The following is a 263,542-nucleotide window of genomic DNA, read 5'->3' as shown; positions in this document are numbered from 1 at the left end:
ACCTGCAGCTGACCTCTGGCCGGGCTGGCAGTGGAGGTGGGGACCTGGGAACCTGCAGGGCGGCCTGAATTCTGGTGGGCAGTGTTGCCCAGGGAAAGCACCAGGACCGGTTAAAACCATCACAACCAAAGAACAAACAGGTATAGACAGAACCCAGGAGACACAAATATTTAAGAATCTTATTAAAAGGACACTTTGTAAAAGCCTGAGAAAGAGAAGAGAAATGAGGAGAGTTATGTCAATTATATCTCAATTTTTCACATTTTAAGAAAAGAAAAGAAAAAACCAGGAGAGGGTAGCGCCGTGAAAACAAAGGAAGGCATGGGGCTGATTTGCTCTCCCCAGCAGCAGCATCATTCCCATTTTACAGAGGAGGAAACTGAGGTCCAGGGAGTCAGGGAGGTTAAGCAACCTGCCCAAGATTCTCATTTGTGACAAGAAGCTCCCATCCAAGTCTTCAAGGGTCAGCCCAGCTCATGCCTCCTCCCACCACCGCTGCCTCCCGCAGAGCAGGCTCCTAGGTTTGTTCATCCACTCACTCGTCCAGAAAAACTGCAACTACTTCTTGTGGCCACGTGGAGTCACTGGAGGTGGGGGGAGTGTCCCGCACTCAGGTGTCGATAAACTAAAAGAAGAGGGGATCTTCAGGTGTGCATGCGACACCAGCACTTGTTCAAATGCTGCAGGCAGCTCCAAGCCCTGCCCTCCACAATCCTGGAGGCGCCCTGACAGGTCTACACGGGCGGGCGTCTGAGAAAAAGGGGTGGGCGCCCGATAGCACCTGAGACACCCGGACACGGAGTGCAGGGCTCGCGGCGTGCGTGGAGGGGTCGGGCTGGGCGCTTTCCCGAGTCCCAGGGTCCCAGGCACGGCGGCGGCTTCCCGGGGCTGGCGGCCTCCCTCCCGTGTGCGAGCCTGCAGCGCCCCCTGGTGCACGGCCCCGGCAAACACACCTTCCAGCGAGCGCAGCTGGCGGCGGTTTGGTGGATGGTGTTTGTGCACGGAGAGACCCTGGAGCATTCGCAAACCCTTGGTCCCTCAACTCTGCAGTCCAGTGCGGCCAGTTGAGATGGCCTGAACGGTTTTCCAGAGACGCCTTCGGTGGCCTGGGCACGTCCACCGGGAATGAGGATGACACCGAGCAAAAGAACCAGGACAGGAATCCTCGAAGCCCTAAAGAGGATGGGGCAGGTGGGCAGCCTCCAGAGAAACCGGGAGTTTCAGGGAGAGCTAGACAAAGAACACACAGGGAGAAAGCCTGAGCCTGGAAACGCATTGATTCCAGCCACGCTGCAGGATGAATCTGCGCAACAAAATTCTTCTCCCGTGGGAGAGAAATAAAAGGAGAAGGGAGAGGAAAGGAAAGAAAAAAAGATACGGAATGTGCCCATGAGAGGTTTTTTTTAAGGGAGATAACAATCTGGGAAAGGAACACGCCGGGGCCTTCGTAGAAATGGGCAGGAGGCCACGCGACCTCCGGTTCACCTGGTGTGGGAATGATGGGATTTCCCTCTGCACCCAGCTTAAGAGTAAATCAGCCTTGAAATGTACCAGAGAAACCAACAAACAAAACATTCCCTTCCCCGCATCGCTCACGCAAAGGGTCCCAAAGAGCCTCTGCAGCATGGAACTGAGCCGAGCTCTGCAGTGAGAAAGCATAGACGCTGTGAAGGAACGCTCTCTCCAGAAGCAATCAGTCCAAGGTGATGCATGCAATCAGCCAAGTCCAAGGTGTAAATCCCTCGGGGCGCATGAGGTATGCGGCTGGCCCGGCTGCCTGTTTTCTGGGGGCTGTGAATGAGCGGATTTCTCCCTCCTTCCCCGGGCTCCAATGCTTTTAGCAATTGGCACCGTGGCAGGATTTATACCACTGGTTCTTGTAAATTGTACCTTCCCTCTCTCCTTTTCAAAGGCTTCTTTCAATAAAATGCAGATGGAATTGTTGGAGAGCTCGCTCGCTGCGTTTCATGTGTTTATAGGTTACTTCTGCTCGGCTGCTTATGCAGGTGCGTGTCTCTAGGCCTCTTTGTTTTTTATTTTTCTCTGCCTATTAGGGAAATGGAAACATATGGATCCCTTGTTTGGACCCGGCGGACCTTACAGAACGGTATCCCTGTTGCTTTCCTCACACATCTCCCTGGAATCACGTGGCTCTGAATTAGCCTCCCAATCCCCGGTGGAAAAGCCATAAGACAAGGAAATTCAATAAAATGTATATGCGGTCCGAATGCCAAAGCACTTACAAAAACAGACGGGAACGTGGCATTGGTACAGAGTCTTAGCTGGCGTGGGCGATGAGTCAGAAGGTGGGTAAAGCAGCAGGCATTCAAAACGGCAGACGGGCCCTAACCGGTGTGGCTCAGTGGATACAGCGTCGGCCTGCGGACTCAAGGGTCCCAAGTTTGATTCTGGTCAAGGGCATGTACCTTGGTTGCGGGCACATCCCCAGTAGGGGGTGTGCAGGAGGCAGCTGATCGATGTTTCTGTCTCTCATCGATGTTTCTAACTCTCTATCCCTCTCCCTTCCTCTCTGCAAAAAAATCAATAAAATATATATTTTTTTAAAAAACGGCAGACGGGAGCCTGGTGTTGGGGCAAGCGGGGGTCTTCAGGTCCAGCTGGGAAAGAAAATGGTTCTCAAGTACAAAGAAACCGGACTTGGATCTGAACCTCCAACATGAACATGCCCGGGTTAGGGAGGAGTTCAACGCAGAGATCCCATCGTCCTTGGGAGACGAGGAGTCTGGAATCAGAGGGAGAATGTCCCCAGAAGCCAATGCCAAAGCCCTGCTGGAGGTAATATTCCCACATTCCAGTGCTCGTCGTAAACAAATAACCCGTCTACCGAAGGCTGTGTGGGTTTTATTAACACCCCACGGCGGTCTCTGAGGAAGAGGAGGTGAGTAAATGCTGACCCAGGAGACTACCCCCCACCCCCACCCCACCCCCACCCCCTCACCCCCGCCCCTGCCGTCCCAGCAGAGTACGTGTGAAGGCTGACAGGAACACAAAGGGTCTGCATTGCTCAGGATTTCGGAAAAAGAACATCCCCGGGGCGAAGGTCGTCGTTTCGCTGTGCTTCTTCCCTGCCGGTCTAAGGACAGCTTAGGGGGGCGGTGCCGCGCCCAGCCTCCTTGCGGTTCACACCTGGCCCAAAAGCGAACGCATCCCTGCGAGGTACCGAGCTCGCAGCGTCGTGCACTTGGGCCCCTAAAATGAGTTGCCGAGATTCAGACCGAAATGTGGCCGGAGTCCATGTGCTTCCCGCAGCCCTCTGGGAACACAGCCCAAGTTGCCGTTTAAGGGAAGGCACACTATTGAGCCCTGGCAAGCAGGGCCTCTGACCATCTTCCCGACACCCATGGGTGGGAAGCCCGCTCTCCTGGGTGGACAGATGCCACCGGGTGGGACTGCCCAGCCCTCGCAAGCCCTTGCCCTGCTGTGGAGATGGGCAGCTGGAGGAAGCATGTGGCGAGAGTCCCCCCCGCCCCACCCCGGCGGAGAACCCTGGTGTGTGATGAATGGCATTGGCCGTGGAGCCTTTTGCCGGAGAGCAGAGTGGAAGCAGAAAGAGGAAGCTCTGTAAGGGTCTGCTTGGGAAACGCTTACAGGAACGCACCCTCGTGACTTAGACTTGTTTTCCCCTGCAAACCCCGGAGTCCAATCCTGTTCCAGCTGAGTCTCCAAGGAGAGGGACACAGCACCAGCGGCAGGGTCCCCGACCCACCCCATGGCCGTCCCAGCTCAGCCTTCACCAGGAAGCCTCAGGCAGGTGACGTGACATTGGAAGCCTCCGTTTCCACACCTGCCAAATGAGAAATTTGGGAAGGAGGATGTCTAACGCCATTTCCAGCCCTGACCGGTTTGGCTCAGTGGATAGAGCGTCAGCCTACGGGCTGAAGGGTCCCAGGTTCGATTCCAGTCAAGGGCATGTACCTTGGTTTTGGGCACATCCCCAGGAGGAGGTGGGCAGGAGGCAGCTGATCGATGTTTCTCTCTCATCGATGTTTATCCCTCTCTCTTCCTCTCTGTAAAAAAAAAAAAAAAAAAATCAATAAAAATATATTGTTTTTAAAAAACTAAAAAAAAAAAAAGTCATTTGCAGCCTTACCATTCTAGACTCCACATATTAAGTGTTAAATTTAACTGGAAGATGTGCGGGCCATACCGTGCAAATATAACGCTGGTGACCGAGGGGCTTCCCCACAGGGCACACTGTCCCCTCCGCCCGTGCGTGGCCTCCTCTTCTGAGCCAGCCGTCACTCAGGAGTGCCTGGCAGGGAAAGAGCACCGCCCCTGCGTTCTGTATGGAAGCGTTCCTCCCTTGGTTTCCCGCTGCCAGTGGGAAGATGTAATAAATACTAATTAAAATGACCTGATGCAGCATCTTTCCTCCTGACAAATAGCTCGTCCCCCCCTCTTTACATAAACAAATTAGACAAACCATATGAGGATAAATGGAGCTGGAGAGAGGAAAAGAGCAGGAGTTACATCATGCACGGAGTATATGCCACCGTTATGCTGTGAGCCTGGGATTGCATCTATTGCAAATGTAATTACCTCAGTCACCTCCCACCCCCAGGGGCAGGGACCCTTAAGATCTGCTCAGCGTCTAGTGCGTGGCTGGTGTTCCATAAATGACAAATGCAATTATAATAATTAATAATTCATATATTAATAATGAAATCCCTTTCTCCGTGCTCAGTAATTGCCCGCCGACACGCCACGCATACACAGGAGCAGGGCTGCCCGGCGCCCGGGAATTGCTCCGCACTGCCACAGAGCTGTGTCTAAGGTCACCTTGAAGAGGCAGCCACAGCTGCCGTCGGTCTGACAAAACGGCTGGCTTACGCGCCTCGTTCCCCTCTCTCTCCTCCCCTTTGCCAGCATTTGGATCTGCCTTCGCGGGTCAGCCCTGAGGAGGTCGATGCTGTACGGCACAGTCCACCTCTGGGTGGGACCTCCTGCCCTTCGCAGGGGCCCAGCAGTCGTGACACCTCGCTCATCCCCAGCACCTCCCTCCTTAGCCCAAAACTGCAAAGAGCTCAAGCAACGGACACGTCCATCCGGACCCTCCCCAGGCAGCCCTGAGGCGTGCGGGACCGCCTACCCGGGGTGAACTGGTGACCTCCGTTAGACAAATCCTTAGCCCATACGGAGCAGATTGCTCACTGAGGAGGCACCCCCAACATCCCAAGCTCAAGCAGGTTCTTAATATCCTAGCGAGCCTTCCCAGAAGAGGCCAGACGTTGATCTCTTTATCTCATCTGTGTTTTCTTTTTACTGGCATTCTTTGATTTTCGCAGCGCAAGTGATTCTGTATTTGATCAGAACTCACTCAGAGTTGTCTAATGAATTTCAATTGGCCTTTCCTCCCTGGGCACGCTAAGGGTTTTCCCCAAAGTGAGATTAAAACATCGTTTCTAACTCCCACCCACCCCCACCTCACCCTACCTCCCACCCTAACTCCCCCACCCCATCTGGTGGCTCTTCCCCCAGACCTTCCTGGTTTCTGTAATGACGAGGCCATGGTCAGCAGGAAGCAGAGAGGCTGACGTCATCAGACAGCAATCTGGTCCTTCTGGAGCCCAGCATGACTGGCCTTTGGTTATGCAGAAAAGCCACCCTCCACCCTAACCTGAGGAACCTTTAAAGTGGCATTCCTGCTTCCTTCAGATCGCTTTCTCACATTGTTTCTTTAGCTTCACTGGTTCTCAGACTCCAAGGAAAACCAACTGAAATACAGCTCCTGGTTTCACCTTCCGAGGATAGAGGATATATGAAACTAACCTTCAGGGTTCGTTTTCTGGGTGTTGAGTGGATCACAGTCATCAGGATCATGTTTAGTTGGAGAGCTCTGGGGAGCATACCATTGGCGCTGGCCCACCCCAAAGAGCTGCCGGTGGTGAGACCGCGTTCCCCGTTCCCACAGCTGCCCGACGCTGCCTCACTTCCGTCCGCAGTCCTCCGGGTGGAAGTGCACAGGGTGTGTGATCGGTACATTCATGCTCATAAGGGGCTGACAATCAAACCCTTTGAATATCAGGTTTTCTTTCTCTCATGCTTCTAGTTCAGAACCAATGTCAGAAGGATCTGTCTCTGTTAACACTCTCCTTCTAAATCACTACAAATATTTTTGCCTTCAGTTGAGGTTTTCATTTCACTGAATTCAAGAGTTCTCATTACACAAATACATGGCTCACTTATCTATAAATCCATTCATAAGAGAAGTCCACTATAGCAAACGCATCATCTTTCCCTATAAATCTGTTCCTCCTCTCATATTCGTTACTAACTTGAGGACACCACTATTCCCCTAGTCCAGTGGTCGGCAAACTCATTAGCCAACAGAGCCAAATATCAACAGTACAACGATTGAAATTTCTTTTGAGAGCCAAATTTTTTAAACTTAAACTTCTTCTAATGCCACTTCTTCAAAATAGACTCACCCAGGCCGTGGTATTTTGTGGAAGAGCCACACTCAAGGGGCCAAAGAGCCGCATGTGGCTCGCGAGCCGCAGTTTGCCGACAACTGCCCTAGTCCAAGGATTGGCAAGCTCTTTCTGGATAAGGCCAGATAATAAGTATGTTAGGTCTTTGGGCTATACAGTCTTTGTCACGACTACTGAATGAATTCCGCTGTTATAATGGGAAAGCAACTATAGACAATACATAAATGAATAGGTGTGACAGTGCTACCAGGGAATCAAATTCCTCCATCGCTCGTGGGAGTGGGGTCCTTACCACACCTTTAGAAAATGAACTTTCTAAGATTCACACAGGAGAATGAATGGTTTCTGTTGTTGTGCAGTCACATTTCTCAGGTTCCAGAATCCATCCCATGTCCCTTAGCCCAGTCCTGAAAGGGGAGCAGCTGAGGTTCCACTGAAGCCAGAAGCAGGGCCAGTGTCCAGAGCTTCTGTTCCATGCTCTGGCCAAGTCCAGTTCAGCATTAGGCTAATTAAAGCCCATTAGTCCATTGTGTGGGTCCCACATGAGCCACGTGGAGTGTCCCCTGAAACAGGAGTCAGAGGAGCACAGGCAAGCTTAGAGCCAAGAGAGCAAAAGCCAAGAGAGTGTGCTCCCTTGTCCGGGAGTTTAAATATTCCAGTGTCACACCCTGCAGTGGCCACGCCTGTTCTGGCCATTGACTCACTTCCAGGTGTGATTGACAGGTGAGCACCTTCTCCCGTCACTCAGACCTTACTGGGCATGCGCCTAAACTGCCTTTGTCCAGTCCCTTCCCCCAGCAATCAGCAGGAACAGACTCCGAGAGTGTCAACTACAGCTTCCTAGCAAGCTGTATAAATGGCATGCCTGTACTATCTAGTCTTCCCTTTCCTCCTTTCCTGCTAAATAATAACCAGGTTATTACAATGGTATCAGCAGTATTCCAATAAAACTTTATTTACAGAAACAGGTGGCTGCCCAGATTTATCCCGAGGGTCATGATTTGTCAACCCTTTCGGCCTAAAAGCTGGAAATGGCCATGTTTCCTTCTCTCTTACCCCCTAAATCCAAATAGATAGACAACCCTGCCAATCTTACCTCCTAAATATTGCTGAAATCCTCTCTTCCTCACCGTCTTTCAGCTCTTACTTCACTTTTAAAAAATTGCAACCAAAATTTATAGAAGATGCAAGAAAGACAAGCACACCAACTGATGATCAAAGAAAATTGCTCATGCATCGAAAGATTGGAGAACAAATTTATGCTTACTGTATTTCATCAATCTAAGGTACCGTTGATTTTAGGATGTGCGTTATTTTATGCATATCACTTAGAAAGAAAAAAAAAATACAGCCAAAACTATAATCAGAGCTTTTTTATCACATAGAATTTTTATTTTATTCTTCTTGAACAAATTATGTTAGACATAGAAGACATTGATTGTTGCCTACCAGTCTTGTGCATACATTAAATATACCTGTATATGCAAAATACATTAGTTAGCCCTAACTGGTTTGGCTCAGTGGATAGAGCGTCAGCCTGCGGACTGAAAGGTCCCAGGTTCGATTCCGGTCAAGGGCATGTACCTTGGTTGCGGGCACATCCTCAGTAGGAGGTGTGCCGGAGGCAGCTGATCGATGTTTCTCTCACATTGATGTTTCTAACTCTCTCTCTCTTTCCCTTCCTCTCTGTAAAAAATCAATAAAATATATATTATTTTTAAAAAATACATTGGTTAATGTATTCCTAAAACTTCTGGATATTCAGAGTCCAACTCACATCACTTGCCTTCTAGAGTCATGGAAATCTGTATCTTTCAACTCAATATCTTTTCCCATGCCATGGGGGTGACGGTGACGCAGCATTTCTTAAAAGAATGCTCCACAATTGTTTCCAAAAATTCTCCCCAGCCCCTGACATCCACTCAGCAAGTTTCAATGCCCTCACTTTTTTTAATCTTACTAGAAGATGTCAGAGGAATATTTTTCAACGATAGCCAAGACCTGCTTTTCTTCCTCAAAGTCCTTACACGTTTTGTGGCTTACCACACTGGGACTGCGGCTGTCCAGCCATGCCACCAGGAAAGCAAACACATGTGATCCTCTGGCCACGGCAACTACGTCTCGAATTTTGCCGGGCGGACAGTGTGATTATAAAGCAGTCCAGATGTCAGAAGTGTTCAGGTGGAAAAAAAAAAAGTGCATTTTAGCACCCCTGAAAGAGGGTACATGTTTTCAGTTACAACACATGCTTATGGCATGTAAGTAACGTTTTAAGGATTCCCCCACTTCAACCAGCTTTTTGACCAACGACCATTGTGACCTGAAAAGTAACAAGAGCGCCTCTGCTGCCCAGGCCCACAGGAACTAGACAAGATCCGTCTCCATGGGAGGCGGGGTTTGCAGTTTAAGGGCCTCTCTTCCTGTGAATTGGACACTCTCAGTTAGAATGTCTCCCTGGCACTACCTTTGGCAATTAAACAAAGAAAGTTGTTTTTTTCCCCAAAACTCCTCCCAACGGACTTGAACAATTCTTACCCCCTCACCCCCTTAGCTTGAAAAGACTCAGCCATGGTGGCAAAATGAGCATTAAGGTTCTTAGGCCTAATGCTTCCAGATTATACCTCAAACGAGTGAGGTCTGGCAGGACCCACAGGATACGAAAGGAAAGAGCCGAGTTTCACAGGAAGGGCCTCTGACCCTGAGAGCGGGCACGTCCTGCTGGACTCAGCCTGGGAGGGAAGCATTCAGGCTGACGCGGGACAGCTCCGCGCCAGACACTGGGGCTGCCTCCAACTTCCTCCTGGAATGAGTGGCGAGTTCAGCTATTGATTACAGAGGCAATGCCACTTCGATCAGAGCTAGAAGGGGCCTCAGAGAGCCAAACCCCTGGAAAGACTGCAGGAAGGTGGGGAGAAGGGGATTTGCCTGTGGGACCAGCTTGGTCCAGGAAACAGTATCCACATGCTTTTTTCTTTAATTGAGAGAGAGAGAGAGAGAGAGAGAGAGAGAGAGAGAGAGAGAGAAACATCAATCAGTTGCCTCCATACCGGCCCCCACCCTGGATCAAACCCACCACCCTTTACCCTCTGGTGTACAGGACAACGCTCCAACCAACTGAGCCACCTGGCCAGGGCCAGCGTGCCCAGACTCTTAATCCTCCATCTCTCCCCACACCTGGGGACCTGGGTAGCAATATCCTAAATCCTTCAGACAGATGCTATCCCATAAGACAACTCTTTCAATTATTAAAATAAAATGCCACCCACCTCAAACTCTAGAATGAGAAATCATCTTTAATTCCTTTTGAAACGGGAGTGAGCTTGGTGCTGCCAAAGATTTGGTAAAACCTCTTCTTGTAAGCTGAAAATGGAATTCATGAAAGCATCTTTTAAAAAACACTACTGTTTGATTTTCTTTGTTTCTAATATCCGCTGCTTCGGTTTTCGAAGGAACAGCGGCCTAGCTGGGGGAATGAGCCCAGGATGAAGCAACAGAGCTTCCGATCCTAGCCCTCTGCTCCTGATGAAACCGACCAGTTAAGCGTGAGCCCCTGCTCCCTTCGGCAGGTGCCTATGGAATCCTGAGCTGCAGGGCTGTGGGGAGCCCTGAGACTTGCTGGTAGGTGTAAAGTGGAGTGGGGGGGAACCAGGGGAAAGAGGAAGGCAGAGGTGGGGGGGGGGGCGGGGATGCGGTTTGCTCTTTCTTACTTCAACTGTAAATTTTCCAGGCTCTACGACCGTGAGAATTGATTTATTTTTCATTTAATACAGATTTATTCTGTGAAGCTTTGAACACTCACTGACTCAGAATGGCGGGTTTTCCGTTTAGCAAAGCCAACGCTCAATAACTATGATTGGATATGAAATTTGTTAATCCGCACTTCCCGTGTTTGGAGATAATCATATTTTCTGCTGCCCCATTTGACAGATCTCCAACCTCTAGCATTTCACTGTTTATCTGAAATGATAAGTGATCAAGGCTCATAACCTATTTTCTTTCCAGACGAGACTGACATTTTTTTAAAAAAAAAAATCACATTCTTAATATCGCCCAAAGAATCCTGAGGGATCTAATCAGATCTCTTATGCTAACTAGGGAGACACCCCTGCCCCCAAGCCCTCAAGAAAAGATCTTAAGGAAGTAGAAATTAAATTGCCACGTCTAATGGATTCCCTGTGTGACTAAACCATTGTATTATTTCTCATGTTTGAGGAGATACACCAATTTCACGGGCAGGGCCACTCTGGCCTAGAGAATCCTGCTTTAACAGCTGTTGCCCCCCCCCCCCCCCCCCCCCCCCCCCCCGTGTCTAAGGTCAGGTTCATCGATGGTGGAACCCAGCAGTTCTTAATCTAGTGGGCTGAACGCATAAAAGGTTTTTCTGTTGACATTAATCTGATGCTTCCAGGAGAGCCCGCCCCTCCCTGTCCCAGGGAACTCGCTGCCTCCTTTCCCGGGTGGGAGGTGGGGGCCATTAAAATGGGGCAGATGAAAGGGCTTTCACCTGAGAGTCTGAAGAGCATAGGAGGGTCCGGGTCAACCAGCTGCACCAGACAGACCTGCCCCTCAGCCTTCACCTTTATTCTCAACTATTTGCGGCTCTTCGTCCCCATTTCCTATGCAAACTCCACAGAGAAAACTAAATTAGCCATCTTCAATCGCTTTTGGGAAAGAGTGGCATAAAGACATTCAGCAAAGAATAATAATAAACTTCCGGCCATCACTTTTTCTTTCCTGGTTTTCTCACATTGATCATCTGAAACCTTGAGAGCAAAATCTAAACTAGCCCTCAAGGCTGTGGGCACAATGCATAGTTCTTTATCCTCAATTCCACTTACCACACTTTATATGGTTTAAATTACATGTGTATAAAATTTACATTAGGTGTAATTATATCTACTGAAAATTATATATTATAATTTAATATGTAATATATTACAATATATAGTTTATATTATATATATTAAATGTATGTTTCTAAACAAGAATGTATACATCTTCTTGTTTAGAATTTATCATTTAAAATCTATACTAATAAAAGGGTAATATGCTCACTAGACCGGACGTCTTCTGGACATCCTTCCGGACAAAGCCAAAGTGGTAGGGGCTGAGGCAGAGGTGGTTAGGGGTGATCAGGCTGGCAGGGGAGAGCAGTTAGGGGCATCAGGTAGGCAGGCGAGTGGTTAGGAGCAATCAGGCAAGCAGGCAGAGGGGTTAGGGGTGATCAGGCAGGTAGGCAGGTGAGTGGTTCAGAGCCAATGGTCCCGGATTGTGAGAGGGATGTCCGCCTGCCAGTTTAAGTGCAGGTATGGGGCCTAAACCAGCAGTCGGACATCCCCCGAGGAGTCCCAAATTGGAGAGGGTGCAGGCCAGGCTGAGGGACCTCCCCTCTCCCATGCACGAATTTCATGCACTGGGCCTCTAGTATAATGACTAATGAAACAAATAAAATTATTGTACAGTTCCATAATGGTACACATTCATATACCTAATCTGAATAGTACAATGTGGAATTTTATTTTTTAATCTGGATTATAAATATGATTCATATATTTTTTAGTTCTATAGTGGACCTCTTTACCTGAACTCAGACTGGGACCTTATCTGCTCTTTCCTTTCTATGACTCCTACACCTAGTGAACACTGAAAATAATATGAAGCCTGGAGTTTAAATTTAGCTTCCCAGGAAGTCCTTTGCTCCAATATTAATTTTTAGTTATGTCGAAATAGAAGCTTCACTGCCCCCTCCCCAAAAACAACATGTATCTATTTATTGGAGAAAGAAACCAGAAAACAGAGACTACGCCTCCCTCTCCCTGTTTCTATCAGGTTGTCATTTGACATGGGCAAAAGAAAGGACAAGATAGTTCTGAGTTGCAGCAGCTTAGGAGGCTCAATCCACCCGGCAGTGAGCGGGATCGTGGGAGGGCAGGAGCCCATCCTCGGAGCAGGGGCCCTGGCCCGCATGCACCCTCAGCCCCTTGCCCACGCGCAAGGAGAGGGCACCAGTGAAGCAGCTGGAAGGAGAAGGGAAGCGAGAATGTCCAAACCTTCTTATACGCACCCATAAAAAGGAGTGGGGGGGGGGGGGGGGGCAGCAGGAAATGTGGAAAGAGAGCTCTGGACTCAGTGAAGGTGCCTTGGACCGAGGCTCCACTGTCCCACGGCATGGGTGTCCTACCGCTGCCTGTCCTCGTCGGCCCGGGCTGCCGTAACAAAACACCACTGGGTGACGTATTTTCTCCCGTTCTGGAGGCTGGGAGTCCAGGGCCAGGGTGCCGGTGTGGTTGGTTTCTGGGGAGAGCTCTCTTTCTGGGTTGTAGGTAGCTGCATTCTCCGTGTCCTCATGTGGCCTCTCCGTGTCCTCATGTGGCCTCTCTGTGGTGTGTGAAAAGGAAGGGAGAACAGGCAAGAGGGAGAGGGGAAGAGAGAGAGAAGGGTTTTGGTGTTTTTTCTTATAAGGGCAGGAATGCCATTAGAGCAGGGCCCCACCCTGATGACCTCATCTAACCTTAATTACCTCCCAAATGCTCAGTCTCCAACCTTCATCACATTAGGGATTAGGGCTTCAGCATATGAGTTTGACACCAACGTCCAGTTCCTTACACAACTGTGCACCATAAGACAGCCAACCACAGAGCCTCAGCACCACGCAAGAACAAGTGTTTCTTTCTCAGGCATCTGTGAGATTTGCTGGGGTCCCGCTGGGATTGGCTGATCTAGACTGGATCTCTGATCATGCTCTGTGGCCCACGTCTCTCCTCCAGCAGCCTGGCCTGGCCGTATGCTCATGGTGGTGGCCGAGGAGCAAGAGAGAGAACAAGCCTTTTCCATCACCTTGTTGTGTCACACATTGGCCAAAGCCAGATGACATGGCTGAGCCTGGAGGCAGCTTGGAGGGCACTGCTAAGTTACACTCTTTGTGGGGTGCCGAGAGGGGGGAAGACCTAGGGCCAACTTTCAATCCCCCACAGCCCACCGATAGTTGTTCAGATTCCCTTACTTCTACTTTTTAACTGAATTTATCAGAGTAACATTGGTTAATAAAATTATATAGGTTCCAGGTATACAATTCTAGGATCCATCATCTGTATAGTATACTAGAGGCCCAGTGCACTAAATTCGTGCATGGGGGGGGGGGGAGTCCCTCAGCCCAACCTGCACCCTCTCCAATCAGGGACCCCTCGGGGGATGTCCTAAACCGACAGTCGGACATCCCTCTTGCAATCCAGGACCTCTGGCTCCTAACCACTTGCCTGCCTGCCTGCCTGATTGCCCCCCCAACTGCTCCCCTGCTGACCTGGTCCCCCCTAACTGTCTGGAAGGAAGTCAGATGTCCGGAAAATGTCCAGTCACCCGGTCTAACTAGCATATTACCCTTTTATTAGTATAAACTAGGAGCCCGTTGCATGAAGTTTCGTGCAATAGACTTTTCCTTCACCTGGCTGCCGGCACCAGTTATCCGCCAGCAGCAGTTTTCCTCTGGCCACCCGCCGATCAGAGCGCCTCCCGCCAGCACGATCGGCCACCCCGAGAGGAACTCTGATCGGGAGGCGCTCCGATCGGCGGGTGGCCAGAGGAAAACTGCTGCTGGCGGAAAACTGGTGCCAGCAGCCACGCAATCAGCCACCCCGAGTTCCGCCACCAGGGTCTTCCTTCAGCACAGGCCGTTTAAGCCGGCAGGAGGAGCGGGGGTCGCGGACTCGCAAGTCCCCGCCTCCCGCTCCTACCGCCAGCCAATCGGCCACCCTGAGTCCCGCCCCCCGCACCTCCAGCCGGCCCAATCGTGGGCGTAGCAGAGTGATGGTAATTTGCATATCACCATTTTATTAGGTATGATTGTATTGTGTGCTCACCACCCCAAGTACCTTACTTCTCTGCATGGGTTTCCATTTCCCCTTCTAAGGGGACCAGAACTTGTATGTAGGACCCTTTCTGTTTTGTTATTCCATGATGTTTGTCTCAATGTAATATTTCAGGTATAATTTCATCCTACTGAAGATGAGAGAGTGAAACAGTAGTTGAAGCAATATTTTGACATATTGTAGGGTGGGGGGGGATGATGAGTTCAGGTTGATAGTGCTCAAATCAAAACTCGTTGAAAGAGTTGGCCAGAAAGCTCTACTTCGTGGGCTGTGTCTGTCTCCTTGGCCACCCCTTGCAGAGCCTTGTTCCCCGAGGAGAACTTGGCGGGGGGGGGGGGGGGGCTGGCTTAAGCAAAGGGCAGTATCCAGTGGGCCTATACATAGCAAGCTCCAAGTTGTGTAAGAAAGATAGCACCACGTCCTGAGAAGTTACAAGGTGCAGGGAAAGAAAAAGACAAAAGAGCTATTGTACAGACATCCCTAAGAATTAAAAAAAAAAAACTAGATGGAGATTGAAACAGAAAATCTAGGCCTGTGAGCTTGCGATTGTCAGGATAATTGAGAACAGGCAATTTCCTAAGTGATAATGAACTAATGTAGAAGAAATGTCTGGAAACAGGTTGTACCAAAATACCCAATTTAGGGAGATCCCAGAGAGAGGGTTCGCCGTGTGTGTTCTGGGAGTGAGAACTGCGCAGACTGCGGAGCGAGCACACGAAGGCCTCCCGTGTCTGTGGTCCCCTCCCCGAGGGAGGCGGGAGCCTAGAGCCTGTCCATTGTCATTACCAGCTGCCCTTTCTGCGGGGGAGGCTGGAGTCAGCCCAGAAGGGACCGCGGAGGCCTAGAGAAGGCCAGCCCTTGTCCAGGAGCCGCTGAAGGAGTGCAGTGCTGTACCTCCCAGCTCCTTGCCGGGTCCCATGAGGTGTGGCTCCCTGAGGCCGCCATCAGAGGAACTATGACCTCATCTCTCCATCTGCAAACAGAGCCATTCAGGTCAGCCCAGCTGTTTGGACCAGACACCCTGCCTGGACGCGTCTACCCTGCTTCCCCCCAGGTCAGGCGCTGTGTGAGCCACGGACTCACACCCTGTGAGCACCCGCTCCCCCAACTCAGACCAACCAGCTGGGGACGCTCACAGGGCAGAGGCCCAGCCAAAGGGTAGGGGGTGGGGGAGTAATAAACATGGAATGTGACCAGCGGGCAGAGTTTGGGGCTGTCTGGGAAGGATCTGGTGCCCTGCTGAGTCCTGGTCCCCGAGGCAAGGCGGGTGATCCTTGCCCATTCCTGCCAGCTGTCGGGAGGGGCACAGGACCCTGCGTGGACGTGGCACTCCACACTCAGCCTAGGGAGTGACGGAGACGCTGTGAGCAGAGCTGTCACCCGTCACTAACATGGAGTGACTGGCGAAGCTCCTCCGGCCTCGTACCCGTGGCCATGACCGCAGTGCACAGTGCTTGGAAGGAGGCTGGTGAGAGACTCCAGGAGGTGCAGGGCTAGGAGGAAAGCGGCCGCTGTGAAACCCTTTCCCACTGAACCAGGACCCGAAGGGAAACTTCAAGTAAGTTATCAGCTGACACGCAGTTGGCTCCACACCTGGGTTTCTGAGTACAACGATGAGGAAGTGAGGGTTTCGTCCAGAAAGAAGGAAATAAAGCTGCTTGGTGTTTTGTCCAATCTGTGCCATTTTTCAGCATCCATTTGTAAACACAGGAGATGTTTTGTCATCTATTAGTAAACACAGATTTTTTTTTTTTTAAGGTGGAATTTAAGTGGGGAACAAAAAAGGAATTTCAAGAACAACCTTCAACCGAATCAGAAAATCACCCTAGCCTATGGAAAAACACAAACACAGAAAGGAAACAAAATAGGGCATGAAACCCTGGCCGAGGAGTTCAGTTGGTTAGCGCAGTGGTTGGCAAACTGCGGCTCGGGAGCCACATGAGGCTCTTTGGACCCTTGAGTGTGGCTCTTCCACAAAATACCACAGCCTGGGCGAGTCTATTTTGAAGAAGTGGCGTTAGAAGAAGTTTAAGTTTTAAAAATTTGGCTCTCAAAAGAAATTTCAATCGTTGTACTGTTGATATTTGGCTCTGTGGACTAACGAGTTTGCCGACCACTGGGTTAGAACATCATCCAAGATTGTGGGTTCCATCTTCAGTCAGGGCACATACAAGAAGCAACCAATGGCCCTAACCAGTTTGGCTCAGTGGAGAGAGCATCAGCCTGTGGACTGAAGGGTCCCAGGTTCGATTCCGGTCAAGGGCATGTACCTTGGTTGCGGGCACATTCCCAGTAGGGGGTGTGCAGGAGGCAGCTGATCGATGTATCTCTCTCATCGATGTTTCTAACTCTCTATTCCTCTCTGTAAAAAATCAATAAAATATATTTTTTTTAAAAAAAAAAGAAGCAACCAATGAATGCATAAATAAGTGGAACAACAAATCGATGTTCCTCTCTCTCTCTCTCTCTCTCTCTCTCTCTCTCTCTCTCTCTCACTCACACACACACACACACACACACACACACACACACACACATCAATAAATATTTTTTTAAATAGGACATGAGAGATGCAGGGGCGGCCCTAGCTCAGAATGTCATGTCTGCCCCTCCTCCCACTCTGCGTCTTCTCCCCCTTCTGCCTCTGCCTCTCAGCTCTCCCCCAGTGTTTTCTATCTGTAGACGGACATTGAGCAGAATGCTACCAAATAGGCTACTTTTATACTAAAAGGAATTCAATAAAAGTGAGATACATAAAAGCCAGCGCTTATAGATTTTTATTATGATTCTTTTCAGCCAGGCTTTAAAAAATTCTCTGAAGCTGGGAGAAGTCTAACCAATGTTTCCTGCAGAAGGAGACAAGATGTCAAAAGCAGAGCCAGCGTGTCTATCGACACACGTCCTAGCCGAAGACAACGCCCCGCCTGTCACAGGCGCCAAGTTCACGCTCATCCCCCCTCATTCCCACGCGCTTTGGGACAACTTCTTTTATGCTGATCTTCTTGATGATCTCAGGTACCAAGGGGGTGGCCCCCACAAATTGCATTTTTCTATGAATCTTTCATGAAAGCGCTTCCCGCCCCCATACACAGCGGTGAGCTGATGTTCCTAAAGATGGATGAGGGGCCCTGGGTCTCAGACAGATGGCAATTGCGACAATAAATAATTGTAATGCTTTTCCCTCCCTTGACCTCAACAATCCCAGGGTCTCGAAACACAGCAGGCACTTAGAATTATTGAGAAGGAAGAGACCTTGGAGAAGGGTGCCTCATTCATTCTTCCGTCCTCAGCCGGGAGCTCAGACCAACCAGACTCTGTCCCTCGGCCAGGGGGCCCCTGACCGCAGTGGGGACGGGTGTTGCTGGGGAAGCCAGTGCAGCCCTGAGTTAGGGGACTCGAAGCCCCCAGACTCAAGGGCAGCAATCGCAGCAGGCTCCGGGGCCCTCCCACAGACTGAGACGCTGAAGAGCAGCTGGCGGCCAAGGGCGGGGCGGGTGGCGCAGCAGGCAGCCATGGGCCCTCGGAGGAGCGGATGCCGGGGACTCGGCCACGACACAAACCACACTGCCACAGACCCGTCATGCCATGGAGAGCCTGGCCGCCCTGGCCGTTCCTAACACACACACATTCGCAATGACACGCTTCTTGGAACCCAAGCCAGGGCTTCCCCCGTGTGGATCCCTCTCCACAGGCTGATGATCAGATGCTAAGAAGAGACAGGGCATGGGAGGGCAGGTGCCACCCACCTCGCCTTGCCCTCCCGCCGCCAGGACAGAGCACGCAAGGACGGGCAGCGGCTGCTATTCGCAGCTGCGGGTGGAGACACACTCTCGTTCCCAGTCTTGCTGCTGGGCCCAGGACCGAGCAAGTGACGAGAATGAAGTTTGCTCTCAGTTGCCCTCGTCCTTTCATTCCCATCCCCAAGGCCCAGTCCCAGGGGAAAGCCTGGTAAACCAGTTGGAAACATGCTAATATTCCATGTCTCCACACCGCACAGGGTTCAAGGCCACCTTCCTCGCCCTGGGTTCCCTGATCCTAAGTGGCCCCTTCCCACTGCTCAGGGGTCCCCCTGTTTCTGTCCTGGGATCTCTTCCTTCCCTCCGGGGCCCCATCCCTCCTGAATCTTAGGTGTATCTTAATTCTCATCCCCTTTGAAAATGACAATGCTGTCTTTGACTAGGAAAGCAGAAATACTCTGCACCCATAAAATCTATAATAATGTCCTTGTTCCTAAGATCCAGATTAAAAAGAAAGAGAGAAGCGTCTGGTTCGTTGCTGTTTACAATGTCCAAAATGAGCAGCCTGCAGGGAAGGCGTTTTAAAATTGGACACATCTACTCATTTACTTTTCCCCAACTTTACAAACTGCGGTGGTTGTGCTATCAGAAAATTGTCCTTGAGACAACAAACGCCCGCGAGTAAACAGTGACAGCTGACATCATTAAGAAAACATGAAGCACTTTTTATGAGGGTCCTGTTTATGGCTCAGTTATCTGGTCCTAAGTATCAACATCGTCAGCAATAAATCCAAGCATCGTTAAGACGGGATGGAGTCTGATGCCCAGAGGAATCCGGCAAGACCAGTCCTCACAGGCACCCATCCACAGGCACTCGCAGCGACATAAACCTTCCTGGGAGAACATCAAGGCTCATAGCACGACAGCGCTCTGCCATCTAGTGGCCAAAAGGGAAATGACGCCGAGGGCTCTGCCAAGACAGAAAATAGTTGTCGCCCACATTACAGTCATCGTGAGCAAAACGGTTTTCTCAAGTCCACCACCAATAAGCAGTGAAAGTTAGGACCCTAAAAAAAAATAATAGTACATGTTATTCAAAGAGTCTCCTTCTGTGAGCCTCGCAAGTATGAATGCAAGCCTCTTAAGTTGCTTGCTTAGGATGCGCCTGGTTACAAAACCGATGTCTAGAAAAGCAGCCATTATTAAGTCAGCAAACCCCTTTGGCTGTGTGTATCCACTGACCATACATCTGGCCAGGAACGTCTGTCAGTGGTCCCTGAAAACACGCAGCTCATTTTGGTGACACAACGACAGAAGGGCAAGGGGGCCTGGGACACGCTGAGAGCCTCTGTGAATGTATTTAGATGGTTTGGGTCAGCATGACCACTTCCCACAGGCTGGTCTGTGCAACACCAGTCCCAGAGGCAACTAAAAAAACCAGCCACAGACCTGGGAGGACTGACACCACCCTCCCCGCCCTTTCTCTAGCACCCCTTCATCGCTCCTCCTTGGAGATCCACAAGGTCTTGCAGCGTATAGAAGCTCAGAGCTGACCTGCAGCAAAGTCCTTTAACGCTGTTTAACTCAGAACCTCCTAAGCTTTTTTGACTTCTGAATAGGGGGTTGTTTGTTTTTTAGTTAGGATTTGGTCCTTGGGTCTTTTTTATAAATTGACTAGAGGCCCGGTGCACGAGTTTGTGCACAGGTGGGGTCCCTCAGCCTGGTCGGCAATCTGGGCCAATAGGGCTGCAGGAGGTTGGCTGTGGGAGCGCACTGACCACCAAGGGGCATCTCCTGCATTGAGTATCTGCCCCCTGGTGGTCAGCACATGTCATAGCAACCAGTTGTAACCATCACTTAGCCTTTTATATATATTGATGTTATGTTCACTATAACCCAGAGAATTTGAGGAACACAAGTCTAAATGCAGGCTCAGCTCTGCTGCTAACTGCCATGATATGGAAAGTCACCTACGCTCTGTGTACCCTGTTTTCCTCAGATGTAAACTGAGAGCAAAAAAGGGGGAGAGAAAAAATACATTATTTCAGCCATCATTTAGCTCTGCCATGTTTTCCCACACGCAATCAACTTTCAACGGTCTACAGTATGGATTATCTAAGGCCAGGCATCCGTGACACCCTCAAAACAGCCAGCTGACAACACACATTCATTTCCTTCCCCTCCCCACACCCAAGTAGGCTGGGAAGGAATAGTAATGTATAAGAAAAAAAAAAGAATAAAAGAGGGAATAGCCAGAGATTCGCAATTTCAAAAAAATGAGAAATTGATTGGAAACTAGCAACTGGCTTAACAGAATGGACAATGTCATAACATGCAGTAGGTTGTACTTTCCAAAGATGGGCACTACCTCCCATCCTACATGTTCTTTTTTTAAAATTTCATTTTTAAATTTCATTAAATTTATTGGGGCAACATTGGTTAATAAAATTATATAGATTTCAGGTGAACAATTCTATAATACATCATCTATATATTGCATTGTATGTTCACCACCCAAAGTCAAGTCTCCTTCTGTCACCATATATCTGACCCCCTTTACCCTTTTACCTCTCTTCCACCCCCCTTCCCCTCTGGTAACCACCATACTGTTGTCTGTTATCTATGAGTTTTTGTTTGTCTGTTTCTCATTTGTTGCTTTCAGTTTATATCCCACATGTGAGTAAAATTTTATGGTTCTTATTCTTCTTACCACCCTTCCATCAAGAAGTGTGGTCTAATTCCCCTTCCCTTTAATTTGGGCTGGCCTTGATAACTTCCCTGTAATAAATACCAGTCTTGAAGCTCTGCCTTGATCTCCTAGAAAGCTCACTCTCAGAACATTCCTGCTTGGCCCTCAGCCGCCATGCTGTGAGGGAGCCCAAGCCACCTGAGGTGTTTGTTTGCAGGGACTCCGCTCCACCAGCCCAGCTGAGCCCAGCCTTTGAGGCAGGCCAGCCTGGGGAGCAGACAGGGGAGTAAAGAAGACTTAAACAGAGAAGGTTTCCATGGAAAGTCTATCTAAACTGACACTTTCATCCTGCTTTGTTTTATTCATAGCCATAATGTAATTCATTTGTCTATTCTAATCTTCATAAGGTCAGGGGACTTTATCTTATTAATGACTATATCCCCAAGATGTAGAACAATACCTGGCATATAAAAGGCACTCAATAAATATTTCATGAATAAGTAAATTAATAGAACAGTCAGGAAAAAAGAAAAGAGGAAAAATGCAATCAATGCAATAAACAGAATAAAACTTCAAGGAGGTACTAATTAATATCTGCAGAGAGGTGTATAGCATCCACATAAAAAGAATTGGAAGCAGCTTCTGCACAGCAAAAGAAACCATCAACAAAATACAAAAAAAGTGCCGAGGTTCTTTTCCCCAGCCTTACAAAGGGTTCAGCATTCTGGAGAAAGGGCTGCGCATAGATGATTAAGAAGGAGTCCGTGGACAAAAGATATTTTTGATAGGCATTGGGGGTCAGAGGAGCTTCTAGCTGAAGGAGCTAGAAGACTCTCCTCCTTGACGGAGGACCCTGCTTTTATTAAACACAATTTGTCCCAAGGCAAGGTGGAAATATACCCTTCAAAGGGTATACAGAAACATTGTCAGTTTGGGGAATAGCCTACAGCTGTTCAGGTGTTTGGCCAACAGGAGCTGGGGAGGGGGGGGCCCCGAGGGGGGCATAATGACACATATGTAATACCTTAATCAATAAAGAAAAAGAAAGAATTGGAAGCTATTGGGGGGGGGGTGTGGTACAGAAAATAATAGAGAGAATAAGAGAGAGTTTTCACAAAGTAAAAATATGATAGTCGAAATAAAAAATTCAATAGAAGTCTTATTTGATAAAGCTAACAAGCTTTCCAGGAAGCTGAACCAAAATAAAATGAGATGAAAAATGGAGATTGAGGGGGTGGGGGTGGAGGGGATGAGGGGCACTGAGGAGGAATCACATCTAATACACGCTCCAGAAAATAAGAACAGAGAAAACGGAACATGGCTGAACAGCAAAGGGAAACCATAGGAAGCCGTGCATGCGCAAAGCGAAACAGAGACCAGCCCCCCAAATGGAGCAGGTCACAGAGGGTGGGGACTCCCGGGTCACATAGGACTGCTGGATTGTGAGATTTGTTTGAGCATTTGGAAAAACCTTCATAAAGATTGTTGGAAAAACTTTGTTGGGAAGGTCTGCTGTATTTAGGGGGAAAAAACATATTTTGTATAGTGGTAGATTCATAGAAAACTACAAAAATAAAAAATTAAGATAATTATTAGCTCCAGAAAAAGCAAAATCGCGTAGGATTTAACCTGGCAGTAAAGAGACATGACCATTATTTAAGGCCAATTGGTGATATCACCGTGGTGGGACGATGGGGAAGAGAAAGGCAGACGGGAGCTGAGTAAGGGAGCGAAATGTGCAACTACCAGGATGCCAAGCAATCCTGTCCAAATTGATCATGAATAGCTAACGACATAGCGTACTTCTTAGAAATGAGGAGCAGATGCAGAAGACAACAATCGTAGAATTCTAAATGGGGCCTCCAGGAAACAGAGCGGAGAGTAGAGAAAAGCGGAGTAGGAAGGTAATGTTTGCCTTTAGGAGCCCTTTGATATTCATTGATTTTTCCATGAGGGACACATATATCTTTGGTTTTAAAAAATAATAATAAATTTAAAAAGAAAAGGAAATGGGCCAGAATGAGAAGGTGTGGTGGCAGTCTTCGATGGTGAGATCCTGGGCATCGTTTTGCCTTCCTTCTCCTTTTTCATATTTTCCAAATTTTCTGGAATAAGAATGTAATGTTTGTCATGGAAAATCTTCAATAAACCTTTTTTAAAAAGCATACAACTATTTATGTCAAAGGGATGTTCTCAAGCTATTGAAATGAATAAAAATGACTCGAGGGTGCCCTGGCCAGTGTTGCTCAATGTTAGAGTGTCGGCCTGGGCACCGGAGGGTCACAGATTCTATTCCTGGTCAAGGGCATGTACTTGGGTTGTGGGTTTCTCTCTCCCTCCCCGGGGGAAGGCCAAAGAGGGCTTCCCACGGCCAGAAGTGGCTGGACCTTCAGATTCTTCATAACCCTACAGGGGTGGTTGCCTACAGCAATTTTGTCCTCCTCCACACCCACCTTCACCCCTACACCCACTGCCACTCATCCCACCCCCAGGGGCATTTACCAATGTTTAGAGACATTTCTGTTTGTTAGAGCTGGGCACTAGGGAGTGTTATGCCCCTGGCACCTAGTGGGTAGAAACCAGGGATGTTGCTAAAAATCCTACAACACACAGGACAGCTTTCCCCCCATACACACACTCCAATAAAGTATTACCTGACCCAAAATGTGAATGGTGCCCATACCTACAAACTACACTCCAGAACATGTGATCCAATCATTGGACTGAGATCAAAAGATTAGCTATCCTCTTCTTTCCCCACAATAAGGTGCTATTATCTCTAAATACTCAGCTTGAGCCGAAACCGGTTTGGCTCAGTGGATAGAGCGTCGGCCTGCGGACTCAAGGGTCCCAGGTTCGATTCCGGTCAAGGGCATGTACCTTGATTGCGGGCACATCCCCAGTAGGGGGTGTGCAGGAGGCAGCTGATCGATGTTTCTCTATCATCGATGTTTCTAGCTCTCTATCCCTCTCTCTTCCTCTCTGTAAAAAAATCAATAAAATATATTAAATAATAATAATAATAAATAAGTAAATAAATACTCCGCTTGATAGAATGAGTATTCAGGCCTTTGGGACCAACCATTTACAGACAGGTGCATCGGCAACAACACCAGTCACCCCTTCCCCAATAAGATCAAAACACACGCTCTTGCCACCTCTCCTGAGCAGGCACAGATGTCATGTCATAAAAGACGCTTTGCATGATATGCTTTTTTAAAAAAGTCTTTCCCATGGGGAAGCTGGAGGTGGTAAAAAATAAAACCTGAATACAAAGCTAGTGGGGAAAACAATTTAATGAGTGATGCCCAATGCTAAAAATAAAGTAAGAGGTGTTAGTTTCCTGGTGGGGAAGAGAGTACAAAGATGCTGTGAGGCAAGTTCAAAATATCAGCCTGGCATTGTTGGAATGAATAATGGATGTTGTGTACAATTGTGACATCACACCAGAAAGAAAAGATCCGGGGATGTGCTAGGGGAAGGTGTTCTGTTAGGTTTTATTACTGGGCAGGTATGGGAGAGGCCAACAGATGAGGAGACGACAGCCATTGGGAAGATAGTTTGTTACTCAATGTTCTCAGGAGGAAGGGATACGCCATGCCACATCGGCCACATGGGGAAGTGCCACGGTCACCTAGGATGCAGAAGGGGGCATGGGCAAGGGTCATTATTTCCATTTTCATGGGAAGGAATGTGAGGCAAGGTAAGTAGGCTAACAGGTGTGGAATTGGCTAGCTTGCAGAGTTTGGGCAGACTCTGGATATAGGGGTGTCCCTAGTTGTCTGTGCCTGGCCCCAGGGTGATGAGGGCAAGTGGATAGTGGTCCAGAGTGTGAGAGCCCAATATAGGAGGTGGTGTGGTTGGGGCTCTGGATTGGCTGGTTTGCATTTGAAAAACACTCTAGACAATGAGCTGTTTACTATCCCTAGGAACTGGCTAACCCTGAGAGGGACAGCAAGGCCCCAGATGACAAAGCATTAGAATCCAGAAAATAAAATCCATGATTAATACACAAAACGAGTGTCAGATGAGTAACAAAATATGTGCACTAGTAAACTCGTTCTTGCTGAGTGTGCAGGGATCCATGAAAAGGAGCTATGCATCCAAGAAAAGTGAATGGAGCCTGACAGAGCAGTGTTTTATTCAAATAGCTGGGTCATAGGATGGGTGAACAAAACCAAACATACACTCAAAGCCCCTCAGTAGACGAATGGATAAACAAAACGTGCCATACCCATAGAATGGAATTCTATCTATATATATAAAAGGCTTATATGCAAAGTGTCCCCTCAGGAGTTCGACCGGGAGACCGGGAGTTCAATAGCTCGCTATGATGTGTGCTGACCACCAGGGGGTGGCACAGAACATGGAGGGTGACCAGCAACAGTGGCTGGGCACTGAGGGAGTGAGAGAAGGAGGAGGCGGGGAGGTGGGGAATCTGATTGGCCCTAATCACTGGCCAGGCCTAGGGACCCTACCCATGCACAAATGTTGTGCACTGGGCCTCTAGTAAATTAATAAAAAGAAATGAAGGACTGATCCAGGCTACAGCACGGAGGCACCTTGAAAACAGCACATTACATGAAAGAAGCCAGACACAAAGGTCACACAGCTGTACCATTCCATTTACAGCAAATGTCTAGAATAGGCAAATCTACAGAGACAGAAAGTAAACTGGTGGTTGCCAGGGCTGAAGGGAAGGGGAAAGGAGGAGTGAGGGCTGATGGGTACAAAGTTTCTTTGGGGAGCAATGAAATGTTCTACAACTAGGTAGTGGTGGTGGTTGGACAAGTCTATAGAATGTACTAAAAAAATAATTTAACTACATACTTTATTGATTTCAGAAAGGAAGGGAGAGGGGAGAGAGATAGAAACATCAATGAGAAAGAATCATTGATCAGCTGACTCCTGCACGCCCCCTACTGGGGATCGTGCCCACAATCCAGGCATGTGCCCTTGACTGGAATTGAATCCGGAACCCTTCAGTCCACAGGCTGATGCTCTATCCACTGAGCCAAGCCGGCTAGGACTGAGCTATATACTTTAGAAGGGTGGACTTTATGGTATTGAATTACATCTCAATGACCCTGTTATAAAAAAGCAAATAACAACAACAGCAATAACCCCAGGCTGTGCAAGGGCCCCCAAAGACACAGAGCGAGGAACTTATAGAGTGACTGGACAAAGGCAGGGCTCAGGGCTGGCAGTCAGCCAAGGGGACAGGATGGTAGGGTTAGGCCTGCCTCCAAGTACCTTCCACTCTGTCTGGCTGGGATAATTGTATTCCACCCGAAGCTATTTATTACTTTGAGACCCGAAGACTTTGATGGTCAAGAGCCTCCTGTTAACATGCAAATACTCCTGGGTGAGTTCTAAACTAGCGATCTCTCCTGAAGGTGAAAGAAAAACTTGCAGAAGCTGCTGACCATCTGTGTTCAAATGTGTTAAAAATGTGCAGGTATTGAAAACCGCTGTGAGACTCCTCCGCTCAGCCCTGCGTGCACACATGTGTGTGTGTGCGTGTGTGCATGGGAGGGAGGATGTGGGATGTGCCGACTCCAAACAGGCCGACCGCAGGTGAGAGCAGGTGAAGGATGAAGGATGTCCCAGCCGGACAGAGGGAGAGGATGTGGAGGATGGACGCAGTGAACAAGGGCTTTTCAGTGAGACCCCGGAGGTGAAGGTAGAGGGTGCAGAGACGAGCTTGCACACCCCATGCTGACATCCCAGCCTCTCTTCACCACAGGGCACTCCCTGAGGCAGGCACCCACACGAGGATGGAAGTGGGGTAGAGATTGGAAAAGACCTCAGGTAGGGACACAATAGGGCAGGACAGGGTGTGAGATACATCAGCAGGCACAGCGTCGCAAGCCAAGAGGTATGCCAGGGCCCAGGCAGCCTCCCACGGGGTAGAGGAGGGCGCTGAGGACAGGGCTGGGCCGTGAGCAGCTGGAGTCCCCCCAGCTCAGGTATCTGACTGTGGTTCGGTTCTGCACAAAATGGACACAAATGACGGGAATACTTGGCCAGCCCTCACCTGTGGGTGTGATCAATGGATCGCCATTCCTGCCCAGTGTCAATAAACATTACTGAGGGTTGTAGGGGAGGACAAATAATTTTCCCTCTACCTGTCTAGGTTCTTGGCTGAGACCACCCCCAACTCCTTAGTAAAAGGCAGATTAACAAGAGAAAAACAAACAGAAGTTTAATAACAAGTAGACCTCCTGTATGCATGGGAGAGACCCCAAAATCGAACTCCCCAGAGGGCCCAAGCCATCACCTTAATTACCAGCTCCAGCTAAAGACAAAAGCAGATGCTGGGGCGAGGGGGAGGCCAGTTATGGGAGGGAACCAGGAAAAGCAGAGCCGACAAGGGTAGGGGCTGTTGCGTAGATTGAAGGCTGTGCCTTCTCCATGGAAGGGTCCTAGGCTGTGGGTCATCCTTCTCTTGCAGGTAGAGTGCGAGATGCCCTTCCCCACAAAGGGAGCTTTCCCTTGTGCCTGTAAACTTCCCTTGCAAAAGGGTAACTGCCACTCCGTTTTCAGAGCTTTTCCTGTTTCTTTACAATAACCCTATGCCAAAGAGACACATTTTGGGGTGGCAAATTCTGCTCCCCTCCAGGGTCCTCCTCCCACAGGCTCTGAGCGCATGGAGAGATTGGGACGTGGCCCCTGAACGGAGCGGGGAGATGGTTACATCCACGGTGGAAAGACAGCAGAGGAACCTCCTCCTTTGATCCGCGCCAGAGAAAGACATTCTCCTTTTAGACTCAGTGGGGCAGCATGAATTCAGAGAACCAGGCTGGGGACTGAGGCATAAACAGTGTCACCACCTCCTCTTTTGTGAGCAGCTGTTTTCCGATAGGCCTGGAGAAGCGGCGTGCCAGGAGGGGAGAAGGAAGGCCCGTCCAGAGAAGCTGCTGTTTGGAGAAGCCCTCCTGCATCCGCGGCTCTCGACCTTGAGCGAGCCCAGAATCCCCTGTAGCAGATCGCTGGGCCCCATCCCCAGCGATTCTGCTTCAGTGAGTCTGGGGTGGAGCCTAAGCTTTGGCATTTCCAACAAGTCCCTAGAGACACTGACACAGATGCTGCCAAGCCCACAGCCAGATTTTTTAAGAGCCACCGTCCTAGATAAACTATCTCACCTGTTTTCCCAGCTCACCTGAGCAGACGGGTGACATGAAGATACACCCAGGCTGGCTGGGGACAAACATGGGCAGAGATTCCATTGAAAAACACAGGTAGAATAATAGTAGCGACTAATGTTGGTTTATTGTGCACTTACTATGTGCTGCGCATACTCTAAGTGCTTTATGATTTCTCACCTAAACCGCACAGCAACCCTTTTGAGGTGTTCCTATTTGTACCCCCCATTTGTATGGAAGATAAGTAACCAGCTAGTGCCAAGGTTCAAATCCAGCTCAAGTGCCCACACCCTTAAGCACTGTGCCCGCTGCTGGCAAAGGAAGCCAAAGCAACCGCAGAAACAGAGAAGCTAGAATCTTCTTTGCCTCATGGATCTTCCTGCCAGACCTTCAGGAGAGCATCTCAACTTTGCAAGCTATTCTTCTAAGGAGAGAAGTAGATAAGAAGGAAATTACATTCCTTTGCTGGGGCTACCAAAACAAAGCACCACAAACGTGGTGGCTTAAACAACAGAAATGTATTGTTCCCCAGTTCCGGAGGCTGCAAGTCCAAGGTCAGGGTGTTGGCAGGGTTTGTTTCTTCCGTTGGCCTTTAGAAAGACTGTTCCACGCGTCTTGCCTGGCTTCTGCTGGTGGATGGCACGTCACCCGATCTCTGCCTTCTTGTCCACATGATGTTCTCGTGGTGTGTGTGTCTGTCTCCACATGTCCCCTTTTGACAAGGCAACGGTCATATTGGATTAGGGGTCTCATCTCAACTAATTCTATCTGCTATAACCCTAATTCCAAACAAGGCCGCATTCCTAGTTACGGAGGGTTAGGACTTCAACCTTTGAATTTGATGGGGGACCCAATTCAACCCAGAAGAGGATGCAAAAATCTTCCGGGAACTAAATCCAAGTTCCTAGAAACTAAAGACATTGAAATGCTTCCCTCGGCTGGCCAACCTGCCATACTGTGTGCACAAAATAAAAAGCTCCACTTCCTTTCTCTTTTTTTTAAAAAATAGGTTTCCTATTGATTTTTAGAGAGAGAGGAAGGGAGAGGGAAAGAGAGAGAAATATGGATGTGAGAGAGAAGCACTGATCGGTTGCCTCCTATAAGTGCCCCTACTGGGGATCAAACCCACAATCTGGGAATGTACCCTCACCAGCATCTGAACCGGTGACCTTTTGTTGCTTGGGACAATGCTCACCCAACTGAGCCACACCGGCCAGAGCAGGAAGCTCCACTTTTATCCAGAACTTTAAAAAGTGTCACCTATGATGGAAAAAGTAGGAGTATGTTAAGAGAATGTTATAATGAGAATTCATTTTCCCCTAACACTTCAACTTTAATGTTTCTCTTTCAGACGCATCTACCATCCAAGTATAAGGTAGAAATGCAGCCAGTCGGGTGAAAATGATCTTTTGGCACTTGCCAGTGTGTGAGCCTCTTCTCTTTGAAGAGCATTTGAACAAAAGCTGCACTCATTTTTGGACAGCAAGGTTGAATTAGAGAAGATGGATATGAAGATTTCTCTGAACAAAGGTCTAAGAAGTAAAGCAAAGAGAGCTGATGTTCTGTATCAAACTGCCTGGGAAAGACATAGTAATCTACTGATTTCATTATTAGAGACTAGAGGCCCGGTGCACGAAATTCGTGCATGGGGGCGGGGGGGGGGTCCCTCAGCCCAGCCTGCACCCTCTCACAATCCAGGACCACTGGCTCCTAACTGCTCGCCTGCCTGCCTACCTGATCACCCCTAACCACTCAGCCTGCCTGATCACCCCTAACCCCTCTGCCTGCCTGCCTGATCACCCCTAACCACTTGCCTGCCTGATCACCCTTAACGACTTGCCTGCCTGCTTGATCACCCCTAACTGCTCACCTGCCTCCCTGATCGCCCCTAACTGCCTCTGCCTGCCTGCCTGATTTCCCCTAACCACTCTGTCTGCCTGCCTGATCGCCTCTAACTGCTCACCTGCCTGCCTGCCTGATTGCACCTAACCGCTTGCCTGCCTGATCACCCCTAACCACCTCTGCCTCAGCCCCTGCCACCATGGCTTCATCCAGAAGGACATCCAGAATGATGTCTGGAAGGTCGTTGGGCTGTCCAGTCTAATTAGCATATTATGGTTTTATTATTATAGATTTTCCTTCCACCACTCAGTGTGCAATGCCTCAAACCTAGAAAAACACAGTATCTGGATCCTATAAGAGGGTCCTATGACCAGGGGTGGGAAGAACAGCCTTTCTTTGGGTATGGAATGCAACGTCTCAGTGAATTGCAGAGAACAGCAAGGACGTTCTTGAGAATGCCACTTCACATCCAACACAGAATGCAATTTGGTTTACTGTCCATCATCCTCGTTTAAAGAAGGGAAGACAAAAGGACTTGGGTTCCAGCCTTTGCTATGAACACCTCATCCATTCTTTCCCCTATTCTCTGTTTATTGGACCCCTATGATGTGCCCGGCATTGTGAAAGCAATGAGTTAGAAAGTCACCTTTAACCAGCTCCTCCTGTCATGGAGCTCAGCGATCTTCAACAAGTACTTTTCTCCGTGCACTAGTTTCTCGGGTAGTAAGATAAAAATAGAAAATTGAATTTCCTAAGGAATTCAATTCAACAAACATCTACCCAGACCTTCATTTGGTGCCAGACAGTGTGTTCAGGGACAGAAGTCTAGAGCCCAAGAAGGGGGAGGGGCCTATGAAGAGCTAGATGGGACCCCTGCCTTGGAGAAATGGAAATAAGCCAGGAAAGGCTCACGTGTAACTGCCTGAGCTCAGCACTCCACAGAGGCACGAACAGCAAGCGAAGAAGGGACTTGGTCTGAGTGCTGAGGGAGAGCAGGAAAAGTCCTCAAGAAAATGACAGGCACCCTTTATGCTGGGCCTTGCAGGAAGGATGCCTTCTCTGGTAAAGAACTGAGGAAGGCCCTGGTCAGTGTTACTAAGTGGTTAGAGCGTCGGCCCAGCCACCGAAGGATCAAGGGCATGTACCTGGGTTGTAGGTTCGATCCTAGGCAGGAGGCAACCAATTGCTGTGTCTCTCTCACATCGATGTTTTTCTCTCTCTCCTCCCCCCTTCCTTCCACTCTCCCTAAAAATCAATGGAAAAAAAATATCCTTGAGTGAGGATTAACAAAATAAATAAAAATGCTTTAAAAAAAATAAAAGAAATAAGGAAGGACGTCCTACCCCCAGCTGGTGAGAAAGGCCCACACAAAGGCAGCGCTCCCCAATAACACGGCTTCTGTCTCCTGGCCTTCCCATCCTGTACCCAGGAACACAGAAACGCAGTTCAGAAGGGAGTCCGAAACAGCTGGGCTCCAAGAGCCACATGGGGCAGGGGAGGTGACAAAGAGCATGCCATCTACAGGGGACAGCCTCTGTCCTGCTCAACCCAACTGTTGCCATTCAGGAAAGTTGGAGCAGCTGGATTTTGGGATTTTTCAGAGAAGCTAAATATACACATATTAGAGGGGCACTGAACAGGCCGGCCCAAAATGTGCCCCTTCGGCATGTGAATTATTTTGAGCTGAAGGCAAGACCGAGCAGACTCAAGAAAAACTTTTACCTCTCCCTTACTTGCCTAAAAGAATTTAGAAGGGAGTAACTTTTTATCTGAAAAACGTGCCTGCATGGCAGGGCAAACATCTCATTACCCAACATCTGCTCTTCAATGCTCGTCCTGCCCACCCTGAAGGCCCAGGCCCCTAACCCATTCCTTAGCCCAGGATGGCATCCAAGCCTCAGTTGCCTGACTGCCCTTGAGTATCATAGCTTTGGGGCTCCCATACATAAGACATCAAATTTGTTTTTCTTCTGTTAATCTAGCCTATATCAAATTTAATTATTAGACCAGCCAAGAAGAGAGCATTTTCCACCTCTATAAATATATACACACATCAGATAGATAGATAGATAGATAGATAGATAGATAGATAGATAGATATAAAATAATGTGAGAGAGACACATTGATTATATATTTTTTTCTTAATGTTAAATATCTTTAACACATTATGCAGGACGAATAAAACGCATCTGTGTCTGCAAGCCAAATGCAGACCCACAGGCCACCGTGGGATACGTCAAGGAGAAGCTGAGGTTCTGAGATGACGAGTACCTTGCAGAAGCCACAACTAGTAAGTGCAGAGACTGGGGTTCAAATCGTGGGCTGTTGGACCCCAGAGTCGAGCTTGTGGGAGGGCTGGGTGAAGAAGGGGAAATCACCCCAGGTGTGGAGCTGGGAGTTGTGGAGGGAAGAAGAAAGAAGCTGTGAAGGCACCAACAAGGAAAGGAGTTGGCAATCTTGGGGCCTGACAGTCTAGCAGAAGAATATTCTAGATGGTTATTTTTTCAGATGCACTCACATGGGAAGGGCGCCCAGAGGAAGGGGCAAGGTTGAAAGTACTACATCGTTGCTATTGGAAGAGACCAGTGACCAGGAAAAGGAATACTTGGAATCATCAACTGTGGGTACTAAATTCCAGGGGGTCAGGACTCAAGAGTGGCTTCAAATACTAAAATGAAAATGTACTACCAATGAAAGAAAAACACCAATCTGACCAAAATAAACCTAAAAATAAAAAAAATACCTGAATCCTGGACCTCCACTCCCAGCCCTTCCTTCAAGCCACAACTTCTTTCCATTAATAATTAAAACAACATCCCCCGAGCATGTTAATGAACCCAGAAGTCTAGCTCTGCCCTGTGGGGTTCCACAGGTGAACATTTGCACGTGTCAGCGTAACAGCATGTCCCTCGGCCTCTCCGTTCTCCAGAGAGAACCCGGGGCCTTGCAAAGGTGAGACCACAAACACCTGCACATCTCCACTGTGTGCGTGCATGTGTGTGTCACGTGCATGTGTGTGTGCGCGTGTGAACTGTTGGGTGTACGATGCTGGCTGTGAAGCAAGGTTGGGGAGGAGAGAAAAGTATTGAGAAGAAAGCAAAACAGATATTTAGATCGAACGTTCTCTTCCAATGACTTTCCTTTTGCTAAAGCCATTCCCATTCAACTACGGAATGACGCAGTGGTTCTGGGATTGCCCCTGAAGAGGACATTTAGATTGAAAATGTGTATCCTTTTCAGGAACGAGGGGAAAGCCACCTACTTAGATGCCTGGCATAGAGCCATTAGGGCTGCAGACCCGGCAGGATGGGCCTTATGGGTGGGAATGAAAGCGCGTCCTGACCAAGCCTTCACCTCAGTTCTGCACTGGGCTCCCCTAGTGACGTCAGTGGAAATGAAGCTCTGAGGGGCTCTTGGGGGAAGAGTCACAAAAGCCACAAAGCAAATCTCTTTGCCTCAGACGGATAACCCTCAGGTATGAGGGGCAGCCTCGGCTGATTCATGGGAAATAGAAGAATCGATCCTCAGCATTTGTGAAAGGCGAGGCCTAGAGATCTTCAAAGGCTCCACAGGCAACGCCTAACCTCTCTCCACAGGTCCCTCCCGTCTGCAAATGGTCGGTTCCAGGGACTCCACAGGCTGCCGTGGGCGTAAAGCAGCAGCAACCCTCCCTCAAAGCAGCTCCGGAGGGGAGGAGGGGGAGCAGGGATGGTGCTTTGGATCCAGACAACAAAATAAAGCCAGGATGGTGGGTTCCCATTCTCCCCGGCTTTCCCACCCGGGCCAGGCCACCGTATGGAGTTCTCCCTTACGATTTCAAGGGGGTGTTCTTTCCTCCCACTTTGGTGATTTTTTTTCTACTTGATATAAGGCTCCCCCTGGCCCCCAACAATACATGCTCAGGTCCAAAAGTTCATTCGGTTCTTTTTTAAAATACCTCCATGGCACACCTGGTTGAGTACCTGACACAGGTGCCGGGCAGGCTCCAGGCATGAGAAGGAAAAGCACCTACTTCCCAACAGAGAAGGACAGGAGATGCAAGGGCCGGGAGCTGGTCCCTCATGCACCGCTGGTCCCAGTAGCCCAGGCGGGGCCTGGCCCAGTGCAGACTTGATCCACCCGGAGTCACCGGAGGCTGGGCATTAACCTTGCATTATCTCTTCTCTTTCTGCCTTATGGCTTGAGAGAGAGAGAAACCCATGAAAAGTTCTATCAAAAAACAACGGAAAGGCAGCCCGGCCGGTGTGGCTCAGTGGTTGAGTGTCACACATGCACCAAAAGGTCTCCGGTTTGATTCCCGGCCAGGGCACATGCCCGGGTTTCAGGCTTGATCCCCAGCAGGGGCGTGGATTGGTGTTTCTCTCTCCCTCTCCCTTCCTCCCTCTCTAAAATCAATTGAAACATTTTTTTTTTTTAATGAAGGGCAGAACAAGACTCTTCTTTCTAATCAAGAAAAGAGCACACACAGACATATAGACATGAAATGGGTACTTATATCCTTTAAACATGTATTTCTCAATTATATTCTAAAGAAGTTGAGGGTGGGAGATATGGTGCTAATATTTGCATTTAATTTCCAGCCTGAGAGCTCACTGGGCATGAACAAGGCTGGTCTGCTATTCACCTGGTGCTTGTTACTCACTCCTCCTACTCACTCCTCCATTACATCTCTGCTTTCCATTACATGTGTATTTATTTTCTTTATGAAAACCATAATTTCGTTAACAGCAAACTATCCATGTTTAGTTCTCCCTCAGGTCTCTTAATTCTTTTTTCTAAATATTAAAAAATATTTTTATCAGAAAAGTTGATTAGATTTGTGTATTGAAGGAAACAAATCTGTTTTCCAAGTGTAAAATGAAGTATCATATGAAATGAGTTATTTGGAAAAAATAGGATTATCAAATCTAGATCTGAGTAACATATCCTCTACTGCAGCTTACTTCCAAGAAAGATGTAAAATATGCAATGACATCACACTAGCTGAACATTTCTCTGGAAAATATTTTCATGTTCTGAAAGAATTTTGACAAACAGCATTTCAAAGGTAAACTTTAACCACATTATATGTCAAAAACAATTAAACATCCACAATTTCACAACTAAATCTAATACAAGAGAATGAGGAAAGTGTCATTACTTTTCTTCTTAGTTATTTAAAAATCCTTCTCAAATTGCACACTTAAAGGGGTGAATTTTATGGCATGTAAATTACATCTCAGTGTTATGAACTAAATATCTGTCTAACCCCAAAGTTCACATGTTGAAATCCTACCCCTCAATTCAGTAATAGGATTAGGTGAGGCCATGAGGGTGGAATCCTTATGAATGGGATTAGTGCCCTAATGGAGGAAGGAGGGAGCTGGCCCCCCTCCCAGCTCTCTGCTCTCTGCCGTGTGAGGATACAAGGAGAAGGTGGTCGTCTACAGGAGGGCCTTCCCCAGAACTGAGACTCAACCCTGCTGGCACCCTGATCTCGAACCTCTAGCCTCCAGAACTGTGAGAAAAATCTTTTGTTTAGAAACCATCCAACCTATGGCGCTCTGCTGAATGGGCTAAAACGTTCAATAAAGCTGTTACAGATTCTACTTGTGTCATTTACTCATGACTATTTTCAAAACACTAATCCATAATTTATAGGTGGGAGATCTTACTGAGGTTCCATGAAGCCGAATGACTTTTCTGTCTTACCCAGAGAAGGCAGAAACCAGGCCACAATGAAAAACTGAACATGCTCTTCTTGGCTCAATCCCCTAGCTCACGAGACATGGGTGTAAAAGGGCCCAATCCATTCCCAGGGTTTTCAGTTCTCCAAGATGGGAAGATAATTGAACCAAGGCCACAGAAGTTTGTAGAAAATGAGCCAGAAACTAAAGTCCATAGTCTCCATGGCTTCTTTCCCCAAGGTAAGTTAACCATTAACCTGAGGCCAAACAAGGACTTTGTTTTTTTCTCTGATGCTTCCCTCTTCTACAGTGACACAGCAGCTCCTCCCACCCCACCTCCTCGCCCACCCTGTTAACAATCAGACAAGAGCCTCGCCCCAACCTCCCCACCCCCACCCAGTGGCAATCCAGCTCAATCCAAACAGTCCCTACTGGGAGAAAAACCATAAACCAGCACTGAGAGCAACGTGATGAAAGCCTTCTACTCCCGTCCACCACAGCAGCAGGTAGCGGCCTGCGGAATGCACTCCTGGAAGCAGATGATCCACCAAGCCCACTGGAAACCCTCTAGACGAGGCTTCTCAAACTTGAACTCTCACCCAAATCCTTGCGAGTGACAAAATGCAGATTCGGATCTTTAGGTCTGGGTGGGCTAGGGCAGGAACCACACTTGAAGTAGCAAGGTTTTAGAACAGCACTCACTGTTCCATAGAATGTAAGGCAAGGCAGAAATGAGAGATACACATACTTTTAAGTTTGCTGGTGGCTACATTTAAAAAGTCAAAAGGAACTTTTGTAAAGGAATTTGAATAATACATTCTTATTTAACCCACCAGTTCAAACTATCATTTGAGCCCTGGCCAGTGTGGCCCAGTTAGTTGGAGCATCATCCTGTACACCGAAAGGTCGCCAGTTCCATTCCAGGTCAGGGCACACACCCAGGTTGCAGGTTCGATCCCTGGTCATGGCATGTATGGGAGGCAACTGATTGATGTTTCTCTCTCTCTCTCTCTCCCTTCCTCTCTCCCTAAAATCAATAAAAACATATCCTAGGGCAGTGGTCAGCAAACTCATTAGTCAACAAAGCCAAATATCAACAGTACAACGATTGAAATTTCTTAAACTTAAACTTTTTCTAACACCACTTCTTCAAAATAGACTCGCCCAGGCCGTGGTATTTTGTGGAAGAGCCACACTCAAGGGGCCAAAGAGCTGAATGTGGCTCTCGAGCCGCAGTTTGCCGACCACGGTCCTAGGGTAAGGATTTTAAAAAAGGACTGACTGCTTCAATCGTATGTTCTACAGTTTCCAGGTGTCCTGCTCCAGTTACTACACACAGGGCACCTTTTGGCCAAGGATCTCCAAGCTGCTCACAAACAGTCATTCTCATAACACTCTTCCAGGGGGAATACAATCATTTCAATATGTAACTCATGTAAGGGTGTTTTACATTATTTTTTTCATACTAGGTATTTGAAATCTGGGTATTTTACACTTATGCACATCTCAGTTCCAACCAGCCATGTTTCAAGGGCTCAGCGGCCCCATGTGACCAGTGGTTGCTGTTCAAGGCAGCCCAGCTCCAGTGGCCTCCCCAGGTGGCTCTGTAATGCCTAGCCAGGCACACCACAAGCAACAACACTAAGAGGAGTTATTCTCCTTCTACTCTGTTCTTTCTTTTAAAAATATTTTTATTGATTTAGAGAGGAAGGGAGGTATAGAAACATCAATGATGAGAGAGAATCATTGATCAATGGTCTGCCTCCTGCAGGCTGCCCACACTGGGGATTGAGCCTGCCACCCAGGCATGTGCCCGGACAGGGAATCGAATCGGAAGCTCCTGGATCATACATAGGTCGATGCTCAATCACTGAGCCACACTGGCCAGGCATCCTCTGTTCTTTCCTAGTGAGAGGTCTGCTAAGAGGGCATGGGGACTCAGAAAAGAAGAAAGAAATGGCTTGTATTTTAAGGTCTACTTATCAGCAACAGGGAGGGGCCTGATTCCAAAGAGGAAGAAGGGCATTTGCAATTGGGAGCCTGACAGGGAGTCTCGCAAGCACACTGGGGAGTTAGGGGGTCATGCCGAGTCCAGTGGGTGACAGGCAGAGCATGGAAGAGGCCCCAGAGCTCCGCCACTGCTTGCCGTGCCACACCCCTCACCCCTGACCCCTCACCCCTCGATAACATCCCCCAGCCAGTGCTGCGTGGGTCCCTGTCCCACACGCTTAAGTCATGGTCAAACCCACCACTCCTGTGGCTTGAATTTAGAATAAAAAAATGAAGTTAAAGATGGAAAGAAATAAATTAAAGAAAAAAAAAAAGAAGAAGAAAGTGAGACAAGTGGGACATAAGAGTACCCCCAAAAAGAAAAAACTCTTTTTTAAGTACTTAACCTCTATTTTCTTCCTCACTTCCTCACTCTGAGTTCCCAGACTACACAAGAGAAGATACATTTTGGAGACAGTTTTCCTGACTCCGCTGAAGACAGGAGGAGACTGGGAGCCACAACATGAAGCCGGCATGATTGGGTCACTCCTGGCTCTTCGACACAGAAGTCATAGAACTGTAAGGCTGTGCCTTCAAACGCCCTTCAAGGCAGGACTCCTTTCAGAAACAAAGACAGCGGACCTTTCCTTGAAACCTTCCAGAGAGTTCACTACTTCAGTAAGACATCTTTTTCCATGCTTAAGAAACATCACAAAGTTGAACTTATTTCTGTGAAGTTGAAGTTTACCTCCGTTTAAAGTCCATCCACTCATCCAAGTCCTCTTTTCCAGAACTACAGGAAATACAGGCCATCCCTGGTCTTTAAATAATTGAAGAGAGCTGTCAGGCATGTCTGTCCCAGAACTCTTCCCGTTTAAATCTGCCAACACCTTTACATCAATTAGAGACGAACATAGAGAGTATTATAATTGTCCAGAAAGAGGGGTACTTATATAAATTATAGCACACCCATGCAATAGATTATTATGCAGCCATTGAAAAAATGATGGAGATGGAGATTTATTAGCATTGAAAGATTTTTTACCATATGTTAAATGAATAAAAAGCAGGCTAGAAAAAACACACATATGTATATAATAAAATCCCATTTTTCAAAAATATGTAAATATAGATATAAAGTGAAAAAAGTCTCCAATGTACACTAAAATGTCACAGAGGTTATTTATGGATGAAAGCATTAATAAGATTTTAGTCTTTTTGCTTAATTGCATTTTCTAATGCTTTTATAAGGACATGTAGTGCTTGTATAACCCAGTAAATAATGGTTTACCTAAATAAATCATAACCAGTTTTCATAGCAGATAAAGTCCAATGAATCATTCATTCAATGAGTGAGTGCCTGTTATATGCCAGGCACTGTTCTAGGTGCTGGGGTACGATCGTGAATAGTCAATGGCCCTACAGCATCTCCTCACAAGCCTCTCAGGTTCGGAGGCAATCACAGGGCCTAAGTGGAGACGTGCCCAGATTGCCAGGGTGCCAGGATAGAGCCATTCCCTTACACATGGTGGGCTTAAAGATCTCTTGGGAAAGATTATGAAAGAGAGAGAGGAATGACATGCAGAAATCAGTAAAAACAGCCAGAAAGGCTCTAATCGGGAAGCTGAATCACTGATTAGGAAACGGAATCATTGATTTTAGCAAAGGAAAGGAGTCACACAAGCAATACTGGTTCACCGAGGTGGGATCTACCATGGACGAGTAGCTAATGGAAAACCCATGGAACTTAACAGGAGAGTCCAGAGCATCCCCAAAGCATGTATCTGCAAATACTGCGTTAGGTCAGCAAAAACAGAAGGATTTCAGCTTTTCAGAACAAAGAATGCTTAAAACCTAACAAACAAAACAACCAAATACTCTGAGAAAACTGTTATGTTACTCGAATATACATTTGAGGAATTTCTGCACGATGGTGGCACAGGTAAGTGTGGTACGCAAATTCTCCCACAACCATGTCAAAACTACCACTAAATACAGAACACCCATCATTCAGAACCGCCTGATTTCTAGCCCAACAGAGGTCCTACAACTAAGGATACAAAGAAGAAACCACATCAATACTGGTAAGAGGGGTGAGATGCGAAATGGCCTGGTCCCACACCCATGTTTGGTAAATAAAAATTGAGAGGGATATCTAGGCTGTAGAGGTTCCCCCTGAGGAGTGAGGGGGTCCCAGCCCCTCACCAGGCCACACAGCCCAGGGTTCCAGTGCCAGGAAGAGACAACCCCATAACATCTAGCTGTAAAAACCAGACCAGCAGGGATTGAGACTGAGGGAGACAGAGGGCAGTTGGAGTCCTAGGGATTCCTCTTTTATATATATATATATATATATATATATATATATATATATATATACACACACACACACACACACACACACATACTAGAGGCCTGGTGCATGGATTCGTGCACCGGTGGGGTCCCTCAGCCTGGCCTGCACCCTCTCGCAATCCAGGACCCCTCAGGGGATGTCAGACTGCCGGTTTCAGCCCAATCCCCACAGGCCAGGTGGAGGGACCCCACCAGTGCATGAATCCATGCACTGGGCCTCTAGTATGCATATAAGATCTTTGGTTAATCTCTTCCCACCCTTTCCCTTCCCCGCTTCCCTATGAGATTCATCAGTCTGTTCCTTGTTTCCATGCCTGTGTGTTGAGCGTCTGCCCCCTGGTGGTCAGTAAGCATCATAGCTACCAGTCGAACAGTCAAAGGGTTGAATGGTTGCTTAGGCTTTTATATAGAGAGATTATTGATTTCAGAGAGGAAAGAAGAGGGAGAGATAAAAAAAAAAATCAATGATGAGAGAGAATCATTGATCACCTGCCTCCTGCATGCCCCCCACTGGGGATCGAGCCCACAACCGGGGCATGTGCCCTGACAGGGAATTCAAACTGTGACCTATTAGTTCATAGGTCCATGCTCAACCACTGAGCCATGCTGGTAGGGCCTAGCTATTCCTCTTGAAGGGCCTGCACATGAGCTTGCTCAGACTCACTCCCTCTGAGCTGACCGGGAATCAAACCGGCAACCTTTTGGTGCATGAGAGGACACTCAACCAACTGACCCACACCGGCCAGGATTCCTAAGCATTTCTTTAAAGCACAGTACTGCTTCTAGTAAACTACTAATTTTTAAACTGCTACACATTTTGGTTTACAAAAAAATATCTCACCAGTAAGAAATTGTTCAAAGCAAAACTGAGACTTTTAGAATTCTACTGTTCTGAGACTGAAAGTTATGCTTTTAAAAATCACATATTTTTTCTCCCTACTGGATTAGTTCCATGGCATCAAAGAATAGTTTACATTCTTAGTAATTTAAGCATTATTTTATCAGAACTTTAAGAATATGTGATTTTAATGTTCACTGCATTTTCTAGTAGGGTTTTTATTTAGTCTTAGATCCTAAATATTTCGCAAAGGAGAGCATCTCCAACTTAGTAATTTATGTCAACAAGAAAATATGACTAATTAATATAAATCAGATTTACTGTCAACTTTTCAGGAATACATTTATTTTGTCAAGTAGCCTGTTAATTACACAGGACTATGATAAGAGAAACAAATGATAATAATACAAATAAATTAGATTCTCCATGTTTCTCATTATTTTCAGAGAGTAACGTTGTAACCACGAACAGAAAAACACTTGATGCTTTCAATACCAAAATTCAAATACAATTTTGGCACTGCTATTCCATCAGTACTTAGGATGTAATTAAAAGAAAAAAAGGCACTGGATACACATTCTTAATAATTACTATTCTGCACATATGTTGAGTGAGACAAGACATGGATAAATGAAATGCTGACAAGCCAGCATATGCTGTGACAAGTGAGTGTTGTCGACAAGATCACCAATTTTGGATATCAAGATATATTTGAAGGTTCCTTGTCTCCCCGCTACCCAAAAAATCAGATGTATTATTTGGCTTCTCCTGGCATCATAAGGGGCAATAACTTATTAAGGTTCTGCTATATGCACTGGGCCATCCTCTCAAGCAAGGATTTTAAAAAGATAGATCCTTATCCCAATGTGGCTTGGTACCTCTTCTTGAGGAGGTACAGGACATAGAAAGATAAATCAAAGTCAGGGAAGAATATTCTGCATCCAAGTAGTGTTACAAGCAATGAGTTCTGCCAAGGACAAGTGACTAAGGATTTCTCTGGAGAGGGAGTCTTCTTGAGGGTAGGCTGGCTGGACGGCAGGCTTGAAAGGAGATATGGTGACAGGAGATTTGACCTTGAATGGTGGGCATGCAATGCAATATACCGATCTTGTAACATAGAAACCCATACCTGAAATGTGTATGTTCATGTTGACCAATGTCACACCAATAAATTTAATAAGTAAATAAATGTAAAGAGAAAGAAAGGAAGGAAGGAAGGAAGGAAGGAAGGAAGGAAGGAAGGAAGGAAGGAAGGAAGGAAGGAAGAGAAAGAAGAAAGAAAGGAAGTTAGTTCTTGGATAAGCAAAAGGTCTTCACAGTATGCGCCATCACAGGTCCAGACAGGACTATGCGTGTCTGCACAGAAGTATGTACAGCGCAGGTAAATTTGGCTGGAAGAGAAGGACTATGAAGGAAAGAACATGTGCTGTTGATCATGATCAGACAATATTTAGTTCAAACAGGTTGTAAGAGACATTATAAGGAGCCTTGAAAACCGAACTGTGTTGGGACCTTCCAATGGGGGAATGGAAGAAAATTGGAGATTCAGATCCAAAATCGTAAATGACTCTTGGCTAGTTTGGGAGTGTTTTGGGAAGATTTGTGGGGCAGGAGAGAATGTACAGGATTGATCTGAGGGAGGAGATATTAGAAGCAGGGACACTAGTCATGAAAAGCTGGGAGACCGGGAGAAGTCAAGATGACTGGAGATTCCAGTGGCTGAGTGAACGTGTGAACAAATAAACAAGGACAGCCCTAACCGGTTTGGCTCAGTGGATGGAGGATTGGCCTGTGGACTCAGGGGTCCCAGGTTCGATTCTGGTCAAGGGCATGTACCTTGGTTGCGGGCACATCCCCAGTAGGGAGTGTGCAGGAGGCAGCTGATCGATGTTTCTCTCTCATCGATGTTTCTAACTCTCTATCCCTCTCCCTTCCTCTCTGTAAAAAATCAATAAAATATATTTTTTAAATAAATAAACAAGGACAAAAACTCCAAGAACTGGTTTAAAATGAGAGATGAGAAGTATGGGCTTAGGTAAACCGAATGTACAGTCACGGTCGCAGATGATAGGAGAGGAAGCAGCAACTATGGAGACCCAAGTCTGGGCGCTCTCAGAGCTTCAGACAGGAGTTCCCCTCCTGGGAGGCCCATGCTTGAGCCCTGGCAGTGTAAGGGTCCTCCCTGGGAGCTCATGTAAGAGTAAGAACAACAGAGGAGGCTGAAGAATTAGTCTGAGACAGGTTCAAACTCAGAGAGGAGAAAGTCGAGTTGGAACAAAGAGCGGAGAAAAGACATAACCAAAGAATTAAGTGGAGAAAGAGGACGATGCAATGTCTTCGATGCTGACTGACTCAGAGGTTAAAGAGAATGACAGCAAAGGTCACCACTGGCCTTCGGAAGAATAGCTTCAGGAAAATAACAAGGTGAGAGCTAAATTGCAATGGCTTCAAGAGTAATAGTGGAAAGAGCAAGTACAATGTTTAGCAGTAAAAAACAACAACAACAACAACAACAACAAAAAAACAACCCAGCAATTGAAAGGAATCATCCCTGGTACAGAAGGTAAGTACTGTGGGGCCCAATATTTGGCTTCTATGGACTGTGGAGGTAATACATGGCCTGGCTCTTTGAATGTGACTTCTACTTTTTAGTTTAGCAGGTGACATGCACATCTCTCTATATAAAACCCTAATATGCAAATAGACCGAACAGCGGAACAACCGAATAACTGGTAGCTATGATGTGCGCTGAACACCAGAGGGTGCGTGCGGAACATGGCGGGCATCAGCAGCAGGCGGCAGAGCGCGGAACATGGCAGGCGTCGGCCACAGAGGGATGGTGGAGCAGGTGAGCAGGGGCGCCAGACCAAGATGGGGTGCCTGTCACTGGCATTGGGGCAAGCCTCTGGTGGTTACTGGAAATTCTTTGCTCCCATGCACCGCGGTCCCGCCCAGTACTCGAACCTGCTGCCTGCACTAGCCCCGCTTGCACCCGCTGCTGGCGCCTAGCGCCGGTCCTGATCGTTTGGCACCATCAGCGGGTGCGAGCGGTGGCTGCTGGCCCCGATCACCCTTCAGGGCTTCTCCACCTCCCCCGGCTCCTGAGGGGCGATTGGGGCCAGCAGCCACCGCTCGCACCTGCTGCCAGCAACAGCCCTGCTCGCACCGCTACCAGTGCTGGAGCCACTGCTCGCACCCACTGCTGGTGCTGGTGCCGGCCCCACTTGTACCCGCAGCTGGTGCCAGAGCTGCCACTTGTACCCACTGCTGGTGCCTGATGCCGGCCCCGATTGCTCAGCACTGTCAGCAGGTGCGAGTGGTGGCTGCTGGCCCCGATCACCCCTGAGGGCTTCTTCACCTCCCCCTGCTCCTGAGGGGCGGTCGGGGCAGCAGCCGCCGCTTGCACCTGCAGACGGGTGCCGGCCCCAATCGCTCCACATTGTCAGCAGGTGCAAATGGGGCCCATGCCATCAGCATGTGGGAGCTGTGGCAGCAGGAGCAGGGCTGCCAGCTGAGAGGTGACTGCATCAGTAAGGGCTGGGCGGGGGTGCGGAGGATGGGCCGAGACCTGCCCCTGTGCCCACTGCAGCCTCACAGTCCACAGTTCCTTTCAAGGTGCACAAATTTGTGCACTGGGCCCCTAGTCCTATATAATAAAGAGCTAATATGCAAATGGTCATCACGTCCTCATGCCATAATGTCTCAGACACTCAATACTGGGGAGAGAGGAATGGGGCCCAGCCAGGCACAAATGAGCTCGCGCGAGAGGAATGGGACCAGCCAGGTTGTGGCCTGGGAAAGGAACAAGCCGCCCACCCCGTGACCCTGGGTGCCAGCAGCTGCACCTGCGGCCCAGGAGAGGGACAAGCCACCCGCCCTGCGGTCCCAGGCGCCAGTGGCTGGGGCTGCGGCCTGGAAAAGAGACAAGCTGCCCAGGTCCTGGGTGCCTGCAGCCGGCCAGAGGGAGGGAAGCCCAGGTCTCAGGTGTGGGGGCGAGGCAGAGGCGGTTAGGAGTGGTCAGGCCAGCTGGGGAGCAGTTATGGGCGATCAGGCAGGCAGGCAGAGGTGGTTATGGATGATCAGGCAGGCAGAGGTGGTTAGGGGCAATCAGACAGGCAGGCAGGCAGGCAGGTGAGCGGTTAGGAGCCAGCGGTCCCAGATTGCGAGAGGCAGTTGGACATCCCCTGAGGGGTCCCGGATTGGAGAGGGTGCAGGCTGGGCTAAGGGGACCCCTCCCCACCATGTACAAATTTCATGCATTGGGCCTCTAGTCTTTTAATAAAGGACCCTCACACCCTGGCTGCTGTGGCTGTTTGTTGGAGCATCATCCCACGCACCCAGAGGTCCTGGGTTCAATTCCCTGTGTGGTGTGTGCAGGAGCAGAAACTAATCGATATTTCTCTTTCTCTCCCTCCCCCTCTCAAATCAATAAATAGATCAAGTACAATAAAAATTAAAAGTAAACATGCCTGGATTAAAGACCAAGGAAAACAAATCCAAATGCCCCATAAAAATAAAAGCAGTGAATCTTTACAAATGTATTGTGATTACTGATTTTTCTTTGCAAATTGTGTCCTAGCCTTACCACTACATCATTCAGCAACAAAAACTGCACAGGAAATGAAAAGTTTAATCTACATATTTTTTTAAAGTAACAATTCAATTCTAAGGAGACACAAGGCGGGCACTTGGCAATGCCTTTAAGCAGGGATGGGGAACCTTTTCTCTGCCAAGGGCTATTTGGGTATTTATAACATTATTTGGGGGACATCCAAAATTATCAACTTAAAATTAGCCTGCTATATTTGGTCAAACATTTAATTAATTCACTCCTAAAGCCTTGGCAGGGCCAGACCAAATGATTATGCCAGGTGGATGTTTCCCGCCCCTGCCTTAAAGGGAAAGTGTTCAAGTGTTGTTGTTTTTAAGTTTGGTTATACAGCATGAGATTGTTCTTATACTTGTGAAGCTATGAAAATGGAGAGAAAGGGCTTCTCATTAAATGAAATAGAAATTGCTTTGTAAAACCTCCATTGTAGCATTTAACAATTTCAAATGCAACTTCTGGTTGGATTTCAAGGTTGGATACATAGCAAAGTCACCTTGGATAGCGTTTAATTGATCCACAGCTGTTACATATATTAATCATTGTCAGTCTAACCATAGAGAACCATAAGTATATTTCCCTAGAGTTCTTGATAAAATATAAGATATAAAGAAAAATTTACCCTATTTAAATAACAAAGTGGGGGGAAACACCGACCCTGGATTAGAACCTTCCATCAATATTCAGGCAAAGGAAATTATACCAAATACAAGGATACTTCACAGCAAGATTTATTAATACATCCAAAAGAAAGAAAGAAAAATCATTTTGTCACACTATATACAGATAATACATACAATGTTTTATACACATATTACATCAGTTTTTACACAAGAAAAATATACATAAAAATGTAAACTTTTGTATACAAAAACCCTTAAACAAATTAAACAAGGACCAGATAACAAAAGGAGACCAATCCATTATTATTTCATCAAATTTTTAAAACAGTAATACAGTACATTCATTGAGAGATATATGGAAAATGTGAGCCATCTCTTCTTGTTTAAAGGGAAATTACAAATCAAAAGCCCATCCCCTCCCCGAATGTGGTCTCCCCCAGTAACACCACACCCGATGCTTTTCCTTCAGAATCGGGGGGCTCGCACCAAACCTGCCAATCTCCTCATCTCCCTCTACAGTCTGTGCAGAACCCCGTGGCTCCTAGCTCTTGTGCATATAACTAAGCTTCCAGCCACTGTTATCACAAATGCAGAGAAGATTCTTCGTTTGTAAGTTCCCTTTAAGCAACTTTCCTTTTTGTAAATATTTTTAATGTATAAACTATTAAACATACTTGTGTGCCAAGGTGAATGAGAACACTGAAAAAAGATGGGCTTCGAGGATCGCTAGTCCTTGCTACCGTGCAGTTACTTTAAGAGATTTTAAAACTGTGCAACCGGTCTGTCATTTAGCGGTTTCAAACAAGTCACCTCACCTTTGATTTCCCACTGCAACTTGGTTTCAACTTACACTTCAGTACTCTAGTTAGTACCATGCAACTGCCAAGCGGCTTTTTGTTAAAGGCTGCTTCTGATATCAAGTTCCAGCTAAGCTGCTCTGAAGTCACTCGCCCCCAACCTCTCTATTTTAGTTCTCAGGGGTACTCTTACTCCACTGTTTTTTGTAACATCTTACATTTAGATTGTCCACCTACATTCCTCTGTAACACCTTCAAACCTAATCAGCTGCCAACTCATCACAAAATAAAATATTTCTTTCTTAATATCATTTCATTAGGTGTGTCAAATTGATATGCTAATGAAAAACACTTGAAGCTGTGGGGAATAAGAATTAAATCTATGTGTCAAATGCATGCAGACTTGGAGTTCTATTTTTTTTTTTTTTTAAAAGGGAAGACCTTTAACTAAATAAATGCAAAACATGCTAAGACAGCTTCATGAAGAGTGCTGCCTTCCTCAGAATTGACTTCTGAACAAGGCAGAATCACAATTAGGTGACAGAGTTCCCTGCAGCAAGAGTAGTTAACTGCCCCCAGGCAGAATGATCTGGACGACCATTATTTATTAATGAAAGGAAGAGGCAAATTGGTGAGTTAAGTTGGTCTAGGAGATGGTGGATGACATGCACTAATGGAAATATTAGGACTGCTTTATAACTGAAATAAATTGGCTGGTTTGTGGTACATCAGAGAGAGGAAAAACACACACGGTCCCTCGGTGAATTTCCAGCTCTCCTTCTCCCATGAGACAGATGGCATTTAAAAAATGACAGCCTCCCTTTCAATTAAAAAAAAAAAAAAGGAAAAGGAAGATAAATAAATAATGTGTGGATACCTTTAGATGAGAATTTTAAATGTTCTTTAAATAATTTTTGATAATGTATTTTAAATCATTACATACAACTGCCATTGCAGTGACAATATTCCAGTAGGGGCAGCATTTTGCTAAATGTAAAAGATTGCCATTTAAAACTCATACATATACATGTGTATATACAGTATATCAACACTATTTATATACATATATATCTAGAGAGCAACATTTCATTGCCTTGGAATATTTATATATCTACTCCCACAATATACACTAAAGACATACTGTGTGAGTATATAGGAAAGTATATGTACACATGCTCCAACATGTATAAATATACTTTTGTCTGTGTGTGCATAAGAGCTTGAAAGGCACAATATATAGGGATGCAAGTTTTCTAGAGAGCTGCAGCAAAGTCAAAACAATGCCACCGATGTGAGAAAGTCAAAAGGAAATAGAGCAGAATGCATTCCACAAGAATTCATCAAAGCAGTTTCATCATGAGTAAAATGAGTTGGTTATAGAATTCAAGAGGCTAACATGTGAGTCTGTGCTCTTTCCATTAAAATGAAAATGGTAAAATTTTTTTTACCAAAGTCAAATTAAATTTAAAATGACAATAAAGGAGGAAATGAACCTAGCACTAATATCAATCATAAAATCAAATTCTTTTTCAATTTAAGTAAAATGTTCCAAAATTATCTAGGTAAAATTTTTCAGATCAGTTTTGTTTGAATGCTGATTTTTGTCTGTGTGTTTCTGAAACAAAGATGAACACCTGATTCTAAAAATTACTATAGAAAATATTACCAAAACTTGTACCTTCTGGGAAATTTCAGAGATAAAAATCTTTAAAAGAAACAACCGAGAAGTTAATGAAATACACTGAAGACAATGCTTGTGAAAGGACACAATAAAAGAGGAAAAACACAATGAGGTGTGTAAATGTTGAAATATGGACTTAGAAGGTAGAGAAGATGAAGAACAGTGGAACTTGTAAGAATGGTTCTAACAGAAGTTCAGTTATAATCACCGTACACAAGACTATAATCCAAAGGACTTCTTCCGTCTTAGTCTGCTCTGATGATGGACTCGACTGTCACCTCCTCCTGCTTACAGTAGAATCCAGAATTTTCCATAGATGTATAATCTTGCTTAACAAAGGCTGTTTCTCTATTATACACACACATTTTTAGGGAAACATGTATATAGCTTTATCTATACACACACATATACATACGTGTATATATAGATTTATACAAATGTATAAATAAACATAATACTTCTCAATCTTTCCATTGACAAGGCAAGTTCACATTCAGCAAAGTGCCGCCACATTCCATATACACATCTCTATACAGATATACACAAAGGGTCGATTTTCACCCTTCAATTAGGGGGACTTGAGCGAATCCCATTAATCAGTAACTGAAGGGAGAAATGGCACCAATACAAACTCCCTTCTTTCATTTGCATGCATATGTACAAGAAATATGCAGGTTTCTTTAAATCCACAAAGCAAGAGTGAATGGAACTGGGAGATGCTGCAAAAATACCACTGTAAAAAGAACATATAAAGCTTTCGGTCTTGACTATATATAAGATGAATGAGGCTTCAAAGAGGACTAGAAATTCAGGGTGTACTATCAGAAGCTATTCTGACATATGTCAAAGGACATGATTTTTAAATAAAAAAATAAATGTGACTGGAGCATTTAATAACAACTCTAGTTTTGACTACTTTAGACCACCAGATAATCCAGTAATGAATGTAAAACAGCAAAATGGCAAACCTCAAAATATAGGAATGTTTAATTCCGTATGAATCAAGTCAAGAGTAGTATATTTTTCCTATAGCCAAAATATAGGGGGAGGAGGGCAGGCTAACTTCATAAATAATAGCACAAGTAAGTAATTTTTTCTTCATTTTTGAAAATAACTGAAATCATCTGTTTTGAATTATGCACAGTGAAATGATCCCACCAATTCATTAAACAAAGCAGCCCCTTCAAAAATTGGCATTTTTTATCAAAGGCCTATAATTTTCTTAACTTCACCAAGAAAAGATGATCAACAATATTTTCTAACTCAGAATATGAAGATACCGTAAAAAAAAAAAAAAAAAGGCTCAACTGATCTCTGGTCCCAGCACCCCAACAGATAAACACAGCCCTGTCTCTCTCTTATCTTTATGCTCAAAAGCCAGAGGCTGGTCTTAGAACCTGCTGTTTCTCATGTCACTTTAAAAACATAGCATAATATAAGTTAAAACATTAGAATAAAATGCACATGATATCAGAGTTAGCCTTTTAACATAAGACAATATGATGAACAAATTTGGTGTATTTATACAACAGAGACACTGAGGAAGTAATTCCAAAACCCTCAACTAAGTGAATCATATTTCTATAATACATTATTACCTTTCTCTATTTTTACTGAAGCTCACACTCATCTCTCTCACACGTGCCCCCAATGGATATTTTTGCATGTGTGTAAAAACAGACATATACATGCACACAAGTAATTTAATTCTATTTTTAAGTCACAGTGGGAATTCCTTAGTGAGGAGGGATAAAAAGGTTCCTGAATAAGACACTGAGAACATCTAAATTTATTTTCTCTATTTTACTTCCCAACTTACAAAATCAACTGTAAATTAAAGAATAAACCCATAGGAAATAAAGGAGGTCTTAAAAACTTAGTTTACAAATTCCAGCTACAGTAGTTGGGAATTTTATTTGATCTATGTATTTCTATTTACCCTGTAACGAAGCTTCTAGCCATCTTAAGTGTAAACCGCAGATGACTGGCTGAAGAAACGTGATTCTCCACAGCTCTATGAGCGTAGTTAATGGTCTAAAGGTGTTCTACATTTTGAGGCCCCAGGGTATCCTTTTATTTTACATATCTGCAAGGTAGCAAAGGACAGCTATACACCTTGACACAACAGAGATCCAGTGTAAAAAGGTGCTTCACTAGTTTGTTTTGTAAAAAAAAAAAAAAAAAAAAAAAAAAGCTCTTATATAATTTTTAGCTATTAAACACATAGGCAACATAACTCATTACACTCAATACAGCTTTAGTATAAAACTTATAATTTATGAGGTGATGTTAATAGCATAAATTAATATACCTTTTCTCTTAAAATCTACAATAAGTATTCTGAAAGCTCATCGGGGAAGGAGATTTTTAAATAAAAGTTTTAAAGCTGTGCATGATGGGAAAGGATTCTGTATGCTGAAGCTGAGATGAGAGGCTGAAGGAGAAAGGAAAAGTCCTATGCAAGACACTGTGGGCTATGAAACCAAATGTTTTCTCTTTCTTGCACTCTCTTCAATGATGAGTCACCTTTAGTTTTTTTGAAAACTATTTTCGTATTTTAAAATCTGCCCTAATTTCCACAAGGAATCCCTGAGACATACTCAACACTATACAGTGAAAAAGAACTATCACTGTTGAGAGGAACTGATTCAACCCTTGCAAGCAGATGAAGACAACGCCTATCATTTCCACACTCATCTGCTGGAGCCCGGGGGACCTTAACGAGGTGAAGTCATTTCAGGGGCAATCAGTCTATCCCCAGCTAAAAGCAATGGTGTGGCATTTCGCTGCACTGGAGCCTTCCGCACTGCATGTTGAAAAATTTTCCAAGGGGAACTTTGGGTGCATATAGAGCTTACGTCAGTGGTCCCCAGCTTAAAAAAACAAACAAACAGAAACAAAACAAGTGAAAGAAGAGGGTCCTGTTACTCTCAGGCCAGGATCAGGATCAGTACAGACTGTGTGTGTGTGTGTGTGTGTACACTTCAGGACTGGGGTGGGCTGAGCAAGCAGGCAGAAGGGGAAAGGAAGGCAGGCTGTGCTGTGCTGCCCTACAGAGCTTACTAAGGGTTAGACAGGTTTTCTCTTACAAGACTGTTTAGCAAACTAAACTTCAGATCACCAAAAACTCTGCCACTGAAAGGAACCAAACATTCCCAAGATCCAGGGATGTAGGTAAAGAAAGTCATACCCAAGTGGCTCTCCCGCTCTGATGCCACATTTCCTTTGATGAGCTCTGTGCCCCAGTGCAGACAGGAAAGCTAACAAACAGTAAGAGCTGGAGTGAGGAGAGAACTTTTGCTATTTGGAAATAAGGCTCTCTAAATCTGACCCACAATCTTAGCTTTAATGATACTGGTTATTAGGAGAGATGTAGTCATTCTTTTATATTTTATGTTTTCTTTCCCAACTCGCTGGTCAGGGGAAAATGAGTATGTTCTTCACCGGTATTTTATTTTGAATGATAGTGTTTAAAATGTCAATCTACTAAACGTGGATTCAGGATCCCTCCAGAATATATGGGAAAGCTTATAAAGTTCAAGATATTCGGAAGTCATTAAATTGTTTTACCTTTCTGTAGAATGCCAGTGAAGATTCAATTATTTTCAATGTATTGAGAGTGGAAACAAAAAATCTATGTTCTATCATATATATGTTCCCATCCCTCACCCCCAAGAAATACATTTTTTTGTCAGGAAATAATCCTTGGCACGATGTAGGCGTTAGTGATGAAAGAGATACAAATGAAGACTGTTTTGGAGGACTTACATTTTCTTTCTGAAATCCTCAATAAACTAGAGAGTTCTGTTGACCATTTAGAAGACCACTAAACATTAAATTACTCTATATATACCAGGCTAAAAATAGAATTTAATTGAATGTTAAAGAAGTTTAAAAAGAAAGAGGATGAAGAAAATGCAAACTAGACACCTAAAAATTTTTGAATGAATTTCAAACCTATTAAATAGTGTAGTGTTATTAATAGCATCATCTTTTTACAATACTAATCCACAGCCTTTTGAACTAGCCTGGAGTAAGGGTGACGCCTCACACAGACATTGCTGATGAAGCTACCAACCATCACCACCCACGATGCACCGCACAGGAGGGACTGTAGGCAAGTGGGCGAACTGACAGCATGGGACCCCCTGCACGTGCGCAAGCTCTAGTGCCAATTGGTGAAAACTGAAAGGAACGGGTCAACAGAAACATAAATTCTTTCACAGAAGAAGAGAATCACACCAATAGGGTATCTGTGTGTATCACAGATAACCTTGCTTTCCAAATCAAAGGACTATCTTTGCTTCTCTGGGTTGTGATCACGGGATGAGAACGCTAAGAAAATACTTTAGTGTTAGTCACAGAAAAATAGGATTTCTAACTTGCAGTTGAGAGATTGGGCTTATTTAAGAAATGATTCTTAGAAGAAATAATTATGTGGCAAAGATAAAGTATTAGCTTTCTTTAGCCTGAAGCCACTCAAGATGGAACTACAATTTGAAGGGGGGAATTCCAACTTTACTTCCATACTTCCTATTTGCTTCTCATTAAATTACAGTCTTTTCTTGGAGGGACACTGGACTCACCCACTGCCCACCAGCACGACATTGCTCAGGAAGCCATTTGCACAGAGTCATCTCTCACACGGCAGGTTACCAGAGAACATAATCCTCCACAGTATAAGCTATGTGACGAGAATTAGAAAACTTTTTCATTGCATAGTCCGTCACTTGGTGAGTCAAGTGTAATTGCTATTAACTATTATGAGTTGTTTACTAGCTATATAACCTACCCAGCTGTGCAAATTGCTAAGTATTTTTAATAGAGAAAAAAGCAATGTCTTAAGCACTTTAATTAAAATAATATTAACAATTATGTAGAGAGAGTAAAGGAGAGAAAACACATCTTTTCTTCGGACACTAGATCACAGCCAATGAGTATCATACATTAGAATGGAATCCTGGTTTTCAGAACACAGAATGTATCCATTAACTGCAGCAACTTTGTAAATAAAATCACATTAACACAATCTAACTGGCCTTTATAAATGGTCCCAAAGAACTGCAGAAGCAGAGTGAACTGAACCTTCTTTGCCACTACTTCTCGAGTTTAACACCAGAATAAAAGCTAGCTTCCACCTAATAAGGACCTTATATAAGATTTGTTTTTGATTCCAGTATTGCCTTATTATATATAGCATAAGTGCTATTTTAAAAGACACTAATTTTCATATTTCTGAAGTAAAAGACACTTCATTCCTTTCTTTACATATTAATAGCAAGCCTACTACTAATAGACTAGAATTGCTCCATTAGCTACAAGAAAAACATAACGGATATCTCTGGGTTCACAGATGTTCTTCTCTCTTCCAAAAAGGGACTCAAGAAACAGCAAGAGCAAAGCAAACCACAAGCTCGGGTATTTGTTTTGAAGTAGATGAAATGAGAGGAAAAATTTTGTTTTGTTTTGCTTTTTTACTAATTCCTCATGCCTACACTGGGTACTTTCTACGTGCCCTTTCTTCAGCTATCACCGTGGGCATCTACACAAAAATGAATTTTCTCCAAGTTTTTGGTGTGAAGCTGTAACTGGCAACATTCCTGATCATTTCCTGCCTCCTTACTAGGAAGCAGAAAAGGGCTTTTAAATGCACATAAAACAGAAAATTGCAAACAATAAAATGTGCAACTTACTGCAAACTCAGTTTTGATAACTGAAGATTTTTAAGCAGCTACCACGAGGGACAAATAGCCAGAAAAGTTCCCATCAACTCCCCGTGACTTTCCCTTTGCTGTCAGAGAAGGGCTGATAAGAAGCTAAGCTGCTCCTGCAACCTTTCATTAGCTCACAATGCAGACTAAGCCCAATCGCTGGGAAGTTATTGTAATGGGGTGTGAAAAAAGTTCAGCAAACTAAATGACACTTTTGAGCAGAGGTAACTACTCATAATCATTTCATTACAGTACATTAAAATAAAAAAGCTTACTCACATAGGTCCACAGGTGAGACATAGTCAAATGATCTGTTCTCACCATTCAGAATAGAAATTTATGGTGATACCGAATATAACTTTGCTTTGTGACATAATTTATAATTTAGAAATTTCTCAACCTGCAAAAAAGGCAAAGCTATTAAAAATAAATCTTCCAATCAATTATCATGATTTTAAAAAGAAACTAAATATATTACAAATGTATTTTTGGCCCATAAAAAGGAACTTCAATAAATACAAAATAGGGCATATAATGATTTCTTACAGTCATGTGACTTCCCCTCCGTAATCTCAGTCACATGGCACCTGCATAATGCCTGCTGATCACCATCATTCCTTTAAAAGGCAGAGAAAGAAAAGCTTTCAAAAGAAGGGACTGGTTACAAGTAGCATGGCATAAAGAGAATACATATTGGAAGTAGGAAAATACATCCCAATCTTTACCTATTGAAAAGAAATTAAGATCAAATATTCCCTGACAAACGAAGCATTATATCACATCATTAATAGATATGCTCTCTCTACTCATCTTTTAAAATATATATATGTTAAATTAGACTAGACTCAGGTATAAATAGCCAATGGTACCTCAGGGGACAGTAAAACGTCTCAGCAAAAGCAGAGGACAGATGCCTTTAAAACCTAGTTCCACCCTTCTGGGGGAGGGGCGAGGGCAGGGGAGAAGGCAGGTAAAAAGAAAACTCACATATTCGTTTCATAGTCACCAATTTACTAACCTACCCAATAGGATTTTTAAGTCTAAAATCCTGGTACTTCCAGACAATTTCCCAAAACTTCAACCTAAGCACTTAAATCATTTTAAAAGTACCAAAAGAGTGGGTAAAATTTATGTCTCATTTCCATAATCTGCTTTGAAAGAAACTTTAAAATGTGTATCCTTCAGATATTACGTATCACTTCACAACTGGCACGCTGATTCTACAAGTGTCTTCAACATTTTACAAACCTTACCAAAGAATCACTACTGTAAACATGAAAAATTCAAAAGCAAAAGACGGACCAAGAAGTTCACAGATGCCATCTTCCCAAATCTACCTGACCTACCCCGCTTTCCACATCGAAATATTTCCTTTAATTACATCTTGCGAATGCGTCGGGACAGAGGGACCTAGGAACAAATGCATGTCTAAAACGGCGCCGTGACAGGCAGGCAGTCTCTCAGCAACCCTGCAGCAGCGGGCGAGCTTCTCACCACTTCCCACAGCACTGCCGGGAATTCAGCTTTGGGTTTCGGGCTAACTTGGCAGAAAAGGGTTGTGCCATTCACGTGACCAGACCACCACCCTCTCTATTCAGGAAACTTCGTTAACTCAGTGGGAGAGAATGACCAACATGATTAGGGGTGTGAGGAGTGGGAAAGAAGTAAGAGTCTTATATGCTCATTAGGAAAAAAAGAGAACAACAACAGGACAGCTGCTTCCGGCCCTGCACAAAAACACACGTGTGGGCGCACACATACACACGGGCAGTCCAAAGACTACTCTTTTTCTTTTTAATTAAACATGATCACGATTAGGAATGGAATCCTGGCCTCACTGGTTTTTAGCAGTTGCTGCCAAGTCAGAGCCTTGATCGGCCTCCACACACCATTTGCTATGTCTTACACACAGGGACTCGATGAATGGGACCATTCTATCTAGAACCACCTATGTAAAGACCTGGTAATAAAATGGAAAGCATTGATCTGAATACTAGGAAATAGTAAAGGGCACTGGTAATCTGAGGTATCTTCCACTTCTAGGACTTGCTGCTGAGTCAGTTCTATCCAGTCACTGTGCTGAGCCACTGAGGGAACCACGGGGGGGGGGGGGGGGGGGGGGTGAACCTGCCAGGAGGGAATGAGCACCAGTGCGAAGGAGCACGCGTGAACACTGCAGCACGGCCCACCGCAGGGGAACGTGTCTGACCGGAAAAGGGAGTGCCCCCAGCCCCCATCTGTTATTTTTAAAATCTTCTTTAGGAAAAGGGGGAGGGGTGATCAAAGAGGAAACCAAGATAGAAAACACCAGGCTCCCCACCTGCCTGCAGACACACAGACACGCTCAGTTAGGGGAGGTAAAAGGAGAAGATGCATTATTGGTACTTGTAGCTGTGGCACCTGTTACTGTGAAGCCTGTAGGAGGCGCTATAGAGCTGTGGCTGGGCTGCAGGTCCTTAGGAATGCCACTGTGAGAACTCAGCTGGTGGCCGAAGGCTGCGCTGAACTGAGGGAGCTGCTGCTTGGGAGAGGTGGAGGCCATTAGCTCAGCGGAGGGCCCCATGCCACTGAAGCTGGTCTGCGGCAACCCCGGGAGCACGCTGGAGCTGCTGGGGGTCGCGGTGGCGAAGGCAGGCTGTGTGGTCTCTGAGTTCGAAGTGGTGGGTGGCGTGGACAGGGAAGTGGAAAGAAGATGTCCATCCGCGTCGAGAAGGTTGCTAAATGGAGAGTGATCCCCAAGGTTGACGGGGAGATTGCCCCAGTGAGTTCTGGGGTTCACGACTCCTCCAAGTGGCACCTCAAGTTGGGTTGGGAGCAAGTGCTGTGCCATGATGGGCATCTCTGCTGAAAAGGTAGCTGCCATATTATCACCAGAGAAAGATGCTGCGTGGGGAGAGGTGATATGGTCACTGTAGGGAGACGGCACGTGCTCACTGTCGTAATGGCTTCCGTGGGGCGAGGAGTGCGAATGGTCACTGCTGTATTGCTGTCGTGAGGTGATTAGGTCGTCTGCCTTGCTCAGCAGCTGGGCAGGGTGTGGCCTCTGGGAGGCATGGCTGCCGTCGTGAAGTCCATGGAACTGTCCTGGGAAGGCTCTCTCCCCAAGTGCACTCTGGCTGATCAGAGTGGCAGAAGTAAGGCCAACGCTGGCTGGGGCAGAGAACTGCCCCTGGATCTGCCCTGCCAGGGGTGTGGGTGGGTTAGACAAGGTAGCAGAGCGGAGCAGGTTCTCATCCAGCTCTAGACTAGAAAAATTATCATGGACTATGCGCCCATTCAACAGCTCCCCCAGGTCCGTGTTCACTTCTCGGCTCAAGGACTGAATTCCTGGCGCTCCAGTACCTGCAGCGAACACTCCTATTCCTCTCTCCGACAACTCCTGGCCTGGCACGCCGTCTGACTGGGTGAGCACCCCAATGGTACTCAGGCACTCGAGAGAAGTTACAGCCTGCAAGGCCCGTTCAAGCTCCTCGGCCTCTTCGGTCGTTGGGAGGAGGTCTCCATTCTTTCCTAAGTAAACAAAAGTCATGGCGCATCAGCAGAGCTTTCACAGCTCCCACACCACCAACACCGTCCATCTGAATGATCCCTGACAGTGGCGACCCAAGAGAGGCCCTGCTGAGAAGAGAGGTTTGCAAGGACTGGACTAGAAGGAAAACGAAACATTAACCTGCAGGACAGGTCTGCAATGCCAAGCTGTCCTGGGGCTGGTAGCACACCTTCAGTTTATTTATAAATAAACCCTCTTATCTAAGTGTTAGGAAGGAGCTCTACTGTAGACTCTTCCTGCTGGAGGGGCAGCTGTGGAAGACCAGGACATAGGAAGTCCCTGCGTGGTTTAGCACAGCACCGGGCTCTCGGCGCATCTCACAAGCTAACTTTTATAAGGCTTCCGCACTGCTTTCTAATACTTCCCTCTCATCCTTCCTTCTTTTTCCATTTCTAACTAATGTTTGCAATATGGAAGCTGATGGGCCTACCCTGATTTTATTATCAATATTTTAAAAATATTTATGGTTAGAAGCTTGATTAATTCACTACAAAAACATCCAGCTTTTAATAGTTAAAGAAACAGTCTAAGAGTGTAAAAGATTTCCCATGAAAGCACCAGATAATTGGTGGGATTAAGCAAACTGCTTTGGAAAAGTACATTTCAACGAAAGTACAGGGTAGAGTATTAAAATCAGCACAAGTTCTAAATGCCTTCAATAAACTCAAGTTTGAAACGTCTTTGCTCAAAAATAAACTCAAGCCTGGCCAGTATGGCTCAGTGGTTGAGTGTTGACCTATGAACCAGATCACAGTTCGATTCCCGGTCAAGGCACATGCCTGGGGGGCAAAGGGGGGGGGGCAAGTGGCATCCGATCGATGATTCTCTTTCATCATTGATGTTTCTAGCTCTCTCTCCTTCTCCCTTCCACTCTCGAAGTCAATAACAACATATTTAAAATAAATAAACGCAAGTAAAATTACTCATTTTAAAGGAGTGAAGTTTTAACATGGCTATTGAACTATCCACCTACTAAGTCTATATGGGGTTGAACAAATTACACAATCCTTACTTTCTGAAAAGGAGAAAAGGGAAACTAGCTTATGCAGCTTCGTATTCTCTATCTACAGTAGAAGATATTCTATGTGAGAAGGAATATTTCAAACACATCTCAAAAAACTATTTCCCTTTTTAAGAACTCATTTTAAAACTCACTTTTCTTTTTTTTCTTCTAAATATATTTTTATTGATTTTAGAGAAGAAGGGAGAGGGGGAGAGAGATAGAAACATCAATGATGAGAGAGAATCATTGATTGGCTGCCTCCTACACATCCCTTACTGGGGATCGAGCCTGCAACCCAGGCATGTGTCCTTGACTAGAATCGAACCTGGGACCCTTCAGTCTGCAGGCTGACACTCTATCCACTGAGCCAAACCAGCGAGGGCTAAAACTCACTTTTCTTGACTAACAATATTGACCATACCTTCAAAAAAATCAAAATCCTGTAGGTCATCAGGCAGCCGTGGCAGGACGTCTGAGAAGTCCTCCTGGTTCAATTCCAAGTCGTGTGGAATGTCAGTGATCTCATTGGCAATGTCGTCCGGCAGCTCATCGGCACTCAGCTCTGGCGTGGACGGGCTCCTGGAGAAGAGGACACGGCTGCCCCACCACTCCCCTTTACCTTCACACCGGGCCCCAAGACAGGGTCCTCAAACAAGAAATCGGGAAATCCTAGCTCAAAATGTCTCCCTCCTACTTTAAGAGAGGGAAATTTGAAAGCAAACAGACCTCACCATATATACTAGTCATCACATATTTCTACAACCTTTACTCATGTATTGAGATAACCATTTCAAAATAATATTTTTTACTTCAAATTAGTAGAATGAATTACAGTTTGGTATATCAAGTGTGTCAATAATTTTTTATAGGATTTCAAATCTGGTCAACATAATATTTAAAAATGAAATAAACAGATAAGACTCAAATGCTTAGTTGAAATAAAAGCCTCATTCATCTGGTCAAATGCTTACCCCTGCCAAAACTAATAATGCATCAAATTTTTGATGGAATACTTCTGCTGGGACATATATGGAATTTCTATAGAATAGTAAAGTCTGAGAGTAGACAATTAAATCCTCAATTTCAACATCTGCTCTCTTTGTTTTAAACAAAAGCTTTATTTCAGATACAACCCCATCAGATATTTGGTCAAAATTGTGCTGAAAACTAAAAAGTTTAGGCTGATGCACCAAATGGTGTATTTGTAGCCTAGCCCCAGCACTAGAGAAGTAAATGAACCGAGGTGTCCTGAGAACAATCGGAACCCGTGAACTCGGGCACGTCACTGACCGGATCTGAGAGGCCTCCACTGGCAGTGAGACGCTGGTGGGCATGCTGAGGTTCCCTTGGGGTACTGCAGGGGGAATGGGCTTTTGGGGTCGACGAGGTCCACGCCTTCGCTTCTTCTTGTGTTTTTTGGTGAGTGCCGGAGGCTTGGTTTTTTTCCTGGGTTTCCTCTGCTGCTGGTGCTGAGCTTTCCGGGAGCTGTCTCCTCTCAAGAAATTATCCTTGGAAATGAATAGAGGAGCATTTTTAAACAGATTATTTGGGGAAAATCTAACAGCTACCTAAAAAAAACTTACGTCTTTTAATATTTTACATAATGCCTAAAACACACTCTATACCTAAAATTATGTATAATAAACAAATGAATTAAAAACCTCCTTTTTAATATAATGCAAATCAATTCAACTTGTACATATCATTCTTCCACATTTAAAGACATTGTGATGGGTGCTGTAGCATAAAATATTTTAAAATTTAATTTGCAGTTTCAAAGGACTTACTCTGCCATGGTAAAAACACGCATACATAAATACAGTAGAGAAAATTGGGCAATAGTGACATAAACACCTTCTCTGGGAAAATGAAAGAAAAATCAATTACTTTCAGTTTTGTGGGATTAAAAGACAAGTAAAAATTTTAAGTCCTTGGGGTTGAGGGGAAGACCTTCCTAGACTTAAGAAAATAGCAGAAACCAGTCAAAAAGAACAGTAAATAATTGTGTTTGACTGGTACTTGGGGCATAATGGAGGATGAAGTACAGAAGTAAGCTATAAAGAAGTTTGGTACCAGATCATGTATGACTTTGAATACCCTACTAAAGATTTTAAACTTATTTTATAGGCAAAGGGGAATGATTTTTGATGAGAGAAGTAGCATGACTTGACAAATGTTTTAAAAGAATTAATACCCTGGTAGCAATGTGAAGGGACAGCAAGAGTTCCAATCAGAGGGCTATCTCACCAGTCAACACAGGATAGACAGCTAAGGGCAGAGTGAGAGGGATGGAACAGCAAGGGCCCCAGAGACAGAAGTCTCATGAGTTGACAGCTCCTTAGATGTGGTGAGGATGGAGGGATTATAAAACTCTAAAATGCCTCTAGGGTTTCTAGTCTGGTTGACTGTTGGACAATGATACCATCAGCTGGGACAGAGGACACAGCAGAATAAACAGATTCAGAAGGAAAGTTAAGGAATTCAGTTTGGTGCGTGCACAGTTTGAGGTATGAGATGTCCAGGAGGTGGGAGAAGGAGAAAGCTGTCTCTGGGGCACAGAAATAAAGAAAGAGATGGCTACCTAGACCTGGAAATCATGACACAGTGAAAGTCCTTCAGGTAACCGACATGGGCCAGGGAGGCCAGGTTAAGAGAGGGGAAATGGGGACACAGCTTTATAAAACTGCAGCGATTGGGTGAGTAGGCAAAGGAAGAAGAACTGAAACTGATGTCATAACTAGCTGTTTTTAGCTGGCACCCTTAAATGTGAATACCTTATTTCATCCACTTCAAGATGCACATTTTAGTATCACTGCAATTGGGGAGCATTTTACAATAATGCCATCTTATAATTGATGTCAGCCCGGTGATGGTCATTACAGTCGGCATTGCCTACAACCTGTGCAAAGTTGGTCACAGCTCTTGGTACCGCCATTGTTTGAATTAACGTAAATGCATTGCTGGTTTTACATGTAGAGGAAAAACTATTGTGTATACAGAAAAACACAAAAGAGCAGCAGGGTATAAAATTGTTATTAGTGAAGCAAAAACATTCAGTATTGAAGAACTGACCACAATTCCTTTTTTTTTTTTTTGCAAAGCAAAATCCCAATGAGAAAGGAAAATAACCACAAAGGAGAGGAAGCTGGATTATAGTTGATATAAGTAGAAAATACTACCTTTCACAGGTCAAATAATTCAGCTGAAAGCAAGAATGATATAGAATCTATGTCTAACAAACCTGTAAGTGATAAGAAATGCACTGTGCAGCATTTTTTCTTCCCTGGTGGTACATACAAAAAGTGGTTTTTACAACCAATGTCGCCTTTGATTTGATGAGTTCAGCAGTAACACAACTAAATAAACAAGAGCACACAACAGTATCTAAAGAATAATAACTGCCTTGGCCGGTGTGGCTCAGTTGGGTAAGCATCGTCCCGAGCACCAAAAGACCACTGGCTCTGTTCTCAATCAGGCACCCCTGAACACTGTAGCATGCTTACAGTGGGCAAGAACTGTTTCCTCAGCACTGCAGTACCTATGCTTTACACAATACCGTGCAACAGCAGAAGAACTCATAACGTGTCTGATGGGTGAAAACAATAAAAATGCATTTATTTGAAATGATTGCATAATCAGATAGTTCACTAATTCAGACTCGTCTTTCCTCTAAACTATTCTGAATTAATTAAGACTTATAACACTAACATTAACAAAAATAATGACTGTTCAATACAAACACAGCAAGGTTTGGCTTTTGGCCAAAATTTTATCAAATATCCAAAACATTCAGAGAACTGTATCTAAAACAACAAAAACCTAGAGACATAGGGCAAAAAGGAGCTTGGGAAATCTGCTAGGTATAAGAAAATGTAACTTAAGGAGAAGAGAGGTACAGAATAGGGATAAATAGTAAACAAAATACCCGTATTTAAGAAACTGCTAAAACAGTGTTGTTGTTTATAAAGGAGGGTATGAAATTAATTCAATGAGTCATGACCAGCAATGTTTTTTTAGTAAAAGAGAACAGACTAGCAAATATCAGGCACTAAAAGTATTGTTTCATAAAACTCATTTCAATGATTCATATACATAATTTGTACTAAGTCACAAAATACTTCCTTTTATGGAAAGCTATCAAAAGTTTGCAAGCCTCTGCCGCAGAAGATAAAATCTGGACTTACCATTTTTTTGGCATGTTCTTCACACAGAGGTGTCTGGTGTGTGATGTCAAAAACAGGCACAGAGCACTGCTGTCCATCTGCAAACTTGGCCGTGCAACTTGAGAAGAGCTGCTGAGAGCGGTTCAAGAGGATGTCTGGGGTATTTTAAGTTAGGAATCAAACACACTGCAACTCTGCTTAACTTTTCAATTTTTATGCAAAATTTTCTTCTTTCCTTACTTGTGCTTAGTAAGTATAAATTTTATTATTTATAAAAGCTAAAGAACCAACCCAACTACTGAGATGGGAAAACAATGATAGTTTTCTCATTCCTTACCAGGAGATACGTCTGAAGGAGTCTATTTTGCTATTGGGCACCTAAATACTAGTCTCCTTTATGGCCATTCTGATTTCTGTTATTGGGGAAGCAGGGTCATTTCCTTCTTAGCACACTAACTCCTAAAAGTTCCACTATAATGGTTAAAAATAAAAACACTTCCTTATAAGGAAAACTTCCTCATATATGATACGCATCACCAAGAATAAAAACACCTGAAACTAATACAAAATATTTAATATACACTGTTATTGAAAAAAATAAAGAATATAACATAATTAGTGGCTATAGATATAATTAAAAAACCTCATCTACCCAAATTTGGATTTTTCATTTCACATTTCCAACGCTAAACTCAAACTTACAACTTAAGGAAAATTCCTTTTAAATCATCACTGCACTACTAAAATTGGAACATCAGCTCTATAGCACCAACATTTTTAAGCATCCATACTTTTAGCCTCTAACTACATTTCCCCAAAATTTACTTCATATCTATTAAGGAAGTATCTTATTTCTCTTATGCTTTTATAGTTAAGACTCTTCATAAGCCTTTACTGCACAGAAACTGCTGCTAAAAAAGTTGTGAAAATACAACCCCAAAAATAGAAAGAAGGGCAAAAGTCAGACAGTACATTAAGTAACTGTTACCATATAAATTTTTTAATTGCTACTCAATTTTAAATGTTTAATAAAAGTGAGAGCAGTAAGATTTCATAACCAGCCTGAAGCCCTTAATATAAGTTTTCCTCAAGTATTTTCTGTCTGAAGATATTTTCTTTCTTAGTGATGTTTATATTTTATTCATTTCAAATCAGCACTGTAGTCAATACAAGTAGCAAATTAAAACCACAGCAAAAGGCACACTGTAAAACTGTGTTTCTTAAAAGATTAAAAACAGTTTTTTTAATAATATGATTTGATTTTTCCATCAATCAGTGTTACAGCTACTTGTTACAAATTATCTGGAACCATTGGAAGGACTGAAAATCTGTTAACAACATTTAATCAAGTGACAGCCACTGGAAGAACCCGCTAGTTGCTGTCAATTTTGCTTATTGCAATGTGATTCTAGAATAAACAACTGCAATGATATAAGCAGAAAATATTACCCAGAGGACATCATGGAAATTAGAAGTTATATAAAAATTACTTTAAATATTAAATAGTGATGATTACAATAGTTGTTCACTTGACTTAAGAATGAAACACTTAGCACTAGCCGGTTTGGCTCAGTGGATAGAGCGTCGGCCTACGGACTGAAGGTTCCCAGGTTCGATTCTAGTCAAGGGCACATGCCTGGGTTGTGGGCTCAGTCCCCAGTAGGGGTTGTGTAGGAGGAGCTGATCAATGATTCCCTCTTGTCATTGATGTTTCTATCTCTCCTCTCCCTCTCCCTTCCTCTCTGAAATCAATAATATATTAAAAAAGAATAAAACGCTTAGCCCTGAATGAGTCAAGACTTGAATGCACACTCAATTTAGTTAGAAGGATACGTTGGAAACAATGTCTGGTGAATGGAAGGGCTTTGTTAGTGCACTGTTCACCCTTCACCATGCCACTGCATGCTGCTGGTTCCACCTCCCTCAACTTGGTCCGGCTTATGCTAGCAAAGAAAAAAAAAATAATTTTTAAAAAATGCTTTAAGAATGCAGGACAATTTGTCAACACTATGTTACTATAAAGTAATACCAACATTTTACCTCTCTACATTCACTAAATAAATGTAAATATGGGTTACAATGACCAGTTCCACAGTTTCCCTAATCTACTAAAAAAAGAAAAAAATCAGTTTTAACTTTGCCTGTTTTCTTCTTATTAAAGCAATATTTTGATTCCTTTTACTTCACAAAGACAGTAGAGAAAAGTGATGAAGAACATGAGACTAGATGAGTCAGACCTGGTTCTGAAAATCAGCTCTCCCTCTTATGAGCTGTGTGACCCTGGCAAGTTACTTAGCCTTACTAAGTCTCAACTGCCTCACCTGTAATGTAGAGATAAGAAAAGATAACACATCTAAAACACCATCAAATACAGTATGATACATAATAAACAGTCAATCCCACTATCTGGAGACAACCACTGCTAATATTTAGATATAAATTCCTAAAATGTTACATACTATATATATTCAAGGTTATCTGAAAATATAATATCTAAAAAGTGTGAAATAATAAACTCAATACATAACTAAGCCTTCTAAATGTGAAATTTATTTCACTAGTTAAATAAGATGTTTTCATTAATAAATTATTATATAAACATTAGAAATCATATTTTCAAAACAATCTAAGAACATTGGGGAATGGCTATATTTTTAAGGGGGAAAATGGACACATAACTCTTAAAACAATACAGATCTAATTTTGCTTAATTACATACATAAAAATGAAAAAATGTGAAGACTGACATTCATATTATGAAATCATTAAAAGTTATGTTTTAAAGTAAAAAGAAGGTCACAATTCAGTGTTAAGTGGAAAAAAGCAAAGAATAAAAAAATACATATAGCATGATCTCAATTTTGCTTTTTAATACAAACACATGGCTCACTGGAGATACACACACACACACACACACACACACTCACACACACACACACACAGAGAAAGAGAGAGAAATAGAGAGAGAGAAGACTAGAAGGAAATAGAATAAAAATGTTCATAGTGCTCGTTCTGAATGATATTATTATTTATGGAGATTCCCCTCCTTTAAAAATATTTATTTATTTTATTTTTAAATATATTTTTACTGAATTCAGAGAGGAAGGGAGAGGGAGAGAGAGAGAAACATCAATGATGAGAATCATTGATTGGTTGCCTCCTGTATGGCCCCTACTGGGGATTGAGCCCACAACCCAGATATGTGCCCTGACCTGGAATCTAATCAGTGACCCCTTGGTTCATGGGTCGACACTCAACCAACTGAGTCACACTGGCCAGGCACTGCCCTTGTTATATATTTTTTCATATTTTTCACAGTATGACAAGTATCTGCACTATAAACAGTGGCTTTTCCCCCCAAAGACATCCAGTATAATAAAATATTTAAACATATAATGTAGATATTAACAGAAACACATTTCAAATAAAAATTTAAATAAATGAAAAATGAAAAATGCCACTTTTATAGTAAAAACTATGAATAATACTTTTAAATAACATATAAAATTTCTAGGCATTGTATTTTTTTAAAAGATAGGTAACATTCTTTTATCCTTTATTGGAAAAATTCTAATCAAACTCTAGAAAAATACAGTAATGCTTTAATTTTTTTTTTTTAAATTCTCACAGGAGAGCATGCTTAGAGAGAGGAAGGGGGAGAGAGAGGAAGAGAGAGACAGAAAGAGACAGACAAGACAGGCATCAAAGTGAGAGAGAAACATCAATCAGCTACCTTTTGGTCTGTGCCCTGACAGGGGATTGAACCCACAACCCCCAGCTGGGCAGTAATGCTTTAATTTTAATGTCAGCTCATGCAGTATTGTTTTGCCATCCATGTAGAACCTTATTTGAGCAACAAAACCAAAATACAATTCATAAATATTTCAGACTTAAATGCCCACAGCCCATCGTGTCTCAGCTCTCCTCTAAAAAGAACAAAAAAGAGAGGACAGGTTCCTGGGAAGTGGCGGCCGCACACGGCTCTGACCTGGTCCGGCGGCATGCAGCTCTCTGCAGTTCTTGGATTAACTGACCAGTGCACTCTGGTTCTCGACTGGCCGCCTGCAGCAAGGCTTTCCTAAACGTGTGCCGGCATTTCTTTTGACGGGATTCTGCCCGCTCCAGGCGGCAGAGGTGCTTGTATTTCTGCTGAAAGTAAGTGCAAAGTTGGGTCACCCTGGAGCTCCTACTCTCCGTGTCATCGTCATCTGACCTGGAAGGTGCAAGGAGAGAAGAGAAAACCTGATTACCTGTTAGGCTCCTTTTAGAAAAGGGAAACGCGGGGGAGGAAAGGTAGCTGGATGCACAGGGTTAAAATTTTTGCCATGTGAGCACATACTTAACAAAATTAGTGGGAAAGAATTCCAGCAGAGCTGAAAATAAGCACAGTATTTCAACAATAAGGCAGGCAACAATTTAAGCTTAACCTTCTCAGCATATCAGAAGTAGACAGTGCTCCGTGTCTTCTAAATTCTTGGGAAGAATATGTATACATATCATTTACTTTTACTTACTAAGAAGTCTCAGTAAGTGACATGACAACTATGAGGAAACAGCGTGATTTCGTAAAAGATAGGTCATACCAGAAATAGAGCCGTGAATTCTAACAGCACATAATCAAAGAGCTGCCCCTTTAGACACACTAGCTTTTCTTGCTAAACACACACAAAAAATTTATTGTAGGGATCACAATCATTCTACAGATTTTTTTTTTTTAACTACAGGAGATACCCTTCACAACATTTCATATACCAGGTTTTCTTCTGTCTTCATGCTAACGTCACTGATTGGGAGCACTGCACTGAAAAGGATGCTAAGGGCACATCCAGACTCCATGAGAAAAAGTGGTCAGTCAGCAACGTCCACTACCAGCCAGGTTAGAAAGGGCACCTTTCTATGATCTCACTTTTTACTGTTAGAAAACTGACCATGTTAGTTATTTACCTCCTTTCTCTTCAACTGTAGCATAAATAAATAGCACCCATGTGACCCTAAAAACAAAATGTTATCTTACTAATCTTCTGTAAACCATTGCTTGGTTTCTCTTCTCAAGTGGCATCCCTCCCTTTTCCTTCAGAATGGCCCATTAACAGGCTGTCGGCCAAATTCCCTTTAGTGTATGTCCTCAGAAACATGTTCTCTTCAGTGTACATTCTCTACAGGTATACCAATTGAAGGCTTTTACTTCAACCTTTTCATCTATTCAACATTCAACAGTTACTATATATCTACTATGCTAAGGACCATAGAGGAGAAACAAAACATTAAGGAGTTTGCAATGGAATTTAGACAAGATAAATGCATCCCAAAAGTTAAACAATTCAAGAGGATAGACTCGGTACCTGAAACTGTGGGCAGTCAGACCAATGATTCAAACATCTGACCTCAAATTCGAAAAGTCTAGCAGCTCTTTAAAATGTCACATTCCCAAGACCTTCCTGAGATCTAAACCAGAGTTTCCATGGGACGGGGCCCAGGAACCTTTATTATGAATTGTTGCCCCAAGTCCCACAGCAAGTGTCCATTTGGGAGTTGTATTAGAGCCCTAAGGGCTGTATCTTTAATGCAAAGTCACAACAGTAAGTAACGTAAGAGAGGCATAGATAAGTGCTATTCATGTTCGCTAGAAAGATTGCTGGATGAAAGGAAGGCTTTGCAGAGATGACAACAGAACCGAAGCTTGGAGAAAAGGCAGAATTTGAAGACAAGACACAAAGGTACCTCACAAGGATAAAACAATATAAGCCAAGATACAGAGAAGGACGGGATGGAGAGCAGCAAGTAGCTTGGTTTGCCTAAAGTGTGGGGCATGTAGGGGAGCGATGGTAGGTAAGGTCCACTTTCCACACCTGAACGCCAGATTAACGAGCTGAACCTCTTTTTAATTCTTTTACCAACCTCCTCCTCTTGTTTCCCTCTCCTCCGGTCCCTGGCAATGGCAACCACTGTTCTACTCTGTTTCTATGAACTTATTATTATTTTTTTTTAGTCTCCACATACCGCGATACCATGAAGTATTTGCCTTCACTGTCTTGTTTATTTCACTTGCCATGGTGCCCTCCAGTTTCATCCATGTTGTTGCAAAGGGCAGAATTTCTTTCTTTCTTTTTTTAAGGCTACACAATATTTTATTGTATGTATGTGTACTTACATATTTATGTTTATATATTTCATATACATATATCATATCATCTTTATCCATTCATCTGTTGGTGGACAGCTGGGTTGCTGCCATACCTTTGGCTATTACTAGTAATACTGCAGTGAACATAGAGGTGCATGGATCTTTTCAGACTGGTGTTTTTGTTTTCTTTGAATAATACCCGGAGGTGGAATTGCTGGATCATATGGCAGCTCTATTTTTAATTTTTTGAGGAATCTCCATGCTCTTTCCCCCAGTGGCTACACCAGTCTGCAGTCCCACTAACAGTGTTCGAGGGCTCCCTTTTCCCACATCCTTGGCAGCACTTGTTATTTGTGAATTATTAAATACTGAGATAATCATAAAAAAAAAAAGAGTTGAACCTTTTATTCCAAGGCAATGAAGAACTGTGTAGATTTTTAAGAAAAAAAGGTAACAAACAATAAGAGCTTTACATGAGAAAGATTACACTATCAGCAGATGTGAATGGAGAAACAGACAGAAGAGAACAGTGAGGAAATTATTATAAAACTCCAGGTAAGAGACAACAGGGAGCCACACCATCGTGGCAACAGCAGAATGGAGAGGATGAGGGTAACCTGCATGTCTGTCTAGTAGACAGACTTTGTCAACTGGGCAAGGGAAATGGAAGGGACAATAATCACTCAGCAGTTTCCACCAGCAAAGACCAGGGACAGGAGCAAGAGCAGATTTGGGGCAAAAAAATAAACTCCATTTCAGACCTAGCGAATTTCACATAGAGATGAGGTATTAGAGGGAGCGGTGGCAAAACCGTTGGAAATGATAAACGGGAGCACACTTAGGGACGAGATACAGATTTCAGAGTCAACAACTAACAACTGAAAGACATGGGAGTGACTACAGTAAAAAGCCAGAGAGATAACAGAAAGAAAAAGACATATAAGGGCCATTATCATCAAAGAATTAACTCAATTTGGTGACTGTATATGAAGGATAAGAAAGTCACTAAGGACTCAGTGACTTTGAATCTGTATAACTAGGAGGATGGATATGCCATTAATAGAAAAAAAAAGAGAGGAGAAACAGCAAGTCCTAGAGAAAGTAAAGCCAGGTGGGTAAGCACTTGCCAAAACTGTTATTTGAAAAGACTATTACTGCAGGGAGGATTGGCCTAGATCAGTGGTTCTCAAGGTGGTGACAGAAAGATGCACCTGGCTGCCACCTCTTTACAGAAGTGTTCAGAGCTTACTCGTAATTTCCACAGTGTCCTTGCTGTGGACCAGTAACAAGTTTGCAGACCAGAGCAGGTCCACAGACCATCCCTGGATGGTCCTAAACTAGAAAATCCAACATGCTTCCCACTTCTAAGATGCTGTGACATACGTGGGTTTGCTACTGAACAGTAGCTGACTGGGAAGAGAAGGGCCAGTTCCCATCATTTACCAGCAGTGGAAAGGCCTGGCACCTACTGCATTCTCAAGGTGTGCTACTTTCCTTCCTTCAAGGAAGTGAGAGCTACAGCTGCCTGGCCTGCCTACCCCCGAGGTTAAGAGAATGAAAAGAAATGACATATGTAAGATCACAATGTAAGTACATGCATTACAATTATTTAAATGCTAATAATTCCAAATACAGAGCAGTAAATTCCAAACCTGATTTCCTAAGACTTCAGGCTTGTCTGTAATCTCAAGGCATGGCATGAAATTCCCCAAATAAAATTTTTTTTACTTTACTTTTTAAAAACAACAAAAGAGCAAGAAGATAACATCTGATAAGAATAGGGCAGTCAGAAAAAGGCACACATATTGAGGAAAATAATGAATTTAATTTTAGAAATACTGAATTTAGGGTATGGCAGAATATTTAATAAGAAATATCTGATCAGCAGTTCTAACTCAAAAGAAAGGTTGGACCTGAGAAAAAAACCTGGGAGTTGTTCACATACAGGTAACAGCTGAAACAAAAAAGGGTAAAAGACTTATGGCAATTTGGCAACTGAGATATTCCAAGGGACCCAACGCAACTACATACAGGATAAGATAGGCTTATGGATGCATTTTTGGTCTCAAAGGAAGTAGAGGAAATCTCTTTCTGAACTGCTTGGTCAAAAAACAAACCTGAAGACAGCAATAGAAACTTTCTAAAATGAAACAGAGAGAGGAAAAAATACTGGGGAGAATGAACAGGACATCAGTAAGTTAGGGGATGATTTCCAGCACCCTAAAATATTTGTAACTAGAGTTTCTCAAATAGAAGGGGGAAGAAAAGTAATTGAAGAAAACTTGGCCAAAATTTTTCCAAATCTGATAGGACTTCTAAACCTACAGATCCAAAAGCTCAATTGTACTTCTATCTGAAAGAAAGAAAGAGTATGCTAATGGTAAGGAAACAGTTTTGAATGACATCTAAAATGGAACTTCAAGAGAGGGAGAAAAAAATATAGCATTCTCCTATAGTGTGTAGGAGATAGGGAAGGCAAGGACAAATAAATGGGAAATAAATCCCAGGACTGCAAAGGGATGCATCAGACTCTAAGTTAAGGACACTGGCCATTAGTAAATCTAACTAACTCTCTTTGCTCTAATTCCATGCCTAAGTAAGCTTCAGATTGTATTTTGCTTCTCATGTAGTTCTGTTTAGAGAACATCTGTACTACTTAAAGATTACATGTCTCACTGTACACTGCTTATTTTGGCTTAGACATCCGTGTCTAGTGAATCAGTTCCCTAAGCTTCATCACCTCTGGATGTACTAACAAATCATATTTTTAAGCCTATATGTATGTCTACTCAATGCTACTGCGAAATTCTACCAGTTGGCCTGAGGCACATAAAACAACAACACTGGCTTCCTCACTATCACTGAAGGAGCTGTGCATTAATCTACCAAGAACCTTTCCACCAAGAACCTTTCATGAGATTATCTTGAAAAACATGTTGGTACATTAGAAATATTCAGTGCATTAAAATATTAAAGAATAGATAAATCTTACAGAAGACAGAGGTGAAGTCAAAAACACTATTTCCAGCCGTGCCAGTGTTGCTCAGTGGTTGAGCATCGACTCAGAACCAAGAAGTTACTGGTTAGATTCCCAGTAAAGGCACATGCCGGGTTGCAGGCTTGATCCCAGTAGGGGGTTTCTCTCTCAATGTTTCTATCTCTCCCTCTCAAAAAAAAGAAAATTAATAAAAACTTTTTTTTAAAGCACTATTTCCAGCTACTATGGGGATAGGGCCAACAAAGATAAGGAGAAGTCAAAGAATGGGACTTAAGTTCCTTAACCTAGCTGGGCCCTGATTTCCTCTTCTGTAAAATGAGGAAATGGGCTCAGATAATCACTAAGATCCCTTTCTATTGTAATTCTATTACAATTATTTTCCTCAGTGATACCTGGGAAAGGTACAGAAACAAATTAACTAAGAAAACTTAAGAGTAACTTTCCTCAAACAATATAGTACATTTCTTTCCAAGTAGAATCAATTTTATCTCTCTTACAATAAAACTAGATCCAATAAATTTTTTAAAAATTGCACACACAGGAAGAATCCATCGGCTACAGTGGTAACTGAAGAATAAAAACAAAAAGGAAGACTTACGTGTGTCTTTCATATCTGAGGGTTTCTCGGATGGACCATGCAACCTGGTATGGCGAGGCCTGCTCCGAGTCCTCCAGTTCCTCTCCGCTCTCTTCAGACCAGTCCAACCCTGGACAGGAAAGATTATTGCAAGTGAGAAAAAATTTACTTTAATTTAAAATTTAGATAAAAAGAAACCTGAGATATGTGACCTAAAACCAATAGCAAGTGCTACCACAGTATGAATAAGTGCCTCCTGATGGTGTCAGTGCTATCTAACAAAGACATTAATAATAAATATATGACATACACTCAGGTCTCAAATAATGACGTTATAGCAAAAAGGCCATAGTTCAACAATGAGCTTTTTTCGTTGTGTTTTTTTCCCAATTTGTTTTCATTCAGTATTATTTTGTATTAGTTTCAGATGTATTGCATAGTGGTTAGATAATCATATACTTTACAAAGTGTTTCCCTCGATATTTCCTGTACCCACCTGGCACCATACATAGTTATTAATTACATTATTGGCTGTATTCCCTACGCTGTACTTTATATTCCTGTGACTATTCTGTAACTACCAATTTGTATTTCTTAATCCCTTCACCCAGTCCCCCAACCACCCTCCCCTCAGTCTCTTGCCTATGTTTATGAGTTTGTTTCAACTTTGTTCTTTAGATTACACCTATAAGTGAAATCATATGGTATTTGTCTTTCTCTGGCTGACTTATTTCACTTAGCATAATAACCTTTAGGTCTACCCATACTGTCAGATTTCATTATTTTTTATGGAAGGATGAACTTCTTTTATCAGACATTTCACAAATGGAGTAGAAACAACACAAGCAAAGAAAGTTCAAGTAAAAAAAAAAAGGGTAGATTTTTATAAGTATCAAAACATTATACACCTAAAATGTCCGAAAAACAAAACATATTCAAAACGGCGAGAAAAGAAGTTCAGGCAAGAAGAAAGTCAAAAGGTGCCAGTAAACTCACTCTAACTTCAACAAAGAAGGATCCTAGAAAGAAGACATCCCATCCCCTTCCCAACACGTGTGTGTGTGGTGTGTGTGTGTGTGTGTGTGTGTGTGTGTGTGTGTGTGAAAGGACTCATCCAGCAGGCGGAGCCATTCCCTGGCTCTTGCCTTCCATAGGAAGAGGAAAGAGCAGGGTGGCTTGGGTTTCTTTTAATTTTTTTAAACAACAGCTAACCCATTTAGTGTTCTATTTTGAAAAATAAATTTATAGGGAAAAGTATAGAAATATAGTATGAACAATGCTTACTTATTTTGTTAAATGCTATTGCTTTTAATGACTGGATAATTGTTAGCTTCCAACAGAAAGGTTTTGCTTGTTTAAAAGTTGTGTATATTGAAGAGGTCTTGATAAATATTGACAATGATGAGCCTAAAATATGACAGCATGTGAGACTACATTACTGTGATATACTAATGCTGCTATTAAACTTTAATTAGATTACTAGTATTCTACATCTTCCTTCTTGAGACCGTCAAAAATCATCTACACTAATAAAAGATAAATATGCAAATTGACCATACCTCCATGACACCTACAAGCCAGCAAAGATGGCGGGTTAATTTGCATACACAGGCACGGAGCGAAGACTGAAGGCTCCAGCCCGAGCGAAGACTGAAGACTGAAGAGGCTTGGCTCTCGGAGAAGCCAAGCCTCGCTGTGGCCGAAGCGGAGAAGCCAAACCTCGCTGCAGCCAGAGTGGAGAAGCCTAGCCTCGCTGTGGCCACAGTGGAGAAGCCTAGGCTCGAGGCTTGGCTTCTCCACTGTGGCCAGAGCGAAGGCCTGGGTCCCGGAGGAAAACCGGTCCTGGCAGCCAGGGGAAGGAAGGCCTATTGCACGAATCTTCGTGCAATGGGCCTCTAATCCCATCTAATAAAGAGGGGATATGCAAATTGACCATCATGCTGTAACAAAGATGATAGCACCAACAGCGGAGGCGGGGGATTTCTATAACACAAGATGGCTGCGCCTCCGCAAATTCCCATAACGAACCTTAATGAGCAATCAGCAGAAACCTGAGGCTGCATAGCGCTGGGCCAGGCAGAGGACCCGCCCAGTGGGACTTAACAGGGGACCTCAGGTCGCACCCCCCACCCCAGCGCCGGGCCGGGAGACCTCAGGCCATGCCCCCGGTCTGGCAGGGCTTGACGGGGGACCTCAAGGCATGTCCCCCGCCCGGCACTGAGCAGGAGACCTGAGGGTGCGCCGGGGGACCTGAGGCTGCACACCCCCTCCCAGCAGGGCTTGACAAGGGTGGGGCCAGCTGGGTCTGGATCTCGCCCAATGGGTGTGGGGCCAGGTCTCATGCAATTTGGAGGTGCCGCGGGTGGGCAGGGACTTGACTCTGGATCCCGCATCACACCCCAGACTCTGACAGGAGGAAGATTTTCATATACTTTTACTAATTTTCTTTCATCTCTGACACTTCTATTATAGAGAAAGGGCAAATAGCAATATTAAAATATTTCCTCTAATTAATCCCCTTTTAATGTGCACGAATTTCGTGCACCTGGCCACTAATTAAAGTTAAATTTAAAAGGACTTCACAGATTTCTTCCATAATTTAAATCTTATGGAAGATTTAAATTTGATTTGAGAGAGAGAGATGAAGGGAGGAGAGAGAGAGAAAGAAACATAGATTGGCTGCCTCCTGCACGCCCCGCACTGGGGACTGAGGGTGCAACCCAGGAATGTGCCTTTAACAGGTATTGAATCAGCGAAACTTAGGTGCATCAGACCATGCTCAGTCAACTCAGCCACACCAGCCAGGGCTTCTTACATAATTTAAATAAGTTTACATGTGGTAAGTAGAGAAATTAAGATAAAGTTAATGGAAATACAAACTTTAAATGCTTAGAATTAAAGAACACATTGCCATAGGCATAAGAAACCTCAAATCTAGTTTGAAGATTTCAGGTCATTTTCAAAAGTAAGTTACTTTCTCTCAACTAAAATAATTAGTAATTTGTTTTGTTTTTTTTAAAGTAAAAAACAAGTGATCACAACAGCATCAGCTTCAGGATGTTGAATGGTGTGTTCTTTCTTTCAAATACAAAATGGCATTTAGGCATCTTTGAAAAATTAGAATAGGAGTTATCTGTAGAAGTTATAATTTCTACTAAGACACCTATACTATCTTAAGAACATAAAGTGTAAGTGTTTCTCCTATTATAAAATAACTGTCCAATAAAGCAAACCTTTCATCTTGGCTTCATTATCACTAGTTTTAATGTAAGTTACTGAGATAACCAGCCCAGGCAGGAGTGCTAAAGCCAATTACAAGACTGCATTTTTTAAAAGTATTTTTTGCTGACATTAATGCAGACAATGTTTGGTCATAACAGTGCATTACAATTTTTGGTTTCTCCAAAATAATCTTTGTTTTGAAAACTTGGGCTCCTAATATGTTTGAGTTAAAAAAGAAAAAGACAATGCTTTACTGCAAGTTTCATTCCGTTCAACATGATAGAAATCATCCCTCAACACAACATTCAAAATCGAAAGCTAAATAATTATCAGCATCCAGAAGAGTAAAAATTCTAGTAGATGGTATAAGTAAGTGATAGAATAAGAGGCAAAAATTCGGGGAGGAAAAGTTAGATCTCTGCCTCAAAACTAACACCTCATGAGTTCCAAATTGATGACTAAAATCCTATATAATAAACCCGAATATGCAAATCGACCGACCAGCGGAACGACGCAGAATGACCGGTCGCTATGATGCGCACTGACCACCAGGGGGCAGATGAGTGGGGAGGGGTGGCCAGCAGGCGGTGCCTGGCCGCCAGCCAAGGCAGGTGCCAGTGGGCCCCCCTTCTCCCCCATCACCCCACCTGCTGGTTGCCCCACAGATGGCCCTGATCGCCAGCCAGGCCTAGGGACCCTACCCTATATACTGGGAACAGTCTCTTAGATTTAAAAATTAAAACCTGGCAAAGCTACTCTAACACTGAAGAAAACAGGATGATGCAGTGATGACATGCATGGACTCTGACTTGCACATTTTGTGGTCAGCCCTGATTCTGACACTTATAACTGTGTGACAAAGCCAATTACTTAACTTCTCTCTGCTTCAATTTTTCCACCCATAAGATGGGGGAAATGGTACTACTGCCTCAGAAGGATCATGTTATATACTACTTTTTATAATCAGGGCAAAAAAACGTAGCTGTCCATACAACAGCAAGATGCCTTTCACCGGTATGAAAAATATGGTCACTGGTGCATGCAGCATCCCGGATTGCGAGATCACAGGTCGGGCTGAGGGACGGCCACTCCCCCTGCTCCCCCCACTCCCCCCACTCCCCGACCTGTGCACCAGGCCTCTAGTGTAAATAATAAAGGGACTAAAAAAATATATAGGTGAAATACTGATGGGATGAAGAGAGCCCAAGATGGGGGAGGGTGGAGCTGACTAAAAAGGAAGAAATCCTTAAAAAAGAGACTACACTAAAAATTTTAACTTTTCTTTTTTTTCTGACTCCATGGTCGCCACGGCTCCCATGAAAAAGCTCATGGCAAAGAAGGGCAAAAAAAAAGAAGCAGGTTCTGAAGTTACCCTTGACTGCACCCACCCCGTAGAAGATGGAATCATGGATGCTGCCTACTTGGAGCAGTTTCTTCAGGAGAGATCAAAGTGAACGGAAAAGCTGGCAATCTCAGCAGAGGGGTTGTAACCATTGAAAGGAGCAAGAGTAAGATCACTGTAACGTCTGAAGTGCCTTTCTCCAAAAGGTATTTGAAATATCTCACCAAAAAATATTTGAAGAAGAATAATCTACGTGACTGGTTGTGCATAGTTGCTAACAGCAAAGAGTTACAAATTGTGTTACTTCCAGATAAACCAGTATGAAGAGTAGGAGGAAGATGAGGATTAAAGCTCATTAATCTGGCACATTTTGTATGAGTTCTTGAATAAAACTTGGGAACCAAAAAAATTAACTTTTCAATGCCAAAATCATAACAGATATTTAAAAGCAAATAACAAATGGGAAGGAGGAGAGGTATTATAACAAACACAAAGTATGCATAAAAAGCTCTTACTAATAAAAAACAACCTAGAAACACATCATTAAAAATGACTGAAAAATTGAAAAGGTAAAATACAAATGTCCAAAAAAACCCCCCAAAAAACCCATATGAACAAATATTCACAATTATATTAATAATCCAAAATAACAGTTCTCACTGAAAGTATGGTCCAAAGATTCCCAGGAGTCCCTGAAACTCTCTCAAGGGAGTTCCTTAGGTCGACACTGTCTTTAAAATAAAACTAAGAAATTACTTGTCTTTTTCAATGTGTTGACAGTTACACTGATGATACAACAACCACTACGATGGCTAAACTGCTGGCATGAGTCAAGGCAGTGGCTACAAACTGTACTAGAAGTCAGTATATGTTTCACACCAGGACTTGCAGTTAAATAAAAGCAATAAAAGTTTTAAGGATGTTCCTGTTAAAGCACTTGTTTATTAAAGATGGCTTATTTCATTAAATCTTGATTCTTTAGTATATCTATAACTAGAGGCCTGGTGCACGAAATTCGTGCATGGGGGGGGGGGGTGATGTCCCTCAGCCCAGCCTGCACCCTCTCCAATCTGGGACCCCTCAAGGGATGTCCGACTGCCCACCGGGATCGGACCTAAACGGGGAGTCGGACATCCCTCTCACAATCCAGGACTGCTGGCTCCCAACTGCTCGCCTGCCTGCCTTCCTGATTGCCCCTAACTGCTTCTGCCTGTCAGCCTGATCACCCCCTAACCACTCCCCTGCCAGCCTGATTGATGCCTAACTGCTCCCCTGCCAGCCTGGTTGCCCCTAACTGCCCTCCCCTGCAGGCCTGGTCACCCCTAACTGCCCTCCCCTGCAGGCCTGGTCACCCCCAGCTGCTCTCCCCTGCAGGCCTGGGTCCCCCCCAACTGCCCTTCCCTGCAGGCCTGGTCACTCCCAACTTCCCTCCTCTGCCGGCCTGGTCATCCCTAACTGCCCTCCCCTGCAGGCTTGATTGCCCCCAACTGCCCTCCCTTGCAGGCCTGGTCCCTCCCAACTGCCCTCCCCTGCTGTCCTGATTGCCCACAACTGCCCTCCCTTGCAGGCCTGGTCCCTCCCAACTGCCCTCCCCTGCTGGCCATCTTGTATCCACATGGGGACAGGATCTTTGACCACCTGGGGGCAGCCATCTTGTGTGTTGGAGTGATGGTCAATCTGCATATTATTCTTTTATAAGATAGGATAGAGGCCTGGTGCATGGGTGGGGGCCAGTTGGTTTGCCCTGAAGCGTGTCCCAGATCAGGGTGGGGGTTCCCTTGGGGAATGGGGCAGCCTGGGCTAGGGGCCTGTGGTGGTTTGCAGGCCGACCACGCCCCCCCCCCCCCCTCCCCGCCAACCGGCGACCCAAGCAGAGGCCCTGGTATCTGGGATTTATTTATCTTCTACAATTGAAACTTTGTAGCCTGGAGCGGAGCCAAGCCTCCTGCTGGCTCCGTGGCGGCAGCCATTTCTGTTGGGATTTATTTATCTTCTATAATTGAAGCTTTGTAGCCTTGAGTGGAGGCTGGGCCCGCCAGGGTGTGTGGAAAGCTTGGCTTCCTCCATCGCCGGGGAAACCCAAGCCTCCCTCCTGCTCGCTCCGTGGCCACAGCCATCTTGGTTGGGGTTAATTTGCATATTCCTGATTGGCTGGTGGGCGTGGCTTGTGGGTATAGTGGAGTGATGGTTAATTTGCATATTACTCTTTTATTAGATAGGATAATAAAAGGGTAATATGCTAATTAGACCAGACGTCCTTCCAGATGAAGCCAGGACTGTGAGGGAAGCCCGGGTCTCGGGTGCCAGAGGGAAGCCAGTGCCAGCAGCCGGGGGAAGGAAGGCCTACTCTTGCACAGATTTTGTGCACTGGGCCTCTAGTTTTTTTTGTGTGTGTGTGTTTTTTAAAAATATATTTCTTTATTGATTTCAGAGAGGAAGGGAGAAGGAGAGAGAGATAGAAACATCAATGATGAGAGAGAATCACCGATCGGCTGCCTCCTGCACACCCCCTACTGGGGATCGAGCCCGCAACCCAGGCATGTGCCCTTGGCTGGAATCGAACCTGGGACCCTTCAGTCCGCAGGCCAACGGTCTATCCACTGAGCCAAGCCGGCCAGGGCTGGGCCTCTAGTTTTTATATAATGAGCTGGGTAGCTCAGTTGTTTAGAGCATGGTACCCATATGCCAAGGTTTTGGGTTCAATCCCTAGTCAGGGCACAACAAGAATCAACCAATGGGTGCACGGATGAGTAGAGCAACAAATCAATGTTTTTCTCTCTCCCCCTTCCTCTCTCTAAAATCAATCAATAAATAAAAGATATTTTTAGAAAATTACCTATTCAAGTACAAGGTAATGGATTTTAATGTAACAGTATGTAAAATTCCTTCATCTGACAGCAGATTCCACATTATAACTACTTTTAAAGAAATTAACTCTTACAAGTTTTGGTGTAGAATCAAATAAGAATATCCACAATTATTTGAAAAAAAGTAATTAAAGTATTCCTCCCTTTTCCAATTACAAATGTGTAAGGCCACCTTTTCATCTACTAACCAAAACTGCATATAATGACAGCCTAAATACAGAAGGAAATATGAGAATCTAACTATCTTCTAACACATCAGATAGTCAGATTTGTAAAACAATGCTGCTCTTCACATGATATTTGTTTTGGAAAGCATAGTTATTTTTCATAAAAAGAACATGTTAACATGTGGTGAGTTTTATTTTTAAATGAATTATTTTTAAACTTCTGTATCAACTTCTAATTCAGTAAATATCAATAGATATAACTCACATATACAAAGCTCTATGTTGTCCTCAATAATTTTTAAGAGTGTAAAGGGATTCTAAAGCCCCAAATTTGAGAAACACTGATCTAAGTTATGCAAATTAAAGCAAAATTTCTATAAAATTTGCAAACATAAATTATAATAGTACTACTAATAACAATATCTAATACCCATGCTTATAAAGAATGTAGAGAAGCTGTCATTCTCATTCACTGCCAAAAGGGTAAACTGACAAAATAATTCTGAAGGAAAATTTGGCAGCACATATCAAAAACCTTTTTTAAAATGCAAAAGTTTGGAATCAGCAATTCTGCTTCTAGGAATCTATTTGAAGGAAAAATTAAAGATGTGACAGTAATTGTTTTACTGCAAGGCTATACAGCTACAAAACTTTATAATGGAAATTACTTAAATTAGAAAAGGTATTCAGCTGTGACAAATTATGTTGTGTATGAAAAATTACTAATTGATAATACATTACCAAAATTTTTAAAACAGTTACAAAATTGTACGTATAGCAGGAACCCAATTTAATAAGATGTGGGGTATTTTATTATTTTTGTTTATATAAGTTTTGTTTGTTTTTTTAATAAACAAAAGCCATACGTGGTTTAGTAATAGGAGAAACAATAAAGCTATATAAGAGGAGTTACCACTCCCAGCTACTTAAAAACAGACCCTGTCCACTCCATCTGCTTGTGGCAGCCAATGGTAACAGCTTGGCAGTGTATATCCACTCGCACTTGACCTATACTCACATCTAACAGGCAAACATCTATCCATATACTCAAGCAACAGATATACTGATGTCCCTTGTTCATTTACTTTTACAAAAATAAGATACTACAATGCCTCTTGATTTTTTTCTACTTGTTAATACATACCATGGACACAGCCAGGTAAAAATATAGATTTCATTCATTCTTTTTATGAGCTGCATAATACTTCAAAAATGTAGATGTATCATAATTTACTCAAGGTTTCCTATTGGTTATAAAGATTGTTTGCAGATTTTTAATATTACAAGCAATGCTGTAATAAACATCTTTGAAAAAAGATCCTTACATTCTGATTATTGTTATTTATAAGACAGAATCCCTAAAGTAAATTTGCTGGAGATATATATATATATTTACTAAAGGCCCGGTGCACGAAAATCATGCACGGGGTGTGTGTATGTGTGTGTCCCTCAGCCCAGCCTGCACCATCTCTTCCAATCTGGGACCCCTCAAGGGATGTCCGTCTGCCCGTTTAGGCCTGATCGGACTGCCCGTTTAGGCCTGATCGGGCCTAAACGGGCAGTTGGACATCCCTCTCACAATCCAGGACTGCTGGCTCCCAACTACTCGCCTGCCTGCCTTACTGATTGCCCCTAACTGCTTCTGCCTGCCAGACTAATCACCCCTTAATCACTCCCCTGCCAGCCTGATTGATGCCTAACTGCTCCCCTGCCAGCCTGTTTGCCCCTAACTGCCCTCCCCTGCAGGCATGGTCACCCCTAACTGCCCTCCCCTGCAGGCTTGATTGCCCCCAACTGCCCTCCCTTGCAGGCCTGGTCCCTCCCAACTGCCCTCCCCTGCTGGCCATCTTGTGGTGGCCATCTTGTGTCCACATAGGGTCAGTCACCTCTGACCACATGGGGGCAGCCATCTTGTGTGTTGGAGTGATAGTCAATTTGCATATTACTCTTTTATTAGATAGTAGGATTAGATAGGATAGAGGCCTGGTGCATGGGGGGGGGGGGGGGGAGTGCGGCTGGTTTGCCCTGAAGGTATCCCAGATCAGGGTGGGGGTTCCCTTGGGGCATGGGGTGGCCTGAGTGAGGGGCCTGTGGTGGTATGCAGGCCAGCCACACACCCCCCGCGACCCAAGCAGAGGCCCTGGTATCTGGGATTTATTTATCTTCTATAATTGAAACTTTGTAGCCTGGAGCGGGGCCAAGCCTCCTGCTTGCTCTGTGGCAGCAGCCATTTCTGTTGGGATTTATTTATCTTCTATAATTGAAACTTTGTAGCCTTAAGCGGAGGCCAAGGCAGGCCAGGGCAGGTGGAAAGCTTGGCTTCCTCCATTGCCGTGGAAACCCAAGCCTCCTGCTCTATCCATGGCTGCAGCCATCTTGGTTTAGTTAATTTGCATATTTGCTCCTGATTGGCTGGTGGGTGTGGCTTGTGGTATAGCAGAGGTATGGTCAATTTGCATATTACTTCTTTTATTTTTTTATTTAGATAGTATATACTTTGATTTAGCAAATACTGTAATATTACTCACCAGCAATGTCTGAGATCCCATATCCTCATCAACACTGGATATAATTTTTGCCAATCTGATAATCATTTGTTATTACTTTAATTTGCATTTCCCTCCTGCTTTGGGGCTTGAGATTTATTTGTTTATTGACAACTTACATTTCTTCTTCCTCTATTCCCATCCTTTCCCCATTTTTCTATTGTTGTCATCTCATGCAAATAATTTTTCCTCAGGTCAGAATCACAGCTCATACCACATTCAAAAATAAATTCCAAATGAGTTAAAGATCAAAAACAATCAAACTATTAATATAAAATTTAGAATATCTTTATAAACTTGGGATCAAAGAGAAATTTTCTTAAGCATGAAAACTTATTGCTTTGGGAATTTTTTCAAGTTTTCTTTTTTAAACTGTTGGCAGATATTAACAATGTTCTCATTATTCCAAAGTCCTACGATAAGACATGTAGAAAACTTCACTGGACACACAGGTACTGAGACCACAGAGGCATACAATCAAACACAACTGCCTTTTACTATTGCTGCTGCTGCTGCCTCTACTACTATTACAAGCTATGACTGGCATTCTAAACTCCCAACTCCTTTTTCTGTAACCTGTTCACCAAGTATTACCCTCTCCAGCAGCATATGTACTTTAAGGTGGTCTACCTAAATATAGAATCTTCTACGGGACACTCTATCCAAGTATTCTACCCCATCACATATGGGGTAGTTAGAAAAATAAAGCCTCGTGAAAAAGGGCACATTTTGTTGTCTTACACATAGATGACACGGTAAAACAGATAACTCACCTAAGTGGGGAAACAGATCAGTGTCCAACTGATGCTTCTGAGTGCACAGTTTCACCAGTCTCTGCAGGCGACTTATACAAGAGAAGTGTGGAGAGAAGGCTGTGGCTTTCATAAGGACCCGGTCAGTCCTGGGCGGGTCCACGACAGGAGCCCTACTGGATGGCAGGAGGGGCAGAGGCCTCTTGTGAGACAACTGCCTCGCTTGTGCTATAGAGTGTGTGGTGGGGGCCACTCCCTGCAGTGGTAGGCTGGTGTTCGGAGGCTGAGGTGACTTGCAGACTAAGCCCTGCGGTGGCGCTGGAGGTTTGACAGACGCGGATAAAGGTGACAGGCTGGAGTGCTGCTGCGGAGGCTGCTGCTGGGAAGGTGCAGGAGGGGGACTAAAGTGCTCTTGCCGAACTTTTAAAATCTCTGTCTCTCTCTGGCGCTGACGATTCTGGGCCAACTTGCTCTGCAACTTCTTTCTCACAGTTGCCCCTTTCTTTAGGTCATCATCTTCCTCGTTGAAAGCAAACGGGTCTTCCAACTCGGTTTCCAGGTAGTGGAGAGGGACCCTTGCCCCCGGTGGAGAGAGGGACATTCCATCCAGTCCATTGGGCATCTTCAAGGCCAACGTGGGCACCGCCAGGCTAAAGGCCATGGTATCCATCTGGTGCCTGACCTTTACCTCATCTATAGGATCATTCTTTTTCTTCCTCTCTTTTTTCGGGATAAAGCCAAGTACCTGCAAGTGGCTGTTGCAGTACCTTTAAAAACACACACATACATGGGAAAATGTTCATGATATATATTAAGAAAAGCAAAATATAAAACTACATTTTATAAAATATGAATCTTAATATGTTAAAAATGCATGATTAGAGTAACTCTTGACATGCATGAATTTCATATATGCAACTTCCACTCCTCTGAAGCAATCCTCAAAGTTTGGCAATGTTGCTGAAGCAAATATGTGACTGTACACATACAGAGGCCACCAGACAGAAGTCACTCAAATACTGAGTGGCCCAGCTTTTGCTTCTCAGGCCGCTTTGTTATCCTGTATTCATAGCAAACAGAGTAACTCATAAGAGTCACTTAAAATTCTCTTCTGGAGAAAAAAATATGTGTTCTAAAGCCATTCAAGTATTTAGAAATTCATAAAGATCTTATGGGCCCCGGCCCATAAGTTGTTAGAGAGTCCTCCTGATACTCCAAGGTTTTGGGTTTGATCCCTGGTCAGGGCACATACATGAATCAACCAATGAATGCATAAATAAGTGGAACAACAAATTTCTCTCTCTCTCAAATAAATAAATCATTTTTTTTCAACAAATCTCTCTCTCTTAAATTAATAAATCAATTTATTTAAAAAGATCTTATGACATAACCCTTAAGAATGTCAAGTATCCACTGTATGATCTACACACACAGAGAACAGATTCATAAAGCTGTGGCCAACAAGAGGAAGGGCTTCAGGGATAACTGTAGTAACTGTAGAAACTTCCCAATCTATATATATAAAAGCCTAACATGCAAATTGTCCCCTCGGGAGTTCAACCAAGAGACCTGGAGTTTGCTCGCTTGCTATGACATGCACTGACCACCAGGGAGCGGTGTGGAACAAAGGAAGGCCTGGCTGGCAGCCAGAAGGCCCCAATCAGCCCTGATCACTGGCCAGGCCTAGGGACCCTACCTGTGCACAAATTTCATGCACCGGGCCTCTAATATAGAATAAATGGTTTTGTTGTTTTCAACTTGACAAATGGATTAGTTTTTTCAGTGAAGAAAAATAAGGTGGGGTTGTTTTTTTAATTTACAAATCAGACTTTCCTGGTCATTGACATATGGGCAGCCTGAACTGGTAAATGAGGCCACTATGTGCTTCATCATGTAACACAGCAGAGGCTGATGCACGAACAGTCCTCCCTCAGCCTCGCTCTGCACGCACTGCAGCCTCACTGGCGGCACTATCACAACAGTCGAACTCCTAAACCTCCACCTCTTCACACCTAGAACAGCTTACTAGCATTTAAAATAAGTGCAAACGTGAATTTCTAGTCTAAAAGAATTAGTAACGGCTAATGGGGTTCTAGGGGGAAGAAAATGTTGTAAAATTAGACTGTGGTGACAGTTGCACAACCCAGTGAATATACTAAAAAATACTGAGTTATATACTTTAAAAGGGTAAACGTATGGGATGTGAATTTTATCTTAGACTGTTTTAGAAAATAAACATACAGATGATGAGTTTTCCTGGCAAATATATACATACTAGTAAAATATATAATTATAGCAAACTTAAATTTAAAATAGTATATTAAAATAACCAACTTAATATAACCACTGATCTCTGAAACCAAGACTACAATAATGAGCCCTAGCTTAGAAAATAATTTTTACTTTTTAATTATACCAGTACTTCTACTGAGCATAACACTACTCTATTTCAAACAGCTGGAACCCATAAGTTAGCATTTATTATATACAACAGATAAGCTAGACACCAGATATCAAGAAGCTTCCTCTAGCTGACCACCAACCAGATAATTTTGTCCATTAAAAATCCTTGAGCCCTGGCCGGTTTGATTCAGTGGACAGAGCGTTGGCCCGCTGACTGAAATGTTCCAGGTTCGATTCCAGTCAAGGGCACATACCTCGATTGCAGGCTCAATCCCCAGCCCTGGTCGGGGTATGTGTGGGAGACAACCAATCGATATGTCTCTCTCCGATATTTCTCTCTCTCTGTCTCTCTTCCCTTCTACTCTCTCAAAAAAAAAAAAAAAAAAAAAAAAAAAAATCAATGGAAAAAAAATCCTTAAAAATTTTTTTCTAAAACAATATATAAACCATCTCAAATACCTAGGTGTCCAAGGAGTAACTGCATCAATAATAATGAAAGTACATTTTCAAAATATTAATCTTTTCTATAGTATGTCATATAGTATAGTTACAACTATCAATATTTATACATAGGTCAAGATATTATTACATAAATTCAACTTGGAATTCTTGAGGTAACATAAGAATATTACCTTGTGCTAAAGTCTACTTTAATTCTATTTTCAAACAACCCTACAAACAAAAATATTAATACCCAAAAAGTTAAAGCCCTGGCCAGTTTTTCTCAGTGGTTAGAGCATTGGCCCACGGATCGAAGGGTGATTGGTTTGATTCCAGGTTAAGGGCACATACCTGGGTTGCAGATTCGATCCCTGGCCCTGGTGGAGGCAAGTACAAGTGCGGGAGGGAACCAATCAATGTGTCTCTCTCACTCTCCCCCCTTCCCTCCACTCTCTCTAAAAAAAAAATCAATGGAAAAAATATCCTCGGGTAAGGATATATATATATATGTTCTTGGACCAATTTTGAAAAAAAAAAGTAGCTTCTCTTCACATAGCAACACAAAAATCCTTTCCCTTATCTTGTTCTAAAAAGAGGAAATTACTTAGAATATAAAGGTGAAGGCATATGCTTCACAGAATATTTTGGACAAATTCGAAGTGACTCACTTTACTGCTTGCTGTAAGCTATAATACTTGCTTCAGCTGAATTTTTAAAAAATCCAAGGTTAACAATCACAACTATGAAAAATGGAATTTAAGACAAAATTATAGAAATGTGTTTATAATGGAGCTTGAAGTAAAAAATTAATCCAAGTTCTTCCATTCTTTAAGTTTAAAAAGGGCAGGGGTAAGAAATTATCATTTTTAGTCTGCTAAAACCAAATGGACAGATATGTTTACTCTAATACAGTGGTCCCTTTCTCACCTGAGATTAAAATTTTATTCCTTGCCTCACTAAGCAGCTGTTTCTAACTTTCGGGTATTGTAATTTGACGCCTTAAGTGCTCATTAGAAATTCTAACAGAGTATTCCCAAATCACCACATTATACTATACTCGTTTTGGTGGGATCTCTATCAACACAAACTATTTATTTCACCCCAAAAGGGTAAAAATTGCTCACTCTGAATATAAAATACATATTCCTTTTCAACCCTTTTATGCAGGTGACATTTGCTTATGTATGGGAACAAAGATGAACTTTTTACCTCTTAGAGAAAAGTACAAAGTTCAAAGTATCTACCTAAAAGTAACAAATATTTGAAACTGTCTTATAAAATAAGCATGCACGCCTCTGTAATAACCTACATTGATCAATACTGATTCTGTAGAACTGAAGAAAAAGAGATCATATGTGAAATCTAGTGTGAATTTTCCTACAAATATGAAAGATGAACAACCAGCATAAGACTTCTTTAAAACACCTTCCTGTATTATTTTTAATTCAGCAAAGCATAAATTCATAATTCTAGTGATAAAAGCCACCCATACTATGAAAATACAGTTTCTAATTTATAGTAAACATACTCTATATGGAATTCTTTTTAACCAAAAAGAAGTCTGATAAAAAGTAAATGATTCAAGTAATCATTCTTTTAAGTAACTCCTTTTCAATAAATCATTCTTTTAAGTAACTCCTTTTCTACCTTTCAAGCACAGATTTTAAAGTTCCAAAATTATTATCATTACTTTCAACACCTAAGTAGTTCCTATAATTTTTCTCATTTAGGCAGATGACAAGTCAGAAACACTTTATAAGACTGCAAACTAAATACATCAGTACCAAGACTTCAAGCAACAGTTTTAAGGGGGGAAATTTTTATTTTTATAATCCTAGCAAGTCTATTAAATCACTATAAAAAGAAAATACTGAAACAGTACTTTTCAAGTGATTCCCCAAATTTACTATTCCTTTTTTTTTTTTTTAAATTACCAGTCTCTCATCTTTAGAAGCATTTCAAAGTTTACTTAGACTACTCCAGGAAAGCATCCTTACATTCACTGTATGTAAAAGGAAAAAGGACAAGAAAAAGAAAAACCCCAGCCTAATAAATCAAAGGCTGAGTCCCATTCGCAGCTCTTACCTACGATCCTCTGATTTGGGGATGGGGTTGGTGCAGCGTTGGCTGTTATACTTGGCCACATATTCACATTGCTTGAAGGGGGCAGTCTTGTCCTCCAGAACGTGTCTGATACAGAAAGCGTAGCCGTTGAGTCGCCGCTGCTTGCACAGTTTGGGGCTATATGAGCACAAGGGCTTATTGTCAACCTCAGAGAAGTGTATATGTTTCCCTTCATACATCACGTGACTCTATTCCTTGTGAACATCAGCTAAAAGACCACCACAAAAAAAGAAACCCAAATGATAAATCAGAGAGTATAAGGCAGATTAAGTTGAGAATTTTACTGAGCGACTTCTGGCCCCATAGCCATACCTGATTTTAAATCTTCTGCACCATAGCAATGTTAAGAGAACCCCAAGGATACCACACTTTGGAATGCTGCAGAATCAAGATGAAGCAGATTGTCTATAAAAATATCAAAAGGGCTAGTTAACAAAGTGAAATAAGCAAAAGTTTGCTCATCTCAGAAGTAAAATACTAGGATATCACCCTTCTAATGGGTGGAGTCTTCATTGTAATCCAATGTCCCAATACTGAATTAAAATAATAAGAGGCATAAAATATTAAGTTACCTTACCCCTCCAAACTGAACTAAATAACTTCTCCTCTGGTTAAGTTTTGGAAATACCTCAAAACAGGTAGGGGTTTTCCACCAAACAAATGCCATAAGGTCTTTTCATCTCATTACTGGTGTTTATAGGCTACTAGTAGCCCGTTTGCACGAAGATTCGTGCAATAGACCTTCATTCACCTGGCTGCCTGCACCAGTTTTCTGCCGGCACCGGGGACCCAGGCCTTGGCTGTGGCCACTGCCTTCTGCCTTCTTTCAGGGTCGGGGCGTGGCCCCGGGCGGTGGCCTTGGGCTCGGCCGCACCCAACATCCCTGCTAAGGATCGCAGGAGCCGACCCCCAGTGGTTTCCTGCGATCCGTGCAGGCTCCCCGCTGGTGCCCAAGGCCGGGAAAGCCTCCGCCCGAGGCTTTCCCAGCCTTGGGCTCTGCCACACCCCAACGTTCCTGCAACGGTTTCCTGGTGGGCGTGGCTTGGGCGTAGCGAAGGTGCGGTCAATTTGCATATTTGTCTATTATAAGGTAAGATACCTATTTTCAGAACCTGAATCTCTTTACAATGCCAATGGACAGCAAACTTCCCTCAGAAAGTCTACATTTTTTGATAAGTTGACAAGTGTTTGGCAATTTGTAACAAATGTTTTTATGAAATTTAAAAAAGAGCAAATTCCTGTTTGTAAAAAAAAGTAATTTTCCCTCCAATCTTCCCCCTCACTTAGCTCACTAAACTATAAACTTCTTGAGCCCAAAGACTAGTCACCCAACCACACTTCCACCACTCAGTTCAGTGCTTGGTACTACATGGCACTCCCAATTAAAATAAATCTAATCTAATAATAGACAAATATGCAAATTGACCGCACCTTCGCTACACCTAAGCCACGCCCACCAGCCAAGCCACGCCCACCAACCAATCAGGACGAGTATGCAAATTGCCCCAACAAAGATGGCGGCTAATTTGCATATCAAGACAGTGTCGAAAGAAGCCAAGAGCTGCAAAGGGGAGTAAAGCTTCGAAGAAGCAAGCAAGCCAGGGGGGCGGGGGGAGGAGAAGGGAGGAGCGAAGTCAGGGCCGTAGGCGAAGGGAAACGAAGGCGGGCTGGAGGAGAAGGCGGGGCCGGCGGCAAGGGCGGAGCGGAGGCGGGGCCGAAGGGAAACGCGGGCGGGCTGGAGGAGAAGGCGGGGCGTGTGACAAGGGCGGGGCGGAGGCGGGGCCGGGGGTGAAGGGAAACGCGGGCGGGCTGGAGGAGAAGGCGGGGCCGGTGACAAGGGCGGGGCGGAGGCGGGGCCGGAGGCGAAGGGAAACGCGGGCAGGCTGGAGGAGAAGGCGAGGCGGGCGGCAAGGGCGGGGCGGAGGCGGGGCCGGAGGCGAAGGGAAAAGCAGGCGGGCTGGAGGAGAAGGCGAGGCGGGCGGCAAGGGCGGGGCGGAGGCGGGGCCGGGGGCGAAGGGAAAAGCAGGCGGGCTGGAGGAGAAGGCGAGGCGGGCGGCAAGGGCGGGGCGGAGGCGGGGCCGGAGGCGAAGGGAAAAGCAGGCGGGCTGGAGGAGAAGGTGAGGCGGGCGGCAAGGGCGGGGCGGGGCGGAGGCGGGCGACAATGGCGGAGCAAAGGGAAACGCGGGCGGGCTGGAGGAGAAGGTGAGGCGGGTGATAAAGGTGGAGCGGAGGCGGGGCCGGGGGCGAAGGGAAACGCGGGCGGGCTGGAGGAGAAGGCGAGGCGGGCGGCAAGGGAGGAACGGAGGCGGGGTAGAGTGCAGCAGGAAATCCCATTGCAGGAATTTTCCTGCAACGGGAAAGCTAGTAGGATAATAATCATGGTTTATGAGTCTTTGGAGGTTTAGTTAGAAATGGAAGAAAGGACACAATACTCAGACCTCTCTAAACACAAAGTTCCAGCAATAGCATCTATATATTACTAGAGGCCCGGTGCATGAAATTTGTGCACTCGGGGGAGAAGGGTCCCTCAGCCCGGCCTGTGCCCTCTCGCAGTTTGGGAGCCCTTGGGGGATGTCCGACTGATGACCCCTGGGGAGCAGGCCTACGCCATCAGTCAGACATGGAGGTGGGAGAGGTTCCTGCCACACCACCTCTGCACTTCTTTCTGGCTGAGCAGCACTCCCCCTGTGGGAGTGCACTGACCACTAGGGGGTAGCTCCTGCATTGAGCGTCTGCTCCCTGGTGGTCAGTGTGTGTCATAGTGACCGGTGATTCCGCAGTTCGATTTGCATATTAGTCTTTTATCATATAAGATAAGACCACATGGTCTACAATAAAATTGAATCAACTAATCTGTCAAGTCAGGCTTGCAGTGGGCTGATGTGATCTAACACCCTTTCTCTACACTCTGAAAGTCACCCACATGGCTGTTAGAGCAGCTTAGATACCGGCTACAGAAAGCCTCAAAAAATACTCCCTCCTTTACTAAACTCAATATGAAATTCCTTATACAAGTGAATGGCAAGACACATAAATGCTTGAGGAGTCGGAAGACATATTCGCTCAAGTTCAGAATCTGGACTTACTTTGTTATCCTGAACAAGTCATTTAACCTCAGTTTTCTCATCTGTAAAATAGGGATAATAATAGTAGCTATGTTATCATCAAGCTGCTCCAAGGATCAAATGATAGAGCATGCAACACACCAAGTACTGAGCCTCGGACATGTTAAACAACGAACAAATGAAAATTATAGATTTTGAGAGAGAGAAGGGAGAGAAAAAGATCAAGAGCAAAACATAATCACGCACCCTCTCAGGGATCTAGCCCACAACCTGAGCATGTGCCCCAACTGGGTATTGAACTGGCAACCTTACGGTGCACTGCACGACACCCAACCAACTGAACCACGCCGCCAAGGTAATAATGCTGACTTTTAACATGACTTCCTGTTATGTTAAGAAAGTATCAAGTAATTCCTATTTTTGTAAGTTGTCCTATTTTTTAAAAAAACCTCAGAATTAATGATTAATGTTACCAAATTCTTTTTCAGCTTCTAGAGAAAATGATCATTTTTCTTTCATACTTTTAAAAATATGGTGTTTATTATTTTCTGATACTGAACTCTTCTTACAGTCTTGGGGTGAAAGCAACTTGGTCATTATGTATTATTATCTTAATGTGTTGCTGAGTTACACTTGCTAATATTTACGATTTCTGTAGTAGGAGAAAGGTCTAAATTTTCTGTTTGTGTGCTTTGCCAGAATTTGGTATAAATAAATATTTCAAAATATAATTTAGAGAATATTTCTCTTTTTCTATATTCTTGAGCAAGTTAAAAAGCACTGCAGTTATAATGCTCCTTAGAAGGTTGCCTGGGCTTAGTACTGGTTTTTCATAGTGAATCAGGTTTTAACATTTATCCCCATACAGTTTAGCAATATGACTTGTTATATTTAATTTTCTAAATATATGTGATTTTTTTTCTCATATTCAGTATATTCATTCATACACATATGTGATATCTGTGCTTTGTCCCTTTCTTCATGACAGGTTCAACAGGAGGTTGTTTCATGTTTTTTTCCAGTATCCTCTAAAATAAAAACGCAACGAACCAAAATCTCTTGGATTTATTAGTATCTCCATGTATGTTTTCTAATTCATCAGTTGCTGCTTTTAACTTTGATAATACTTTCTCTTATTGATTTTTAGAAAAAGAAGGGAGGAGGGAGAGAGAAACATTGATGTATGAGCGAACTATCGATCAGTTGCCTCCTGCATACCCCCTACCAGGGATCAAGCCACAACCTGGGCATGGAATCAATCTGGCAACCTTCTGGTGCGTGGGATGACACCCAACCGAGCCACAATGGCCAGAGCGATACACTTTCTGTTTGCTTTTCATTTATTATTTTTTGTAACTTCTTTGGGCCGAATTATTCTATTTTCATTTTTTCTTGCTTAGTAATTTATGAATCTTCCGGAGTACTGCTTTAGCCATATCCCAAAGGTACTATTACACAGAATTCTGAATATCAGCACTTTTTAGTTGATTTGGATTTGATATTTTAATTTCTCCTTTGACCCAAGAGTTATATATTTTTAGACTAGAGGCCCAGTGCATGATTAAATCATGCACGTGTAGCTATCTGTCCGCTGGTCGGGACCCGGTGTGGCTGGCAGTTCCAAAGTCCCTGGGCCCCTAGGGTGAGGCGGGGCGGGGGCGTGGTCCTCCGGCAGCTGGAGCCCAGGCTGGGGTCTTGCCTTTGCCGCCGCCTCCTCTACCTTCCGGCTCCCTCATAAGCCCTCCCTCGGCCTGCCCGGGCTGCGTGGAAACCCATGTCCTCTGCGGACACCACTGCACCCTCCTGCGGCCCAACTGCCGCCAGACTCCTCCCCGGGGAGCCGCGCCGCCTCGTCAGCCGGAGCCTCCAAACGCCCGCTCGCTGCCCCAGAGGCCCCTTCTGTGCCGCAGCACAGCCATGGCGCAGACTCTGAGCTCGCGCCGCTGCTGGCGATGCGAGCTCAGCGTCCTGCCGGCCCAATCACCACCCTGGCCACCCCGAATCCCGCCCCCTGCGCCTCCTGCTGGCCCAATCGTGGGCGTAGTGGAGTGATGGTAATTTACATATTACCTATTATGTAGGATGGTAGAGTTTTATGTTTTCCTTGTTTCAGTTGTAGTTAAGAATAAGGAGCATATCTGCATATATTTCTGGTTTTTTTTTTTGGATTTGACTGAGACTGTCTTTGGGGCCTAATAAGGATTCTTGTTAAAACTCATTCATTGTACCCAGGGTATGTTGTTTGTTACACCATATATCATGGTATTAACATCCACTATATTATTACACTAGAGGCCCAGTGCACGAAATTCGTGCACGGGGGTGGGGTGGGGGGGAGGGGGCTGTCCCTCAGCCCAGCCTGCACCCTCTCCAATCTGGGACCCCTCGAGGGATGTCTGACTGCCCATTAAGGCCCAGTCGGACATCCCTCTCACAATCCAGGACTGCTGGCTCCCAAATGCTCGCCTGCCTGCTTTCTTGATTGCCCCTAACCACTTCTGCCCGCCAGCCTGATCACCCTCTAACCACTCCCCTGCCAGCCTGATTGATGCCTAACTGCTCCCCTGCCAGCCTGTTTGCCCCTAACTGCCCTCCCCTGCAGGCCTGGTCACCCCTAACTGCCCTCCCCTGAAGACCTGGTCCCCTCCCAACTGCCCTTCCCTGCAGGCCTGGTCGCCCCCAACTTCCCTCCTCTGCCGGCTTGGTCACCCTAACTGCCCTCCCCTGCAGGCTTGATTGCCTCCAACTGCCCTCCCTTGCAGGCTTGGTCCCTCCCAACTGCCCTCCCCTGCTGGCCATCTTGTAGTGGCCATCTTGTGTCCACATGGGGGCAGCCTTCTTTGACCACATCGGGGCAGCCATCTTGAGTGTTGGAGTGATGGTCAATCTGCATATTACTCTTTTATTAGATAGGATATTTTGTCCGCTTGCTCTATCAAGAGCTGAAAGAGATCAGTCAAAATCCCCTACTATGATATGATTTGTCTATTTCTCCATATATTTTTTTGTTTTATAAATTTTAAAGCTGTATTATTTGACATATAAGATTCATAACCACTAGATTATCCTTTTTTATCATTAGGAAATGCAACTCAAGTGATAAACTCTCATTTTTGTTGTTTCAATTTGCCAGTTACATATTTACCCACTGTTTTTAAATAATGGGTCAGAAAACTCTGGCATACAGGACTAATCTGTTAATTCACTTACATGTTGTCCATGGCTGCTTTCATGCTATAACAGTAGAGCTGAACAGTTGCAACAGAGATTGTATGTCTGAAAAGCCTAAACCATGTACTAAAATAGTATCTGCTGGTCCCATTTAGATGACATCTCTTAATTGCTTTGACTTTTCTGCTCTAATCTGAGTGTCATTTTCCTTTAATAAATGGGTTTATCCAATTTATAATTTTTATATTTATTTACTTGGAAAATATTTCATCTTAATTTTATTATTTTACTAGTGGCCCAGTGCACAAAATTTGTGCGGGGGTGAGGTGGGGGTGGGGGAGGTGTCCCTCAGCCTAGCCTGTGTACCCTCTCCAATATGGAACCCCTCGGGGGATATCCCTCTTGCAATCCAGGACTGCTGGCTCCTAACCGCTCACCTGCCTGCCTGCCTGATCGCCCCTAACCACTCTGCCTGCAGGCCTGCTCGCCCTCAACTGTCCCCTCCTCTGCCAGTCTTCTCGCCCCCAAATGCCCCCCCCCCCCGCCAGCCTGCTCAACCCCAACTGCCATCCCCTCCTGGCCTGATCGCCCCTAACTGCCTCTGCCTTGGCCCTGCCACCATGGCTTTGTCCGGATGTTCAGAAGGTCTCCCAGTCTAATTAGCAAATTAACCTTTTATTAGTATAGACTAGAGGCCCGGTGCACAAAATTCGTGCATGGATAGGGTCCTTAGGCTTGGCCAGTGATCAGGGCCAATTGGGGCCTTCCTTCCCCCTGTTGCTGGCCGGGGCCTTCATTCCACGCTGCCCCCTGGTGGTCAGCACACATCATAGCGAGCAGTCGAACTCCTGGTCAGTAGAACTCCAAAGGGGACAATTTGCATATTAGCCTTTTATCATATAAGGATTTTTTACATTGCTTTTAGATTTTGATTCTTTTTATTACATAGTCTATTTTCTTGGAAGATTTAGTCTGTGTCCTTTAGATAACATTTTTTTTACTGCACACTAAGAAAATTAGTATGCTTAGCATTATCATGATTGATCTCATGTTATGAATGAGAAAAATTTCCTAACCTACACATCCCAAATGCAGTATTTTTTCCTTGTATTATGATTTTTACATTGCCATAGTTTATAACTTTCCCCCCCTTTTTTCAATACATCCTTTATTGATTTCAGAGAGGAAGGGAGAGGGAGAGATACAAAGAAACCTCAATGGTGAAAGAGAATCATTGATCAGCTGCCTCCTGCACACCCCACACTGGGGATCAAGCTTGTAACCTGAGCCCACAACATGGGCATGTGCCCTGACCAGTAACCAAATCATGACCTCCTGGTTCATAGGTTGATGCTCAACCACTGAGCCACACCAGCCGGGCAGTTTATAACATTTTAATGCTGGTTCTACATTTAAATTTATTCCGTGCTATTCACTAATCCATTTTGTTTTTAATTGATCTCTGATTCAATGGTTTATAACATAGTCACCTCTCTTCTCTATCTCCCCTTCCTCTCCACCCCCAACACAAGGCTGACTTATGGAATCTCAGCCATGGTTTTTCTGTTTGGAAATATATGTCAACTAAATAATATACTTAAACTATAGCTTATCTGGACATAAAATTCTGGGGTCAGATACTTTTTTTATCTACAAAATTTGTATATTTTTTCCCATATCGTCTGGAATGAAAATGCCTGAGGCCTGCCTCTTTATTTTATACAGGGCTTGTGGTGTTTTTTTTTTTCCATTTTGACCTAATGTCTTTATATTTAAGGACTAGAAACTACTTTAGAGGCTGGCTGGCATGGCTCAGTGGTTGAGCGTTGACCTCTGAACCAGAAGGTCACAGTTCAATTCCAGTCAGGGCACATGCCTGGGTTGCGGACTTGATCTCCAGTAGGGGGCGTGCAGGAGGCAACTGATTGATGTTTCTAGCTCTCTCTCCCTCTCCCTTCCTCTAAAATCAATAAAAACATATTTTTAAAATGTATTTTTAAAACAAACAAAAAAAATAAGAATGTATTAAAATCTGCCTAGTCAACATCCTTCTAATGCTAAGAATTCAGTAATCTATCCAATTGCCCTCTTTCAGCATTTGCCACTAGGTGGGAAAGAAAGCTTTCGCTAATCATCTCTATGCCATTACAAAAAGGTGTTTAATTTCAACCTCTTATAAAAAACTTCTCTGCCATCTTAATATTTTTACACCTGTGATTAATTTTTTCTTCCCATGTATTTGATTTTTAATGTTTTTAATTTCTTTTAATTTTTCTGATTTTTAATGTTTTAAAGTCCTATTAAAAGCCAACTTTATATCATTCTTTGCATTTTACTTTTGAACAATCAGCTGGTTTCTCCATTTTCAAATCCCTCTTTTAAAAGCTCAACTTAATCTCTATACTTAAACTTTCAATTCCCTGATGAATTCACTCACTTTAAATATCATAAAAGGAAAGAATGTTTGGGGAAAATGGCCCTCTGCTTGGAAATCTAACTTCTTTCTAAGTGAGTATTATTTAATATCAAAATCGCTTTGTCTATAAACTGGAAACAACTATTCCTCTAATAGGTTTTTCCTTTCTTTTATTAAAGAAGACATTATGACAAAATCACTAAGGCAGTTCTCAGGGAAAAGACCCTACATTTTTTTCATTTTTTTACATCCAGCCTCCCACCACTGAAGCTCTTTACCCCTACTCCACCAAAGGTGAAGTTCACATGGCCTTCACTCTGTGACACTCCTTGTAAAATATAAAGAGTGGAGAAACAGAATATATAAATATAAAGTCCACATGATCTTAATCAAATGTCTTATACACGCTAATATTTAAATACTATCATATCTCTAATCCATAAAGAAGTGCTATGCCTAAGCTCTACCTTTTAACACATGTTAACTATCACTTAAAAGAGGAAGGAAAAAAATCCTAATGAGACAACTATAAGTAGATATTTTCTTCAACCATGGAAATAATTTGCTTAGAATATAACAGATATATGCTCCCTTAAGGAGGGGAATGCAGATAATTAAGCACTTTAGAGTGGCAGCAAAATAGAAACTCTTATTATTACCAAAAGCAAAAACAACGACATTGAGAATAGTCTCACAGAAAGAATATCTCCATGGTAAACATACCCATATACCAAAATTCAAAAGTAAAAAATATGGTTAGGTGTTAAATATTGAAAACAACAACAACAACAAAAACACACACAATCCTCCTTGATATTCTATGCTGAGTTTAACTGGAAAATGAAACAATTCATTTTTATAGTTTCTTTCATCTTGCAAATACAGAGACGTTAGCAGGGGACAAAAGTAAGACATGTAAGCTTATAACAAAAGCACCTACAGCCCTTTCAGTCTTCCAACAGCAACCATAATCCAATTGGACAACAAATATGAACATTCCTCTCTTTGGGACTGCTGCTGCACCACCTCCACGTGGGATCTCTATACGTCATGACTGTTCTTTTGAGTCTCGGGTTTCAGAAGCATGTTCATTTCACCGCCACAGCATTTTTCCCTAATTGCCAATCTGTAATTTTATATTCTACCCCCTTTTAACAGCCTAGACCAGTGGTCGGCAAACTCATTAGCCAACAGAGTCAAATATCAACAGTACAACGATTGAAATTTCTTTTGAGAGCCAAATTTTTTAAACTTAAACTTCTTCTAACGCCACTTCTTCAAAATAGACTCGCCCAGGCCGTGGTGTTTTGTGGAAGAGGCACACTCAAGGGCCAAAGAGCCGCATGTGGCTCGCAAGCCGCAGTTTGCCGACCACGGGCCTAGACCTACAACACACCTTACAATTTTTTAAATCCAGCATGGACCTAAATTCTCAGAATATTAGTTTTTTTATATATTTAATAGAAATGAAAAGAATAGTTACTTACCCCAGAGTCACTTTCCAGTCTTTAAAAAAGCTTCTCTACCTCTCGCATTTTAAGCTTTTTATGAAGACTTTTAATTCAACTTTGTAGAGCAAAAAAGTGAAATAAAATACTAAACAGATAAGTATATTAATTAAAAAAAAAAGCACTAACATCCCACATACTAATGTGAAAAGCAGTAAAATTAGAAATAATGAAAGTCAACTGATGGGAAGAAAAACGTCCTATCACCCAAAAATATGAACAATATTCAGTATAAAGTTCAAACTAAATATTTTTAAATAAATCAAATAAATGCTATTGAATGTCTATTATATTCCAAGCTGCACTTGACAAATAAGTTTGCTTATGAATTTAAATTAAATGGCCTTTACAGTAGGTGAGTTCCTCACCTGATTTATCAGAAAGGTAAAGGAGAGTGCTGCAGAAGTTGAGAGCACTTACTGTCTCTAGTGGGTATCAGAGATGGCACTCAATTCTGGTTCTCCTAATTACTAGGTCTATGACTTTGGGCAAGTAACTTAGGTTTCAGTTTTCTCATATGTAAGGCAAGATTACAATAGTCATGGAGTTGTTTAGAATTAAATTAGGCATTTCACGAACCATGCTTAGCATGGTATCAAGCACACAGTAATCACTTAATGTTAACTATTAGAAGCTGTAAGTAGTAGTTTATTAGTATTATCATTTTAATCTACAATCTGCAGAACTAAAATGCATTCTCCAGCTGCTAGTGGTTTTCTGAATGGTACAGTGTAACTCTCCATTAAGTCAGGCCCTCCCACCCTTTTGGGGGCTATGCTAATAGAATCCACTGAGAATTCTTCCCTATAATCCATATTAAAAATAATGTCTACCTTCTATACAGCATCTCTATACTGTTGTTCTTGTGATGGAAATAACTAGCAGAGCAGTGTCTGACTTGGTTACAGCATTATTAGCTCCAGTAAATAAATCATCCTTTACAACAAATGCCTTCTGAGTTCCTGTCCATGCCACAGTCACTCTCAATTGTTATGGAAACCCTATATTGCAGCACAAGAAGAAAAAAGTTGTAGCTATAATCCTCAAAGTTCTTTTGTTCTACAAATCTGAAACTAATGTCCTCTTTGTTGCTAAACTCCACATACACTATTCCATCTCTTACTTGACCTCTCTGCAGCATTCGATTCTGCTGGACACTTTCCCTTTCTTGAAAATCTTCCTGAAAAAAGAAAATCTTCCTGGCTGCCTAGTGACTTCGTTTCTCTTGCCCCCACACTCAAGCGTCAATATTCCCAAAGATCCTCTTTCCCTTGTTTTAGGGATGCAAGATGAAATACCTACATGGGCCAGCAGGGTGGGCCAGGGGCAGACTGTGGCAAACTTTGCTCCTCTCAAGGGGACTGACTTAAACCAGTTCCAGTAAATTGATGCAATTAATTAAAAAAAACACAAATAAATAAAAAGCAGACCCAGAGTTTCTAGATCTTCCAATTTTTCAAAGGAAGATAAAATTCCAAATAATCCCACAAAATATTTTAATCTTTTTCATGTCAGCAGCTCATTAAAACCCGTTAAATTCAAAATGTATTGTGGTAGGCAGTTAGACAGACAGGAGCAGAGCAAGAACCCTGGGCCGTGTCACCGGGGTGGAAAGCCCTGGGTGCCTAGCGAAGGACAAAATGTAGGGTGGGACCTTGCCCTCAGGGTGGCCTTTCCTCCCCTAGCAAATTGCTGGTCACGCGGTTTGGACCCCCTGACCTTTCCTCCCTAGAGATAACATCTAGGTCTCAGCTGTATTTCAGCTCCAGGCCCAGAAAAGCAGCAAAACCAGCCACAGCTGATATCAGGACCTGCTGCACTGAACGACCCCCTGCCCTGGTGCCACAGGAGACCACAGCCCGGAAAGGACACACCTGGAGAGCTGCTGAATATTCTACTGAGATCTCCTCCTGGGACCTCCCCTGAAATCTCCACTCTTCAGCTCCAAGGGCCCCTCCTGTACCTCTATAACTTGTTTCCTAAGCCCATTTCTTCTAGGAATTACTTTTTCTACATCTATGATGTCTTGGCTTTTTGTTGCTAAGAACTCAAGTACCAAGGTTGCTGAACCCAGGTCCAGTCTGACCCCACTGGTCAACACCCTGTGCCATTCCTGCCACCTACCACAGTATTACCTTGAGAAATTTATTTTATAAATCTATGAAATGGCAGTGATCAAGTCACACACAAACACACACAAAGTGTGAGTCAAACAAGACACTTCCACAAGCTTTCATTTTCATTTCTACTCTACATCTACCCCAAGATTAGGTTATTATCCCAGATTTCAAACCAAATGTACAAAACTGTTAATGTGAATAAGTGCATTTTTCTGGACAAGAGTCGGTAAAGTTCATCAGTCTCAAAAAAAAGATTAAGGACAAATTTTTCTCCTTCTACAACTCCAGCTGTTATCTGTACAAGGATGATTCCCAAATCTACATCCGGTCAGCCTAGGCAGCCACTTTACCTTGGTAACCTCTCCACTTCGCTCCATCTCTGGTGCCATTGCCACCACCACAGTTCAAACCTTCAATCTCTTCTCAGCAGCGCTGGGTCTAATTCCAGTCTTGCCCTCCTTTATTCCACCCTTTGTACAACTCAAGTTCTCAAAAATGCGAATAACTTATTTAGCCAAAGGCTTCAAGGTCTGCTCATAATTGTAAAAGGAATCCAAACATCAATTCCTTAGGATCTGGCCAGGCTGACTTCTCCCTCTTGCACTATTTATTGCTCTTCCTACAACTCCCATAATTTGCAACACTGAACACTTTTGTGTCCTCCGGCATTTATTCATACTTTCAGGTCCCACCCTCAGAAGTGCCTTCCTAAAACTTCCCGTTTGCTTAGCACAGAAACACCCCAGGAAAGTCCTCACTTTAAGGGTTGCCCCAGGGCAGCCAGAATAAATAGCTTTCCAGCCTCCAGGCCTCGGGGAGAACCTCTCCCTTATCATCCAAGGTTGTATAAGTCAGCGGTTTTTTTCCTTCTCCACTAGACTAAAAACTCCTCAAGGGCAGAGAACGTGTCTTTGTATTGCGGGGCCCACTGTTACAGTTAAATGAATGAAACAGCAAGGCTCCAACAACGCCTGCCATCACCTCAACACCCCACCCTCCCAAGGTCAGGCCACACACACCCAGGCAGCAGGGAGATAACTAAAAGAGTTTTAGAGGAAGAGCTGGAAGTAAAAGAAAACCCACCTTCTTGCCCACTCACAGAATTCAAAAGCAGAGGCTACACTAATATCAAGCTGCTGAAAGTTTCTATGAATATACTGCTAATTTCCTACTGGCACAAAAATACTTATTTGCCCCATGAAGGTAATTATAACATTCTATCTGCACTCAATACTCACTAGTATTATTAGTTTAGTATATATACTGAATCAAGAACTCATTCAGATTAAAAAAAAAAAAATCACATGGAAAGTACTGAAACTCTTTAGAGGAAAACACTACCAAAAGGTCCTGCACCAGGCACCGTTCTAAGGGCTTTGTGTGCAATTCCTCATTTAACCATCACAGCAACCCAATGAAGAAGGTATTATTATCACCTTCTCTCACAGATGAGAAAACTGAGAATGAGATTAAGTAATTTGTCCAAATCACAAAGGTAGGATTCAAGGCCAGTTTAACTCCTGAGCCCAAGCTTTAACCAACAAAAAACTACACAACATTGTTAAATGGAAAAATCCTCAGATTGTGTTTATGTTGTATGCACACACAAAACAAAACACAACATGTTAACAATGGTTATCTCCTGGGATAAATCTGAGTGGAATGAATATGAGAATGTATTACTTTTAGTCAGAAAAAAAGCAAACAAACAAATAAGAGAAACGCTTTTCAGATGGCGCGAACAGAAAGGTGAGGTGGGCTCGGGGAATTAATATTTAAGGAGCACCAACTAAGAGCCAAGCACATGGGTGTCCCAATTAATTATCTGCCCAACATTTCATACAATAATCATTTCACACATTAGAGGGGTTTCCTTATGACCATAACATTATAACAATGGGCTATCTCATCTAATCTTTACCTCAAAAGGGGGTATTTCTATTTCACAGATAAACTAACCAAAGAGGAAGTAACCCATCCACTGGAAGAGCTGGGATGAGAATCCAAAGCCCAGTCCAAATTTGTGTCTGACTGTAGCATTTCATGCTACAAATAAAATCGAACTGAAAAAAATTTTTTGAACTGAAGAGCTGTCTTAAAAACCATCAGAACCTAGGAGCCTGGCATCTTTAGTGCAATGAGGGAAAAGAGAGGCTCTAGATTTTAACTTGAAGTTTTAGTGCAGAGTATCTTTACACGTGTCTCAAAATAGCCAGAAGTATTGTCTAAAATCAGCATTACAGTCAGAGCTCTGGGACAAACAGAGTTACATTAGCATAAATTAAATGGGCTTGGATGTGACTCCATTGTATATGCAGTGGAGTATCTGCTTTTGGGGACAATTTGCTGCTTCCAACCCATTCTCACCTATCTACCTATTGCTTACAAGTTACCAAGTGCGTGTGGGGAGAGACCGGGTTACAAGACCAAGGGACTGTTAACTGTATTCAGAAATAAATGGCCTCTCAATATCCATAACTATTGTTCCAAACCTGGAGAGTGAAAGCTGCTAACCCTGGGGGAACATCTCAAATAAGAATGAATGGATCAGCATTTTTTTTTTTAATGACTTGTTTAATTCTGGGTGCTCTGACTTAGAAATTTTAAAATCCATCAAAATCAAAATTTCATTTCTCTAAGAATAGCAGTGACATGATTTGCTGAGAAAAATAGTTGGGGTGGGGTATTCAAATTTCCTTCCACAATCTTTCAGAGGAAAGAAAAATTGATTCTTTCAGACTTATAAATCAAAATAAATATTTATTTTTGGAACTAAATGTTTAAGAGTAAAAAAGTATCTCACCTTCGCAATTTAAAATTAATTCCGTATTTGCCCTGAAGTCTCTTATTCGTTTCAAATAAAATGTAGCTTTTGAAAATAAACCCCACCATTTCTTCAGGAATAAAGTCCTTGAGGCAATTAAATTAAGAAATTAACATATTTTGTAACAGGGTGGAAAAAGTACAAAACTTTTGGGATTTATACATATAGTTTTTTAAAGCTTAGGAATGTGAAGTTCAACCTGTATCTTTAAAATATTGAATTATGAGGCAAAGGGATTTTTTTTTTTTAAACCTTAAAATGTTGTGCAAAGAGACTCATTGAGTGATTTCCTCCAACCAATATGCTCTAAAAAATGCCAAACTCCAACAGAAGTAACCATTTTGGGTACACACGTCCATAAACACGTCCAAGTCAATAAGCAATTTCAATTAATCAATAAAGTTAAACAACCATTAACTGTAATTTGCATATTTTGTACGCCATCCACATCACCTCAAATATCACGCCTTCCTTCAGAGCAATGCTAAATGCTGGACCTCTCTCGCGGTGGGAAAACAGAAGTAGTTTTAAGTCAGGCAGACAAAAGGAAAAGACTCAGTAAGGCTCCCAGGAGTCTCACCCTCCCATGCCTGCCAGAAGTCAGCACGGACCGAGTCCGGGGTCACCCCTCCACTGCTCCGCCAGGGCCCCGTGCACGGGGTCACTGTGCTCTGGGGGTCGGTGGTCGGAAGGTGGAGCACCCCAGCCGGCCAACGCCAGGCTGCCAGCAGGCAGGACGCTCATGCAAACACACCCAGCATCCTGCCCGGGGTCCCCCACCAAGGGCGGGGGGGAGGGAAGAACAAATGAAAAGAGGAAAAAGCACCTCTCCAAACCTGCCCATCCCGGAGGCTGGTCGCGGGGGGCAGGGTGCATTAACATTCCAACTTCCATACTAAAGCACCCCCAGAAGGAGGTGAAGTGCAGCCACCGGAAACATCCCATCCCTGGAAACCAGGACCTCTAGATGGGGAAATGTAAGTTTTCAACTAAAACAAAACAAGCAAACAAAACCCTTTCAAAAGCTCACGGCCCCCAAACAGAGCTAACATTGAACGCGCTTGAACACAGAAGGCAGAGAAAACACGGCGTCCGCTAGGCTCCGTCCCCCGAGGGCTCCCCCGCAGACCCTCCGGAGCGGCAGCAATCCCCAATTTCCCTTACACCCCCATCTTCCCCACGGCTGGGGCCGCAGAGAAGAGACCCCAGAAACGCAAAGAGTTATCAGGAGCCACCAACTACGGATCCTTAAGCCGTGTTTCAGGAGGTGCCCTGCCCACCTCCTCTACCTCCCCGTTTTTCCTGCTCCCACGCGAACTGACAACCAGGGTCCCCCCGCCCCCCCCCCCCACCCCGGGCTGTTCACGTGTTCGGCTCCCCGGACAGTGACCACACCGGACGGGAAACTCCCACCTCGGGGGGCGGCTGCACACACCCAGCCCCGCGCCCTGACGGGGTCCCCGCCGCCCACGCCCTCCCGCGGGGCCGGAGACCCGGAGGAATCCGGGGTGAAAGGGGGTGTGTGTGGGGTGTGGGGGTGGGGGGGGGGGCGCTGCCAGATCGGAAAGTAACCGCCCCGGTGTCCGGGCTAAAAAAAGGCGACGCGGAACGCTGGCGCCCACAGAAAGCCCACCTGAACCCACCGCCCACACCCCGGGCACTAACGCACAAGCGGAGGGCAATCCCGGGGAAACTTTTCCGCCCGGGACGAGCAGGCCCTCGCCAGCCGGGCTCCCGGGGGTGGGCTGGAGTTGGCAGCCCGGCGGGGCTCGCGGGGCGCGGGGTGGGGCGCGGGGTGGCGAGGGGTGCAGGGGCGGAGTACCTTCACGGACAGGAACTGGCCCAGAGTTTCCAAATAGCCGAGTGCTCTCCCCCACGCCCTCGGGGGTCGCGAGCGCTAGCGCCAGGGCTCCCCGAAAGGAGGGCAGCCCCCCATTCGGGCCTAAAAGGAAACTTTCCGGGCCGCGGCTGCACCTGACTCCTCGCCGCCCCGCCACCCCACCCCACGCCCGCCAGGCCGCCCGCCCGCCCGCCCCGCCCCGCCAGGCCGCCGGCGCGGAGGAGGGGGCCGAGCACACACAACTCTTCCCGGGTGGGGGCGGGGGCGCCGGCGGGGGTCCGGGGGAGGGGGGCGCCGGGCGGGGGGAGGCGGGGGCGCCGGGCGGGGGGAGGCGGGGGCGCCGCTCCCCACTCCTAGGCCCCGGCGCGCCCCGTTCCGGCCGCCCGGGCCTAGCGCCCGCGGGGGACTCCGGCCGGCGCAGGTCCCGGCCCCACAGCGCCGCCGTCCCGCCCGGAGGCCGCGGGGACCCGCGGGGGCGCGGGGAGCCCCGGGTGCGGGGCAGGGCGCGGTCGCCACGGGGCCCCGCCGGCCCGAGGCCTAGCCGGCACCCCCGCCCCGCACCCCACCCCGGCCCGCAGGCCGCGCCGCTCGCTCCGCTCCGGCCCCGCAGGACCCGGTCCGCCCGCCCGCCCGCCGTCCCCGCCCGCGGGCACCCCCCCCCCCCAGGCCCCCCGGGCCCCCTGCCCCGCCGCCCCGGCGCCGGCCCCCCTCACCCTTTCATTCTCCGTCCCGGGCCCGGCGTGGGCCGCCGAAGCCCCGGCCTCACGTACGCGCGCTCGCCGCCCGCCCTGCCTGCGCGGCCCAGCCCGCCGCCCTACGGGAGCCCGGGGATGTGGGCCGGGCCTGGGGCCGCCTCTGCTTACCTTTCAGCTGCTTTTTTTTTTTTTTTTTTTTTTCCTCCTTCCCCCCTGTTCCTCGGCCGGCCTGACAGATCAGAGTGAGAGGCGCTGGCGATGGCCTCGGAAGCTCGGCGGCGCTGCGGCCGCTCCCCACTGGGCTCCGGCGAGAGCCTGTCCCTGTCAGGCGAGAGGGGTGAGGATCATATTTTTTATTTGGGAAACTCAAAAGTGCTCCCGGGGTCGGTGATTATTAAGGGGAAATCCCTGAATCTCCTCGCCAGCCAAGAAGGCAGGGCTGCCGGCTGCGCTAGAAGGGGCGGCAGCCTCCTACAGCACCACTACAGGCACTGCGGGGACATAACACCACCCGGCCGCTCCCCGGCCTCCGAAACGACAACTTTCCTACCATCTTGGCGGCCGGGGAAGGGGGGCCGGGGGGACAAGTGCACCCGCGCCCGACCAAGGACAGATTTCGGCTTCTCATCTCGGGGGGAAAGGGCACCCCGGCCGTCCACACCGGCGCCTGGGTGGGGGGGCGGGGGGGAAGCGGGCCAGGAAACGGGGGGAGCTGCTGGAGAAGCGTGCCCGTGGGCGCCCGGGGGGCAGCGTGTCTGCATCTTCTGGTGGGAAGAAATCTTCCCAGGACCCCGGGCTCCCGGTGATGGCTGTTTTCTGTTTTCCCATGTAAGTGTCGGTGGTATTTTAAGGTTTGTGTGTGTGTGTGTTTCAGGCTCATCATGATTTTTTTTTTTCCCCCTCCGTTACAGATGTAAAAGTTCAGTGTCTGGTGGTCAGTGTGTAAAGGTGTACTTCAACAGACTTCATAGCCACTTGGTCATGATGTGCCTGTTTATCTGTTTAATGTGTTTTTGTGGAAGGATATTCGTGTCTTTATATTCTACGTAAAATGTTGTGTTTCTATAGATCTCCCTGAAAGCTGAGATTGCTGAAGGACGGTTGCCAAGGGGTGTCTTTTTGTCTCCTTTCCTCAAAGCCATGTGCATCAAACCTCATGGACTGCCCGGGAAGGCAGGTACAGACACATGTGCGTTTTCCACCGGGAAATGCCGTCCAGGCAGAGAGCAACCAGGGGGGGGGTCCAGGCAACTCAAGTGCAACTGACCCCGTTTCTGGAAATCTCCTTCTGTGAGGGTCTGCCCGGGAAGAAAGGTTCCTGTGAAACTGGAAATAGATTTGGACCACCGCTTTAGATTTTTTTTAAGTAAAATGACTTATTAAGAATTCATCCTCTCCAGGCATTGAAGATTTTTTAATTTATTTAGATTTTTTTTTTTTTAAGGAGTACATCTTGGGTGCACATTGCACATGTTGCTGTCCACTTTCTGTGCCTTTTTTGTTAGAGTTGAAAGGTTGTCTGTTCAGAACTTCCAGTGTGCTGCCAGGCTGTATAAATTACTTTTAATACGCGGCGGTGGATGGTGGGTGTCATCGATCTTTTTTTTTTTTAATTAGCAAAGCTCAGTAGCTAAATGGAATCTAAGTTACGGGGAGCTGAGGGAGCTGGCGCAGTGGTGGGAGAGAAAGGTGCTGCCCACTTGCAGCACTTCCCACAGAACTCCTGCCGGAGGAGAGTCAAGGGCAGAGATACTTTGCTATTTTTGTGAGAAAGAGGAGAATATTCGAAAATAACCAGAGGATCATTTTGTTTGTTCTACAGGTCATGGTGAGTCTTATACTTAGTTATTGTTCTGACACATGTTGGCTCACCTAATAGGAATTGATTTGTGATATGACTGCCTTGAGTCTCTTTCATTTAAAATTTATTACAATGCATTAAGAAATAACTGATGACTCCACTTCAAAATGTTTATTTTTTTTTTTTTAGCTTACAAATTGAGAATTTTAAAGTAAGTTCGGATAATGCATGTATCATGTTATTTTCATGCTGACCCCCATCTTTATCATCTAAGTGTCCCCCCCCCCCACCCCCAAATGCCAGTGTACCTGAATAGTTGAGGTGTTCTTTTGTGGGGTTTTTTCTTTCTCTGGTAGAAAAATCTAAAGTAATTAAAATTAACTGATTTTTATCATCTTGGAAACTTGGGTTGTGAAGTTTTGTTCAATTTACAAATTTTTTAAACATTTGGAGATCACACACATTTGTCATAACAAGGAAATCACTTCTCTAATGGACTTGAAAAACGTGTTTTTTGAACAACTTGTTCCTTGAATATGACGTGACTTTATCGATAATGCTTTGAATTTTTTAAGAAATTAAGATGTGTTTGTGCTGACTGCACCCACTTATGCAATCCGTCTAGTGACCAATAAACTTGTTTATATGATGTGTATCTGGGGATAGGGATATGGTGCATATTCTTAGCGTTTCAAAGCTTGACTTGTACATGGTTGTAGTCCATAATGTTTATCCACCAGCTGAGCTGAGTAGCCCAGACTTGAGGAATTATAACCCACCCAAGAAAGAAATCCCACTTTATTTGCAATACTAGAGGCCCGATGCACGAAATTCAGGCAAGGCAGCCTCCCACCCACTGGTCATCTGGGAAGATCAGAGGTTGTTCCACCATCCAGTCTAATTAGCATATTAGCTCTTTATTATATAGGATTGGTGAATTTGATTGGTCAGTGAATATTTCAGTTGGTAATTGAACTTATTGCAGGTGTGATGTCTCTATAATTCCTAGAAGCTGCAGGTGCTAACAAAACTACTGACATAACTGAGCTTAAATAATCCTGTTTGCCCAATAAAATTCCCAGTACTCAAATTTGGCTAACATTATTGAGGAGCTAATGCATCTTGGTAACCTCGCTGGGCACTTTTATGCATGTGCTCTCATTTGATTCCCCCAAGAGTATTATTTTTTCTTTCTTTCCTCCTCCTTTCTCTTTCTCCTTTTAAATACAGTTGAGATAACTGTCTTCACTTTCAAGTACTGTAGACCTACTTGGCTCTAAAGCTTTCCAGTAAGATTTCAAAACTTCCTCCTGCTCTAGACTTTCCAAGGTGCCTGGAAGTGCTAAATTCCTGCCATATGTTCTTTGCCAAAAACAAACTTTGAGCACCCAGCAGTTGGAGCCCTCTTCGTTCATTAGTCCTAACCAGTGGCTTATTTCATCTTTGTGAAATCTAATGTCTAAGCCTATCCATTGCTTGGAGGATGTAAAAAAAAAAAAAGTATTTTAAATTGAAATGCACTGCCTTTATGGCAAATGTGACAGCAGACATGGTTATACAAATTTATTGGGGGTTTTGCTTGTCTTTTGGAGGACTAGGGTTGTAAATATAAACCTTCCCTAGTTATACAAATGCTTTTTCTGACATTTCTAAAGGCAGACTCAAAAGTCATACAAAGAGTCCCTAGCTAGTGTAAAAAAATTCCCAACGAGGTAAAAAGGTAGAAGTGAAATGTGTGTAGAAGCTAAAGTTTTTTAAAACCACACTGTTATGATGGCCATAGACACAAATTTTTTTTTCACTTGAAGTATTTCTGTTTGGGAAACATTTGCTGGTAATGTTTCTATCTAAAACAAAGATTTTGGTTTTATTGTGGTTACTGTGCCCTACAAGGAAATGCTTCTGAGACAAGCGTTGTATTTGGCAGATATCCACATCGTAGCTTTAGATTATTTAAGTGTTAATTTTCTGTAATACTAGTGGCCAAGTGCACGAAATTTGTGCACATTAAGAGGGAATTAGAGGAAATATTTTAATATTGCTATTTGCCCTTTCTCTATAATAGAAGTGTCAGAGATGAAAGAAAATTAGTAAAATGTTTATGAAAATCTCCCTCCTGTCAGAGTCTGGGGCACACCACGGGACCTAGAGTCAAGTCCTTTGCCCACCACCTGCATGCACTTCCAAAACGCAGGAGACCCAGCCCCAGCCAGCCCCACCCCCCTCAAGCCTCTCCGGGTGTGGGGGTGCAACCTCAGGTCCCCCAGCCCAGCGTCAGGTGGGGGACGCAGTCTCAAGTTCTCTGTCAAGGCCCGCTGGGCGGAGAGCATGGCCTGAGGTCCCCCGTCAAGCCCCACCAGGCAAGGGGTGCAGCCTCAGGTCCCTGCTGTTCGGATGTGACATGATGGTGTCCCAGTTAATTTGCACATTCCTCTATTATTATGATGATAGATTCAACTATAGTCAAAACACACACGATCGGGTAATCTCCCAAGTTCTAACATGGGGCAGGCACTGAAACCTGGGGACTATTACCTGATGCCAACTTAGAAACCAAGAAAGTCTTTTATTTTTAAATCCCCACATGGGCCAAAAGATATCCCCTAGGAACCAGATGGTCACGGGCAGCAGCAGGGGCGAGACATGTCCCTGGAGCCATTTCACTGCCTTCTCATCCTGGTGCAGGCAGAGAAGGTGATGGCACAGCCTAGGCTATGAGCATTCTTGGGCCACTTTTCTGATTCCTGACCGTAGGCTAAGGAAAACAACTTTCCACCTGAAGTCAGGTTTTAAGTAATGATTAGTGAAAAGAAACACCCCTGAAGCAGTATTAAAGATTGGATCTGGGTAGAATTATAAGTGATAGCTTTTTCCATAATTTATAATGAAAAAATCTGTGTCCCGAGAGGTGGTTTAGCTAACACATTGTAGTAAGAAGAGAAATCCATAGAGCCCCGGAATAATAGGCAGAGTTCAACACAAAGGTGACAGTGGTCATTTCTGTCACGTTCCTGGTTAACAAGCTCTTATAGGTCCTCTGGGAACTTACCCACTATTTCCATGGGAAAATAAGTTCCAGTTTCCAAACAACTAATTTACTGGAACACAGCCCATTAATAAGTTTGGACTTCCTGTACTATAACGTATTTGCCATATATTCATTACAGACTTCCAGAATTCAATAGTAAGGTTGGGAAAAGGAGGAGAAAATCTTCTCATTCAATCAAAATAAGGAGTAACGATTAACACAATTCAAATAGTTTGATTTAAATTCAGGTAAGGAAAATTATCAGATATAAAATGGGGAAGCCAGTTACAATACACCAGGCAGGAGAAAAAGACCTCAGTCAGTAACTAAAAATTGTATTATTTACCTTAATTGAATACATTGGTGTTTCTATTTTATGCATATCTGGTTGCTATATTATGTTACAGTTGGTATTTGCATTTTGTTTAATATTTTTTTAAAAATATATTTTTATTGATTTCAGAGAAGAGGAAAGAGGGAGAGAGATAGAAACATTAATGATGAGAGATATCATTGATCAGCTGCCTCTTGCACACCCCCTACCGGGGATGGAGCCCACAACCTGGGCATGTGCCCTGACTGGGAATTGAACCGTGACTTCCTGGTTCATAGGTTGATGCTCAACCACTGAGCCACACTGGCCAGGCTGTTTTATTCTTAAGGAAAACCAGAAAGAAATGAGGAGACTGAAGTAGATAAGAATCTATTAAAAATTACCCAACCTTGTCCATTAGGCTGATGCTATTTCTTACCCACTCAACAAGCCCTGGCCATTCTTGTCTATCATGATGCCCCAGCTTTCAGCTCTGCCAATTAAATCCCACCCTGCTTTGATGCCTTGCTCAAAATCTTGTCCCTGAAGCGTTCTGGTGCCAACCTGATTCTAGTGACCTTATTCTTACTTTAATACCTTGCGTTGTTTTCTAGGTTTTGTGGGATGGGGGCATTGCTTACCTGTGTTCTTCTTATGCAAGAGAGGCGCAGTGGTTAAGACCCCAAACTCCAGTCAAGGCCATCTGGCTTAGAAATTTGGCTCCACCATTTTTCTTGGTACCATGACCTGGGCCAACTACTTCTTAACCTCTTAGTTTCCTCATTTGTAAAAACAGGAATAATAATGGTACCGATCTCACTGTTATTGTGAGGATTAAACAGCATAGTGCATTTAAGGCACAAGGCAGGGTCTCCAGCTGCTCTCATTGGTTGATTGCCAATAAATACCTTTCAGGCAGTACGGCTCAAGGTCAGGGAGTATTGTTTTGTTTTGTTTTTAAACAGCACCAAGACAGTGGACTAAGTATTAGTCACAAGTTGAATTCAACATAGAAAAAGGTGAAAGAAGACTATGATTATGGCATATCAAATATTTTCATTAAAACAGAAACAGGCCACTGATTTTCCTCCCAGATATTTGTTAATATCCAGATAATTGAAAATCTGCAATAAAGAATTTTAAGTTTAAGCCCTAGCTGGTCTGGCTCGGTGGATAGAGCGTCGGCCTGTGGGCTAAAGAGTCCCGGGTTCGATTCCAGCCAAGGACACATGCCTGGGTTGCAGGCTTGATCCGCGCCCCCCCCTCCCCTCCCCGATGGATGATTCTCTCTCATCATTGATGTTTCTGTCTCTCTATCACCTTCCCTTCCTCTCTGAAATCAGTAAAAATATTTATAAAAAAAGAATTTTAAGTTTAGCTGAGCTTTTGCTATCCTGATTCAGACTCAATCACAGTCTTAAAAAATATAAAGTGGAGGTACAGGAGGAGTATCTATAGAACACACAACAGGAGAATATTGGGACCAGTTAAGGCCTCTTTCATTAGCCATTCTAAAGAAGGAAATGCATTTACATTTCAATATGAGGTATTGAAGAAGAAAGAATTTTTTGACAATGAGGCATATAAAGAATTACGAAAAATCTCCAAAAAGAGTCCTCCCACAAAGGGAATAGTAGATGATTGACATGTGTAATACTTCCAACTAACATTATAGGACAGGTACTAGTTTATTGTTTTAAAATGCACAGTGTCAGGTAGTAGACTAAGTGTGGGGTTTAGATCAGGAACCCACGTGTGAATCTCAGAGCTAATATTTATTTACTAGCTGTACAAACTGGGGCAAGTTCCCTAGCCTTTTCAAACCTCATTGTCCCCATTCTTTACAATTGCTTGAATAAGATGATTTATAGCACCATATGTAGTATAATATCTGATATATAGCAGGCACTCCATAACTGTCAATTTCTATTTCTTTCTTCACTGAATTCAAAGAAAGTTGGAATCAGAGTAGGACTTTAATTAGAAAACTGAAAAGGGCCCTGCTATAGGATCAATGACTAAAGTATTGGAGAACAAATACCAAATTAATTAGAACCCTACTTACATATTTACTATTTTCTTGCATGATTTATGTGAGATTTCTTGATTAAAGTTATTGGTGCTCTTGAGTACATGAAAATGTAACTTTTAAAAATACAATTGAACTATACATTTTCACAGTAAGAGCAGGCTCAGCTAACACAAAGCCACAAGCATTTATTCACTGAGCTGTGTGCCAGACTGCTAGGCATTTCCCTAGCACTTGGCTCTAACAAAATGGTTACAGGTGTCTTCTTATCCAGGGTACTAGGTGATACAATAGCAAAAGACCTCACCTGAACTCTGTGGCATAGTGTGTTTGAAACAGGGAACTTAAGAAATCAGTTTAACAGCTATGACCTAGCAAAAAGAATAGGGTCCTGGCCAGATAGTTCAGTTGGTTGGATCTTCATCCTAACAGCCAAGGTTGCAGGTTTGATCCCTGGCCAGGACACATACAAGAATCAACCATTGAAAGCATAAATAAGTGGAACAACAAATCAGTGTCTCTCTCAAATCAATTAATAAAAAAATTTAGAAGACTAGAATGATGTAGAGTAGAAAATCTCCAAAGTTGTTGTCGTCAAAGTATTATTTCACGAAACAGCTCTTTCCAGTTCCGTATGTGTATATGTGTATTTTGGTGGGTTGGGACAAAAAATGTGAAGACTTCACTGTATGTTACAAGGCTGAAATTTGTAGCATCCTGCAGTGATTAAGTAGTCAATAAGACATTCCCTGTCCTCATTGGCTTTCCAGTCTAGGCATAAGATAAAGGTCTGAACTGGCCTGGCTGATGACCATAAAAATGATGGGGGCAGAGAGGAACTTGAGAGCATTGGGCTTAAAAATATTGTTTCCTTTTTTTTTTCTTTTAACTGCTGGCCAAACTAAACATATCTGTAGCAGATTTGTTGGCTGATGAGAACATGTGACACAGGATAGGTTATCTCATCAAAATGCAGCTTGTCCGTGCAATTTAGCTTGCCAAATCTCAGAGACACGAAGGAGCCATTGTGTGGCCAAAAGGATGAAAGAAAACATAGGACTTCTCTGCTTGGAAAAATAAAATCAACAGGGTTGTGATTCAAGTCAACTAAGGAAGTAGGTCAGCTGAACATTAATTAAATTGACCTGTAAATCAAAGATAACTTGAATCTCAAGTGAGGTATTTAAGACTAAAAGAAAGTATTTTTTCACACAGCAAGTTCTGACCATATAGAACTTAATTCAAAGACAGAATTATGTTGCAAAGTTGAAAATAGGAGACTCAGCCCAAAGTGGTTAGCCTTCTCTCAGTTAGTGAAGTATTTCTTGAGTGCTTCCTGGGCACAGTATTGAGTTAGGCTCTGTGGGGTAGGGAAGTAAAAATATACTAGGTGTACCGGTTAATAATAGCGGATTTTGTAATAAAAGAAAACACGATAATTTCAAGAGAAACATCAAAAGTGTTTTATTCAAAGTAATGTCCATCACTAGCTACACATTTCCCCATCTTTCAGGTAATTTGTGGATACCATCCCAATAGAACTTTTGTTTTGAGGCAAACCATTCAGAGACCCAATTTTCCACTTCTTCATACGTTTTGAAGTGCTGCTCAGAAAGTGCGTGTGCCATCCATCGGAACAAGTGGTGATCTGAAGGAGCAAGGTCTGGTGAATACAGCGGGTGGGTTAATACTTCCCAGGCAAGATCTTTTAACGTGTCCTTAACTGGTTTTGAAGTGTGTGATGGTGCATCATCATGAAGCAAAATTACTTTGCCGTTTCTTCTGGAACATTCTAGTCGTTTCACGATCAAAGCGTGGTTCAAATAGATTATTTGTTGTTGGTAGTGATCGGTATTAATGGTTTCACCTGGTTTTAGAAGCTCATAATACACCACACCTTCCTGATCCCAACAAGCGCAGAGCATTGTCTTCTTTCCGAATCGATTTGGTCTTGCAGTCGATGTTGATGGCTGACCTGGATCAAACCATGATTTTGTGCATTTGGGATTCTCAAAATAAATCCATTTTTATCGCCAGTTACAATTCGATGCCAAAAAGACTTTCTTTTGTGCCGTTGAAGCAACATTTTACTGAGGACTTTTCGGTTTTCCATTTGTCTTTCGTTCAGTTGATGTGGCACCCATTTACTTTCCTTTAAAATCTTTCCCATTGCTTATAAATGATCGGAAATTGTTTGCTGAGCAACATTTAATCTTTCTGCAAGTTGTTTTTGAGTTTGACATGCATCTTCATCCAATAATACTTGTAATTGTTGGTCTTCAAACTTTTTCGGTTGACCTGGACGTCTTTGTCTTTCACATAGAAATCACCACTTTTAAAGCTTTTAAACCAGCGTTCATAAGTATCTTGAGATGGAGCATGTTCACCATAAGCTTCCTAAAGTACACAATAACTTTTTCTTCAAAATAAACTAATGAATTAAAACTTCCCGCAAATGCTCTTTTTTTGGCATGAAATTCGACATTTTTAAGTGTAAAAATATCTATGATGTTAACGCCTTCAGCAAATTTGACATGAAGTTTTGAAGCTTGTTGTCAGTACAACAAAATAGCATACATATCAAATCACATATATATCAACATATGTGTAACTCCATCTATTGAAAAAAAATCCACATTATTAACCGGTACACCTAGTATACTAGTATATATAACACACAGTTGTGCATAGGGAGCGTACCATCTAGTTGCAGAGATAAATAACATCAGGAAGCCCTTAAAGAAGAAGCAAGGGATCATAGTAGGGAAAAGAAGGGCAGAGAGAGGAGAGAAGGTTGCTGTGGGTTGGAGGAAACCAAGGCTCCAACTTGTTAACGGAGTGACTATGGGTTGCTCTCAGGGCTCTGAGTTTCTTTGCTCCTAAAAACCAGTGAGAGTGCTTGTGTAGATTCAAGAAAATGCATGAAAATCTCTAGTATAGTCTTGGCACATAGGAGATACTATGTCAGTATTTGTTGAATCTAAATGGGGAGGATTTTTATTTATCTGGGTAGAGGATATACCATAAGGTAAAGCAGGAGTGAGCATGCCTTCTCTACAGTACAACAGGGGTTGTTTGTTGAGAAATGGTAGGAACTAAGGAAGTAGGGTAAGTCCCAATTAAGAGGACTTTGAAAGCCAAGCCAAAAAGTTCAAACAGATATAACAGCAATAAAGAACCATTATTTGTACTTAAGCAAAAAGGATCTTCTGCTATTTAATTATTCAAAAAGCATCCTCTCCTATTTAATTATTTCCCCCATTTTGTTGGACATGATCGATTATACCATCTGCTCTTCAAGGTAACTTGGCAGCTGTTAATTGACTAACATTGTTCCCTGAGTTTTGCTGTCGTTGTAGATGGTTCTAGAACATAAGAACAAAAGATGTGCAGGAATAGCTTTCATAGTACAAATTTCTTTCAATTATAGAGGTGTGGGGAGGGAGAATCAATATTGACCAACTGGGAAGAACTAAATAAGTATTTATATAGTTATCAATCATTTTTGTTTTCTCAGAGATTACTACAGTGATGTTTTATATACTTAAATGTTTTAAATGTATAAAGCAAGAACAATTAAGTAATTTAATACCAACAGAATTTATACTTTAAATGGGGAAAGAATGGACCATCTCGGTTTGTGGTAAGCTACACAGATGCTTCCTGTTGCTCTGTCCAGAATGATGTTAACATTAACCTCAAAGGAGTCCGTTAAGCCAGCCTTGAGCTGGATGGCAAGTACTGTGTTTCTCTATGGTGGAAGAAGAGAAGAATTGTTACCCACATGTACGAGCAGCAAAGTCAGAGTATTTCATACAATAATCACTGATGATGTGATATATTATTATTCAATCCCTTCTCTGAAATGAAGCTAGGAAAAAAATTATAGTGAAAGAGACGATACCACTAGAGGCCTGGTGCACGAATTCGTGCACAGGGTGGGGTCACTTGAGGTGGCCTGCGGGGATCAGGCCCCAGCTTATGCCCCAGGTTTGCAGTCCCAGCTCACACCCCAGCCTCACAGCCCACAGCCCTCCCTGGCACCCTGCCGTGGCCTGGTGCCACCCCCTCACCTGCTCCACCATCCCGCTGCGGTCCCACTCTCGTCAGGGCCCATCAGGGCCAGCAGCACCTCTACTGCCGCCCGCTGCCAGCGCCGCGTTGCGGATGCCCACCATGTTCCCCACCATCCCCTGGTGGTCAGCGCACATCATAGTGAGCGGTCGAACTCCTGGTCAAATGACCGCCCAAGGGACAATTTGCATATTAGGCTTTTATTATATAGGATTCTTAGCTCATGCAAATACAGGCAGGCCCTTTATCCTTTTTACCTATTGGAAGGGAGTTTGTCTTGTCTGAATCAATCTGTTCAAATAGTGTGTTACTGAGTTCATTTTTGCATCTATCTTGATTTCAGTTCAGAAAACTTCTGAAATGTTTATTCTTTCAAGCTGTTGAAAGATTTTGTATATTTATAGTTTCACATGCTAACTCTTAATCCAATATAATAAAAGCCTAACATGCAAATTGTCCCCTCAACCAAGAGTTCAACCGGGAGTTCAACAAGGGGACAGGCTGGCCAGCCAACCACCCACGGCCCCTCCCCCTGGCTGGCCCGGCCCGATCGGCCCCTGTTGGGGCAGGCTGGTGGGACCCAACCCGAATAAAAGTAAGAAGCAAACATCTGCACTGACTGGGTGGCTCAGTTGGTTGAAGCATCATCCTGTACACCAAAAAGTTTCAGGTTTTATTCCCAGTCAGGGCACATACCTGGGTTTCAGATTCTGTCTGTGATCAGGGTGCATACCAGAGGCAAAAAAAATCCATGTTTCTCTCTCACACTGATCTTCCTCTCTCCTTTTCCCTCTCTCTAAAAAAACAATAAAAATGCATCCTCAAATGAGAACTTTTTTAAAAATGCAAACATCAAAGCAACAACCACAAAAAGTCCCCACAATGTAGTAAATTGTCCAAATTTTCATTTTTGGATTGCATCCATCAATAGTACTTATTTTCATTAATTTATACTATTGCATCAAAATGATTACAATTGTGAAGCAACCAAGTCTTCTAAAATACTCCATCTCTTCCAAAATTAAACTATCTCAAAGGAAAAGAAAATTGGAATGAAAAGACAGTAAGCAGCGTAACTTACTATTTCAGCAAAGAATCTTAAAACACATTACATACTTTTTGTGTTACCTAACAATTGGAAAAACAAGTTCTAGCAAGTGAATTGCTCAAGACTACATTGACCAGCCCAATTTTAGAGAGAAGTAACTTGAGGTGTGTTTTGTTGTAATTTTTGTTCTTGTTAACTCCACTACAGACTCCGGTTTCTCCAGTTTACCACTAATGTCCTTTTCCTGCTCCAGGCACTGTCTTTCCTATCTTTATGACCTCCATCCCTTTGAAGAGTTCTGGTCAGTTATTTTATAGACTGTCTCTCAATTCAGGTTTGGCTGCTGTTTTCTCATGATTAGATGAGGTACTCTGTTTTTGGCAAGGAAATTTCAGATGTGATGTGTCCTTTTCAGAGCATCCTATCAGGGAGGACGTGATGTAGATGTGTTAATGACGAGTTGAGTAGTTTTCTACTTCTGCCGTAACAAACCACTACAGACCCAGCACCATAAATACCCACTTACAGTTTCTGGAGGTGAGAAGTCCAGGCAAAGTGTGGCTGGGCTATCTGTTCAGGGTCTCACAAGGCCAAAATCAAGGTGTCAGCCAGGGTGCACCTTATCTGGTCCTCCTCTCCCCAGCTCGTTCAGGTTGTTGGCAAAATGCAGTTTCTTGGTTATCAGACCAAACAGTTTTGCTGGCTGGCAGCTGGAGATCACTCTCAGATCCTAGAGCCACTCTCCAGGTCTTGCCCTGTGGCCCCTTCATCTCCAAGGGCAAGAGGAGAATTGCCCTCCTGTATAATCCCTCTCACATTTTTAATCTCTGACTTCTAGACCCAGATTTTAAAAGGCTCGTATGATTAGGTCAGGCCCAAAGCAATTATCTTTCTCAAAGTCAGCTGGGTCACTAATGTACCTAATCACAGGCCTGAAATCTCTCATGCTCACTGGATGATTATGAAAGGCACATATAGCAAAGGTGGGGGGAAAGGGGGAGGGAGCAGTCGTTCTGGAGCTCTGCCTTCCACACTAGTGACACTCGCTTGATTATTTGGTTAAGCTGGTGTCTTCTGGGTTTACCCACAGTAAAGTTGTGGTTTTCCATTTATAATTTTAAAACATATTGGGGGACAGCCCTGGCTGGTGTGTCTCGGTTGGTTGGAGCATCATCCTGTGCACCGAAAGGTGGCAGGTTCGATTCCCAGTCAGGGCACACACCCAGGTTTTGGGTTTGATCCCTGGTTAGGGTCCGAGGCAACCAGTCAATGTTTCTCTCTCACATATTTCTCTCTCTCTCCTTCCCTCCCTCCCTCTTTCTTCCTCTCTCTAAAAAAACTATATATAGTATAGATATATATAGATAATTTGAACTATGCAAATGTTCTATTTCTCAAACTTTCCTATACTAATTTTAACTTTCATCAAAGGAACTGTGCATTCTCTACTTACTGTTCAATACATTGCAGGCTCATAGGTAAAATATCTTATTTGGGGAGTTATAATTCAATACTATCATTAGCTCTGGCCAGTGGGAGTTCTTTCAGGTTAGCTTCTGTGCCCTTTTGACACGCCCCAACTTTTTGAGCACTCACTTTCTGACATCATAAGATGCTCTAGATTCATTTGTGTGTTGTTTGTCTGTTTTCGGAGATATGAGGTTCATGCTTTCTGTTCCTTAGTTTAAATTGTACTTCTCCAGTTGAGCTCATGCTGCTTTTTACTTTGTGTGTTTACGTGATTTACAAACCCAGCCCTTCCGTTTATTTTCCTTTTCCTATTCCTCAAATCTTTTCCTTCCCGTTAGTTTCCATTATTGTTGTGGCACCTGAGCTCTCCTTAATCTGCCTCTAAGTGTAGCTCTTCCCAAGTATCCCTTTTCCCCTTTTTTTGTTCTTGCATGCATTCTTTGACCATCTCAGCAGTTCCATCATGTTGAACCTCCCTCACTCTTGTGCTCCAGGTGCCATCCTGATGCCCGCACATTAATGTCCTGTGAGTACACTACATGCCTTTTCTCAAACTGAACTGTTGTAGGTGGTGGGACAGCACTGAGTGTTAGAATTAGGACAAATGGTCTGGGTGGAAGGAAAAAGTTTTAGTTCTTAAAAATTCAAAGGATGGGAGAAAAATGAAACATTAGTTTGGAGGGTTGTAGCCAAATATTTAAGAAAAGTAGATAAACTCAGGATCCAGTTCAATTTATAGGTGAGAAATAAAACTTTGAAGACAGTTAATTAGAGCCTAATAATCACAATAGTGTATTATAAAGTCTATTGAAACACAATTACCCCCCTAAAATCACCCTCAAGTTTTATTAAAGAGCCAAATTAAGGTCAATTTATTTGCTGTATTAAGTCCAGTTTCAATTTGACCTGGTTATTTGCTTCGCTCTAGATTCATTTGTATTTTTTCCTGACCCAAACCCAAACTAAATCACTTTTCCAAGGATAACTCCAGTTTTAATCCCAGAGAACTAGAAGTAAATTTCAGTTTGTATTGGCTACAAATTCCTGTCTCTGTAGGTTAGGTACAGATTAATGAAGGTATTAATTTCTACTTGCTGTCCTAACAAAATACCACAAATTTAGTGGCCTAAAACACAAATTTATTATCTTATAGTTCTGCAGATAAGTCTGAAACGGGTTTTGCTGGGCTAAAATTAAGGTATCAGCAGGTCTGCTCTCCTACTGGAGGCTCCAGGGCATAATCTGTTTCTCGTCTTTTCCAGCTTTTAGAAGTTACCTGCCTTTTTGACTCATGATCCCTTCCTACTCTCTTTAAAGCAAGCAGCTAATCTCCTCTGACTCTTGTCCTGACTTGGTCATAATAGAATCTTTCTGATTACTACATTGTGCCACACAGATAATCCAGAATAATCTCTTTATCTCAAGATCATTAACTTAATTGTGTCTACAAAATCCTTTTGCCATGTGAAGTAACATTCACAGGTTCAACGGATTAGGATATGAACATGTTTGGGGGCCATTATTCTTAACCCTTTGCACTCGCTTGCTTTTTTCTTTATTCGGGATTTAATTTTTTAAATATATATTTTATTGATTTTTTTTTTTTTTTTTTTTTTTTACAGAGAGCAAGGGAGAGGGATAGAGAGTTAGAAACATCGATCAGCTGCCTCCTGCACACCCCCTGCTGGGGATGTGCCCGAAACCAAGGTACATGCCTTTGACCAGAATCGAACCTGGGACCCTTTAGTCCCCAGGCTGACACTCTATCCACTGAGCCAAACCGGTTAGGGCGGGATTTAATTTTTTAAATACCCCAGATTTTACAAAGCGAGGCAGTAGAATAAAAAACTGGAGTTTCTTTTCATACAAACTTATTTATTTGGATTTTTTTATATTTCAAATTATTGATACATTCAAAGAGTAATTTTAATCTCGACATCCGAGTGCAAAAGGTTAACTATCATGTGAATATATTTGGAAATATTCCTTTAATAATGGGTCTCTTTTTACTTTTTCTTATTAGCCCCGTCACTTTTTTAAAAATTGCAATCTATTTGCACATTTGTCTAAATCCTTCATAAAAGTAAATGTCAGTAATCATGCATTAGTAGTACATTGATTTTGATTGTCCTCCAGAAACAGTGAAGAACTTCTGTTGATCCATCTGTCTGTCCTCCTCCTTCATTTTGTTTGTCCCCAACAGCATATATTTTACAGGATCATGCCCAGTTGTAAAAGCAATGATTATAATTTCCCATGATGCATTACTTTGCTGTCCAAACAACTCAGTTTATATAACCTGTATTCACTTTGCTGGTTGGGAATTACATTGCCAGAGCCAATATATATAAAATGTTCTTTCTCTTGGCTATAATTGTACATGTACTTTTTATTCATTTATTTATTAAGCAAATGTTTATTGAATATCTGTGCAAGACACTGCAATAGGTAGTGGTGATGAGCAGTAAGATATATAATAAGTCATGATTCAAAATATGGGGATATTGCTTTTAGTAGCTTAACATCAGGGAGTAATTTAAGTACCTAATATTTAAATATTTATTTTCTGTCTGGGAGGTTGTTTCTAAGACCAAGGTCTCCCCATTCTTATTACTTTTAACTAAAAATAAAATTTTGATGTAAAGTATTAAAAGCTATTTAATGATTTCTATTCTAGTACTAACCTATAGTTTGGTTGCATAGTAAATGGCTTCTAAGTATGTATTTTCACTCTTTCTTTTTGAGGGGTGAAATAACAACACATATTAAGCAGTTACTACATGCCCAGTGCTTTACACAAATTAAATTATTTACTCTACTAGGGGCCTAGTGCACAAATTCGTGCACCTTGAAAGGAACTGTGGGCCACGAGGCTGTGGTGGGCACAGAGGTGGGTCTCGGCCCATCCTCCGTGCCCCTGCCTAGCCCCTCCTACTGTGGCCCCCAATCCCCTCTCTGCTGGCAGCCTCGCTCCCGCTGCTGCAGCTCCTATGCTCTGACAGCGCTAGCCCCGCTCGCACCTGCTGATGGTGCCGAGCAATTGGGACCAGCACCGGGTGCCAGCAGTGGCTCCGGTGCTGGCTGTGGGTGCGAGCAGGGCCAGCGCTGGCAGTGGGTGCGAGCAGTGGCTCCGGTACTGGCAGCAGATGCGAGTGGGTCCAGTGCTGGCAGCAGGTGCGAGCGCCAGATGAGACTGTGGCGCACGGGAGCAAAGAATTTTCAGTAACCACCAGAGGCTTGCCCCAATGACAGCGACTGGTGGCGGCCCACTCACCTGCTCCACCATCCCACCGCGCCTGACGCCCTCCATGTTCCACATACGCCCCCTGGTGGTCAGAGCACGTCATAACGACTGGTTGGTTGGGTTGTTCCGCTGTTTGGTCTATTTGCATATTAGCCTTTTATTATATAGGGCTAGAGGCCCGGTGCACAAAATTTGTGCATGAGGTGGGTGTATCTCAGCCTGGCCTGCACCCTCTCCAATCCGGGACCCCTTGGGGAATGTCCGACTGCTGGTTTAGGCCTAATCCCACAGGCTCCTAACCACTCACCTGCTTGTCTGCCTAATGTCCCCAATTGCCCTCCCCTGCCGACCTGGTTGCACCCAATGGCCCTCCCCTGCCGACCCGTTCACCCCCAACTGCCCTCCCCTGCTGGCCTGATCGCCCCTAACCCCCTGCTGGCCTGATCTCGTCCCTAACTGCTCTCCCATGCTGGCCTGATTGCCTCAACTACCTCTGCCTTGACCCCACCACCATGGCTTTGTCTGGAAGTTGGACGTCCAGAAGATGGCTGGTTGACCTGGTCTAATTAGCATATTACCCTTTTATTAGTATAGATAGATTATATAGGATAGGATTGCTTAAATGGGGGGGAGAAGCTTTTTTCAGCAGGAGGAGATGCTCTTGGCAGACAAAAATACATAACCCCTATATCTGGACTGATAGCCAGCCATATGCGCTATACTGTCAAACTGGTTACTAAAAAAATTGAACTGCTTTCTAACACCTTACACCAAACAGCTGTTGCCCTTAAAACCCTTCCTTAGCCCCCACCTTAGGTTCTGCTTTCACAGTTCACCCAGATTAGGTTCTGAATGGTCGGTTTCTATGCCAGTGAGAGTCAAAAGCTCCGCCTCCTAGGCAGCCATTGGTTCCTCTGGGAAACCCAGAATGGCCCCGCCTTCACGTCGGCACCAGCCCTTCAGTCATGCCTGAGTCCGCTACTGGGTGTATCTCTGGCCACTCTAATAAGCAGCACCTCAGGTCTGTGCTGGTGGCAATTTTGAATTCTCATCCCTGACCGGTTGCCTTCCGTATGCACCTTAACTGGAGATCAAACCTGCAATCTATGTATGTGCCCTGACAGGGAATTTAAAAAATATATGAACCTGCAACCTATGGTGTACAGGACAACACTACAACCATCTGAGCCATCCAGCCAAGGTTCAAAAGTCCTTTTGATTGCACATACATTAACTAGAGCCCAAGACATTGCAGACTCAAGTTCACCATTGCCATTGGTGAAATCATCTCTTTAATTTTGATGGCACAACTTGGGGAATGTAGCTCTCAGCACAATTATTCAGAACAAGGTTGAACTATTTTACTAGCATCTGTTTTGCCATGGACAATTATTTTCCCATAATTGAGGACTGCTGTCAATTTAGATATTTGCTATGATTTGAAAGTTTGTGTCCTGTCAAAATTCATACATTGAAGTCCTAATGTCCAATGTGATTATATTAGGAGGTGGGGTTTCTGGGAGGTGTTTGAGTCATGAGGGTGGAGCTGTCATGAATGGGATTAGTTTTTTTTGTTTGTTTATTTGTTTAATATATTTTATTGATTTTTCACAGAGAGGAAGGGAGAGGGATAGAGAGCTAGAAACATCGATGAGAGAGAGACATCGACCATCTGCCTCCTGCACACCCCCCACCTGTACATGCCCTTGACCGGAATCGAACCTGGGACCTTCCAGTCCACAGACCGACGCTCTATCCACTGAGCCAAACCGGTTTCGGCTGGGATTAGTGTTTTTTATGAAAGAGATCCTACAGAGATCCATGGTCCTTCCACCAGGTGAAGACACAGCAAAAGATGGCCATCTACAATCCAGAAGAGGGCCTTCACTAGGACAGGAATATGCTGGCACCACAATCTTGAAACCCCATAACTGTGAAAAATAAATTTCTGCAGTTTATAAGCCACCTGGCATTTTGTTATAGCAGCCCAAACAGACTAAAACGGTATTATTTTTTTCCAGTTCTTAGAAAAATTCTGGAAGGAAACTCTTGGTAAATAAATTTAGGCTGCCTAGTGACAAATTCTTGAAAATATATTTAGTCATAACTAATCACAAAAAATGTTTTTTATGTTTGCTTTATTTGTACATTTGAGTGCTTACATGTTTCATTCATATAAATGAGTAAGTTGCCAGGCTGGTGTTGCTCAGTGGTACCTATGAATCAGGAGGTCACGGTTTGATTCCCGGTCCAGGCACATGCTCTGATTGCAGGCTCGATCCACAGTAGGGGGCATGCAGGAGGCAGCCAATCGATGATTCTCTCTCATCTTTGAAGCTTCCATCTCTCCCTCTCCCTTCCTCTGAAATCAATAAAAAAAATATTTTTAAAAAAGGAAAAGTAACTTTTTCTATTCCAGGACATCCAAGTCTAAGTTACTTTCATGTTGAAGTTTATAGATATTTCTCAACTCAGTTTAAAAAATATATGAATCTAGATAAGTTAGAAAGAGGAAAAATGAATTCAATTTATGTCCACATTTGTATAAGTCTGAAATATGGATACACTCAACAAGAAGGAACATTATTCAAGGTAATTGAAAGTTGGGGATAAAATAGAAATGTGATTTATATAGTCCAATAAAATACAAGTATATTCAAAATAAGTTTATATTATAATTTGAAAGTAAGTTTTGTAAGCACACATATGACTACATGTGACTGATTTCTACTGAATTGTTCATCACTTAGAAATGATTTTCATAGCCGAAACCGGTTTGGCTCAGTGGATGGAGCATCGGCCTGCGGACTCAAGGGTCCCGGGTTTGATTCCGGTCAGGGGCATGTACCTTGGTTGTGGGCACATCCCTAGTGGGGGGTGTGCAAGAGGCAGCTGATCGATGTTTCTCTCTCATCGATGTTTCTAACTCTCTATCCCTCTCTCTTCCTCTCTGTAAAAAATCAATAAAATATATTAAAAAAATGATTTTCATAAATAAGGCTGTTTATCAATAACTTTAAAGAAATAGGAGATAGTGTCCTGAATCACCAATAAATTATACAGGGTTTGGCAAAAGTAGGTTTATAGTTATGAATATGGGAAACAGTTAATAAAACTATTATAATAATCATAACCTGCATGACTTTTTCTAAATGAACAACTATAAACCTACTTTTGCCAACCCCCTATAGCCGTGGTCAGCAAACTGTGGCCCATTGAGTGTGACTCTTCCACAAAATACCACGGCCTGGGCGAGTCTGTTTTGAAGAAGTGACGTTAGAAGAAGTTTAAGTTTAAAAAATTTGGCTCTCAAAAGAAATTTCAATCGTTGTACTGTTGATATTTGGCTCTGTTGACTAATGAGTTTGCTGATCACTGCCCTATAGCATTAGAAAAGGTTTTCTAGTCAATAAATAGTTTATTTTTCTACATTTCTATATTTTCCAAATTTATAGGGAAGCAGTTATTCAACATTTGACAGACTAAATAACCTTAGATTCTTTGCTCTGGATGATTTGGTTACTAACTTGTCTGAGATCAAATTTTAAGACCTTTAAATTGTGGTATAAACATAGTTCTAAAGAAGATACAGTAATAAATATCCTATATAATAAAAGGCTAATATGCAAATAGACCAAATGGCGGAACAACCGGTTGCTATGATATGCACTAACCACCAGGGGGCGTGTGCGGAACATGGCAAGCGTTGGCCGCAGGTGGGATGGTGGAGCAGGTGAGCAGGAGAGTCATACCAAGGCAGGGCGCCGGTCGCTGTCATCTGGGCGAGCCTCTGGTGGTTACTGAAAATTCTTTGCTGTCACGTGCTGCAGTCCCGCCTGGCGCTCACACCTGCTGCCAATGCCTGGCTGCCAGCCCCGATTGCCCCTGAGGGCTTCTCCACCTCTCTGTGCTCCTGAAGGGTGATCGAGGCAGCAGCCGCCACTGCACCCGCTGATAGTGCCGGCCCTGCTCACACCTGCTGCTGGCACTGGCCCCATTCGCTCCGCGCTGTCAGTGGGTAGGAGCGGCAGCAGTAGGAACAGGGCTGCTGGTAGGCAGGGGACTAGGGGCTGCAGCGGGAGGTGCCAGGCGGGGGCACAGAGGATGGGCCAAGACCCGCCCCTGTGCCCACTACAGCCTCGCAGCTCACAGTTCCGTTCAAGGTGCATGAATTCATGCACTAGGCCCCTCGTATAAATAATAAATATTTAGGGGCAAGACAAAATGCTAAAAATTATTTTCCTTTTTTCAGAGAGGACAATAGTCTTAGCTTTGTAAAATTAATGAGTGCCCTTGAAAACTTTGTTCATTAATTTATCCATAAAATATTTATTATAATGAGCCTACCTGCTGAAAGTGTACTAAGACTAGAGAGAGAGAGGGAGAGAAACATTGATGTGAGAAACATTGATTGGTTGCCTCCTGTACAAACCCCAACTGGAAATCAAACCCACAACCTGGGCATGCGCCCTAACCAATAATTGAACCTACAACTTTTCGGTGCATGAAGTAACACTCAACCAACTGAACCACACCAGCCAGGGCCATATATGTATTCTTAATGAAATATATGAATAATGTATATACATTCATATTTGTGCCTATAAAGCTACTGGTGGTAAATAAAGTAGATAATATTTAATATCTGCACTTTGCAGATGAAAAAAAAAAAAAAAGCCCCAATCATTTAAATCAACCACTGCACTATCATGACCCAGGTCCCTTTTGCTTCCAGTTTACCTGTCTACTCCTAATCAAATAACAGAAATGACATGAGGAAAGGGCACCTGGATAATTATTCACCTGGTAAAGGACTAAGATGGCTTTCTAGTAGTTTTGCTAGTAAAATTTTAAATATATCAAAAGGATAGTTTGTTGCCTCTGATAAAGTGCTACCTCCTCAAAACAAATGATAAATTTGAAGAAACTTTTCTGTTCCAAGAAAAATGTGCTGCTCTCTGAGTCTACAATGTCATTTCAAGGAATTTGCCCTTACAGATATACTTAGAAAAGTATGCAAATATTTATGTACAAGGATATTTATTATTGCATTATCTGTAAGAGTAAAAAAAAAATCTAGAGAAAGCCCTAAATATCCCATCAATAGGGAAGCAGTATAGCACAGTGGTTAAGAATTGCCTGGATTAAAATTCCATCTCCACAGTTCACTAGATTATGGACAAATTATCTCACTGTGCTTTTATTTACCCATCTGTAAAGTGGAGCTAAAAACAGGGTCTACATCATTGGCTTGTGATCATATTTTGCACAGTGCCTAATCTATTGTATATGCTCAATACATTTTGGTAATCATTATTTTTAAGGGGGATTAGGATATATTTTGGTAGAGGCACACAATAGAACACTAGGCAACTATTTTGAAAAGAGAGCTCTGTGTACTCTACTTAACCAGATGCCACCTCAGTTTGTCTCCCTCCAATGCCCAAGAAAAAAACTTAGCTAGAGAGGAGCTAAATTTAAATTTAAAATTAAATAAAAAAAATTTAAATACACCTTTTTTGAGCTCTGGAGCAACATGAACTGTGAGGAGAGAAAAGAGTCGCCAATACTTTTGATGTATGTTTGGTGGTGGGTTCAGGGGAGAAAAGGGACCAGGGAAAGAATTATGGGCCCGATAGGAAATTGAGGTTTGGCATCTTTTTGGTCACTAACTGCATAGATATGCCTTACTACACCAGAAACTCTAGCAGAGACAATAATTTCTCCACCGTTTATTGTGTGCAATCATGCTGAGTCAGAGGGTGAGTCAGCCCTGCTCTCTGGGAGGGAGGTGCTCACGCGGGAAAAGGAATGACCTCTTCCTGGGCAGTCAGGCCAATTTAGGAAAATTCCTTGCCCAGTGCCCTAATCAGTAGCTTGGTGCCTGAGAAAAATTAACTGTTATTCCCAAGGGTGAGCAGTTGGCTTGCTCTACTCAACCTTGAGAATCAGGCCTAATTCCAGTTAACATCAGAATGTTCAAATTTAAGAGCACGTTGGGCACTGCCTAGAGAGAATAGAATAGGCACAGCCCTCACCTCGTAGCCTTAATTGTAAAGCATTAAGGAAAATAACAGGTCACTGTATTAGAAGCATAGAAGCTCCTAATAGTCTGTTTGGTGGCTCGCTTAGCACCAAGTTTTCTGCCCCCGTTTAGGGCGGTTTTTCATTTTCCTCCTGAAAATTGCTTTTCTTGCACAGGGACTTAATGAATTAAACCACAAAACATGAACAGAAGAAACAATTCCAACAAAAAAGATCACAGTGGAATAAGATATGGCCTCTAAAGACTCAAATATATTATTAAAAATGATTAGGTTTCTTTTCTGGCAATCAATAGATTTCTACAAGGTACCACACTTTTCTAAAATTACTCCCTTTCAAGTTATTTGTCCTAATATTCTAGATTTGGATGAAAATCACTCCAGTTTTATCAAAGGGCAATATATTTTATAAAGTAAGTCACAATGAAGGAAAGGTGCAGAATACATGAGATGACAATGACAAACTTGAACCTGTTGAAAATATACCTTATGTATACACTAGTGGCCCGGTGCACGAAATTTGTGCACATTAAAAGGGAATTAATTAGAAGAAATATTTTAATATTGCTATTTGCCTTTTCTCTATAATAGAAGTGTCAGAGATTAAAGAAAATTAGTAAAATGTATATGAAAATCTCCCTCCTTTCAAAGTCTGGTGCACGCCGCGGGACCCAGAGTCAAGTCCCCGCCCACTGATGTACGCCTTGAAATTGCACGAAACCCAGACCTGGTAGGCTCCACCCTCGTCAAGCCCTGCATGGGGGGGGGGGGGGGGTGCAGCCTCAGGTCCCCAAGCCCCGGCGTGAGGACGTGATGACCATTTGCATATTAGCTCTTTATTATATAGGATGGGAATGATGTGAAAGGAAAATGACAGAACATTAGAGGCAAACCATAGAAATATAGAGCGAAAGGAGTAAGGAACACATCCCATCAAAAGGAACAAAAGGTTTGAAGACAGACACACAGGTGGCTAGTAAAGTGTAGGATAAACAAGGAAAGGTCATAGGTCAGAGTATGGGTACACAGAGGAGTTTTTCGAATATTCTAATTTCCCAAGGGAATGCTGTGGCCCAGGGATATACCTCCTTACTCTCTCCAGGTTTGCAAGTTCAAAACAAGCCCCATCCCATGAAAGGGTGTGGCTGGCTGGTTCCTTCTACTAAGCAAACAGTAAACATCCACTCATGCTTTATGGGAATTGAAGTTTGGGAACTATGGGGAAGCATATATTCTATTAACTTTATACCTGCAACGCTACACCTCAGATAAAAACCTGGTTGCGCCCTAGCCAGTTTGGCTCAGTGGATAGAGCATGGGCCTGCAGACCAAAGGGTCCCAGGTTTGATTCCAGTCAAGGGCATGCCCCGGTTGCAGGCTCCTGGTTGGGGCACATGCAGGAGGCAACCAATCAATGTGTTTCTCTCACACTGATATTTCTGTCTGTCTTTCCCTCTCTTCCACTCTCTCTGAAAAAATCAATGAAAAAATAGGTGAGGATTAAAAATAATAAAAATTAAAAAATAAAAAGGAAAAAAAAATTTGGCCTTTATTCTTCTTGGCAGGGGAAGTTGAGGTTAATGGAATTTAGTCATGCTTAACTGCTCCTTTTAGACTTCCAAAGTTATCCCAGGATTTCCCAGCAGCAAAGTAAATGCTTCTGTTCTAGAACAATGTGTCAAGGTCACCTTACCCGTAGGAACATGAGGAAAATCCAAGAGTCTTGGAAGAATGTAAAGACCTCAATAGGTTCAGTTTCCTGTCCTACTTTGATCTTGTGACTTATCACATTCTTTTTTTGATTTAGAAAATAATTTATATTAATAATGTATAGTATACTATCTGGCAGGGAGGTTACTTGTCCTGCTGAAGATGGTAAATCCTGTAAAGTGAAAGTGGAATAGAAGACATTGGGCTCCACTACTGTAATCAAATTGTGATACTAAATATGTTACATGAAGACGACTACTTCATTTGGACCCAGTACTTACCCACCTATAGCAACCCAAGATGGATAATCTATAAGCAACCTAACAAAGACTAATTTCCTTCTATAAATAGCCTTAATCCCACGAAGAGCATTTCAGTTCCAATGTGCCAAGTTCTTGAGCTATATTTAGAAGCTTTAAGAATTTCAGACAAAGGGAAGGGCCTCAAAGCTTTTTTTTTGGAGAGAAACATCAATTTGTTGTTCTACTTATTTATGCATTCATTGGTTGATTTTTGTATTAGCCCTGACTTGGGATTGAATCCATAACCTTGGTGTATCAACAATGGTCTAACTGAGCTACCTAGCCAGGGCCTAGCTCTATCTATATATGATAGGGGAGTTACCAACTCTATATTGGATATAAAAGCAAGAGAGTTGGGTTATGTGGTAAGTAATCAGAAAATAGCTATAGATTAACTATTAATTTCATTTTATAGTTATGGTCTATTTTTTTCCCTCTATATCTTCCTCTTCATTACTGCAGTACATATCACACAGGACCTCTGGCAGGAAGTAATTGTCCCCCAATATCTACCCTTGTGAAGGTTTAATTCTTTGACCCTCCTCCCATCAAAAGGTGGGATGTGTGTCTCCTCCTCTTGAATATGGGTGGGCTCTGAGACTGGCTTGACCAATGAAGTACAGAGGAAGTGATGCTATTTATGTCACTTATGAGGTTCAGTCATAAAAAGCCTTTGGCATCCTCCTAGGTCTCTAGGAATCTTCCTTTTTAATATATATTTTATTGATTTTTTACAGAGAGGGAGAGGGAGAGTTAGAAACATTGATGAGAGAAACATCAATCAGCTGCCTCCTGCACACCCCTACTGGGGATGTGCCACAACCAAGGTACATGCTCTTGACTGGAATTGAATCTGAGACTCTTGAGTCTGCAGGCCGACGCTCTATCCACTGAGCCAAACTGGTTAAGGCTCTAGGAATCTCTTGTTCCTGAAGCCCTAAACCACCATGTCAATACAACTGTCCTGAGACTGTTATACTGAATGCTCTGGAAGATAAACTCATCTGAACCTGTCTTCCCAACATTCCAGCTCAGGAGCCAAACATGTGAGTGAAGATGCTATCTGGAGACTGAGACAGATCCTTATATTTTTTGTTCCAACAGATCCTTATATTTCCACTCATAGTTGCTCTAGTCCTCAGCTATTACTCATCCCCAAACATCTCTGCTTTCTGTATTTTGAACCCATGGAACCTCATGAATAAAACGGTTGTCGTTTTATACCACTAAGTTTTGGGGTTGTTTGTTACACAACAAAAGATAACTAAAACACCTTCTTTCAGAATCTGTGTTTTAGGTAGATGGCTGGCTAGTTAGAGGCTATATTTCCTAGCCTCCTCTCTTGCAGGGGAATGTGGTTATAAGTCTTGCCTGTGGGATGTGAGTGTAAATGATGCAATTTCCAAGTCAAGTCAATAAAACATTAAGTGGTACACTTCCTCTCCCTCTCCCACTTTCGCCTGAGACAGTGACAACTGGAGCAGCTACCAAGGATCCAGACATTGCATTTGACTGTCACAGACTAGGTTCCCCAGGCAGCATACTCAGCAGAGTTTAGAGTTCAGAATATTTAAAAGGAGTTTCCCAGGGATCAACACCTAAAGGGAGGGGAAGAAAGCAGGAGTAGCAAAGGGAAAAGCTGGCTTGCAATGCGGACCCAATGACAGCCTCAGCCAACCCCACAGAGAGCTCAGGAGCTAAAACAGCCCTTCAGAACTGTTCCCCATTGGGTCCCAATGGCCTTTATACTCCCACATGTATCAGTCATTGGACATGGGTCATCCTGTCCTATGCTTTTAAGTTATAATTACAACATATTAGTTGTCTATTAGTGAATAACTAACCCAAAACTCAGTGGCTAAAACCAACATTTATCATCTTAGTTTCTGTGTGTAAAGGATTCAGAAATGTACAGAGTTGCAGGTAAGCTGTTGGCTGAGGCTTCAGTCATCTCAACTCACAGGATTCCATTCACTCACTTGGTTGCTGACAGGGCTCTTCCTTACCACTGGGCTTCCTCCTTAGGCTGCCTAAGTGTCCTCACAACATGGCAGTTGGTGATCTGAGAGGAGAGAATCAGAGAGTCCAAGACAGAAGCCACAGTCTTTTTAAAACCTAATCTCAGCAGGGACATCCCTAAATGAAATCAGTAAGACCAGCCCACACTCAAGAAGGGTTACATAAGGAAGGAATCCCAGCCAGCAGGGACATGGGGGCAGGCTTAGAGGCTGCCTACCACGCATAGCATGCACACAATTTTGTATCCTGCCTTTTTCAGTTTTGTATGTTCTTCATTTAAAAAATGTTTTTAAAAATTATGATAGCATTATTTTTTAATTCCCCCCCCCCACATGCCCTCACCCCCCTACTGTGTCCATGAGTTATGCTTATATGCATGCATACAAGTCCTTTGGTTGATCTCTCACCCCCCTTGAAAGCAATATTCTTATAAAAAATTTCAAATATGTAAATGATATGTGTAAAATTCTTTTTTTATGCTTTCCTATTAGTTGAAGAACCCAGAGGTATCCACAATTTTTATTAATCTGCTGAGATACTTCACATATACATAATAAACATACACACAGATATACAGTACTGTATATTTAATGTTCTTAATATATCTTGGAGCCCTTTTCATATCACCATGTAAAGATCTGGGTCATTCTTCTAAGCATTGGCATATTTTATTATTATACTAAAAATACGTTAAGCAGTATCCTATTGATAGACATTTAAATGTTTATTTATCTAACAAAAGATGCAAATGTACATTCTTATCCATGTGTCTTTGCAAACTCATGCTGGTGTAACTTTAGGATTAATTCCTGGGAAGTAGAAATCCTGGGTCTAAGAAATGCACATTTAAAATTTTGATGGATATTAGTGTATGACTGTGTGTCTCTCTAAATAATGGCTAACACTGAGTATCAGTAAATTTAAATTTTTTGTCAGATCCAGCCATGGCCAACATTGAGTTATGTACATACCTGTATTAGACTGTTATGACATTAGTGTAACTGATGTTTACATACCTTTTATTACACCATTAGCTTCTTGAGGCACAAACTTAACTGCATTTCTTTTTGTAGTCCTAGTATTTAATATCATACTTGACACACAGTAGACACTCTGCAAATGTTTAATAAATGTCAGAGTTGAATTTAAGGCTTTGAGAAATCAGAGGAGCTGGTTCAAACCACAAAACCTGCCTCCAATTTGACCCTTATTCTCTCTGGCCTCCATTTTCTCAATTATAAAATACATGTGTAAGATTAGATTTTTTTCTGCAGTCCTTTTCAGATCCAAAATTATATGCTTTTAAGAAGTAAATTAATGTTATCTTCTGATCTCTCTACATACCAATTTCAAATTAAACATTATAAACTAATCACTAATCCTAGACCATACATTTGCCATATTTTTCAATACCCAAGGTATTACTTTTCAGTTTAAGTTATTTAAAAAATATTATGTTAAAATTTTTGAAAATCAGTCATAGGTAAGTATCTTTAATCTTCACAATTTTTCAGTGGTATAAAACCACAAGAAAACACATTAAGCAATGAGTATTTGGTTCTGAGATCCTTGTTTTCTTAAAATATGGACCCTAAGTCTAGTCAGTTTTCTCATTAACATTTTTATCTTTTGGGTTAAATTAAATAAGCAAACTAATTAGAGTACTATGTAATTGTTAAGATACTTTGAAATACTGGCTATTAAAAATTATTAGGGAATTATCAGCTATCTTCATATTTTTATAAAATGTCACTCTATATGTATATACACTATTTTTTGTTCCAACAGATCCTTATATTTTTTTCACATCTACTTGTTTCCAAAAGTTGAGTCAATCACAAACATAAAGTCTAGCCATGCTAAGAGAGGATCAGCCTTATAAAGTGTCCTAAAAAATAGTTTGTCATATTTATGTATAGTATTAATTTCCGCATGAATCGTAATTTTTAGCCACACCATTGGGAATGGGTCTGTAATGACTTTGCTAATGACATTTTAACAGTTGTCAAGAATGACAATGTTAACATTTAAATGTTAATTTTAGTTCCTCTCTCCTTGGGAGCTTGAATAGTGGTGGGGTAATTTGTTTGGGCAGCAGAAGGCTGACAGTTTATTTTAGACAAAGCTTTATGTTGGCAAAAGAATCCACTCGTCATGCACATCAATAGCTCTAACTCTCCTTCACTACCTTTTCTATCATTAGCATATAGTTTTCCCTCTTTTGATAACACCATTTTATGTTTTGCTCTTTTAAGGGTTAGAATCCAACAAACAATAAATCTTACAATGACTGGTAAAAATTCCATCAGAATAAGCATAATTCTGTATAATTAATTTTCACAACTCTGGTGAGATACTGTAGTAGCAGTATTTCATTGACTGGGTTGACCTTGAACAAGTTAATTAATTACTCTGAGCTTTAGTAAAGAAATGCTTTTCCTGAAAAAAGATACGACCTGGAGCTTACATTAGATATGACTTTCCCTTACAATCAATGGAATTGAGTTTATATCAGGAAAGCAGAAAGGAATAATGATTACAAAACAAAAGGATTCTGAACATGAATTTTGAAAAAATTTAATATAGCTTTAGATTACCTCCAAGATTAGCTGTAAAATTTTTACTTTGTTTTGACAATTAAAAATTATAAAAGCTATTAGTTTGTTTTCTATTACTGGAAGTTTGACTTAATACTATACATGGTGCTAATATAGTGAATATGAAACATCAATGAGGACACACATTATAGATCTCAAGACCTCCCTCATTCCCAGTAGGTGTATGTACATTTAATCTATTATCCAAAGAAAAATGTCTCATAAACAGGTTTAAGAGAATACAGAAAAATGTGTTACCCATTAAGCTCCTCAATACCAATTCTTAGAATATGCATCAGTGGCAGGGAATTATGTGAAGCAGTTAAGAACAATACATTTTGGAGTCAGAGACTGAGTCTGACTTTTTTGCTGTGGCTTTGAGCAAGCTACCTAATATACCTAGGCTTCAGTTTCTTCACCTGTAAAATGAGATAATACTACCTCATAGAGTCAGAGCAAGGACAAGATGATACATGTAAGCTTAGTGGTTACTTAGCACACAGAAAACGTTGAATAATCATTAGCTATCATTATTATAATTTTCCAGGACACATACAGTATATGATTACGTATTTTTTCTATGTACTCACCCTGACAGAATGCTTAAATCTTTATTTTAACAATAAAAAAAGGGTTCTGCCCTGACCAGTGTTGCTCAGTGGTTAGAGTGTCGGCCTACGCACTGAAGGGTTACAGGTTTGATTCTCGGTCAAGGGCACAAACCTGGGTTGCAAGTTCGATTCTGGCCCCAGTTGGGGCTCGTGCAGAGGCAAACAATTGATGTGTCTCTCTTACATTAATATTTCTTCCTCCCTCCCTCGTTCTCTCTAAAAATAAATGGGAAAAAATATCCTCAGGTGAGGATTAACAACAACAATAAAAAAACACACAAACAAACAAATTAAAAAAGGGGTCCTAATGGAAGATTTGCTTCTTTTACCCATTTACAAACATAAAATGACCTATAAAGATAAACAAAAATTCATATTTTAAGGATTTTCTTTGTATTCGTCACAAAGACTATCAATATCAATGCTTTTACATGAAAAAGAATCTGTGTACATGTTTATTAAACTATTTAATGTTTACACACAATACATAAACATTCTTGGAAGCTCAAAGTTCTTTGATGATTGCAATATTTTTTTCAAATAAGCATGATAGAACCTTAAATATTACATTATTCAGATTATTTTTTAAAGAGATAAACCTCTAAGAGATCACTCCAACATAACTGTCCATTAAGTATCTGTAGCAAAACTGGTAGATGTTCAGCATATGGATGGTTCCTCTACTGCCTGGGCACCCTCTGTGACAGCTTTAACACATTTGGCCATTGTCTGTGAGGCTCTGCTAATTGAATCTGAAAGATATTAAGAGAAGTTGAATTTTGATAATACAACTTTAAGAAAGCACATAGTAAAACTCTGTTTCACATTTTCAGGAACAAAAAAAAAAAAGGCTACATAAAGTTATGCAACCATGTGTAAATTTTGTGAGATCAACCAACAAATTCAGAGGATAAGCCCTTATTAGCTAAATGTTTTTAATAAGTATTCCTAGGTATGATTAAATAATCTTATATAGCCAAACAATGTGCCAGTATGCAACCATTAAACATGTTCTAGAAAAGCATTAAAGACTCTGGAAAAATATGTAAAGTAAATATATGCTGTAATTGAAAAAAAGGTCACACAACAATGGGTATTAAAATGCATTCAATTGTATACTTTATCGGTAAATTTCATGGCATATGAATTAAATTTCAACAGCTATAAAAAGCAAACAAACAAAAAACCCATAGTAACTGAATAATCTGTTTTTGATAAAATAAATAATGTATGTATATGTCCCTGAGTGATTGGCCAAAATGTTAAAAAAATATAGTTATTTCTGAGTAGTTGGGTCATAGTGAGTTTTTCTTGCTATTTTTAGCTTAGGCATATATTCTACAATGAATACAACTTTTATAACATAACATCCTATTAAAAATAACCTTAGATATAAATTGTACCAAAAATATTAAAATATACTCCTACCTGCTTTTAGATATAAAAAAATGTTTAAATCATCTATGAAGTACCTCATAACCTAGATGTTATATCAAGTGTTGTAAGATGTTGCAGTAAACAAGTTTCAATTATTCTGCATTCCTTAAAAACATTCCTAACCCCTTCCATCAGAAGCACCATTTAACACATTTCACCACTGAAGTATTTTGCTTCTTCTACTGTAATTCTCAGGAAAACTTTCACAGAAAAATTCTCCCTAAATTGCTACACAGTGATTTTAAATACAACAGTAAAATTTTATATTTAAAATCTGTTAACTTTTCCTGCATTTTCAAACTCTCCTTACATTTCAGAAAAGGGAATTACAGTAAAATTAGGAAATATGAATTATACTAGTTCTGATACTTTAAAATCTTCAAAAATTAAAAATATTAAATACTAACAGGTTATAATCACAATGTTGAATTATTCCTTACCACCTTTCATACTTGCCAGTCATGTTGACAATTGCATACCTGTCATATAGAAGTCTTTTATTGTTAGCTGAGGTGGAACAAGAGGATCAGCAAGTAGTTGCTGGTTCACTAGCTGCAAAAGAGGAGTAAGAGATCAACAATAGTATTAAAAAATACTACTGTTACCTGAAGGATACACTGTTATGAAAACTGCATACAGGTAAATTTTTACCTTGGAGAGCTCACTTGCTTGCTGGAAATAATTAGCTCCTTCAACATCATCATATCGAACAAGATTAGGAGAGACTTCTTCCAATCTGTTCCTTACTTGATCCAGAGTATCATATGGAAGAGTTATGCCTGCAATCTATAACGTATCAGGACCCAAAATTTGACATAAAGCTTTAACACTTAAAATTTTCAAATAATACATGGATGAGCAAAAGTAGAGTCACAATTGTTTATATGGACAATAACACAATAATCTATATTATAAAAGGCCAGTGTCCGTAACGCTGAAACGCCCAAATCACCAGTCACCAGGAGGTGCATAGGGCACCTCTTGGTCCCTCCCCCCAGCCTGCAAGCCGCTTGCGGCGGAGGAGCAGGACTTGGAGATCTCGGCTCTCATGGCACAGAGGGGCTTGTGTGGCGAGGCAGGGCTTGCGGCGAGCTACTCACGTATGGTGGGTCTGGAGTCCCACCGGCGCGGCAGGTCTGGGTCTTGCGTGATTTTGGGCACTGGGCCTCTAGTGAATAAATAAATCTCTCTATATAAAAGGCTAATATGCAAAGTGTCCCCTTGGGAGTTCGAACGCTTACCATGATGTGACCACCAGGGGGCGGCATGGAATGAAGGAAGGCCATGGCCGGCCCTGATCTCCGGCCAGGTCTAGGGACCCTATCTGTGCATGAATTTCGTGCACCTGGCCTCTAGTATAAGAATAAACGCTGTGTTGCACATACAACTGTAAACCTACTTTTGCTCATCCATGTATGTAATTGCGACTATGGTGAAATAATATAGTACTACTGAAAAATCTACTGGTGTCCATTAGTGTGTATATTAAGCAAGGGGGTAAGAGGGGGGCACAATTGTAAAAAATTCTGGTAATTCATAAATAGCTGTCAGTACATTAGTAATTTATCTTTAGAAAATAGACTGATTATGAAATAAATGACTAAAGAGATAATGCTATGCTAAATGTGACTGCTTCTGTTATTGATCATATATAGCTTATAAACAATTGTACAATATTTTAAATCTCATGATGATTCTTTTTACAGTAAAAAGTTAAATTTAAGACAAGTCAAAAATTAAAATACCAATCTCAAATTTCCATTGTTTGAACACATTTTCCCTTTAGAGATAATTCAAATCATCTTTGCATTACAGACTTGTGGATTCCTTGACTTTGAAAACCATTCTGACAAGCTAACATGTCAAGCAACCGAGAATAAATACCTCCGAGAGGGCTCTTAAAATTTTCCAGTCTTCTCTCGCCAAGCCAGGAGGTGTCACTGCTACTTTAGTCTGCTGAGCTCGGCCCTCGGTATTGACATAAGTAGCAGACTTCTCTGTGTAAGCTGCGCCTGGGAGAATAACATCAGCAATAGGAGCTCCAACATCACCATGATGTCCTGTGAAAAGACAGAAAATGGCAAACAACATTTTAGTAAAAAACTGATTAGGTACTATTACGTGAACATAGTAAACATTTTAAAAATTATAAAATACTGAAATACTGGAATAAAGATTAAAACCAACCTTGCCCACAATTCAACTCCCTTCCCAAAGAAAATTACTGTTATAAGTATTTGATATGTATCTTCCCAGATTGTTTGCAAATATATACTTCATACACATATATAGTGGCAACTAGGTATATTATTTCTCTTGATGATTATAAAGTGAAAATGCCCTAGCCAGCTTGGCTGAGTGGATATAGAGTTGGCCTGCGAACTAAAGGGTCACAGGTTTGATTCTGGTCAAGGGCATATGCCTGGGTTGCAGGCTTGATCCCCACCCAGTAGGGGGCGTGCAGGAGGCAGCTAATCAATGATTCTCTTTCATCATTGATGTTTCTATCTCTCTCTCCCTCTCCCTTCCTCTCTGAAATCAATAAAAATACATTAACACACACACACACACACACACACACAAAACAACACCCTTTAAAAAAAAAGAATAAGACAGTAATAATACTAAAAAGGGTATATACAGAAAATGATAGAAAACAGTATACTGCCGAAACCGGTTTGGCTCAGTGGACAGAGCGTCAGCCTGCGGACTCAAGGGTCCCAGGTTCGATTCCGGTCAAGGGCATGTACCTTGGTTGCGGGCACATCCCCAGTAGGGGGTGTGCAAGAGGCAGCTGATCGAAGTTTCTCTCTCATCGATGTTTCTAACTCTCTATCCCTCTCTCTTCCTCTCTGTAAAAAATCAATAAAATATATTTTTAAAAAAAGAGAAAATAGTATACTGAATCACTAATAGTTTAACAAAACTTTTTTTGGGGAAAAAGAAATTCAATGAAGAGTTATAGCACAACATATAAACGTTGATCTCATTTGTATACATGCTTGTATATGCCTAGGAAAATGTATGAAGCATGCATATCAAAACCATCATCACCCTAGTTGGGTAGCTCAGCTGACTAGAGCGTCAATCCCTTATGCCAAGATTGTGGGTTTCATCCTGAATGTATAAATAAGTAGAACAGCAAATCTCTTTCTCTCAAAATAATAAAAATTAAAAATAAATTACTTAATAAACAACAACAAACCACCACCAATAATTATCTTTGGATAGGACTAGAATTTGAGTTTATGCATTTTGGTTTAACTTTATGAAACTAAAAATACAAACTACTTCCATAAAAAGCCTATTGTAAATTTATGGTGTTTATGTGGAAAATGAAGTGGAAAATTATGTAATACCTTTCTCTGTAAAATATCCAGAAAACTCTAGACTTCCATTTACTCCAGGGAAACTTGATTTCATTTACAATGAGTGAGAGTTCAAGAAAATGAGATAAATATAAAAAGCCCAAGGAGCACTGTTAAATATGATGCATTAAATTCCTGTAACCTAGGACTCATGATTTTTAACTTTTTTACACTGCTTCTTTGAAAAGCTGATTTTTAATGTTATATAGTATCTCACTGTAAAAATAAACCATAATTTAATCATTCCTGTTACTAGGAGCATTTAGGTTTAATCTATTATTAAATCAAATAAAGTAATAATTCTTAATAGCAATATCAACTATATAACAAATAAAACCTATAACTTGGCTTTAAAAATATTGGGAGGGTGTATGTGGGCAAATCCTGAATGGAAAATATTCAATCCACTGACTATATTGCCATACAGTTTCTAATATACACAGTGTACTATTCTCTTTTGTTTCTGGTGTCACAGATGCTACTTACCTTGATAAATAATGAAACAATCCTTTGGCAAATCCTGTCGAGTGATACAACCTCCATCTGCTCCCAGGAGAAATAACACTTTGGGAGGGTTCTTTCGAATTGCTTCCACCCCAGGTTTATAGCCAAGGTCTAAAGCAGCTACTTGGCTTGCAATCCTGTAGAATTAGGGATTTTTAGCATAAGTACCATGTTTCACTATAAAAAACTAAATAACCATTGGCCGGTGTGGCTCAGTTGGTAGGAGCATCTTTCCATAGACCAACAGGTCAAAGGTCAAGGGTTCCATTCCTAGGTTGCCCTTTCTATCCTTAGCTGGTCAGGGCATTAACGGAAGGCAACTGATCGATATTTCTTTCTCACACTGATGCTTTGCACTCTCTCTCTGAAAATCAATGAAAATGTCCTCAGGATTAAAAAAAATTTTTTTAATGTGATACCTAATCTACCTATTCATGCTGTCAAAAACCATCCCTCATCTTTTTTATCCCTTTAAAACAGATGTCAAAAGCAGAAATAATAGTCTTTTACTTTTAAGAATGGCAAAAAACAAACAAACAAACAAGATGTCTAGGGACACTGTGTTTCTTCATTAGCTAATATTCAATGAAATAATTTTGGAAGCTTTCTGCCAGTTGCAATTATTTTAAGTTGATTCTTATTCCATACAGTTAAGTCATAAAACACATGATAAGCCAAAAGGGATAAATTTAAACACACTCATAAAACTGTAATTCAGAGAAAACTATAATGAACACAATGGTGTGTCTTTATGGAATTTTTTTCTGTGAACATATATTATTCTTACTAGAAAATAATCTTTTAAAGAAGATAGATGTTTCTCTCTCACACTGATGTTTCTCCTTCTCCCTCTCCATTCTTCTCTCTCTCCAATCTATGGAAACACATCACTGGTGAAGATTAAAAAAAAAAAAAATTCGTAGTTGAATCCTTTGCAGAAACTGACCAGCTGATCCTAAAATTCATATGGAATGCAAAAGACCCAGAATAGCCAAACCTATCTTAAAAATGAAAGTGGTGCCCAGCCGGCATGGCTCAGTGGTTGAATGTTGACTTATGAACCAGGAGGTTACGGTTTAATCCCTGATCAGGACACATGCCCAGGTGTGGGCTCAAACCCCAGGGTGGAATGTGCAGGAGGCAGCCAATCAATGATTCTCTCTTATCATTGATGTTTCTCTCTCTCTCTCCCTCTCTGAAATCAATAAAGAAATATATATATATATATTTTTTTTTAATTATTTCTAATACCAGGAAGAAATTTTTATTTGGTAATAAAAATCGATCAAAATCAGGACACAAAATTGTACGCACAGTATGATTTCGACTATACTATTTTACATGGGAAATAAACGACCAGACAAGAGTACACCAAAATAGCAATAGTAATTATCTACAGATAATGGAATAAAGATAATTTTTATTTCATATACTTTCTTCTCTTTCAAACTTTCTTAAACTTGCATTAAGAAATTCAATGAATATAGTCACCAAAACACTTCATATAGCCCTGACTGGTTTGGTTCAGTGGATAGAGCATCGGCCTATGGACAGAAGGGTCCCAGGTTTGATTCTGGTCAAGGGCATGTACCTTGGTTGCAGGCACATCCCCAGTAGGGGGTGTGCAGGAGGCAGCTGATTGATGTTTCTCTCTCATCGATGTTTCTAACTCTCTCCCTCTCCATTCCTCTCTGTAAAAAAAATCAATAAAATATATATATTTTTAAAAACCAGATATATTCTCGTTAGCTTACATTTTCACTATTTAATCAAAGACGTTGCAATTTTTGAAACAAGTTATACTGATTCAGATTTTCAAGATTTTCTCAGCACTTACTGCAATTTTGGATATTTTAAAATATTTTTTATTATCTTGGGTTTTTCTAACAAATAAAGGTTTCTATTTCATACCAGCTGAGATAATGTTGTTAAATATTAATTTGTTTGTAAATCTAAATGTGACAATGTAATACACTTAAACACAAAATTACTTGAATTTTATATTATGTAAAACAATATTCAACATACCTATGAAGGATATTCATAACTTTCCAATCACCAGCAACACCACTGCTCATCCGAATCTTTTGAGCAATGCTGGAAACAGCTGCAAGAATTGCTGCCCCATCATTTCTTTGGAGCGCAGAACTACCTAAAACCACCATAGGTTTTTTAGCTTCCTTTAGGACCTATTAAAAAAAATTTTTTTAACTTTCATTAAAAACACATGAAAACTAGACTTAACCAAATTTGAACCTACAATATGTTGTCCCCAAGTTTAGTCAACATATAGACACATATACAGCCATAATTAATCAAATTACCAATGCTATGTGAAATGATTAAACAAGTACCACGAGATAAAACAGATTTTCTAAAAGTAAGCACTGGGAATCAAAATCCAAGCCAAACCATCTTTGGTCAGGAAGACTATGAGTCAGAAAAACTGGGGAATGTTCTCTATTGAGATTCAGATGGTACTGTGGAACAGGAGAAACCATGCTAAGGTACCATGTCTACTGTCTTCTATCTACTCACTAGGTCCCAGACAGGGAGGAGGCGGTAGGGAAAGCAATGATCGCTAGATCCCAATGCAGTTTGCTTTCAAACATAGGAACTTCCTGAATGCCAAAGACTAAGAGGGCAGTGCATCCCAAGAGGAAAGGAAACTACAGATTTGGTAGAAGATGAAAAAATTAGAAGTAAAGCTGTGGACTACATAGCTCACTCTCCTGCCCATCCTCTGTATCATTCTTCAACAGACAGCTAGCCCTAATCAAAGAATCAGCATGAGAATTATGCCTAGGTACTACAAAGAGGAGGATATATTCGTTGCAAGAGGATTTTCCCAAAGAAATGTGAAGAGTTCAGATAAAGTTTCAATAGCCTCAAACAAAACGAAAAACACACTTTTATCGCATTAAAAAATAAAGATTTCAGTGTGGCTCAGTGGTTGAGCATTGATTGACCCATGCACCAAGAGGTCACTGGTTCCATTCTCAGCCAGGGTACATGCCCTGGTTTTTGTATCAATTCTCAGCAGAGAGCATGCAGAAAGCAGCCAATCAATGTTGATGTTTCTCTCTCATCTATGTTTCTATCTTTTCCTCCCCCTTTGTCTTCCCCTCCCCCCAAAAATCAGTAAAGACATTAAAAACAAACAAAAAAGAGTTCAAATAAGTGACATAATAGAGGGTATAATACAATTAAGAGATTTTCATATCAGAACTAAGGAGAGAACTGGAAGAGAAATTAGATATGGACACCATTCCAGAAACAATAGAGAACAAAATAAAACATGACTGTAAATACAGGAACAAGAAAAGCTATAAAAATTATATAAAACAAACTGAAAAAGAACAAAGAAAAAAATGGCAGAAAAGATAGAAAAGAAGATCCAATATCTGCATGGTTAAGAGTTCTTTTTTTATTTTATTTTATTTTTTTATTGATTTTTTACAGAGAGGGAAGGAGAGAGATAGTTAGAAACATCCATGAGAGAGAAACATCGATCAGCTGCCTCCTGCACGCCCCCTACTGGGGATGTGCCCGCAACCAAGGTACGTGCCCTTGACCGGAATCGAACCTGGGACCCTTCAGTCCGCAGGCTGACGCTCTATCCACTGAGCCAAACCGGTTTTGGCGGTTAAGAGTTCTTGATGAAGAAAACAGAATTGCCCGGCTGGTGTGGCAGGCTCCATCTCCAGTAAGGGGCATGCAGAGGCAGCTCATCAATGATTCTTTCATCATTGATGTTTCTTAAGGAAAAAAAAAAAAATATATATATATATGTATTTTACATTATTTCAAAGAGGAAGGGAGAGGGAGAAAGAGATAGAAACATCAATGACAAGAGAGAATCATTGATTGGCTGCCTCCTGCACAACCCCTACTGGGGATCGAGCCCACAACCCCGGTATGTGCCCTTGACCAGAATAAAACTCGAGACCCTCCAGTTTGCAGGCCAGTGCTCTATCCACTGAGCCAAATCAGCTAGGGCTCATCATTGATGTTCCTAGCTCGCCCTTTCCCTTCGTCTCTGAAATCAATAAAAAAATATATTTTTAAAAGGCACATGTTAAAAAAAAAAAAAGAGAATAGAACTAATTATATAATAAAAAACATACAATTAAATCTATTATAGAAGCAAATTTTCCTGAAGAACACTGAGTCATCTTCTGGGGCATGAGGATGAGAACTAGTATTTGGATCCTTGTAATCATGGTAATGCTTTTACTCTTTAAACAAGTAGGGCTTGGCTGCTTGTCCCTTTGCACCTGACTTTCTTCTTATCTACATCTGAGGCTATAAATGAAGCAATCATCTTGGAACCATGAGGAGGGGCTCACACAAACACATGAGAGCAAATGCAGCGAGGATAGCAGAGCAAGGAGGCAGGCCCCTTCCTTGATGATATCCTGGGAAACCTGCATCATCTGTCAAACTACCTACCTCCAGAACCATTATGAGAAACAAAAACCCCTTCCATTTTAAAAATAATCACACACACACACACACACACACACACACACACACACACACATTCTAAAATAAAGAGAACCTGGAATCTTCAGACTGAAAGGCACACCATCTCCGATAAAAAGTGATAGAGAACCACCACCATTAAGACACTTTCTGGTGAAGTTATTAACTTTCAAGGATAAAAAATCAAGTATAAAGTATCAAGAAAAGAAGTATCTAGACTAGAAAAAAATAGGACAGGGTTGGGAGAATACAGCTGATGTCAGACTTCTCCACAGTAACAGGAGTGTTTATGAAGTTTAGATAAAGACATTCTCGAGCAAGCAAGAACTCAAGGAATAGTGCACCTATGAGCCCCTCTTTAAAAAAAAGAAATAAACAACTATAATCTACAGATAGCAATAAAATGAATATTTATAAAGAATCCACTAATAAAAAAGGTCATGTAAAAGAACTGGTTAACTTCCTTTTAGGCATAATAACTTGCAATAAAGAAAGACTTCATTGCCCTAGCCCAGTGGTCGGCAAACTCATTAGTCAACAGAGTCAAATATCAACAGTACAGCGATTGAAATTTCTTTTGAGAGCCAAATTTTTTAAACTTAAACTTATTCTAACGCCACTTCTTCAAAATAGACTCGCCCAGGCTGTGATATTTTGTGGAAGAGCCACACTCAAGGGGCCAAAGAGCCGCATGTGGCTCACGAGCCGCAGTTTGCCGACCACGGCCCCAGCCGGTTTGCTCAGTAGTTAGAGCATCAGCCTGCGGACCATGGGTTTGATTCCCAATCAAGGGCACATACCTCCAGGCAGGGAGCATGTGTGAGGCAACCAGTCAATGTACCTCTCTTACATGGATGTTTCTCTCTCTCCCCTCCCCTCTTTCCCTTCCATTTTCTCTCTCTAAAGATCAATGGAAAGAGATCTTCGGGTAAAAATTAAAACAATGAAGGAATAAGAAAGACTTCATTGAAGGTTAAGGTTTAATCCTTTCAGTTTCACGTCAATGTCTTTTCTGATAATTTCAAATAAAATTAAACTCTGGTAAATAAAAACAGCACGTATGGTATCACTTCATTTTTGTCTGCCTGTTATTCATCTATCTTGCTCTATATATGAACAGAGAGATGATTATAATGTATTATCAATACTTGTTTCGGGCGGTAGGATTTTGAATGTTTTACTTCCATGATCTTGTCTATACTGCTGTAATTTTTAACAGTAATCACATAATATTACAAAAGCAAGAAATTTTAACAATACTTAAAAATCAGTAAGTGTAAATACATATAACTTGAGAGTACCTGGCTGAATGGATGGGTACCCGAAGCAATGTCTTGAAGAATTTTGGGAGAATCTCCCAGATGGTCATATCTGTAAGTGAGATCCACTTGGCTGCCTATAAGGGCCACTTTTAAGTCATTATGAAGCCAGCTGAAATAAAAACAGCAAAGTTTTTAGAGCTAAATTACTGAGCTATTGGTCTCATTAATGCTAGTGTTACATGTTATTTATATTACAAAATGTTAAAAGCACAAAAACATTAGCAGAACATTTACTTAACAGATATAATTTACTGTGTACCTTTCAAAATAAAGTGCTGCAAAAATACAGAGGTATTCAATTAATTAATTTTCTGTGTAAGAATGCTAACTGTATAAACAAGCTATAAATAAAGACTAATTTTAGAATAAATGATCCATATATTTGCCATATTTACACAACAGAATTATGTCCTAATTATCCACTAAAGCCATTTAAATATAGTTCATCAAAGCCCTGCTGGGAGGCATCATCTGGTACACCTAAAAGGTTGCATGTTCAATTCCCGGTCAGGGACTATACCTAGGTTGCAGGTTTGATCCCATTGGGACACATATGGGAGGCAACCAATCAATGTTTCTCTCTCACACCACTATTTCTCTCTCTCTCTCCCCCTTTCTCTAAAAATCAATAAACATATCCTCGAGTGAGGAATATATACATTATATATATATTTCATGAAAACAAACTACCTCATTCATATTTACTCTCTCTGACATGAAAGTATGGATCCAGTTCCTCCAAAATAGTAATAAATGCGGTGAGCACATATTTTGATTTGTCTGAGACAGTGGTGGCTGTTAACTGTTATCCTGGAGTAATTAACACCTCCCTATTTCACTCTCAACAGTGTCCCGGTTTAGACAATAAATTATATGATTGACCTATCCATAGGTCTCTAAGATACAAAAAGATGGAGAGGCATTCTACAAAATAACTGCCCTGTGTTCTTAAAAAAAAAAAAAAAAAGCCCCAAAAAAGGGACTGAGGAGTCATAACACTAATTACAATGTGTGACTCCAGATTAGATTCTGGCAGGAAAAAAATTACTCTAAAACAATTATGGGAAAATTGGTAAAATCTAGACATAAACTGTGGAATAAATAATACTGCATCAATACTAAATACTTGATTATTTAAGAGAATGTCCCTTGTTCTTAGAAAACCCACATAGAAGTATTTAGGAGTAAAAAGGCATCATGTTTAAAATTTACTTTCAAACAATTCAGAAAATTACATTCACACATATCTACATGGAATAAGAATAATAAAACAAATATGACAAAATGTTAACATTGGTTAATCTGGGTGAACAGTATTACAAAATAGAGTGCATACAAAGATCATTTCAAGCATCTTGAATTATCCTATATAATAAAGAGGTAATATGCAAATTAACCCTCACACCCTCACAAGATGGCTACCTATGATCAGGCCTGCAGGGGGGGGGGGTTAGTGAGGGACGACCAAACGACTGAACAAGCAGGATGTGTGGGGTGACCAGGCCAGCGGGAGGTGGGGGGGGGGCAGCTGGGGGCAACCAGGCCAGCAGGGGGCAGTTAGGGGCGACCAGGCAGGCAGGTGAGCGATTAGGAGCCAGTGGTCCAGGATTTTGAGAGGGATGTCCAATTGCTGGTTTAGGCCCGATCCCCGGGATCGGGCCTAAACCGGCAGTCAGACATCCCCCGAGGGGTCCCAGATTGGAGAGGGTGCAGGCTGGGCTGAGGGGACACCCCCCCCCCCATGCACAAATTTCGTGCATCGGGCCTCTAGTTTAAAAATAAAAAGATCATTAGGAGGAGAGGGGGATAGACCTGTTGGAAACTGTCCAATAGTATTTTGAAGTTTCACTCTTACTAACACTTAGAAATCAGCTAAAATAATAATTTTTCATATATAAAACAATTTATCACATAAATATATTTAAAACCTGAATACTATTACTAACCTCTTTCGAATTCTAGCATTAAATAGTGGTGCCTCAAAACGTGGATTTGTACCAACCAGAAGGACAACATCTGCCTCTTCCACACCAGCAATTGTAGTATTAAGAAGATAATTGGAACGCAAATCTGTGCTAGAAATACAAAATTAAAAATACAAGTTTACTTTAAAACTAATATACACTGACAATCCACAAATATTCTCATGTCAACAAACCTATGGCAATCCCAGACAAAACATTTATATGAAGTATTCCCAAATTACATCGAAGTTCCAGAAACTTATTTATAATTGGATTCTGCAATAGCTCCTGATTTAATGCTGATCTATATGTGAAAATCAATTGGTGGGCATGTTAGAGAACCCAAGTTGTCACATTTCAGTCATAGATACCAGTACTATAGATGTGTTGGGTGGGGAGAGGCAGGAAGGAAGGAAACCTAAATCCTAGCTTCATAATTCTCACCCAGCTCCTGCAGTGGGAAAGACCTCTTCAGTGCACAGGGTGTCAGAGTCCACTCTATTAAGCAAATCTTTGAGCGCTACTAGGGCTTCAGCATCCACCAAGCCACCTGCAATTGCTGCTACATCTTTGCCTTGAAAAGTCTGCAACTGGAAATTAATGCAAAAGATATCACTAAGAAGTTTTCATTCAGCAAAGACCACAGTGAACAGTTCAGAAAACAAAATAATCATTTTCAATTGTAACTGAAAAATAAAATTAAAAAAATAATCATTTTCAAATAGGGAAAAAAGCAATAAACTTCCAATAAAATTTCACACCAATGATTAATTAATCTAACAGTGAGATGCAGAGGTATATGTGGGACCAACCCTAATAACACCAACTTGGAAGGAAGCTGTTTCTTTTAAATTAGGAACAAAAGGGCCTTAAAATGAGGTCTAGAAGATGAAGACTAGGAGTTATGGTTAAATAGAACTTTTTCTCAAGTATCTGTCATTCCCTCAAGCTCTTCATGTTAAAAGGCATCCCCTCTAGTTTTGCTCTGGCAAACTAGTATTCATTATTCTTAAATTCTGCCTAAGAAGTCACCTTATCAGGAAGGCATCCTTGATATGCTAGGCCTGGTTAAGCACCACTCATCTATCATTTATATGTCATATGTCATTTCCTGCACAATTACCCATAGCAGCATATGATAATTGCCTAATTAGGTATCTTTCCCTACAAGACTGTGGGAGCTGTGTTAGTGATTTCTATATCCCTGCATCTAGCATTACATCTGGCATACAGTTCTCAATAAATGTTTGGTAAAGATAATCTTCGTAAAGGGAAAGAAGTGAAGAAATATATATCCCTGCTTCTCTTCAAAGATGTCAATGAAAAATCACAAATACTATTTATTCTATATTTCAATGTTTTACCATTCCAGCTACACGAGAGAGTGCATCCTCCCAGGAGGTATAGGTTAAAAGCCCTTTTTCATTTCTGACCATCGGCTCGGTAAGTCTTTGACGTTTTAGCCCATCATAGGCAAATCTAGATAACAGAAATTACACCATTTGTGGAATCTTGATAAAGAAGCAACTATAATTTCCAAGTTTAAAATCTAAAAAAAATGTTATTTAAATTCAGTATCAAGTAAGTTAATAAACACCTGACAAGTAATTGTTCTAGGTTTTTTTAGATGTAAACTAATAAATATTTTATGAACATCAGATAAAAACTAAAACACCATCTATAAAGCTTGAATTCTTATAACTTATTTTTAGCTACCTTAATAATCTTAAAATTACACAAATAATATAACTGAAAAAGCTAAATCATTATTTATAAAACTTGAGTGCCTCTAAATATTTCATCAAAAAACTGTTGCATAAACTAACTTATATTTTGCTTATTTTCTCCAATGAACAAATTGACATATCTTCATCTACTTCAATTTCTCCATTTAGAAAGAAAAAAGATATATCTCAAAGTTAATATGAAAACCAGTAACATATCTAAAACTATTTATGTTAGTTTTGTCCAATTCTCTATATCAATAGTACAGAATTCAATAGTCTATAGTCATTAATTAATTTGCAACTATATGAAAGATAGTTCTTTTAAAAAAGGAGAGCAGTGTAGCATATACCTGGTTTTATCAGAGATCCACTCTTCATTAATGTCCTCATGCATTCTTGGCAAAATTCTCATCACCTCTCCAGTTCTTGTGCTTACCACAATATTACTTCCAACTGCATCCATTACATCAATGGATTCTGTCTTTCTGAGAAAATAAATACATATATTTGCTATGTTGATTTTATGAATAAGAATAAAGTTTCCGCTATCTGGTTTACCCCAAACAAAAAACTGTTTAATTCCTTTATGAATTTCTAAAAATAATGTAACTCAGAGAAAATGCTTTTAAAAAATTAAAAAAAAAAAACCCTCATATTTGAACACATCACATAAATTCCTAATGCAAAATTGAAGCCTTTAAAATTATTATCTGATATAGAAGCCAACTGGAAGGGCTCTACATGGGCAAATCTGAAACAATCTGAGTATCAAAATAAACAAGAAGGGAGATTTCTGGCTTGGTTAGTTAAGGAGCTTGACAATTCCTTCCCCCCAAAAAAACAAAAATAAAACTGAACAAAATTAACAAAAACAACCAATTCAACACTCTGGAAACCTACCAAGGGAAACTCATGAGAAACTCTTAAGCCTGGAAAAACTGCTTAACTTTGAATAAGACAGTGGCAATCAGTGGTATTCTGGCTGAGGGCAGTTCTGAGCCCTTCTCCCACCACTGTGAACTGGAAGTTTTGCCAGGAGAATACAGGCTGTGAAGATGGGAGCTTCTTTCCTGCAGATAACAATCACTCCATTTGGAGCAATGAGCATAGTTGCCTGGGGAAGTGATATCATGGAGATCCTTGAGCTGAGGAGAGCCAAAGGTACTAGAGGCTGTAGTCACAGTTGGGGCAAGCACTCCTAGCAAAGACTGCATATATGTGCAGCTGAGACCAGAGAGGGCCCCAAGCTATTCACACTCCTAGACAACACTGAGATTCAAAGTATCCAGTGGAAAACACAGCTGGGCCAACTTGAAAACAGCCTGAACTTTGAATGTGCTCCTTTATCCACACACAGATCTACTGGCAGATTATGGAAGCCTTATTGGCTGAGGAGAAGGGAACAAACTCTCTAACTAAACATCTGTTTTGTACTGTTCTCCACCCCCAAATCTTTTGCATACTCAAATACAATGTTTGACACCTGGAATTTTAAGAAACTCCATAAATTCTGGTGGAAGTTTAAAATTGGAGGGGAATTTGATTATATGTTTCTAAAATCTTAAAAATATTCAAATTTGTTGCACTCTACTCCATCTCTTGGTTTAATCAGAAGAATCAGAGATATACAAGAAAATTTATGAATGTTTATCATAGATTTATAATTATAAAAATATAAACAAAATGTCTAATCATAGGAATTGGTTAAAGTACAATATATTCATATAGTTAAGAACTTAATATACCATAAAAACAAACCATAAATTTTAAATTTGCAGTTTCATTCTATCCTCCAATCTATAACTATTTTCCAGCAAAAGGATTTTATCTGCCCAGCTGGCATGGCTCAGTGGTTGAACGTCAACCTATGAACGAGGAGGTTATGGTTCAATTCCCAGTCAGGGCATATGCCTGGGTTGCGGGCTTGATCCCCAATGTGGGCTGTGCTGGAGGCAATCAATCAATGATTCTCATCACTGATATTTATATCTCCCTCTCCCGTCCTCTCTGAAATCAATAAATATATATACTAGGATTTTACTTAATGCAAACAAATAATAACTTAGCAGACCAAAGCACTCAGAAAGAAAATTCTTTAAAAAATTTTTAATAGTAGCAAAGGGCAAAAATTATTCAAAAAATACAATGATAAGTACCTTGTTTCCCAAGGCCGGGCAGTGAAGGCATAGGGCTTAGATGTCAGGGCACCTACAGGGCAGATATCAATGATATTCCCAGACAGTTCAGACATAAACATCTTTTCAATGTATGTGCCAACTTGCATATCATTTCCTCTGCCTGTTGTTCCCAAATCATCTACTCCTGCAATCTCACTTGCAAACCTGCAAGATAAAAATATACCATAAAATGGTCAAATCCAGCAAAATTAATCTCCTTTCCTACAATGATTTTCAAGCACTAAAAAAAGATGTGAGTATATTTTCAAAGGTGAGCATACTCCATAGATAAAAAATAATTCAATATCCCCGCTGATGTGGCTCAATGGTCGACTGCCAACCTGTAAACCAGGAGGTCACAGTTTGATTCCTGGTCAGGGCACATGCTTGGGTTGCAAGCTTGATCCCCAGTTGGGGGTCATGCAGAAGGCAATTGATCAATGATTCTCTCATCATTGAGATTTCTTTCTATCTCTGACCTCTCCCTTCCTCTCAGAAATGAATAAAAATACATATTTAAAAAAATAAAAATTCAATGTTTGCATTTAATTGAGGCATAACACACATACATGAAATTGCACAAATTACATGTATATAGCTCAGCAAATTATCACAGTTAATGCTTATAGATTTTGATTTTTTTAATCCAACTGACATTGATATTAACCAAAAGTGACCAACTTATCCATTTTATTGGCTGATGCAAAAAAAATATTAAAAACATTCTTCTTCTCCCACCAAATGAAAGTGGTGTTATTTCACCAAATTTTATGAATATTAAATAAGTATACAAATGGTATTCCAGAAAGGGGGGTGGGGTGGGGAATTACCTAATGCAGCGAGTACACTGTATACATCTAGTCATAATGGTCTTTACCAACGGCCCAATGTTCTTGTCCTCCACAGCACGTTTCCCCTCTAAAAACCGGCTCCTATCACTTCCAAACATCATGGACTGGTCCTTAAATAGATTACAAGAGAGTTAATCTAATGCTGGTAATAAAATTAAAACTTGAGACAACCAAAAAGATTTATAAGATTAGCCTACATACCTGCAAATCACATTCGCCTCCCTGATCACAAATAGGGCAGTCCAATGGGTGATTTGCTAATAAGAACTCCATCACACCTTCCCTGTATGAAAAGTTGTTAATATATAAAATGGTTTTCATATGCTATTTAAATAACCTTCACAGATGTATGCTATCATATAGTATTAATTTTAGTTATTATCAGAAATGTCAATGTAACCATTATCCAAGAAGTATTAAACACAACCTAAAAAATGCTTACAGAAGCCTAGAATAAAGTATCATTAGAGAATCTAAAAAATTATGACTTATAACAACACAAAATAACCGAAAGTTGCTGAATGGTCCTCAAAAAATATTCATATTAATTGAAACAAAAACACTCACACAAATGCAAAGCAAATCAGGACCAGTACAGTAATATATCACTGCAATAATCTCAGTTCAATCATTTTCTGCTCTAAGAAAAGTTACTAAGCCAAGCAACAGTAAGTACCTGGCTTTCTTAGATTTCTCTGAGTTTGTCAAGATATTCCAACCTTTCATTACTGGCATGGCACAAGCAGCTACAACCTGAAATTTCAATAGAAACATCTGTAAGCATTTGTGTTTATTTGTAATTGTAAGTAACCCAACATATAAAAACATTAAATTATACTTTTGAAAACAAGCAAAAAAAGAGAGTATATTTGAAGACTGAATTTTTTAACTTTCATATTCAGAATATGATAATCTGATACTTTATATTTCTTTTAGAAACAAATAAGACATTCTACATCTTAATTTTATTCTACCAATGCAAGAGGGTCTGAAACACACCATCAAAAAACTGCTTTTTTATTAGCAGGCATTACTGAATTAAAACTGCATAAGCCAAAATGAAATTAAACTCAAAGTGAACTTCTTCACTGTACCCTTTTCTCTACTGAAAATGACAAAACATAAGCATTTCTGTTGTACTGCTTAGCAACTCCACATCCTAGATTCCTAGTTGTGTGTCATATAGCCATTTGGAAATATTGACAGCTGTAAAAAGTCACCTTTAATTTCTAAATTTGTTAGAATTTTATAGCCCTTGTGTTTACAAAGCACTTTCATCAATGTGTTTCCACTTTTGAAGAGAATTAATCACACAAAAAATAAATTTACAGATAGAAGTAAACAGGACTAGATTCTCCACTATAATAACAGTGATTCTAAATACAGTTTGCTGTAAGATTTAAAGTTTTCTACCTTCTACAGCATGGAGTGGAATTTTAGGTATCAAGTACCTTAGGAGCTTTCTCGATTTCAACAAGGCACATCCTGCAGTTTCCAGCAACTGACAGCCTTTCATGATAACAGAATCGAGGGATCTGCATGCCAACCTTCTCACAAGCCTAGAAGACAACAAGTAAAAAAGTTTTGCATTAGAATAACCTGACCTCATTCTAGTTGTGCCTAAAACACAGGGGGGGCGGGGGTGTGAGGCCATACTCCTACCTATCTTATTAGTCCTATTTATAAGTATCTATATTTTCATTCATTCTTACTTCATCCCTGAAGAGAGTTCCTTCCTTTGCTCTTTGATTCCAACCCGTCTGCTCTGAAGCTGCCTCTTTAAGGATCCACTTTATGTGGAAGAAACTAGATGAAGCATCCTCAGACTGAAGGCTTGATTCCCCATTTCCACTCTGAACCACTGTTCACCACTCCCGTTCAAACTCTATCCCAGCGGTTTCATACGCTGACATCTTCTTTGCCTCCTCCTTTAGATTAGAGACTCCGTTTCACACAGCCTCGCTGGCTATGATCTGGTTCTAGCTTTGGCTCCAAATAGCCAACCCAGGGCTCACACCCCCACTGTGACTGAAGCTCTTCCCAGTTCCCGTTTGCCTAGTAAGGGGGATTAGTTCTATCTACCAATTAGCACTCCTCCTTCTCTGAGCCTACAATAAGCATATTCAAATTTCCTCTAGAGTTAGTTCTTCCACCTTAAGCCCTCACTCTAAAGCAATCTCATCAATGTCCAATGTTTTAACTAGTCAGCAAAAATGTAGTCTTCCTACTTGCTAGATGCAGTAAACGAGATATTATTGCAGCCTTTGTACTATCTCACATTCTATATGATAACATCTTTAGTTCATCTGCAGCCCAGAGTTCTCTCTTCTCCAAGCTTTAGACTTAAACAGGCATTTATGCAAGTGTATGCTCCAAAGAATTAAAATTCAACCTATTTCTGTCCCCTACTAATTCACCCCAAATTAAGCCAACAAATAGTCCACAAAAATTCCTCTGCTCTTCATCATCCCTAAAGGCCTATCTTACCTCTCACTCTCCTTTAACTCTAACATCTTGTTTTCATTCCCATTGCTACCATCTATTTTAGGCCTTTTCATTTCCTGCTCCACTAACGCAAGATACTCTTCCTTATCTCTCAGTCCAGTCTTGTTTTTCTCCCAAGCCATCATCCTACTGTCACTGACATATTGCTCAATAGCCACAAAAACTCTTGATGGGTGAAACTACAAGCTCTTTAACATGGCTTATATCTTCTTTCATGATTGGACCTTCCCTACAGAATAACTTGATTTCCTGTTATCTCATCTTCGACATATACCTTATGTTCCATCAATACCAAACTATGCGAATCTTCCTTGTCTATATCCTTTCAAATCTCCTCAGGAATCACCTGAGATGCTCCTAATATCTCTTTCTACCACCTCCTATTCCTGCCAAAATACTCTGCACTGTACCTTGAACATATATATATATATTTTAATATATTATGATCTAAGGGACAGAGAGCCAGAAACATCAATGAGAGAGAAACATCGATCAGCTGCCTCCTGTACACTCCCCACTGGGTATGTGCCCGCAACCAAGGTACATGCCCTTGACCGGAACCGAACCCGGGACTCCCGAGTCCACAGGCCGACACTCCATCCACTGAGTCAAACCGTCCAGGGCGCTTGAATATATTTTCGTTATATATTTATTGTTCACATTGTTTACTATCTGGCAGATAGTCCAGAAATGGTGGCTAAAATGAACACACGCATTTGGCTCTGTGATAACTTGCAGATACAACAATGCATCACTTCTGCATGAACAATTTTCTTAGTTCTGGATAAATTTGGAGAAACTAAATATTCAAGAATGTACTGGCCTTCACTTACCTGTTTTGTAGGTTATACTCCTAGAAATATACTGAAAATAGAAAGGTTACATGAAAGTCAAAACATCAAGCAGGCTCACAACAAACAAAGGTTACTTTTCCCCCAAACTTACCTATATTAACTAATAATTTTAAGTAACTTCAAATTTCTTAATGAGCATTTATTTAGAAGGCAGAAGTGAAACAAAAGAATTGCCATTGTTCACCAAGAAAGTGAGAAACAGCCCTGGCTGGGAAGCTCAGTTAATTAGTGTTGATCTGATATGCCAAGGTTTCAGGTTCGATCCCCAGTCAGGGCACATACAAGAGACAACCAATGAATGCATAAATAAGTGGAACAACCAATCTATGTTTATCTCTTTAATCAATAAAATAAATTTTAAATAAAAGAAAGTCAGAAAGATAAATGACAGCTTACTTTGGAAGATTTTAAATCCAAGTTATTTTCATGTACCTGTATTTCTTTTATGAGTATTTATCAAGGAATCTTGAAAATTTTAGAGATAAACAGTATAAAGAAATAAATTGGTATTTTTCTAAAAAGCAGAACATACACAAAAGTAGAGAATTAGAACATATGCCTACTTGGAGGACAGTAGTTCCTGGTTCCACCATGACAGATTGGCCGTCAACAAATACTTCAATTAAGTTGCTTGCTGCTGTGGCAGTTGTTCGAACTGACCATCAAAAATATTGAAGTGAAAAATAGATTAATACAGTGAATTCATTATAGCAGAAGATAATGGATTAACTCTGAAGCCTAAAATTTCTCTAGATTCAAACTTTTAAAATACTGAATTACAAAAAAGCTTTATCATCTTGAATACCAAACAGAATATAGTTGTCTACTTTTAATAGCAATTTAAGTTAAAACTTTTAATACCACTAAAAATATGTTCTTGGGAAGACCACTTTTCAAAATCAGAATGACTGTTTCTTTTCATTTGCGGCACTGATGGGCAGTTTCAGTTACTTTATATTCCATGATGATTTCTATAAACTGTTTAAGGTAAAGTTATAATTCCCAAATTATCCTACTTGACTTGGGTCATTTCTTTCTATTTTTATTTCAAACAAATTAAGAGTTTAGGGTCTTTCAATAAACATTCCATAGACCTATGAATTTATAAAAATAGAAAGTCGAGTACAAACAAATGCAAATTAAAAAAAAAAATACTCACCATATTCTTTAGGAGACTTAGAAAGGCCTACTAAGGCCCTTCTCACAGGTATCCTTAACATATTGCTAAGAATGAAACAAAGAAGAGTTATATTATTGTAGAAAGAACCCTAATTACAAACTTTCTGGTAATATTTTATGGTTTTAAAACATTACACATACATTATTTCATTGAACATTGACAAATCTTGATATTTCCCCTCAAATTCTATAGATGAGAATATTCAGTCTCAAAGAGATTACTCACTTATACCATGTCAAGGAGCTAAGCAGCAGCAGCTGGTATATAAATTTGGGCCTTCTAATTCTGTGTAAAGGGCAGTTTTGTTGTTTTTAACTATTAACAAATTATCACACTTAAAATACTATTATACAATAAAATAAACTTCAAGAATAACAGTGAGCTTATCATTAATATCTATGTAAAGCCTACCTTTCTACCTTCATTTCCTAACAATAAGCCTTCTAATATTCTTAGCAATTATATTCTAAATGCTCCTGACATATTCTGAGCTAGCTCACAAGCCCAGCCCTTTGAAGTGTCTGGAGTGCCATTTTCTGTGCTGTGTAGTACATTTAACTTACAGATTTGCAATCATCTGTTCTCCACCTACTGTATTATGAACTTATCTTCAATGCCTAGCCCCAAGGCTGACACAGTAAGGTCTAAAGCACTGGTTCTCCACCAGGAAGAATTCTGCTTCCCAGAGAACATTTGGCGATGTCTGGACACACTGTTGTCACAACTGGGGAAAAGCTACAGGCATCTAGGGCAGTGATGGCGAATCTATGACACGCGTGTCAGCACTGACACGCGTAGCCATTTCTGATGGCACGCGGCCGCATGCCGAGGATGAAACATTTGCTGCTCCTGAGGATGAAACATTTGCGACTAAAGTCTTGGAGTTAGTTTTTTCCTCAAAGTGACACACTAACCGAGTTATGCTCAGTTTTTTGGCGAAGTTTGACACACCAAGCTCAAAAGGTTGCCCATCACTGATCTAGGGGCAAGGCCAGGGTACTCTAAACATCCTACAATGCACAACACAAGACGGTCCCCCTAAGAGTTATCCCAAGTGTCTACAGTGCTGGACGGTGAAAAAACCCGCTCTAAAAGGTTTGCTGAATTACTGAAATACATAGAAGCGGGTTACCTAAACAACAATTAAAGACATATATGAGCAAACAGAAAAGTCAGCTGAACTTTTAGAGGTTTTTGTCCATTGATCAGATGGGCAAAGCATCCAAATTGTAGTTTTTCACTTGGGATTTTTAAAAATGCAAATTATGTCATCAGAATATATGAACATAAAGAATTTCCAAGGTAAAGAGAGTGGAAAATAACGTACAGTGTCCCAAAAAATGTATACACACTTTGAATATAATTTTAAAGGCAGTTTATTAAGATACATTTCATTTTCATTTAACAGCTATTTGCTGTTAAAGTGTGCATACATTTTTTGGGACACCTTGTATATATACCTACGTTTTAAGCATCAAGTTTCACATTACCTGTTATAGATGACATACAATAGGGAATTTCATTAAATCAGATTTCAATAATTCATAAAACTCATTAACTCTGAATCTGTGATACTGAATTGGCAGGCATCCATCAGGTCTGTCACCTACTAGTGAATGGTTTTTGGTAAATGAGTTTCTGCTGATCTAAAGAGCAGAAAACCATACTTCCTAGGCTGTGCTATTAGTTGGAGCCGAATAAATGTCCGTTCAAGCTGAAGTGAGTTCAGGCAGTATTAGCCCCTTAAGGCCGGTTTTCAAGTGCTCTTTCGTGCCCCTTCTCCCACTCTCAGCACACACACTTGTATATCCGTCTTTATTCCCCCTAGCAAACTGCAGGGTAGTAACCAACTTCAGTACCCACTAAACTGCAAGCTCCTGGACAAGAAATGATGATGCCCTTTGGTCATTTCCTTTTTCTGAAGACTTAATACCAGGTCCCTGGGGATAAATAACCATCAAATAGGCTAATCACCAACTTCCAGAATGAGTAAGCATCTGTCCTATTAAAACCTCAATTTGCTGAATTCGAGTAATGACAGATTCAAAAATCACAAATCAACGATGCACACACAATTTGGTGGTGGTGGTGGGGGGGGGGAAGAACATTAAACAAAAAACAAAACTCTTGATGTTTAGTCATCAGAAACAGTTCCCGTTACATTGAGCCTCAGTTGGTTTGGGGGCAGAGCTGTGTCTGACCCACCACCTTGCAGAGCAGGCACCAGAGCCCAGGAACTTCCTAACAGGGAGGCTTTGCCACGCGCAGCGCGACCTTGGGCTAACTTTTCGTGTCTTCTCCTTCAGTTTCCCCGCCCGTGAAAGGACTGAAAAGTGCGACCCAACGCAAACAATGCACAAAAACAAAAACAAAGCAACAATCAGAGGCGTGGACGGTTGCTACGGCAATCGTGCACGCACTGTACCAGCTCGGTACTGATTTGGGAGAAAAGGCTCAGTCTTTAGGCTTAGGGCACTTGACACAAGGAACAAAAACGTCCTCCTCTCCAGAAAGGGGCACGTCCTGCACCTCCCCTGCAGAGGGAAGGTCACCCCAAGCCTGCGTTCGGGCCAGTGCTCCCCAGGGCCTCCTTCTTTCTTGCTCCAGCAGACCAGAGAGACCGCGGCCAGCAGACCTCACCTGCCGGCCCTCGGGGCTCCCGGGGAGGCGGGGTGGGACGCAGCGCCCAGTCAAGGACAAGGGGAAAGCGAGTCTCCCGGGCCAAAGGAAAGTTTTGTCAAGAAATAAACTCCTGAGGCCACGGCACCTCCACCTTCTCACCCAAACACGACCTCACCTTCTCTCCGGAGCCGCCGAGGGCACTCGGCAGAACTGTCTGCACCACACCGACCCCCTTAGACGCCCGGTTGCTTATTCAATATGGCGGCCTCGGCTAACTCCGACAGCCGGGCCCGGAGGACGGGAAGCCAGGAGGGACGAGAAACCTCAGACTCGCCGGTTTCCCCGCTCGGGGTCAGTTCGGCAATTTCCGTCAATTTGACAGAAAGCCGGGCGAAGGGCGTAGCCTGCCAGGAGGAGGCGGGGATTGGAGGCCTGGATCCGCAGTTCCGCCGGAAGTTCCCGGGCGGCTGAGGCCGACCCTCTTCGGTCATCTCCGGTGCTTCAAGGGGCGGTTCCTGTGGTCTTCAGGAACCGGGCGGCGGGGGGGCGCCGAGGTACTCATTTAAGAAATGCCCTTTTTGTTAATTTATATCCCAACACAAAGAAAGACACCCCCCCCCCGGAAAATTTGTGGGCCGTTTAACCCAGAGCCCCGGTTCTTACGTTGAGGAATGAGAAGGTTAACGTACTTTGACCTTTAACCTTGGCGGCGGAGGGAAACGCCTCCGTCTCTATATAAGGAGTTTTCCGGCTTTTGGCGGCCCTTTTTCCCCTCTTAGCGCTCGCTAGCGATAGCCCGCGTTCCGCTTTCCTCTGCTGCCGCCCCGCTCCCGGGTCAGCCGGCGCCATGGGCTTTGGAGACCTCAGAAGCCCGTCCGGCCTCCAGGTGCTCAACAACTACCTGGCGGACAAGAGCTACATCGAGGGGTGAGCGGAGGGGCTGGGCGGCCGGGTGCGCCCGCCCGGGACCACGTGGCGCGGCCTCCCAGCCGCCGGGGAAAGGCAGCCGGGCCACGGCCCTCCTCGGGGAGGGGCTCAGAGGGGAGAAGGGTCCCCAAGCTGCTGCTTTCAAGCCCTTACCTGGCTGTCGACCAGCTTTTTCCGCGTCTTTGCTCAGTCAATGTGAGCCTGTAGGTCTACGTTCAAGACTGCAACCTCTGAGGTCTAGCAAGTGTCAGGTAATCCCTCAGGCTCGAGCAGGACAGGTGCTTCCTTACCTTAAAGAGCTCATTTGCCTAAAAACCCGAAGCCGCTTAGGTGGCCCGGCGACCCAGGGGCGAGATCCCGCTCCTGAACTTGACAGACCTGGCGTCTGCCATCTACGTGGCTCGTCTTGGGGAGTCGTGTGTGGTTACTTCTGTGCCCTCGGCAGGTACGTGCCGTCCCAAGCAGACGTGGCCGTGTTCGAAGCAGTCTCGGGCCCCCCACCTGCCGACCTGTGCCATGCCCTTCGTTGGTACAATCACATCAAGTCCTACGAGAAGGAGAAAGCCAGGTACAACCGCCTTTGTGTGCAGCCGAAGCCTAGCGTGCTCTCCAAGCTTTGCACTTGCCAGGCGCCTTTCGTTGTGCTAACTTTGTGACTTTATTTTTTATTATTATTTTTTTTGTATTTTATTGATTTTTTACAGAGAAGAAGGGAGAGAGATAAAGAGTTAAAAACATCGATTAGCTCCCTCCTACACAACCCCCACTGGGGATGTGCCCGCAACCAAGGCACACGCCCCTGACCGGAACCGAACCTGGGACCCTTCAGTCATAGGCTGATGCTCTATCCACTGAGCCAAACCGGTTAGGGCTAACTTTGTGACTTTAGAAAGAGGCTGAAGCCCCCCGTTTTTCCGCAGCCCAGGTAGCCCATGGACAACAGCAGTTCAGCTTTCTCCCACGCTGCCCTGGGGGCCCGCCTCTGGGGTGAGAGGGTGGCTCCCGCGGTGGGTCCTGGGCCATTCTTCTGAAACTGCCAACAAGGGTGGAAGTTTGGGGAAGTGGACTCCAGTTCACTCAGAATGGAATTGAGCATACTTAATGAAATCTCAAAACAGAAATACTCATTGTGGCCCTGACCGGTTTGGCTCAGTGGATGGAGCATCGGCCTGGGGACTGAAAGGTCCCAGGTTCGATTCCGGTCAAGGGCATGTACCTTGGTTGAGGGCACATACCCAGTGGGGGGTGTGCAGGAGGCAGCTGATCGATGTTTCTCTCTCATCGATGTTTCTAACTCTCTCCCTCTCCCTTCTCTCTGTAAAAAATCAAGAAAACTTATTTTTAAAAAAATACTCATTGTGAAAGAGTAAACCCTAGTGAGTATTGGATGTACTAGCTCACATGCTACCAATGTTTGTTGGGTGAGGAGTTAAAACACAGGAAAGCACTTAGCTGGGAGTGTTCAGTGGGTTCTGGTAAATAATGATGAAAACAAGTCCTGGTGTGTTTTCCGAGTGAAGAAGTTGTATCCGCCTGATAGTTACATTTAATTATTGTTTTTGTGAAGCCTGCCCGGAGTGAAGAAAGCTTTGGGCAAGTATGGCCCTGCCAACGTGGAAGACACCACAGGAAGCGGAGCTGCCGACAGTAAAGACGACGATGACGACATTGACCTCTTCGGGTCTGACGATGAGGAGGTATGGCAGCTATTGGTGTCTGTGCATCCTTGTGCTTAAGCACAGCCTCTGGAGCCTGATGGCCTGGATTTCAGTCCTGGCTTTTAAAAAATTCTCACTGGTTACATGATGAATGAAATCAAATCACCATCTTTCGGCTGAACTTGAGCTCATGATGGATTTGCTTTTTTCTGAGAAAGCTGGTATTGTGATGACCTCACTGTCGCTAACCTGAGGAACAACCAGCTTTGTGAAATATATTAAATTTTTTTTTACAGGAAAGCGAAGAAGCAAAGAGGCTAAGAGAAGAACGCCTTGCACAGTATGAATCAAAGAAAGCCAAAAGTAGGTCATTTTATAATTGTTTGTCTTCATTTCATAATAGTGTGAATAACCTTTTTCGAAGATTAATCCCCAGAGTAATTTCCTCATTTACTGAGTAGGTGAGTATCTCAAAACTTTCTGTAGAACTTCCACAGCTACTGGTCTGCAGCTGTTCTCATGGTGGCAGTTGTGGCATTCCTCTGTGGGAAAGAAATTGTTACATGATTAAACACCTCTTTCTTAGCAAAACAGAAAGTGGGCTTGTGTGTGACAAACATGAGATGTATTCCATAGTTTTGTGTGGCTAAGGAGATGATTTTGAAAATCAAGATTTATTGTGGTCCAGCCGGCGTGGCTCCGTGGTTGAACATTGACCTATGAACCAGGAGGTCATGGTTTGATTCCCAGTTAGGGCATATGCCCAGGTTGCAGGCTCGATCCCCAGTATGGGACGTGCAGGAGGCAGCCAATCAATGGTTCTCTCATCATTGATGTTTCTACCTCTCTCTCCCTCTCCCTTCCTCTCTGAAATCAATAAAAATTTATTTAAAAAAGAGATTTGTGTCTGGACTAGGGTAAAAAAGATATAACTACTTAAATAATGCTGTTTCTTATTTTTTTAGAACCTGCACTTGTTGCCAAGTCTTCCATCTTATTAGATGTGAAACCTTGGGATGATGAGACAGATATGGCAAAATTAGAGGAATGTGTCAGGAGCATTCAAGCAGATGGCTTGGTCTGGGGCTCTTGTGAGTTTAACCTTTCTTAATTGAAATTGGCATCAGAAATTTACATAATTTCAACCTTTGCCTATGAACAGAACGTCTCTAAGATTTTTCTTACTGTTCTTTTCAGCTAAACTGGTTCCAGTGGGGTATGGAATTAAAAAGCTTCAAATACAGTGTGTAGTGGAAGACGATAAAGTTGGAACAGACATGCTGGAGGAGCAGATCACTGCTTTTGAGGACTATGTGCAGTCCATGGACGTGGCTGCTTTCAACAAGATCTAAAATCCATCCCGAATCCGTGCCCTTAAATAAAAGCTTGAAAGATAACCCTTGGCTCTTGACTCTTATAGGAGGGTGTACGGTTGTCCCTTAAGAGGCTGGTGTGCTGAGCCCCCATGCAGCCGGAAGTTTGTGTTTAACTGTTCTTTTTTATTTTGTGTGTGTGTGTATTTATATATGTATGTATGTATGCTTTTGTTGATTTTAGAGAGAGAAACATCAACATGAAAGAGACATGGATCAGCTGCCGCCGCACTCTGTTGAGATGGATCCCGCGACCTAGGTATGTGCCCAGACCTGGAATCGAACCAGCAATCAACATCGGACAGTGAACTCGCTGAGCCACACCTGCCAGGACTAACATTGTTCTTAATACTTAAGTTCCTAGGTATCCCTAGGGGATTGGTTCCAGGGCTCCCTTATAAAATGGTGTAAGACAAGGCGTGCTTCTGGCCTCCTGCATCCACAAATGCAAAACCCACATGTGCAGAAGACCTTTTTAGATTCTGCACATAAGTGGACCCACACAGTTCAAGCTCATGTTTAAGGGTCACTATACTCATTCCATTTTGAGAAATTCAGTGACTACGTAATTCATAATATAAATTTGGGTCAGCATTTTTAGTCCAAAAAAAGGAGAAACTACCTATTTTACATACACTATATAGGTAGGTGTTGAGTAGATTTTTATAAACGTATTTAAATGGACTTAATCTCAGTATAATTTCTGTAGTCATTAGTGATGGCTTAAGTTTTCATATTTGCTTCATTTTTAAAAGAAATTGGGAGCTAAAAATTTCAGTTGTGGAAATTTTGGGTTAAAAAATTAGCCCCAACCTGGTTGGTGTGGCTCAGTGGTTCAGCTATGACATGAACCAGGAGGTCCTGGTTTCATTATGGTCAGGGCACATGCCCAGGTTGCAGGCTCATTCCCCAGATGGGCATGCAGGAGGCAGCCAGTGAATGATTTTCTCTCATCATTGATCTCTCCTCTATAAATTCAATTAAATATTTTTTAAAAAAAAAAAGAAATTAGCCCTAACCGGTAGGTCAAAGGCATGTACCTTGCTTGAGGGCACATCCCCAGTAGGGGGTGTGCAGGAGGCAGCTGATCGATGTTTCTAACTCTATTCCTCTCCCTTCCTCTCTGTAAAAAATCAATAATATATCAACCAAAGGACTTGTGTGCAAGCATATGAGCCTAACCAGCGGTTAAGGACTACAGGGGGGTGGGGGCATGTGTGGGGAGGGGTGTGGGATGGGAATGGGGGGATGACAAATATGTGATACCTTAATCAATAAATTAAAAAAAGAAAAAGAAATTAGCCCCAGCCCTATCCAATTTGGTTCAGTGGTGAGAGCATCGGCCCTGGACCAGAGTTTGATTCTCCTCAAGGGCACAAACCTTGATTGCAGGCTAGATCCCCTTATCCTAGTCTCTTCCTGCCCCTCCAGGGTGCGTTCTCCGAATTGATGTTTCTCTTGGTCCCTCCCCAGGCTATGGTTTGTTCAAAAATCTGGCTTGGGGGTTGCGGTGGGCAGTGACTTAAGTAGGACAATTTTTTGGAAATCTGATTGAACCTTTTGGGCTAGGACTTCATACTGAGGTTAGTGCTGCAGGTAATGTACTGAGATGAAGGCATTATGTTAGGTGATTGTCCAATTCTGGTAACAGTTCCATCTTAGTTAATTTGGGGTGTATGTAACATTTTATTTATTTATTTATTTTTTTTACAGTTTTTATAAAAAGTAGAGCTTGGAAATTGCTGACCTCCAAAGGTCCCTGTAGACCAAAGAGATTAAATGATTTGAGGTCAAAAGTTTCTTAGCAGAGGCCCTAACCCAGGCGTCCTCAAACTACGGCCCGCGGGCCACATGCGGGTGTTTTTGCCATTTTGTTTTTTTACTTCAAAATAAGATATGTGCAGTGTGCATAGGAATTTGTTCATAGTTTTTTTAAACTATAGTCCGGCCCTCCAACCGTCTGAGGGACAGTGAACTGGCCCCCTGTTTAAAAAGTTTGAGGACGCCTGCCCTAACCGGTTTGGCTCAGTGGATAGAGCATTGGTCTGCAGACTCAAGGGTCCCAGGTTCGATTCCGGTCAAGGGCATATACCTTGGTTGCTGGCACATCCCCAGTAGGGAGTGTGCAGGAGGCAGTTGATTGAAGTTTCTCTCTCATTGATGTTTCTGACTCTATCCCTCTCCCTTCCTCTCTGTAAAAAAATCAATAAAATATATATTTTTTAAAAAGTTTCCTAGCAGAACCAGACAATGCTGTTATTTTCCCCCCTCTCAATCTGATTTTATGTGTGACTAACTTAACTGGAAAATTGTTTAAATTCTAGAGAAAAATTATTTAATTGGGCATGTACATACTGATGATTAAAATCATCTTCACTGAGCAAGTCCAACAGACTCAGTCTGAAATCACGGGACAGGCAAGGGAACGGGAGGAGATTAACCAAAGAACCCATGGACACGGTGAAGGCTTGGGGGTGTAGGGGGCTAATGGACAGGGAAGGGGGACATCAGTAATGCTTTAAACAATAAAGATAAGAAAAGAAGCGGAATCCTAGATTGTATTTTCTTCACCCTTCCATTTTTTCTGCCCCAGTCCTTTTCCCTGCCCACCTCCAGTGCTCAAGAGTGAACTGCTTCAGAGAATCTAGTCATCTTAATAAAACAAGGGGCCATATGGGTTGGTTATGACATCAAAATTTTACCCATGTGAAGTGGTGTTTTTTTCAAGCTTACGCACCTTTTGTTCAACTCCATGTAATTGTCATCTCAATATCTTAAAAACAAAAACTCTAGAGCTCATTCCAGCCTTGCTTATTTAACAATATACAAGGCCATGTTGAAGTTTCAGGATTGCTGCTTTAAGGATTACTGTGCTGTTAAACTTAAATTTTATTCAATTTATGGAAAGACTAGAGTTTTCTTAGCATCATATCCATGTTTGTTGCACCTAAGTGGAACTTCTGAGTTTTGTACTGCTTCAGATTTTCATAAATAAAGTTTTTTCTCTAAAAAAAAAAAAAAAGTGAACTGCTTGTACCATTATCTGGGGAATCTGATTATACGTGAGACGCTGGTATTTGGGCTGGAGAATGGCACTGGGGTTTAGTTTAGTTTAATCTTGTGCTCTATTCTGCAGGTGTGGTGGGAGGTGCCTTTAATGCAGTGATAAGCCATCTTCAAGGAGGTGGTGTGTGTGGAAAATTCCCAAAGCTACAATTGCTCAGAGCCCCAGGCTCCTGGGATACCCATGGAGGAAACTGTTGGAGCTAGACAGAACTGATGGAGAAGTGGGAGGGAAAAAAAAAAAAAGATCAAGTTAGACATCTATAAAAAACGAATCAGCCAGAATTTAAAAAAAAAAAAAAAAGTGGGAGGGAGGATCAGTTGGGGTCTATTTTGCACCTTTGGTGAGGGATTAGGAATTGATTTGATGTAAGAAACTTCCTTGCCCATCTCCCTTCATCTTAGTTGGCAAAACCACACCCTGGTTAAACCCACTTTTCTCTCTCCTGCATACGTGCACTTGTGCAGCTGAATTTGGGGAAGCACAGCCACGTATGCCACTGGAATCAATTCATCAAATTCCAAGTGGGCCTCAATACTGGCAGGGATCAAATCACCTCACATTCCCTGAGGCTTTGTCTTCAAACCTCCCCCACATGCACTCTGTTTCCCCACAAACCAGCCCTTGCCTAGTCAATATTCACACTCCTTTACCCAAGACAACCACTGGGTGAAGACAGACACATATTTCTTGCTCTGGAGTGGAATCAACCAGCATCGACTGGAGTTGGCTTCTTTTGTTCAACATAATGAACCTAATTCATAGTCCTGTATGTATGTGTTAATAGTTCATTATTTTTTTATTTCTGAGTAGTAGTTCCTGTGTTACCATGTTACATGTATGTAACTTGCTTGTTAATGGACATTCAGATTATTTCCAATTGGGGGATTATGTTTGTATAGATTTAAACATAATAAAATCACTTGAGACATTTTCAGGTTGTCATTATCATGAGAGCCAGCAGAGGGCAGTCTTTCCTTTTCTGGAGACACATCCTATGGATCCTGGAAATGCTGCTATGGAGAGATGTAACTAGTGAATAGCAGCCAAAAAATAATTTAGTCATTGACATATTCAAGGGATTGGTACTAAATAGCTTGACCAAAACATTAAGTTTTAACAAATATTAATGATAAACTAATGATTGAAAATTTGGTTAGAAGTAAAAAGGAGTTTAAAAATGTAGAATGGTGAGTTGAAGCCACAGCTGTCTTGTAAATCTTAAAAAGATAACGGGTGAAATGTGACCAAAATCTGACTCCACAGCCTTGAATAAGAAATATATTTAATAGTATCTTTTAATTTCATATTTAAAAAATAGATAATACATTAACATAGTTCAAAATTCAAGAGGTTATATATGAAATCACCCATCTTCTAGGCCTCCCATTCACTTCCATAAAAGCAACCATCATCACCAGGTTCTTGGGTCTTTCCAGAGCTAGTCTAAGCAAACTCATTTGGACTACCTGCAGCATACAACCCAAACCATTGTGTACTTTGCATTTTGTCCATAGAAATAGGTATTTTGGAGCTCATCTGTATCTTGGATATTCATGTTGGAGCTCATCTGTATCTTGGATATTCATGTCAGTACATAAAAATCATCTCCATTTTTCAGTTACATAACCTATTGTTTCATACCTTATGTAACCAGGCTATTTATTGGATTTTTAAATTGCTTTCAATTTTTTTGATATTTATGAGCAATGCTCACATTTGCATGTGAGCCAGGATACTGAATGAACTGTTTTTGAACCCATTATTTCAGATGGCCTAGGTGTAGGTAGACAAAGAGATTTTTTTTTCCTGTTTGTCTTTGGAGTGGATGACAGGGAAAATGAGAGGTCACCTCTTTTTGCATGCCCCATAGGTGATGACAATAACAAATCTTGTTATTGTGATCAGCATCCCCAGCGCAGGGCTGGGTACAGTGTGGGAGGGAATTAAACATGATTCACTCAGCATCACTGTTAGCTGCTATAAAAATACAAAGAATTGAAGAAAATTACTACGGGGAGGTGGTTCAAACACATAACAATTTTAAAAAGTATAAAAGTCACTTTGTGAATAAGCAAGTAATCCAAAAGTTCAGAAAGTCAGGGAAGGCTAGAATTAAGAAAGCATTTTTAGTGAAATTGGGGCTTAAACTGGAGAGACTTTGATCAGTTTGTTAAAAAAGAGAAAGAATGTTCCAGAGAGAGAGAGAATGTTCCAGCAGGGTGTGAAAGGCAGAATGATAGACAGACATCTGGGAGGCAATTCAACCAGTTTGTCTGCGTTTTGCAGTGTGTGGAATGGTATAGGGTGGGGCTGGGTTGTAGAGGCACTTGTATTAGATGCTGGCTCATTCATGGGGAGCCAGAGAATGACAAAGTAAAGGCAGCGCTCTGACCTGGACCTGGTGCGGAAGGAAGCAGGTACATAAAAGGACTGTTATAATCCTAACATAAATGGAAATGACTGCATGTGGCATATATACTCAGTGAAATATTCTATAAGCTTAATAGAATTACTTTTACAAATAATGGACGCTATGGCAACATGGAAAATGCTGGATTTTTCATGGACTATTTTTACCAAAAGATAAGCTTATAGACAAAGACCCAAATGCAAAAAGAGTTGCATTTGTGTTTTGAGACATATGTATAATCTCCCCACACACACCCCCCCCCAAAAAAAAATAAGACAAATAAAATTTGGCAATGGCAGTTATTGTCCTTAGGATAAAAAGGTAAAAAATAATAAATAAAGCATATATGCCTCATATACATTGTGTAATTTGAACTTCATAATAAGCCTAGGAGATAAACGAGGCAGACACTGTTATCACCATTTACAGATTAGACTGAGTACTGAAAGACGACTTGCCTGATTACTCATCTAGTGAGAGGTCTTCAGAGTCCACTAATGTGTTGGTAATAAAATGGGAAAAGTTCTTCATCCCTGCTTTTTTACAATTTAATCCCATTTCATCAGTGTAACCCTTGCTTCATACCCTCAGGGAGAGTGAGAAGATATCACTTAAGGGTAAACTCAAATTGGAAATGGAGACGGGTAAACAGACATTCTCTCATTGCATGCCCTGGGTGATAATAGTTGCATTCAGGAAATATCCCAAATGAGCCTATCGTTCGGAATTTTATTGGCCTGAATAGTTTTCAGGAAAGTAAAAATCAAAGGAAGTGTCCATAGACTTAGAAATATTCATTGCCCATATGTAAGCATAGTGAAGAACTATGGATTCCTCTTCACGCCTGACATCAATTCCGAATCTCCTATCTTCACTTTGTCCCTATAAAATGGGACTATTGTCTTTTCTGAACACAGCCCGTGTTTTCCAATCTCTGCACATTTGCTCTTGCTGTGCCATCCATCTAAAATAGCCTCTTTCCTCGCCGCACTTTGTCAAATGGTAGTCATTTTTCAAAATGCACTTCAACTACCTCTTGCAAGAAGTCTTTTTTTCTTTAAAAAAAAATTCTGTTCCTTCCTGCCCCTTGCAGCCTCCCAGCACATTATTCTTTTGCAGTACTTATACACTGTCTTGTTTTAAAGTTGTCTGTGTAGTTACCTGATTCTTCCTATGAAATTCTGATGTTCATTCAAGAGGAGAGGAGGAAGGGATCTAACATTTCCTAAGCAGTTACAATGTCAGAACCTGCCAGGAATCTCACTGAGTAAGTATAATACCAGCTAATTTTTATCAGGAACTTATAGGGCTCAGTACCACTTTAAGTGCTTTTAGGTGAAGCCCTGTAGATACCTGCATCAACTCATTTAATTTTCCCAGTAGCCTTATGTGGCAGATACTATTGTTATCTCCATTTCACAGATAGGGAAAACCGAGGTCTAGAAATATGAATTACTTTAGCCAAGCTCCCAGTGCTAGGATGTGTTGGAGCCATAATCCAAATCTAGATATTCAGCCTCCGGAGGCCTTGGGACTTGCCCTCTATTCCTAAGAGCTTCCTACCACTGAGAAGGAGGCAGGTCTGTCTCAATGAGTCTGTGCTCAAGTCCCTGAGCTTCCTGGGATTCTTTACCCTCCTGCCAACTAGGCACTGAGCTCCCTCGCTTCCTCCCCAGATTGCTGCAGTGCCTGTCCAGCCTCCCGCTTCTGTCTTTTTAGTCATTCATCCTACTCTTGGTCATTAGACCCCTGGAGAGCCTCACTGACCAGATTCCAACCACCGGGGAGGAGGCTTGTCCTCAGTCTAAGTGTGGGTCCTTCTATCTTCCTCCTTGGATTTCTCCTCAAACTGAGAATAAAAAATTATTCTGCTGGAAAGTACCTGTACTGGTTGTTGCATTCTCCTAGTGAGTTCCCATCAACATCCCCACTGGCAGCTATTTTAAAAGCTACTAAACCGGAATTCTTAGCCTGGGGTCTAAGGCCTCCTTGATATTTTATTTAAAAGCATTTTTCTGTAGAAAGAACCCATAACTTTCATTAGATTCTTAAATGAATTTCTCTAAGACCTGTGTAAACCTTCCTTAAAGCATTTTTCTTGTTGGAAGCTCCACTCCTCACATCAAACATTGAAACATATTGAAATCCATGTTAAATATATTTTTAGATAATTATTAAATACTTCCTTTGACCAAGTGACATGAAGGTATATTTTATAGACATGTGATTAAGTATTCGTTTTTCCTTTTTCAGTTTTCTTTTTTGTATTCTAGATCCAATAATGTTTTTTAAGATCTCAAATATCGCCGAAACCGGTTTGGCTCAGTGGATAGAGCGTCGGCCTGCGGACTGAAGGGTCCCGGGTTCGATTCTGGCCAAGGGTATGTACCTTGGTTGTGGGCACATCCCCGGAGGGGGGAGTGCAGGAGGCAACTGGTCAATGTTTCTAGCTCTCTATCCCTCTCCCTTTCTCTCTGTAAAAAATCAATAAAATATATTTTTTTAAAAAAAGATCTCAAATATCGTCATAGGTCCTTGCAAAGTTCACAGGCCTGCGATGCTGTGCCCATTGAACCAAATTCGATAAATGGCTCTGCGTGGGTTCCTAACTCACTAAGGTTAGAAAGCACCGCCTTGAAATGTAACGTCCAGAATACCACCTGCTCCATTGACTTCCTTCTGCCCTTGGCTGCTTCATCCTGTTCCTGCTCCTCAACCTTTCTTTCTCCCGTATCCTTGAGTCTCCATTTGCTCAAAAAAGGATTGAGACTAGGAAATTTTTTTTTCTTGGATTCTCCAGCTTTTCCCCTGATCCTGGGAACCCAGGAACTGTACCTCAGGGTCAAGGGGAACCCAGAGTGGAAAATCTCAAACCCTGATGGTGGAGGGGTCAAGGGTAAAGGCTGCACAAAGAGCCTTTCTCTGAGGTTTGGGAATGATCAAAGTTTAGGACAGGCTGAGCTATGCCACACATTTTGGGGGGATAATTTCCAAAGCCAGATCTAATTGTTCCATGGGGCTAACAATAAAGAACACAGGCAATAAATGGTCCGATATTAGCATTTCCAAAACTAAGAGATGAAATAAAAAAGGATGTTAAACCAAGAAATAACATAGCTCCCCTAATAACTTTCAAAATAAAATTGAGAGATTATATATAATTAAGTATATTTTTTAAACTGCAGTGAGTAGCAGAATTTATATTCATAAAAGACGAGGATGTCAGCAGGGACAAAAGATAGGAGCAGAATCTTTAGGGAACCTCCAAGGCAAGGACATAGAATCCCAATGTTTCTTTACCTAGATGCCATTTCCTTTCCTGGCTCTCTTATGGCCCTTATTGCTATCTGCCTGGTTCTGTGGTTGTTTTTATGCAACTTTCATCTCACTTTCTAAACGGTAGGTACCTTATGATTCTTGGCATTCTCACAATGTCTATACGCCATGGTTCTGCGTAGCTCTTCGATACCCACCTATTTGCTAAAGGAATAAATGAATATAGGTCAAAATGTTATTACAGTCTATAAGGCAACAGATTTTCATCTGACTTAAAGGTTGCTTTATTGGTGTCTATGTAAAGATCATTATAGAAATAAAGGGCTATGTCTGCTTTGACCAATAGAATACAAGGGAAGTGATACTGTGTGTGTGCAGGGCACAGCTTTTAGGAAGACTGGAAATGTCCACCTTGGTCTCTCGGAGCTCTAAATTGCCATTGGAGAAGTCTGGCTACCCTGAGGTGCCATGCGGGAGCAGCAGTGTGAAGAAGGGAGAGGGAGAAAAGAGAGGAGGAGAGTGGGGGGTAGGAGGGGAGAGAGGTTGAAGGGAGGGCAGGGATGGGGCGAGAAGAGGGAAGGGAAGAGAGCTGCTCAGCCAGCTCCCAGCTGTTGGAAACCTCAGCCATTTGGGTATTCCCAGTCCAGCTGAGGCTCCAGACACCGTGAAGCACGGAGAGGACCCTCTCTTCTGTGCTTTGTTTGAATTCCTGACTCTGAATGGTGAGATGTAATACTACTGAATTGTTGTTTTAAGCAACTAGATTTGGGGGCAGTTTACAAAGCATTAATAACCAACTGGCTGGGTGGGGAGGGGACATCGGTAATACTTTCAACAATAAAGATAATTTTTAAAAATAAGAACCAACTGGGAGAATGTTTTAAACTATTATAACCAACTATTAGTTTAATTCATAAATGTATATACAAAGATTGCATGAAATAAAGAAGTCCACGCTGCATTTGAAGAATCTGTCTAAGAGGTTAAAGTGAACTTAAGCAAACTTAATTTTCCATTTTTCAAACGAGGTGATCACATATTTAATATTAAGATTTAGGACTTAGAGAAAGTTATTAAGATTTTTAAAATAATAACTGATCTCGCCTCCACAGCGGTGATTAATCCACTATGGTATAATTAGCAAGAATGACACATAATATAAGTTGCAGGTGAAAAAACTGAGATCTTTCCTACATTTTATATCCACACAAAAATGTGATAAACTGACCCAAAACAACAAAAAGCTATGGTCAGCTCTGTATCTTGGAACCAAATAACCTGAAAGCATCTGTCAGGGGACCCACACGAAAGCCTTACACTGATTTGTGGGAGAGAAGGATTTCACTGAGCTGTTGTTTCCTGGAGACCCGAGTTCCTGGTTTCAGAGCCCCTAAGCTGCTCGCCCACCGTGCCAGAGCAGCTGACTTCCCACAGCGTGTACTTCAGTATCTCAGCAACCGAGGCTCGAAAGCGCGCTTGGAACTTCTTACTAATTAGAACATAAAGGATGGGATTCAAGCAGCTATTGAGGAATGCCAAAGCGGTGGAGAGGGGGAGGCCAGCCCGCAGCACCTGGTGGAAATAGCTACCGTGGTGAACCATGAGCTCCCAAATGCTAAATATGTGGTAAGGAGTCCAGCAAATCAAAAAGGCCAGGACCAAAACTAGGATGGTCAAGGAATACCTATTAGAGACCAGGATGCTTTGCTTCTTCACCTTTAAGATGAGACACAAATAGCAAACGCTCATTGTAAGCAAAGGGGTAAGGTACCCGTTCACAAACTTCACCCAGGTCAGCACATGGTGCCTCATCAAGGCGAGGTCATAATCATGCTCGTGGAAGTTGTGATAGCACAGAGTGTGGTTATTCACCTCCACCGTCTCCCGGAAGTACAGGGAAGGGCCACCGATGAGAGAAGCTGAAAGCCAGATGAACACAGTAACAACCTGGGAGTTCTTCAGCGTTCGGTGCCGATGAGCCACGACAGGATGGACCAGCTGGATGTAGCGGTCCAGGCTGATCACCATCAGGAAGAAAACACTGGCAAACATGTTCAGCTGGGCGATGAAGGAATTGGCCTTGCACAGCCAGAGGCCAAAGGGCCAGTGGAAGTTCATGGCCACGTAGGAGATATAGAGGGGCAGGAAGAGAAGAAAAATGAAATCCGCAACAGCCAGGTTGAGGAACCAGAAAGTGGTGACGGTCTTCTTCCACTTGAAACCCGTGAACCAAATGACAGTGGCATTTCCCGGGATGCCCAGAGCAAATGCCAAACAGTACAACGCCAGGGAGACCCAGTGAACCACGTCCAGGGGGGCTTTCTCTTCCAGAGGAGACGCTGGGGAGGCGTAGTCCCAGGAATAGGAGTAGTTCTCAAATTCTTCCAACAATGTTTCCTCTAGGTCTTCCATGGCCTTGAGAAGGGGAGAAGGAGGAAATCAAGAGCAGCAAATTAAAAAAACAAAAAGAAAACACAGAACAATCTTTAAAAGAACAAGACACGTTCAGTGAATAGGAACATCAGGACAAATATATTGCATCTTATGAACTGGAGAGAGTGTATTTCTTAGCAGTTATTTGTGATTCTACTCTAGCTGTCCAAGTGCTGGTGGGCCTCAGCTTCATCCTGACTGTTCTCAAAGCTGTGAGAGTTCGTTTTTTATGAAGTATTCAGTGAGGGCTAAATTCAAATGATTGACTCTACAGGTGCAAGTCCTCGGTTCATAATGCTTGTGGGGCTGACATTCGAGACATTTATTAGGTTATTCCTAGGCATTATTTATGGAAGATGCAAAAAAAAAAAAAAAATCCCCACAGAAAACTAGGTTAATACTTATGTGGTGATGACTTCAAAAATCCCTATTTGTAACATGATTTCTTAAGTTCTAGACAGAGTTTCAACTGCTTCCTCAACCCATCCACCCGGATGTCATAAACAAGCACTGGAGATTTTTAACCACTATATTGCACCCATGGATGGTTTGATCCTACGTTTGTGAATGCAAACATGTTTGTCAGTATCATATCAATATGGAAAGCTTTTCAACCAAAAGGAGTCTTTTGGAGTAAACTTGCCTCTGGACATTTAATTTCTCCATTAATTACCTATAGAGTACAATTATGCTTCATTAAATTTTTATTTTACTAAAATTCCTTTGTTTTGAATGAATTTCAATTAATTCCTTTCTATATTTACAACAAAGATTTGATTTATTAATTGGCTTTATTTTGTTTATTTTCGTCCATACCAAATTTTATCTATTGTAATTTTGCCCAAAGTAAAGGTGTTGTGTTTTTTTTCCTTGCAAGGCCCGTTTTCCTGGGTTGAGACTTAAATGTCAATGTTTCAATCAAAATAAAGTTTCCTGGGTACAATTTTAGCGTTATCCATTTTGTTTTGTGTTATTTCTATTAATATTCAAAATCAAGTAGAAAAATAATTAATAGTTGTATTCATTTCATGGAGCTACAATCATTAATGAGGCAAATGTGTAAGATTATAACAGGGTTAGAAATGAAGAGTGAAAACATCTTGTGTTGCTTGCTCACCGGCATCTCACTCTCAATTGACTAACTCTGAATTCATCATCCTACCTAAAATCATTCGAGGAACTTAGCAGGGCATAATTAAAGAACAAACGCAATTCATTAATGTCTTCCCAAACCAAGACCCAGCCAACTTCTCTTTATTTTTCAATATTCAGCTCAAATGCCACCTTTTCTTGTAAACATTTCTGATATTGGCTTCCCCCCGATAATTATAATAATAACTTTTATTACAAATAATAGTCAATGTTATTGTGAATTTACTAACTACCAGGCAAAAACATTTGATCATCGAAAGACTCTTATCCAGTAGGTAAGTACTATTATTATCTGCGTTTATAAGAAAGGATACTGAAGCTTGGAGAAGCATAGTGACTCGTCCAGGATCATGCAACCTATAATTGGAGAATCGGCATCTAAACTCAGATCTGTTGAACCCAGAGCTCTTAACCACTACGACATTCCCTTCCCTGTCATGCTATTCTTAACATATATGACACACTATTATCATTTATTTAACTTTAATTTTGCCCTCCCAAACTGTGAACCCCTTTGAAACAATGTCACCTCTATACCCCACAGTACCTAGTAAAAGTCTTCACATATCACAGGTACTTAACATGTGCTTAATACATAATTAGCTCTCTATAAATCCTGTTCAGAACCAATGGAATTTTAAGGACTCAGGTTAGAGTTTGTGAATTCACCTCTAAGTCAATGTTGCTGCCAGAATCTCTCTGTCCATGACCCACAGCTCTATCCCCAGGATCTCGGCTTGTTCCTTAACATCAAGCTCTTTCCTTCACGTGTCCTACTTACTCCAGTGAGCAAGAATTGGCTTCTTTCTTGCTGCCCTATTCTTTCAGGCCTGAGGTCTTACTGCACTCTCCCTGCTCCTTGTGATAGCTGGCCCTCCCGTGTCAAATCCTTTCTAGCCTAGTCTCCAACTACCTGTCCTGCTTTTCTGCCTGTATATTAGGACACCCTTACCTTCCTGGTGCTTAGGACCTGTATTTAGGCTATTAGCAATTCTACACCAAATGGCCCAGGTGGTAGCCTAAATCACCTTACCAAAACCCAAGCATTAAGTAGAAGAAAGCTCATTCCCCAAGCATGGAAAAGCTCATGGAAGACCCCTAATTGCACACAACCACTATTCTCACCAAAAGCCAGGAGCCTCCCACTTCCAATGTCATTACTGACCCTGCTGAGCCCAAATGATCACAGGGCCTGATGAAGGACACCACCCCGCCTCCTCACAATTCTCTTGGGGTGAGGCAGTACCTTGAGGATGAGTGATCTATCTGAACAGAAGCTCTTCAAATAGAAAACTCTACCAGAGAGGTTCCTAATCTTCTGGAAGGCAGATAAGCTGACTAGGTGCCAAGACCAGTTTAGGCTTGGAGAAAGATCTTCAAGAGGAGCTGAATGCTGCCCAGCTGAATTGTTCATGGGAAATACAGGCTCGGAGTTCCCCTCCCCCCCACGACTTAGAGCAGATGTTTTTGTGTGGAGGTGATGGTAAAGGTAGGGGTGAGATGGAGAAAAGTGCAAAGTAAGGCAGAATTGAACACCTGTCCTACCCAGCTGAGGGAGCTAGTCATGTGGATATTTTCAGGCAAGTTTTCAAGGCAGAGGAAACAGCCAGTGCGCTTAAGGAACTCTCTTTTTAACCATGGAGACTGAACACGGGAGTTTTTGCAATTGACTATGGTTGGCTGCTATGTCGCCTGCATTATAAGAAAAGGAGGGGCAGATCTTGAGTTGTGATGCTACTGGACCTATACTGTGTTGGCAGAGTTAACGTCCTCCGCCCTTTATTCCATCATCTAAATGTCCCAGGAGCAGGTGGTGGCTGGAATGGGCGCAGTAGTCCAGATCCGGAGATAATGGGATTTGGGTGAACCGAAGAGCGGTGGACTTGCTTTCAGTGAACAGCAGCTACTCAGTTCTAGCCAACTGTTTCCATGTGGAAAATGAGCACTTAGTGTTGCCAGAGTTTTTGAAGACTAGCTGAATATTTATGTTTTTAATGTGAAAAGTTTCCAAATTCTAAATTACTGTTTTAAACAAAATAGCTATGGGCCACATTCAGTCCAGCTGCAAGTTTGTGACCCTTGAGGCAGGCAAATTTGTAAAAGTTTTGAGCTTTGTAAAGAGGAAATCTATACATTAAAACAGAAGTAGCCCCACCAAGTAGCTCAGTTGGTTAGAGTGTCATCCTGATACACCAAGGTTATAGTTTGATGCCCGGTCAGGGCACATACAAGAATCAACCAATGAATGCATAAATAAATGTGACAACAAATCACTGTTTCTCTCTCTCTCTCTGTGTCTCTCTCTCTCTTTCTCTTAAATAAAAATATCCTCTGGTGAGGATAAAAAAAAAAACTGAACACATATGAAAATGCAAATGAAGTGTGTGAAAATGCAATCTCAAAATAATATCTGCAACTTCACAGTAAAAATATGATCTACAAAAAAACTTACTACCTTGTGCATTTCTGCCAATTTAAACTTAAGGCCTAAACTTAAAAGAGATGTGTTTTCAAACCTTTAAAAATTGGTATTTTGCTGTATCATCAATCATGTCATGTTATACTTACCTGTTCATTCTTGGTGAGATAAGAAAGGGCAAAAAGAGGTACGGAAAGAAAATATAGGGGAAATCATCCTCAGTTGTGGCACATGCATGTGTGCTTTGGAGAAGTGATGGGGGGATGTGAGTGCAGACACAGGTGAAACTGGGGGCATTTCTGGGCAATGGAAAGGAGCCTTGTTGGGTAGTAACTGGAAGGAGGATGGATAACAGCCAAAGTAGGTCTTTAAATGCAGATTTGAAGGAAACATTGTCATTTATTTATTTATTTAAAATATGTTGTTTTTTTTTAATTGATTTTAGAAAGAGAGGGAGAGGGATAGAGAGATCAATCAGCTGCCCCCTGCATGCCCCCTTCGGGGACTGAGCCTGCAACCGGGGCATAGGTCCTAATCGGGAATCGAACCTGCAAACTCTTGGTTTATGGGTTGACATTCAACCACTGACCCACACCAGCTAGGTACATTGTCATTTATTAAACAGTCCAACCGTGTTGGCTGGCAGTGACTTTCCATTGAGATGCTGTGTGATTTTATCAATTTGGAAGCACTTGGAGGAACACAGTAACAATGCCAGGATGCAGTTTTTAGACTTGACTGAAAAGAGGAAATAGCTACTGTATTTGTCTTAAACCATATGTGCTGCTGAAAGGCAAATAAATAATTCTGACTGAAATAAAGACTCATAAAGGTCTACATGGTCATAAAATATTTTGAGTGGCTACTTCAGTAAGTGGCAGGCTGCACTGTGGACATGAATATATGCAGATCCACCCAAGATTGTTAGGAATGTGCAAGACATGTTTGGTGTGGAGCAAAGTTCAGGGGAGCATCCCTGAAATCTGTGGTTTTGGCTTCCAAAGAATGTGAAGAGGCATATTTACTGCAGAGATTCGGCTGCAGTGAGGACCCAAGTTTTCACTTTCTTGGACAACATTTACCCAGATGCTCAAGTGGCAAATGTCTAGTTCTGGAGCACAGACCTGCTTATTGAATTAAACAAGTTGGTTTCGGACCCATTCCGATTTACTAGATGGTAACGCTGAAACTCTTTTCTGAGTAAATAGATTTCAGTGCAAGAGTTCTGGCAGAAAGTGTAGTGATAAATAGTCTAAGAAATCCAGATGACTTGGGGAAAGGACATCTGGTAGAAATGTGTATCATTAAACTTTTCAATGTGGTTTTAAACGAGGCTTGGCTTTAGAGGGAAGCATTTTGTTTATCTACCTTGACGAACACAAAGATGCCTTCTGGCAGAACATTTGGTGAGTGCAGAGAGGTTTAATTTAGTTCCATAATGTTGAGTCAGATAGGTTTCCAGGGACCATTGCTAAAATGTATACCTAACAGAATCTTAAGAAAATTTAGGCTTTAATCTACTTTGAACAGAGAAGGATTCAATGTGGTTGACCTTTGGGTATGTGGATTGACTGTGTAGGGTTCCCCCCAGACACCCTGGTTAAAAAAAAAAAAAAAAGAACTCCAGAGCTGAATATGTTTCCTGTGAAAACCATAAGGGTCCTTGAGGGAACATGTATTTTGCTTCTGATTGATGACAGGAATGAGTTGAATGAATCAGTGGACATGAGAGAGGAACTCTCTGGTGAAAACCACAGATCCATGACCCAGAAAACATATGTGGTAAGCAAACTTAATTTCTCAAGGGCTGTCTTCTTAGGGAAGAGACATTTTTTGAAAAGCACATGCATATATATATATATATATATATATATATATATATATATGGGAGAGGGGGATAAGGGTTATTTTTGAGGCATTGTTCAGTGTTTTCCACTAGCTATCAAATATAAACTGTATACCACACTCCAGATTGCACTCAGTATGTTTGGCACCAGTAGAATGTTTGGCGGTCCTTTGGGTGAACAATCTCAGCTTGGAAGGTGTTGAGGCATAGCAGTGTTTTATAAAGATGCCAAGGGAAGCCAAGGAGGTTTAAATGGAAACTGAAGGCTGGGTGTGATACTGACAGCTATGGCTGGTTAGTAAGAGGTACAGAACAGTGATTACAGATTGTACCCTCTAACCCCAACCCAAGGCATAGTCCATACTTCAATAGAGAAGTATGTTGCCTATCTGTAGCACCCATGTCCTTTATTGCTTAATGCTAGACATTAAAACAAATGACAATATTCCTTGGCATATTAGGAAGAATGGAAATTTTTTGGTTTGGCTGGAAAAGAGACAACAAGAAAGGGGAGTGTTCTGGTAATGAATCCTTTGAATAGCATGCTTAAGCATTTGGATTTTACTCCATTGCCAGTTGGGAGCAAATACAAAGGTTTGTAGGAGGGAGTGACATCATCAAATCTTTGTTTTTGTAAATATCATCTGGTAGCAGTTTGGGAGGATGTTGTCACAACTGAAGTCAAAGATGGAAGGGCCCTAGGCCGCGAGAGTGAGAATGGAAATGAGGGATATTTGAGAGACATTCACTTAGGAAATTAGCAGAAGTTTTCAGGAAGCTTAGCTAAGCGAAGTATATCCTTCACAATAACTCCTTTATTGGGTTGGCATTGAAAATCAACCTCAAATAGAAAAGCTAATTAATTTTAGACATACAATTGTTTTATTCACTTTTAAAGGCAGCGAGGTTGGGAGAGTTTTTTCCTTTATGAATAGAAAGTTAGAACAACTGAATCCATTGGAAATGAAATGATACCTATTTTCACTCTACTGGGATCAAGGTCTTTTCATAAAAGGCACTTGGAGGCTGACCTGCATGTCTAACCCCCATGCTTCACTTGGACAGTTTAAGAACACACAACACATATTTGAAGAGTCAACGCCTAGTTAAGTTCCAGCTGTTCTAATGCTCCACCCAGAAGTTAGTGTCCCCACTTGTACAATTGGGATGACTCTGTTGATTCCTGGGAGAAAACAGAGTGAATGGCTAACCTTGGACCAGGGAGAAACTTTTAGGCTTTATTCCTTTTCAAGACTGTAAGATAATAAACACAGATATAATATAAATATCAGGCAATAAAATGGTTTATGGACTATGGAATCAGAATGCTTGCCTTCAAATCCCAGTCTTCTGCTCTTCTTGGCTGTGGAATCTTAGACAAACCACTTACTACCTCGAAATCTCCGTTTCCTGAGAATAGTAATAGTACTATAACTACTGTAATATGGGAATAGTAATAGTACTATTACTACTGTAATATGGGAATAGTAATAGTACTATTACTACTGTAATATGGGAATAGTAATAGTACTATAACTACTGTAATATGGGAATAGTAATAGTACTATAACTACTATAATATGGGAATAGTAATAGTACTAAGTCGTAGAGTTACTGTGATGATCACATAAGGAAATCCTCAAAGAGTGGTGGTCAGCTCAGTATCAGGTAAATAAAGTATGCTCAATAATTACAGCTATTGCCCTGGTTGGTGTGGCTCAGTTGGTTAAGCATCATCCCAGGCTCTGAGAGGTCACGGGTTTGGTTCCCAGTCAGGGCACAGGCTGGAGTTGTGGGTTCGATCCCCAGGGGCGGGGGAGGTGCAGGAGGCAGCCAATTGATGTTTCTCTCAGATTGATGTTTCTCTCCCTCTCTCTAAAATCAATTAAAAAAACACACATATGCCTGCCTTCTGAAGGTGTTTGAGTTGGGGGACCCCGGTGCCTAGCCCCCAAATGCCATTATTATTCCCATATCTGGCCAAGACTGGTGAGAAAATAGAATACTGAAGGCTGGCATTTTTCCTTTATGAATAGAAAGTTAGAACAACTGAATCCATTGGAAATGAAATGATACCTATTTTCACTCTACTGGGATCAAGGTCTTTTCATAAAAGGCACTTGGAGGCTGACCTACATGTCTAACCCTCATGCTTCACTTGGACCCCTGTGCCTAGCCCCCAAATGCCATTATTATTCCCATATCTGGCCAAAATTATATTTCTCTTCTCTCTTTTATTTAATTCCTCCCCCCACCCCAACCCGGAAATCTACAGCACCTTCCTATTTAAAAAAAAAATATATATATATAAATATATATATATATTTTTTTATTGATTTCAGAGAGGAAGGGAGAGGGAGAGACATCAATGATGAGAGAGAATCATTGATTGGCTGCCTCCTGCATGCCCTCCACTGGGGATCAAGCCCATAACCCGGGCATGTGCCCTTAGACTGGAATTGAACCCGAGACCCTTCAGTCCTCAGGCTGACACTCTATCCACTGAGCCAAACTGGCTAGGGCTACTTCTCTCTTTTAAAAGGGCTATTTACTCACCTTTGATTAAAGGATATAGTTTAGTCCTGTCTAGGTAGTTCAGTTCGTTGGAGCGTCGTCCCAATACTGTACACCAAAGTTTCGGGTTCAATCCTAGGTCAGGGCACATATAAGAATCAACCAATGAATGCATAAATAAATGAAACAACAAATTGATCTCTATCTCTCTCAAATCAATAAATAAAAGGTAATTTCATCTTTAAAAAAATAAATAAAGGATATAGTCTAGGTCATTATCTCACTCCTCTCCAAATATTATCTAGAGTCTGGGGAAGAATCACCATCATTGACGCTATGTTTCAAAGCCTTGCTTATCGCAATAAGAAACCCCCAAATCAGTATTTCCTTGAAAAGGGATTTCTATGTGATGGGTAATTTTTTAGCAGGAAGAATGTGGGCGCTGAATGTGAAAACCTTGATGGCACAGGACTTCTGGAAGTTTATTTTTGTGGGGCATGACTTGATAGCTACAGGAGATCTCAATTTATATTTTTGATCTTTTCATTCAAACAATCAAAACTAAAGCGTTAATCCTCTTCAATGGCCTCTGGGCAGTGTTATGACTCCTGAAGAACTGATTTTGGAAGCAGCAGTCACAACAGGGTCCCTAACAGTTCACAAAACATCTCATAGATAGATACCACCATGGCTTAAACATTTTTTTAAAGGTTGACCATGACTATGTTTGTGTCAGTCTAGAATCCTTACCATGACCTGAAATCTCTGCAGTCAGAGATATGCTTCGGAAAAGTCAGGGGCACACACTGGAAGTCTGTGCCTCTATCACAATATACCTTTGTTTTCTATTTCATCATTACTTGGCACTAAAGATGTTTTGGTTCTCAATCACACACTGTCAGTGACATTTACAGAAGTCTCGGGGCAAGGTATTTCTTTTCTTAAAGAAAGAGAAGGCTCTTGTTCTGAAGGCAAAGGAACAATAGTCAAGAAACCTACAGAACATATTGAAGTTGTAGCCACTTCACAAAACAATACTGTTCATCATTCAAAGAAGTAGTAAGTGAACTTGGTGAGGGGGCGGATGGGAAACTTGTTTTGATAGCAACAGTAATGTTTATTCAACAGGGCAGCAAAAAAAAAAAAAAAAAAAAAAAAAAAAGTGGAGGGAGGAGGGAACTGCCGGAAACAAATCAGTTTCACTAAAAGAGAGATGTTGACAGGAAGCCAGGAAGGCTGGTCAACAACCTTAATTGCTCTAACCACTCACCCTTTAGTTGAGATATTGTTAGCTGAAGCAGCTTCCACCTTGGTTTGTCCCATTAAGTTTTTGTTATTTCCTGCCTAAGGGCTACATGTATATTTCTGTTTATCTTGCCTAAGATGTTTTCCCCAAAGCCTCAATAAAAGGGATGGCAGGGCCAGAGCAGTGGGTAGTTCTCCCACTAGTGGTGGACTACCGCCTGGCCCCCCATTTCGCCAAATTGAATTTCTTCAAGTCTCCATTCATTTGTGTGCGGCCCTTCTCCAGAACTCGAACCCTGAACCGGAACCCTGGACCGAGCGGGACGTGGAAAGGGATTCCTACAGGGAACAGCAACATTTCTAGAACTTCCATTCATACAAGATTGTGCCTGAAAATATCGTTGCTTTTTTCTCCCTAGGAGGAGATAGAAGGGAGTACAGGATGAACTGTAGAAGTGGAAAAAAGTTAAACCAAGATGAAAGATACTAATCAAACAATTGGGCCCAAGAATTATCACTGTGATCGTTTAGAAGACAGTCCTCATGGACACTTTTAGTTATTTTATGGTAATGAAAACAAAGCGAGCAACCTCAGCCCTCCACTTTGTCGTGGTCAGTCTATATTTGGACTAGCTTGTTGAGGTCTGCAAAACTGATTTTGAGAAGACCACTGGAAAACTAAAGCAGTGAAAAAGACAGGAGTAAAGAGACTGCAGGAACTTGAGATGATGGCTTTGTTGGAATGGTTGAAGGAATCAGTGAAAAAGGAAGACTTAAGGAGTCTGAAAGCCATTTTCAGACACTTGAAGATAAGGAAAAAGTAAGGTGTTTTTTCTGTGTGTTTTCAACGTTGGAGCTAGGGCCAAAAATGTTGGCCTAATAGCCAGGATAATTTTGGCTTATTCGAAGCAAGAACTGTTCCAATTAGAGAATGTTGAAAATCTACAGCACAACAAACCAAACAGACAGATTGCATTGCGTGGGCTCTATGGGGGTTCAGGCGCAGCCTGAATGGTTGCTGAATGGGGATACTACAGAAGGCATTGATGCATGTGTGAACGGGACCTTTAACGCAATCCTTTAAGGACAAGAATCTATGACAACAGATATTATTTTTGAGTCCTTATTCTCTACTGATTAGAAAACCGAAGGTGAGGAAAATTAAAGAACTTGCAAAAGCCACTTAGTTGGCAAGTTGGCATGGTTAGAATTCTTATCCAAATTTCTAAATGCTCAGGTTCTTAACTGTTTTAAGCACCCAAAGCAGAGAAATCCTCTCTGATACTGATTTAGAGAATATTTCTGCTGTGTTTTTTTCCCCCCTAGAGCTGTCCCTGTGGCTTAATGAAGAAAAACCTGAAACAAAAAAACGAACCACTCTTTCCTGCAAATGAGGATGACTAGATAGGAGAAAGCTGAGAATCGCCTAAGAAAGAGAAAGCTACTTGGTTCTTTCTCCAACTCTTCCTCACCACTCCTTACCTCCGGGCCTAGTGGAGCCGGCACTTGAGAACAGTTTTGGACGTTGTGCTCCTGTCACACCTGTGTCAGAGGCCCACACTCACCCCGAATCTCTGCTGTCCCTGGGGCTGGTTCCGACTCTCCTACTAAAGTCACTGCAAAATGTGGGAAAGTGAAGAACCAAGTTGCCAGACCAGGAACCTAAACCAACTTCCATCTTGCCCACAGCAGCTGGATGCTGAAGATGTTCAGGCACATGCATATTCTTGACTGCTCCGTCGCAGGTTAAAACCCAAGTCTCCTTTTGGTTTCTCGTGATGAACTCTACTGAATGTGAACCTACAGGCCTGCATTTGCCCAAGCACCTCTCCTTTCCTCCCAGAACCCACTGTGACTTCTTCTGGGCCTTCGAAGGGCAAGGGTACTTTCAAATAGTGTATATTCAGGTCCTGGCTTAACACTTCAGGCACAGGGCATAGATGAGAGGGAAGAAAATAAAAAAAGTGGGGAAAAAAAACCAACCTTATAACTCAGTTTCTAGTTTTGGTCAAAGCCCTCCAATCAAACCCCACTGTGAGGCCCTCAGGACTCTGGGTTCATTATGGGAAAAGTGTCCTTTAGTGGTTGGCATGACCCACTGTCACATCTTGAGATTTCCCCCATGCTCTTCAGTCTCAGTTTCTTTCTTTTTTAAAAAAATATATTTTATTGATTTTTTTACAGAGAGGAAGGGAGAGAGATAGAGTTAGAAACATCGATGAGAGAGAAACATCGATCAGTTGCCTCCTTCCTGCACACCCCCTATTGGGGATGTGCCCGCAACCAAGGTACATGCCACTGACCGGAATCAAACCTGGGACCCTTCAGTCCGCAGGCCGACGCTCTATCCACTGAGCCAAACTGGTTTCAGCAAGTCTCAGTTTCTTATTAAAATAAAATAAATGAGCCCTGGCCAGGTTAGAACATCGTCCCAATGCGCCAAGGTTGGGGGTTCAATCCGAGGTCAGGGCACATAAAGTAGGCATCAATAAATGCATAAATGGGTGGAACAACAAATCGATGCTTCTCTCTCTCTCAAATCAATAAATAAAAATTTAAGAACAAAACAAAATGAGCTATTTTATCTCAGAATACTACTGTGGATAGTTTGTGGTCCATCTCTGAAAATCTGAACACCTCACTCTATACATTCAGGAATTCCTTTACAATTTTCCCAGCCGTGGGAATATTTTTTTGTTAGTTTTCCCCTTGGTCCACCCAAAAGTTCAGATTGCATGACATAGGACCAAGATTAGGGTGAGGCAAGTGAGGTTGGGTCATGCAAATAGTCTGATCCTGACTTCATTGAAGATTTTGATCTATTGTTCAGCATGGACTTCTTTTGCATTAAGTGTGATTACTAAGCATTAGGGCACCTGTGAAAATTTTGCCTTGATCGCCTCAACCTAGTTCTCGACCTGCCATGACACTTGACCCATTTATGTCCATGGGTACTAGGTAGCCTGGTATATGGAAAGGACATTGGACCTCAAGAGAGATGGTTCTAAGTTTTAGCTCTGAGTGTCACTAGCTGCATGACTTTGGATGAGTCACCTTCCCATGTGGGACCCCAGGTGCCTCATCTGGAAAAGACAGGTTGACATGCAGTTTTAAACATTTATGAGAAGCTCAAGGGTGAAAGGTCAATGTATTCTAGCTTTTTACTACTCTCCGTGCCTCCAAGTAGCACTAAATCCAGTACTTTGCCCAGAGTGGGCATTCAAAGAATGTCTTCTAGTATTATTATTATTATTATTATTATTTGCACATTGAATCCAAAATATGGACCAAGGTCCAAAACAAAAGGCCTACACAGATTAAAAACATTCTGCAAATGAAAACAAAACTTCCCCAAACAAGAATATTGTCCCTCCCTCATTCCTCTCAGAGAAAGGAATGAATTTTAGGTCATTGCTCTATCTAATTCATTTAAGTATGGCTGCCTTTTTTCCCCTCCAGAATATATTCTATTCAAATACTTCAGGTTATGAGCGAACCGGACTTGTGTAATCACTCAGTCCTCTGGGATTTCTTTTCATTTAAAGATACCAGTACCACCCTAATGAGTCACATTTCATAAAATGTAACATCTGTGAGAAAAGGTTATAAACATGCAGCAGTGCCCAAAAAATAGCTGTAGAACTGCAGAAGCAACAGAATCCCCACTTCTTAACTAGTTCTTCTTACTGAAGTCTGCATAACTAGAAAGTAGGGGGAGAGAACATTTGTGCATATAGCTCAAACCCCTTTTATTTTCTCCTCTTCCTTTCTTGACTATCAAAGAAAGGGAGGGATGGAGTAAGAGAGTAAAAGGAGGGAAGGAAGGAGGGAGAAAGGAAGGGAAGAAGGAGGGGAGGAAGCAAGAGATACTGGTTCCATGGTGAAACATATGACTATATTTTAAGAGCTCTTTCCTTTATCCTGAGCTCATTTTACTTTTGCCATCTTTCCCATTTACTTACTCTCTGACCAGAGGTAGAAATTCAAGGGAAGAACCACTTCCGAGACCCCTTCACTATATTATTTTGAAAATTGGTTCTGGACACAGTACGTTTGCAGTAAATAATGTTAATTTATTTAATATCTCTGTTCCCTATTTGATACCACACAACCGTGTCTCAGAAATAGAGGTCTGGTACTTGAGGAAAAGGAAAGTGACTTCTAAAGGTCACTAAAGTACGGTGGTTTATAAGACAGAACGGACGTAGGCATGTGTCTGTACTGTCCTGATGGTCTCAGTATTTTGAATAAGTCAAAGCCAAGGGTTTCTCCAGGTATTCAAGTCCAAGAAAGTAATCAGAAAATATCTTGGCGCCTGCACAAGTAATATAATATTCCTTCCCTGAAGCACAGTTGCAAGCAGTTTCGTTCCTGATAGGACACTTGGAAGGAACTCGGTTACAATCCACTTGATACAATACAATTTCTTTTTTAAAATTCTACTTTTAAAGTTCCTATAGCTTTTCACAGATTTTTCTCTAACAAGGCCAAGTCAGACAAACCATTTCAACCTAAAGCCTGATTCCCCAAAACGGTGTTCAATAACTTGTCTGACTAGTTATTAAAAAGCAAAAAAGCTTGGCAAATCTAAGCGCATCTTTGAAACCACCTAAGAAGAGTCAGATTAATAAGCACAGACATCTTGAATTGAAGACACTTTAGTTTAGCCTGCTTTCAAGATAATGTTTTGAAGGTTCTGAAAAGAGAAATTCACAATGGCCAGTCTAAGACTTCTAAAAAAAAAAAATCCAATTCTCCCGTACCTACCTGGAGAATGGGACGGAAGGCAATGTCCAGAGTGTTCTTTAGAAATTACCTGTCTTCGGCCATTTCAAAAGTCACTTGTTAAGCAACACTTCTACTGAACTTTACGCCAGTTACAGTACTAAGCAAATCATCTTCTCCGACAGGTTTTCCTGGCTGATGATATGCTTAAGCAACAGTTACAGGCCCTGAATTATTTTGCTAAAATGGATTTGGTAAACCTATATTAAAGAGATCAGTAATAAGGACTAATGACTTATTCAGTGCCTTTTAAACATCCATGCATGAGAAGGAAGTCAATGTGATTTGCCCAGGAAGCCTGTCTATCAACTGCCTTCACTTGCATTTCCATGGGATGTACACTACCACTCGTGGAAGGCAAAGATTAGTGTCTTTGGTGACCTGTTCTGCCATAAGACATGCTAAATTTCTGCCCAAATATAAGCTTTCTCCTTGACCATGAATGAGTTAATGTGAGTTAAGAAAGAGATGTGACAGCTTATAATAAATCAATCATAATCATAATAAAAAGTAAATTTAGCCCTAGCTGTTTTTTCTCGGCCCATGGGTCGAAGGTTGGAGGGTTTGATTCCTGGTTAAGGGCAGATACCCTGGGTGCAGGTTCAATCCCCGACCCAGTCAGGGCACATGTGGGAGGCAACCAATCAATTGATGTGTTTCTCGCTTCAATGCTTCTCTCTCTCCCCCTCCTCCCTCCCTTCCACTCTCTCTAAAAATCAATGGAAAAAAATATCCTCGGGCCGAAACCGGTTTGGCTCAGTGGATAGAGCGTCAGCCTGCGGACTCAAGGGTCCCAGGTTCGATTCCGGTCAAGGGCATGTTCCTTGGTTGCGGGCACATCCCCAGTAGGGGGTGTGCAAGAGGCAGCTGATTGATGTTTCTAACTATCCCTCTCTCTTCCTCTCTATAAAAAATCAATAAAATATATTTTTAAAAAATATCCTCGGGTGAGGATTTAAAGAAAAAAGTAAATTTCCCTTGAGCTTTTTAATAGAATCGGGAGAGTATTTCTCCAACTCTACTGGAACTGGTAAGACTGCACCTGGGGGTATTGTATTCTTTTCTGGGAATTATACGTTGAGAGGAACAATGATAAACTGGAGCATGTCCAGAAGAGAGGGAACATGATGGAGAGAAAGCTTTAAACTGCATCATGTGGGGAGCGTTGAATGAACTGGTGGAAGCTACTTATCCTGGAAAAGAAAGGGCGGGGTAACTTTTTCAAATGTCTCAAGGGCTAGCATAGAGAAGATGGTTTTATCTGCCAGAGAGTAAAACTAAAGAAGCCTTTAGCTCAATGTAAGGCAAAACTTTCTAAAGATTATAGTTGTTTCAAGTGGGCATTTATTCATTTAATAAATATTTACTGAGCATCTACTATGTGTTCTAGGCCCTAGAGATATAGTAGTGAATAGCAGTGAAAAGAACCCATAGAGTTTTCAGTCTCAGACAAAACTGTGTCAGCTAATGGCACATTTCTCATAACTGGAGATGTTTAAAGAGGCCACTATAAATTGAGGATTTTGTAACAGGAAATGAGGAATAAAACATGACTGGACTTGATGATGTCTAACGTTCTGCCAACCCTGAAACTCTATGTTGTGGTTACTCTGATGTTATAGTGATAAAGTTTGATGGCTCTCCTGGCTATTGGTCAGGATGTACAGTTCTGTTATGTGGCTTAGCCAGTCTTCCATCAATCAACGCATATACACCGTGATGCCTCTGCCAAGTTTCTTAGAGAGATTGGGTGGCATGGAGGGTAAAGAGAGAGACACTATAAAATGTCTTCCCTATGCAATGAACAGAGAAGGAAAACAATTTTCCTCATGTCCAATATTTATCCCCAAAGAGCTGGTTGCCATTTCTGTTACTGTTATTCTTTTTCTTTTCACTGTAATTCTTTTTAAAATTTTTTATTTACTGATTGCTAGAAAGACAGAGGAAGAGAGAGAGAAACATCAATTTGTTGTTCCATTTATTTATACACTCATTGGTTACTTCTTGTATGTGCCCTGACTGGAGGTCGACCTTTCAACCTTGGTACATTGGGATGACACTCCAACCAACTGAACCACCTGGCCAGGGCTGCTTTCATTCTTTTCCAAATTACCATTATTCGTCGGGGAATGTGAGTTCTCCCTTTACAAGTCAATTTCCATTCTGTAATCTCTTTGAAAGAGGATGGACTCAGCATAGCTAAAGATCATAGATTGATAGTCTGTTAAACTGGATGAGATGTTAGAGATACATGAGAAAACAGAAAGTCAGCAGAATACTTTAAAAGACCTGAATACTAAAGACAGAAGCACTAATAACTACTGGAATTTTAGGCAGAATATCTACTTTGGAACAGCAAACTTTTATACAGAACGAAGTAGAAATTATACAGTTAATATTGAAATTTAATTTAATGGATGAACAAAATAGTAGCTTAGACCCAGATAAAGGAAGAATGTAAACTGTAAGATTTATCTGAAGAAGTTACCCAAAGTGTAACATGTAGAGACAATGATATAGAAAATATGAAAGAAAAAAAAAGCTAAAAATTGAGGAGTAAAAAATAAGAAAGTCTAACATATCAAATCAAAGCTTCAAAAGGGGATAAAGCCTTGGTTAACCAGGTGGTTAGAATGAGTCCACAATCAGAAGCTGCTGGAGGCTAATTCCAGAAGGTCATAAATGCAAGAAGTTCATCAAAAGGTTGATGAACCTTAAGGCTTCAGCAGGGCTGAATCATATGACCTGCTGCTGGAATAGCTGAAAGCATTTCCCAAACCTGAAAATCTACATATATTATTGCCTGCTGCCAGACAGCTGAGGGCAGTTCCCCCAACCTGATAACCAAACCTTACCTTTGATATGAATATCTGCTTTGCTATAGGGCAAAATGTGGAAATAAAAAGCCTTGGGCCCAGAGACTCAGAGAGCTTAACTACTGAAGCTAAGCCTTCCCTGGCTCCCCTGAAAAATGCCTTCCAAATTTATATTTCATGTCTAGTCTCTTTATTAATTTATGTCACAGCCCCTTCTCCAGATTCCTGAACCCTAGTAGATGCAGGATAACACCCCGGCAAGAAATTTATATTTGGGTATTCTGATCATCTAACAATAGAGAATTATAAAATAATGCCCATAATATTCTTGATCAAGACAGAGAATGACTGATTTGGGTTTCTTCAATCTGGTAATTCTAAGACGTGTCAAAATGTCCTCTGGAGTGCAGAAGGGCACAATGTCTCAATAGCATCCAGAGGCTGGTCACATCTTTGGTTTGGGAAGAACAGTCATCTTGAAAACAGGGTCCCTCTGGTCTTCATCTAAATATGGAGCAACTAACACCATAAGAGAATACAATTGGAAGACAGAACTCATCTTAGAATGAAATCATGACCATAATTATGAGACCTTGTGCAGAATTATGAAATGCTTGTAAATATCTCATATCAATCATGTTTCTAGTATTGACTCTTCCCTAGTGATTTATAGTAAAGGCTTTAAGATAAAAATAAATATTTGTGGAGCGAAGAATATGGAAGTTGGGCCCTCGCCAGTTTGGCTAAGTGGATAGAGCGTCAACCTGCGGACTGAAGGGTCCTGGGTTCGATGCTGGTCAAGGGCATGTACCTCAGTTGCAGGCTCCCAGCCCTGGTCGGGGCCGTGCAGCAGGCAACCAATCGACGTGTCTCTCTCACATCCGGTGTTTCTCTCTGTCTCTCCCTCTCCTTCCACTCTCTCTAAAAATCAATGGAAAAAATATCCTCGGATAAGGATCAAAAAACAAAAAAAGAATATGGAAGTCGGAGAGATTTGTGACCAGAGAAGTGGGTAGGAGAGTCAGCTTCTGAGGGAGAGGGAAGTGTCTTGAGTTCCTGGGTCCCCTCCAGGATAAGAAGACAATGGAAGCTGGTTGAAGCCTGCTCTGAGGCTGAATAGAAACAGACAAGTGGGATTCCCCAACTATACAGTCACTGCAGTCTGCACAACTCCGCTCCTTACCATACTCAGGTATCAAATGAGAGTACAGGTAGATCCTTCCTAAAGACTAAGATAGGAAAGGAATAGCTCAAAAGCTGGGTGGAGTTACATTTCTTACAATATGGTTATCTAGATATTCTTTAAAAACTCCACCAGCAGTGGAAAAGAGGTAAAAATCATCTTTTTCAATGGACCTGGTATACCTGACCTAGCAAGAAAGAAAGTAAAATCCTTAGTGGCCTGAACAGAAGTGGGAGCAAGAATCCAGGGAGATATCAAAGCCATTGGCTGTCCTATGGCCCATGTGGCCTTTCCTTTGTTGTCACCACCATGCAAAGTGCAGAAGGTAAAACGTTGCACCTGGAAATTTCCTGAAATGCTTAGAACCAATAACTCTCCAAGCGTTTGGTGAAGGGCTCATGTGCATGTTAGGGTCCCAATTTCAACTCGGCCTTAGCCATCACTTTCTACTTGCACAGAGTCACAAGTTATCCAGAGATGAGAGGTTAGGGCCTTTTCAGGTCTTAGCAATGCACAGAGTCCTGGACATGAGCACAACCCTATACACATGAATGTGGCCTTCTTGATTCCAGAGTTTTTCAAAGCCCCTCTGTATGTCTCATCCTCCAATTTTTCTTTTAAAGCTTTTGGTTAGTTTAATGCCTTCCCCCAACTGGTATCCGTCACCTCAGGCAGCTGCAAAGTTAAGTAATTGCCTGTAATTATTTTTGACAAATGCTTATGGCTAAAAAGCTTTTCACACTGGTTAAGCTCTGAGTTAGGTCAAATATAGACAGCTTGCAAGTGAGGTTTTTCAGAGAGCCACCAGACAGGTCATCTAATAATTCTCCGGAAATGAAGCTTTGATGGAGCTCTAGCTCCTTTCTGTTGTTTTCCGTGGCTGCCAGGCTGCTGGTCGTCACCTAGAATGCAGGCTGTTCATTTTAAAGAATATCCCAAAGCAGCCTGGCCAGCATGGCTCAGTGGTTGATTGTTAACCTATGAACCAGGAGATCACGGTTCGATTCCTGGTTAGGGCACAAGCCTGGGTTGCAGGCTCGAACCCCATTGTGGGGCATGCAGGAGGCAGCTGATCAGTGATTCTCTCTCATCATTGATGTTTCTCTCTCCCTTTTCTCTCTGAAATATATATATATATTTCCTTCTTCCCTCCCTCCCTCCCTCCCTCCCTCCCTCCCTTCCTTCCTTCCTTTTTTCCTTCCTTCCCTCACTTTTTAAATAAACACTCCTCTATTGTTGTTAGCCTGTGGGTAATTTCCAGAGTTCTGAAAAAGCTGATTCTGATTGTTTTGCCAGTTTCTTGTTGCTTTTGTGGAGGAAAGAATTTTTTGAGGTCCTTACTTTGCTATTTTCACTAATGTCACCTCGATAGGGAGTTTAAATAGGCATACTTTGTGCATTTGGAAACCACTCGGCCCAAGTATCATGGTGTTCTTTAACCTTTTGCACTCAGATGTCGAGTGTGACGGTTATTGAATGTATCAATAATTTGAAATATAAAAAAATCCAAATAAATAAGTTTGTATGAAAAGAAACTCCAGTTTTTTATTCTACTGCCACGCTTTGTAAAATCTGGGGTATTTAAAAAATTAAATCCCAAGTAGAATAAAGGAATCGAGAAAAAAGCAAGCGAGTGCAAAGGGTTAAAAAAATTAGGTTTATGAAATTTAAGAAGAGGAATAGAGCCCAGCTAATAGTTAAACTCCTGTGGAAAATGTACATTGTTCTACCACTTCCTTCTCCTTCCAAAACTTGCTTTAACTCTAGAGACTATAAAAATGAATGAATGAATGAATGAATGAATGAATTCATGGGCCAATAAATCAACTGCATTTGTGGCTCATTAAAACGTCCAGTACAGGGATTTACAGAGAAAGGGCTCTCAAGGAATGGTGCTGAATCAAAATAGATTGGCTCAAAATAGGCAAAATTTTTCTCTTCTCTATTATATCTTATCCTGCTCATAACATTAAATCTCCAGTTTTCTATTTATCCCATATAAAATTGTATAACCTTTTATCATGAATACTTCCCACTTAATTTTTATGGGGTATATCTTAGTTTGGGTAGAAAATGAGTGCTGTAATATAGTTTTAACAGTAAATTTTTTCCATACAAGAAGGAAAAAGGAACCAGGAGGGACAGAAGAAAGGAGGAAGAAGATATTCTTTCCAGTTATCAAGGTGGTGGTCACTGACAAATTGCAAAAGTATTTTGACTAATATGCAGCAGAGATATAATTATTTCCCATCAGAAAACTCTTAACTAGCTCAATTGAAGGACAGTAGTTAAAGAAGCCATTTTGGAAATGATCCAAAAAGATTGTTGTGTCTTTCTTAATTTGTTATAATGAATGAGTCATAATATTTTAAGAGGATTAAAGCTGCTTATAATGAGAGTGCTACATTTAAAGGACTAAGGAAGCTTTAGGAACAATATAATATGATTGTAATACAATATAATATGATGGGATAAGATAGCGTGATTCTTTCATTTCTTGTTCTTACAAGCAAATTACAAAACAAAATACTAAGTGGCTTTTAATTTGTTTCATTCTTTGTCAGAAGATGTGAATATGAAATAGAACCTGGTTACGCATGCACACACACACACACACACACACACACACACACACTGAGTTAACTCAATTTTATGCATTAAATTGCTCTAATAAATCATTTTATATCCTTACTTCTCTAATGATTCTATTTAATTAATAATGAATACAAAAGCAGGACTTCAATTAGTACTCTAGCAAACATAGCCTACATCTTTTAAAATTGGTTTATCTTCATTAAGTACTTAGCATCATCTAAGAAAAGGCAAATGGTATTTTTCTCAGTTCTTATGACTTCATTGTATGACTTTCCAATTTGGGGAAAAAAACTCTGAAAAGTAGGACATAAGGCCTGGTCTCTTTAGAAAATCTTTGTCACAGAAAAACAAATAGAGGGGTTATTCCAGATTAAAAGAGAAAAGATACAAAAACTGAATATAATATGTAACCACTAATTAGACACTAATTTTTAAAAGCTATGAAAGATATTTTGAAAATAATTGTGGAAATTTGATATGAGTTGGATATTGTTAAGAACATATTTTTCAGCCCTGGCCAGGTGGCTCTGTTGGTTGGAGTGTCATCCCCTACACTAAAACATTGCAGGTTCGATCCCTGTCAGGGAGCATACAGGAGACAACAGACGACTGATCGATGTTTCTCTCTCTCTAAGAAAAAAATGTATTTTTCAGCTCTGGCTGGGTAGCTCAGTTAAGAGTCTGATCTCTGGTTGCACATACAAGAATCAATAAACAAAAATTTTTAAGTATTTTCTTAGGTGTGTTAATGATATTGTTTTGTAGAACATTCTTTTTTGGGAAGTGTATGCTGAAGTTTTTAGGGCTGAGTCTACAACTTGCTTTCAAAAGATTCAGAAAAAATATACATATCATAGTTGCCAAGCTGGGAATGTAAAACCTGATTTTTATCATGAAATGTAGTGAATAGAAATATATTTCCTCCTTCAAGGAAAAACGTATTGCCCTAAGTCCTGGGAGAACACTCAAGAGATAGCCTCCAGCTAGCAGCTCTCATGGGACAGCTGCTATTACATATAGTGACCCCACCCTTGTCCAAGGTCATGCCCTTCAATGATTATTGAAATGGAAGTACAAAGGCCTCGCCATTTTGGCCCAATGGGAGACAATTCTGATGGGTCAATTTTAGCTTTAGAATTGGCTATGGCTGTCAGTCCTACCTTGCAGCTCAATTTCTCCCCCTGCCCAGTTGCCCCCCACCCACCCACCTTCCTTTCACACATAGGTATGGATCCTAAGGGCACAATCTAATAAATATTTGATCATTAAACTCTGTCCCAGAGTCTTCTAGGATAACTCAACCTGTAACACGGATGGACATCAAATAACCTTCAAATGAGAAATTTGTTTTTTAAAGTTTTGTTTCCCTAAAAAACGCCAATGTCACAAAGAAAGGCTGGGGAAATGTTCTAGATTAAACTAAAGAGACATGACAACTAAATGCAACATATGATGCTGGACTGCATCCTGTACTGAAGACAAATTAAATGCCCAAAGAACATTATTGGATCAGTTGACAAATTGGAATATGGATTGTAGTTTAGATAAAAAAAATATCGAATCAGTTTTAAATTTCCTGTAATTGGTAAGTGTACAGTGGTTATGTAAAAGAATGTCCTTGTTTTAATAAATAGGCCCTGAAATATATAGGGGAAAGGGGCATGATATTTTCAACTTCCTCTGAAATGGTTCTGAAAAACTTCATACAGAGAGAATATATAAAAAGCAAATGGGGCAAAGTTTTAACAATTGGAGAGTCTAAGTAGAGGGGATATGAGACAATTCTTTGTATTTTACTTGTAACTTTTCTGTCATCTTGAAATTATTTTCAAATAAGAAATATATATTTATATGTTACATATAAAGAATTACATATCAACCAGATATAGCAAAGTGTTAACAACTGATCTAGATGATAGGGACATGGTTGTTCTCTGCACTATTCTTTCAACGTCTATGAATGTTTGAATTTGTTCATAAGAAAAGATGGGGGGGGCGGGAATAGAGGCCAGGATGTTTGTTATGCAAGACTATACCCTCTGGAGCACTATGTCTTTATTTCAAGTTGCTGTCCCATGTTTAAAGGTTACTCTGTCTGTGATTAACTGAGAGAACATAGATTAGCATATCAATTAGACTCTTAAAGTTTTCCCTTCTATAAAGTAGCCCTCTTTAAATCATTAATTATTTACTTCCTCATTAAAAGAAACCCAATTAGATGTACAGTGTAAACTCTAAGTGCCAAAACTTTCTTTTTATTTTTCTGCTGTATCCTTAGTTGCTAGAACAATTCCTAGAACATGGAATGTGCTCAGTAAACATCTATTAAAACAAGTGAGGAAATGAGATAAAGAACACGTGAGAAAGAGCTAAAATAAATATGATTTGGGTATAAGTTAATAATTTTTACCTACTAAACATCAACTCCTACCATTATGACCAAAATTAAATTTGACTTTTTGCTTGCTTTCTCTTTCTGACTGCAAGTTGGGAGAATATGAATTCTAGAATTATTTTAGCCGTCAAGTTGTTAATTTGGATGGACCTGAGCCAGGAAGTAGTTGTAGAATGCACTGCTGGGCTCCAGGAGGGAGCGGCAGAGAGCTTTTTGAATGCAAGCCCTTCAGGGCACTTAGGTATAGAGTGACCTTGAGGAAAGAGGAGCAGCTGCAGCTGAGGGGCTGGGAGGGGAGGTCTCACCACACACAGGACCAAGCTAACTTGAAACCAGGAGAACCCAGGCTCTACCACACTTGAAGCAAAGAGACCATAAGGCTATAGGAAGCCATGAGTCAGAAAGCATCGCCTATTTATTGGCCAAGTGCCCATACTCACTCAAGGGGCCTGGAAATGAGTCCAGCTGCAGGAGACGATGAGGCAGGAGTCAGAATGCAGAAATCAGAACTGGAGCAAGAACCGAGAGGAACCTAAATAGATGTGGAAATACGGTGCATTAGTGTTGACCTAATGGGTGTGTGTGTTAACCACCAAACAGCAGCCTTCCCGGGATCACGACCTCCTGGCAAACACTGGGGTCTTGCCGATGGTGCTGGTGGCTGGTAAGTCTCAGTCCTAATGGCAAGTGTCATCCTAAGACACACTCTGCTGTCATTTCAGGCCATCCTTTACATTCTACCTTTTCACACTCATTACTTCCACTTCCAGCTCAGAATCAGAGAAAGCTGAACAAAGCATAACCAAGAGGCCTTCAATTTTTTTAGAATATATTTTTATTGATTTCAGAGAGTAAGGAAGAGGGAGAGAGATAGAAACATCAATGATGAGAGAGCTGGCTCCTGCACGCCCCCTCTTCCCCACCGCCCCAGTGGGACCGAGCCTGCAATCTGAGCATGTGCCCTAGACGGGCATCAAACCTGGGACCCTTCAGGCCGATACTCTATCCACTGAGCAAAACCGGCCAGGGCCTGAGGCCTTCAATTTTTCATGTTTATCCTCTTTGTCTGGCCCTTGCCTCATTTTCTTTCTTTAAAATATTTTTATTGATTTCATACAGGAAGGGAGGGAAAGAGAGATAGAAACACCAATGATGAGAGAGAATCATTCATCAGCTGCCTCCTGCACGCCCCACACTGGGGATTGAGCCCGCACCCCGGACATGTGCCCTTGACCGGAATCGAACCCGGGACCCTTCAGTCTGCCAGCTGAAGCTCTACCCACTGAGCCAAACCGGCTAGGGCTCGCCTCATTTTCAAATCTAGAGAGCTGCTTGCTCCCTAGGCAACTTTGATTTAAAATAATTTGTTTAGATTTATAATTGTTTTTTTTTGCATGGAAGAATAAAAAATTATCTTTTTAACTAACACACCCAGCAAACATCTGAAGTGTTTTCAAGGTGGCATCTTAAACACTTAAAAAGGACCTCATTGCCCAACCTCTTGACACACTGCAGTGAAACATTAGAACTAAAATCAGTACCGTGGTCTTCCACTGTAAGACATGATTTATGATATGCAGGTGCTCTGAGAAATATGATTAATGGTTGGGTTTTATTTCAGATATTTTCCCCATTTATAGTGAGAGTACTATATAATGCTTCTCCATTTTCTTCTTAGAATTATTTCATTAATACTCAGCTGTTGGCCTGTACTAAGGGTTGGCCTCTAAGAGAACTTTACTACAGATGTCACCAGTGTGGCCAATAGCTAAGCTGACGGGTGGGGAGTAGTGTTATTCCAAAAGCAGACTAAGGTAGCACAGGAAAGCAGAAGCCGTTAAACATGAACTTCCATGGATTCATCTAAAAATGTGCAATAAGCAATTCTGGAAAGAAGCTATTTTTACTTTCATTATGAAATTTGTGAGTTTCGGTTTAGTATTTTTTTTATACTGAATCACATATGCAGAAAGATAACTATTTTCCCAGTACTTTTTAGGGTCTGTCAGTAAACGCTGGAAAGGACTTCACGATGTGCAAAAAGACCCCTGGGTGCCCTAGCTGGTGTGTCTTTGCAGGCGCTCTCTGCCGGTCATTGTCTCTGAGGTATTTTACAGTTGTCTGCGTTGTAGACAACTTATATTTCTGCAAATGATCTTTGTCCGCAGAAATACAAATGAATTGTATCTAGTAGAACACAATTCATTATTGCCCTGTGAGTATCGGCCAGTTTTGCAACTGTTAATAAATTCACTTCAGCATTCCTGATGGCCTATATACCTGTGAGACTTTGAATTCTCCTTTTAATCCGTGTAATATTTTTTTACTGCTTCTCTCATTTACGAATGAGTTCATTAAAACCTTTGGAACATATTAATTTCATATTTGTATGAGTCGTGATTTACCTGTTTAAAATTATCTTTTGTCAATAGGGAAAAAACTAAGGACCAATAAGCAAGATTAATGCAGTTGTTTTGCATAGTTACAATAATTAACACAGTACTCAAATATATTCAGCTTTCCTTCTCTCTCTCTCTCTCTCTCTCTCTCTCTCTCTCTCTCTCTCTCTCTCTCTGCAGTTAGACTGAGGCCACTTTAATCCCTGCTGCAGCTTCTCAAACAGAGGAAGGGAGCTAAACCAATGTTCTAGCCAGCCCCAAACAACAAAATAATTGGTTAGATGTGGTGCTTTGCCTGAGTGCAATTTGAGAACACAGAATGCCTTCCTTGGCCTGAGGATGCTATCTGCCTCAGCACCGTGGGATAAAGAGAATTCACAGCAGCCCCAAAGAAGTTGCAGTTCTATCTAATCTGTGACCGTCCTTGCCTCATCTCTCCCTTGGGATATCTAAATATTTCCAGGGTGTTTATGTAGACTGGAGGCTTACTTCGACATAGCCCTCTGCAGTCCGTCTTCTTTCTCTTCTGCCGCCTGGTCTCTGCAGTTGTCCGACCTCCCTCTTTCCCACCAGTCCCTTCTCACCAAAGTGTTTGGATGTGAACGATCACAAGCATTTCCGGGCAGTATTTTATAGCAGTTAAGAACTAGAGCCCTGCAGTCAGACAGACCTTGCTTTCTAATTGCAGTGCCACTTTTTTCACCTGTGTGGCCTCGGGAACTGAGTTAAAAGCTCCAAGCGTCAATTTCTCCATCTGTAAAATAGGGATAATACTCTCTACTTTATTGGGCAGCTGTGACGATGAAATGAGGCAATTAAGTGAAGCTCCAGGCTTGATGCAGTCATCTGTTACCACGGCAATTTCCATCTCTGTCTCCTATTTCCTGTTTTATTTCCATTTGTAGTGTTCTTCTATTTCCCATTTTCTTACTTGTAGGTTCACAGCTTTCCCCTCCATCCAACAGAGATACTACCAGGTTTCAGGTGCCCCAAATAAGGCACCTTTGGCCTGTTAAGGACTTGACGCGGAAGGAATCTGAGAAACAGTGGGTCTAGAGAGGAAATCTTTTTGATTTCCCAGAAGCAGGTCATAAAACCCGCATGTGAGAGGTGCCTCTCCCATAGCCAGAGGAAAGGAGTGTTCTCATCTCAGAAGCCGAGGGACCAGGAATCTGAAAAAACAGGCCTTGCTGCATTTCCCCCGCATGCTACCCTCACCTCAGAACCCTTCTGTCCCACCACATTTTCCCATGACTCTCCACTTTCCATCAAACACTCATGAAAACACTCACCTTTAACTGTTTCTTCAGGTCTTCATTATAAAACCCTCTTTTGGAAGGCGCCCACGTCATTTGCCACTAATATTAATTGTGTGCTTTTCTGCCTTTTAAATAAAAATTAATATAAACTTTATACATAATTATATTTGTATTATGTAACTTACATGTAATTTCATTGCTTGTAGTTAATATAAAAATAAATAAAAATTAAATCTGTTAATCTGCCTTTTGCTACAGGAGCTCCAGCAGAGAATTTAGAAGGAGAGGAGGAAAAGATTTTCAATAAATCAAAGGCAGTAGTCACAGGTATTACATCATTTTTTAAAATTATTATTATAATTGATTTAGTTTTTTCATCTAGGATCTGGGGAGAAAACCCATCAGCAAACCATTGACAGTGCCTGGCTCAGACGAAGGCCTGAAGAAGTGTGAGATGCTGTTGTCTCACTTTATCAGTCTTTTTGTTAGGATGGATTACGAAATAATTCACATAACTAACATATTACTGTTGAAAGGTAGCAAATTCTTGGGTTTCTAGCTAATTTAATGACCAATGGCTCTAGGCAGAGAGCTCGTTGGATGATATCATTTGTGATTACTTCAGACAGCATTTTGGATTTATGTTTCATCCTAAGAGAAAACATCGGCTGAAAAGACACCACAGTGAGCAGCAAACTAGTGGTTTCCTGCGGTTACGGTGAAGCTGCACTGCGCTCATTGCTTCCTATCCAAACGTAGGACATTCTGATCCTGTGATAATGTTCTACTAAAGGAGTTTATTTGTTTTTGTATCAAATGATTTGTGTCAATGAGTTCATTTCTTGTGAGGAAGATCAGTACAACGTGCCTGGGCTCCTTGCTGTACTCTCCCTGTCAGCTAACCAGCTAGCCAGAGAACACATCAATTGTCTGCCTTAGCAAGAAAAACACCAGCTCTTCCAAAAAAAATTTTTCTGTTGGGGCATTCTCTTAAATTTGATAAATAAATTATTTACTGATGGCTAGAGAAAAACATAAAAAGGGGGAAATGGTCATTTTCTAAAGAAATCACTGAATGGCAGCCAGAGCTTTCAAGCAGGTTCCATTTGCCATGGCTAGAAAAGAGAGCTGATTTGTTTTAAACCAAGCTTCTGTTTATTTAAGGTTGAAACAAATGACTAATGTTTCTGTAAATATTCCAATGTAAAATTAAAATGGAGAAATACTGTCTACAATCATTTTCCCCCCTCTCTGTATTCTGGGAGATGTAATCCATTTCTGAGAAAATTGGAAAATACCACTTTCATAGAGTGGTGCATTATAACCTCTCTACCAGACAAGCAATTTCATGTGTGTGCTGACATTCCCCTTCCCCATGCAGTCTCTCACAACAAAAGGCAAACAATAGAGAAATGCCATATTTATACGTGAAATATTGTTCCAGAGCTAGGCATCCCTCCCTGACAAGGAAAGGAAGAGCTTAGCCATTTTACTACATTTCCCCCATCTTCTTGGTCAGAGCATGCAAAGAACGGTAATTAAGTATATGTTTTGTGTGTTGATTATGTAAAATCGTTCCAGAGGCGACTGGTTTTATTTTGAATAGAGTTAATGAAATGAAAGCTTGTAGGAGGGAGAATGACAATCAAGCAGAAGAGTCTTGTTTAATATTATCTTTGCACCTGGCCAACATAATGCATAATTTATATCAACTTAGTACTTTTCATAAGGTAACCAAACAACTGATTTGACTAAGCTTTAATTTTCTGAATTTGTTAGTGGTTTTGGAATTAAGGAGAAAATCACCAACAATTTTAAAGGGTAAGCTGTGTTTTCACATGTTACTTTCCTAACCTCCTCAAGCCTATCCCACATTTTAAATCTGGATCCCTACTCTTCACTCTTCACTTACAATTTTTAGTTATATACTTAAATGCTTATTAGATGAATGTCTCTCTCCCACTGATCCCATTGTAATAAGCTTGTCTATACTAACTAGAAATTCGTGCATGGGTCCCAAGGCCTGGCCGGCAATCAGGGCTGATCAGGGCCTTCCAGCTGCTGGCCGGGGCCTCCCTTCCCTGGCTGCCAGCTGCCGGCCAGGGCCTTCCTTCATTCCACACTGCCCCCTGGTAGTCAGCGCACATTATAGCAAGTGATTGAACTCCGTCTCCCGGTCGAACTCCTGAGGATAATTTGCTAATTTGCATATTAGGCATATATATATATATATATAATAGCCTAGGTGGCTTCAGGCCCTCACATTGTCACAAGATGGCAGTCACAAGATGACTGTCACAAGATGGTTGTGTGCACAGCAGAGGTGGGGCCCAGCAGCTGCTCTGCACGGTGAGGCCTGGGGGTCCCGCAGCTCTGCATGGTGCGGAGGAGGCGGGTCCCGGTGGAGGTGGTGGGTCGCGGCGGAGGAGGCGGGTCACTGCAGGGGAGGGCAGTTGTGGGCGATCAGGCCGGCACGGGAGGGCAGTTGTGGGCGATCAGGCCGGTAGGGGAGCAGTTAGGGGGCAATCAGGCTGGCAGGCAGAAGCGATTAGGGACAATCAGGCAGGAAGGCAGGTGAGCGGTTAGGAGCCAGTGGTCCCGGACTGTGAGAAGGATGTCTGACTGCTGGTTTAGGCCCGATCCCTGTGGGCCTAAACCGGCAGTCGGACATCCCTTGAGGGGTCCCAGATTGGAGAGGGTGCAGGCCGGGCTGAGGGACAACCCCCCCCCCCCCACTGCACGAATTTTGTGCACCGGGCCTCTGGTTATTAATAAAAGGAAAGGAGCAACAGGAAGGCCAGACATGATAGGCATGTCATTTGGGCAGCTCCACCAGGGGATACTGGCCCATTTTCAGCAAATCATGGGAGGATGGGGGAGAAGGGGTCCAATAAAGGGGAAGATAGACACGTGCCCAGTAAAGTTGGGGTGACATAGGAAAGGCACTTGCTTGCAAATCACACCTGGGGTTAGGAATGGTTGGCCAGAATGGGTGTAGCCACTGCAAGTGCTCAAACGTTTGGGAATACATAATCCCCTAAACAAAGAAGTTGGGCTCTTGTCGCTCTTGTTGCATTTTACTCTTGGCTTGTGGGGCCCTTTTGCTCCTGCTTCTTTGCATTCACCCCTATGGCCCATAGCCACGTGGACCCCACCTGCCATGGACTAATGGACTGCAGATGGGAAACATAAGCTAAGCTGGCCTGGTGCTGGACTGGACCCAGCTTCAACATGGAAAGGAGAATCTGGATACTAGCTCTGATATTAGCTCTACTGAGGCCCCAGCTACACTTCTTCTATGACTGGATTAAGGGAAATGGGACTTGGAAACCAAGGGGCATAATTCCACGAAATAAAGCTTTCCACCATATCTCATCCTCCTCTAGGGGCCTCCAGAAATGCTTATCCAGCAGTATCCCAATAACCCCACTTCCACATGCAACCAGGGAAGATCAGCCCCTCTAATATCCTGTAACACCACCAAGCTGCAGTTTAGCTTACTTCTGTACTCCAGAGCCTACCACAGTTTCTGGCAAAGAGCAGACCTCAATAATATCCACTGACTGGTGGAAAGACAGTTCAGTGAGTTTTGATAAAAGACATTCATGCTGATGGCATCTCAACAATAACCAGTATTTCATTTTGTCTGAGAAGGCAAAGGTGAGTTTGAGAAGTTCTTAATTATCATCAACTCCATTCATTCCTGTGTTCAGAACCTCTTTTTTATGAAAGGTGTTAAAAGAATGCTGATTACCTAGGAAAGCTAGTCTCACTCCTGAGAGGTGTTAAATTTGTTCAGCCACTTCATTAGACCAGGATTTTTGATTGACAGGGAAGATGATGGAGAATTTTCTTCAAATTGTTATTAAGGGCAAACTAGTTTCCTGTGAACCATATGGTTGTCTAATCATGTATTGCTTATAATTAAAACCAGTTCACCTATCTACGTTAAAAAGGAAGCAAATACCAAGCACACCTAATTACATAATATCATTTAACACATTATGGTAACACCTAACATTTCCTGAGGACTTGTTAAGTGCCTAAGCAACTTTACATGCATTTTTCACAGCTAATTCTCAAAACAATCCTGTGAGGTACTATTATTTACTCTTCTATTTCTATGAGGGTAAGAGCGGTTGGGCAATTAGTAAAAGTGGTAAAGTCCAGACATGGCTTCTGGGCCTGTCTGACTTCAGACACTTCTTTCTTAACCTTTGTTCACAACCTCTCTGTTAATGTGTTTATCTCCCTCGCTAAACTGTGAGAGCCTCAAAGGCAGGGACTGTTTTACTCTACCTCATATCTCAACTCCAGAGCAGAGTACAGGAAATGCAATAGATGCTCAATAAAATTGTAGTGCATGAAGGAGGAAGTGCTTTCTCCGTATCAAAACTATATGCTTGCTATAGTGTAATGGTAAATAGAGTTAACTATACCATGTGTACAAACAAAATACACACATCAAACAAATATTTATGCAATAAAACAATTATGGGTGAACATATCTCACTACTTTTATTAAATTGGTAATCTGTGTTTTATGTTAAAGCATAAGAAATCACCATTCTATTAGGTCAAAAATGGTGCAGGTCAAATAACATTCGTTTTATATGGTACAAGCTAGTGAAAAAAATTTTATGTCAACTCTTAGTGGTATAATTAGTCAGGATGTTCCACTACCAGGTTTTTCCTACTCAAGTAGAGGTATGTCATTATAAACCACCAAAGAAAACTTTCTTGTGAGAATTAAAGACGTCATATCTATAAGAACTTCCTTCTAGGTCCAATGGCCTGACTTTATATACAAATTATTCTTCATGTATTTATCACAGTGAGGATAATGTGGTCCTGTGACAATTCAGCCCCACACATATTTATTAGCCTGGGCTTGGATTCTCTTTTTCAGGCTGCCAAGTTGCATACACCTCCTTTCGAAGTCCTTCTCTATGAAGCCCTCCCTTCCCTCCAACCCCCCATATTAAAAAAAAGAAAATGTTCAGTAAAAAGTATTTCTGGAGCCTCCAGAAGGTGAATTATACGTTTGCTCCTCTTGGGCACCCAGACCATACCCCAGGGGTCCTCAAACTTTTTCAACAGGGGGCCAGTTCACTGTCCCTCAGACCGTTGGAGGGCCGGACTATAGTTTTAAAAAAAACTATGAACAAATTCCTATGCACACTGCTCATATCTTATCTTGAAGTCAAAAAACAAAACGGCAAAAACACCCGCATGTGGCCTGCGGGCCGTGGTTTGAGGACGCCTGCCACACGGTGTATGCCAGAGCACTGGCTACTCGCCTTGACGGTGGGCAGAACTTTGGGATGAGTGAGGATAGTGGGCTGGAGAATTCTCTTGTTATGATTTTCTTTGTTATGGGAGACCCAAAATACAGGGCTGTTTGTGCCCCGATGTTTCAGTGGAAGCCATGCTTTACATTTGCACTTGCATGCTGTCCTTACACCCCCGCTCCTATCAGAGCTCAAAGGCTGTTCTGGGCTCCTCAGGCCAAGAAGGACTTCTCCTGGGTACACCCTATCCGTTGCTCAGTCAAGTCCAGATCTTTCCACCTCACTTGACTAATGATGGGACACCAACGCCCACCTCTCTCACTGTCTCACCTCCTCCAGGAACTGTTAACTTGCGCACTTCTGTCCTCCCTTTCCTGAACTCCATATTCTGTAGGAACTGCACGCTTTTAAATCTTTTTAGTGTAATAGCTTAATTCTGTCCCCCACACAGCACAACTCTAAGCTCACTTAGGACAAGAATCTCCCGTTAAAACCCTCACGTCTCCTCCCACCACACTGGCTGAGGGTTCAGTCAATATTTGCTTGACTGAAAGTGACACATGAAGATGGCTTCTCTTAGTTAATGAGAAACAACCTCTATTCCCTCCAAAAACGGAAAAGAACAGACTTCCAAACAAGGAACCACATAGCCCAACGGCCCTCTTCCTTTGCTTAAACGTGGAGGTGAACACGGAGATTTGTAAAACAGAACAAAGCGGAATGTCAACCATACAGAAGCTCTAAGATGCCTTATTTATCTGATTTCAGGAATCCCTGTATCACAAACCAGGTCTTTGGGTGCATTCGTCCTGCAGAAAACGGCTGGACCAATGCAGGGTTCCACACATGCAGCTTTACACGGGCCAGGTGATTGTGTTTGCCGAACAAGGGCCCACTGTGACCAAGGCTGGATGTTGGCTCCCCCCTGGGTCAGTTTGCTTCACACAACAAGAAACCCACAGGCAAAGCCAGGCCTCCTTTAACCCCTGCCCTTCCACCCTCAAATCAATCATTGACCAATAATATTCTCTTGCCTGAAAGGAAGACTGCATAACTTCCAATAAAATGTGGTACCCGAATCATGTGTAGTTTGTTCCTACTGACACCATTTTCTTTAACAATGAAGAGATTCCCCCCCATCTTATTTGAGTAGCAATGGCATAAGCAGAGCATACTATGATAATTGAATATAAAAAAATAAAGTCTGAATAAAAGTGTGTCTCACTAAACAGTTATTAGGTACCCACTGTATTTGCTAAGTACCCATTACGTATTTCACATTGAGCATTGACTTAATAAGCAGTGATTAAAAAGATGGTAGGGGGAATGAAAAGCTGGAAGAAATCCAACCTATCGGATTTCTTTTAGAGGAAAGGAAACTGAGGTCCCGAGAATTTGTTCCTTTTTAAGGCATGAAACAAGTTCGAGGCAGAGTTGAATCAGAGCTCTGGAGACAGATAAAATCAAAACAGCAACTCTAAAATATTGTGCAACCATAGATTTGAGACATAGTTGGCAACTGTCCAATATCAAAGAATGTTATGTTAGTAATCTTCATTTAACTAGTCTTTTTTTTTTAACCTTTAAATTTTTTATACTATCAGCTTTTATTGTTGTCTTGGCTTTTATTAATTTCATTAAAAGTTTTATTTGAGGTGTAAACCTTTACTAAAGTTAACATCACCAAAGAAACCAGGTGAATTAGAAATGGAGTCCAGACCAGATTGAAAGATTTAACTTTATGTGGTATATATAAAAATTGAGACCTGAAGAAAAATAATAGATAGAAATTTTTAATGTTATAAAGTTTCTAATTTATAAAAGTAATGGACTATTAGAGAAAGTTTGGGGGGAAAAGAAAGGATATATCACCTGAAGGGGTCCAGCATATACCACTGTGGCATAAAAATTATTTTGAGCAAAAAGCATTTGAGGTCCCAGAGGAACTCAACTGTCATAAATCTCTTCCCCGGGAGTAACTAGGGAAGACTGGCTCTGATCACCAGAGATAAGACATACCTCACCTAAACAGACATGTCACAAAACTTGCCCACCTATCCTAAGGATTCATTTAACTTTTATTAAAAAGTCAGAGCTCTGGAGTTTTGTTTCCCCATAAATACTCTTTCTCCCCTCCCCTTTTCTTTTTAAGAAGTCACTTGTATTCCTGTAAGTGCCTTTTCCCCCTTTCTTTTCTGCTATTAAGATGGTTTATAAGCCCCGAATTCTAACCCGCCCTTTAGTCACATTTTTCTGTGAATTCATCTATGTACATTAATAAAACTATGCACCCCTATGTTCATAGCAGCACAATTTACAATAGCTAAGATTTGGAAACAGCCTAAGTGCCCATCAGCAGATGAGTGGATTAAAAAACTTTGGTACATCTACACAATGGAATACTATGCTGCTATAAAAAAAGAAAGAACTTTTACCATTTGCAACAGCATGGATGGAACTGGAGAGCATTATGCTAAGTGAAATAAGCCAGTTGGAGAAAGATAAATATCACATGATCTCACTTGTATGTGGAATATAATGATCAACATAATTTGATGAACAAGAGTAGATCCAGAGACAAATGGCAATGGGTGGGGGGGGGGGGGGAGGCGCGGTTAGAGAGCAACCAAATGACTTGTAAGCATGTATATTAGCATAACCAATGGACACAAACACTGGGGCTGTGGGGGCTTGCCTGGGGTGGGAATGGCTGGGGGTGTGTGTGTGGGTGGGGGGGGTCAATTGGGGAAAATGGAGACTTATGTAAAACTTTAGACAATAAAAAATAAAATAAATACAATAAATAAAACTATGTGATTAAATTTGTGTTTTCTCTTATAAATCTATCTTTTGTCAGTTAAATTCACAGGACCTCAGGAACTGCACCTAAGAGGACAGAGAAAAAGTTTTCCTTCCTGACACAACATCAGTTCAACACAACTATTTTCAATTTTGCCTATTTCCTACAATTGTTCCAACTGTGTTTACTTTTTACATCATTGCAATCATCATTAACATCTATCTATCTATCTATCTATCTATCTATCTATCTATCTATCTATCTATCTATCTATCTATGTATATATATATATAGAGTGAGAGAGATAGAGAGAGAGGTAATATGCAAATTATCCAGGACACCGTAACAGGCTCAGGAGGAGGCTGCACGCGCTGATGGACAGGAGGGGACTGTGTGCTGCCCACAGCCCCAGTGGCCACGGCGCAGCTGGGGCTGGGGGTGGGCCCAGAGCAGAGACACAACACACAGGGGGGCCTGCCCCTGCTGGGAGACAGTGCGCCAGCAGGCCCGCCTCTGCGCGTGAGCTGCAGAGGAAACACCTTTTCTGACTGCTCATTGGCTAAGCTCCTGGTACGCCACTCGCAGTGTTCTTGGTAACTTGGGTAAGAAGAATCCAAGAAGGTTACCTAGGGTTTTTCCACCTCACTCCTGGAGGAAAAAAACAAAGGTCCGCTGCTGGAGGGGCTAAGAAATGTCATAACCTGCCCGAGCCGGTTTGGCTCAGTGGATAGAGCCCCCGCCTGCTGACCGCAGGGTTTGGGTTCGATTCTGATCAAGGGCATGTACCTAGGTTGCAGGCTTCTCCCTGGCCAGGGCCCAGGTCAGGGCTCATGCAGGAGGCAACCAATAGAAGTGTCCCTCTTTCTGATGTTTCTCTCTGTCTTTCCCTCTCTCTTCCACACTCTGTAAAAATCAATGGAAAAATATCCTCAGGTGAGGATTAAAAAAAAAAGAAAGAAAGAATGTCATAGCCTATGAAAGAGACATCTTGAAAATGCCTAAAGAAAGTTGTCATTTTTTCGTGGTGAAGGGACTGGAGCCCGTGTTGATGAAAACACCTTGGTGGCTGTGGCGGCCAGCAGTGGCAGCAGCAGCGGGGTGATGGAGGTGGCACCTTCGCCTGATCAGCCAGTTGCCTCTCGCAGAGGGAGGCCAGACTGTGGCTAAGCGAGCCTAAGCCATCAGTAGGACATCCCCTGAGGGTTCCCAGACTATGAGAGGGGGCAGGCTGGGCTGAGGGGAACCCCCTCTGCACGAATTTCGTGCACTGGGCGTCTAGTAGTTATAAGCACCCATCCACAATGCCACTTAACCCTTCAAATTATGATTTCCTAATGACTGCAACATACTTCATTGAGATTATACATAAAAAGTTCCTTAACTAGCCTTCTACTGTTGGATATTTAGGTTGCTTCTAATTATTTAAAGTTATAAACAACTTGGGAAAAAAATCTTTGAACATAAAGCTTACCTCCTTTTAACATTATTCTATAAGTTAGCTCCCAGTGCTGTGGCCTTTGAAAAGGGAATGTTGGGTTAAGTATCTATCTCAGGAAGATGGCAATTAGCAGTAAAGTAACAAAGGAAATGTAGGACCTTCTTTTATAAACTAAATCCGTCTCAGGTAAAATCATAAAGAAAGGCCACGAAAAAAACAAAAACCATTTTGTGTCTGGAAGATGTGCAAACATGATGAGGTAATTTGAAACCCAGAGAAAGGTCCCTTGGCCTTTTTCCCCACAAAACAAATAAAAAATAATAATAGTGGATTAATTTAGCAACAAGTTTGTGGAATATTGGGTGAATGGGTTTGCTTTAAGTGAAAAGGGCCAATTTAAGAGTTATTGCTGATGAAAGTTCCATTATCAACCCTTCATTTGGTTTTCATTAGCTTTCATTTGAAGAAAATGATAAACCATTAGACAGAAAGCAATTGCTGCTCGCAGTTATCTGACCACCATAGGAACAATCGAGTTAGCCGAACCTTTCCCCCCAGCTACTTCTCTGCATTTAGCCATTAGTCCTCCATTAGGAGGGCCCAGGTACCAGCCATTCGAACAGGCAATCGATTAGGAGATTTCAAGTAGCAACAACAAAGAAAAGTTTGTTGTGAAGAACCACAAGCTTATTCATCTTTGAAAAGAGAGGGGGAAACACACACACACAGCCAAACTACATTACAACTCAATTTAGAACTTTTTCTTACCTTGTGATCTAAGGAGGGAAAATCAATTTTCATCTCAGAGTACCATTTTCTCCTATTAGATTTCTCTACAGTGGGCTTTCCAGAAATGATGCTTGATTATTTCTGAGTCACAACTACTTAAAATCCACATTTATGAACCATTTCCTAGGTAAAAGCTGAGGAAATTACAGCAAGTTCTTTGTGCCCTTATGTTCTCTCTCTTTTAGGAGTTTAGATCTAATCAGCAGCTGTAGCAAAGCCTGTTATGATCTTTCCTCAACACTTTTATCAGGACCAAGAATCTGAACCTTCACCTAAAGTGTTTCATAAACTATCAGGAGTCCCTTTGTCTTTACTTTTTTTCTTTTCTTTTCTCTCCTCCTTTCTTTTTTTATTGCCAGCTGGTAGTTAATCCAAAGACTGTTTTAGACATAAATTGTCTGCAGGAATCCTCATCTGGTCAGCTGCAAATGCATCCCTTGAAAAACAAACAAGAAGCACTTACCAGTTAATTTTCTGAAAGCAGAGGAGCTATTGTGATGCCTGGGTGTGACCTCCCTGCTGCAGACTGAAACGCAGGGTGGTTTTCAGAACTGCTACGTGGTGTACTCTTTCCCTGCTTCCTCATTTGGCTTTTATCTGGCTTTTTGGAATGACACTGTAGAGGAGAATGATGCTGGGTTTCCTCTGAATGTGGTTCTTCCCTTCCTCCTCCACCCTCCATAAAAATTCACCCTGCTTTCCTGGAGGAAAGTGGGCAATGAGCATACTGCCCCAATTAATTCTTTTGCTCAGCCTGTGTGTGTGTGTGTGTGTGTGTGTGTGTGTGTGTGTGTGTGTGTGTAACTGAGATTTGTTTTTTTGAATGGAATCATCGCTATTGGCTGCAGTGCCGCAGGCTGAGGAACGAGGGGTGGGGGAGGCACCCATGCCTCCTTTGTTTGGGTGGGCTTGAGCCTAGGAAAAGTCAAATTAAATCTCATTTCAACAATGGAATGAAAAGAACCTTAGAAATGTCAAAGGAGAGCTCTTCAAATGCCCTGGGTTTCAGTGTGTTTCTGAGAGGGAAGAGAATTGGAATCACATTGTCAGATAGGCGAGCATTTTAGTTGTGTGTGTGTGTGTGTGAATTTTTTTTTTTTTTTTTTTTTTTTTACTGAGGCAGGTTGAGAGACAGCTTGCCAGGCTCTGAGGAAATTAAAGGTTGGATTTTTTATCTCTCATCTCCCTCGTGGGCCTGGCAGATATGGGCTCGTCTGTGTATCTGAAACAGGACTCATAATTCAGAAATTCGCAGGGCGAGCTTTGGGGGGTGGGAGGGTGGCGGGGGGTGAAGGTGAGCAGGGCTTGATGTGGTTAGCTTCCCTCTGCAGGGCTAACGTGATTATTTGGGGAAGGTCTAACATCAGCTTGACCATGTGATATTGGAAATCGAATGTTATTAGGTCCTGAAACATGGGTGGGCCACCTAATTGAACATGGTTTGAGGAGCACACGGCTTTGTGTCTGACTGCTGTGCAAGACTGCTGGGAGCGCCGGGTGCCACCCCAAGTATTGCCTCTTTGGCATAAGGATTATTTTGAGCTGATTATTTTTGAAGAAACTGCAGACCCGGAAGAAGCTCTGAAAACAGGCAGTAGTTACCCTTTTGTGAGGGGGAAATCTACATTTATAAGAGACATTTACATCAGAAAGGGGGCCTGTATCAGGAAGAGAGCTACTACTGGAGATCATTTTTTCATCCGAGAGGCTTATCTGCCTTGTCAGGACAACCTTTGTCTCCCAAACATTTCCTCTTCTCACCTTCCTGTGAATTACCTTCCCCTCCTTTAAATCCCAGACCCCTATCCCTTTCCTTAGCTCAGGATCCTATATAATCCTCAATCTTCTGGCCACCATTTGAGGCTGGTATCTTTGTGGGTCTCCTGAATGCACGTAATTAAAGTTGTTTTGTGTTTTTCCCCCCATCCTGTTCATGTCTTTTTACACGGGGTCTTAGCCAAGAACAATGAAAGGTAGAGGGAAAAGGCTCTTTCCTCCCCTCCAAGACCAAGTCTAGAAAATTTAAAGCAGTATTCTCTGTGTAGTGGGTAAGGGTGGAGTGGGAGCAAATTGGAATAACCCTGGGGGATGCTTTTACAAACTACAAATTTCCCCCTGCCTATAAGGATGTACTCCCCCACATTTTCCCTTGATTCACAACCCCTTGATTCCACAGAAGTAACCACTATTAATAATCCTGGCATATCTCTTTTCAGTATGACCCCAGCACGGGTGTGCTGGTTGAAGGAGGTAGCAAATAGTAGAGTACTCTGTTGGAAACTCTTACCTAGTCACCAGCTCCTACCGCTTTGCATCAGCAATGTTAGTATTTACTACTAATTAGTTATACGCTACCTTCTGTAAAAGCACAATTTCACCCACAAAAGACATTTTTGAGAAGAATTTTAAGTTTTGGTTACTTTACATGGCTTCAAATTTATTTTTTGGCGGTAGAGCGGCAAGCATTGAGGAGCAAAGGATAGAGAAAGATGAGAAACGACATTTGGCAAACAGTTACTAGGTGCCAAGCATAGTTTAAGCACAGTACACACCGAAACTCAAGGAAGTGTACACATTTTTATGTTTTCGCTACCACCTAAAACAATAGAGTTGAAACATGATTACTTACCTTTGAAATTGGTCCGAAAAACTCAGGAACAGTAAATAAAATGTCTCAGCTGTATATTTGAGGAGCTCCCCTAAGATGTGTGCATATATATATGTATATATATATATATATATGTGTGTATATATATACATATACACATATATATATATACATATATATATATGCCTTACAGTTGGTCCATTATGCAAAAGTAGTTGAAGCTGAAGTGCCACCCTTCGTGCAGTGAGTGCAGTGGACATCAGCCAGGCTGTTGGGTGGTGCATTGGTTACGCTGGTGAGTCAGTTCATTGGAGATCTAGTAAGATGGCCTCTACTGTACGTTGCAGAGTTGGAGTTCAGTCCTAGGCACTGACTCTACACACCACATTTATAGCACATAGAGATGCTATTCAGGGAACGAGATAACAAAGGGGGGTTCTGTGTGATCTTGTGCTCTGTGCAGTGGGTGTGCCCTGAGGGGTCCAGTAAAGGAGATTACGCTGACATTTCAAATGTGATGTTATCTTGGATACAGAAAAGGCAATAGACAGGCTCCCTTAAGGTAGAGATTGACCTTTGTAAGGTCTGGGACGAGACTTGACTATCACCATAACTCACTTTTAGTTAAAAATTATGTTCAGCTTGGCTGGTGTGGTTCAGTGGTTGAGCATCGACCTATGAACCAGGTAGTTATGGTTTGATCCCTGATCAGGGGTTGTGGGGTCAATGATACCCAGTAGGGGGCATGCAGGAGGCAGACAATCAATGATTCTTTCTTATCATTGATGTTTCTATCTCTCCCTCTCCCTTCCTCTCTGAAATCGATAAAAAAAATATATTTTTAAAAAAGATACAGTATCTGTATTAAAATAATAATGGTAACACTATGTAATAAATAGGTAATTTGCAAATTGACCATCACGCCATCACAAGATAGCTGCCTATGACCAGGCCGACAGGGAGGTTAGTGAGGGATGACCAAATGACTGAACAAGCAGGCAGGGAGGGGGCAGTTAGGGGCGACCAGGCAGGCAGGCAGGCAGGTGAGCAATTAGGAGCCAGCGGTCCAGGGTTGTGAGAGGGATGTTGGGGATCAGGCCTAAACTGGCAGTCAGACGTTCCCCTAGGGGTCCTGAATTGGAGAGGGTGCAGGCTGGGCTGAGGGGACACCCCCTCCATCCCCCCGCCATGGATGAATTTTGTGCACCGGGCTTCTAGTAATAATAATAATCCTGTGTGGTTGGTTACTTTCGGTCTCTGCGTTTGTGTGGCCCACCATGCTGGCTTCCCCTGAACTTGTCAGATTTAGTATGTGGCCCCTTTTCATCCCCACTGCCCCCTTTTGGTCATAAATCAATCCAAAGGATACATTAACATCCACCCTCTTGATTGGATAATGTGGTCACACAGTACTAGGAAGGCTTATTCTTAGGAAGTTTCTCTCCCCCGACCCCTTCATTAGTTTGTTCTTTCCATTGTTTCACCATTTCCCCAACCAGGCCCCAAATTTTAATAAAAATGATCCTACCCATCTCCCTTTCTGTCCACCTCATCCCTCCCACCCCCAAATAATACACCAGTAATAGCCCAAAACTACACACTTGCTATGTTGCAAAAATGCAGTTAACTATTGGGAAGAAGGAGATGCTCTCTGAAGATCTACAGCAAGCATGGCAAACCTGCGGCCCATGGTATGTAAGAAATTCAATAAAAATTTCGTAACTTAATTTTTACAATATTCTGGTATACATAATTATTAATAATGAAATACAACGTTCGCTAATGACTGATTACTATAATCCTATTGCATTCATTTCCCTTATATGCTTTATGCACAGGCGCACCATTTCTCTCCACTAATACTAGCAGCGAATATTTTAGCAGCCAATTGCCACATCATTAGTCTTGGACTGACTTGTTTGGTGTGCGCAACAGAAAATATTTCGCTTTCAGAGAACAAGAAAAATAGGTTTATTTGCATTACGCTTATTAATTTGTGCCATTGTTCAGTGTCTGATAAGTTAATGTTCAAGAAAAAATATCAATATTTATTAAAATGTTCTATTATCTTATGTTAACGATTACTCATTTATTTCAGCCCTTTGTATTCAGCATGTGTCTATCGAAATAAACCTACGTTTCTATGAACATTGAAGCTTTTGTTTTTTTGCGGCCCACAAAAACTTAAACCTTCTTTATTTGGCCCGTGTTAGCCTTTGAGTTTGACATGCTTGATCAACAGTGTCTTCTTGCTCTCCCACACATCTATTCTGCAAGTTGTGTCCCTCATAGAAGGCCCTTTGCTTTTCTCAGTAAAGTACAGAATGGTTTGCCTTGGAACATACATCCCCCTCCCCCTCCCCTGGGATGGGTGTGCAAACTGTACAGCATGGAAAGGCTTTAAAGCACCGGGCCTGCTGTAGGGCACAGAAACTATACTGGCTCTTTAAAGGACATCTTCTCAAGCCATCTCTATGGGTCTAGAAGAACTCCCTTCTCCTCCCCACTCGAAACCCACAGTCAGGTGTGACAGGGGCAGATACTCAGGAGAATTAATTCTTGTCACATCCTCTGAGGGGTAGGAATGCCACGTCAACCTTGCCTCGTAGAAGGATATAACAGCCTAGGGGCACCTGACATGGGCTTCCTTTGCAGGGCCTAGGTCAGCCTCCTTAGAGTTTTCCCATTTCATCAGGAACATGAGTTCTCCAATGGAGCCTGTCTCTCCAATAACCCGCTCCATTCCAAGCGCCAGGGAAAGCCTCCTGGCTTTAATGACACTTCTTTCTTCTACTTTGATTTGCTCTCCTCTCCCTTAGCTTCAGAATCAGAATCAGGTGTGTGTGTGTGTGTGTGTGTGTGTGTGTGTGTGTGTGTGCGTGCTTCTGATTTATCTGTCTCATGTATGGTTTTCTGTGACCGTAGAAACTCAGCAATAAGGTCAGGGAATTCAGGTTGCATTCCTAGAAGTCTTAGTGTCATCATCTGTCTTGCTGAAATGGTGGACCACTGGGATGGGGTAAGATCATAGCCTTAGAGGGAAAAGTCAAACCTGTCTGTCGTCTTTTTGCATCTAAGATAACAGACCTTTGAGATGTCAGAGTAATCTCATTTTCCAGAATGTTCAGGGCACACCCACTGCACCAGAGCCTGAGATCACACAGAACCCCTCATGGTTATCTTGTTCCCCGAACACCACCTCTCTGTGCTGTCAGTTATTAACTGTTCTGTACCGCCAATGTGAAATAAGCACGTGTCTCTTTGTTTTACGTTGCGTCCAGTCCTAGAGATCCTACCCTTTGCTTTCTCCTGCCCCCTTAATCTACTGAGGAGAAGACAGAAGGAAACTAGGTAGACAGCGGGACGGGCAAGGGGGGAGAGGAAATAGAACCAAGGAACCAACTGGGGAGTGTTACTAAGGCAACCCAGCTGGTCAGGGAAAGAAGAGCACACAGGAGACATCAACTTTAAAATGTATGTATGTTGCTAAGACAAGCAGCTTACAGAGATAACTAATCACAAGGCAGTGAGGCGTATTCCAAGAATGTTACTAAGGCAAGATTCTTTGAAAGAACCAATCAGGAGCTAGCAAGGCATGTGTCTGCAGACCCCTGGACAAAAAAGTGTGCTCTCTCTCTCTCTCTCTTTCTCTCTCTCTCTCTCTCTCTCTCTCTCTCTCTCTCTCTCTCTCTCTCTCCCTCTCTCTCCTCCACTCCCCCACCCCCCTCCAATCCAGGCTGCAACAGAGAATGGAAGCTCTGGACACTGGGCTGCTTTTGGAACCCCAGCCTCACCTTTTCCAGGACTGGCTTCTCTCAATAAACTTTGCTTCTGCTAACTGTTTTTGTCTACAAATTCATTCATCGATTTTGCGAGGCAAAGAACTCAGACCTGAACCCCACATTCTGCTTTCACCATCACCAATGGATTTCATGTAACCCTCCTTAGGTCTCCTCTTTTTACTCTAATGTATAAAATAAGCTGCAAAACTGACATTCTTCGGTGCATTTTCTCAGTCCACTGAGAATTTGCCTCTGAGGTTTGCATGTGTCTTGCGTCAACATATTGACTTCTGTTAATGGTCATTTCTAATCTTTTTGTTGTTGCTGTTTGCACAAAAAAAGATAAGAAAAAAATCACCCCAGAACATAACCACTGGAAAAGAGACAGTATACAAATGAACAGTTTTTGAAGATAAGAGACCCATCTGTGAAAAGCGGAAAGACCTCCCTGCTTTCCATTTGTTTCCCCTCGTCGTGCAAGGAGGTGCCTGGCCCCTTGTGTACGTGCCTTTCTCGGGCCTGTTTCTTCAGGGTAAGCAGGGATGGAGATTAGACTCTGGGGCCTTGATTGGGTTGGACAGTGTGGCTGGACTCAAGCAAAGCTTTTCCTAGGCACTGAAACTGGACGCCCAAGCGGAGACTCGGTGGCCCTGGGAGGTCACATGGAGGAGCCATGCCAACCTGGCCATAAAGGGCAGCATTCATGCCTTTTAAAACCAGAGGCTTCTTAAAGGCCACGGAGGACAAAGCCCTTTCCACATTCTTGCTTTTAATTCTGTATGGCCCCTGCAGGAACTGAGCCTTGAGGATGCTGAGTAAATATGCTGGAGGATTTAGCTCTACATCTTTTTAATTAAGATACACAAAGCTCTAATTACCTGCAGAAATGTCGGGAACAGCTTCCATTGTTATCTCTAATTTGAATAAACCTTCCCTTTTAATATGCCAAATGCCAAATCAAATGAGGTCCAAATAGGAGGATTTAGCCTGGTTTTCTTAACTAAATCTCAGATGCTCAAGGCCCGGAAGCTTTCGGAAAGGCAAAGAAAACACTCACCTCTGGAAAGGTGCCTGTGGCGGCAGCCGCCGGGAGGGACGTGGGCAGGAGCCTCGAGCTCTGTCCTCTGACTCTTTGTGGCTGATAACGTCTCTGGGAGAACTGGTTGCAGCTACCCCGAGTCTTGGAAAAATGATTTCCTCTTTTTTGTAACCAAGGGAGGCCAATGATTCTCTTAATTTACTGCCCTAGAAAAAGAAGTGCCGTTTGCCAGTGGTTAAATAAATCTGGTGTGTATCACTTAGTCGACAGGCATCTGGGTGACACCACCCTTGGCCTTGACTCAAGAGAAAGGATTGCTCTGGGAGTTCAGGCCGCTCCCAACTATTTACTCTAATTATGCTACTTTTCTTGTTAAACTGCACATTATGGTTATGATGTAAGTGTATCTGGATCTTCCTAAAATGTCACATTTTGGGATAGGAAAAGGTTTGGAGAAGAAAGCGCATTTGCTTGACTTCTTTAACTGGTTCAAGCACTACTTGCATTTTTCATTAGGAAAGTGGTAGCCTGGGGCATCCTGCAGCTGCTGATGTGTTCTGTTTGTGCTGTGCAGTGTTTTTTAGTGTTTGAATTAATTTCCATCATTTACAAATCAGGAGATCCAGATTATCGGCTCCTGAAACACACACACACACACACACACACACACACACACACACACACACAGCCAGATCTGGTAACCACAGGCCTGTGTCCCACAAGGAGGCTGGGTACTGGCGGCTCCCAGTGCTGCCTGACCACCTCTGGCAGGTGTTACCTCCAGTTCCTCACCTTTCTCCCCTGCCCCCGTCACGCACCCACAACACCCATCTGGACCCCCCTCCGGGATTCTGCACCTTCAACCCTTGTGTCCCTTTTTAATTATTTTCCTGTTGAGTTTTTTCAATTTAGGAAAATTGAGCACACAGAAAGCTAAGTCATCAAGCACTCATTTTTAATGCATAAGGAATTTTATGTTTGCTCATTTAAAAAATATGAATCCCCTAGTACAATCTGAATGCATTATACAATATGAGGAAATTGACAAAACCAACTTAACCAGCTTAACTGTGGAACAGCAGTGTGCCAACGCAGGTGCAATGGGTAGGGGTCTGCCCACTGCCGGCAATAAAGGAGTGCACTGTCTGTAGGGAATTTAAAAGCAATAATAAAAAGCAGGGCCCTCCTGCTTTTATGTGTCAGCAATTCTAAACAAGATCAGTGATGAAATACTCCTCCCCTCGAAAAGCCTTCTGTTGGCCAGGTGGTTCAGTTGATTAGAGCATTGTCCTCATACACCAAGGTTGTAGGTTTGATCCATAGTCAAGGCACATACAGTAATCAACCAATGAATGCATAAATAAGTGGAACAACAGGTTGATGTTTCTCTCTCTAAAAAAATATATATATATACATACATTTTGTAGGCTTAAATTCTAAAAATATTGCTGTGCCCGGCCGGTGTCACTCAGTGGTTGAGTGTCCAACTATCCACCAGGAGGTCAAGGTTTGATTCCCAATCAGGACATATGCTCTGGTTGTGGGCTTGATCCCCAGTGTGGGTCATCTAAGAGGCAACCGCCGATTGATGATTCTCTCTCATCATTGATGTTTCTATCTCTCTCTCTCTCCCTCTCCCTGCCTCTCTGAAATCAATAAAAATATATTTTAAAAAATAATAAGATAAAAATATTGCCATGATAACGATGCATTTTAATCACATATATACTTATATATGTAAATTTTATTTTTAATAGACAATGTGGATTACATAAGAGTTCATTCCTTATTCTTATTTTAATCTTTGTTACTTATTTTTTAACAAACAATGTGTTTTACAGGGAAGGTCACTGAAAAAAATACCATTTATAGAGTCACCCCCATGCCACACATGGACTAGGTTTATCTTTCGAGATTAAGTTGGTAATAGTTCCAAGTTATTGGTGCAGTTTGTGTTGCCCTACACTTAAATGATCGATTTGAAATACAGATTGACAGCACCATCATGGTAGGGATGAAGAAACAGAACTTGCCCTAGCCAGTTTTGCTCAATGGTTAGAGTAGCACCCTATGGACTGAAGGGTTGAGGGTTCGATTCCAGTCAAGGGCATGTACTTTGGTTGCAGGCTTAATCCCTGGCCTGTGCGGGAGGCAACCAGTCGATATTTTTCTCTCTGTGTCTCTCTGTCTCCCTTCCATTCTCTCTCTAAAAAAAAATAAAAAATAAAAAATAAATGGAAAAAAATATCCTCGGGCCCTAGCCGGTTTGGCTCAGTGGATAGAGCTTTGGCCTGTGGACCAAAGGATCCTGGGTTCGATTCCAGCCAAGGGCACCTACCTTGGTTGCAGGCTCCTCCCCGGCTTGGGCCCTGGTCGGAGCTCCTGCAGGAGGCGACCAATCGATGTGTTTCTCTCACATCGATGTTTCTCTTCCACAGTTTCTAAAAAAAAAAAAAATCAATGGAAAAATAAGTAAGTAAATAAAAATAAAGTAAATTTCTCGGGTGAGGATTAACAAAACACATTCCCCCACACAAAACAAACAAAAGAAACAGAACTTAAGGTCTTTCAGCCTCTTTATACTCAAAATGTAAAATGGTGAGACCAAGGGGGAGCTGCAAGGCGTACTGTCTTTGGTTTGGCAAATGCACATTTATCCACAACCTTCTAAAAACTGAATTTGGATAATGTTTTTAAAAATGACACTTCATGTAAAAATTGTTTTACAATGAAAGACTAATTCAAGAAGTAAAAGCATTGTAGCAACGATGTTTTTTTTTTTTTAAATATATATTTTATTGATTTTTACAGAGAGGAAGGGAGAGGGATAGAGAGCCAGAAACATCAATGAAAGAGAAACATTGATCAGCTGCCTCCTGCACATGCCCCACTGGGGATGTGCTCGCAACCAAGGTACATGCCCTTGACCAGAATCAAACCCGGGACCCTTCAGTCCGCAGGCTGACGTTCTATCCACTGAGCCAAACCGGTTAGGGCAACGATGTGTTTTAATAGTTGCCTAAATTGTATATTCTGCAGACATAACAGTTTTATGAAAATCCAGTTATTGATTGCTGATGTAGAAGGGGAAAAGGATCTTTTCCCCCTGTCCATCTAAGCGGGAGGCCCCCTAACAAAAATGCAGATTAGCAAGAGAGTAGCATACAAATTTATTCACTGTACATTTTACATGGCACAGGAGCCTTCCTAAGGAAATGAAGACCCGAGGAAACAGTTAAACCTGAGTGTCGCTATGCTAGGTTTGATGGTGCGTGGCAAGTCATGAAAAACTGTGATCGGACAAAAAAGGGATTGAGCTCAGGATAGCAAGTTGGGGGAAACAGGAAGGCCTGTTCATTCAAATTCCTCTTGGTGTCTTGGGGATAAAGACAGCCCTTTCCTCGGCACAGGTAGGGCGCCTCTCACATGACAGTAAGGCATCTGCTTCGGGAGAAGGGCAGCGGGTTCCGCCTGCACCTGCTGCTTCTCAGATTCCTTCGGCTTAAAATACTCAGTATGGTCCTGGCTGGCTTGGCTCAGTGGATAGAGCATCGGCCTGCGGACTGAAGGGTCTCAGGTTTGATTCCGGCCAAGGGCACATGCCCAGGTTGTGGGCTCGATCCCCAGTGTGGGGCATGCGGGAGGCAGCCGATCAATGATTCTCTATCATCATTGATGTTTCTATCTCTCTCTCCTTCTCCCTTCCTCTCTGAAATCAATAAAGAAATATATTTTAAAATAAAACAAAACAAAATAAAATAAAATAAAATAAAACAAAATAAAATAAAATACTCAGTATGCCCAGGTGCCATATTTTGGGGTAGTGTGTCTTGAGCCCTGTCACTGGACAATTATATTTGCATAAAGTACTGCATCAGACTGCAAACAAGGGATCTACAGTCAAATTGTTTGATATAAAAAATTGTTGAAAAAATAGTTGTTTATGTTCCTCTTTCTGTGCTACATTATTTAGTTATTTTTTCATTTTGTTTCCTGGTGTAATTATATAGACAAAGGCTCAGTCAATTAAAAAAAAAAATCTCACCAACTGCATTTCTTTTTTTTTTATTTAATATATCTTATTGATTTTTTACAGAGAGGAATAGAGAGGGATAGAGAGTTAGAAACATCAATGAGAGAGAAACATCGATCAGCTGCCTCCTGCACACCTCCTACTGGGGATGTGCCCGCAACCAAGGTACATGCCCTTGACCGGAATCGAACCTGGGACCTTTCAGTCCGCAGGCCAACGCTCTTTCCACTGAGCCAAACCAGTTAGGCCTGCATTTCTTTTTGTTTCGTTTCATGATAGTACTGAAAATAATTGGATCACATTGAGGAGGGGAGATACTAAAAGTTGATCTGTTCCAGATGTCAATATACAGGTGTGCCACTGCCAGGGCACTCAGGGCCGTCAGGGTAATGTAGGAGAGGAAACACTTTTCCGCCACCTTCTTAGGTTCTGTAGCTGGGGCCTGTGAATTCAACTGGAAGAAGGTAAACAGGAGAAAAGGTTTATTTCTCTTGTACGCAGGAATTTCACACACACAAAAGAAGTTAAAATCCAAAGAAGCAGTTAGGTCTGGGAGCTTACAAACAACGTTGACGAAGGACAATAAATTGTGGAGAAGTGACTAGACAAAAGAAAGCGGTGGTTGTACTTCTAGGGATGATATATTGTGGGAAGCTAACAACCAGGAAATGCATGGCACATACAAGTTTTTAGTAGGTGCTATGGTTGCAAGAGAAATCAGTGGGTCCCCTCTCCCCGACATGAGTGGGGATGGCGTGGCTCTTGTGATAGCTTGAGGAAATGAAGTTCCTAAGACTCCCTTGGGAGAGTGAATGGTTTCTATTGGCGTGGGATTACATTTCTTGGGTTGTGACGTCCCATGCCTCTTAACCCAGTCCTGCAAAAGGTGTAGCTGGGGCTCCAGTGGAGCTAAGAGGAGGGCCAGGGTCCTGCGTGCCGGTGCCATGGTGGAACTGAATCCAGTACAGCATTAGCTAACCACAGTCCATTAGTCCACTGTGTAGCGTCCACATGGCCATAAGCCACATGAGCTCAGGGGAGTGTGCCCCCTCCAACAGGAATCAGGTCAGAGCAGCAAGAAAGAGAGAGGCTTCTTTGTTCAGGAGTTAAGTATCTTAGATTTTGCACCTGTTCTGGCCACTGACTCGCTCCCAGATGTGACCGACAAGCAAGCACCTTCCCACATCACGCAGACCTTACTGGACATGCGTCTATTGTCCAGTCCCATCTCACAGCGATTTGTGGGGAACAGACTTGGAGAATGTTAACTGCAGCTTTCTGGCAAAGCTGTATAAATGGCATGCCTATATTATTTGGTCTTCCCTTTATTTCTTTCCTGTTATACCTGGTTGTTATAACGGTACCACTGTGGTCTGAATGTGTGTGTTCCTTCCTAATTCCCGTGTTAAATCCTAACCCCCCAAAAAAGGAGGGCAGAGAGTTCCTCCTATGTCTGCCTTTTCTTAGATTACCTTCAGCTCAAAATAATCCTTATGCCAAATATGCATCTTTTGGGGGTGGCATATTCTGATTCCCTTGAGGAGCCTCCTGAACTCAGCAAGATACGTTTATGTCCACTGGGTTTATTCTGCTGGGTTGGAGCCCTCTGTACTGAATTCTTAAATTTTTTTTCTTTCTTTTTTTTTTAAATTGTGGTAAACAACAACAACAACCACATGTAAAATTTACCATCCTCACCATTTTTAAGTATATATTTCAGTAGTTCAATATTTACATTGTCACAAAATAGATTTCCCGAACTTTTTTAATCTTCTAAATGTGCAGTTCCATACCCATTAAACAAGAACTCCCGCTCTTGTACCGAATTTTTAAAAGGAATGTCAACTGGCAGGTTCGTCGAGGAAGGACCCTAAGCTAAGTGTCCAGCATGAAGAAGGGCAGCGTGAGGAGTAAGGGGACCAGCTGCACGGTGGATAGAAAGGACAGTACCAGCTGGGCCTGACAGGGACAGCCCGGTTTGCCAGGATGGCACCCGTCAGAGGCTCGAGCGGGGCCCAGGCCACTATTTTTACCAGCCCTTCAAGATGCTTGGCATCCTCGCCCTGAAACTCTCCGTGGAATGGGGCGTCAGCTGTTTGTTTAGGCTTTGTTGCTCCCAAGTCAATGTCATGCCATCGTGTCTTCCACCCACACATTCAAAGTAACTTCAAAAATAACTTTTTTTTCTTCAATTAAAAATATGATGTTGATCCTAGAATATTCAGAAAATACCAGGGCGCAGCATAAAATGAGAATTAAAATCACCCTGAACGCGGCCATTTTGAGCAACCAAATCCTTGGGCATTTTGGCATATTTCTATATTTTAAGAATATTGGTCTGAGTTTCGGTTGTGGCTGCAATTTCATAACTTGCCCGTTTTGCTTAAACCATGAGCAATTTTCCGTGTCATTATATATTATTCAAAAACATGTTTTTCATGACTGCATAATATCACAGTCGACAGCTGTTCTCTGAGGCATTTTAAGAAGCAGTAACCTTATTGCTATCCTAGAACACAAAAGTGCAGTGCGGTCACACCTGTTTTCAAAAACAATTCCTGGAACATCTTCTACAGAAATAAAGCATTATCATACTGGATCCCAGAGATAAGCACATTTTTAAGAAATGTTAAAGTGAACTATAAAACGCTAGCACAGGCTGCCATTTAGGCAAATAGAACCAGAACGTGGCATTATCTGTCAACAAACAACTTAGAAAGCTTTTCCATAAAATTAAGTAATGATATGATGTGTTATCCACTACATTTGTAGCTGCATAATTACAATAATGAGACATATTTAAAATAATGAGACTCTGTATTTTAAAAATGTCAAGTCATGCCAAGCATGCTGTTTGGTGTTGCTCAGCTATTAAGCCATTTTATATTTTCCATTTCCATTTTATGAGGCCCAGGAAGCAAAGTGAGGAGAAATGTTTGTTGCATGATAAACATATTGAAATGGAAAAATGAAAGCTCCCCTTGCATCCTCCTGATCAGTTAGCAACAGAGTTGCGAGTTTATAGCTTCAGTTATAGTCCACCAGCTCTCTCCAAGGGACACAAATTTATGGCATTTTAAGGCATAATAAAAAGAGCATACTTAATATTTTATTTTCTTTCCTGTAATTTCAGCTATCAAAACATTGTAATAAATGTCACACTTGGAAAATTACCTGAAACACACACACACACACACACACACACACACACACACACACACACACAACACCCAAGTCATTATGGTACCAATGCACATAAGGATGATAAATGCAAACAACAGAAAATGGAAATGGCGCTGAAGAAATTACTCATTGGGAGAAAAAGCAGGGTCAGATTGATTAGCATCACACTTGCACATGCGGCAAAGGGCCCCGGCTCTGACCACGCATCTTTCCAGGAGAGTTCTTTCCTCTCTGGAGCAGAGACTCTCAGTGTTGTGTCTAGTCAGTTGTTTCAGAGGGGAAATCACACATACGGACTGCAAAGTCTTGGCTTTAGGAGAACCGGGATTCTAATTCCAACTGCTCCCCCACTGATTTTCTGAACAACTTTAAATAAATGTCTGAAATGCTCCAAGTCCGGGTTTTCTTATCTGGAGAATGGGGATAATTTTATCTACAGCATAGTGTTGTTGTGAGATATCAGTAAGACAGCATAAAAAGAAAAAAAGACATGCCCTAACTGGTTTGGCTCAGTGGATTAGAGTGTCGGCCTGTGGACTCAAGGGTCCCAGGTTTGATTCCAGTCAAGGGCATGTACCTTGGTTGCGGGCACATACCTAGTAGGGGGTGTGCAGGAAGCAGCTGATCGATGTTTCTAACTCTCTATCCCTCTCTCTTCCTCTCTGTAAAAAAATCAATAAAATATATATTTTTTAAAAAAAGACAGTATATGTAAAGCACATAAAGAGTAAGGTCTCAATAAATAATTATGATTCCTCGCCATGGTTCACCCAATGTGCTTTCCAGTTGTACTATCTATTAACGAAGAACTCGTCTTGCTATTGTCATAATTAGCTAGTTAATATTAATAAAGAAAAGAGAACAAAGAGAACTCAGACGTTATTAGCATGGTCACCTGGGAAGCCTCGCCAGGAAGCTACAGCCTCACACAGTATTGCTTCTCCAGGGGGATTAGCACCCTCCCTTACCCCATCCTGTGCTGGATTGTTGGGGGAGAAGAGGGAGATTGGCACATGCACAGTGGAAGTCAGGGTGGTGCCGGGAGGTGCGTGCCTGTCAGACTGGCCTGGGGAACAATGGATTCGCTAGCCGGTGGACCCCGTCAGAAATCTGGGGAGGCTAATTGGTCAGTTTGAAGAAGTGCCTGGTTAAAATCCCCAGACAAAGAGATCCCCCGCTAACTCTCTTTTGCTCTGCGGCCCGCTCTCGCCCCTGTTTGCGCGTCCACATGGCCTTAGCAGCCACATGTCTCACGGCCATGTAGGCTCCACCTGCACGATGCTGGGCTGGGCTGGGCTGGACTTTAACATGGAGCAGAAACTATGGGCAGTGGCCTTTACTCCGGCCCTGCTGAAGACAAGATTGGACTTTTCCATGGTGAGCCGTACAGGGATGGGACACTGGAAACCCAGGGCTTTATTATCTCCACACTAGTCAACATTCCTCATCTTACCATGTGAGTCTCAGGAGATTCCTTTCCTCACGGCATTGCAAGAACTTCACTTCCACCCACCCCAGTATCACCTATTCACTTTGTGGCAGGGACAACAACTGCCTACTCAGAATCTATTCCGTCCTTCTTTCACGTCATCAGAACCACCCTTCAAGGAAAGCTGGCGATGCCTTGGTGGTATGTCTTGGGAGGTTGACAAGGCAACAGAAATTTCAGCAGCTCTTCTGGAACTACACGGAGAAGTTACAAAACAGAATCCTACTGACCTCAGCCTTGAAATTCTTAAGTCACTGAAGTAATGTCAACAACCTTCTACCTCTAACTTACTGTTTCTTTTCTTTTCTTTTTTAATCCTCACCCGAGGATATGTTGTTATTGATTTGAAAGAGAGAGGAAGGAGAGCGAAACATTGATCGGTTGCCTCCCATATGTGCCCCTACCAGGTATGGAACCTACAACCTAGGTATGTGCCCTGATGGGGAATTGAACCTGCAACCTTTTGGTGCACAGGACAATGCTCTAACCAACTGAGCAACCCAGCCAGGGCCCTCTAACTCACTGTTTCTTGAGAGAGATAGGCCTTTCTGTGTTTAGATTGCTATTACTTTGAGTCTGTTGTTATCGTACATTGCCAAACCAAATTATAGCTCACATATACCACACCATATTAAAATCCTTGAAAAATAATGACAACTTCATTATTCAAGGTATCTTTATAATACTGTCTCATTATGTGTGGCAACCTGGGTAAGTTTATTTTGAAACAAACAATAAAACTGACTGAGAATCTACCTCACAGTGTTGCTATGAGGATGGAATGAAAGGAAAGAAAGCACATATCCAACTTGCCTAATACAGTCCCCAGCATGTAATGATTTTTTGCTTTACAGTGGCTAACATTATGAGACTATCACAAAGAGAAGCAAGCTGGAGAAAACCTTGTCTTGTCCTTGGAGTAGAAACCAGGGACAATCACTTTTATAGCTTACCATTGACATTCTGTATTATTATTATTTTCCTAAACTCACTGATGAATGCATTACTCGGGAGGATTTCAGCTCAAAAGTGCTTGAGAAGGCAAGGCATAAAGGAAAGTCAATAAACCTCACGAAACTGGAAGCACAAAAGGAGTGGCCTTCAACTCAAAGAGAGAATGCCAGGCAACAATTTGCAATCTCCTGATGTTGTGTTTCTGGGATCTGAGAGAACTCTAAGTTCCAAGTTCAATGTGCAGGTGAGATGTACACTCAGAAAAATGCAGCTGGACCTAGCTGGTTTGGCTCAGTGGATAGAGCATGTGCCTGCGGACTAAAGGGTCCCAGGTTCCATTCCGGTCAAGGGTACATGCCCGGGTTGTGGGCTCGATCCCCAGTGAGGGGCGTGCGGGAGACAGCCGATCAATGATTCTCTCTCATCATTGATGTTTCTATCTCTCTCTCCCTCTCCCTTCCTCTCTGAAATCAATAAAATATATTAAAACAAAAAAGAAGGAAAAAAATGCAGCTGTTCCTAGTCCTGAGAGCTCAACTCATCATTTCCTGATGCTCTGCTCTTATTTGCAGGTGATAAACCAATATACCACAACCCGGAATAGGAATGAGCTCAGTGGCTCTATGTGAAGTTTTTAAGGGATGGAAACATCCACAAGGAACTTCATCCCAACCTGTGGTGGTCCATGTGACAAATGGGTGGCTCTGAAACTGTCACATGGACAGTCATTGCCAAATGTCCCGAGTGAAGTCACAATTCACATGCTGAGGAGAATTTTTTTATTGGCTTAGTCTGTTTTAGCATCGCACTGTTTTTAATTAAGCTGTAAAAGAGCAATAAAATGTCAGGGACAGCTCTCAGGCAACGTATGTTTATCTCATCTTAAACTTATTCTCATTGGATTTAGGAGAGAGGCTAATCTCAAAACTGTTGGCAGAATCCTGCGACATCTTATTGTACAGCTACAGTGTCCAAAATGATGTGCAAAACACATAAAAGATAAGATGACTGCTTTCCCAGCATTCCTCCCTGCTTATCCAAACTATGACCTAATTTAAATGGAAGAAAACATTTTTCTATGGCAGCCATTTATAAATGTCATACATATATAGTGTAGAATTGGTAACTACATTCTAAAATTATAAATCATTTTATGACATGAAAAAAATAAGCTAACTAAATTTTATGATATATATATAAGAGACACACCTAAATCAAACAAATTATGGTACCTCCATATAATGGAGTCTTCTGCAGATGAAAAAGGAATAAAGATTATATCTATATACTGGTGTGGAGTGTTCAACAAGATATATTTTAGTGAAAAAAAAAAAAATGAGTCCAGCACCCTAGCTGGTTTGGCTCAGTGGATAGAGCATTGGTCCATGGACTGAGGGGCCCCAGGTTCGATTCTGATCAAAGGCATGTACTTCGGTTGCAAGCTTATCCGTGGCCCAGTTGGGGTGTGTGTGGGAGGCAGCCAATCAATGTCTCTCTACATTGATGTTTCTCTCTCTGTGTGCCCCCCCCCCTTCCATTCTCTCTAAAAATCAATGGAAAAATATCCACGGGCAAGGATTAACAAAATATGTATATATGGGTCCAGCTGTGTTATAGTATACTACCTTTTGAGGGTATGTGTGTATGTATGTATGTATATGTGTTTATGTTGACAAAGATTCTTTGCTTGACCAAACTTTGCTCATGCTCCCCTGAACCCTCTCCTCAACAAGGATGTTTCCTTGTAGAATCTAGTTTTAGCAAGAATCCTGCTGAGTCATTTAGAAGAATTCCCCATAGTGATAACTAGCTGATAAATTTGCTAAAGCAGCAATCTCTTCCCCAACCACTCAAGAAATCCAAGCAGTTTCCTTGGGACTATGCCCCTAGGTCCCATTTCAAGGCCTTAGACCCCTCGTGGGTTTATGTACCCTCCCTTGAGGGAGAGAACTTCTTTGGGATAACACCTCAGGAAATCATAAGAGAACTGCATGGTCCAATAACAGCTTCAGACTCAGGAAGAGTTGGATTTTGGGGGAAAAAGCTGGAAGTTTAATCCACTTAGATGGACTTTGGAAACGCCAGGATGGCTGCTTGGTGGCTCCTAAGTCTGTCTCTCCAGTCATTGTATATGGTTTACACAGCATGACTCCCCAGGGAGAGGATGAATTGAGGAAAATATTAGACACATGGAGGTTTGGACCTTTCGCATGGAGGATAGGGGACTCGAGCTAAACTGACTTAACAGGGTTTTTGCTAATACCAGAGTTTTGTGGATGTACATAGATGGGCCTAGATCAGGTTCAGAAGCCTGGCTAAAGTGGTCAAAGACTCTTTGTCAGTAACCATATTTGCTTTATTTTATTTTTATAAATGTTATGTATATGGTTGCATTGTTTTTTGTTTTTTATATACTTTTATTTATTTTTTAAATGTTAAATATATTTTTATTGATTTCAGAGAGGAAAGGAGAGGGAGAGAAAGATAGAAACATCAATGATCGGAGAGAATCATTGATTGGCTGCCTCCTGCACGCCCCCTTCTGGGGATGGAGCCTGCAACCCACGCATGTGCCCTTGGCCAGAATGGAACCTGGGATCCTTCAGTCCCTCAGGCCTATTCTCTATCCACTGAACCAAACCAGCTAAGGCAACCATATATGTTTTAAATATTTAAAATAACACAATATAATCGAGTGAAGAGAAAATAAGGGGAAGATAAATTCTCCTCTACTCTCTTTGGGTCCTCAGCTGGGCCTAAAATGTAAACGGATGTAATCGTGACAGATTAATATGAGAAGAGCATAAAATTTTATTAAATGTTTACATGTTCATGGGAGCCTTCCCAAGAGAATGAAGATTCAAAGAAGTGACCAGACCAGGACGCTATTGTACCCTTAGACAAAGTAACAAGAAATTTGTGAAAAATTGGCAAAGCAGAGGAGTTTGGACTTCGAGTAGTAATGATGAAGTAACTAGGGAGATAAGGGTTAGTTTAACAAGGTTTGTTTGGACAGATTTCGAGGCTCCAAATTTCTTGTCTCTGGTGATAAGAATGTCTTGCCTCCTCCCCCCATGGGGAGGGCACTTTGTACATGGGAGATTTATCTTTTGCTTTTAGGACAAAGGAGGGTCAGAGTGTCCTTCTTGTCCCAGCTGTTTCTTACATGCCTTTAATTCTAAGTAATCAACATGTCAAAGTGGCATATTTTGGGGTGGCACACTCTGGTTTCCTTCAAGAACAATCCTTAAGAATTGAAAACAAACTGAAGCTAAAGAACCTAACTACATATCAAGTTGGTAGCATATCCATACAAGGAAAAAAAAAGTACTTCAAACGACTTTAAAATACAATATTTTGCCTGCACATCCCGTGGGATGTAATTTAAGGAAAAAGAACTGCAAAGAAGTTTTAAATTGCAGTTGATAGTTACTGTTAGTAGAGATATCGGTACAGCCTCACATAAGAAATATTCTTTCTTAAAATAAATTGAACTGAACCTAATCACATCTCTATAACTATCATTTTACAGGAAATGCAGAAGATGGAGAAAATTTAGATGACATTATGAAAAAGCAATCAGCCACACTCAAAATGTGGAACATTCTAAAAGATAAACGATTCTCCAGCAAATACATGGTGTAGGAAGAAAGAGTTAAAGAGAGGTAGTATAAAATATGAGATTTAAGGGATAACATAAGCAAATAAATGTGTCGACTTTATTTGAATCCTGATTTTCTTTGTGACAATCAGATAAATTTTAATATGCATTGGGTAGTAGATAAGACAAGTAAAGAAATCATTAATTTTATCAGGTATGGTAATGAAAAGGTGGTCATGATAAAAAAATGTATTAGCTAACAATGCATCCGGAAATATTTATGGATTCCATCATATGACATATGGGTTTTTAAAATACTCTAGTGTCTTCGCCTGGCTGGTGTGGCTCAATGGATTGAGCATCATCCCATCCACCAAGAGGTCGCTGGTTTGATTCCCAGTCAGGGCACATGCCCAGGTTTGGGGCTCAATCCCCAGTGGGGGGGTATGTGAGAGGCAGCTGATCCATGTTTCTCACTCATCTATGTTTCTGTCTCTCTGTCTCTCCTTCCCTTTCTCTCTCTCTCTCTCTCTCTCTCTCTCTCTCTCTCTCTCTCAAATCAATATAAACATATTTTTTTAAAAAATACTCTAGTGTCCTAACACTAAACAAACGGATTAAAAGAAGAGTATGGCCATTAGATGGAAATGCTTCAGACATGACTAGTAGAGCAGAATGGGAAAAGTGTTTTTGGTTTAAGCAAAAGGAAGTCGTTAGCAACCTTAAGAAGAGGTAGACCAAATAACTTTTAAAAATATATATTTTTATTGATTCCAGAGAGGAAGGAGAGGGAGATAGAAACATCAATGATGAGAAAGAATCCTTCCCTAACCAGGAATTGAACCGTGACCTCTGGTTCACAGAAGAGCTAGACAGAATGATTTGGTGTTTAGAGAGGGAGGGGTTTGCGAGTGGACAGTGAAATTTTAGTTTTAAAGGGCTGGAGAAATACTAGTAGGAATAATAATAGCAATTGTAGTGGTAATTGTAACTAGAGGAGTTTGAGAAAGGTTGGTTTGCTGACTTTTTTCTTTTTTTTTTTTTTTAATGTGGTGATTCTGTAGCCCTGGCTGATTTGGCTCAGTGGATAGAGCATCTACCTGCAGACTGAAGGGTCCAAGGTTCAATTCCAGTCAAGGCCACATGCCCAGGTTGCAGGCTCGGTCCCCAGTGGGGGGTGTGCAGGAGGCAGCCCATCAATGATTCTCTCTCATCATTGATGTTTCTGTCTCTCTGTAGCTCTCCATTCCTCTCTGAAATCAATAAAAATAAAAATAAAAAATAATAAATAAATAATAAATAAATAAATAAATGTGGTGATTCTGAGGGAGGTAAATGAGATTCCTCTTTCTTTTACTTTCTTTCACAATTCAGTCCATAACAGCATGCTCTCTCTTTCCCGCTGCCTGAGAGGCAATCCAGAGAGTGTATGCTCCTTCCCTTGGGTCCTGGAGTGAGTAAACTTGGAGCAAAGCTTCCAGCCATAGTATAATGGCTGTATAGTGAGAGCAAGAAGTAAACCCTTGTTGTTTTAAGCCACTGAGATTTGGGGGTTGTTTGTTATTATAGTATACTTTAGCCCATCTGACTTAAGGATACTTTTTAAAATATCCTTATAACTTTTTTTAAATAAAAAAGTTATTTATTTATTTATTATCGCCCCCCCCCCCCCCCATTTCCCTACTCCCTCTTTTTTGGCAACTATCAGCTTGTTCTCTGTATGTATAGGTCTGTTTCTGTTTTGCTTTCATTCATTTGATTTGTTTTTTATTCCATACATAAGTGAAATCAAATGGTATTTGTCTTTTTCTATCTGACTTATTTCAGTTAACAAAATATCCTCTAGATCCATCCATGTTGTTCCAAATGGCAAGATTTCATTCTTCTTTATTGTTGAGTAATATTCCATTTGTGTGTGTGTGTGTGTGTGTGTGCGCGCGCGCGCGCGCACGTGTGTTATCAACATAAGAGATGTTTAAACCTGTAGAGAATTTTTGTGAGTTTTATTTGCACCAAACTGATGACAATTGCTGGGAAGCAAAAAATCTCAACAGATTGAGAAAATGCTCCAGTGAATGGTAGTTTTGCACCTTAATTTATGTATTACAATCAAAAGAGGTGTACGTGGATTACATGATATCCATTGCTGATCCATTAGGGAGGTGGGAGGAATTGAATAAAACGTAAAAGATATGGAAACATACTTCTTTTACATAGGTGGGTACAGGATAATTAACAGTTAACAATTAATAGGATTGCAATAACAGTGAGAGGTTTTGTGGTCTCTGCTCTGGTGTAGTGAGAGGTCTGGAAAAAAGAAAATTACCCTGACATTCCACAGGTGTGTGACCATAGATGCAAAAAAGACAACATACAGGCTCAGTTAAGGTAAAGGCTGCCTTTTGTCAGGGAAGATATCAGCCTAGGATATGACTACACACCATGACTAATTTTTAGTTAGAAAGTTTTAATTTCAGATCATCCTTTGTGGTTACTTTAGGCCGCCACTCAGGCCTCCCCTGAGCTTGTCAGGTTTAATATGTGGCCCTATGGCTGGACACGTAGGTCCGTATCTTGACTATTGTAAATAATGCTGCAATAAACATAGGGGTGCACATATCTTTTTGCATGAGTGTTTTTGTTTTCTTTGGATAAATACCCAGAAGTGGACTTGCTGGGTCATATAACAACTTTTTAATTTTTTTGAGGAATTTCCACATTGTTTTCCATAGTGGCCGCACCAATTTAAAATTCCACCAATAGTGCATGAGTGTTCCCTTTTCTCCACCTTGCCAGTCCTTGTTACCTTTTTGTTTTATGACAGCCAAGAGATACTTTTTAATATAATGAAATATAAAGATGTGTAATGGATTCTGATAGTAGCTTCCACTCAGCGAGGCATTGATGATAACACCTTCCCAATGCGACTAAGGGAGAAAAATGTCATCAGTGTGACTTCTATATCTCTGTGTCCCACAGTTCTCTGTGTCTCCTGTGGCAGGAAGGGTTGAAAGGAATTGTTGACTTTTGTTTGCTAACTCCAGGAATAGCTGCATTTGTTCAGTACCTGCACCTCTGTTCTTCTGTGTTTTCAGAGAAAGCTTTTTTTAAAAAAAAAAAAATACATTTTTATTGATTTCAGAGAGGAAGGGAGAGGAGAGAGATAGAAACATCAATGAGTAGAGAATCATTGATTGGCTGCCTCCTGCACACCCCCCACAGAGGGCCAAGCCCACAACCCAGGCATGTGTCCTGACCAGGAATCGAACTGGTGACCTCTTGGTTCATAGGTTCGATGTTCAACCACTGAGCCAAGCCAGCTGGGCTCAGAGAAGGCTTTTTGTGTATCTTTTCACAGGAATAGAAGCAACTGCAGGGTGAGACACTCCAACCTTTAGGAAGTCTGCAGAGAACGTGGTAAGCATTCAAACAACATGATTAAATAAAATAAAATGGTTGGAAAATCTGACCAAGTCCAGGCCTGAAAACTCTGAGAACCCAGCATGATGGAATATTAGGAACTGCTTCCGCGTCTTCAGGCAATTTCTGGAATTTGTTACCTGCCTTAATCTTGAAACCATCATTGAGGCACTGCAGTGGTAACTTAGCAACTCTCCTTTTTTTTTTTTTTTTGTCTGTGGAGCCCCACTGAGCAGGAATGTGATTAATTTGCCTAAGGCATCAAATCCTAGCTAATGCTTCAGAGGACCAGGCTTTGTCTTAGAAATATTTTCCAGCGGATAGAAAAACAGCTCTTTCTGGCTCACTGCAGGGCCTGTCCCTAAGAGTGCTGATGAAACTGCTGATAGAGCGGTTTGTTTCAGCGAGGCAGCACTGGCTAGCTGCTGTGAAGCCTGAACCCATTTACCCTTCAGGCAGGTTTGCTAATGTAGCCGGCTTCCCTCCTCAACAGCCTCAAGTTGGGTTCGTCCAGGATTCAGACTTGCTGTAGCTAGATCTGGATGGCTGATGTGTGACAAGGGAGTGGTCTTTTTTGCATAAGGAGCCTCATGGAAAATAAATCATCTTACGGGAAGAAAAAGTTGAAATCCACTTCCTTTGATTTGGTTCAAAGACAGTGAGAGGGTTAAGTAGTGGGGGGCGGGGGATGCTGAGGACAGCATGGTGGCTGTCTGTCACTCAGATCGCCTGCTGCCTGGCTGAGTCCTGGAAGAAGGAAGAGGAGCTGTAATAAACAAGTGAAAATGGAAAGGGCTATTCCACTTACAACCTGAAAAGGACCAGACCTTCCTCTGAAGCCTCATCAGGGAGCACCCTGCTCTTCCCATGTCCTGTGGGCTGTTCCCATGGTCACCTCTGCCCCCTGCCCCCCTGCACGCCTTTCTCCACGGACCCAGATTTGGAACTCAGAAACTTTCTCATGATTCTTTCTCTGGTCTTTTTCCAAAGATGCCTTTATGTAAGGTGTTTATATATGTGGCAGATTTGACTAAATGATTAGAGAAATTATATCACATCAAAATATTGCTTAACACCCCCCCCCCCCAAAAAAAAAGAGAGAGCTTTTTCCTACCTCACTGCAGAACCACCTGCCCACTCTGAGGCCGCCTGCCACTTGGGTGGCTGGCAATCAAGCACGCTGACACTCCTCACCCAGAGGCCTCACATGGTCACTGCCTAATGGCTTTGTCAGGCAGCGGGGAGCCTCCTCAGGCCCAGGGCTAATGCACCACTGCCACCCTCAACTGATGAGGCTTAGGCAGAGAGATAAACACCCCAGCTTTCCAGTCCTGCAGTGAAACACTGGGGCATGTTCCTCACCGGGTCCACCTGTAATCCCCTCACTAACATATCTTTCCCAGGCTTCGTCTCTCCCCTGTGACTCACTTTATTCACCCCTGTACGTTAGCTTCCTTCCGGGTAACACCTTCCAAACAGCCTGCTTGCACCCACACCCCTTCTCAGGGCCTGCTTTTTGGGAAAATCTAAACCAAGACCAGTCTCTATTCCCTGCCTTGCCACCAATTTAAATTCTCTGCCCTCTCTTCATTCTTCAGGCCTTTCTTGTTCTAGCTGACATCTCATTAATATCTCTGCCGAAACAATGGACCATCTACTTTTCAATACACAGGCTAGCGACACAGAGGAACTGTGTCTTTAACATTCCAGTCTTCCTTTTCCTGTCTCTTCAACCAGCATCTGTATGTAAAAGAGGTAGTGAGGACCCTCTGGGTCCAGGCAACCATTATTCTACTTTCTGTTTCTATGGGATTGGCTTTAAAATATATATTCTATATAGAAGTGAGATCATACAGTATTTGTTCTCTGTCTGACTTATTTCGCTTAGAATAATGCCCTCAAGGTCCATCCAGGCTGTTAACAAATGGCAGGATTTATGGCTGAATTGTTTTCTACATTTTCTTTATCCAGGAAGCAGAAACTCAATGGATTAAGATAATGCTCCAGAGAAAGGAAGTTTTGCACCTTATTTTATACATTATAATTAAAAGAGAAGACATAAGTGGGTTACATGAAATCCATTGGCGATAGATTAGGGAGGTGGGAGAAAGCACGGGAGGGGGAACCTCTGGGATTGGATAAAAAGTGAAACGGTAGACACGTATTTCTTTTACACAGGTGAGTATGGGATAGTGAATGGTCAACCATTAACTCAATAACCGTGAGGGGACTTGTGGCCTCTGCAGAGTGGTGCCTGGACTTGGAGGGGTCCGGAAAAAGAAATTTACTTTGACATTCCAAAGGTATGTTATTGTAGATGCAGAAAGACAACAAACAGGCGTAGTTCAGGTGAAAATGGACCTTTGTCAGGGAAGATACCTGGCGTAGGACACGACTACCGACTGGAAGCTGCTTTTAGTGAAAAAGTTTTGATTTCAGACCATCCTTTGTGGTTAATTTTAAGGTCTCTGAGTTTGTAAGGCTGCCTCGCAGGCCTCCCCTGAACTTGTCAGGGTTAGTATGTGGCTCCTTTTGTGTCCACACATGTTTTGGCTGTTGTGAATAATGCTGCAGTGAACATGCAGGTACAGATAACTCTTCAAGAGAATGATTTCATAGTCTTCATATTTATATCCAGAAGTGGGATTACTGGATCATACAGTAGCTCTATTTTGCACTTTTTGAGGAACCTCTATACTGTTTTCTGTAGTGGTTGTATTAATTTACATTCTTACCGACAGTGCCCTCCTAGTACACCTCCCTTCTCTCTACCTCCTCACCGACACTTATGTCTTCTCTATTTTTTTTTTTTTTTTTTTTTAGAAAAGCAAGTGAGAATTTATTGACTGCAGCAAAAGCATACTTATATCTTACCTTTTTTATAACAGCTATTCTCATGGGGGTGAGGTGTACCTCAATGTGGTTTTGATTTGCTTTCCCTGATGATTAGTGATATCGGACACCTTTTCATGTATCTGTTGGCCATTTGTGTCTTCTTTGGAAAAATGACTATTTGGAACCTCTGTCCATTTTTAAATTGGGTTATCTGGGGGGGGTTTGCACTTCGGTTGCATAAGTTCCTTATATATTTTGGCTATACATCCATTATCTAATATATACTTTGCAAATATTTTCTCCTATTCGATGGGTTGCCTTTTCATCCTGTTGATTGCTTCTTTGCTGTGCAGAAGCTTTCGGTTTGATATAGACCCACTTGTTCATATATATTTTTTTAAATTGTTGCTTGTGCTTTTATTATCACATCCAAAAAATTGTTGCCAAGTCCAATGTCAAAGAACTTTCCCCTGTTTTCCTCCAGGAGTTTTGGTTTCAGGTCTTACATTCAAGTCTTGAACCCATTTTGAGTTAATTTTTACAAATGGTGTTAAGATAGTGCAATTTTATTCTTTTGCATGTGAACATCCAGTTTTCCCAGCACCACTTATTGAAAAGACTTATCTTTTCCCCATTCAGTATTCTTGGCTTCCTTATCAAATATTAGTCAATGATCTACGTCTAGGTTTATTTCAGGGCTCTCTTCAGACTCTTGTTGCTTTCTTGGCTTGTGCCTTGTGCTTGGCTCTCTTACATTCGTCCCGATGGCCTGTAACCATGCAGACCCCACACACTATGTCCTAATGGACTGTGGAAAACACAAGCGAAGCTGGCCTGGTGCTGGCCTGGACTTGGCTCCAACATGGAAAGGAAATTCTGGACACTGGCTCTGATTTTAGCTCTTCTGAAACCCCAGTTACACTTCTTCTATGACTGAGTATGGGACTTTGGAAATCCAGGGGGGTTATTCTACAGAAATAAGGCTTTCTACTACATCTCTTACTCGCATTAGCGCCTCGGGAAAGTCTTATTCCAGCACTAGCCCAAGAATCCCACTTCCACAAGCAACTGGGGGAGATGAGCCCCTTTCCTGCCCTGTAACATTTTGGTTACTACAGCTTTGTGGTATAGTTTGAAATCAGGAAGTATGGTGTCTCCCGCTTTGTTTTTCTTTCTCAATATTGTTTTGGCTATCCCTGTTTTTTGTTTTTGTTTTTGTTTCTTTTTGTGGTTCCATACAAATTTCAGTATTTTTTTATATTCTTTGAAAAATGACATTGGAATTTTGGTAGGAATTGCATTGAATCTATAAATGACTTCAGGTATTATGGGCATTTTAACAATATTACTTCTCATCCATGAACATGGGATTCTGCAATTTCTTTCATTAATATCTCACTATTTTCAGTGTACAGATCTTTCACCTCCTTGGTTAAATTTATTTGTGTTTTATTAATTTTTTTTAATTCTAGTGTAATGAATTGTTTTCTTTATTTTTCATTCAGAAACAAAACTGTACCCTGCAGGTTTACTTAATTTGTTGATGAATTTTAACAGTGTTTTGGTGGTATCTTTAGGGTTTTTTATATATAAGATCATACATGTCATCTGCAAACAGAGTCAATTATATGTCTTCCTTTCTTTTTGCCTAATTGCTCTGGCTAGGACTTCCAGTACTGTGTTGAATAGGACAAAGCTCATCATCTCTGCTTCTTTCTCCATTAGGATCAATTTTCTCCCAGGAGGCTCTTCATTGACTCATGCTTACATTTTTTTGGCAAGAACTGCCCCATGGTTTTCCAGATGTGCACAGGAATGTATGAATCAGGCCAGAAGTGCACTGATGAGTCTCAGAAGGTAGTTTCTGCTGTGTTAGTAAAGCATCTAGCCTTCAAAATTGACGACAACCACAAGTCCTGAACTTGACCTCCTTAATTGAGATACACAAAGTAGGGCATTTCAAAGTCATTTACACCTGGATTTGAACTTCAACTCTATTGATTATCTGTTTACAATTTTATTGATTTTTTTTTGTTGTTGTTACTCTAATTCTTATTCTTTTTTCTGCTTATTTTGGATTTAGTTTGCATTTTTTTCTAGTTTCTTAAGGTGGAAACTCAGATTGCTGATTTCAGATCTTTCTCTTTTTCTAATATATGTATTCAATAGTATAAATTTTTCTCTAAAAATTGCTCTTACTGCATTCCTCACATTTTGGTAAGTTGTGTTTTCCTTCTCACTTAGTTCAAAATATTTTTAAATTTCTCTTGAGATTTCTTCTTTGACCCATGTGTTACTTAGTAGTGTGGTTCTCTCTCTCCCTCTCTCCTTTCTCTCCTTTCCTTCCTTCCTTCCTTCCTTCCTTCCTTCCTTCCTTCCTTCCTTCCTTCCCTTCCTTCCTTCCTTCCTTCCTTCCTTTCTTTCTTCCTTTCTTCCACATATAAGAGAGATCAGATAATATTTATTTCCCATCAACCTTATATCCATTTTCTGTTTAAGAGTCTGTGGAAGAATAGCTTCAGACCACTCAGTGGTTGTTCCTACCCATTCAGTGGCCTGAGTGGTGGGGTCTGCAGGCCAGTCTTCTGTGGCAGGCTGAGCTCCAGTCTTCAGTGGGAAACTGCTGAACAGGTACAGAGGGCACCTGAGCTTCCAGACCAATCTGCAATCTTGGGCTGAGCAGCTGTGAACTTGAGAGGTGGAGCAGTCCATTCACCTTGAAATTTCTCTTTGGCCACAGTCTTTTTTTTTTTTTTTTTAAGCAGTGGCCTGTTCTTCCTTTTTAGTCTCTACAGGATCTCTGTGGAAATAGAGACCCGGCATGACCTCCTGCAGAGAGATGGTGCCAGGCATGCACAGAACTTCCTGGACCCCAGCGTCTGTCACATTAGAGTCGCTGAGTGAGCTCCTTTGCTGTTGTACTTGATGGCAATGTCCACACAGTGTAGACGAGGGTCTGTGTTACACCGGGCACTGGTAGGTGGGTTAACATAAGACACCTCAGTGAAAGGCTGGTCTTCAGCCCTGGGATCAATAACCACCAGAAGCTGGGGCTTATTATAACCACCAGTTTGCTGATCTGGTCAGCAAAGATTCCAGCAAAGTGGCAGCAAAAGAAGTGGCTCCAAAGGCAGCAGCAAACTTCAGCACAGCCTGTTGGCCATTATTCCTGAAGGATATGATTACTGACACCAGACAGTATTTCAATGGCATGAACTGTCAGAAGAAGCTTCTCTCAGGGTCTCTTCAGATTTATGGTGAAGATGTCATTACTTTTCCTTCTGTAGATGCATGTTCCATTTGGAAGTCCAGGTTGGTGCCACCTAAGTGGGTTCCTGCTGCAAGGAATCGGAGGATCTCCTCCTCCTTCATCTGTAGGACATCAAAGGCTCCAAACATTGTGGAAGTTCCCCTTTATATTATGATAGGAACACAGAACAACGCCACATGGACACCTCTCTGGGTAGCACAGAAAGGCTTTAAGTGTATAACTGTAAATTTTCAGCTATATTTCTGTTATTGATTTCTAGTTTAATTCCACTGTGATCTGAGAGCAGACATCAAATGATTTCTATTTTTAAAAATTTGTGAAGGTGTGTTTTACAGCCCAGAATATGTTCTCTCTTGGTCAGAACTCCATGTGAGCTTGAGGAGAATGTGTATGCTGCTGTGGTTGGATGAAGCAGTCTATCGATGTCAGTTATATCCAGTTGATAGATAGTGTTGTTGAGTTCAATTATGTCTCTATTGATTTTCTGCCTGCTGGATCTGTCCATTTGTGATAGAGGGGTGTTGAAGTCTACACTTTTGATAGTGGATTCATCTGTTTCTCCTTGCAGTTCTATTAGTTTTTGCTTCACATAGTTTGACAGTCTGTTATTATGTGCATACATGTTAAGGGTTGTTATGTCTTCTTGGAGAATTGACCCCTAATGCCATTCTTTATCTCTGATCCATTTTCTTGCTTTGAAGTCTGCCCTGTCTAAAATAAATATAGTTATACTTGTTTTCTTTTGATTAGTTTTAGCTGGTATATTTTCGTCATCCATTCGCTTTTTATTTTGTTTTATCTTTATATTGAGGTAAAATTGACACACATTATATTAGTTTCAGGTGTACGACATGATTCCATATTTGCATATATTACAGAATGATCACCACAATAAGTCTCATTATCATCCATCACCGTATGTAGTAACAGAATTTGGTTTCTCGTGATGAGAACTTTTAAGATCTTCTCTCTTAGCAGTTTTCAAGTATATAACACAGTATTATTAACTATAGTTGTCATGCTGTACATCACATCTTCATGACTTGTTTATTTTGTAACTGGAAGTTTGTACCTTTTTACTCCCTTCACCCATTTTGCCTTCTCCCTCCTCTGGCAACCATTAATCGATTCTCTGTATCTCTGAGTGTGTGTGTGTGTGTGTGTGTGTGTGTGTGTGTGTGTGAGCGTGCGCGTGTGGTTTGTTTTTTTTTAAAGATTCCACATATAAGAGAGATCAGATAGTATTTATTTTCTCTATCTGACTCATTTCACTGAGCATGATTCTCTTTAGATCCATCATGTTGTCACAAATGGTAAGATTCCATTTCTTTTTATGACTGAATAGTATTCTATTGTGTATATATACACCACATTTTATCTTTTCATCTGTTGGTGGACTCATAGGCTGTTTCCATATCTTGGCTATTGTAAATAATGCTGCAGTGAACATGGGAGGCATATCTTTTTTTGAGTTAGTGCTTTTGTTTTCGTTGGATAAATACCTAGAAGTGGAATTGCTAGATCACACAGCAGCTCTGTTTTTAATTCTTTTGAGGAACCCTTATACTGTTTTCCATAGTGGCAGCACCAATTTGCATTTCCACCAACAGTGCACAAGGGGTCCTTTTTCTCCACATTCTCACCACTGCTTGCTATTTCTAGTCTTTTTGGTAATAACCTTTCTAACAGGTGTGAAATGATTTTTTATTGTGGTTTTGATTTGCCTTCCCTTGATTGATTAGTGATGTCGAGCATCTTTTCATGTATCTGTTGGTCATTTGTATGTCTTCTTGGGAAAAATGTCTATTTAGTGCTCTGCCCATTTTTAAGTTGGATTGTTTGTTTTGCTATTGAGTTATTTATGTATTTTGAATATTAACTCCTTATGGTAGATATATGATTTGCAAATACTTTCTCCCATTATCAAAATGCCTTTTCATTATGATAATGGTTTTCCTTTGCTGTGCAGAAATTTTTTGGCTTGCTGTAATCCCACTTGTTTTATTTTGCCTTTATTTTTGGTGTCAAATCTAAAAGAATCCCTGCCAAGACCAATGTCAAAAAGCTTATCATATATATTTTCTTCTAGAGTTTCATGTCTTATTCAAGTCATTAATCCATTTTGAGCTAATTTCATGTATGTTGCATGATAGTAGTTTAGTTTCATTCTTTTGCATGTGTCTGTACAGTTCTTCCAACACCATTTACTGAAGAGGCTATCCTTTTCCTATTGTATATTATTGGCTCTTTTCTTGTAAATTAATTGATCACTAAGCATGGATTTATTTCTGGGTTCTCTATTCTGCTCCATTGATATGTATCTATTTGTATGCCATTATCATGCTGGCTTGATTACTATAGTTTTGTGATATAGTTTGAAACCAGAGAGTGTGATGTCTCCAGCTTTTCCTGTGGTTCCAAATAAATTTTAGGATTATTTGTTCTATTTCTAAGGAAAAAAACCAAACCATTGGAATTTTGATAGGAATTGAATGTGTAGATTGTTTTGGTAGTTAATATTAATTCTTTCAATCCATGAGCATGGTACATACTTTCATTTATTTGTGTCTTCTTCAGTTTTTTCACCAATGTCTTAGAGTTGTCAGTGTACAGGTTTTTCATTTCCTTTGTTAAACTTTTCCCTAGGTATTCTATTCTTTTTGGTGCAATTGTACATGGAATTGTTTTCTTAATTCGTCTTTCAGATAGTTTATTTTTAGTGTATAGAAATACAACAGACTTCTGTATATTGATTTTGTATCCTGAATCTTTACTGAATTCATGTATTAATTGTAACATTTTTTTGGGTAGAGTTTTTAGGGTTTTCTATATGTAACATCATGTTATCTGCAAATAGTGATAGTTTTACTTCTTCCATTCCAATTTGGAAGCCTTTCCATCCAGTCACTCGTAATCTATACCTGTCTTTATATTTAAAGTGAGTTTCTTGAGCTTCTGGGTTGGTGAACACCTGGGGACTTGGGGATTTTGGTGCACCTAGAGAAAGCATGGAAGCTCCTTACTACCCTTCCCCCATACCTAGCTCTATGCAGCAATTCCATCGGACTGTTCTTGAGTTATATGCTTTTATAATTAACTGGTGATCTCATTGTCTATCAGAGAGACATGGAACAAGAAGATGCAGTAGAAACAGTCAAAACTAGGGAGACTAAGTCATCTGTCATCCTGACAAGATCTTTCCATGTCTTCATGATCAGTAACATTGACCTTGACATTGATGATTCCTTCAACCTATTGGTGAAAACGGCACTTAATTTGCTTTGCTTTAGTCTGATGACAGTGGTGACTGGAGTGTACTGTAAGCAGAGACCCTAGATGCCAACATGAGTTATAAGAACTCATGGGACGACACATGGTGCACTTCTCGGAGGCTGGAGCGGAAGGACTATTACTTGTCCATCAGGTTTCTCGTTGATTTTTGTAAATGGGGAGGACAGTCCTTGGTCCAGTAAAACTATGCAGGTTACATGTAAGATTTTTTTGTAAGCAAATTTTATTTCTGTCAAATGTATTCTTTATTTTTTTAATACGTTAGAACTTGATTTTTAAAAAATCTGATGACTCTAGGTGTTGTCATCCATTTGTTAAGTAGGTGATCTCTAGCAGATATGTTTCAAATGCTAGTAAAGAAACCAAATGAAAAGTTTGCTTAAGACACTGAGTCTGGTTTTTTCATTTTCTCTTGGGCTGACTATTCAAATTGACAAACTGTCAGGAGGTAGGAAAAAATACTTAAGTTATGTGCTCCATTATAGGATAAGTACACAAAAGTTTTCTCAAAAATTATTGTATGATTGCATAGCAAAATAGCAAAATTTGCCAATATGCTATTCAATGTGCATCCCTAAGTAAGTTACTGGGGTAGAGAAGGAGCCATTTACATTAGTGCAAGGTAAATAGAAAGTCTAAATGAAGGTAAGTACTATTATTCTTCACCAAATTCAATGTTATTCAGGTGCAAATACAGAAAATGTATTTTTAATAACAAAAAATAGTTTAAAGTAACAAAAAATATGATCACTAAAAACTGCAGACACTGACCTGCTGTTAAGAATGCTAACTTGAGCCCTCGCTGGCTTGGCTCAGTGGATAAAGTGTCATCCTGTGGACTGAAGGGTCCCAGGTTCGATTCCAGCCAAGGGCACATGCCTGATTGCTGGCTCAATCCCCAGTGGGGGTGTGTGTAGGGGGCAGCCAATAAATGATTCTCTCATCATTGATGTGTTTATCTCTCTCTCCTTCTCCCTTCCTCTCTGAAACCAATAAAGAAATATATTGAATATATATATATATATATATATATATTAAAAAAAAGAATGCTAACTTGAAAATAAAATAAATATGGCAGATAGCTTTCCCATTTCCCCATCTACTGCTAAAACACATACTGACTTGGGCCCAAGGGTTTTGTCTAATTGCAAATAATTTTGAGAACACTGAAAATTTGTTATGCAAATAATTATGCACACATACACTCTGTGGCTTTAAATGGGTCAAGTGTAAGAAATAAAATTTGGCCCCAGAATTAGCAACACAGCAGAGGTGTCATGCATGTACCCGAGGGAGGCCAGGGAACTCTTGCTGAAGGTTCTGCTGTCACTGGTGCTCTGCACTGACCCCTCCTCAAGCTCCTGACTCTGCAGGGCCCATCTCCTGAAGATACTCAAGAGTGACAGCGGTCCCTAAGTGGAACTTCATGCCCACTTCAGTGGATCCATTAGTTCTCATACCATGAAGATATTAATAGCTAAGAAACCAGGCCTTAACATTCATGATCTGATGACTATAATTGATAGTCATATTCCTCTTAGTACACCATCCACAACTCCCTTTGAAGAATAGCAAGCAGCCAAGTAGCATGGGCTTCATCACCAATAAGTTCTTTTAGAAAAAATGGGGGGGGGGGGGGGGAGAGAGCAGTTCTGAAGTTGGCATTGCATCTTCCAGATATTCCAAACCCCCCAAAAGAAACACAAATACTTCTGGATCTGCTTCCCAACAGATGGAGCATGGGATGTTTTTCCACTCCTCTGAGGTGGGGGGGAGGGGCGGGGAAGGGCGGGGCAGGTTCCTGGATCTGCTGGACTTTGTGAGGAAATACCAGATACTGCAGGAACTCTGTTTGACCTCAAGTATCAAAAGTCAGACAGTTCCAGCTTATCACTAGCATCGTTTCGGATTCCTACAGCATTGCTCATCCTTCTGTGAACTGTACCGATGATAGGGGTGTTTTTTTGCTATAGAACTTTCCCAAGAGTACTTAGCTGGCAGTTGAAAATTTAACTGGACCCAGTCTCAGGTATGGGATCTGTCTTGTAAATCCATCAACTACATCTTTGTTTCTGACAGCACCAGGTCTGAACTGAAGCCCAAAGTGTGACACTTTTAAAGCTGGAACGACGTGAATTCCTTTTGAATGTGTTGCAACCAAAATCTTCCAGCCATATTCCTCTTAGTAAACCATCTACCTCTCCCTCTGAAAAACAGCAGCCAAGTAGCATGGGCTCTATCGCTAATACCTTACGGTGGCTATACCTTACGGTGGCTGTACCTTATGGTGGCTGCTCAGTAAATTGGAAAAAAAATAAAAATTTTATTTTTATTTTTATTTTTCAAAGTTCCATGCATCACATACTACTTATAAACATTTGCCAACTATTAAAATAAAGAGGACCTCTTGATAATTTTAGTTTTAAAAAATTAAGTTGTGGGAACATGGCCTCAGCACAGGGGTTCAGCTCGTCTAACCAGTCATATGCTGCTTGAGAGGTGATCCACATTTGTTATTTTGAGGAGTAATGTTGAAACGAAGTGGTTCTAGAACTTATTGGAAAGTGAGGTGAAAGTTTTCTACTTGATGATATCTTACAGATATCCCAACAAATACGAGAATGTGACAGAGTTCGCATTGTATGAAGATGCCCGAAAGATTATTACTGCAAAGCCATATGCCAAATAGACCCTGGCGACACTGCAGTTTTACAGGTGATGTTAATATGAGATCAAAAAGTAGTTTTCCCTTTTCTGAAATCTAGGCCTGTTCATTATAATTGCATTGTTAATAGCAAGCAAAAGAAGCAACATTGAGCTCAGACTGCTGGCTCTATGGCTTAATCCCTATAGAATCAGAGAAGGGATTCAAGTTTCTGTTCTGAACATCCTAAAACATTGGTTTCAGAGCCACAGTGTAACTATTTATGTTGGTTATTCATGCTCTTTGGGGGGAATTATGCCCAAGACACCCCTAAACAAACAAGAAGTGACTTAAAGATTATGTTAGTTAACAGACTATTATAGTAAATTACTACAGATGGTGACTCTTGAAGCGTATAAATAGTATCAACCAGTTGGCCTTCCCTGAGCACCTGCTTTGGAGTGGGAGAGGCTGGACTTTGCACTCAGAGGGACACTAACTGTTTAGTGGGCTAATTATGCGCTTTCCCAAGTAACGTATGGCTCGTAGGAGCAAATTGCGCATCTGAAAAAAAATGCAGCAAAAATATTAAAGAATAGGCATTAATTTTTACTTCATATTTGATGAATCAAACCATTTTCTTTATTTTGCATGGTGTTTTATAGTAGACTTAGAGAAAGACTTTAAGTATTAAGTTATTACCAACACTCATAAAACAGTCCAATAAAATATAATGTCAATATATGGCAAATTCAAATTAAACAATATTTCCAACATATCTGACAGAAATTTATATATAGAATGTCTGATGTTGCACTCTTACAGGAATCAGAGATAATGGATGGTTTTATTCAACATGCACAGAATATGTATTTTTTGTATCATAAATCTATTTAAATAAAACAGGTTTTAAATGTTTACTTACTTATGTATTTCATACTTGTTACTTTGAGAAAGCAAAACAGCATTCCTGATCAAGGTACATTATTTTTTAATTTTTATTTTTAAAATATATTTTATTGATTTTTTACAGAGAGGAAGGGAGAGGGATAGAGAGTTAGAAACATCGATGAGAGAGAAACATGGATCAGCTGCCTCCTGCACACCCCCTACTGGGATGTGCCTGCAACCAAGGTACATGCCTTTGACCAGAATTGAATCTGGGACTCTTCAGTCCACAGGCTGACGTTCTATTCACTGAGCCAAGCCAAACCAGTTAGGGCAAGGTACATTATTTTTTAACTGCAGTACTGAGTGAGTTTTTCTTTTTCTTTTTTAAAAAAATATATTTTTTATTGATTTCAGAGAGGAAGGAAGAGGGAGAGAGATAGAACATCAATGATGAGAGAGAATCATTGATTGGCTGCCTCTTTGCACGATGCACATTGGGGATCGAGCCCACATGTGCCCTTAACTGGAATTGAACTCAGGACCTTTCAGTCTGTAGGCCGAAACTCTACTCACTGAGCCAAATCAGCTACGGCCTGAGTGAATTTATCTTGGGCCAGATAGCAACCTCACAGTCTTAAATCACTAGAGAGACTGTATTTTTGAGTAATGCCAATTGAACTATAAAGAAAAAGCACTCCTCATAATTAAAAATTTCCTGAAAATGAATGTTTTCCCTACCCAAATGAAGGTACTGTGGACTCCATTTCAAACCATTAAATATATTGTATGTAGTCGGTATACTACATATACTGGTATATAATCGTGTGGAAAGCATAGTCAGATTATAGTTCTGTGTACTGTTCCTGTAACATTAGATCTTTTAAATAAAAACTTCTCTTTTTATTGACTTTAAACATTTTTTAAAAAGTGAGTTTCTCATAGATAGTATACGTTTAGGTCTTGATTTTTTATCTACTCTGACAATCTCTGTCTTGTAATAAGGTATTTAGACTATTGATGTTCAAAGTGATTATTAATGTAATGGATTAATATCTACCATATTTATTACTGTTTTTTATTTTATGTCACTATTATTTGTTCCTATTTTTGTCTTCCACTCTTTTCCTTCCTTTTTGTGGTTTTAATTGAGCTTTTTATATGTTTCCATTTCCTTCCATTCTTTTTTTAAAAATATTTTTTATTGATTTCAGAGAGGAAAAGGAGAGGGAGAGAGAGATAGAAACACAAATGATGAGAGAGAATCACTGATTAGCTGCCTCCTACACTCCCCCACTTGGGACCGAGCTGGCAACCCAGGCATGTGCCCTTGACGGAAATCGAACCTGGGATCCTTCAGTTTGCAGGCCAACGCTCCATTCACCGAGCCAAACCCACCAGGGCCATTTCCTTCCATTCTCAGCATACTTTTTTATTGTTAAAATTTTAATTAATTGTTTAATTAATTATTTTTAGATCTTTTGGTGAAAAGTTTATTGATTATATTAGTCCTTTCCTAGAACATTCAGATATAAGCAAGAAAACCCACCAGCTACCAAATTCACAGTAGAAACTAGTTTACTAAGCTGGGAAGGAAGGGGGAAGAGTTAAAATTATCGCATACTTTAGAATAAGAATGTGAAATAATTATATAAAATTTTCATTCATGCAGGTGATTATTTAAATACCTCTAACTGGGTTTTTATTCATTCATAAAGTATTTAGGGTCTATTACTAGTATATGCAGATGCACATTTCTATTCTCAATGAGGCCTATAAAGACAGATACTCTTGCAAATTTAACATGTAATTTAATATCTAAAAAAAATTTTGGCCCTGGCCAGGTATCTCAGTTGGTTTGGATTTCCAGTTGGGCACATGCAGAAACCAAACGATGTCTGAATAAATGAGTGGAACAACAAATCTCTCTCTGTCTCTCTCTCAGTAAGCTATTAAATTTTCTTTAATTTAATGATTGTCCTAAACTTTGCAATATACAGTTACAACTAATCCAAGTGTACTTTCCAATAACAATAACTCTACACAAGTTATAATAGCAAAATAATCCTACTCGCTCCCTCCTGTCCCTTGTATCATTACTGTCATTCATTTCACTTAGACATACGCGTACACAGGCATTTACACACACACAAGATAAATATACACAAGCATGCATAATTGAATACGTTGTTGAGATGAACACTTTAAACAAACTGTTAGTTCAATTAAAAATAAGAAAAATAAAAGTTTTTATTTTACCTTCACTTTTCCTTTGACGCTCTTTCTTTCTTTGAGTTTCTGACGTCTCCATTATTATTATTTTTTTTTTCTGTAAAGAACATCTTTTCACAGTTCTCACAGGCAGGTCTAGTGGCAACGAATTTGCTCAATTTTCTTAAAGAGTGTATTTCTCTGTGAATGGGATGCCCTAGATACCCCTGGGGAGGGGTGCACATTGTGACAGCAGCAAGGCCTGGTCCCCTGAGGAGGGAGCCTACCCACTACCACAGCCATTGTCCGGCACACTTGAAGGAGTGTTCCAGCAAAGCTTTCACCCACCCTCTGGCAGAGGTCATTGGATTCGGAAAAGCTCAGAGAGAAAGGAGAAAGTGGGTTATTAAGTGCTCATGGGGGTTATCAACAAACTATAGAAATGAGCCCTGAAGGTATAGCCTTTTCATGGGGGTTATTAAGTGCCCTGACAGGAGATGGAATCCTCAACCTTGGTTTATTTGAGTGATGCTCTATCTAACCAAATGAGGAACCTGACCAGGTCTTACCTACCAGGGCACTCTCTTGTGACGCAGTCTTTGCTTCCTTATCCTTTTTAGTCAGGCTCGCTCCCTAACCTTCTCCTAGGCTCATCTGTGCAATTCCTTGTAAAATACAGTATATATATGATTCTCTCTCATCATTAATGTTTATATATATATATATATATATATATATATATATATATATATATATATATATATATATTTCAGAGAGGAAGGGAGAGGGAGAGAGAGAGAAACATTAACGATGAGAGAGAATCATTGTTCAGGTGCCTCCTGCACTCCCCATACTGGGGATCGAGCCCACAACCCGGGCATGTGCCCCCACAGGGAATCTAACAAGTGACCTCCTGGTTCATAGCTCAACGCTCAACTACTCAGCCACGCTGACCAGGCATAAAATCCAGTTTTAGTAAGAACCGTGCTAAGTCAATGTCATCAGAACCTCCATACTGAACCACAGGTGGACCCTGGCACAGTACCAAGTGTACCCTAGAACCACAGAACAGCTCCGCACGCCAGATGAACTCGGCCTTGTACTTGAGACCCACTCAACACTACCGCAGACGCACTTCCCTAACTGCGGTTGATCATCAGCGCCTTAGTGGCTTGCAGCTCAGCACTTACTGGCAGGTCTTACTGCGCCACTCTTTTGTGATGAAGAGTCTTTGCTTCCTCGTACTTTTTCAGTCAGGCTGCTCCCTAACCTTCTCCTGGGCTCATCTGGGCACTTCCTTGTGAATCCCAGTTTTAGCAAGAACTTTAAGTCAGTTTCATGAGAACTGTCCCCCCACCAGCACTCCACATCCGATCACCCCAAATGTCAGATGAGGATCCTCACCTTTCACCGTCCTCCGGGGGATACTTGATCAACCTGTGGCGTCGATGGTTTGTTGAGCCAGAACACCCCTTTCCCTACGCGCACCTCCATACACAGCATCCGACAGAGCATCGTTCTTTGGCTGCCTCTAGTGGTACCATGGATGGTACTGCAGCATGTGCCTTGGTACTGTACCCGGAGATGCACCCCAAGGCAGGGGTACCTCGGCCCTTACTTCCAGCTCTTACCGCGGCACCCTTTTGAGACCAAGATTCTTTGCTTCATTATACTTTTTAGTCAGGCTTACTCCCTAACCTCTAAAGCTGACCTGTGCATTTCCTTGTAAAATCCAGTTTTAGCAAGAATCGTGCTAAGTCTGTTTCACCAGAACCTCCTTACTGAACCACAGGCCGACCTTGTCGCCTATTGTGTGAACCCTGGTGCATGTACCTCCCATGCACCTCGGCTTTCTACCGCAGATGAATGTCACACCTCGGAAACTTAGGGCAGTTCTACCTCAGCCCTTTAGGGCCACGCACTTTGGCACTTCTGTCCCGGTCTTCCCGTGGCACTCCTGCCGGAGGAAGATTCTTTGCTCCGTTACACTTTTTGGTATGGTTCTCTCCCTAACCTCCTAGGCTCATCTGCTGAGTCAGGTTCACCAGAACCTCCCTGCCTGCCTCCATATCCAGTCCCCCTGGGTATCGATCAGGACCTCACCTTTCACCACCCCAGGTGATATCTGATGACCCCATAGCATCTTCAGAGAAATTCATGTTAGCTTTGTTGAGCCAGAACCCCCTTTTCCCTGTGTGCACCTCCATACACAGCATCCCACGTAGCACTGTGCTTTGGCTGCCCCTTGTGGTACCACAGCCGGTACTGCAGCGTGTGCCTTGGCACTGTACCGCAGATGTACACCAAGGCAGGCACACCTGGGCACTTACTTTCGAAGATTTTTTGCCTCATTATATTTTTAGCCAGGCTTGCTCCCTAACATTCTCCTAGACTCGTGGTCGGCGAACTGCGGCTCGCGAGCCACATGCGGCTCTTTGGCCCTTGAGTGTGGCTCTTCCACAAAATACCATGGCCTGGGAGAGTCTATTTTGAAGAAGTGGCGTTAGAAGAAGTTTAAGTTTAAAAAATGTGGCTCTCAAAGGAAATTTCAATCGTTGTACTGTTGATATTTGGCTCTGTTGACTAATGAGTTTGCTGACCACTGTCCTAGACTGATCTGTAAAATCCAGTTTTAGCCAGAATTCTGCTAAGTCAGTTTCACCAGAACACCCCACCCCCACCCCACCTGCCCTCCATGTCTGATTACCCTGAATATCCTATTGGATTCTCATCCTTCACTATCACCCCATTACTATTTGATCACCCTGTCCCGCCTTTAGCAAGAACTATGTTAGGTTCGTTTAGCCAGAATCCCCCATGACTCCTGATGTTTTCTCTTCGTAATGTCTATCCACTGTCCCCCACTCTCTCCTTGGCTGTATATTCTCAGCTGCTGGTGCTGTATTGGAAGTTGAGCTCAGCCTCTCCCCTGCTGTGAAGTCTTAATTGCAGTGGTCCCTGGACCTACCTGGACCTACGCTACGGTCCTGAATAAAAACTGTCTTCCCATCTTTAATACGTGTCATTGAAGATCTTTCTCTTTAACAGGGGCACTGCGAGGCAGCACATCTCAATGCAGTTGGCAAAGAACTTCACCCTTTGCAAGTCTCCGTTCACGGCATCCTTCGCCGGACCATTCTTCGGCTGCTACGGGCAGTGCTACAGGCAGCACAGCAGCATGCACTCCAGAGACGGAGGGCAGATGTACCTTGGCCTATACCCGTGGGTAACACTCAGCACCCTGCTAGGAGACCTTCACTGGCATTCTTTTATGACGAAGAATCTTTGCTTCATCATACTGCAGTCAACTCTTGTACCTTCTGAACTCTTCTGTGAATTTCCTTACAAAATCTAGTTTTAATGCCCTTGCAGGGTAACTCAACTGACTAGAGTATTGCAGATTCAATCTCCTCTGAGGGGCACATACAAGAAGCAAGCAATGCATGTGTAAATAAGTGGAACAACAAATGGTATTTCTGTCTCTTTCTAAAAATCAAGAAATAAAATGTATTTTTAAGAATCTAGCTTCAGTCCTTGCTGGTGTGGCTCAGTTGGTTGGGCATCATCCCATGCACTGAATGGTCACTGGTTGGATTCCTGGTTGGGGGAGTTCCGGGTTCAATCCCTGGTGGGGAGCATGCAGGAGGCAGCCGATGGATGGATCCATGTTTGTCTCTCATTGATGTTTCTCTTTCTCTGTCTCTTCCTTGCTCTCCAGAATAAATAAAAACATATTTTTAAAAAAATCTAGTTTTCATAAGAATGCAGCTAAGTCACTTTCCCCCAAACCCTGCAACCTCTATTTTTGCTGTGGTTGGCACTCCTTTTTTTAAATTAAAAAATATATATATTTTAAAATTGATTTCAGAGAGGAAAGAGGAGGGAAATAGAAATATCCATGATGAGAGAGAATCACTGATTGGCTGCCACACTGGGGATCTAGCGGCAACCTGGGCACGTGCCCTGGCCAGGAATCGAACCTTGACCTCCCGGTTCATAGGTCGAAGCTCAACCACGGAGCTACACTGGCCAGGCACTGGGCTTGGCATTCTTAACTGGCACTTTCAAGCACTGAATAATGCCCTTCTTACCATCCTAACACGCATCACTGCACGCTGCACCCTTGTGTGGCGGCACTGTACTGCGTCCCAGGACCTCAGCTTCATAAACGGCACACAGTGTGGGCTCCGTCCCGCACAGGGCATGGCTCAGCAGGGCTTGGTGCTCTGCTCAGCCCTCTTCCAGGCAGGGGAGCTCCCCATAGAGTACCCTTTCCATCTGGGGTGGCCCACTGGGCTCCGCAGTGCCAGTGGTTTTACAAACATGTCCTGGACTCGTTTTGAGCAGAGAGAGTAAGCTGCCCAGTCAGAAATAGTTGCTGTGAAGGAAGATGTTTGCATTATACTCACTGTCTCATAGGAACAGGAGGCCTGGCAGGCCACGCAGGGCTCCTGGGAAAGTGGCCTGGAGGGTCAGCGGGCCGAGAGGAAGAGGGGAATTTATGGAGTTCTTCTCAGGAAGAAATAAACAAAGCAAGCAAGGCAAAGAAGAGGCGCAAACTTAGGATCGATCCATTTCTTCTAGGTCAACCAGTTTGTTGGCATATCATTGTTTTAGCCATTTCTTAATGGTTCTTTGTATTTCTCTGGTAAGAATGGTAATGTTTCCTCTTTCATTTCTGATTTTATTACTTGAGTCTCCCCCCTTTTTTGGTCTTGCTTATTCAAAAGAAAGGGTTTCAACATTGTTTATCTTTTTTTTAAAAAAGGCAACTTTTATTTCGTTGATCTTTCCTATTGTCTTTCTACTCTATGTCATTGATTTCTGCTCTAGTTCCTTTCTTCTGCTAACTTTTAGCTTAGTGTGTTATTGTTCCGAGTGCTCCTTGAGGTTAATTAACGTTAGGTTACTTGAGATATTTCTGTGTTCTGAATGGAGTGCTTGTCATTATAAACGTCCCTCTTGGATCTGCTCTTGCTGCGTCTCATAAGCTTTGTTATGCTTGCGTTTTTCTTTTCGTTGGTGTCAAGATACTTTGTCATTTTCCTTATCATTTGGTCCGGAGCTGTCGTTTAATTTACACATGTTGGGAATTTTCCAATTTTTCTTCTGCTAGTAATTTCCGTTTTCACACCAGGGTAGACAGGAAAGGTACTTCTGTGACACCTCAGCCTGCCTTCTAGCCACTCGGTGCTGCACGGAAGCACCTATTACAAGCGGCTCTCCGCGTGGCAGCTCGGGGCGCACTCGGCTTCAGAGCTCCTGATTTGTAGGAGGGAAATCATGGCAATTCCCAACAGACACAACGCAGTGGCCATCAGGCAGCTCGTGTGACCAAAAGCAGTGGCTCCCTTGGCAATGGCTGCTCTGTTCGGTCCGGTTGGTGAGCCAAAGCAGTCTAAGAATGGATCAGCCCCTGATGTGATCTCCTGGGATGGTGGTGCCAGTTGTTTTGAAGACATGCCCTGGTTTGGCTCAGTGGATAGAGCATCAGCCTGCGGACAGAAGGATCCTGGGTTCGATTCCGATCAAGGGTATCGAACCTTGGTTGCAAGCTCCTCCCCAGTCCAGGCCTGATCAGGGCTAGTGCAGGAGGCAACCAATTGATGTGTTTCACTCACAACGATATTTCTCTGTCTTTCCTTCTCTTTCACTCTCTAAAAATCAATGGAAAAATATCCTCAGGTGAGGATTTAAAAAAACAAAACAAAAAAAAAGGCATGCCCTGAATTTGTTTCAGCATAAACAGGGGGACACACAGATACCTAAATGATTGTGATGAAGGAAGACTTCATTTCACAGTCCCCTAGACCAGTGGTTGGCAAACTGCGGCTCGCGAGCCACATGCAGCTCGTGAGCCGCGGTTTGCCGCTCTGTTGACTAATGAGTTTGCCGACCACTGCCCTAGACGCAGGAGGACTGGCATGCCACACAGGACAACTAGGACAACCAGGGGATGCAAGGTCCAAGGTCAGCCGGCAGAGAGGAAGGAAGAAGGGAAATGGGCTGCGGGAGGATTTATGGAGTTTTTCTCAAGAAGGAATGAGCAAACCAGAGCAAGGCTGATGTGTAAGCTTATGGCCGAATAGTTTAAATAGTTTTGGTGGACTCTGACCCATATATGGCAATATCCCTTGTTGTTTGAAGTCTACTTGTAGAGAGTCTGAGGATCACTTAGAAAATCCTGACTGTTAGAATCTCATGCCATGGCAGCTGATTGCAGCTTTTCCCAGAAGGAGCCACGGCTCAGAGCCCAGGAGAGGGACTCTTTGAGGTTTTCTTTCCTCCGTTCTCTGTATTTCTTGCTTCCTCCCCACATTGTATAAAACAATAAGTAACATTAAATGTACCATTTTAAGTATTTATAAATGTATAGTTACTGTTAACTATTTCTGCAATGGCGTTCAACAGATCTCTAGAACATTTTTCTCTTGCATTCCTGATATTCTGTAAGTAGTAAAATACTAATATTGCCTCCTACCTCCCCAGACCTTGGTGATATCCATTCTACTGTCCTTTCTTTTTTTATTTGACTACTTTACATATATATAAGAGTGGGATCATACATATTTGCCTTTTTGTGGCTGGTGTATTTTGCTTAGCATAATGTCCTCGATGTCTATTTATTCAGTAGCATGTGACAGAATTTTTAAAGGAACAAAATATTTTTAAGGATTTTAGAGAAAGAGAGAAACATCGATTTGTTTTTCCACTTATTTATGCATTCATTGGTTGATTCTTATATCTGCCCTGATTAGGATCAAACCTGCTCTAACCAACTGAGCTACCTGGCCAGGGCAATAGGATTTTTTTTTTTTTTAAAGACTGCATAATGTGCCATTGTATGTGCATACCCCATATTCTCTCTTCTTGGGTCCATGCGTGGTTATTTGGGTTGGTTCTCTTTCTTGGATATGATGAGTTATGTTTTGGTGAACACTGGGGTCCAAATACCTCTTTGAGATTCTAATTTGAGTAGTTTTGGATAAATCTCCAGAAGTAGGATGGCTGGACCATATGTTATTCTCTCCTTTTATATTTTTGAGGAATCTCCATACTGTTTTCTGTCACGGGTACAATATTTTACATTCACGTGAAGTGTTCTTATATTCCAACTTCCTTTTCCCAGCAACAATTGTTATTTTCTTTTTGGTTTGTTTGTTTTTTAAAATAGTGGCCATGCTGATACATGTGAGATGATATATCATGGTTGAGCAACTTTTCATATATTAGTTGGCCATTTATAAATTTTCTATGAAGAAATGTCTATTCAAACTTCTGCCCATATTTTAATAGGGTTATTTGCTTGTTTCATTAAATGTACTGGGTAAGACCCCTTTTACTGAGTAGTATGATTTGCAGTTGTTTTCTCCCATTGTGCAAGTTGCCTTTTACTCTGCTGATAGTTTTCTTTGATGTTGGAAGTCCTAAAGTGTGATGTCCATTTGCCTGTTATTTCAAAAACTTACCAGGACAATGTCTTTTGTGTATTTCTTGCACAGTAAACATAATAATTGAATCCACGTTGACTATTGACTATTGTAACAGGTTTCTATTGCTGTTTAACAAATTGGCACAAGCCTAATGGCTTAACCTAAACCCACTTATTAGTCCACAGGGCTGTAGTCAGGATTGCCCATGCTCTATTCCGAGCTGAGCCCTGTCTCTCCCTCACTAAAATCCCAATTAGTAGGTGGAGGCTCCTACACCTACTATATGGCCCTGAACAAAGCCTGTCTTATCATCTTAACAAGTGTCCATAAATATTTTTTTCTTTATGTCGGTACTGTACCCCATATGGTACTGCTGCTCTGTACCTCAGCACATCACCTGGCATCATGCCTGGCTCCAGACCGTAGCACGCACTGGGATCTACAAAGCACTGAGTCTTGGTTCCCTAAGTGGGGCCACAGGCAGCACTGTATTTCGGCGCCAACACCTATGGCAAGTATTCTTCAGTTTGCCATACTTGATTCAGGCTGCTGAGCCTTCTCCTCGACTCATATGTGCACTTCTCTGTGAAATTCGGTCTTTGCAAGAATCCTGCAAAGTCACTTCCCCCAGGATTCCCACCTTCCATATCGGATCACCCTGGATATCTAATCAGGACCTTCATCCTTTACCGTTCCCAGCTGATAGGTGTCTCCCAGCTTCCGCAAGATTCCTGTTAGGATCCTTTAGCCAGAACCCTTACTATCCTGATGTTTTCTCTTAGTTGTTTTCATCCACCCCGCCCCCCCCTGCTCCTAGCTATAGGGTATACATTGGAGATATTGTGTGTTTGATCTAGACCACCTCAATAAATCAAGTATTGCTGTAAGCGAGTCTTCATCTCTTTGCTGGTGGAAGATCTTAGCTTCAAGTTGTAAAAAAGGCAACATCTGCGCAAAAAAGGTGAAGGGGACTAAGAAGCACAAACTGCCAGTTATAAAATAAGTAAGTCACAAAGAGGTGTGTTACAGCATAAGGAATAGAGCCAATAATATCATAATAACTGTGCATAGCAACAGATGGTTACTAGACTTCCTGTGGTCGACACTTTGTAAGGTAAATCAACCAATCATCACTATGTTATAAATCTGAAACTAAGATAATGTTGCATATCAACTATACTTAAAAAATGAATTTAAAAACTCCACATCCTCCGTTGAAAGAAATAAAGTGCAATAAAACAAGGCATGCCTGTGTATTTCCACCTGTTTGCGTCGTATTCAGAGTTGAGCTTAACCTCTCCCCTGTACCTACGCTAAGGTCCAGAATAAATGCATTGTGCCACCTGTAACAACTGGCATTGGATATTCTTTGTCTTTAACAGTGGCACTGCCAGGCATCCTCAACGTAGCACCACATGCAACATCCCAGGCCACAGCATCCTCCGCCGTGCTGTCCTTTAGCTGCTCCTGGGTGGGTACCATGGGCAATACTGGCCCTGTGCACTCTACCCAGGATGCACTTCCGTATCAAGTGCAGGTGGACCTTTGCCCTTTTCCAGGTGTACTCTGGCGCCAGACCGCGGCTGTCCCCCAGCACGGTAACAGGGTGTGCGCAGGCACCTTGAAACCTTACCATGGGCACTGACTTCCCAGTCTTAACATGGCACTTCTTTTATTTATTTATTTATTTATTTATTTACTTATTTATTTATTTATTTATATTGATTTCAGAGAGGGAGAGAGAGATAGAAACATCATTGATGAGAGAGAATCATTGATCGGCTGCCTCCTGCACGCCCCCCTACTGGGGATCGAGCCTGCAACCCAGGCATGTGCCCTTGACCAGAATCGAACCTGGGACCCTTCGGTCCACAGGAGGTTCAATTTCACCAGAACCTCCATACCGAACCACACACAGCTGGACCTTGGTTCTGAACCTCCAACGCTCTATCCACTGAGCCAAGCTGGCTGGGGCTCCTTTTATTTTTATTTTTAAAATTTTATTTACTGATTTTTAGAGACGCAGGAACACTGATTTGGCCATTTATTTATGCATTCATTGGTTGCTTCTTTTATTTATTTTAAAAGATAACATTTTTTTTTAAAATCCTCACTGTAGAAAATATTTTTATTGATTTTAAAGAAGGAGGGAGGGAGAGAGAAACTTCTATTTGTTGCCTCTTGTATGTTCCCTACCAGACTGAACTCACGACTCTTCAAGTCCTCCAGACGACTCTCCAAAAAAGTGAGCTACACCGGCCAGGGCCATTGGTGGCTTCTTGTATGTGCCCTGACAGGAGATGGGACCTGCAGCCCTGAATTACCTGGGTGACACTCTAACCAAAAGAGGTACCTGACCAGGTCTTACCTACAACGACACTCGGTGATGCAGTCTTTGCTTTGTCATACATTTTAGGCAGCCTCGCTCCCTAACCTTTACTTAGGTTCACCTGTGCACTTCCTTGTAAAATGCAGCTTTAGCAAGAACTCTAAGGCCGTATCACCAGAACCTCCACACTGAACCACTGTAGACCCTGGCACGGTACCTGGTGTTTGCTGGAACCGTACCGCGGGTGCACAACAGCGCCGAGCCTCTGGGGGACACGGCATTGTACTTCAGACCCACTCACTGTACCGCAAACGCACCACAGCTCTATGCCCTGGAGCCGTGGTCGGCAAATTGCGGCTCGCGAGCCACATGCGGCTCTTTGGCCCCTTGAGTGTGGCTCTTCCACAAAATAGCACGGCCTGGGCGAGTCTATTTTGAAGAAGTGGCGTTAGAAGTTTAAGTTGAAAAAATGTGGCTCTCAAAAGAAATTTCAATCGTTGTGCTGCTTATATTTGGCTCTGTTGACTAATGAGTTTGCCGACCACTGCCCTGGAGGCCCTGGAGGCCCTGGGGCACAAAACTGCGCTAGTTCATCAGCGCTGAGGGGCGGAAGCCGCTCCGCGTGGTACCGCGGGCGAACCTGGCACTTCAAGGTCGAGCCGCGGCCCTCTTGTGACGCAGAGTGTTTTGCTTCGTTATACTTTTTAGCCAGGCTGCTCCTTAACCTTCTCCAGGCTCCTCTGTGCACTTCCTCGTAAATTCTACTTTCAGGAAGAACCCTCCTGAGTCATTTTCACCAGAAAACTCATACTGAACTACGGTGGATCTTGGCACAGAACCTGGTGTTCATTAGAACCGTACAACCTACCGCGGGTGGACAACAGCGCCGTACCGCGGGTGCACTCGGCACTGTACTTCAGACCCACTCACCGTCCTGCAGATACACGTCAGCTCCATGCCGTGCACGCAGTGGGGCACGGAACTGCGGTGGTTTGTCAGCGCCATCGGGCAGGTGCCGCTCGGCTCGATAACGGTACCGTGGACGATCCCTGCGTTTCACGGTGGTACCGCGGCACTTCTGTGTGGAAGAGCCTTTGCTTCGTTATACATTTTAGTCAGGCTCGCTTCTTACACGCCAACGCTTATCTGCGCACTTCCTGGTAAAATGCAGTTTTAGCCAGAACTCTTAAGTCATTTTCACCAGAACCTCCATACCGAACCAAAAACAGCTGGACCTTGGTTCTGTACCTGGTGTATCCT

General features: G+C 42.2%; 4 protein-coding genes, 1 long non-coding RNA gene, 2 other non-coding genes and 1 pseudogene across 12 annotated transcripts; 5 read left to right on the top strand and 3 right to left on the bottom strand.

The window, feature by feature from the left end:
• Positions 1 to 56,129: 56,129 nt before the first annotated feature.
• INO80D (INO80 complex subunit D) lies at positions 56,130 to 106,173 on the bottom strand. The gene is made up of 12 exons (XM_054722752.1): positions 106,084 to 106,173; positions 91,363 to 91,403; positions 88,589 to 88,681; positions 88,238 to 88,484; positions 83,330 to 84,075; positions 72,434 to 72,542; positions 66,702 to 66,926; positions 64,547 to 64,656; positions 62,735 to 62,868; positions 59,841 to 60,058; positions 58,972 to 59,129; positions 56,130 to 57,507 (listed from the first exon to the last, which is right to left on the bottom strand). The coding sequence occupies exons 4-12, from the start codon at positions 88,453 to 88,455 to the stop codon at positions 56,342 to 56,344; spliced, it is 3,084 nt and encodes a 1,027-aa protein (XP_054578727.1). The 5' UTR covers positions 88,456 to 88,484; positions 88,589 to 88,681; positions 91,363 to 91,403; positions 106,084 to 106,173; the 3' UTR covers positions 56,130 to 56,341.
• LOC129150783 (60S ribosomal protein L22-like) lies at positions 76,933 to 77,385 on the top strand (annotated as a pseudogene).
• Positions 104,787 to 139,533, top strand: LOC114232859 (uncharacterized). 5 transcript variants are annotated; one of them, XR_008557390.1, is made up of 4 exons: positions 104,787 to 104,898; positions 106,152 to 106,252; positions 106,984 to 107,092; positions 107,533 to 107,996. It is a non-coding gene; the product is annotated as an uncharacterized LOC114232859 (long non-coding RNA). The 5 variants fall into 5 exon arrangements; XR_008557389.1 differs by lacking the exon at positions 104,787 to 104,898 and adding an exon at positions 105,532 to 105,836; XR_008557391.1 differs by lacking the exon at positions 104,787 to 104,898 and adding an exon at positions 105,921 to 105,986.
• NDUFS1 (NADH:ubiquinone oxidoreductase core subunit S1) lies at positions 136,631 to 161,794 on the bottom strand. 2 transcript variants are annotated; one of them, XM_008145242.3, is made up of 19 exons: positions 161,377 to 161,794; positions 158,559 to 158,623; positions 157,963 to 158,054; positions 155,492 to 155,599; positions 154,717 to 154,793; positions 154,242 to 154,323; positions 154,020 to 154,150; positions 153,169 to 153,354; positions 151,363 to 151,497; positions 150,650 to 150,764; positions 149,730 to 149,875; positions 149,268 to 149,396; positions 147,301 to 147,430; positions 143,543 to 143,703; positions 141,497 to 141,651; positions 139,527 to 139,702; positions 138,294 to 138,428; positions 138,122 to 138,194; positions 136,631 to 136,957 (listed from the first exon to the last, which is right to left on the bottom strand). In XM_008145242.3, the coding sequence occupies exons 2-19, from the start codon at positions 158,617 to 158,619 to the stop codon at positions 136,866 to 136,868; spliced, it is 2,184 nt and encodes a 727-aa protein (XP_008143464.1). In that variant the 5' UTR covers positions 158,620 to 158,623; positions 161,377 to 161,794; the 3' UTR covers positions 136,631 to 136,865. The 2 variants fall into 2 exon arrangements, with proteins under 2 accessions (XP_008143464.1, XP_054578728.1); XM_054722753.1 differs by lacking the exons at positions 157,963 to 158,054; positions 158,559 to 158,623; positions 161,377 to 161,794 and adding an exon at positions 157,379 to 157,397.
• A 149-nt stretch (positions 161,795 to 161,943) lies between these two features.
• On the top strand, positions 161,944 to 165,183 carry EEF1B2 (eukaryotic translation elongation factor 1 beta 2). Its single transcript, XM_008145241.3, has 6 exons — positions 161,944 to 162,128; positions 162,574 to 162,696; positions 163,696 to 163,825; positions 164,083 to 164,149; positions 164,752 to 164,877; positions 164,984 to 165,183. The coding sequence occupies exons 1-6, from the start codon at positions 162,049 to 162,051 to the stop codon at positions 165,136 to 165,138; spliced, it is 681 nt and encodes a 226-aa protein (XP_008143463.2). The 5' UTR covers positions 161,944 to 162,048; the 3' UTR covers positions 165,139 to 165,183.
• On the top strand, positions 163,923 to 164,007 carry LOC114232869 (small nucleolar RNA SNORD51). Its single transcript, XR_003618985.1, has one exon. It is a non-coding gene; the product is annotated as a small nucleolar RNA SNORD51 (small nucleolar RNA).
• On the top strand, positions 164,276 to 164,408 carry LOC114232873 (small nucleolar RNA SNORA41). The gene has a single exon (XR_003618988.2). It is a non-coding gene; the product is annotated as a small nucleolar RNA SNORA41 (small nucleolar RNA).
• Positions 165,184 to 174,852: 9,669 nt separating the features above from the next.
• Positions 174,853 to 176,324, bottom strand: CMKLR2 (chemerin chemokine-like receptor 2). Its single transcript, XM_008145293.3, has one exon. It carries the CDS (start codon positions 176,322 to 176,324, stop codon positions 175,254 to 175,256), a length of 1,071 nt encoding a protein of 356 aa, XP_008143515.2. The 3' UTR covers positions 174,853 to 175,253.
• Between the last annotated feature and the right edge of the window lie 87,218 nt (positions 176,325 to 263,542).

Source organism: Eptesicus fuscus, chromosome 11 (assembly GCF_027574615.1).
Source record: "Eptesicus fuscus isolate TK198812 chromosome 11, DD_ASM_mEF_20220401, whole genome shotgun sequence".
NCBI classification, from domain to species: domain Eukaryota; kingdom Metazoa; phylum Chordata; class Mammalia; order Chiroptera; family Vespertilionidae; genus Eptesicus; species Eptesicus fuscus.
This window is presented reverse-complemented; position numbering and strand designations above follow the sequence as displayed.

Bases quoted from the DNA above. Each gene is read 5' to 3' on its own strand.
- EEF1B2 (XM_008145241.3), top strand. From the start codon at position 162,049: ATGGGCTTTGGAGACCTCAGAAGCCCGTCCGGCCTCCAGGTGCTCAAC. The intron at 164,150-164,751 runs GTAGGTCATTTT...TTATTTTTTTAG, and splicing joins TGAATCAAAGAAAGCCAAAA to AACCTGCACTTGTTGCCAAG. The intron at 164,878-164,983 runs GTGAGTTTAACC...TGTTCTTTTCAG, and splicing joins TGGCTTGGTCTGGGGCTCTT to CTAAACTGGTTCCAGTGGGG.
- CMKLR2 (XM_008145293.3), bottom strand. From the start codon at position 176,324: ATGGAAGACCTAGAGGAAACATTGTTGGAAGAATTTGAGAACTACTCC.
- INO80D (XM_054722752.1), bottom strand. From the start codon at position 88,455: ATGTATGAAGGGAAACATATACACTTCTCTGAGGTTGACAATAAGCCC. The intron at 72,543-83,329 runs GTGAGTTATCTG...TTTCCTGTCCAG, and splicing joins TGATCTGTTTCCCCACTTAG to GGTTGGACTGGTCTGAAGAG. The intron at 64,657-66,701 runs GTCAGAGCCGTG...TTTCTTTGCTAG, and splicing joins GCTGCATGCCGCCGGACCAG to CATAAGCCGGACCAAGTTGA.
- NDUFS1 (XM_008145242.3), bottom strand. From the start codon at position 158,619: ATGTTAAGGATACCTGTGAGAAGGGCCTTAGTAGGCCTTTCTAAGTCT. The intron at 153,355-154,019 runs GTAATTCCCCAC...TTTATCTTGCAG, and splicing joins CAGTGTACTCGCTGCATTAG to GTTTGCAAGTGAGATTGCAG. The intron at 138,429-139,526 runs GTATTTATTCTC...GATACGTTATAG, and splicing joins TTTTAAGAGCCCTCTCGGAG to ATTGCAGGCATAACTCTTCC.